General features: G+C 44.8%; 1 protein-coding gene across 1 annotated transcript; it reads right to left on the bottom strand.

Annotated features, from left to right (window-relative positions):
* Nucleotides 1-66,571: 66,571 nt before the first annotated feature.
* Nucleotides 66,572-280,514, bottom strand: LOC134910771 (vomeronasal type-2 receptor 26-like). Its single transcript, XM_063919155.1, has 7 exons — nt 280,506-280,514; nt 231,520-231,659; nt 214,072-214,363; nt 168,607-169,167; nt 109,640-109,858; nt 83,578-83,701; nt 66,572-67,494 (listed from the first exon to the last, which is right to left on the bottom strand). The coding sequence occupies exons 1-7, from the start codon at nt 280,512-280,514 to the stop codon at nt 66,572-66,574; spliced, it is 2,268 nt and encodes a 755-aa protein (XP_063775225.1).
* Nucleotides 280,515-288,358: the final 7,844 nt, after the last annotated feature.

The raw sequence follows: 288,358 nt of genomic DNA, 5'->3' as shown, positions 1-288,358 counted from the left end.
CCCATGGAGCCAAGAGTGAAAAGAAATGCCCGCAAGGGCAGAAGACATGGCCGCTTTGGACCTACCCCCTTGATAATGCTCCCAAACAAAGGCCATCAAAACGTCTACCGGGGACTCACCTGCCATACCGTACCTACCTTAAAAAGGCCGACCAATCATGCCAGGCCACATCATACACCCTGAGCATGGAAAGGAGCTAACGCACACCTGGCCAGAGCAACTTACCCGACTTGACAATCTGCCAGACAGAAGGCGGGCATGGTAAACCCTCCGCCGCCGCTCCCGGAACCAACTCACGGAACTTATCAAACTGAAACCGAGACAAAGCATCCGCAATCCCATTGTCGATTCCGGGAACGTGACGGGCCCTGAAATTAATAGTGCGCCGCAAGCAGACAAGCACAAGATGTTGCAACAGCCGCAAAGCCTGGGGAGAAGAAGAACGCTGATTATTGATAGCGTGTACCACTCCCAAGTTGTCGCAACGGAACAAACTGTCCCGATTCAAAAACTGGCAGGCCCACAACTTCAGGGCAACAATGATCGGAAACAATTCCAGCAACAGGAGGTTCCTAGTGAAACCCCGTGCAACCCAAGAAGGCGGCCAAGCAGCAGCGCACCAGGATCCGGCAAAAAAGGCCCCAAAGCCATGACTGCCCGAGGCATCCATGAACAACTGGAGGCAACGGTTGGAACAACGAGGGGGAGGCCACAAAGCCTCCCTGTTGAAGGACACAAGGAAAGAAGACCAAACTCGCAAATCATCCCTAATCTCGCGGGAGAGGTATACCGTGTGATGCTGCCTGACCGTCCCCGTAGCAGCCCGTTCAAGTTTGCAACAGAAAACCCTACCCATGGGAATAATCCTGCATGCAAAGTTGAAGGAGCCAAGCAAGGACTGCACCTGCTTAAGCCGCAGCCTGCGCTTACCCAAACAATCGTCAATTAAACCTAAAAGCTTTCGCACTTTATCAGCGGGGAGGCGACAGCAACTCGCCACGGTGTCTATCTCAATCCCCAGATAGCTCAGACAACTACTGTGGCCCTCTCACTTGTCCGGCGCAACGGGAACCCCCAACCCTTCGAACAAGGACCTGGCAACCGACAAAATATCGCCACAGACAGAACTGTCTCCCGGACCCATAAAGAGAAAATCGTCCAAGTAGTGAGCAACCCCGGGGTGACCGGAGGCGGCCTGGACGCACCAATGCAAAAAAGTGCTAAATCTCCTAAAATAGGCGCAGGAGACTGAACAGCCCATGGGGAGACTCCTATCCACGTAAAACTCAGCACCCAATTTGAAACCCAGAAACCGAAGGGAATCTGGGAGCAGGGGAAGAAGCCAAAAAACTGACTCCACATCTAATTTTGCCAACAGGGCACCCGGACCACAGTCCCGAACCAAGCGTAAAGCCTCATCAAAAAACTGAAAACGTACTCTGCCCACGGCCTCGGGAATAGAGTCATTAACCGAACCACCATGAGGATGCGACAAGTGCTGTATCAGGCGTAACTTACCCGGGACCTTCTTGGGCACCACCCCCACAGGGGAGATGCACAAGGCAGGAAGAGGGGGAACGGCGTAGGGCCCACACATGCGCCCCAAGCCGATCTCCGCGTACACCTTCCGCCAAACCTCATGCGGGAATTTGCGAGCCGATTTCAAATTCTGGCGCACCACCACATGCACCGAATCGGAAATGGGAAGGCGAAAACCGTGACTAAAACCCTCCAAAAGGAACAGCGCTGCCGACCTGTCGGGGTACAAACTAAGCCAGCACCGCAATTCGGGAACCCGAATAGGGGAGGGAGCCTTACTTACCAACTCCCGCGGCCTCGGCTGGAGCAGAGGGCTTACCGCTCGCAGCCGAGGGACAGTCCTTGGCCGGGTGACCGGCCCCACACGCCTTGCACGAGTGGCAAAAACGACAATTAACACCCCTGGTGCATTTTCCCTCATTGTAGGCGAAACAACTGCCCTTCCCTAAGGCGCGTGAACCAGAAGCTCCGGCCGCAAGAGGCTTCTTACCCGGGACCTCCCAAGGGGGCTTAACCTGCTGGGTGACCTCCAACCAAACCTCCACATCCTTGAAACCCAAAGGCAGAACGGCGTTACCATCCTGATTATGACGGAATTTCTCGTCGTAGTCCCGCCAAGCGTAGCCTTTGGATTTCAAGTACATGTCATGTACAAGAAACAGGTATTTAACCATGTTGGTACACTCCGCAAGCCGCGTTTCGGTGTAACAAGCCATAAAAACTAAGAAACCCCGCAACCACTGATGGAAATTATGGAAAGCACTCTCCCCAATGCCCCCCGTTTTCTTGGCCGCGTCAAAAGCCTGCCGCATCTCGTCCGAAAGGGTGAAAATGTCTACATACCTCCCCTTCCTGATTTTCTCCCTGATCCTCTTGCGAACTCCCCGGGTAACGGCCGTATTGGTGCAATGCACCATCTCAGTAAAACAAGGGGGATCAGAGGGAACCGCAGCCGCAGGCGCCACCGCCTTCCTAGATTCCTTGGCCACGCGTCGCTCAATGAGCCTAGCCATCTTACGCGGGTGCCGAGGAGAACCTGAAGAGACACTACTAGAAGAGGTAGAAGAAGTGTTAGAAGAAAAGGGAGAAGGAACAGCATGCTTACCAGCTCCCGAAGGACCCGGAACCGCATCAGTTGCTTCACCCAACACCGGTCAGGGCGGAACGTCTTCTGGCGGCACCGCCGCCGCGGCTCTCCTCGATCTCCAACTCCTCCTCGTCGAAGCCGCCGATGTCCCTGGACTTGCCAGCACCTGAGGGGAGGAAACAGAAGGGACAACAGGTGCAGGAGAAACCTACGCATCAACTACAACGGGGGAACGGGCGGGAGAGGGGGCAAAGCGCCATCGCATGATGGCGGGGAGCCAGCGGGCAGCAGCGGGAGGTGACACCCCACGGAGGAAGACGATCCATCGAGGGGAAGGGACGGCCCGACCAAAGGCGCACCGCCGATGGTGTAGGCAGGCAGCCACACGGGCGGGGGAAGATACCCAGCCGACCAGGGGAAAACCGACGAAACGGGAGGGAACTGAGCAGGAGCGGGGGATGAATGCCAAAACTGCGCATACGGGGCCGGAGCAGCAGGAGAAGACCCGAATTGGAGAAATACGGTGAAAATTGCGGGGCCGAGGAAACTGCGAGACTCGGATAAGGTGCCAAGGAGGACCTGGGAAACGTCCACTGAGGAAAAACTGACCCCCGGTCAACCCTCCAGACACCGCCAATGGCGGGGGAGGGGCAGGCAGTTGGAATGCTGCAGCAATGGACGACTGCGTCGCCACCATCTGCACCATCCCAGCCAGCCCAGCAGGTGGCGCATGTAGCCCAATGAAAGGGGACGACGCAGGGCGCAAAGACCCCGTGGGGGAAAGGGGGTCGCACATGATCAACCCCACCGAGAGCACCCCAGCCGGGGACCCCCGCGCAGGAGCTGCACGCGGGGTCAGCGTCCCGACACCCCCTTGCGCGTAAGCACCCACTAAACCTCGGGGACCCACCCCACCAAACCCACCCACCGCTGTTGAAGCGACCAAACCTGGCCCCCCCCGCAAGGCGGAGCCCAGCACCCACAGCCCTGGACATTATAGGTGGGTGCACGGGAAACCCCTGCTGCACCACTGACTAAGATACTCCCTGCAGCTGCCGCCCCCCCCCCGCAGTCCGGCCTGGGGCGCCAGGAACCACGTGGGTACCAGCGCCGCTGGCCGAAGCCGCCTGCGGGAGGGAGATGGGGGATGCACCAGATGCTGCAGCGCCGGGTGAGAGAGCCGCCAGGTGAGCTCTAGCAGCCGGGGACGCCTCCCACGACCGCAGCCCGGCTGAGCCACAACCTGTCGCGGCCGGGGCAACGCGCCCGCCGGCTGGACGAGCAGCATCTGCGGCAGCGCGGTTCGCAGCGGCCCGACCCTGCCGTGACCTTCCAGACATGGGGATCAGGGCAGGTGAAGCCGCACTCCGCGAACGGGAGCGTTGGGCGCCTGCGGCCTCCAAGAGGCGACCGGGGGGGGGGGTGGGCGGAGCTGCGGGGACAAGGCATGTCTGAGGGGGGGAAACGAACAAATGAAACTGCAGTGGAAAGGGGAGCAAGAGGAGAGGAGAGGAGGGCAGCTAAAGCAAACCACAGCACTAAATGAATGATTTAAAACAAAGTATACCGCACTAGGTAAACTAAGTAGTACTCAGCCTTCCTGGGCCATTCAAAAATGGCAAGAGGAAGTCTGAGGCACATGACTATGGATTATATACTATCCTAAGCCCATACCCCTAAAAACCTTGACGGACAGCCAACAATCCTATAGGAAAATACAACAGCAAAAACCATAAACTACCTAGCAACTGCTTAGTCATAGATAGCCAATCACAAAAAATTGGGCTCTTATATGGCCTCAGACTTATGCAGCCTTCAGCTAATCTAATGCAGCACAGAGATAGTATACTTGACACAGAGCTGCAAGATACAGCAATGGCCTACTGTACTGTACTTCTATAATTATATACTGGTGGTCCCCAGTCCCCACAATGCAGCACACTGAGCACAGATATGGAGCGTTTTCAGGTAGAGATCGTAGACATTTTCAGCACACTGAGCACAGATATTTGCAGCACACTGAGCACAGATAACAGAGCTTTTCAGGGAGAGAACACAGCCACGTCCTCTCCCTATCATCTCCAATGCACGAGTGAAAATGGCGGCGACGCGCGGCTCTTTATATAGAATACGAATTTTCGCGAGAATCCAACAGCGGGATGATGACGTTCGTCTGCGTTCGGGTTAACCGAGCAAGGCGGGAGGATCCGAGGCTGCCTCGGACCCGTGTAAAATAGGTGAAGTTCGGGGGGGTTCGGATCTCGGAGAACCGAACCCACTCATCTCTACTGAATAGGGTCCATTGTACATTTAATTGGTTGATGCTTTTGAGCCACGGTCGCACGAGGACTTAGTCACAAAGTGAGTGACAGTGACAGGTAGACAGCATTTAGGGATGTAAATCATGTGTTTCATGTCTATTTAGATTGCATTTTCTGGGTGTGCATATTGTACATATGCAGCTGTGGTCTTACTAACGGAGAGACCTCTGCATCCCTTGAAAGCAGCTCAGCCTGTGTATCTTCATCTTTGTGTCATGACCCAGTTTGTGATGATGGTACTGTCGTCAGATGAAAATGATGTGACAGCAATAGCCGTCTCTACGCTCAGGGTATCTTCTGTTTGTATTAGCATATAGTCGCAATTATGAACAGATAGCAACAGCAATCGCAAGCACAACCAAACCTGAATTAGACCCTATGTCTCCTCTTGGCGAGGGCACTAACCCTTGTGTATGTCTCAGTCCAGTGGTGTAGGGTGTATAAGGCAGCATCCTGCCTGCACCATATACTTACCGGAAAGTATCTGTGTGTTCACCACACTGTTTCTCTGTGGGGTCAGTTGGGTTGTTAGGCAGAAGTGATATTGGGGGACAACCTGGCGAGTCCCCTTCATGCGTTCCATATTCCTTGGTGTCTGGAAAACCTCTAGTTGTGTCAGGGATGTCAACAGCTACTCGTCACTGCTGGCATGGGACTTCCTTGTCTTCTCGCAATGCTCAGTAGGAACTTGGGGGTCAATTTACTAAGCTTTAGATGGATATCAAGTGGACAGAGATAAATGACCAGCCAATCAGCTCCTAACTGCCATGTCAAAAGCAGGATTTGAAATTATGACTGTTAGGAGTTGATTGGCTGGTACTTTATCTCCGTCCACTTTATCTCCATCCAAGCCTTAGTAAATAGACCACATGGTCCTCTCCAGCCAGTTAGAACTGAAGGTCACTGCGGCTGTTAGAGAGTTTGTGTGTGAAGTGCGGGCACTACAACGCTTTTCAGCAGTAAATTGCCTTTCTCAAGGTCAATGCCTGTGTGCAAGTCTACATATAAGTACTTCCTGGTGTGCAGCGATTGGTCGGAAAATCGATGAGTAATATTGCACTTTTTATCATTCATTTCTATAGTCTCAGTTTTATTGCAACAAGTACTCTTTATATTTTGTCCCCTATGTTCAGTGCCGTAACTAGGTATTTTAGCGCTGTGTGCAAGAAATGGCATTGGCGCCCCCCACCCTACGTAAGACAGGAGCAGTGCACCTTTTACACATTACGGCAGACAAAGTCCCCCTTATTACACATTACGGCAGACGGCATCCCCTTTTTTACACATTACGGCAGACAACGTCCCCCTTATTACACATTACGGCAAACATAGTCCCCCTTATTACAAATTACGCAGATGGAATCCCCTTTTTTACACATTACGGCAGACAATGTCCCCCTTATTACACATTACGGCAGACAGCGTCCCCCTTATTACACATTACGGCAGACAGTGTCCCCCTTATTACACATTACGGCAGACAGCGTCCCCATTTTGTACACATTATGGCAGACAGCATCCCCCTATTTACACATTACGGCAGCCAGTCCCCCTTTTTACACATTGCGGTAGACAGACACCAGAGAGAGAGAGAGAGAGAGATAAAGAGAGAGAGAGATAGAAAGAGAGAGAGAGATATATACTTACCATCTCTCTGGCTCCTCGTGCTGGCAGAGATCCCGGGCAGCCGCAGTGGAGAAGGAGGAGGAGGGAGGGGGACATGAGCCGCAGCAGCGCTATGTCATTGGTAGCGGCGCCGCTGCAGTACTCCCCTCTCCTTCCGTATTGGCTGGCCTCTGCTGAGAATGCTGGGATGAGGGAACCGCATCCCAGCATTCACAGCAGAGCCGGGCAGCCAGTACAGAAGGAGAGGGGAGTGCTGCAGCGGCGCTGCTATCAATGACATAGCGCTGCTGCGGCTCAAGTCCCCCTCCCTCCTTCTCTGCCTCCGGCGCTGCTCTCCCTCCAGCGCGGCGCACGGCACCCAGCAGAGGCGGCATGTAATGAGTCAATTTGACTCATTACATGCCGCTTGCCATGCGCCCTCAGTGTAACTGCGCTGTGTTCCAGGCACACCTGGCACATAGGTAGTTACGGCCCTGCCTATGTTACTCCCACATCTGTAACTGCCTGACAATTTCATATAAGGATCTTTCAGAGAAGATACAAACTCCTCACACCATTCATATTCAGATGGTGCAACTGACAGCTGTTACCTCAGCGTGAAATCACAAATAGGTGACAGTCGTGGGTCTGAGGGGTTTGGACCAAGGATGTTGGTCGACCAATCTGGCAAATGAGTTGGTGGTCCCCTTCCATATTGTCACCGTCTTACCATTGTCCCTAACATATTTTTCATTCCAGAGATCCATCTGACCTGCATTCTAGGACCATCTGTGCAATCCCTCAGCATCCTGAGTGTGAGAGCGAGTGGAGTAAGGTAAGTGCACAACAGCACCATACTAAATACGGTATCCGTTCACATGGTCGACCATTTTATGGTTGACAGTCATTATGTCGACCACTATTGGTCGACATTGACATGGTCGACATGGTCGACACATGAAAATGGTCGACACATGAAAAGGTCGACATGGTTTTTTTAACTTTTTTTTCTTTTGGGGAACTTATCCATACTTTACGATCCACGTGGACTACGATTGGAACGGTAATCTGTGCCGAGCGAAGCGGTAGCGGAGCGAAGGCACCATGCAAGGGGACGCGGTGCACTAATTGGGGTTCCCAGTCACTTTACGCAAAAAACGACACCAAAAAAGTAAAAAAACTCATGTCGACCTTTTCATGTGTCGACCTTTCATGTGTCGACCATGTGTCCATGTCGACTATGTCAATGTCGACCAATAGTGGTCGACCTAATGACTGTCGACCATAACATGGTCGACCATTCATACCGGAACCACTAAATACTCATAGTAAATATTCATTTATAAGCCCAGGTGTAAACAATATGTACAGTTGTAGCCGTGCTCATCTTTGCACTATGAGAAAGCATTGCATCATACTGTAGCTGCCTCTGCTAGTGTGTCCGTGACTAGCATGCGTGTGTGTATGAATGCACACTTCCACAGGAATGAATGGAATGCTGATGACGAATGCAACATTGCAGTACAGCGGAACATGGCTACATATGTACTGTAAGGAGAACATCATGCTTTCAAGTAATAACAGAAGTTGTACTGTGCATTAAGTAGAGATGTGCACTTGAAATTTTTCGGGTTTTGTGTTTTGGTTTTGGGTTCGGTTCCGCGGCCGTGTTTTGGGTTCGACCGCGTTTTGGCAAAACCTCACCGAATTTTTTTTTGTCGGATTCGGGTGTGTTTTGGATTCGGGTGTTTTTTTCAAAAAACACTAAAAAACAGCTTAAATCATAGAATTTGGGGGTCATTTTGATCCCAAAGTATTATTAACCTCAAAACCATAATTTCCACTCATTTTCAGTCTATTCTGAATACCTCACACCTCACAATATTATTTTTAGTCCTAAAATTTGCACCGAGGTCGCTGGATGACTAAGCTAAGCGACCCTAGTGGCCGACACAAACACCGGGCCCATCTAGGAGTGGCACTGCAGTGTCACGCAGGATGGCCCTTCCAAAAAACACTCCCCAAACAGCACATGATGCAAATAAAAAAAGAGGCGCAATGAGGTAGCTGTGTGAGTAAGATAAGCGACCCTAGTGGCCGACACAAACACCGGGCCCATCTAGGAGTGGCACTGCAGTGTCACGCAGGATGGCCCTTCCAAAAAACACTCCCCAAACAGCACATGACGCAAAGAAAAAAAGAGGCGCAATGAGGTAGCTGTGTGAGTAAGCTAAGCGACCCTAGTGGCCGACACAAACACCTGGCCCATCTAGGAGTGGCACTGCAGTGTCACGCAGGATGGCCCTTCCAAAAAACACTCCCCAAACAGCACATGACGCAAAGAAAAAAAGAGGCGCAATGAGGTAGCTGTGTGAGTAAGATAAGCGACCCTAGTGGCCGACACAAACACCTGGCCCATCTAGGAGTGGCACTGCAGTGTCACGCAGGATGGCCCTTCCAAAAAACACTCCCCAAACAGCACATGACGCAAAGAAAAAAAGAGGCGCAATGAGGTAGCTGTGTGAGTAAGATAAGCGACCCTAGTGGCCGACACAAACACCTGGCCCATCTAGGAGTGGCACTGCAGTGTCACGCAGGATGGCCCTTCCAAAAAACACTCCCCAAACAGCACATGACGCAAAGAAAAATTAAAGAAAAAAGAGGTGCAAGATGGAATTGTCCTTGGGCCCTCCCACCCACCCTTATGTTGTATAAACAGGACATGCACACTTTAACCAACCCATCATTTCAGTGACAGGGTCTGCCACACGACTGTGACTGAAATGACGGGTTGGTTTGGACCCCCACCAAAAAAGAAGCAATTAATCTCTCCTTGCACAAACTAGCTCTACAGAGGCAAGATGTCCACCTCATCATCATCCTCCGATATATCACCGTGTACATCCCCCTCCTCACAGATTATCAATTCGTCCCCACTGGAATCCACCATCTCAGCTCCCTGTGTACTTTGTGGAGGCAATTGCTGCTGGTCAATGCCTCCACGGAGGAATTGATTATAATTCATTTTAATGAACATCATCTTCTCCACATTTTCTGGAAGTAACCTCGTACGCCGATTGCTGACAAGGTGAGCGGCGGCACTAAACACTCTTTCGGAGTACACACTTGTGGGAGGGCAACTTAGGTAGAATAAAGCCAGTTTGTGCAAGGGCCTCCAAATTGCCTCTTTTTCCTGCCAGTATAAGTACGGACTGTGTGACGTGCCTACTTGGATGCGGTCACTCATATAATCCTCCACCATTCTTTCAATGGGGAGAGAATCATATGCAGTGACAGTAGACGACATGTCCGTAATCGTTGACAGGTCCTTCAGTCCAGACCAGATGTCAGCATCAGCAGTCGCTCCAGACTGCCCTGCATCACCGCCAGCGGGTGGGCTCGGAATTCTGAGCCTTTTCCTCGCACCCCCAGTTGCGGGAGAATGTGAAGGAGGAGATGTTGACAGGTCGCGTTCCGCTTGACTTGACAATTTTCTCACCAGCAGGTCTTTGAACCCCAGCAGACTTGTGTCTGCCGGAAAGAGAGATCCAAGGTAGGTTTTAAATCTAGGATCGAGCACGGTGGCCAAAATGTAGTGCTCTGATTTCAACAGATTGACCACCCATGAATCCTTGTTAAGCGAATTAAGGGCTCCATCCACAAGTCCCACATGCCTAGCGGAATCGCTCCGTGTTAGCTCCTCCTTCAATGTCTCCAGCTTCTTCTGCAAAAGCCTGATGAGGGGAATGACCTGACTCAGGCTGGCAGTGTCTGAACTGACTTCACGTGTGGCAAGTTCAAAGGGCAGTTGAACCTTGCACAACGTTGAAATCATTCTCCACTGCGCTTGAGACAGGTGCATTCCACCTCCTATATCGTGCTGAATTGTATAGGCTTGAATGGCCTTTTGCTGCTCCTCCAACCTCTGAAGCATATATAGGGTTGAATTCCACCTCGTTACCACTTCTTGCTTCAGATGATGGCAGGGCAGGTTCAGGCGTTTTTGGTGTTGCTCCAGTCTTCTGTACGTGGTGCCTGTACGCCGAAAGTGTCCCGCAATTCTTCTGGCAACCGTCAGCATCTCTTGCACGCCCCTGTCGTTTTTTAAAAAATTCTGCACCACCAAATTCAAGGTATGTGCAAAACATGGGACGTGCTGGAATTTGCCCAGATTTAATGCACACACAATATTGCTGGCGTTGTCCGATGCCACAAATCCACAGGAGAGTCCAATTGGGGTAAGCCATTCCGCGATGATCTTCCTCAGTTGCCGTAATAGGTTTTCAGCTGTGTGCGTATTCTGGAAACCGGTGATACAAAGCGTAGCCTGCCTAGGAAAGAGTTGGCGTTTGCGAGATGCTGCTACTGGTGCCGCCGCTGCTGTTCTTGCGGCGGGAGTCCATACATCTACCCAGTGGGCTGTCACAGTCATATAGTCCTGACCCTGCCCTGCTCCACTTGTCCACATGTCCGTGGTTAAGTGGACATTGGGTACAGCTGCATTTTTTAGGACACTGGTGACTCTTTTTCTGAGGTCTGTGTACATTTTCGGTATCGCCTGCCTAGAGAAATGGAACCTAGATGGTATTTGGTACCGGGGACACAGTACCTCCAACAAGTCTCTAGTTGGCTCTGCAGTAATGATGGATACTGGAACCACGTTTCTCACCACCCAGGATGCCAAGGCCTCAGTTATCCGCTTTGCAGCAGGATGACTGCTGTGATATTTCATCTTCCTCGCAAAGGACTGTTGGACAGTCAATTGCTTGGTGGAAATAGTAAAAGTGGTCTTACGATTTCCCCTCTGGGATGACCATCGACTCCCAGCAGCAACAACAGCAGCGCCAGCAGCAGTAGGCGTTACACGCTAGGATGCATCGGAGGAATCCCAGGCAGGAGAGGAATCGTCAGAATTGCCAGTGACATGGCCTGCAGGACTATTGGCATTCCTGGGGAAGGAGGAAATTGACACTGAGGGAGTTGGTGGGGTGGTTTGCGTGAGCTTGGTTACAAGAGGAAGGGATTTACTGGTCAGTGGACTGCTTCCGCTGTCGCCCAAAGTTTTTGAACTTGTCACTGACTTATTATGAATGCGCTGCAGGTGACGTATAAGGGAGGATGTTCCGAGGTGGTTAACGTCCTTACCCCTACTTATTACAGCTTGACAAAGGCAACACACGGCTTGACAAATGTTGTCCGCATTTCTGTTGAAATACTTCCACACCGAAGAGCTGATTTTTTTGGTATTTTCACCAGGTATGTCAACGGCCAAATTCCTCCCACGGACAACAGGTGTCTCCCCGGGTGCCTGACTTAAACAAACCACCTCACCATCAGAATCCTCCTTGTCAATTTCCTCCCCAGCGCCAGCAACACCCATATCCTCCTCATCCTGGTGTACTTCAACACTGACATCTTCAATCTGACTATCAGGAACTGGACTGCGGGTGCTCCTTCCAGCACTTGCAGGGGGCGTGCAAATGGTGGAAGGCGCATGCTCTTCACGTCCAGTGTTGGGAAGGTCAGGCATCGCAACCGACACAATTGGACTCTCCTTGTGGATTTGGGATTTCGAAGAACGCACAGTTCTTTGCGGTGCTTTTGCCAGCTTGAGTCTTTTCATTTTTCTAGCGAGAGGCTGAGTGCTTCCATCCTCATGTGAAGCTGAACCACTAGCCATGAACATAGGCCAGGGCCTCAGCCGTTCCTTGCCACTCCGTGTGGTAAATGGCATATTGGCAAGTTTACGCTTCTCCTCCGACAATTTTATTTTAGATTTTGGAGTCCTTTTTTTACTGATATTTGGTGTTTTGGATTTTACATGCTCTGTACTATGACATTGGGCATCGGCCTTGGCAGACGACGTTGCTGGCATTTCATCGTCTCGGCCATGACTAGTGGCAGCAGCTTCAGCACGAGGTGGAAGTGGATCTTGATCTTTCCCTAATTTTGGAACCTCAACATTTTTGTTCTCCATATTTTAATAGGCACAACTAAAAGGCACCTCAGGTAAACAATGGAGATGGATGGATACTAGTATACTTATGGATGGACGAGCGACTGCCGACACAGAGGTAGCTACAGCCGTGGACTACCGTACTGTGTCTGCTGCTATGATAGACTGGATGATAATGAGATGAAATCAATATATATATATATATATATATATATATATAATATCACACTAGTACTGCAGCCGGACAGGTAGATATATTTATTATGTAATGACTGATGACTGACCTGCTGGACACTGTCAGCTCAGCAGCACCGCAGACTGCTACAGTAAGCTACTATAGTAGTATGTATAAAGAAGAAAGAAAAAAAAAAACCACGGGTAAGTGGTATACAATTATGGATGGACGAGCGACTGCCGACACAGAGGTAGCTACAGCCGTGGACTACCGTACTGTGTCTGCTGCTAATATAGACTGGATGATAATGAGATGAAATCAATATATATATATATAATATCACACTAGTACTGCAGCCGGACAGGTAGATATATTTATTATGTAATGACTGATGACGGACCTGCTGGACACTGTCAGCTCAGCAGCACCGCAGACTGCTACAGTAAGCTACTATAGTAGTATGTATAAAGAAGAAAGAAAAAAAAAAAAACCACGGGTAGGTGGTATACAATTATGGATGGACGAGCGACTGCCGACACAGAGGTAGCTACAGCCGTGGACTACCGTACTGTGTCTGCTGCTAATATAGACTGGATGATAATGAGATGAAATCAATATATATATATATAATATCACTAGTACTGCAGCCGGACAGGTATATATATTTATTATGTAATGACTGATGACGGATCTGCTGGACACTGTCAGCTCAGCAGCACCGCAGACTGCTACAGTAAGCTACTATAGTAGTATGTATAAAGAAGAAGAAAGAAAAAAAAAAAAAACGGGTAGGTGGTATTCAATATTATATATATATTATATACAATTATATATATATATATATATATATATTAAACTGGTGGTGATTATTAAACTGGTGGTCAGGTCACTGGTCACACTATCAGCAACTTGCAAGTAGTACTCCTAAGCAGACAATCACAATATATATTATACTGGTGGTCAGTGTGGTCACAATGGCAGTGTGGCACTCTGGCAGCAAAAGTGTGCACTGTACATTATATGTACTCCTGAGTCCTGCTCTCAGACTCTAACTGCTCCCCACTGTCAGTGTCTCCCCCACAAGTCAGATATACATTATACAGTCACACTATCTATCTATCACTTCAGCAAGTAGTAGTACTCCTCCTAATGCTCCCCAAAATTACTACTGTGTCTCTCTCTACTCTAGTCTCACTCTCTTCTCTATAAACGGAGAGGACGCCAGCCACGTCCTCTCCCTATGAATCTCAATGCACGTGTGAAAATGGCGGCGACGCGCGGCTCCTTATATAGAATCCGAGTCTCGCGATAGAATCCGAGCCTCGCGAGAATCCGACAGCGGGATGATGACGTTCGGGCGCGCTCGGGTTAACCGAGCAAGGTGGGAAGATCCGAGTCGCTCGGCCCCGTGTAAAAAAAAAATGAAGTTCGGGCGGGTTCGGATTCCGAGGAACCGAACCCGCTCATCTCTAGCATTAAGTTAACATTTTAAAATAATTTCAATGGAAAATGTTTAAATCCTGGGAATGTGTCTGGGAATAAGGCAGTAATATGGTGTAAATGGAGAGGCACTGATAATACAGCACTGCTGTGATACTATATACTCCTATACACATATACTGATAATCTCCCATACAGTGATGCCAGGGTCAGTGTTACTGTGTGTCAGGGCTGGAGGAGCACAACAATCATTGTCCTGGGAAATAAGACTCCAGATGGATTCATACAGTTTGGAATGGAATCTGTAAATAGAAACCTCTCAGGTAGATGCAGAGAGTCCCGAAGGACGGCTGCCGTTCCCACCTGTAATCTGATGTACAACGGCTCACACACACTAAGAAGATGAGGAGCAATTTCCTGGCAGCTGAACACTGATGCTGGTCTGTCAGTATTGCTGTGACTGAATTCTCTCCGGCATGATCTATGGCCCTCATTCCGAGTTGTTCGCACGCAAGGCGATTTTAGCAGAGTTACACACGCTAAGCCGCCGCCTACTGGGAGTGAATCTAAACATCTTAAATGTGCGACCGATGTATGCGCATTATTGCGATCACAAACGAGTTAGCAGTTTTAGAGTAGCTTCAGACTTACTCTGCCTGTGCGATCAGTTCAGTGCTTTTCGGTCCCGGCTGACGTCATAAACACACCCAGCGTTCGCCCAAGCACTCCCACCGTTTCTCCAGACACGCCTGCGTTTTTTCCGGAAACGGTAGCGTTTCCAACCACACGCCCCTAAAACGCCGTACATCCGCCCAGTAACACCCATTTCCTGTCAATCACAATGCGTTCTCCGGAGCGACGAAAAAGCCGTGAGTAAAAAAACTTTCTTCATAGTAAAGTTACTTGGCGCATGCGCAGTGCGAACATTACGCATGCGCACTAAGAGAATTCTCACTGCGATGCGATGAAAATCTCCGAGCGAACAACTCGGAATGAGGGCCTATATTCCCACATGAATTTCTGTGCACAGAATCTACATAAATATAATTCATCTACAATCATCTTTGTGCAGAACATAAACCTCCTGAATACATACAAGCCTATGGCCCTGATTCCAGTAACCTGCAGCAATCACAGTAAACTATCACTATTTTGTGTCTACTTGGAATCGGCCCATAGGCTGCAATGCTGTCAGGAGGTTTATGTTCTGGCTGTTTGCGGGTATGCGCGCTCTCGCAATTTGCTTATTCAATTGCCAATTCACGAAAATGGGATTACCACAAAAATTGTTGCTGGCAGTGAAAAGTGAAAAATGGGTAAAATTACCTGTACCCCCCAAAATAGCTAGTAGTCTATTGCTGGTTTTTATAAAAGTATTTCTGGTATTAAATTGGGTCAAATGACTGTTATATGCATTTAGAAAAAAAAATTAAAGAAAATAATTTTTTTCCAGCAAAGTACATGCAAAACTTAAATTTGGGGTGCATAAAATGGGTATAATATAACTATATATTTGGGTCATTTTACGAGGACTTTAAAAAAAAACAAAGTAGAAACAGATTGATTACTCCCACCCGCTCAGCAAAGCAGGGAGGCGCCGCACATCGAAGGCGCTCTCTCCGCTCTGCTACTACACCTGGCTTTCCAGTGTTGCTGCCAGCTGCCACAGCCTGTCACACTGACAAGCAGCAGCGGGGGTGGCAGCATAAACAGAAGCTCCTCAGTCTGATCTCCGGTTTCAGGGACCTTACCACCTTCCCTCACTTCTCGGCTCCTCCCCGCTGCACCTGTCAATCTGGATGACAGACAGGCAGCAGCGTCGCCCCCACCCCCTTCCCTCCCCCTGTCACTAAAGAGACTGCAGTCTTCAGCAGGTGCCCGCCCCCTCCCCAGTCCCCCATTGCCCCTCATCCCCCCTCTCTCCCCTGAGTCCCCTCCCATCAGTGGACATTCCGCGGGGCCCAGGCACTTTTATTTTTCCTTTGCAGCCACATTCTGCACTGTGCTGAGACTGCAGAAGTCGAGCAGACAACTCTCGTTGCTCTGCTGAGCTTGCTTCCTCATTAGGCAGGAACAGGACGTCACGTGTGCACATGTGAGTGCACTGGAGGATCTTTAAGACATGAGAAGAGGGTTGTGTCTATTTCCTAGTGGGCTAAGGGACATTGGACCAACGTGACATGCTAGAGAAGGGGAGAAGCAAGTTCGGCAAAGGGTCCGGAAATGCACCCTCCCGGGCTCGCTTTGCTCGCGACACTTCGGGTACAGTCAGGGGCAAACGCAGGATTTCTAGAGGGGGGTTTCCAAATGCAATCCGCAATTTCCCACTGTGCCGAACATCGGGCAACTGGAAATCCCCCCCTGCGTTTACCTATGCTTGTCCCCATATATCATCTGCAGTTACATTCATTATGTGTATCTCATCACTCTAGATCTTGCGCACAGGATACCCCCCCTCAGGGGTAAACACAGGATTAATGTGGAAGGGGGGGGGGGGTGTTACTTCTATGTGCGCACGAGTGTGTTCGTGTGCGCATAATACACACACATGTAGATATATATATAATTAGTGATGAGCGGGTTCGGTTCCTCGGGATCTGAACCCGCCCGAACTTCACCCTTTTTTGCACGGTTCCAAGCAGACTCGGATCCTCCCGCCTTGCTTGGTTAACCCGAGCGCGCCCGAACGTCATCATCCCGCGGTTGGATTCTCGCGAGATTCGTATTCTATATAAGGAGAGCCGCGCGTCGCCGCCATTTTCACTCGTGCATTGGAGATGATCGTGAGAGGACGTGGTTGGCGTCCTCTCAGTTTCTATGTTCAGTGTGCTGCAAATATCTGTGCTCAGTGTGCTGCAAATATCTGTGCTCAGTGTGCTGCAAATATCTGTGCTCAGTGTGCTGCAAATATCTACGTTCTCTGTCTGAAAAACGCTCCATATGCTCAGTGTGCTGCAAATATCTGTGCTCACACTGCTTTATTGTGGGGACTGGGGACCACCAGTATTATATAGGAGGAGTACAGTGCAGAGTTTTGCTGACCAGTGACCAGTGACCACCAGTATTATACGTTCTCTGCCTGAAAAACGCTCCATATCTGTGCTGCATTGTAGTATATATAGTAGGAGCACAGTGCATAATTTTGCTGACCACCAGTATATAATATATAGCAGTACTGTAAAGGAGGCCACTGCTCTACCTACCTCTGTGTCGTCAATTATACTATCAATCCATACCTGTGGTGCATTTAAGATTTGCACAGTATATATATAGTAGGAGGACAGTGCATCATTTTGCTGACCACCAGTATATAATATATAGCAGTACGGTACAGTAGGCCACTGCTCTACCTACCTCTGTGTCGTCAAGTATACTATCCATCCATACCTGTGGTGCATTTAAGTTTTGCGCAGTATATATAGTAGTTGGCCATTGCTATTGATATGTTACTGGCATATAATTCCACACATTAAAAAATGGAGAACAAAAATGTGAAAGGGTAAAATAGGGAAAGTTCAAGATCCACTTCCACCTCGTGCTGAAGCTGCTGCCACTAGTCAAGGCCGAGACGATGAAATGCCATCAACGTCGTCTGCCAAGGCCGATGCCCAATGTCATAGTAGAGAGCATGTAAAATCCAAAAAACAAAAGTTCAGTAAAATGACCCAAAAATCAAAATTAAAAGCGTCTGAGGAGAAGCGTAAACTTGCCAATATGCCATTTACGACACAGAGTGGCAAGGAACGGCTGAGGCCCTGGCCTATGTTCATGGCTAGTGGTTCAGATTCACATGAGGATGGAAGCACTCATCCTCTCGCTAGAAAACTGCAGTGCCACTCCTAGATGGGCCAGGTGTTTGTGTCGGCCACTTGGGTCGCTCAGCTTAGTCACACAGCTAACACAGCTACCTCATTGCACCTCTTTTTTTCTTTGCATCATGTGCTGTTTGGGGACAATTTTTTTAATCTGCCATCCTGTCTGACACTGCAGTGCCACTCCTAGATGGGCCAGGTGTTTGTGTCGGCCACTTGGGTCGCTTAGCTTAGCCATCCAGCGACCTTGGTGCACCTCTTTTTTTCTTTGCATCATGTGCTGTTTGGGGACTATTTTTTGAAGTGCCATCCTGTCTGACACTGCAGTGCCACTCCTAGATGGGCCAGGTGTTTGTGTCGGCCACTTGGGTCGCTTAGCTTAGTCATCCAGCGACCTCAGTGCAAATTTTAGGACTAAAAATAATATTGTGAGGTGTTCAGAATAGACTGGAAATGAGTGGAAATTATGGTTATTGAGGTTAATAATACTATGGGATCAAAATGACCCCCAAATTCTATGATTTAAGCTGTTTTTGAGAGTTTTTTGTAAAAAAAACACTCGAATCCGACAAAAAATGTTCAGGGAGGTTTTGCCAAAACGCGTCCGAATCCAAAACACGGCCGCGGAACCGAATCCAAAACCAAAACACAAAACCCGAAAAATTTCCGGTGCACATCACTATATATAATACATATATTATATAGAACACATACACACAAATGCACACATAGAACACACAAACATACATATATACAGTACACACACTCATAGAACACATCAATACATATATAGATATATATAAATATACATACAGTACACAGAACACGTACACATAAATACACACATGGAACACATACATATACACACACATACACATATACACAATTACACACCATATACAGTACACTTACATTTGGAAACTGCACTGTCCTGAAGGAAGAGGATGCTGCAGTTGTCATTAATGCAGGGCTGGACTGGAGCACGTTTCATCAATAAGCCCCCATGGCATAATTGGTCTAGCAACTGTAGACCCGCCCACTCGTGGCTAAATGCCGTGATTTGCAGGTAGTCATTGAGGGGGAGTAGCCAATATGACTCAAAAAGATGAGAATCTCGTAATAATGGCCCCGCCCCCTCCCGACAGACCCGCGAATCGCGACATATAGCCACAAGGCTACAATTGCCGGCCGTCTGGACCACAGCAGGAAAATAAATGTTTGGTCCCTCAAAGGGGGTTCCTGGGTACTTAGAAACCCCTCCCTGCATGCGCCACTGCCGGTGGCTCGTGAATGGTGGCATGGATACTGAAAGTAGTATCCTGCTGTCCTTGCTCCGCCCCTGACGTCACAGGTCCCTTAGGTCACTAGGATTTAGAATCTACCATGAGAAGAGGAGAAGCCAGCCCAGCAGATCAAGCAGGCAGCCATACCTACTGGAGGAGCAGACATTCAGGCAAATTCTGCTGCTGACACACATGGGGAAACTGGTATATTATTGTGTGCTAAGGGAGGGAGGGGGGAATGGTATATAAATGTGTGCTGGGGAGGGGGGAATGGTATATAAATGAGTGCTGTGGAGGGGGGACGGTATATAAATGTGTGCTGGGGAGAGGGGGAAATGGTATATAAATGTGTGCTAGGGAGGGGGGGAATGGTATATAAATGTGTGCTGGGGAGGGGGGGAAATGGTATTTAAATGTGTGCTGGGGAGGGGGGGAAAGGGTATATAAATGTGTGCTGGGGAGGGGGGGAAATGGTATATAAATGTGTGCTGTGAGGGGGGAATGACATATAAATGTGTGCTGGGGAGGGGGGGAAATGGTATATAAATGTGAGCTGGGGAGGGGGGGGAATGACATATAAATGAGTGCTGGGGAGGGGGGTAACGGAATATAAATGTGTGCTGGGGAGGGGGAGAAATCGTATATAAATGTGTGCTGGGGAGATGCGGAATGGTATATATATGTTTGCTGAGGAGGAGGGGGGGAATGATATATAAATGTGTGCTGGGGAGGGGGGAAATGGTAAATAAATGTGTGCTGGGAGGGGGGGACGGTATATAAATGTGTGCTGGGGAGAGGGGGATATGGTATATAAATGTGTGCTGGGGTGGGGGGACGGTATATAAATGTGTGCTAGGGAGGGGGGGAATGGTATATAAATGTGTGCTGGGGAGAGGGGGAAATGGTATATAAATGTGAGCTGGGGAGGGGGGAAATGGTATATAAATGTGTGCTGGGGAGGGGGGGAAATGGTATATAAATGTGTGCTGGGGAGAGGGGGAAATGGTATATAAATGTGAGCTGGGGAGGGGGGAAATGGTATAAAAATGTGTGCTGGGGAGGGGGGGAAAGGGTATATAAATGTGTGCTGGGGAGAGGGGGAAATCGTATATAAATGTGAGCTGGGGAGGGGGAAATGGTATATAAATGTGTGCTGGGGAGAGGGGGAAATGGTATATAAATGTGAGCTGGGGAGGGGGAAATGGTATATAAATGTGTGCTGGGGAGAGGGGGAAATGGTATATAAATGTGAGCTGGGGAGGGGGGAAATGGTATATAAATGTGTGCTAGGGAGAGGGGGAAATGGTATATAAATGTGAGCTGGGGAGGGGGGAAATGGTATAAAAATGTGTGCTGGGGAGGGGGGAAATGGTATATAAATGTGTGCTGGGGAGAGGGGGAAATCGTATATAAATGTGAGCTGGGGAGGGGGAAATGGTATATAAATGTGTGCTGGGGAGAGGGGGAAATGGTATATAAATGTGAGCTGGGGAGGGGGAAATGGTATATAAATGTGTGCTGGGGAGAGGGGGAAATGGTATATAAATGTGAGCTGGGGAGGGGGGAAATGGTATATAAATGTGTGCTAGGGAGGGGGGGAATGGTATATAAATGTGTGCTGGGGAGAGGGGGAAATGGTATATAAATGTGAGCTGGGGAGGGGGGAAATGGTATATAAATGTGTGCTGGGGAGGGGGGAAAAGGGTATATAAATGTGTGCTGGGGTGAGGGGGAAATGGTATATAAATGTGAGCTTGGGAGGGGGAAATGGTATATAAATGTGAGCTAGGGAGGGGGGAAATGGTATATAAATGTGAGCTGGGGAGGGGGGGAAAGGGTATATAAATGTGTGCTGGGGAGAGGGGGAAATGGTATATAAATGTGAGCTGGGGAGGGGGAAATGGTATATAAATGTGTGCTGGGGAGAGGGGGAAATGGTATATAAATGTGAGCTGGGGAGGGGGAAATGGTATATAAATGTGTGCTGGGGAGAGGGGGAAATGGTATATAAATGTGAGCTGGGGAGGGGGGAAATGGTATTTAAATGTGTGCTGGGGAGGGGGGGAAAGGGTATATAAATGTGTGCTGGGGAGGGGGAATGACATATAAATGTGTGCTGGGGAGGGGGGGAAATGGTATATAAATGTGTGCTGGGAGGGGGGAATGACATATAAATGTGTGCTGGGGAGGGGGGGGAAATGGTATATAAATGTGAGCTGGGGAGGGGGGGAATGACATATAAATGAGTGCTGGGGAGGGGGGTAACGGAATATAAATGTGTGCTGGGGAGGGGGAGAAATCATATATAAATGTGTGCTGGGGAGATGCGGAATGGTATATATATGTTTGCTGAGGAGGGGAGAGGGGAATGGTATATAAATGTGTGCTGGGGAGGGGGGGAATGGTATATAAATGTGTGCTGGGCAGGTGGGGGATGGTATATAAATTAGAGATGAGCGGGTTCGGTTTCTCGGAAACCGAACCCCCCCCGAACTTCACCCTTTTTACACGGGTCTGAGGCAGGTTCGAACCTTCCCGCCTTGCTCGGCTAACCCGAGCGCGCCCGAACGTCATCATCCCGCTGTCGGATTCTCGCGAGATTCGGATTCTATATAAGCAGCCGCGCGTCGCCGCCATTTTCACTCGTGCACTGGAGATGATAGGGAGAGGACGTGGCTGGCGTCCTCTCCGGTTATTGTTGAACTTGATTGCTTTATTGCTTAATTGTGGGGAGGACTGGGGAGCAGCTGTTAGGAGGAGTACAGTGCAGAGTTTTGCTGATCAGTGACCACCAGTTTTTATCCGTTCTCTGCCTGAAAAAAACGCTCCATACCATATCTGTGCTCAGTGTGCTGCATAATATATCTGTGCTCACACTGCTTAATTGTGGGGACTGGGGAGCAGCTGTATTATATAGCAGGAGTACAGTGCAGAGTTTTGCTGACAGTGACCACCAGTATACGTTGTCTGCCTGAAAAACACTCCATATCTGTGCTCAGTGTGCTGCTTTATTGTGGTAACTGGGGACCACCATTATAATTAATATTATATAGGAGGAGTACAGTGCAGAGTTTTGCTGACCAGTGACCACCAGTATACTATATATAGCAGTACGGTACGGAAGGCCACTGCTGTACCTACCTCTGTGTCGTCATTCATTAAGTATACTATCCATCTACATTCTATACCTGTGGTGCATTTTAGTTTTGCAGTTTGCTGACACAGTGACCACCAGTATACTATATATAGCAGTACGGAAGGCCACTGCTGTACCTACCTCTGTGTCGTCATTCATTAAGTATACTATCCATCTACATTCTATACCTGTGGTGCATTTTAGTTTTGCAGTTTGCTGACACAGTGACCACCAGTATACTATATATAGCAGTACGGTAGGCCACTGCTGTACCTACCTCTGTGTCGTCATTCATTAAGTATACTATCCATCTACATTCTATACCTGTGGTGCATTTTAGTTTTGCAGTTTGCTGACACAGTGACCACCAGTTTACTATATATAGCAGTACGGTAGGCCACTGCTGTACCTACCTCAGTGTCGTCATTCATTAGGTATACTATCCATCTACATTCTATACCTGTGGTGCATTTTAGTTTTGCCGTTTGCTGACACAGTGACCACCAGTATACTATATATAGCAGTATGGTAGGCCACTGCTGTACCTACCTCTGTGTCGTCATTCATTAAGTATACTATCCATCTACATTCTATACCTGTGGTGCATTTTAGTTTTGCAGTTTGCTGACACAGTGACCACCAGTATACTATATATAGCAGTACGGTAGGCCACTGCTGTACCTACCTCTGTGTCGTCATTCATTAAGTATACTATCCATCTACATTCTATACCTGTGGTGCATTTTAGTTTTGCAGTTTGCTGATACAGTGACCACCAGTATACTATATATAGCAGTACGGTAGGCCACTGCTGTACCTACCTCTGTGTCATCATTCATTAAGTATACTATCCATCTACATTCTATACCTGTAGTGCATTTTAGTTTTGCAGTTTGCTGACACAGTGACCACCAGTATACTATATATAGCAGTACGGTAGGCCACTGCTGTACCTACCTCTGTGTCGTCATTCATTAAGTATACTATCCATCTACATTCTATACCTGTGGTGCATTTTAGTTTTGCAGTTTGCTGACACAGTGACCACCAGTATACTATATATAGCAGTACGGTAGGCCACTGCTGTACCTACCTCTGTGTCGTCATTCATTAAGTATACTATCCATCTACATTCTATACCTGTGGTGCATTTTAGTTTTGCAGTTTGCTGACACAGTGACCACCAGTATACTATATATAGCAGTACGGTAGGCCACTGCTGTACCTACCTCTGTGTCATTATTCATTAAGTATACTATCCATCTACATTCTAAACCTGTGGTGCATTTTAGTTTTGCAGTTTGCTGACACAGTGACCACCAGTATACTATATATAGCACTACGGTACGGAAGGCCACTGCTGTACCTACCTCTGTGTCGTCATTCATTAAGTATACTATCCATCTACATTCTATACCTGTGGTGCATCTTAGTTTTGCAGTTTGCTGACACAGTGACCACCAGTATACTATATATAGCAGTACGGTACGGAAGGCCACTGCTGTACCTACCTCTGTGTCGTCATTAAGTATACTATCCATCTACATTCTATACCTGTGGTGCACCTCTTTTTTTCTTTGCATCATGTGCTGTTTGGGGACAATTTTTTTGAAGTGCCATCCTGTCTTGACACTTCAGTGCCACTCCTAGATGGGCCAGGTGTTTGTGTCGGCCACTTGTGTCGCTTAGCTTAGTCACACAGCGACCTTGGTGCGCCTCTTTTTTTCTTTGCATCATGTGCTGTTTGGGGACAATTTTTTTGAAGTGCCATCCTGTCTTGATTGACACTGCAGTGCCACTCCTAGATGGGCCAGGTGTTTGTGTCGGCCACTTGTGTCGCTAAGCTTAGTCACACAGCGACCTTGGTGCGCCTCTTTTTTTCTTTGCATCATGTGCTGTTTGGGGACAATTTTTTTGAAGTGCCATCCTGTCTTGATTGACACTGCAGTGCCACTCCTAGATGGGCCAGGTGTTTGTGTCGGCCACTTGTGTCGCTTAGCTTAGCCATACAGCGACCTCGGTGCAAATTGTAGGACTAAAAATAATATTGTGAGGTGTGAGGTGTTTAGAATAGACTGGAAATGAGTGGAAATTATGGTAATTGAGGTTAATAATACTATGGGATCAAAATGACCCCCAAATTCTATGATTTAAGCTGTTTTTTAGGGTTTTTTGAAAAAAACACCCGAATCCAAAACACACCCGAATCCGACAAAAAATTTTCGGTGAGGTTTTGCAAAAACGCGTCCGAATCCAAAACACGGCCGCGGAACCGAATCCAAAACCAAAACACAAAACCTGAAAAATGTCCGGTGCACATCACTAATATAAATGTGTGCTGGGGAGGGGTGATGGTATACAAATGTGTGCTGGGGAGGGGGGGTAGTATATAAATGTGTGCTGGGAAAGGGGGATGGTATATAAATGTGTGCCGGGGAGGGGGGGAATGGTATATAAATGTGTGCTGGGGAGGGGGGATGGTATATAAATGTGTGCTGGGTAGGGGGGGAATGGAATATAAATGTGCACTGGGGAGGGGGAGAAATGGTATATAAATGTGTGCTGGGTGGGGGGAAATGGTATATAAATGTGTGATGGGCAGGAGGTAATGGTATATAAATGTGTGCTGGGGAGGGGGGAATGGTATACAAATGTGTGCTGGGGAGGGGTGGAAATGGTATATAAATGTGTGCTGGGAAGGGGGGGTGGTATATAAGTGTGTGCTGGGGAGGGGGAATGGTATATAAATGTGTGCTGGGGAGGGGGGAAATGGTATATAAATGTGTGCTGGGGAGGGGGGGAAATGGTATATAAATGTGTGCTGGGAGGGGGGCAATGGTATATAAATGTGTGCTGGGGAGGGGGGGAAATGTTATATAAATGTGAGCTGGGGAGGGGGGGAATGATATATAAATGTGTGCTGGGGAGGGGGGAAATGGTAAATAAATGTGTGCTGGGGAGAGGGGGTGGTATATAAATGTGTGCTGGGAAAGGGGGATGGTATATAAATGTGTGCCGGGGAGGGGGGGAATGGTATATAAATGTGTACTGGGGAGGGGGAATGGTATATAAATTTGTGCTGGGGAGGGGGGAAATGGTATATAAATGTGTGCTGGGGTGGGGGGGAAATGGTGTATAAATGTGTGCTGGGTAGGGGGGAATGGTATATAAATGTGTGCTGGGGAGGGGGGGAAATGGTATATAAATGTGTGCTGGGAGGGGGGAAATGGTATATAAATGTGTGCTGGGGAGGGGGGGGGAATGTTATATAAATGTGAGTTGGGGAGGGGGGGGAATGATATATAAATGTGTGCTGGGGAGGGGGGAAATGGTAAATAAATGTGTGCTGGGGAGGGGGGGAAATGGTATATAAATGTGTGCTGGGGAGGGGGGGAAATGGTATATAAATGTGTGCTGGGTAGGGGGGAATGGTATATAAATGTGTGCTGGGGAGGGGGGGAAATGGTATATAAATGTGTGCTGGGAGGGGGGAAATGGTATATAAATGTGTGCTGGGGAGGGGGGGGAAATGTTATATAAATGTGAGTTGGGGAAGGGGGGGAATGATATATAAATGTGTGCTGGGGAGGGGGGGAAATGGTATATAAATGTGTGCTGGGAGGGGGGAAATGGTATATAAATGTGTGCTGGGGAGGGGGGGGAAATGTTATATAAATGTGAGTTGGGGAAGGGGGGGAATGATATATAAATGTGTGCTGGGGAGGGGGGAAATGGTAAATAAATGTGTGCTGGGGAGGGGGGGAAATGGTATATAAATGTGTGCTGGGAGAGGGAAATGGTATATAAATGTGTGCTGGGGAGGGGGGGAAATGGTATATAAATGTGTGCTGGGGAGGGGGGGAATGATATATAAATGTGTGCTGGGGAGGGGGAAATGGTATATAAATGTGAGCTGGGGAGGGGGGAAATGGTAAATAAATGTGTGCTGGGGAGGGGGGGAAATGGTATATAAATGTGAGCTGGGGAGGGGGGAAATGGTAAATAAATGTGTGCTGGGGAGGGGGTGAAATGGTATATAAATGTGTGCTGGGAGAGGGAAATGGTATATAAATGTGTGCTGGGGAGGGGGGGAAATGGTATATAAATGTGTGCTGGGGAGGGGGGGAATGATATATAAATGTGTGCTGGGGAGGGGGAAATGGTATATAAATGTGAGCTCGGGAGGGGGAGAAATCGTATATAAATGTGTGCTGGGGAGGGGGGATGGTATATAAATTAGTTATGTGCACCGGACATTTTCCGGATTTTGTGTTTTGGTTTTGGATTCGGTTCCGCGGCCTTGTTTTGGATTCAGACGCGTTTTGGCAATAACTCCCTGAAATTTTTTTGTCGGATTCGGGTGTATTTTGGATTCTGGTGTTTTTTTACAAAAAACCCTCAAAAACCGCTTAAATCATAGAATGTGGGGGCCATTTTGATCCCATAGTATTATTAACCTCAATAACCATAATTTCCACTCATTTCCAGTCTATTCTGAACACCTCACACCTCACAATATTATTTTTAGTCCTAAAATTTGCACCGAGGTCGCTGGATGACTAAGCTAAGCGACCCAAGTGGCCGACACAAACACCTGGCCCATCTAGGAGTGGCACTGCAGTGTCAGGCAGGATGGCCCTTCCAAAAAACACTCCCCAAACAGCACATGATGCAAAGAAAAAAAGAGGTGCACCAAGGTCGCTGGATGGCTAAGCTAAGCGACCCAAGTGGCCGACACAAACACCTGGCCCATCTAGGAGTGGTCCTAACAAAAGAATATGGGGAAAGAAATCTGCACTCTCTGATTTATAGACTAATTAAGTGAAATGAATCACTCACATGAACCCCAATAGTATTTTAGTTGAATATATATATAAATTTTGGGGGTGCTACCTAAGACAACCAATTAGTAACATATGTTAGAGAGAAAGAGAATGGGGTTGTACTGGTAAGGTGCACAAAGAAAGATTTAATTAAAATATAACTTTTATTATGTCATTAAAAGCCGTTATTTATTCAGCCAAGCGAAATATATGGTTAAAATGACAGATAGAAATAAGAAAGATCGAGTGCTCTAAGATAGAAAGTGAAAAGATTTAAAATATGTCCACCCCGATGATTACAGAAACTACCTAAATCCGTTAGGTGTACCTATCAATGAATAGTGGAGCCACACTTGGGTGGTTAATTTTCAGCTCCTAGTGTCCTGTATAGTATAGATATTGTTATTCTGAGTCAAATACTCCAGCGTATGCTAACTACAACTCCCAGTGTACTCTGTGCTGTGGGTGTTGTTATGTACTCTTGTTCTGAGTCAAATACTCTACCATGCACAGCTTATATGTGTTCAGAAAAAACGAAATACAAATTCAAATGTCCTGAATCAGCTATCTAATTAGTCTGGGTATTCACTCCCAGTATTAGCTCAGCTGTGTCAATAGCCACTGTAATAGTCTCCTACATAATGAGAACCTAGATATGCAGGGGATATCATACCTACATATTTAACATGTATATCACTATTGCCACTACTACCCCTCCTTAACAAAATTGGATTATATATGGATGGGGTTAATTATCTGCTCACATTGTAATATGCAAGCAGGAGTGGACATCTCCACTAATGTCCACAGCAGCAATTGTAGATAATTCTGGAATAGTACCTAGTGAACCTCACTTAGGAGATGTAATAAAATTCACGTGTCACATTTACCATATGTGACAACAATGTAACCACTAGGATTCAAATGATAAACTTAGATCAAATGATATCCTGTATTCTTAGAGTTAAATATACTATCATTGAGGAAAGTATTTGGGGTAGGTAGAATTATTATGTGGTTCTATTGCGAGTTATATTTATTAGAGATGAGCGCCGGAAATTTTTCGGGTTTTGTGTTTTGGTTTTGGGTTCGGTTCCGCGGCCGTGTTTTGGGTTCGACCGCGTTTTGGCAAAACCTCACCGAATTTTTTTTGTCGGATTCGGGTGTGTTTTGGATTCGGGTGTTTTTTTTCAAAAAACCCTAAAAAACAGCTTAAATCATAGAATTTGGGGGTAATTTTGATCCCAAAGTATTATTAACCTCAAAAAACATAATTTACACTCATTTTCAGCCTATTCTGAACACATCACACCTCACAATATTATTTTTAGTCCTAAAATTTGCACCGAGGTCGCTGTGTGAGTAAGATAAGCGACCCTAGTGGCCGACACAAACACCGGGCCCATCTAGGAGTGGCACTGCAGTGTCACGCAGGATGGCCCTTCCAAAAAACCCTCCCCAAACAGCACATGACGCAAAGAAAAAAAGAGGCGCAATGAGGTAGCTGACTGTGTGAGTAAGATTAGCGACCCTAGTGGCCGACACAAACACCGGGCACATCTAGGAGTGGCACTGCAGTGTCACGCAGGATGTCCCTTCCAAAAAACCCTCCCCAAACAGCACATGACGCAAAGAAAAAAAGAGGCGCAATGAGGTAGCTGACTGTGTGAGTAAGATTAGCGACCCTAGTGGCCGACACAAACACCGGGCCCATCTAGGAGTGGCACTGCAGTGTCACGCAGGATGTCCCTTCCAAAAAACCCTCCCCAATCAGCACATGATGCAAAGAAAAAGAAAAGAAAAAAGAGGTGCAAGATGGAATTATCCTTGGGCCCTCCCACCCACCCTTATGTTGTATAAACAAAACAGGACATGCACACTTTAACCAACCCATCATTTCAGTGACAGGGTCTGCCACACGACTGTGACTGATATGACGGGTTGGTTTGGACCCCCCCAAAAAAGAAGCAATTAATCTCTCCTTGCACAAACTGGCTCTACAGAGGCAAGATGTCCACCTCATCTTCACCCTCCGATATATCACCGTGTACATCCCCCTCCTCACAGATTATCAATTCGTCCCCACTGGAATCCACCATCTCAGCTCCCTGTGTACTTTGTGGAGGCAATTGCTGCTGGTCAATGTCTCCGCGGAGGAATTGATTATAATTCATTTTAATGAACATCATCTTCTCCACATTTTCTGGATGTAACCTCGTACGCCGATTGCTGACAAGGTGAGCGGCGGCACTAAACACTCTTTCGGAGTACACACTTGTGGGAGGGCAACTTAGGTAGAATAAAGCCAGTTTGTGCAAGGGCCTCCAAATTGCCTCTTTTTCCTGCCAGTATAAGTACGGACTGTGTGACGTGCCTACTTGGATGCGGTCACTCATATAATCCTCCACCATTCTATCAATGTTGAGAGAATCATATGCAGTGACAGTAGACGACATGTCCGTAATCGTTGTCAGGTCCTTCAGTCCGGACCAGATGTCAGCATCAGCAGTCGCTCCAGACTGCCCTGCATCACCGCCAGCGGGTGGGCTCGGAATTCTGAGCCTTTTCCTCGCACCCCCAGTTGCGGGAGAATGTGAAGGAGGAGATGTTGACAGGTCGCGTTCCGCTTGACTTGACAATTTTGTCACCAGCAGGTCTTTCAACCCCAGCAGACCTGTGTCTGCCGGAAAGAGAGATCCAAGGTAGGCTTTAAATCTAGGATCGAGCACGGTGGCCAAAATGTAGTGCTCTGATTTCAACAGATTGACCACCCGTGAATCCTTGTTAAGCGAATTAAGGGCTGCATCCACAAGTCCCACATGCCTAGCGGAATCGCTCCGTGTTAGCTCCTTCTTCAATGCCTCCAGCTTCTTCTGCAAAAGCCTGATGAGGGGAATGACCTGACTCAGGCTGGCAGTGTCTGAACTGACTTCACGTGTGGCAAGTTCAAAGGGCATCAGAACCTTGCACAACGTTGAAATCATTCTCCACTGCACTTGAGACAGGTGCATTCCATCTCCTATATCGTGCTCAATTGTATAGGCTTGAATGGCCTTTTGCTGCTCCTCCAACCTCTGAAGCATATAGAGGGTTGAATTCCACCTCGTTACCACTTCTTGCTTCAGATGATGGCAGGGCAGGTTCAGTAGTTTTTGGTGGTGCTCCAGTCTTCTGTACGTGGTGCCTGTACGCCGAAAGTGTCCCGCAATTTTTCTGGCCACCGACAGCATCTCTTGCACGCCCCTGTCGTTTTTTAAAAAATTCTGCACCACCAAATTCAAGGTATGTGCAAAACATGGGACGTGCTGGAATTTGCCCATATTTAATGCACACACAATATTGCTGGCGTTGTCCGATGCCACAAATCCACAGGAGAGTCCAATTGGGGTAAGCCATTCCGCGATGATCTTCCTCAGTTGCCGTAAGAGGTTTTCAGCTGTGTGCGTATTCTGGAAAGCGGTGATACAAAGCGTAGCCTGCCTAGGAAAGAGTTGGCGTTTGCGAGATGCTGCTACTGGTGCCGCCGCTGCTGTTCTTGCGGCGGGAGTCCATACATCTACCCAGTGGGCTGTCACAGTCATATAGTCCTGACCCTGCCCTGCTCCACTTGTCCACATGTCCGTGGTTAAGTGGACATTGGGTACAACTGCATTTTTTAGGACACTGGTGAGTCTTTTTCTGACGTCCGTGTACATTCTCGGTATCGCCTGCCTAGAGAAGTGGAACCTAGATGGTATTTGGTAACGGGGGCACACTGCCTCAATAAATTGTCTAGTTCCCTGTGAACTAACGGCGGATACCGGACGCACGTCTAACACCAACATAGTTGTCAAGGACTCAGTTATCCGCTTTGCAGTAGGATGACTGCTGTGATATTTCATCTTCCTCGCAAAGGACTGTTGAACAGTCAATTGCTTACTGGAAGTAGTACAAGTGGGCTTACGACTTCCCCTCTGGGATGACCATCGACTCCCAGCGGCAACAACAGCAGCGCCAGCAGCAGTAGGCGTTACACGCAAGGATGCATCGGAGGAATCCCAGGCAGGAAAGGACTCGTCAGACTTGCCAGTGACATGGCCTGCAGGACTATTGGCATTCCTGGGGAAGGAGGAAATTGACACTGAGGGAGTTGGTGGGGTGGTTTGCGTGAGCTTGGTTACAAGAGGAAGGGATTTACTGGTCAGTGGACTGCTTCCGCTGTCACCCAAAGTTTTTGAACTTGTCACTGACTTATTATGAATGCGCTGCAGGTGACGTATAAGGGAGGATGTTCCGAGGTGGTTAACGTCCTTACCCCTACTTATTACAGCTTGACAAAGGGAACACACGGCTTGACACCTGTTGTCCGCATTTCTGGTGAAATACCTCCACACCGAAGAGCTGATTTTTTTGGTATTTTCACCTGGCATGTCAACGGCCATATTCCTCCCACGGACAACAGGTGTCTCCCCGGGTGCCTGACTTAAACAAACCACCTCACCATCAGAATCCTCCTGGTCAATTTCCTCCCCAGCGCCAGCAACACCCATATCCTCCTCATCCTGGTGTACTTCAACACTGACATCTTCAATCTGACTATCAGGAACTGGACTGCGGGTGCTCCTTCCAGCACTTGCAGGGGGCATGCAAATAGTGGAAGGCGCATGCTCTTCACGTCCAGTGTTGGGAAGGTCAGGCATCGCAAACGACACAATTGGACTCTCCTTGTGGATTTGGGATTTCAAAGAACGCACAGTTCTTTGCGGTGCTTTTGCCAGCTTGAGTCTTTTCAGTTTTCTAGCGAGAGGCTGAGTGCTTCCATCCTCATGTGAAGCTGAACCACTAGCCATGAACATAGGCCAGGGCCTCAGCCGTTCCTTGCCACTCCGTGTGGTAAATGGCATATTGGCAAGTTTACGCTTCTCCTCCGACAATTTTATTTTAGGTTTTGGAGTCCTTTTTTTTCTGATATTTGGTGTTTTGGATTTGACATGCTCTGTACTATGACATTGGGCATCGGCCTTGGCAGACGACGTTGCTGGCATTTCATCGTCTCGGCCATGACTAGTGGCAGCAGCTTCAGCACGAGGTGGAAGTGGATCTTGATCTTTCCCTAATTTTGGAACCTCAACTTTTTTGTTCTCCATATTTTATAGGCAGAACTAAAAGGCACCTCAGGTAAACAATGGAGATGGATGGATTGGATACTAGTATACAATTATGGACGGACTGCCACGGTTAGGTGGTATAAAAAAACCACGGTTAGGTGGTATATATTATAATAATAATACAATTATGGATGGACGGACTGCCTGCCGACTGCCGACACAGAGGTAGCCACAGCCGTGAACTACCGCACTGTACACTGGTTGATAAAGAGATAGTAGTATACTCGTAACAACTAGTATGACACTATGACGACGGTATAAAGAATGAAAAAAAAACCACGGTTAGGTGGTATATATTATAATAATAATACAATTATGGATGGACGGACTGCCTGCCGACTGCCGACACAGAGGTAGCCACAGCCGTGAACTACCGCACTGTACACTGGTTGATAAAGAGATAGTAGTATACTCGTAACAATTAGGATGACACTATGACGGTATAAAGAATGAAAAAAAAACCACGGTTAGGTGGTAGGTATATAATAATAAATAATACAATTCTGGTCGGACGGACTGCCTGCCGTGTGCCGACACAGAGGTAGCCACAGCCGTGAACTACCGCACTGTACACTGGTTGATAAAGAGATAGTAGTATACTCGTAACAATTAGGATGACACTATGACGGTATAAAGAATGAAAAAAAAACCACGGTTAGGTGGTAGGTATATAATAATAAATAATACAATTCTGGTCGGACGGACTGCCTGCCGTGTGCCGACACAGAGGTAGCCACAGCCGTGAACTACCGCACTGTACACTGGTTGATAAAGAGATAGTAGTATACTCGTAACAATTAGGATGACACTATGACGGTATAAAGAATGAAAAAAAAACCACGGTTAGGTGGTAGGTATATAATAATAAATAATACAATTCTGGTCGGACGGACTGCCTGCCGTGTGCCGACACAGAGGTAGCCACAGCCGTGAACTACCGCACTGTACACTGGTTGATAAAGAGATAGTAGTATACTCGTAACAATTAGGATGACACTATGACGGTATAAAGAATGAAAAAAAAACCACGGTTAGGTGGTAGGTATATAATAATAAATAATACAATTCTGGTCGGACGGACTGCCTGCCGTGTGCCGACACAGAGGTAGCCACAGCCGTGAACTACCGCACTGTACACTGGTTGATAAAGAGATAGTAGTATACTCGTAACAATTAGGATGACACTATGACGGTATAAAGAATGAAAAAAAAACCACGGTTAGGTGGTAGGTATATAATAATAAATAATACAATTCTGGTCGGACGGACTGCCTGCCGTGTGCCGACACAGAGGTAGCCACAGCCGTGAACTACCGCACTGTACACTGGTTGATAAAGAGATAGTAGTATACTCGTAACAATTAGGATGACACTATGACGGTATAAAGAATGAAAAAAAAACCACGGTTAGGTGGTAGGTATATAATAATAAATAATACAATTCTGGTCGGACGGACTGCCTGCCGTGTGCCGACACAGAGGTAGCCACAGCCGTGAACTACCGCACTGTACACTGGTTGATAAAGAGATAGTAGTATACTCGTAACAATTAGGATGACACTATGACGGTATAAAGAATGAAAAAAAAACCACGGTTAGGTGGTAGGTATATAATAATAAATAATACAATTCTGGTCGGACGGACTGCCTGCCGTGTGCCGACACAGAGGTAGCCACAGCCGTGAACTACCGCACTGTACACTGGTTGATAAAGAGATAGTAGTATACTCGTAACAATTAGGATGACACTATGACGGTATAAAGAATGAAAAAAAAACCACGGTTAGGTGGTAGGTATATAATAATAAATAATACAATTCTGGTCGGACGGACTGCCTGCCGTGTGCCGACACAGAGGTAGCCACAGCCGTGAACTACCGCACTGTACACTGGTTGATAAAGAGATAGTAGTATACTCGTAACAATTAGGATGACACTATGACGGTATAAAGAATGAAAAAAAAACCACGGTTAGGTGGTAGGTATATAATAATAAATAATACAATTCTGGTCGGACGGACTGCCTGCCGTGTGCCGACACAGAGGTAGCCACAGCCGTGAACTACCGCACTGTACTGTGTCTGCTGCTAATATAGACTGGTTGATATTTAAAGAGATATTAGTAGTATACAACAATACTATACTGGTGGTCAGGCACTGGTCACCACTCCTGCAGCAAAAGTGTGCACTGTTAATTAATATAATTGTACTCCTGGCTCCTGCTAACAACCTGCAGTGCTCCCCAGTCTCCCCCACAATTAATTATAAGCTTTTAATTTATACATTGATGACTGTGCAGCACACTGGGCTGAGCTGAGTGCACACAGACTGAGTCACACTGTGTGACTGACTGTGCTGTGTATCGTTTTTTTTTTCAGGCAGAGAACGGATATAGCAGAGAGAAGTGAACGGATATATTATATTAAATAAAAGTTAACTAGCAACTGCACTGGTCACTGACTGTGGTAAACTAACTCTGTCTGCGACTCTGCACAATCTCTCTCTATCTAATCTATCTATCTCTATTCTAATGGAGAGGACGCCAGACACGTCCTCTCCCTATCAATCTCAATGCACGAGTGAAAATGGCGGCGACGCGCGGCTCCTTATATAGAATCCGAGTCTCGCGAGAATCCGACAGCGTCATGATGACGTTCGGGCGCGCTCGGGTTAACCGAGCAAGGCGGGAAGATCCGAGTCGCTCGGACCCGTGAAAAAAAACATGAAGTTCGGGCGGGTTCGGATTCCGAGGAACCGAACCCGCTCATCTCTAATATTTATACTCTCCAATGCCGTCTCCTCAATATGGTAGCCTCCCGTGGATATAAATCAATACATAGATGGAAATTTAACAGGTGTTCATGGCTAATATGATATATAGTTGATGGTACATATTCAATTGATAATAGTATATTAATTGAAAAATATGGGGCTATGAGACACAAGGGTAAATATATTTGTGCTGGCAAATATTTATATCAACTCGGGTATTCCCGTGTTTGCCGTCTATTTAACATATCAACCTTTTGTGTACGTGCTGGCACAAGATTAATTCAGGACACCAGAGACTATGGGAGTGAATATACTGCAACGACACCTAGTGAGTCGGCATTTGTCCGATTAACGGGCATTCCCGTTTGCCGTGCAGTATTCCAACCCCCATACTCACTGAAAGGAAACAAGCTATGGAACACAAAGATATGTATGCTGCCACGGTGTGTGTTCAATTAGCATATATTGAGACGGACATTCCCGTATTGCCGTATAGCAGGGTTCCAAACTTCTATGCATATGCTAGAAAAGGGGGAAAGATTTTGACACTGGAGATTATGGAGGTGAGCATGCTGCAGCGGCACCTAGTAAATCGGCATTTGTCCGATTAACGGGCATTCCCGTTCGCCGTGCAGCAATGCGGCCCCCGTGTTAATGACGACTAGGTAGTTAAAGTAAGAGCATCGGAGCGGCAAGGAAAGCCGATGCGCGCATTTCGCATATAGCTTCGTCGAGGCTTAACCCGACTGTGACTTATGACAGGATATTAATTCATTCATTCCTATCTGACAAACCAATCACATGTGGTTCTAGGCTCACATGATCGTCTTGTCAAATGTTGATCCATGGTTCCCAGGTGATATCCCAGGTCGTACTAACTATCTTTAATTACATATTGCTACACGATCGTTTGAGGCATTAATGATCACAACGCATGTATTCCGTGATTGCTTCAATGAGCTGTCATTAATCCTATTGAACCAATACTTTGCCTGCATATGCAATCTGCTCTTTCTCTAATATATTCCTGTTGTTTATGAGGTGGCTCCAGATCTAATTGGTAATTTTCAGTTTGTAATTAGTTTCTAAAGTCCATCTAGAATTTAATCCTGTAGGGACAGGATTAGTAAATATAGATAATACAGCTAAATAAAAATGAAAATAAATAATAAAAATAAAAATAAAAATAATAATAATAATAATAAATATAAGATTAACGGTGAAATATGCAAATAACAATAAATAAAAATTACACTAAATATGAATATGAAATCATGTACTTCAGCGGACCTTCTAAGGGTCAAGATAGTCAAGATTGATTATATATAGCTACAATATAAACCTCAAATCCCTTCCACCTATCCCTGGTCACCACATTGATGCTGGTGGTCACTGTTAAATTGATATTTCTGTGTTTGCGAGACCAAAATATACCACATCTGCTTGTAATATCCACATATTGAGAAAATATATATTGATAAACAGATAATTTTCAAGAGTATTTTGATAAAATAAAATAAAATAAAAATAAAAAGATAATATAAATATGTATTTATATACACTGACCCTACAATTGAAAAAGCCAGATCCTTGTGAAAATATGCTGTGATGATGAAGTAAGAAGCAGATAAACTGCTATTGATGTGAGTGAAATATTATACCGTGTGAACTATAAAAGTGCGAGTGATAAATTCCCCATACACTGATTTAATTCTATACCTATAAGTGTGGTATATTCAATACTAAAAGGTGCTATAAACAAAAGTGAAATCACATAAAACTAAACAACAAATAGAAATAAAGGTGCTACAGTGAGTGAAAAACAATAGATGAATGTGCTTGAGAGACTGGCGCTCCAATAATGTAAGCGACAAATGTTTATATTATAATGGTGATGGTATTGATTATAAAATAAGGGGAATTAATTATTGACCGTGAAGTCCTACATCAGGTAGGTTTATAACAATTAATACGAACGCAAACAGACAGCCAACCGAAAGATATGCTGGAAAATCCTCTCCATTCTCTGTGATGCCAGGGTAAATACAAGGAATTGGTGATATTACTATCTCAAATGTTCATAATGGTGCTCAATGAGACTGATATAATTTCTTTGGGTGGACAAATGCCCTATTATGCAACTGGTCCTGATATCGATATGGGGAAATGGTAGAGAAAGTACGTGTGTCCCTAACTAACGGTTCCTAAATCTACATCTCTTGGGACTCATACCTACGAACTATTTAAGCCAGAGATTTAGAAATCAATTGATGATATCCGGGTTCCTGAGATCCTTGGCAGGATGTTTGCCCTTGACTATAGTATTCCAATATTGGAATAAGAATAGCCAAAAAGATTATGTCTATATCTATTAATTTGATTGGGGCTCAGAAATACATTGGAATAAATATAGCCTGGGAGATTATGTCTATGTGTTTTAATTTCATTAAGGCTCAGAGATACAATATGATGATGATGCAAAGATCTTCATGGAGCCTAAAATGTGTGACTCTTGGGACCCCTATCTTCTATCTATTTAAAACCGGTATATAGATATAATGTGTTAATACCTGGATTATCACAAATCCCTGTCAATGTGTTAAACCTTGAACGTTATATTCTATTCCTTTTAACGGAAGCAATCAGGTAAACTAACATAAGAAGGGACTGTAACTGTTGGTTTCATTCAGGCCTCTTGGATGCATTGTATTCATAAGAAAAATCATCCTTGTCTCCATCTTGAGTAGTTCCTGATCAAGATCTCCTCCACGTATCCCTAATTTGATATGCTTCATCCCAAAGGCCCTGAGTCCACTGGGATCTGAATTATGAAATTGATGAAAATGTCTGGCCACAGATGAAACAACCCTAAAATTCACAAGGTCCCTCTCAACATTACGTATGTTGCCTGCATGTTCTAATATTCTTACTTTGAGGGGTCTTGTTGTCTTCCCAATGTATGCTTTATTGCAGGGACATTCTAGATGGTAAATGGTACCTACTGTGGTGCACGTAATTAGGCCTGGTATGGTCCATTTTTTATTAAATTTATCCATATAGAATTTCTTAGTTTTTTCAATTAATATACTATTATCAATTGAATATGTACCATCAACTATATATCATATTAGCCATGAACACCTGTTAAATTTCCATCTATGTATTGATTTATATCCACGGGAGGCTACCATATTGAGGAGACGGCATTGGAGAGTATAAATGTAACTCGCAATAGAACCACATAATAATTCTACCTACTCCAAATACTTTCCTCAATGATAGTATATTTAACTCTAAGAATACAGGATATCATTTGATCGAAGTTTATCATTTGAATCCTAGTGGTTACATTGTTGTCACATATGGTAAATGTGACACGTGAATTTTATTACATCTCCTAAGTGAGGTTCACTAGGTACTATTCCAGAATTATCTACAATTGCTGCTGTGGACATTAGTGTGGATGTCCACTCCTGCTTGCATATTACAATGTGAGCAGATAATTCTCCCCATCCATATATAATCCAATTTTGTTAAGGAGGGGTAGTAGTGGCAATAGTGATATACATGTTAAATATGTAGGTATGATATCCCCTGCATATCTAGGTTCTCATTATGTAGGAGACTATTACAGTGGCTATTGACACAGCTGCGCTAATACTGGGAGTGAATACCCAGACTAATTAGATAGCTGATTCAGGACATTTGAATTTGTATTTCGTTTTTTCTGAACACATATAAGCTGTGCATGGTAGAGTATTTGACTCAGAACAAGAGTACATAACAACACCCACAGCACAGAGTACACTGGGAGTTGTAGTTAGCATACGCTGGAGTATTTGACTCAGAATAACAATATCTATACTATACAGGACACTAGGAGCTGAAAATTAACCACCCAAGTGTGGCTCCACTATTCATTGATATGTACACCTAACGGATTTAGGTAGTTTCTGTAATCATCGGGGTGGACATATTTTAAATCTTTTCACTTTCTATCTTAGAGCACTCGATCTTTCTTATTTCTATCTGTCATTTTAACCATATATTTCGCTTGGCTGAATAAATTACGGCTTTTAATGACATAATAAAAGTTATATTTTAATTAAATCTTTCTTTGTGCACCTTACCAGTACAACCCCATTCTCTTTCTCTCTAACATACCATCTAGGAGTGGCACTGCAGTGTCAGACAGGATGGCACTGCAAAAAATAGTCCCCAAACAGCACATGATGCAAAGAAAAAAAGAGGTGCACCAAGATCGCTGGATGGTTAAGCTAAGCGACCCAAGTGGCCGACACAAACACCTGGCCCATCTAGGAGTAGCACTACAGTGTCAGACAGGATGGCACTTCTAAAAATAGTCCCCAAACAGCACATGATGCAAAGAAAAAAAGAGGTGCACCAAGGTCGCTGGATGGCTAAACTAAGCGACCCAAGTGGCCAACACAAACACCTGGCCCATCTAGGAGTGGCACTGCAGTGTCAGACAGGATGGCACTACAAAAAAATAGTCCCCAAACAGCACATGATGCAAAGAAAAAAAGAGGTGCAATGAGGTAGCTGTGTGACTAAGATAAGCGACCCAAGTGGCCGACACAAACACCTGGCCCAACCACGAGTGGCACTGCAGTGTCAGACAGGATGGCACTTCAAAAAATAGTGCCCAAACAGCACATGATGCAAAGAAAAAAAGAGGTGCACCAAGGTCGCTGGATGGCTAAGCTAATCGACCCAAGTGGCCGACACAAACACCTGGCCCATCTAGGAGTGGCACTACAGTGTCAGACAAGATGGCACTTCTAAAAATAGTCCCCAAACAGCACATGATGCAAAGAAAAAAAGAGGTGCACCAAGGTCGCTGGATGGCTAAGCTAAGCGACCCAAGTGGCCGACACAAACACCTGGCCCATCTAGGAGTAGCACTACAATGTCAGACAGGATGGCACTTCTAAAAATAGTCCCCAAACAGCACATGATGCTAAGAAAAAAAGAGGTGCACCAAGGTCGCTGGATGGCTAAGCTAAGCGACCCAAGTGGCCGACACAAACACCTGGCCCATCTAGGAGTGGCACTGCAGTGTCAGACAGGATGGCACTTCAAAAAAATAGTTCCCAAACAGCACATGATGCAAAGAAAAAAAGAGGTGCACCAAGGTCGCTGGATAGCTGAGCTAAGCGACCCAAGTGGCCGACACAAACACCTGGCCCATCTAGGAGTGGCACTACAGTGTCAGACAGGATGGCACTTCTAAAAATAGTCCCCAAACAGCACATGATGCAAAGAAAAAAAGAGGTGCACCAAGGTCGCTGGATGGCTAAGCTAAGCGACCCAAGTGGCCGACACAAACACTTGGCCCATCTAGGAGTAGCACTGCAGTGTCAGACAGGATGGCACTTCTAAAAATAGTCCCCAAACAGCACATGATGCAAAGAAAAAAAGAGGTGCACCAAGGTCGCTGAATGGCTAAGCTAAGCAACCCAAGTGGCCGACACAAACACCTGGCCCATCTAGGAGTGGCACTGCAGTGTCAGACAGGATGGCACTACAAAAAAATAGTCCCCAAACAGCACATGATGCAAAGATAAAAAGAGGTGCAATAAGGTAGCTGTGTGACTAAGATAAGCGACCCAAGTGGCCGACACAAACACCTGGCCCATCTAGGAGTGGCACTGCAGTGTCAGACAGGTTGGCACTTCAAAAAATAGTCCCCAAACAGCACATGATGCAAAGAAAAAAAGAGGTGCACCAAGGTCGCTGGTTGGCTAAGCTAAGCGACCCAAGTGGCCGACACAAACACCTTGCCCATCTAGGAGTGGCACTGCAGTGTCAGACAGGATGGCACATCAAAAACATAGTCCCCAAACAGCACATGATGCAAAGAAAAAAAGAGGTGCAATGAGGTAGCTGTGTGACTAAGCTAAGCGACCCAAGTGGCCGACACAAACACCTGGCCCATCTAGGAGTGGCAATGCACTGTCCTCCTACTATATATACTGCTCACAACAACTAAAATGCACCACAGGTATGGATGGATAGTATACTTGACGACACAGAGGTAGGTAGAGCAGTGGCCTACTGTACCGTACTGCTATATATTATATACTGGTGGTCAGCAAATTTATGCACTTTCCTCCTACTATATATACTGCGCACAACAACTAAAATGCACCACAGCTATGGATGGATACTAGTATACTTGACGACACAGAGGTAGGTATAGCTGTGGCCTACTGTACCGTACTGCTATATACTATATACTGGTGGTCAGCAAAATTGTGCACTGTCCTGCTACTATATATACTGCGCAAAACTTAAATGCACCACAGGTATGGATATATAGTATACTTGACGACATTGAGGTAGGTAGAGCAGTGGCCTACTGTACCGTACTGCTATATATTATATACTGGTGGTCAGCAAAATTATGCACTATCCTCCTACTATATATTCTGCGCACAACAACTAAAATACACCACAGGTATGGATTGATACTAGTATACTTGACGACACAGAGTTAGGTAGAGCAGTGGCCTACTGTACCGTACTGCTATATATTATATACTGGTGGTCAGCAAAATTATGCACTGTCCTCCTACTATATATACTGCGCAAAACTTAAATGCACCACAGGTATGGATGGATAGTATATTTGACGACACAGAGGTAGGTAGAGCAGTGGCCTACTGTACCGTACTGCTATATATTATATACTGGTGGTTAGCAAAATTCTGCACTGTCCTCCTATTATATATACTGTGCAAAACTTAAATGCACCACAGGTATGGATGGATAGTATACTTGACGACACAGAGGTAGGTAGAGCAGTGGCCTACTGTACCGTACTGCTATATATTATATACTGGTGGTCAGCAAAATTATGCACTGTCCTCCTACTATATATACTGCGCAAAACTTAAATGTACCACAGGTATGGATGGATAGTATACTTGACGACACAGAGGTAGGTAGAGCAGTGGCCTACTGTACCGTACTGCTATATATTATATACTGGTGGTTAGCTAATTTCTGCACTGTCCTCCTACTATATATACTGCGCAAAACTTAAATGCACCACAGGTATGGATGGATAGTATACTTGACGACACAGAGGTAGGTAGAGCAGTGGCCTACTGTACCGTACTGCTATATATTATATACTGGTGGTCAGCAAAATTATGCACTGTCCTCCTACTATATATACTGCGCAAAATTTAAATGCACCACAGGTATGGATGGATAGTATACTTGACGACACAGAGGTAGGTAGAGCAGTGGACTACTGTACCGTACTGATTTAATACTGGTGGTCACTGGTCAGCAAAATTCTGCACTGTCGTCCTACTATATACTACAATGCAGCACAGATATGGAGCGTTTTTTATGCAGAGAACGTAGATATTTTCAGCACACTGAGCACAGATATTTGCAGCACACTGAACACAGATATTTGCAGCACACTGAGCACAGATATTTGCAGCACACTGAATACAACTGAGAGAACGCTGCACACATCCTCTCCCTATCATCTCCAATGCACAAGTGAAAATGGCGGCGACGCGCGGCTACTTATATAGAATACGAATCTCGCAAGATCCGACAGCGGGATGATGACGTTCGGGCGCGCTTGGGTTAACCGAGCAAGGCGGGAGGATCCGAGTCTGCCTCGGACCCGTGTAAAATGGGTGAAGTTCGGGGGGGTTCGGATTCCGAGGAACCGAACCAGCTCATCACTAATATAAATGTGTGCTGAGGAGGGGGGGAAATGGTATATGTGTGCTCGGGAGGGGGGGAAATGGTATATAAATGTGTGCTGGGCTGGGTTAATGGTATATAAATTAGAGATGAGCGGGTTCGGTTCTCCGAGATCCGAACCCCCCCCGAACTTCACCTATTTTACACGTTTCCGAGGCAGCCTCGGATCTTCCCGCCTTGCTCGGTTAACCCAAACGAGGGCGAACGTCATCATCCCGCTGTCGGATTCTCGTGAGATTCGTATTCTATATAAAGAGCCGCGCGTCGCCGCCATTTTCACTTGTGCATTGGAGATTGAACGGAGAGGACGTGGCTGCGTTCTCTCCCTGAAAAGCTCCGTAATTTGTGCTCAGTGTGCTGCAAATATCTGTGCTCAGTGTGCTGCAAATTTCTGTGCTCAGTGTGCTGAAAATATCTACGTTCTCTGCCTGAAAACGCTCCATATCTGTGCTCAGTGTGTTGCAAATATCTGTGCTCAGTGTGCTTTATTGTGGGGACTGGGGACCACCAGTATAATAGTAGTACAGTACAGTAGGCCATTGCTGTATCTTGCAGCTCTGTGTCACTGCAAGTCTCCATTCCATATCTGTGCTGCATTTTTGTGAGCAGTATATATAGTATTACAGTGCAGCATTTTGGTGACCAGCAGTATATAGTTGTACAGTAGGCCATTGCTGTATCTTGCAGCTCTGTGTCACTGCAAGTATCCATTCCATATCTGTGCTGCATTATTGTGAGCAGTATATATAGTATTACAGTGCAGCATTTTGGAGACCAACAGTATATAGTTGTACAGTAGGCCATTGCTGTATCTTGCAGCTCTTTGTCACTGCAAGTATCCATTCCATATCTGTGCTGCATTATTGTGAGAAGTATATATAGTATTACAGTGCAGCATTTTGGTGACCAAAAGTATACATATATAGTACAGTACAGTAAGCCATTGCTAATGATATATTACTGGCATATAATTCCACACATTAAAAAATGAAGAACAAAAATGTGGAGGATAAAATAGGGATAGATCAAGATCCACTTCCACCTCGTGCTGAAGCTGCTGCCACTAGTCATGGCCGAGACGATGAAATGCCATCAACGTCGTCTGCCAAGGCCGATGCCCAATGTCATAGTAGAGAGCATGTAAAATCCAAAAAACTAAAGTTCAGTAAAATTACCCAAAAATCTAAATTAAAAGCGTCTGAGGAGAAGCGTAAACTTGCCAATATGCCATTTACGACACGGAGTGGCAAGGAATGGCTGAGGCCCTGGCCTATGTTCATGGCTAGTGGTTCAGCTTCACATGAGGATGGAAGCACTCATCCTCCCGCTAGTAAACTGAAAAGAGTTAAGATGGCAAAAGCACAGCAAAGAACAGTGCGTTCTTCTAAATCACAAATCCCCAAGGAGAGTCCAATTGTGTCGTTTGCGATGCCTGACCTTCCCAACACTGGGCGGGAAGAGGTGGCGCCTTCCACCATTTGCACGCCCCCTGCAAGTGCTGGAAGGAGCACCCGCAGTCCAGTTCCTGATAGTCAAATTGAAGATGTCACTGTTGAAGTACACCAGGATGAGGATATGGGTGTTGCTGGCGCTGAGAAGGAAATTGACAAGGAGGATTCTGATGGTGAGGTGGTTTGTTTAAGTCAGGCACCCTGGGATACACCTGTTGTCCGTGGGATGAATATGGTAATTGACATGCCTGGTCAAATTACAAAAAAAATCAGCTCTTCGGTGTGGAATTATTTCAACAGAAATGCGGACAACAGGTGTCAAGCCGTGTGTTGCCTTTGTGAAGCTGTAATAAGTAGGGGTAAGGACATTAACCACCTAGGAACATCCTACCTTATACGTCACCTGGAGTGCATTCATCAGAAGTCATTGACAAGTTCAAAAACTTTGGGTGGCAGCGGAAGCAGTCCACTGACAACTAAATCCCTTCCTCTTGTACCCAAGCTCCTGCAAACAACACCACCAACTCCCTCAGTGTCAATTTCCTCCTTAGACAGGAACGCCAATAGTCCTGCAGGCCATGTCACTGGCAAGTCTGACAAGTCCTCTCCTAACTGGGATTCCTCCGATAGATCCTTGAGTGTAACGCCTACTGCTGCTGGCATTGCTGTTGTTGCTGCTGGGAGTCGATTGTCATCCCAGAGGGGAATTCGGAAGACCACTTTTACTACTTCCAGTAAGCAATTGACTGTCCAACAGTCCTGTGCAAGGAAGATGAAATATCACAGCAGTCATCCTGCTGCAAAGCGGATAACTCAGGCCTTGGCAGCTGTGTTGGTGTTAGACGTGTGTCCGGTATCCACCGTTAATTCACAGGGAATTAGACAATTTATTGAGTTAATGTGTCCCCGGTACCAAATACCATCTAGGTTCCACTTCTCTAGGCAGGTGATACCGAAAATGTACACAGATGTCAGAAAAAGAGTCACCTGTGTCCTAAAAAATGCAGTTGTACCCAATGTCCACTTAACCACAGACATGTGGACAAGTGGAGCAGGGCAGACTCAGGTCTATATGACTGTGACAGCCCACTGGGTAGATGTATTGCCTCCCGCAGCAAGAACAGCAGCGGCGGCAACAGTAGCAGTATCTCGCAAACTCCAAATCATTCCTAGGCAGGCTACACTTTGTATCACCGCTTTCCATAAGAGGCACACAGCTGACAACCTCTTACGGAAACTGAGGAACATCATCGCAGAATGTCTTACCCCAATTGGACTCTCCTGGGTATTTGTGACATCGGACAACGCCACCAATATTGTGCGTGCATTACATGTGGGCAAATTCCAGCATGTCCCATGTTTTGCACATACTTTGAAATTGGTGGTGCAGAATTTTTTAAAAAACGACAGGGGCATGCAAGAGATGCTGTCGGGGGCCCAAAGAATTGCGGGCCACTTTCGGAATTCAGCCACCCCGTGCTGAAGACTGGAGCACCAGCAAACACTCCTGAACCTGCCCCGCCATCATCTGAAGCAAGAGGTGATAACGAGGTGGAATTCAACCCTCTATATGCTTCAGAGGATGGAGGATCAGCAAAAGGCCATTCAAGCCTATACATCTGCCTACGATATAGGCAAAGGAGGGGGAATGCACCTGACTCAAGCGCAGTGGAGAATGATTTCAACGTTGTGCAAGGTTCTGCAACCCTTTGAACTTGCCACACGTGAAGTCAGTTCAGACACTGCCAGCCTGAGTCAGGCCCTCATCAGGCTTTTGCAGAAGCAGCTGGAGAGATTGAAGGAGGAGCTAAAACGGAGCGATTTAGCTAGGCATGTGGGACTTGTGGATGGAGCCCTTAATTCGCTTAACCAGGATTCACGGGTGGTCAATCTGTTGAAATCAGAGCACTACATTTTGGCCACCATGCTCGATCCTAGGTTTAAAGCCTATGTTGTATCTCTCTTTCCAGCAGACACAAGTGTGCAGAGGCGCAAAGACCTGCTGGTGAGACACTTGTCAAGTCAAGCGGAACGTAACCCGTCAACAGCTCCTCCTTCACATTCTCCTGCAACTGGGGCTGCGAGGAAAAGGCTAAGAATTCCGAGCGAGTGCTGACATCTGGTCCGGACTGAAGGACCTACCAACGATTACTGACATGTTGTCTACTGTCACTGCATATGATTCTGTCACCATTGAAAGAATGGTGAGGATTATATGAGTGACCGCATCCAAGTAGGCACGTCAGACAGTCCGTACATATACTGGCAGGAAAAAGAGGCAATTTGGAGGCCCTTGCACAAACTGGCTTTATTTTACCTAAGTTGCCCCCCCTCCAGTGTGTACTCCGAAAAAGTGTTTAGTGCAGCCGCTCACCTTGTCAGCAATCGGTGTATGAGGTTACTTCCACAAAATGTGGAGAAGATGATGTTCTTCGAAATGAATTTTAATCAATTCCTCCGTGGAGACATTCACCAGCAATTGCCTCCAATAAGTACACAGGGACCTGAGATGGTGGATTCCAGTGGGGACGAATTAATACTCTGTGAGGAGGATGTACACAGTGAAAGGGGTGAGGAATCAGACGATGAGGAGGCAGTTTGTGCAAGGAGAGATTGATTGCGTCTTTTTTGGTGGGGTCCCAAACCAACCAGTCATTTCAGCCACAGTCGTGTGGCAGACCCTGTGGCTGAAATGATGGGTTTGTTAAAGTGTGCATGTCCTGTTTATACAACATAAGGGTGGGTGGGAGGACCCAAGGACAATTCCATCTTGCACCTCTTTTTTTTTATTTACTCTGCATCATGTGATGTTTGGGTCTAATTTTTTTAAATCTGCCATCCTGTCTGACACTGCAGTGCCACTCCTAGATGGGCCAGGTGTTTGTGTCGGCCACTTGGGTCACTTAGCTTAGTCACACAGCTACCTCATTGCGCCTCTTATTTTCTTTGCATCATGTGCTGTTTGGGGACTATTTTTTGAAGTGCCATCCTGTCTGACACTGCAGTGCCACTCCTAGATGGGCCAGGTGTTTGTGCCGGCCACTTGGGTCGCTTAGCTTAGTCATCCAGCGATCTCGGTGCAAATTTTAGGACTAAAAATAATATTGTGAGGTGTTCAGAATAGACTGTAAATGAGTGGAAATTATGGTTATTGAGGTTAATAATACTATGGGATCAAAATTACCCCCAAATTCTATGATTTAAGCTGTTTTTGAGGGTTTTTTAAAAAAAACACACAAATCGAAAAACACCCGAATCCGACAAAAAAAATTCATGGAGGTTTTGCCAAAACGCGTCCGAATCCAAAAGACGGCCGCGGAACCGAATCCAAAACCAAAACACAAAACCCGAAAAATTTCCAGTGCACATCTCTAATATAAATGTGTGCTGGGGAGGGGTGGAATGGTATATAAATGTATGCTGGGGAGGGGGGAAATGGTATATAAATGTGTGCTGGATAGGTGGGGAAATGGTATATAAATGGGTGCTGGGGATTGGGGAATGGTATATAAATGTGTGCTGGGGAGGGGGGAAATGATATACAAATGTGAGCTGGGGAGGGGGTGATGGTATATAAATGTGTGCTGGGGAGGGGGGAATGGTATGTAAATGTGTGCTGGGGAGGGGGGAATGGTATATAAATGTGTGCTGGTGAGGGGGAAATGGTATATAAATGAGTGGGGAAATGGTATATAAATGTGTGCTGGGGGGAATGGTATATAAATGTGTGCTGGGGAGGGGGGGAATGGTATATAAATGTGTCCTGGGGAGGGGGTAATGGTATATAAATATGTGCTGGGAAGGGGTGGATGGTTTCTAAATGTGTGCTGGGGAGGGGGGGATGGTTTATAAATGTGTGCTGGGGAGGGGGGAATGGTAGATAAATGTGTACTGGGGAGGGGGGGGGAATGGTATATAAATGTGTGCTGGGGAGGGGGGGATGGTTTATAAATGTGTGCTGGGGAGGGGAGGATGGTATATAAATGTGTGCTGGGGAGGGGGGATGGTTTATAAATGTGTGCTGGGGAGGGGGGTTATGGTATATAAATGTGTGCTGGGGAGGGGAGGATGGTATATAAATGTGTGCTGGGGGGGAAGGGTATATAAATGTGTGCTGGGGAGGGGGGGAATGGTAGATAATTGTGTACTGGGGAGGGGGGGAATGGTATATAAATGTGTGCTGGGGAGGGGGGGAATGGTATATATATGTGTGCTGGGGAGGGGGGTTATGGTATATAAATGTGTGCTGGGGAGGGGAGGATGGTATATAAATGTGTGCTGGGGGGGAAGGGTATATAAATGTGTGCAGGGGAGGGGGAAAATGGTATATAAATGTGTGCTGGGGAGGGGGGAAAATGGTATATAAATGTGTGCTGGGGAGGGGGGAAATGATATATAAATGTGTGCTGGGGAGGGGGGAAATGGTATATAAATGTGCACTAGGGAGGAGGGGGAATGGTATATAAATGTGTGCTGGGGAGGCGGGGGAATGGTATATAAATGTGTGCTGGGGGGGAATGGTATATAAATGTGTGCTGGGGAGGGGGGGGATGGTATATAAATGTGTGCTGGTGAGGGGGGGGGATGGTATATAAATGTGTGCTGGGGAGGGGGGGGATGGTATATAAATGTGTGCTGGGGAGGGGGGAATGGTATATAAATGTGTGCTGGGGAGGGGGGGGAATGGTATATAAATGTGTGCTGGGGAGGGGGGGGGGAATGGTATATAAATGTGTGCTGGGGAGGGGGGGGATGGTATATAAATGTGTGCTGGGGAGGGGGGGGGGAATGGTATATAAATGTGTGCTGGGGAGGGGGGGGATGGTATATAAATGTGTGCTGGTGAGGGGGGGGGGAATGGTATATAAATGTGTGCTGGGGAGGGGGGGGATGGTATATAAATGTGTGCTGGGGAGAGGGGGAATGGTATATAAATGTGTGCTGGGGAGGGGGGGGTGGTATATAAATGTGTGCTGGGGAGGGGGGGGAATGGTATATAAATGTGTGCTGGGGAGGGGGGGATGGTATATAAATGTGTGCTGGGGAGGGGGGGATGGTATATAAATGTGTGCTGGGGAGGGGGGGAATGGTATATAAATGTGTGCTGGGGAGAGGGGGGGGAATGGTATATAAATGTGTGCAGGGGAGGGGGGGATGGTATATAAATTAGAGATGAGCGCCTGAAATTTTTCGGGTTTTGTGTTTTGGTTTTTGGGTTCGGTTCCGCGGCCGTGTTTTGGGTTCGAACGCGTTTTGGCAAAACCTCACCGAATTATTTTTGTCGGATTCGGGTGTGTTTTGGATTCGGGTGTTTTTTTCAAAAAACCCTAAAAAACAGCTTAAATCATAGAATTTGGGGGTAATTTTGATCCCAAAGTATTATTAACCTCAAAAAACATAATTTACACTCATTTTCAGCCTATTCTGAACACATCACACCTCACAATATTATTTTTAGTCCTAAAATTTGCACCGAGGTCGCTGTGTGAGTAAGATAAGCGACCCTAGTGGCCGACACAAACACCGGGCCCATCTAGGAGTGGCACTGCAGTGTCACGCAGGATGTCCCTTCCAAAAAACCCTCCCCAAACAGCACATGACGCAAAGAAAAAAAGAGGCGCAATGAGGTAGCTGACTGTGTGAGAAAGATAAGCGACCCTAGTGGCCGACACAAACACCGGGCCCATCTAGGAGTGGCACTGCAGTGTCACGCAGGATGTCCCTTCCAAAAAACCCTCCCCAAACAGCACATGACGCAAAGAAAAAAAGAGGCGCAATGAGGTAGCTGTGTGAGAAAGATAAGCGACCCTAGTGGCCGACACAAACACCGGGCCCATCTAGGAGTGGCACTGCAGTGTCACGCAGGATGTCCCTTCCAAAAAACCCTCCCCAAACAGCACATGACGCAAAGAAAAAAAGAGGCGCAATGAGGTAGCTGTGTGAGTAAGATTAGCGACCCTAGTGGCCGACACAAACACCGGGCCCATCTAGGAGTGGCACTGCAGTGTCACGCAGGATGGCCCTTCCAAAAAACCCTCCCCAAACAGCACATGACGCAAAGAAAAAAAGAGGCGCAATGAGGTAGCTGACTGTGTGAGTAAGATTAGCGACCCTAGTGGCCGACACAAACACCGGGCACATCTAGGAGTGGCACTGCAGTGTCACGCAGGATGTCCCTTCCAAAAAACCCTCCCCAAACAGCACATGACGCAAAGAAAAAAAGAGGCGCAATGAGGTAGCTGTGTGAGTAAGATTAGCGACCCTAGTGGCCGACACAAACACCGGGCCCATCTAGGAGTGGCACTGCAGTGTCACGCAGGATGTCCCTTCCAAAAAACCCTCCCCAATCAGCACATGATGCAAAGAAAAAGAAAAGAAAAAAGAGGTGCAAGATGGAATTATCCTTGGGCCCTCCCACCCACCCTTATGTTGTATAAACAAAACAGGACATGCACACTTTAACCAACCCATCATTTCAGTGACAGGGTCTGCCACACGACTGTGACTGATATGACGGGTTGGTTTGGACCCCCCCCAAAAAAGAAGCAATTAATCTCTCCTTGCACAAACTGGCTCTACAGAGGCAAGATGTCCACCTCATCTTCACCCTCCGATATATCACCGTGTACATCCCCCTCCTCACAGATTATCAATTCGTCCCCACTGGAATCCACCATCTCAGCTCCCTGTGTACTTTGTGGAGGCAATTGCTGCTGGTCAATGTCTCCGCGGAGGAATTGATTATAATTCATTTTAATGAACATCATCTTCTCCACATTTTCTGGATGTAACCTCGTACGCCGATTGCTGACAAGGTGAGCGGCGGCACTAAACACTCTTTCGGAGTACACACTTGTGGGAGGGCAACTTAGGTAGAATAAAGCCAGTTTGTGCAAGGGCCTCCAAATTGCCTCTTTTTCCTGCCAGTATAAGTACGGACTGTGTGACGTGCCTACTTGGATGCGGTCACTCATATAATCCTCCACCATTCTATCAATGTTGAGAGAATCATATGCAGTGACAGTAGACGACATGTCCGTAATCGTTGTCAGGTCCTTCAGTCCGGACCAGATGTCAGCATCAGCAGTCGCTCCAGACTGCCCTGCATCACCGCCAGCGGGTGGGCTCGGAATTCTGAGCCTTTTCCTCGCACCCCCAGTTGCGGGAGAATGTGAAGGAGGAGATGTTGACAGGTCGCGTTCCGCTTGACTTGACAATTTTGTCACCAGCAGGTCTTTCAACCCCAGCAGACCTGTGTCTGCCGGAAAGAGAGATCCAAGGTAGGCTTTAAATCTAGGATCGAGCACGGTGGCCAAAATGTAGTGCTCTGATTTCAACAGATTGACCACCCGTGAATCCTTGTTAAGCGAATTAAGGGCTGCATCCACAAGTCCCACATGCCTAGCGGAATCGCTCCGTGTTAGCTCCTCCTTCAATGCCTCCAGCTTCTTCTGCAAAAGCCTGATGAGGGGAATGACCTGACTCAGGCTGGCAGTGTCTGAACTGACTTCACGTGTGGCAAGTTCAAAGGGCATCAGAACCTTGCACAACGTTGAAATCATTCTCCACTGCACTTGAGACAGGTGCATTCCACCTACTATATCGTGCTCAATTGTATAGGCTTGAATGGCCTTTTGCTGCTCCTCCAACCTCTGAAGCATATAGAGGGTTGAATTCCACCTCGTTACCACTTCTTGCTTCAGATGATGGCAGGGCAGGTTCAGTAGTTTTTGGTGGTGCTCCAGTTTTCTGTACGTGGTGCCTGTACGCCGAAAGTGTCCCGCAATTCTTCTGGCCACCGACAGCATCTCTTGCACGCCCCTGTCGTTTTTTAAAAAATTCTGCACCACCAAATTCAAGGTATGTGCAAAACATGGGACGTGCTGGAATTGGCCCAGATTTAATGCACACACAATATTGCTGGCGTTGTCCGATGCCACAAATCCACAGGAGAGTCCAATTGGGGTAAGCCATTCCGCGATGATCTTCCTCAGTTGCCGTAAGAGGTTTTCAGCTGTGTGCGTATTCTGGAAAGCGGTGATACAAAGCGTAGCCTGCCTAGGAAAGAGTTGGCGTTTGCGAGATGCTGCTACTGGTGCCGCCGCTGCTGTTCTTGCGGCGGGAGTCCATACATCTACCCAGTGGGCTGTCACAGTCATATAGTCCTGACCCTGCCCTGCTCCACTTGTCCACATGTCCGTGGTTAAGTGGACATTGGGTACAGCTGCATTTTTTAGGACACTGGTGACTCTTTTTCTGAGGTCTGTGTACATTTTCGGTATCGCCTGCCTAGAGAAATGGAACCTAGATGGTATTTGGTACCGGGGACACAGTACCTCCAACAAGTCTCTAGTTGGCTCTGCAGTAATGATGGATACCGGAACCACGTTTCTCACCACCCAGGATGCCAAGGCCTCAGTTATCCGCTTTGCAGTAGGATGACTGCTGTGATATTTCATCTTCCTCGCAAAGGACTGTTGAACAGTCAATTGCTTACTGGAAGTAGTACAAGTGGGCTTACGACTTCCCCTCTGGGATGACCATCGACTCCCAGCGGCAACAACAGCAGCGCCAGCAGCAGTAGGCGTTACACGCAAGGATGCATCGGAGGAATCCCAGGCAGGAGAGGACTCGTCAGACTTGCCAGTGACATGGCCTGCAGGACTATTGGCATTCCTGGGGAAGGAGGAAATTGACACTGAGGGAGTTGGTGGGGTGGTTTGCGTGAGCTTGGTTACAAGAGGAAGGGATTTACTGGTCAGTGGACTGCTTCCGCTGTCACCCAAAGTTTTTGAACTTGTCACTGACTTATTATGAATGCGCTGCAGGTGACGTATAAGGGAGGATGTTCCGAGGTGGTTAACGTCCTTACCCCTACTTATTACAGCTTGACAAAGGGAACACACGGCTTGACACCTGTTGTCCGCATTTCTGGTGAAATACCTCCACACCGAAGAGCTGATTTTTTTGGTATTTTCACCTGGCATGTCAACGGCCATATTCCTCCCACGGACAACAGGTGTCTCCCCGGGTGCCTGACTTAAACAAACCACCTCACCATCAGAATCCTCCTGGTCAATTTCCTCCCCAGCGCCAGCAACACCCATATCCTCCTCATCCTGGTGTACTTCAACACTGACATCTTCAATCTGACTATCAGGAACTGGACTGCGGGTGCTCCTTCCAGCACTTGCAGGGGGCATGCAAATAGTGGAAGGCGCATGCTCTTCACGTCCAGTGTTGGGAAGGTCAGGCATCGCAAACGACACAATTGGACTCTCCTTGTGGATTTGGGATTTCAAAGAACGCACAGTTCTTTGCGGTGCTTTTGCCAGCTTGAGTCTTTTCAGTTTTCTAGCGAGAGGCTGAGTGCTTCCATCCTCATGTGAAGCTGAACCACTAGCCATGAACATAGGCCAGGGCCTCAGCCGTTCCTTGCCACTCCGTGTGGTAAATGGCATATTGGCAAGTTTACGCTTCTCCTCCGACAATTTTATTTTAGGTTTTGGAGTCCTTTTTTTTCTGATATTTGGTGTTTTGGATTTGACATGCTCTGTACTATGACATTGGGCATCGGCCTTGGCAGACGACGTTGCTGGCATTTCATCGTCTCGGCCATGACTAGTGGCAGCAGCTTCAGCACGAGGTGGAAGTGGATCTTGATCTTTCCCTAATTTTGGAACCTCAACTTTTTTGTTCTCCATATTTTATAGGCAGAACTAAAAGGCACCTCAGGTAAACAATGGAGATGGATGGATTGGATACTAGTATACAATTATGGACGGACTGCCACGGTTAGGTGGTATAAAAAAACCACGGTTAGGTGGTATATATTATAATAATAATACAATTATGGATGGACGGACTGCCTGCCGACTGCCGACACAGAGGTAGCCACAGCCGTGAACTACCGCACTGTACACTGGTTGATAAAGAGATAGTAGTATACTCGTAACAACTAGTATGACACTATGACGACGGTATAAAGAATGAAAAAAAAACCACGGTTAGGTGGTATATATTATAATAATAATACAATTATGGATGGACGGACTGCCTGCCGACTGCCGACACAGAGGTAGCCACAGCCGTGAACTACCGCACTGTACACTGGTTGATAAAGAGATAGTAGTATACTCGTAACAACTAGTATGACACTATGACGACGGTATAAAGAATGAAAAAAAAACCACGGTTAGGTGGTATATATTATAATAATAATACAATTATGGATGGACGGACTGCCTGCCGACTGCCGACACAGAGGTAGCCACAGCCGTGAACTACCGCACTGTACACTGGTTGATAAAGAGATAGTAGTATACTCGTAACAACTAGTATGACACTATGACGACGGTATAAAGAATGAAAAAAAAACCACGGTTAGGTGGTATATATTATAATAATAATACAATTATGGATGGACGGACTGCCTGCCGACTGCCGACACAGAGGTAGCCACAGCCGTGAACTACCGCACTGTACACTGGTTGATAAAGAGATAGTAGTATACTCGTAACAACTAGTATGACACTATGATGACGGTATAAAGAATGAAAAAAAAACCACGGTTAGGTGGTATATATTATAATAATAATACAATTATGGATGGACGGACTGCCTGCCGACTGCCGACACAGAGGTAGCCACAGCCGTGAACTACCGCACTGTACACTGGTTGATAAAGAGATAGTAGTATACTCGTAACAACTAGTATGACACTATGACGACGGTATAAAGAATGAAAAAAAAACCACGGTTAGGTGGTATATATTATAATAATAATACAATTATGGATGGACGGACTGCCTGCCGACTGCCGACACAGAGGTAGCCACAGCCGTGAACTACCGCACTGTACACTGGTTGATAAAGAGATAGTAGTATACTCGTAACAACTAGTATGACACTATGACGACGGTATAAAGAATGGAAAAAAAACCACGGGTTAGGTGGTATATATTATAATAATAATACAATTATGGATGGACGGACTGCCTGCCGACTGCCGACACAGAGGTAGCCACAGCCGTGAACTACCGCACTGTACACTGGTTGATAAAGAGATAGTAGTATACTCGTAACAACTAGTATGACACTATGACGACGGTATAAAGAATGAAAAAAAAACCACGGTTAGGTGGTATATATTATAATAATAATACAATTATGGATGGACGGACTGCCTGCCGACTGCCGACACAGAGGTAGCCACAGCCGTGAACTACCGCACTGTACACTGGTTGATAAAGAGATAGTAGTATACTCGTAACAACTAGTATGACACTATGACGACGGTATAAAGAATGGAAAAAAAACCACGGTTAGGTGGTATATATTATAATAATAATACAATTATGGATGGACGGACTGCCTGCCGACTGCCGACACAGAGGTAGCCACAGCCGTGAACTACCGCACTGTACACTGGTTGATAAAGAGATAGTAGTATACTCGTAACAACTAGTATGACACTATGACGACGGTATAAAGAATGAAAAAAAACCACGGTTAGGTGGTATATATTATAATAATAATACAATTATGGATGGACGGACTGCCTGCCGACTGCCGACACAGAGGTAGCCACAGCCGTGAACTACCGCACTGTACACTGGTTGATAAAGAGATAGTAGTATACTCGTAACAACTAGTATGACACTATGACGACGGTATAAAGAATGAAAAAAAAACCACGGTTAGGTGGTATATATTATAATAATAATACAATTATGGATGGACGGACTGCCTGCCGACTGCCGACACAGAGGTAGCCACAGCCGTGAACTACCGCACTGTACACTGGTTGATAAAGAGATAGTAGTATACTCGTAACAACTAGTATGACACTATGACGACGGTATAAAGAATGAAAAAAAAACCACGGTTAGGTGGTATATATTATAATAATAATACAATTATGGATGGACGGACTGCCTGCCGACTGCCGACACAGAGGTAGCCACAGCCGTGAACTACCGCACTGTACACTGGTTGATAAAGAGATAGTAGTATACTCGTAACAACTAGTATGACACTATGACGGTATAAAGAAAGAAAAAAAAATACCACGGTTAGGTGGTATATATTGTAATACAATTATGGATGGACGGACTGCCTGCCGAGTTCCGACTGCCGACACAGAGGTAGCCACAGCCGTGAACTACCGCACTGTACTGTGTCTGCTGCTAATATAGACTGGTTGATAAAGAGATAGTATACAATACATACAACAATATACTACTATACTGGTGGTCAGGCACTGGTCACCACTAGTCACACTGGCAGTGGCACTCCTGCAGCAAAAGTGTGCACTGTTTAATTTTAAATTAATATAATATTATGTACTCCTGGGGGCTCCTGCTATAACAACCTGCAGTGCTCCCCAGTCTCCCCCACAATTATTATAAGCTTTGCCTTTTATACATTGATGTGCAGCACACTGGGCTGAGCTGAGTGCACACAGACTGAGTCACACTGTGTGACTGGCTGCTGCTGTGTATCGTTTTTTTTCAGGCAGAGAACGGATATAGCAGAGAACGGATATATATTAAAATAAATAAAAGTTAACTAACAACAACTGCACTGGTCACTGTGGTAAACTCTGTCTGACTCTGCACAATCTCTCTCTCTCTTCTAATCTAATTTCTAATGGAGAGGACGCCAGCCACGTCCTCTCCCTATCAATCTCAATGCACGTGTGAAAATGGCGGCGACGCGCGGCTCCTTATATAGAATCCGAGTCTCGCGAGAATCCGACAGCGTCATGATGACGTTCGGGCGCGCTCGGGTTAACCGAGCAAGGCGGGAGGATCCGAGTCTGCTCGGACCCGTGAAAAAAACATGAAGTTCGTGCGGGTTCGGTTTCAGAGAAACCGAACCCGCTCATCTCTAATATAAATGTGTGCTGGGGAGGGGGGGAATGGTATATAAATGTGTGCTGGGGAGGGGGGGGGAATGGTATATAAATGTGTGCTGGGGAGGGGGGGGGAATGGTATATAAATGTGTGCTGGGGAGGGGGGGGATGGTATATAAATGTGTGCTGGGGAGTATCATATTAATGTGTTTCTTTTTTCAATTAATGCATTTTCCCACTGCTTGTGACCCAGTGCTTGTCCCCGACCGTCACCTGTCTTCTGTCACCCACTAACTCGCATCTCTATCTCCTGTTACACTCTCCCTTTCTCCATCACCTCTGTCTCCTGTCACCCAGTGACTACCACCCTCTCTGCGTCACCCTCTGTTTTCACCCTCATTGTCACCTCCCTCCTCTTACTGTCACCCACTGGCCACTACCTCACCCTAGCATCACTCTCTGCCCTTCTCCCACTGCCTCTCCCTGGCTGTACCCTTTCCCCATGCTCTCTCTCTCACTCTCTCTCTCTCTCTCTCCTGTCACCCTCTCCTTGTCACCTACTTGACTCTCTTGTCACCCACCGACTCTAACCCTTTTTTTCCTGTTATCCGCTGACTCTCACCCCTCCCTGTCACCCTCTCTCTCTTTTCACATTTCTATGAAACATTGTAAAGTGATATGTCAAGAAGACATACATATGTGTCCCTTCTCAGCTTAAAGGCTAATTGTGACAAATGCAACTCGTTTTCGCAATAAGTGTGCCATGGGTGTGCATGCACCCGTGATCTATAGGATCGCATGGTATGTACACTCCCGCAAACAGGACACTGCTTGCTGTGGCTAGTCACAAGCGAGATGCGTGTGCTTGCATGTAGAATGAGAGTGGCCACATCTGTATTTGTAGGGGGGGCGCAAAATGTATAGTTTGCGGGAGGGTGCCAAACACTCTAGCACTGGCCCTGCCCACATGCAAGTCTAAAATCACTTGTGTCACTCACAAAGCACCCCAATATACCTGTCCCATACCTTGCACCCCAATTTCCATCATTTGGAACTTTTGCACCCCAAAAATTACATGTCATTATTGGCCAATTAAAAGTAATGAAAAACTTGTAAGTGCCTAATTAGTCATGCAGGGGGGTGCGCCAGGGGTTCTGAACCAAATACTAACATTTTTAACTAAAAATTAGGGACTTTCCCCAAATTTATCACCTGCTCAGAAGTTGTGAATTGAAATTTGCATTAAAAATACTGCAAATCTTTTTTCACTGACAATTGAATAAACACATTTTGTCATTCCTTTGCAGTGAATTGAATTCTGCCCTATATTGTAAACCACTACTATTATTATTATTATTATTATGCTTTATTTATATGGCGCCACAAGGGATCTGCAGCGCCCAATTACAGAGTGCATAAACTATTGAACAAAACAAGAATAAAGCACTTACAGTTTGAGACAATATAAGACAAGTACAAGAAAACCATGGGGTCGGTGCAGGGGCCCTAGGGGACCGTAGAGCTGTCCCATAGCCTATAGCGTATGCGCAGATCTCTTGGAAAATGGCATAGTGGCCATCTTCCCAGTGATTTTCCTACTGCACATGTGCGAAACCCCGGGAAAATGGCACCACACCTTTTTTCCAGTGATTTCTGCAGCGCTGCTACTGCACCGTGGGACTTAAGAGGGTAAGCATTAACAATAATGGGTGTCTGGGGTGCGTGGTGGGCCAAACATGAGCCTGTGGGCCCGTGTACATTGCACACGCTGTACCCATTATAAATATGCCAGTGGTTAGGTGCCTTCATAGGGAATATTGAATATAAGATAGTTTAAGTAAGAGAAGGAGTTTGTGAGAATGTGAGTCCTCCATCAGAAAGAGCAGCAGGAGAAATGTTGTCACAGAGGATAAGCTTTTCGGAAATGGGGCCTTTTCTCCAGCTGCTATGGTCTGTCGAGACTCTCTGCTGCGTGTCTTTAGGTCGTGCATGTGCAGCACGAAGACTGGCTGCAAAAAAAATTGAAGCAGCAGGAGAAAAGAGGAGACTCACCGCCACCTGCTGCCCCCCTCCCAACCCCCTGTGAACCCCGCAGACGGGGCCGGTGTCTGTACCAGCCATACTCACCCTCCACATGCCGCTGTAAAGCAGTAGCCGCTGCAGGGAACAGTGCCCGCTACATCAGCTGCCTACCAGCCGCTGCAGATGCTGGAGTCTGTCCCCACCACCGCTGCTGTGACCTCCCTCCCTTGCCCTGGCTCACAGGACGACTGCTCTGGAGCTAGGGGGAGCTGCAGGAGGTAAGAGGACACAGCAGGGAGGGGTCTTTTCTGACCCCTCTGCTGCATCGGGAAACTGCTCGCCATCTCAGGATAGTGAGCTCTTTCACTATCAAACTCCAAAATAAATGTTTTTTTTTCAGAGTTTGATGAATGTACTAATTATTACATCCACATACTATAGTATGGAGAGTGTAGAAATTATCAAAGCAGGCTGTAACACAGGAGATATTAGTCATTTCTCCTTTGTTACAACATTGATGAATAAAGATTTCACGGAAAAAAATAAATAAAAATTATTCAGTTTTAGGGATAATGAAAATTCCCCATGGAGAGAAGAATAGAGGTGGGAGCAGGTGACAGAATACAGGATGGGGCAGACAAGGTGTGTTGGCTGGCATCAGCGAGAGTGCTGGACACACTGCATTGTGGATGATGTAAATAGGAGTATAAATATGGAAATAGAAGTAATGGCTGTATGATAGACAGAGGAGTAAGATTGCAGAAATGGAGGTGAAAGTACAGTGGCAGAAATTATCAGTGGCAGTAATTTCAAGGGTGTAAATTAATACTAGGGGCAAAACAGATGGTAGGACCCCCTTCCAGTTTCTCCAGCTTGAACATGTACCAAGGATAGTTAGCACATGCACAGTAACACAGATGAGGGGTAATAGAAGTAAGCAATTTAATTGCAATGTCGTGGAGGCAGGGAAAGTATATATAGTATTATTATTATGTTCCCTCCACACCCATGTATATTCATCATTGTTCTTCCCTTCCTTCACATCCCACATTGTGCTCTCCTGTCCCCAAATCACTCACTGTGATGCCCTTCCACCATCCCACGTCCCTCACTGTGCTGTTTTTCCACCATCCCACATCCCTCACTGTGCTGCCCTTCCACCACCCCACATCCCTCACTGTGCTGCCCTTCCACAATCCCACATCCCTCACTGTGCTGCCCTTCCACCATCCCACACCCCTCACTGTGCTGCCCTTCCACCATCCCACATCCTTCACTGTGCTGCCCTTCCATCATCCCACATCCCTCACTGTGCTGCCCTTCCACCATCCCACATCCTTCACTGTGCTGCCCTTCCACCACCCCACATCCTTCAATGTGCTGCCATTCCATCATCCCACACCTCTCACTGTGCTGCCCTTCCACCATCCCACACCCTTCACTGTGCTGCCCTTCCACCATCCCACATCCCTCACTGTGCTGCCCTTCCATCATCCCACATCCCTCAGTGTGCTGTCCTTCCAACATATAACATCCCTCACTGTGCTGCCCTTCCACCATCCAACATCCCTCACTGTGCTGCCCTTCCATCATCCCACATCCTTCACTGTGCTTCCCTTCCACCATCCCACATCCCTCACTGTACTGCCCTTCCACTATCTAACAACCCTCATTGTGCTACCCTTCCACCATCCCACATCCCTTACTATGATGCCCTTCCATCATCCCACATATTTCACTGTGCTGCCCTTCCACCATCCCACATGCCTCACTCTGCTGCCCTTCCACCATCTCACATCCTTCACACTGCTGCCCTTCCACCATCCCACACCCTTCACTCTGCTGCACTTCCACCATCCCACATCCCTCACTGCTGCCCTTCCACCATCCCACATCCCTCACTGTGCTGCCCTTCCACCATACCACATCCCTCACTGTGCTGCCCTTCCACCATTCCACATCCCTCACTGTGCTGTCCTTCCACCATCCCACATCCCTCACTGTGCTGTTTTTCCACCATCCCACATCCCTCACTGTGCTGCCCTTCCACCACCCCACATCCCTCACTGTGCTGCCCTTCCACCATACCACATCCCTCACTGTGCTGCCCTACCACCATCCCACATCCCTCACTGTGCTGCCCTTCCACCATCCCACATACCTCACTGTGCTGCCCTTCCATTATCTAACACCCCTCACTGTGCTGCCCTTCCACCATCCCACATCTCTCACTGTGCTGTCCTTCCACCGTCAAACATCCCTCACTGTGCTGTCCTTCCACCATCCCACATCCCTCACAGTGCTGTCCTTCCACCATCCCACATCCCTCACTGTGCTGTTTTTCCACCATCCCACATCCCTCACTGTGCTGCCCTTCCATCATCCCACATCCCTCACTGTGCTGCCCTTCCATCATCCCACATCCCTCACTGTGCTGTTCTTCCACCATCAAACATCCCTCACTGTGCTGTCCTTCCACCATCCCACATCCCTCACTGTGCTGTTTTTGCACCATCCCACATCCCTCACTGTGCTGCCCTTCCATAATCCCACATCCCTCACTGTGCTGCCCTTCTACCATTCCACATCCCTCACTCTGCTGCCCTTCAACCATCCCACATCCCTCACTCTGCTGCTCTTCCACCATCCCACATCCCTCACTGTGTTGCCCTTCCACCATCCCACATCCCTCACTGTGCTGCCCTTCCACCATCCCACATCCCTCACTGTGATGCCCTTCCATAATCCTACATCCCTCACTGTGTTGCCCTTCCACCATCCCACATCCCTCACTGTGTTGCCCTTCCACCATCCCACATCCCTCACTGTGCTCCATTGTTTCCCTATCTCACATGCCTCACTCCCCACATGCACTGTGCTTCCTCCTCATAGTCCTCATATTCCAATGCTCTGATCCTCCACCTTTTAGCAGCCCCCATCCCCTCACCCAACAGAGTCTTACCCCCATAAAAAGGTGCCCCTCAGACTGATGCTGTCCCTGATTGTAGCTGATGCTGCTGGGCTACCCTTTCTGCTGTTGTTGAGCACTGGGATGTGGCGGAGATGTCTGATTACTCCCCAAATCTCTTAGCCAGTGATCTGAGGAGTCTGCAGTAAGTTGAGCTGTCTTTTACTTCAGACTCTTTGCATCATTAGCAAAAGATCCAAGGGAGTCACCAGGGCAGCCCCATCCCAGTGCTAAGCACCTGGTGCTAGATGGCTGCGCATAGTAGGGGAATGTTAGGAGGGAGTGGAGACTTCTTTGTCCCTCTGACAGCTGGCACCCAGAGGAAAACACTTCCATTACCTCTGGGAGTTATGCCACAGTCACTACCCCCATAACCCTCTTCTTGGGCCCAGAACTAGACTTCTGCTAGAATAGCTTAAGTATTTTTACTTTTCTTAAAAATACTTTTTGCTCTACACTTATAAGTGGTTTAAAAATAGTTTATTGTTGAATATTTTTTTGCTTTGTTAAATGTCTAATATTAGTGATCTTTGAATTAAACTTGTGGGTAATTGTGTTAGAAATCCAATTTGCATCAACATATGATAAGTGCTGCATTAATTCCCCCATTCCAAATGATGAACATATTCTACAGTTAGTGGAGTACCAGGTTCACACTAAATTATCCATCTCATATTGTGATATGAGGGGTGGTCTCTCCCGTGAGTCAGTACCCTCCAAGGGAGAAAAGAAGAACTGCACATTCTGCAGCTGCAGTAGGGATTTGGAACTCTGGATATTGTGGATTACCCAGATCCAGCAGGAACTCATCACTGAGAACAGGGAGAGTTTAAAACTCCCATTCACCCAGAGTTATGTGTGCACTGATGGCTTTTAGAGGCCAGTGAGCAGGGTACAGTTTGTAGTGGCAGGGGCTGTGGACATTGGACATGCTAGGAGAGCATGCATGTGTGGTTGCAAGCCACTGTGGCAGATTAACTATTGAGTATAAGGAGTGCTAAGACTTTTTATGTGTGTTTGTTTATTTTTGAGTTATGAACCTGTGTGACCAGGCCTAAGCTTGAGTGTGCTTAGCTCAGTGTCTGATGCCAGTAAAGACACTGTGTTGAAACTGGAAGAACTGCCTCATGAGTCCTTATTTCCAGTACCCATTTTACAATATATAATATTGTTTATGAAGGCCATATCATTTTTATTAGAAATCAGAATGAACATGTTCCACATCATGGTACCGAGGACCTGAAAAAACCCAAAACCTCAATCCATAAAAAATAGTAATTAACACAGTAGCATGAAAAATAAACTGATGTTGTCCTATGATACAAACTCTAAACAATCTCAAGCCCTTTTTGTATAGGGAATGTGTGAATAAAGATATTTGAGGTAGAAATTGAATAGGTTCAGTGTTCCCAGCAGATGTAATACTGTAGGTTTCCAGTTTCAGGCTGACTCTGCAACCTTCAGGCAATGTGTGGCAGATTAGGAAGCCACACACAGAGAGATTCCAACGTGTTTCTAGTATGTATGTTGAAAACATGCTAATAACCAAAATAAAATAAAAGCATGGAGTGCCCCTGCTAAGAATGACCAGCAGTAGCATGTTTGCCAGTCTGGTATTGGACAAATTTGTGGACAAAGAATGTGGGTTCACACCAATTTTCCCATTAATAGCTCTATGTTTGACCAGCCATTGCTGTGGGAACCATAGAGAGACCAGCAGTGTCGGAGTCCCCCTACCCTATTCCATCAGTCCTGGGCCAGTTGACACAGTGCTGGTTTACCCATGAAAGTAGAATCTATGAGGGCATACAAGCAGTTAGAGAAGTATTTAGTTGCCATCATCATATGGGACCCCCAATTAAATTTTTATGCCAGTCACTTGAAATGGTATTGATATGTAATTATTTCAAATACATGGATAAATTCTAGATTTATTCTGTGAAGGGCACAGTGATAGGCTAAAATCTTGCACAATTGTGAACTTGTATATGGCGATATATGAAATGACACATTATTTCCATCTTCATTGTCCACATCCTATATTATTGTAAGGTTTATAAAAAGTTCCTGAATTAGAATTTCTTGACCTGATGCAACTCTTAAATAAGTTGGAATCTCCAGTAAGGTTTACATGAGATTGATGCCAATAGACACAATTTCTTGGATGTGGCTGTATATCATGCACCCGAAGGTTTAGGTACTCTACTACACTTTATAGAAAACACACAGAGAGAAAGGTCTTATTATAGGCATCAAGTCATCATCCAAAACAGTGCTTGCCACAGGTTCTATTCCCTCTCTATGGGTGTCGTGGACACCCTCGAGTGGGAATAGCCCTCAGCATCCTGCCGGCATTCTGCTGGCTGGGATACTGGCATCGGTATGTTGACCGTTGGAATCCTGACCAAGATCATGACTACATTCCATATAAAACACCTGCGTCATTACCCATATGTGAAGTTATGAGGGTTCTCAGAATGAACTCGGATGCTAAACTGTCAGAGACTCGGATAAAGGATATTTTGAAGGCTGAAACCATTTATAAATGTCTGTAGAAAGCAAAAAATAAAAAAATAACTCTTGACAGGTAGGAAAAAGAGATAAGCAGGACAAGCTACTCATGAACAAAAAAAGGCACTTAATTTTTTTTTTTATTATTTTCACGGAACCAACATTCAAGGACAGTGTTATTAAGAAACATTTGATAGTTCATCACAGAGGGCAAACCTACAGTAAAGCAGATGCTAATGATACCAGATGAGGGCAAAATGATATAAAAATCTAATACATTGCTAAATAGACAGGGCAACCTGATCTCGGGTCTCCCTTTCTTCTCTCCCCTCTGACTGAGCTTTTACAGTTGCCCTTGTAGAAGGACAGTTGCCTGTAACATCCTCTATCTGCATTCTAGGGCTCCTAGCTCATCCCACCTCTGTCCCATACTCTTGCTCTCTTTTTGTGTGATGTTTAACTGTTATTTTTTAGAGTTTTACATGTTTTGTCTTATCTATACTGGGTAGTGTTTTAGACACTCTTGGTACATATTTTAAATTGATGGAACACTTCAGCATTTCTGCTTCTTCGAGGAAGTAAACACCTCTCATAGTTTGGGACATTTTATCTTTCCAGCTAGCTGCTCCTTTGCCCCCACCTTTAATTTAACTTTCTCAGTAACAAAATTAGTTGTTTGACATAGCCCTGTTTAGTGGTGAACCAATGCACCTTGCGACATCTCTCTACTCAGCCCCCACCTTCCTGGTAAAAGATAATCAAAACTTGCTCTGATGTGCTCATGGAAGGGTCATTCAGATGTGGGTGGAGTTGCTATCACTTCTTTAGAAGCAGCTATGATTGTGCAGTATGGTGATGCAGCAGGAGGTGTCTATTACAAACAATCACCACCTGCTACAGTAGTGATCCAAGCTGCATCCTAGGAAGCAGTATCAGATTTCTTTCCCACCATTAGGAGGTTTTCAGCACCCATGGTGTCATGCAAGCCAACAGTTGCTGAGACCAGGGAATCTCTGTCCTACAATGAAGATGCCCGGACTCTTCCCACTCCCTAAACAATGGCAACAACCCTCCATTTTCACAAATGGAATATTTGGCCAATCACCCCACCCCCAGACTGCAGCAGACTGTCAATCCTTGACTGCTGCTGTTCTGTGTCCTATGTCACAGGACCCAATCGCGCACTTACAGAACAGGCCTTGTGCATGTGCACAGTACCAAAAATCGATACTTGGCAATGAAGGGTGCAGGTGCATCTGAATGAGGTTCATAGCCCCTTTGTTCTTACAACACAGCATTTCACTGTCAACAAGCAGGATTCCTTCATTAACTGCAGGGCGGCTAGGAACATGTTTCTTATCAATCCTGTGGGCAGTTTTATGAATTGTAAGAAAGGAGATTCAACTGATAAAATGTCCCTTAGACATCTTAAACCCAGGTGGCATTACTGGTCATAAAAATGGCTGAGGTTTATAAGAGTATGACTTTGAATAAAGATTTTTGTCACCTGTTTAGCCTTACAGTCTGTGGACAAAGCAATAGGCACCAGAGCTCACACATATCCCCCTACTGTGAAGAGTACACACACATTCTTGTGTTATCTGGGAGAGTGGGAACCAACAAATATTTCCTGGCTCAGTTCAATTACAGAATTGCAATAGACAATTTGAAAATACCATATGTTCGGATCAGATAATGTGAATGATCCTGACAACTACCACCTACAATGTGCCTGAGTAAACATGATGTTTAGGTTTTACTATGTCTGTCTATATTACTTGTTACCTTTGTTTATTGTATGTTTATCCTGATATATGGTGCATTGGAATCCTTGTAGAACATAATTATAATAATAATAATAATAATAATAATAATAATAATAACTACAACAACAACATATTTTATTATTATTCATGAGTAACACATATGATCATTTCTTTTCTCAAGTAGATGTTTTCTTGTGTTTAGTTCTGGCCTCCAAAGGATAATGTAACATTTTGGGAAATATATACAACCTAAAAGTCCAGCACATGAAGCTAGTATTGCAAAGATCTCCACAGCCACCATGTATTTCCCTTTGGAGCTGAGATAGGCCGGGATCAAGGGGATCCAGACACTGCAGAACACCAGCATGCTGAAGGTGATGTATTTGGCCTCATTAAAACTGTCCGGTAATGTCCTGGCCAAGAATGCTGTAATAAAACTAATGGCTGCCAGGATTCCCATATAACCCAGGACAGAATAAAACCCAATAAGAGAACCTTCATTACACTGAACAATGATTTTTCCCTTATAAGAATGAGTGTCCAGCTCCTGGAAAGGTGGAGAGACAGTCACCCAACTCATACAAATTACCACTTGGATTGATGAACACAGCAACACTAAACAATTAGACAGCTTGGTGCTGATCCAGCTTTTCCATTGACTTCCGGGTTTGGAGGCTTTAAAAGCAATATATACCATGATAGTTTTGCCTAGGACACAAGATATGGCTACTGAGAAGAAGACTCCAAAAGAGATTTGACGCAAAATGCAGGTGGCATCTACAGGACGTCCGAGGAACAGGAACACAGAGAGAATGCTCAGCATGATGGAGACCAGGAGGAGGAAGCCCAGATTCTTGTTATTGGCTTTCACCAGAGGCGTGTCTCGGTACAAAATAAATATTTTAAGTATCATAAAAGTTAAAGAAAAAAGCACAAAAGTTGTTATTAAGATTAAAACAACTATTGTATCACTTGTGTAGGACAGAAACTCCAGCTCTTTCGGAACACACTGAGTCTTCTTCTCATTGGGCCACTCATGGTGAGCACACTTCAGGCAATTTTCACTGTCTGGAAGAATAAAACAACACTCAGAACATCTGTAGATTACTGACATGAGTACATCACACTAATCAGGACAGCATTGATACTAGAATAACAATACTTTATGGTGAAGTACTCGCTGCTTTTGCATGTAGAACACAAATACTGGGCAGCTCCATTCTTATACAGAGGTTACCAAGATTTAGGGGGGTATATTTACTAAGGATTTAGTTTTCAAGACTGTCGATCATGGGTGTCTTTAAATGTCGATGTAAATAAATAATAAACATGCCTGGTTTAGCATTGAATCCTGTTACTGTTTTACAAAAATTGATTTAAGCTGCAGTTGTGACAATTCGATGATTAGTAAATATACGCCTGTAGTAGTACTAGGGTGTGTAACTATTATTAATTCTATTTGCAGATTTGAAATCTGCTTCCTTGCAGAAAAATAAAATTCCTGACTGCGCTGTCAGGTGGTCGGGAGCCATTTTTTTTCTGAAGTGGCTGCGTGTGACATCACGCAGCCACCCCAAAAACAGTACCGGCCTGCCCCCATTTAGGATGCCCTGTTCCTCCAATGTCGTAACTACGCCACCCCGAAGCACCCATCCTTCCTGGATGCAGCCACAAGGAATGTGCCCGCACAAGCGCACAATGACCGCTGTGCTACCACCTGGATCCAGCTGCTGTGAGCGACCGCTCAGCTGTGTCCAGGTGTGAATTAAGCCCTCCGTCATGAATTAATAATTTACAATTAGAGATGTGCGGCGGGCACTTTTTGGGTTTTGGTTTTGGATCTGGATGATATAAAAAAAAAAAAAAAAAAAAAAAGCTAAAATCACTGAATTTGTGGGTAGTTTTGATCCTACGGTATTATTAACCTCAATAACATTCATTTCCGATCATTTCCAGTCTATTCTGTACACTTCACAATATTGGTGGTCATTCCGAGTTGATCGCTAGCTGCCGTTATTCACAGCGCAGCCACCAGGCAAAAAATTGGCATTTCTGCGCATGCGTACAGGCCGCAGTGCGCACGCGTGACGTATTTTCACAAAAAACTATGCAGTTTTTCACAAGGGCTAGCGACTCTTTTCCGTCACTTTGTTGATCGGTGAGTGATTGACAGGAATCGGGCGTTTCTGGGAGGTAACTGACCATTTTCCGGGAGTGTGCTAAAAAACGCAGGCGTGCCTGGGGAAACGGGGGAGTGGCTGGCCGAATGCAGGGCGTGTTTGTGACATCAAAACAGGATCTAAACAGACTGAAGTGATCGCAAGGAAGGAGTAGGTCTGCAGCTACTCTGAAACTGCTTGAAAAAAAAAATAACCATGTTCTGCGATCCTTTCATTCGCACTTCTGCTAAGCTAAGATACACTCCCAGTGGGCGGCAGCTTAGTGTTTGTAGTGCTGCTAAAAGCAGCTAGCGAGCGAACAACTCGGAATGAGGGCCATTGTGTTTAGGCCAAGCGGTTGCACCGAGGTAGCTGGATGGCTAAGCTAAGCGACACAAGTGGGCGGCACAAACACCTGGCCCATCTAAGAGTGGCACTACAGTGTCAGACAGGATGGAACTTTTACAAACTAGGCCCCAAACAGCACATCATGCAAAGAAGAAAAATAGGTGCAATGAGGTAGCTGGATGACTAAGCTAAGGAACACAAGTGTGCGGCACAAACACCTGGCCCATCTGGGAGTGGCACGTAGTGGCGCAATTTTTCGGGGCACTGACAGCATCTCCTGCATGCCCCTGTAATTTAAAAAAAAAAATTATGCACTACCAAATTAAAATTAATTGTATGTGCAAAACATGGGACGTGATCGAATTTGCCCAGATATAATGCACGCACAATATTGGTGAACTTATATGGCAATACCCGTGGACTTATTCGGCAGTACCCCTGGACTTATATGGAAGCACCACTGGACTGGACTTATACAGCAGTACCCCTGGAATTATAAAGCTGCACCACTGGATTGGACTTATAAGGCAGTACAAAAGACTGGACTTATACGGCAGTGCCCCTGGACTTATATGGCAGTACCCCTGGACTTATATGGCGGTACCCCTGGACTTATATGGCGGTACCCCTGGACTTATACGTCTGCACCACTGGACTGGACTTATACAGCAGTACCCATGGACTTATACGGCAGTACCCCTGAACTTAAATGTCTACACCACTTGACTGGACTTATACGGCAGTACACCTGGAATTATACAGCTGCACCACTGGATTGGACTTATACGGCAGAACCACTGGACTTATATGGCAATATCACTGGACTTATATGGCAGTATCACTGGACTGGACTTATATGCAGTACCACTGGACTGGACTTATACGGCAGTACCACTGGACTTATACGGCATTACTACTGGACTGGACTTATACGGCAGTACCACTGGACTCATACGGCAGTACCACTGGACTTATACGGCAGTACCACTGGAATGAACTTATGCGGCAGTACCACTGGATTTATATGGCAGTATCACTGTAAATATACGGCACTACCACTGGACTTATATGGCAGTACCACTGGACTTATATGGCAGTACCACTGGACTTAAACCTAGAGATGAGCGCCTGAAATTTTTCGGGTTTTGTGTTTTGGTTTTGGGTTCGGTTCCGCGGCCGTGTTTTGGGTTCGAACGCGTTTTGGCAAAACCTCACCGAATTTTTTTTGTCGGATTCGGGTGTGTTTTGGATTCGGGTGTTTTTTTCAAAAAACACTAAAAAACAGCTTAAATCATAGAATTTGGGGGTCATTTTGATCCCAAAGTATTATTAACCTCAAAAACCATAATTTACACTCATTTTCAGTCTATTCTGAATACCTCACACCTCACAATATTATTTTTAGTCCTAAAATTTGCACCGAGGTCGCTGTGTGAGTAAGATAAGCGACCCTAGTGGCCGACACAAACACCGGGCCCATCTAGGAGTGGCACTGCAGTGTCACGCAGGATGTCCCTTCCAAAAAACCCTCCCCAAACAGCACATGACGCAAAGAAAAAAAGAGGCGCAATGAGGTAGCTGTGTGAGTAAGATTAGCGACCCTAGTGGCCGACACAAACACCGGGCCCATCTAGGAGTGGCACTGCAGTGTCACGCAGGATGTCCCTTCCAAAAAAACCCTCCCCAATCAGCACATGATGCAAAGAAAAAGAAAAGAAAAAAGAGGTGCAAGATGGAATTGTCCTTGGGCCCTCCCACCCACCCTTATGTTGTATAAACAAAACAGGACATGCACACTTTAACCAACCCATCATTTCAGTGACAGGGTCTGCCACACGACTGTGACTGATATGACGGGTTGGTTTGGACCCCCCCCCAAAAAGAAGCAATTAATCTCTCCTTGCACAAACTGGCTCTACAGAGGCAAGATGTCCACCTCATCTTCACCCTCCGATATATCACCGTGTACATCCCCCTCCTCACAGATTATCAATTCGTCCCCACTGGAATCCACCATCTCAGCTCCCTGTGTACTTTGTGGAGGCAATTGCTGCTGGTCAATGTCTCCGCGGAGGAATTGATTATAATTCATTTTAATGAACATCATCTTCTCCACATTTTCTGGATGTAACCTCGTACGCCGATTGCTGACAAGGTGAGCGGCGGCACTAAACACTCTTTCGGAGTACACACTTGTGGGAGGGCAACTTAGGTAGAATAAAGCCAGTTTGTGCAAGGGCCTCCAAATTGCCTCTTTTTCCTGCCAGTATAAGTACGGACTGTGTGACGTGCCTACTTGGATGCGGTCACTCATATAATCCTCCACCATTCTATCAATGTTGAGAGAATCATATGCAGTGACAGTAGACGACATGTCCGTAATCGTTGTCAGGTCCTTCAGTCCGGACCAGATGTCAGCATCAGCAGTCGCTCCAGACTGCCCTGCATCACCGCCAGCGGGTGGGCTCGGAATTCTGAGCCTTTTCCTCGCACCCCCAGTTGCGGGAGAATGTGAAGGAGGAGATGTTGACAGGTCGCGTTCCGCTTGACTTGACAATTTTGTCACCAGCAGGTCTTTCAACCCCAGCAGACCTGTGTCTGCCGGAAAGAGAGATCCAAGGTAGGCTTTAAATCTAGGATCGAGCACGGTGGCCAAAATGTAGTGCTCTGATTTCAACAGATTGACCACCCGTGAATCCTTGTTAAGCGAATTAAGGGCTGCATCCACAAGTCCCACATGCCTAGCGGAATCGCTCCCTTTTAGCTCCTTCTTCAATGCCTCCAGCTTCTTCTGCAAAAGCCTGATGAGGGGAATGACCTGACTCAGGCTGGCAGTGTCTGAACTGACTTCACGTGTGGCAAGTTCAAAGGGCATCAGAACCTTGCACAACGTTGAAATCATTCTCCACTGCGCTTGAGACAGGTGCATTCCATCTCCTATATCGTGCTCAATTGTATAGGCTTGAATGGCCTTTTGCTGCTCCTCCAACCTCTGAAGCATATAGAGGGTTGAATTCCACCTCGTTACCACTTCTTGCTTCAGATGATGGCAGGGCAGGTTCAGTAGTTTTTGGTGGTGCTCCAGTCTTCTGTACGTGGTGCCTGTACGCCGAAAGTGTCCCGCAATTTTTCTGGCCACCGACAGCATCTCTTGCACGCCCCTGTCGTTTTTTAAAAAATTCTGCACCACCAAATTCAAGGTATGTGCAAAACATGGGACGTGCTGGAATTTGCCCATATTTAATGCACACACAATATTGCTGGCGTTGTCCGATGCCACAAATCCACAGGAGAGTCCAATTGGGGTAAGCCATTCCGCGATGATCTTCCTCAGTTGCCGTAAGAGGTTTTCAGCTGTGTGCGTATTCTGGAAAGCGGTGATACAAAGCGTAGCCTGCCTAGGAAAGAGTTGGCGTTTGCGAGATGCTGCTACTGGTGCCGCCGCTGCTGTTCTTGCGGCGGGAGTCCATACATCTACCCAGTGGGCTGTCACAGTCATATAGTCCTGACCCTGCCCTGCTCCACTTGTCCACATGTCCGTGGTTAAGTGGACATTGGGTACAACTGCATTTTTTAGGAGACTGGTGAGTCTTTTTCTGACGTCCGTGTACATTCTCGGTATCGCCTGCCTAGAGAAGTGGAACCTAGATGGTATTTGGTAACGGGGGCACACTGCCTCAATAAATTGTCTAGTTCCCTGTGAACTAACGGCGGATACCGGACGCACGTCTAACACCAACATAGTTGTCAAGGACTCAGTTATCCGCTTTGCAGTAGGATGACTGCTGTGATATTTCATCTTCCTCGCAAAGGACTGTTGAACAGTCAATTGCTTACTGGAAGTAGTACAAGTGGGCTTACGACTTCCCCTCTGGGATGACCATCGACTCCCAGCGGCAACAACAGCAGCGCCAGCAGCAGTAGGCGTTACACGCAAGGATGCATCGGAGGAATCCCAGGCAGGAGAGGACTCGTCAGACTTGCCAGTGACATGGCCTGCAGGACTATTGGCATTCCTGGGGAAGGAGGAAATTGACACTGAGGGAGTTGGTGGGGTGGTTTGCGTGAGCTTGGTTACAAGAGGAAGGGATTTACTGGTCAGTGGACTGCTTCCGCTGTCACCCAAAGTTTTTGAACTTGTCACTGACTTATTATGAATGCGCTGCAGGTGACGTATAAGGGAGGATGTTCCGAGGTGGTTAACGTCCTTACCCCTACTTATTACAGCTTGACAAAGGGAACACACGGCTTGACACCTGTTGTCCGCATTTCTGGTGAAATACCTCCACACCGAAGAGCTGATTTTTTTGGTATTTTCACCTGGCATGTCAACGGCCATATTCCTCCCACGGACAACAGGTGTCTCCCCGGGTGCCTGACTTAAACAAACCACCTCACCATCAGAATCCTCCTGGTCAATTTCCTCCCCAGCGCCAGCAACACCCATATCCTCCTCATCCTGGTGTACTTCAACACTGACATCTTCAATCTGACTATCAGGAACTGGACTGCGGGTGCTCCTTCCAGCACTTGCAGGGGGCGTGCAAATGGTGGAAGGCGCATGCTCTTCACGTCCAGTGTTGGGAAGGTCAGGCATCGCAACCGACACAATTGGACTCTCCTTGTGGATTTGGGATTTCAAAGAACGCACAGTTCTTTGCGGTGCTTTTGCCAGCTTGAGTCTTTTCAGTTTTCTAGCGAGAGGCTGAGTGCTTCCATCCTCATGTGAAGCTGAACCACTAGCCATGAACATAGGCCAGGGCCTCAGCCGTTCCTTGCCACTCCGTGTGGTAAATGGCATATTGGCAAGTTTACGCTTCTCCTCCGACAATTTTATTTTAGGTTTTGGAGTCCTTTTTTTACTGATATTTGGTGTTTTGGTTTTGACATGCTCTGTACTATGCCATTGGGCATCGGCCTTGGCAGACGACGTTGCTGGCATTTCATCGTCTCGGCCATGACTAGTGGCAGCAGCTTCAGCACGAGGTGGAAGTGGATCTTGATCTTTCCCTAATTTTGGAACCTCAACATTTTTGTTCTCCATATTTTAATAGGCACAACTAAAAGGCACCTCAGGTAAACAATGGAGATGGATGGATTGGATACTAGTATACAATTATGGACGGGCTGCCGAGTGCCGACACAGAGGTAGCCACAGCCGTGAACTACCGCACTGTACTGTGTCTGCTGCTAATATATAGACTGGTTGATAAAGAGATAGTATACTCGTAACTAGTATGTATGTATAAAGAAAGAAAAAAAAACCACGGTTAGGTGGTATATACAATTATGGACGGGCTGCCGAGTGCCGACACAGAGGTAGCCACAGCCGTGAACTACCGCACTGTACTGTGTCTGCTGCTAATATATAGACTGGTTGATAAAGAGATAGTATACTCGTAACTAGTATGTATGTATAAAGAAAGAAAAAAAAACCACGGTTAGGTGGTATATACAATTATGGACGGGCTGCCGAGTGCCGACACAGAGGTAGCCACAGCCGTGAACTACCGCACTGTACTGTGTCTGCTGCTAATATATAGACTGGTTGATAAAGAGATAGTATACTCGTAACTAGTATGTATGTATAAAGAAAGAAAAAAAAACCACGGTTAGGTGGTATATACAATTATGGACGGGCTGCCGAGTGCCGACACAGAGGTAGCCACAGCCGTGAACTACCGCACTGTACTGTGTCTGCTGCTAATATATAGACTGGTTGATAAAGAGATAGTATACTCGTAACTAGTATGTATGTATAAAGAAAGAAAAAAAAAACACGGTTAGGTGGTATATACAATTATGGACGGGCTGCCGAGTGCCGACACAGAGGTAGCCACAGCCGTGAACTACCGCACTGTACTGTGTCTGCTGCTAATATATAGACTGGTTGATAAAGAGATAGTATACTCGTAACTAGTATGTATGTATAAAGAAAGAAAAAAAAACCACGGTTAGGTGGTATATACAATTATGGACGGGCTGCCGAGTGCCGACACAGAGGTAGCCACAGCCGTGAACTACCGCACTGTACTGTGTCTGCTGCTAATATATAGACTGGTTGATAAAGAGATAGTATACTCGTAACTAGTATGTATGTATAAAGAAAGAAAAAAAAACCACGGTTAGGTGGTATATACAATTATGGACGGGCTGCCGAGTGCCGACACAGAGGTAGCCACAGCCGTGAACTACCGCACTGTACTGTGTCTGCTGCTAATATATAGACTGGTTGATAAAGAGATAGTATACTCGTAACTAGTATGTATGTATAAAGAAAGAAAAAAAAACCACGGTTAGGTGGTATATACAATTATGGACGGGCTGCCGAGTGCCGACACAGAGGTAGCCACAGCCGTGAACTACCGCACTGTACTGTGTCTGCTGCTAATATATAGACTGGTTGATAAAGAGATAGTATACTCGTAACTAGTATGTATGTATAAAGAAAGAAAAAAAAACCACGGTTAGGTGGTATATACAATTATGGACGGGCTGCCGAGTGCCGACACAGAGGTAGCCACAGCCGTGAACTACCGCACTGTACTGTGTCTGCTGCTAATATATAGACTGGTTGATAAAGAGATAGTATACTCGTAACTAGTATGTATGTATAAAGAAAGAAAAAAAAACCACGGTTAGGTGGTATATACAATTATGGACGGGCTGCCGAGTGCCGACACAGAGGTAGCCACAGCCGTGAACTACCGCACTGTACTGTGTCTGCTGCTAATATATAGACTGGTTGATAAAGAGATAGTATACTCGTAACTAGTATGTATGTATAAAGAAAGAAAAAAAAACCACGGTTAGGTGGTATATACAATTATGGACGGGCTGCCGAGTGCCGACACAGAGGTAGCCACAGCCGTGAACTACCGCACTGTACTGTGTCTGCTGCTAATATATAGACTGGTTGATAAAGAGATAGTATACTCGTAACTAGTATGTATGTATAAAGAAAGAAAAAAAAACCACGGTTAGGTGGTATATACAATTATGGACGGGCTGCCGAGTGCCGACACAGAGGTAGCCACAGCCGTGAACTACCGCACTGTACTGTGTCTGCTGCTAATATATAGACTGGTTGATAAAGAGATAGTATACTCGTAACTAGTATGTATGTATAAAGAAAGAAAAAAAAACCACGGTTAGGTGGTATATACAATTATGGACGGGCTGCCGAGTGCCGACACAGAGGTAGCCACAGCCGTGAACTACCGCACTGTACTGTGTCTGCTGCTAATATAGACTGGTTGATAAAGAGATAGTATACTACTAATATTATATATACTGGTGGTCAGGTCACTGGTCACTAGTCACACTGGCAGTGGCACTCCTGCAGCAAAAGTGTGCACTGTTTAATTTTAATATAATATTATGTACTCCTGGCTCCTGCTATAACCTATAACTGGCACTGCAGTAGTGCTCCCCAGTCTCCCCCACAATTATAAGCTGTGTGAGCTGAGCAGTCAGACAGATATATAATATATATAGATGATGCAGCACACTGGCCTGAGCCTGAGCAGTGCACACAGATATGGTATGTGACTGACTGAGTCACTGTGTGTATCGCTTTTTTCAGGCAGAGAACGGATATATTAAATAAACTGCACTGTGTGTCTGGTGGTCACTCACTATATAATATATTATGTACTCCTGGCTCCTGCTATAACCTATAACTGGCACTGCAGTAGTGCTCCCCAGTCTCCCCCACAATTATAAGCTGTGTGAGCTGAGCAGTCAGACAGATATATAATATTATATATAGATAATAGATGATGCAGCACACTGGCCTGAGCCTGAGCAGTGCACACAGATATGGTATGTGACTGAGTCACTGTGTGCTGTGTATCGCTTTTTTCAGGCAGAGAACGGATTATAAATAAAAGTGGTGGTCACTGGTCACTATCAGCAAAACTCTGCACTGTACACTACTGAGTACTCCTAATGCTCCCCAAAATTAGTAAATCAAATGTCTAAACGGAGAGGACGCCAGCCACGTCCTCTCCCTATCAATCTCAATGCACGTGTGAAAATGGCGGCGACGCGCGGCTCCTTATATAGAATCCGAGTCTCGCGATAGAATCCGAGCCTCGCGAGAATCCGACAGCGTCATGATGACGTTCGGGCGCGCTCGGGTTAACCGAGCAAGGCGGGAAGATCCGAGTCGCTCGGACCCGTGAAAAAAAACATGAAGTTCTGGCGGGTTCGGATTCAGAGAAACCGAACCCGCTCATCTCTACTTAAACCGCAGTACCACTGAACTTATATGGCAGTATCACTGGACTTATACGGCATTATCACTGGACTTGTACGGCAGTACAACTGGACTGGACTTATATGGCAGTACCACTGGACTGGACTTATATGGCAGTACTACTGGACTGGACTTATACGGCAGTACCAATGGACTTATATGGCAGTACCACTGAACTTATACGGCAGTACCACTGGACTCATATGGCAGTACCACTGGACTGGACTTATGCGACAGTACCACTGGACTTATATGGCAGTATCACTGTACTTATACGGCAGTACCATTGGATGTATATCACTGGACTTATACTGCAGTACCACTGGACTTATACGGCAGTACCACTGGACTCATATGGCAGTAACACTGGACTGGACTTATGCGACAGTACTTCTGGACTTATATGGCAGTATCACTGTACTTATACGGCAGTACCATTAAGATGTATATCACTGGACTTATACTGCAGTACCACTGGACTCATACGGCAGTATCACTGGACTTATACGGCAGTACTACTGGACTGTACTTATTTGGCAATACCACTGAACTTATACGGCAGTACCACTGGACTTATACTGCAGTATCACTGGACTTATACGGCAGTATCACTGGACTTATACGGTAGTACCACTGGACTTATATGGCATTACCACTGGACTGAACTCATGCGGCAGAACCACTGGACTTATACGGCACTACCACTAGACTTACACGGCAGTATCACTGGACTTAAACCGCAGTACCACTGAACTTATATGGCAGTATCACTGGACTTATACGGCAGTATCACTTGACTTGTATGGCAGTACCACTGGACTGGACTTATACGGCAGTATCACTGGACTGGACTTATATGGCAGTACCACTGGACTTATATGGCAGTACAACTGGACTGGACTTATGCGGCAGTACCACTGAACTTATATGGCAGTACCACTGTACTTATATGGCAGTATCACTGTACTAATACGGCAGTACCAGTGGATGTATATCACTGGACTTATACTGCAGTACCACTGGACTCATACGGCAGTATCACTGGACTTATACGGCAGAACTACTGGACTGGACTTATTTGGCAATACCACTGAACTTATACGGCAGTACCACTGGACTTATACGGCAGTATCACTGGACTTATACGGTAGTACCACTGGACTTACATGGCAGTACCACTGGACTTATACGGAAGTATCACTGGACTTATACGGTAGTACCACTGGACTTATATGGCAGTACCACTGGACTGAACTCATGCAGCTGTACCACTGGACTTATACGGCAGTATCACTGGACTTATACGGCACTACCACTGGACTTTTACGGCAGTATCAACGGACTTATACGGCAGTATCACTGGACTTATACGGCAGTATCAACGGACTTATACGGCAGTATCACTGGACTTATACGGCAGTATCAACGGACTTATACGGCAGTATCACTGGACTTATACGGCAGTATCAACGGACTTATACGGCAGTATCACTGGACTTATACGGCAGTATCAACGGACTTATACGGCAGTATCACTGGACTTATACGGCAGTATCTACGGACTTATACGGCAGTATCACTGGACTTATACGGCAGTATCAACGGACTTATACGGCAGTATCACTGGACTTATACGGCAGTATCAACGGACTTATACGGCAGTATCACTGGACTTATTCGGCAACAACACTAGACTTATAGCAGCACAGGACGCCACCACTGGACTTATGGCAGCACAGGACACCACCACTGTACTAGACTTATACAGCAGCACCACTGGACTAATGGCAGCACAGGACACAACCACTGGACTGATGCAGCACAACACCACACCACACCACTGCACTGGACTTATACAGCAGCAGCACTGGCCATATGGCTGCACAGGATACCACCACTGGACTGATGCAGCACAACACAGCACCACTGCACTGGACTTATACAGCAGCACTGGACTTATGTCAGCACAGGACAGCACTGGAGTGACACATAATAGCAAGTCACCACACCACTTTCCCGCACAGACGGACACTGAGGAGAGGGACACGTCCTCTCGCTACACTCTCCAGGACTGGAGTGAAAATGGCGGCGACGTGTGGCTCCTTATATGGAATCCAAAACCCTCGTGAATACGGGATGATGACGTTTTGCCTTGTTCTGGTTTCCGAGTCCAGTGGGAAGTCCCGAGCTGGGCTTGGATCCGGGCTCAGGACGTGATGTTTGGTAGGGTTCGGTTTTCAGGGAACCGGACCCGCTCATCTCTATTTACAATAAACAATTCATACACACAGCACAAATTCATATATCAAATAATACATATTAGATGATATAAAACTAAATGATAATAAACTACATCTCCACAACAAGCTACAGGAATATGTCTCTGTAAGATAGATACGTATGGCTAAAAGTTGACGCCAAGCTCAATTTGAGAAATTTCGTGAGACAGTCAAAATGCCCATGTGCCCTACTCTGAATTAGAAATGCACGCTGGCTCCAGTGTTTTTGATTTGGATCTATACTAATTTTGTGTTTTGGTTCCAACTTGACAAACCCACTCACATGCTTTTGTTTTGGATTTTTTTTTCAATAAATGCTGCAAATTGCTAAAATCATGTAATTTGTCCCTGTTTTTGTTCCTACAGTATGAGTAATCTCAATAACATTATTTTCCAGTCATTTCCAGTAAAGTTTGACAATTTCACAGCTCGCAATATTGTTTTCATTCACTTTAGGCCAAAATACTGCACTGAGCTAGCTGTCTGACTAAGCTAAATGACAGCAGTGGCGCCACAGACGGGTGTAGTATGGTATGCCGGTGGTCGGGCTCCCGGCGACCAGCATACCGGTGCCGGGAGCCCAACCGGCGGCATACCGACAGTGTGGCGGGTGCAAATGAGCTCCTTGCGGGCTCGCTGCGCTCGACACGCTGCGTTCGCCATGCTGCAGGCACGGTGGCGCGCCACGCTATTTTATTCTCCCTCCAGGGGGGTCGAGGACCCCCACGAGGGAGAATAAGTGTCGGCATGCCGGCTGTCGGGATCCCGGCACCAGTATACTGTGCGCCGGGATCCCGACAGCCGGCATACTGAAGACCACCCGCACAGACACGTGGCAGTTCAACTTCAAACATGGCACATCTGGAAAACAGAGTGGCACTGCAGTGGCAGACAGGGTAGTAGTTGTATAAACTATACAACTCCATACAAAAGTGAAACCAAGAATGTTTTCGTTAATCAGGAACTAGATCAGAGGCCTGAGGACAGTACAGCGAATTGGAGGTGGGGCATGTACAGTATGCAGTGGAAGGCAGGTAAAGCAAGGAAGGACTGATTGATGGATGGATGGATTGATTGATTAGTAAGTTTATTTCATTTCACTGTTTCCCTGTACACCTCTTCTGTTCTCCCTGCACACCTCTTCCCTGGGTGCGCTCATTAACTGCTTTGGCCTTCAATACCACCTCTATGCTGATGACACACAACTCTACCTCTCCTCTCCTGATCTGTCCCCATCTGTCTTCTCTCAGGTTTCCAGCTGCCTCTACACCATCTTCTCCTAGATGGCTGAGCGCTCTCTGAAGCTCAACATGGACAAAACTGAATTATCTTTTCCCCAGCCAGAGTAACACCCCCTACCAATAATCTCTATCATTGTTGATAACACCATCATCTCCCCCATTCCCCAATTCCACTGCTTGGGCATCACTCTTGACTCCTTCCTCTCCTTTGCACCCCACATCCAAGCTCTGGCACAGTCCTGTCGGTTCCAGCTTTGCAACGTTGCTCGCATCAGGCCATTTCTCTCCCAGAGTGCAACTAAACTTATCATCCACTCACTGGTCATTTCACGACTCGACTACTCCAAAATCTCCTCACTGGCCTCTCTTGCTCCCATCTTTCTCCTTCCCAATCTGTTCTCAACTCCACAGCTAGGCTTATCTTCCTCTCCCGCCACTCCACATCTGCCACTCCCCTTCGACAAAATCTGCACTGGCTCCCATTCCCCTACAGAATCCTCTTCAAACTCCTCACCCTCACATACAAGGCCATCTCTAATTCCACTGTTCCCTACATCTCCAAACTACTCTACCTTAATACTCCCTCTTGCCCCCTACAGTCAGCCAATGACCCTTGTCTCTCCTCTACCCTGGTCATGGCTTCCCATGCTTGAGATCAAGATTTTGCCCGTGCTGCACCCCTTCAGTGGAACGTGCTCCCCTGCTCCATTAGACTCTCCCTGACCTTGCAGAGCTTCAAACGGGCACTAAAAACCTACCTATTCATCAAAGCGTACCCTTCCGATGCATAACCTAGTCCTGAGGGTGCTCCTCCACCCCCTGCCTCATGCCTTGACCATCTCTGCTTGCTTGCACCTCTTGTCATCTGTTTGTTGCCCCTTCCTACTAGATTGCTAGCTCCTCAGAGCAGGGCCTTCTTTACTCTTGTTGTCAAAACCCTCTTCTTGAAACATTTCACTCACAGCCCTCTCCTACTCAGCGACCACCTTTACCTGCTTTTTCTCCTGCTGGTAAAGGCTCATCTCTATCTATGGCCACCAGCTCCTAGTAGTACGCTGATCACTCACTCGCTACTTCCATCTAAGCTGTATTATGTTTTGAGAATTGTGGTGCTCTCTGTTACCTGTACTCTATTTTGGTTATTTATTTACTGTAATGTTAAGTTTTGACTCCCTGTACTGTCCTATGTTCTGCGCTGTGAAACACTTGTTGCGCATTATAAATAAAATGTGATAATAATAATTGTTTGATTAAGAAAATGTTTGAGGGAGTATGGGGGGTAGAATGGCCAGCAGGCCATCCATACATCTTTAGATGGTTAATTGAGGATATCTGTAACCACTACCAAACTACATCTTGATTCACTTTTACCAGAACAGTGATACCTTGCCTGTACTGGGAGGTTAAAAAAAATGTACTGGCCTGCAAAATGCAGTTGTATCCACTATCCATTTATCCACAGATATGCACTTTGTCCTTGGTGTACTGCAGGTGCCAGTTAGTCCACATGCCAGGGAATGGTTCTAAAAGATCCAGCATGCACTAAGAATCATTTTGCACACTGGTCCATGCTTGTATCTTTAGTGTACTATGAATAAAATGCCCTTTTTCTAATTTTTACACTATTACCTAGTATTCACTTCTACATGGTTACAGGATGAGATCTAATGGTACTGGCACTATAGCTGGGTATAATATGCAGTATAATCAAAATTTCAGACCATACTAGAGAACCCAGGCCAGGTGCCAACTGTCATAGTGCTGCTGGCTGGTAAAGCCTAGTGCTTGTTAATGGGAAATTGGGGGGGCTACACAATTTATATACTTCCAGATTAGGATTAAGGATCAAAGGCTGATTATCAATTTTGAAGTGCAGTACTGTTCTGTGGAGTGCATTCTGTCAACACGCCTGCTACAAGCAGGTTTCTTTTTTTAGATGGTTAGTTGGCAGGATTGCACTGGCTTTGCAGTGGGTTCTTAACCCACTGCTTAGTACATCTGGGGTCTTTATAGTTTTTCTGGCAAGAAAATTTGTGTTAGATATTGTGGTTTGTAAGCAGGATAATTATGGTTTTGAGCTTAATAAATTGCTGCAATTTCAAGCCCACCACTTTAAATGAGGGTAATGAGCAGAGGTTCTCAACGCCAGTCCTCAGGTACCACCAAGAGATCATGTTAAAATTTAATCATACAGAGATTAGTTCATATATTTTTCTTGGTTAGTAATGATCACACCTGCTCCCATAGACTGAAATCCTCAAAACATGACCTGTCGGAGAAACTTGATGGTTGAGGTTGAGAGAGGCCTGGCCTGAATTTTCTAGTAGAACAGATCATTAAACCTAAGGGCTGGATCATTTATATTATGTTGGTATATACAATAGATGGATGTATGGGCATAGCTATAGTAGGTGCAGGGGTGTCACTGCTTGGGGGAACAGAGACCTAGGAGCTCCACCTCTGTATGCTGACTCTACTGCAGTCAGATCACAAAGTTGTCTTAAAGGTTCCAGTAATTGCCCACTAAGCACTGTGTGGCATAATGTGATCTAGCGCACTGTATGGCATGTGCGCTGGCAGCAGTACAATCTGGCAAATTGGGGCAGTAAAATATACTGTAGAATAATATGAACCGGATGCCTTACATGGTATAATGGGAACTAGGGAATTTCTATAGGGAAAAAAATATTTAAATGCTGTGGAGAGAGGTGTCTCTTTAGAATAGGGTAAAAGCCACATAACTATGTTTGTATGGGCCTACAAAGTTCTTGCTAAGCTCCATGGATGTAGGATAATAAAACAGGTCACTATATATATATATATATATATATATATATATTTATTTTTTTTTTTCTATCTCATACCGGTCACGTTGGATATTTCCCCCTCAGAGCACTGGACACAGTAATAACAGCAGGAATGTAGGGCAGACGTCAGCACTTTCCTGGTCCCTGGCTGACAGTTCTCTGAGCACTGAGACTTCGGGATCTAGAAATAAGAAACACATCCATGTAAAATGTATTTCCTATAGTTTTATAGGACATTTAGGGGTGTAGTAAATCTGCTCAACATTAAATCTGTCACTTATGGTTGCATATGACAATAACAATAAATGTTTTCATTTGTTTTGTTGAGGGAATGTATAGCAAAGTGTTTCAGGACACCGGCCTTCTGCCCATGTATTCTCACTGGACTGAGTATGTGCAGCACAATTTACACAAAGGAATACTTAGAGTTCTTCTGTTAGAAGAGCTGAGGTGATGTTGCCCAGAGGCTACATTGGCTACATCCTCCAGGGTTAGTGCAAACTTCATATCATTGCAGGCCCTGTAGCAGGGCCAGCCCAGGCTTAATTTATTTGGTAAGCAAATATAGAACTTGGTGGGATAATCTTTATAAAGGGACAGTGCACAAAAAGGGGTGAGTTCTCACAGGGAAGTGGTGTAGACACACAATAGTATCCCCAAGGATATAGGGAGATACTAGATAACACGGCAATATTAAGTGACTAGGGAGGCAGGAGTGACAGGGAGATAGTGGGTGACAGGGGAGGGAGGGTCTAAAGGGAGATAGTTGGTGACAGAGAGCTAGTGGGTGACTAGGGAGGAAAGTTTGACAGGGAGATAGTTGGTGATAGGGAGATAGTGGGTGACTAGGAAGGCAGGTATGACAGGGAAATAGTGGGTGACTGGGGAGTATGGGGTGAAAGGGAGATAGTGAGTGACAGGGAGATAGTGGGTAACTGTGGGGCAGGGATGAAAGGGAGATAGTGGGTGACTGGGGAGGCAGGGAAGACAGGGAGATAGTGAGTGTCTGGGAAGGCAGTGATGACAGAGAGATAGTGGGTGACAGAGAGATAGTAGGTGATTAGGGATGCAGGAAAGACGACTTCCGGTTCCGGCTGCATGGAGTGAGCAGCGCGTCCTCACTGCTCCTCTCCGTGTGTGGCTTTATTAGCACTTTTGCATGGCTATTTCAGCCTCCAAATCCCCATCAGCACACCACTCATACCCTGCACGCGAGGTTGGATAAATTCATCACATCCTCACAGCCGGCGCGGACACAGCAACAGACGCTGCGCCAGGTTAAACGGAGCCCGGACCCAGTAATGGACGCTGAGATGCTAGCAGTCTCTCCTGCTTCTAAGAAATTGGCTGCCGAAACTCCGGCCTCAGATTCTACCCTACCGCAATGGGATCAGGACTCTCCCCTGACATATGAAGACTTAGTGGACGCTATATCTTCCACCGTGGGTCCACTGCTTACCAAGGCGGTAAGTGAAATTACCACAAATTAATCAGCTTAACGTCAGAGTCTCTGCAGCTGAGACTATGATAGGCTCTGTAGCACACAATCTAGCTGACCTTCAAGGTACAGTTAAAAGGCTTGAAAAGGAGAATTATAACCTTATCAACAGGCTAGAAGAAATTGAGAACCGCACAAGGCGCAATAATATACGAGTGGTCGGTCTCCCAGAAACATTTAAGGGACCATCCCTGGATCAATTTGTTAAAAACACTCTCCCGCAACTATTAGGGATTCAGAATCTCTGCCAAGACATGGTCATAGAAAGGGTGCACAGAATTGGCCCCCCTCCACGTCCTAATGACACACGACCAAGAGTCACCATATTTAAGTGCCTCAGCTATACACATAAGCTTGCAATCTGGAAAGCTTCTAGGAAGCAGCCGATTTTAAAATGGGAAGGTCTAACACTGCGCTTATTTCAAGACTTCTCAGTCGAATTAACGAAAGCCCATAGAGCCTTTTCTCCCATATGTTCGAGACTCATCGCTGACAAACAGAAATTCACGCTGATGTATCCTGCCAAACTGCGCATCTTCTGCAAAGATAAGCATTTTGATTTTACAACTCCTGATGACGCAGCTGAGTTCCTGCGCGGTAATATGAATAACGTGGACTCTGATATATCTGATCGCGTCTGATTTCACGTTTGTAACACACAAGTTTCATATATCTAAAGAAGCAAGGAGATTATTTCTCGCGTCTATATGGACTATTACAATATTTGTGGTGATCCTGTGAAAATATTCAAGTGTTCTCTTCTTTCTAGCTAGCTTTGCCATGCATGGAGGGAGTTTTGCTCCGGGTTAATGATGGGATTAATCCCACTGTTGTATAAACATTTGTTTTTTCTTCTGTTCCAGAAGTCATGCGATTGTTTAATGTTGATATTTGGCATGCAGCGCATGTTAACTCCTGAGATTGCTATCTCACCTATATGTGTCTATTGTCTCTCCCTTTCCCGTAATGTTTTGTTCCCTTCCCCTATTCTCTTCTTCCTTTCCTCAGATCTCTATTCATTTGATAGTCTGATTTTGATGGGCTTACGCTTCTGCAAGTACTATGACTACACTTAAGGTAGGATCTCTAAATGTAGGAGGTTTCAACTCCCCTGTGAAACGCAGGAAGGTACTGGTATATTGCAATAAACTTAAATTAGAGTTAATATTTTTACAAGAGGCTCATTTAATACAATCTGAAATGTTAAAACTTCAGATGTTAGGTTGGAGGCTGGTAGCATGTGCTCCTTTCACCTCTAAAGCTAGGGGAGTTGTAATTTTGATTAAGCATTCTATACCTCTGGAGGTAACCAAAACAATAACTGATCCAGACGGAAGATTTGTTATTGCCCACATTAACCTTCACTCTAAACCTTACATACTATGTAATGTTTATGCCCCAACAGTTTATAAAAAATCATTCTTTATGGGGTTGTTGGCTGAACTCTTACCGTATGCTCACTACCCCTTAATTGTTTGCGGAGACTTTAATTTAATATCTGACAAGTACTTGGACAGGTCCAATGCCCCTAAACGAGGTTTTGCTCTACCCAAGTTGGGTATTCCACAGTTTTCAGATCAATTAAGTCTAGTTGACATATGGAGAGCCTCAAACCCTACCACAAAGGAGTTTACCTGCCTTTCGGCTGCCCATCATACTCTATCGAGAATCGATTACCTGCTTATTTCCTAGACTCTGTTCGTGAGAGTATCCTCGATTAATATAGAACCGATATCCATATCGGACCACGCATTACAAGAGTTCACTTTACACATATCTGAAGAACAATCCTACCAGGTCAGATGGTGCTTCCCCTCACATCTATTAGGTTTCCCTGAATTTAAATCTATGCTATTCAGATTGTTGGAATGATTATTGCTCTAGTAACCAGGCGCAGGCTTCTTCCAACCCCTCCTTGTTTTGGCAGACAGCAAAAGCCGTTCTAAGAGGTGATATAATCTCGTATGTAGCAAAATTAAACAAAAATGTTGCTAAGTCATACGTTGAACTTCAAAAAGCACTTTCCACAGCTTACTCATCGTATTGCGAAAAACCAACTCTAGCTAATAAACAGAAATATTCAATGGCCAAATCACACTTCAATGCATATTTACTTAAACAAGGCAATAGACATCTATATAGCACTAATTACAGATATCATAGATTTGGTAACAGAACAGGGAAAACGCTCACTAACATTTTAAATGGTAATAGGTCCTCTGCCGCTGTACACCCCATAAAGTGCCCGGATGGTTCTCTAACCTCTACTAATAAACAGGCTACACAAATTATGAAAGATTTTTACTCCAATCTCCACGGCCCCTACCCACAGGAGTCAAATATTATTGATATTCCTCAGGACATGCCTATACCTAATTGGCAGGATATTTCATTTCCTTCTCTTACAGAGGACATGAGAATAGATTTGGAAAGACCTGTGACTTCAGATGAAGTCATTAGAGTTATTAAGTCTCTCCACTCGTCTAAGGCCCCTGGGCCAGATGGATATGGAGGCAACTTCTATAAATTAATGATTACCGAAATCCTTGATCCCTTAGTGGCTGCCTTTAATCACATATTGCAGATAGGATACCCCCCACTATATTTTAATGCAGCATATATTAAAATATTACCAAAACTTGGACGAGATTTAACTTTGCCGGGTTCCTATAGACCTATTTCGTTACTAAATTCGGACTACAAGATACTAGCCAAAGTTATGGCAAATAGGCTCAAGGAAGTGATGCCAGTAATTATACACCCTGACCAAACCGAATTTATTACCGGAAGACACTCAGTTCTCAATGTTAGAAGGGTCATTTCTGCCATCCAGCAGCTACAAAAATCTTGTGGTATAGCCCCACCAGGGGTAATTATGTCACTGGATGCAGAAAAGGCCTTTGACCTTGTCCTTTGGCCTCATTTATATAATACATTGGAATGGTTTGGTTTTTCTACCCGTTTTATTTCTTACATTAAGGCGTTATACACCAACCCTATCTCCCAAGTTATGTGCAATGGACAAGTTTCTGATCGCTTTGAACTATTCAGAGGCACTAGACAAGGTTGTCCCTTGTCCCCACTTTTGTTCGCGATAGCTATAGAACCCTTGGATATTTTGCTCCGTGATTCTGCTGATTTTAGGGGAATTAAAATTTCTTCTTATGAATTAAAAGTGTCACTCTTTGAAGATGACATGCTGCTTTTCGTTACGGACCCCCTAAAATATATTCCCATGATAATGCATATTATTAGAAACTTTGGTAAAGTATCAGGATATAAAATAAACGTTGATAAATCTCAGATCCTTCCTTTAGGTACTTATTCTCTTGATCTCCTCTCCACCCCAGCCTTTGAGGGATTTAGAATCAACACTACCCACCTAAAATATCTTGGTGATCACATTACCGGGACTGTTGATAAACTCTATAAGGCTAACTTTTCCCCCCTTTTGGACAAGGTTACAGCTTTAATGGCCTCTTGGAACTTACTCCCCCTTTCCCTTTTAGGCAGAGCGGCTGCTGTAAAGACGGTAATCTTCCCCAAACTATTCTACACTATGAGGATGTTACCTATCGCACTAACTAATAGAGACATTTTAACTATTAATTCCTCCATCTCCAAATTCCTTTGGAAAGGCAAAAGGGCAAGAATTGCCCTTTCAAAGTTGATACTTCCCAAGTCTTTGGGAGGCCTCAAAATACCTGACTTTAAATCATACACAGAAGCGATGTTCTTTAGATATGCCAGTGACTGGTTACTGGAGACATCCACATATTCTGATATAAAATTGGATCAAGCTATTTTTGAACCTTATTCTCCCTCAACTCTTCTTCATCTTAAAGCTGTTTCCATCCCAAAGCACTTATACACTCATGTTATTTTTCATGATACTTACTTAAATTGGGAAAAGTTTACATAAAAAACTAAAGAGGGACTTTAGATTCTCTCCTTTCCTTTCCTTATGGGGAAACCCAGAATTCCCACCATCCATACATAATCCCTCCATCCAAATGTGGAAACAAAAGGGAATTGCTCTCGTGAACAGAGTCTTTGACCCGGGAGGCTATGTGTATTCATTTAAAGATCTGCAGCAACTATATTCTATTCCCAACAATCTATTTTATCTCTATCTACAGGTTAGACATTATATACAGGCTTTGCCGATTTCTTTACCTTTTTCCCCCAAGCCTCACTTCATACTTAAAATATTAAATGGTCTGTCCTCAAAAAATTACAAGATTCATCAACTATACCCTTCTCTAATTAAAGCCAAAGTAAATTCTTCCCAATACCCCCAAAAATTTCTTGTCAATTGAAGAGGAGATATTCCTCATATTGTAGGTTCGGAAGAGGCTACGCTCCTAAACTATAGTAAATATTCTAGTCATTTACAATCTGCTTACCTACAGGAAACCCACTTTAGATGCTTGCACAGGGCTTATATTTCTCCAGCACAGAGAAAATACATTGAATCTACTGAATCAGGGAAATGTATTAAATGCGCAATGTCAAATGCTAAACTCTTACATTGTTTTTGGGATTGTTCTAAAGTAAGACATTTTTGGGCTAAGACAATATGTTATTTAAATTCCTTACTTAGTTTATCCCTAACCCCTTCCCCGGATGCATGTTTACTATTTAAATTTAACAACTGGTCATTGGGAACTCCCTCTTCCAGATATATCCCCTTTATTGTTATTGTATTGACTCTTGCCAAGAAGCTTATTCTAAAATATTGGATAAAGAAGTCTGCTCCTTCAATACACGAGCTGAAAGCTCAACTACTCCAACATCTATATTTTGACATTTGTTCTGTTCTTATGAATGACTCTGGGTCTACCACAGCCTTTCACAACAGATGGAATTTCTTCATTGAATCCCTAGCAGAAGCAGATACAAGAGTGCTTTCAAATTTCCTTGGATCATTGGACTGGAAAAGAGCTCAGTTGTTTCTGTTCACTCCTAATTGACCTTCAATCCCTCATCAATATTGTACACCTAACACCTATTTTGTCCACCATTCCTCCTACATTAGACTATCAAATATGAGTAGTCTGTCATATGTATCAAGGGTTGTTTCCTCCTTCTATGTAAAGCCTTTATTATGCTTTAATATCTAATGAAGTATTGCCCATTATTCATTACTTCAACTATTATTACTTCTTACTTTCACCCCCCTTTTCCCTTGTGTTTCTGTCTTGTCTTCGTATCTTTCTACTTTTCCTTTTGGTATTCAATGATTATATTCTGTCATATTCTTATATAAGGTTTCCCTGGAGACTTTGTAGCTGTTACAGTAAAACTATGACATTTTGTTAACTTGTAAACTTTCAATAAAATGTTTATTATAAAAAAAAGGATGCAGGAAAGACAGGGACATAGTGACAGGGAGATAGTGGGTGACTGGGGATGCAGTGATGACATGAACTAGTTGGTGACAGGGAGATAATAGGTGACTGGGGAGGCAGGGTCACAGGGACATAGTGTGTGACTGGGGAGGCAGGGGTCACAGGGAGATAGTGGGTGACTGGGGAGACAGGGGTGACAGGGAGATAGCGTGTGACTGGGTAGGCAGGGGTCACAGGGAGATAGTGGGTGACTGGGGTGGCAGGGGTGACAGGGAGATAGTAGGTAACTAGTTTTCATGAGATATCTCATATATAGTTAAATAGTAGGTAAGCTTCTATATTTCCACCTGGTCTTATTCATTGAAAGACAGAGGAAAGCAAAAGAAGCCTGATTCTGTCGCGCTAAGTAGGAGGTCTATTTGGATTATTATAGTATTGGATTCCCAAATGTTAGCAAAGATATATTTAAATGTTATTTTTGATTATTATTATTTCACAATTACTCAGTTGGGGTTAATCCAAAGTTTATTTTTATAATAACCGTATTCCTGTATAAGTGAGTTCCTTCTTATAGGTACAATTGTGTCCCACATAATACTGTCTATTGTATTCCCATATGTACTACTTATACACTGCTGCTTGTTCACTACTATGCATGCAGGCTCATGTGTTTTCTTTGGATCATTAAATGGTCCCAAATAAATCTGGTTCCCCTATTGCTGTGTGTAGCCGAGCATTGACATGCTGTGGCGTAGGTGCCTGCTGGCTATACACACACAGTATAGAATCTCTAGTAGTAATAGTACAGTTCACATTAGCACATTAAACATTCAGACAGTCGGATACACAGTGAAATGCTGACGCACGTTTCACAGCTTTAAAAGGCTAAAACTATTTTGCTGCGTAGAAACATGACATAAATAAATCATTTTATAAAAAGGTTGAATTAATAAAAGGTCAATTTTAAATAGACCTCCTACTTAGTGCGCCAGAATCGGACTTCATTTGTTTGCCTCTGTCTTTCCATGTGTAATATTGGTCCGAGGCAGCACCCCCTGGTCAGATATATTAACAAATATACTGCAAGTTATTTTGGGGTACTCAAAGAAATAAGTTCTATCAACAAGTCCTGGTGCAATAGAAATCTCCAACCCTGTCTTATTCTCAGAGTGTAAAAGTCTCTATATTTTGTATCCTCAATATCTTAGAACTATTTATTGTCAGTCATCCACAGGCATTAGCTCTCCCTTCTATGTCACAGTGCTATCTCCTATTGCCGCACTGTACATCAATCATGGCGTGTGGTGCACGGGAGCTGCAGTGGGGCACGTGGGATTACTCTCAAGTATTATCGCTCTTTGTATAGAGGTGTCATAGTGGACTGTGAGATTGTCTGCCCGCTGACTTTCTAGACACTCCTGTACAAGTCTACTTGCAATAAGCAGGCATCAGGATGGTGGGCAGAGGCAGCTGTGGGTGACCCAAGGGCAAATACAGGCTTTGTAGGTGGGGTTATGTATATATACTGTATACACATATATACTTCCAGTTTCCCTCAATTATTTAGCTACTCCACACTATGTCAAGGTTTTCTTCTCTTCTTGCCCGCTCTTCAGACCTTTATCCTTCCCCCCTAGTCTCCTACACCTACTCCTTTCTTCCCACCTGTCTCTCCTCCACCCCTCTGTTTCCTTTTCCCTCCTTTGATGTTACCCCACCTTCATTCACCCCTGCCCCGTGGTCATACTACCCCACTTCTCAGCCCTGCTCCCTCCCTCCTCTCCCTGTCATCTCCCCACAACTCACTGAACTCCTTCCATGCCAACCTCCTGCAGTTTCGTTTCCTAGCTCATGCACCCGCACCTTCACTAAACTCTCATCATCCCTGGGTTCAAAATTAATCTCACCTCAATGCTACAGCAACCCTGATAATCTCATTCACCTCTCTCCAACAAATTAACACCCCCTATCCGCTTACAGCTGGTGCAAAACACAGCTGCCAGGCTGTTAACCAACCAGCCCTGTTCCAGCCACATAACACCCATCCTCTACTCCTTACACTGGCTGCCTGTAAGATGGTGAATCAGCTTCAAGATTGGTTTACTACATTTCAAAGCACTACATGACCAGGGCCCAAGGAACCTGAAGCAGCTTCTGATTCCATACTGCCCCACTCGATTACTGCGATCTGTATATGAAGGTCTACTAGCAGCACCTAGAATCTTCAGTAATTCATCTGGGGGTCGAGCTTTTAGTCATGCGGCTCTGACTCTATGGGACTCATTTCCCCACATATTACCAGAGGCCCCAACTATAGAATCCTTCAAAAATAGACTCAAGACTTTCCTGTTTACTCAGCATTTCCATAATGTCCCTTTAGTACATGCTTCTGTGTTTTATGAAAAGCTGTTCTGTACTTCATTATTTCTGTACTATATTATGCTATGTATCTGTTAAGCACCCTGAGTACTATTGGAGAAAGAGCGCTATATAAATAAAATTATTATTATTATCATTATTATTATTATTATTATTATTATTATCCTGTGCCCTCTGGAATGCCAGATCTGTTTGTAACAAACTGCTCCCCACTCATGACCTTTCCATTTCCAACTTCCTGCACCTACGAGCCATTACTGAAACCTGGATTACTCCCTCTGACACTACAGATGGAGCCACGTTTATCTTGGCTTCTCTGCTGCACCTAGGTGTACCAAGGTTTATTAGCATAAGCCTTTCATCTATTGTTCTCAGTTACAATACAATACAGAGAGAACATTACAGCAGGGGATTAAGTCCGACTGCCCTGGCTCAATTAATCCTATTAAAGGCCAAGATAAAGAGGGCTCCATATGTACTTCTCCTGTTGCTCTCTCTGCTGGCAGCCTCACATTCACACAAACCCCCCATCCTGGGGGTCACCATGGGGGTGATGTTGGGGTCATTAGTCCTTATACCTTCTAATTACTAATACCAACTCAGGGTCGGACTGTCCCACAGGAGAAAAGAGGATACCACCAGTGGGCCCCACTGCCTGTGGACCCTCCCACTCCTCTAGGGATCAGGTTCCAGACTCTATCCTAGTGCACTTGAATTATGCATTATACATATGCTACATTATACTACACAAGAATTTGGTTTATTATATATTTACCAAGGGGAGCAGAACATGTACTCTGTAAAGGTTAGCCAAACCTCTTGCAGTAGATAGAGAAGACAGACAAGTTTTTGTGTTCAAACAGTTTTGGGTTTATTTTGTTTTCTACAATTTCTGAGTTATAAAAATTGTTCAAAAGTTATTAGTTGTATATGTTTGCTTTAAAGCAGTTGGCACACATTTTCTGAGGTAACAATATAAAATACTGAAGTGCAAACAGAAAACTCTGTAAAAATCCCCATAACTCAGGCGGTCTTCAACATGTATCCCTCCAGCTGTTGTGGAACTACATGACCCAGCATGCCTTGCTATGTATTTCCACAACAGGTAGAAGGCCACATGTTGAAGACTCCTGCCCTAAGTTTGGCAGGTATCCGGGTAACCCCAATCTTTGGATCCCACTGCCGCACATCCTTGAGGGAACATTATAAAAGAGTAAAGTGCACACTGAACACTCTGTAAAAATCCCCTAATGTTTGGCTTTCTATGTATCAGGGTAACCCCAATATTTGGATCCCACTGCCGCACATCTTTGAGGGAACATTATAATAACATAAACAGAAACCTTAAAACACAAACATTGTTTTATAACCCGCTGCTCTAAGGCAATTGTCTATACACCCGATATTCTGAGGATTGCGGGATTTGTGTTGGGGGATTTGAGGGAGGCTCATAGTTGTATGGACCATATGGGTGCTGTGGCTAGGCTGTGTCTTGCTGTTGTGCTTGTGTGGTATTACATAGAGTACGTGCAAACGTGCATTCAAAAAATGTGCCTATCATGCATGGCCATTAACTGCGTCATAAATGATTGATGCATTTCCTTTTCGGACACAAGATATCTCTTGTGTCCGTATCTCTTCGTGCATCTTCCTGGGAATTCAGCTCACTATCCGCCTCACGCAGGTGCTCTATGATAATGGACGTCATTGCTCTGACCGTTTGTTCTGGGGTTTTTTCTGTTTCTTTTTCCGCTGTGGAACATTGTAGACTGTGAAGTGGATGACATTTTTTTAATCAACAATGATTATATATAAAAATCTCAGTGGTAGCATATACGTGTTTGTGGCCTTCTCCCACCTGCACACTAGCTATACTCTGCAACCTTTCCATGCGCCAATCATTGACAAGGCAAAACCACAGTGCTGACTGGAGCACCCTCACTGCTACTGAAATAGCTATAACTTGCAGCCTTCCAGCTGTTGTGGAACTGCACATCTCAGAATGCCTTTACATAGATTTTGTATAGGGACTGCTGCAACTGTGGCAGGGCATGCTAGGATGTGTAGTTCTACATAAGCTGGAGGGCATGGAGTTTTTACACCCCTGCTGTACAGTAGTTTGTATGTATGTAAACGTTTGAAAATGGTAATACGTACTATTTAAGCGCAAAGTCGTTGTCTTGGGGGGTTGCACCGTCTCCGCCTGAGACTCTGGTATGTCCTCAATAGTTGTGCTGATGGAATCATCGTTGGTGGTTGAGTCTTCGAAACTGCTATCCGATATAAGCAGCGGGGATGGTGGGCTGCATTGTGAGCTGGGAAGGCTGTGCTGTGTTTCCTCATGGTCCTCGTCTACTGACATCTGGCGACTGGCACAGCTGGATGACGATAGTGCTATGGGATTTGTTATCGCAGTTTTGCCAGACACTATAGCTTAGGTCATAATATGCCCATTCCACCTATCCAGCGCCACTTTTCTTGCGGTTATGGTCGTGTACTTTAGTAAATTGTTTGCATAGTGCCTTCAATTTGTTAATGACTTGTTGCTGGGTTGTTTGGATGCCTCTTTCTGCCAGCATAAGAGATATGTTCTTATACACCACCAGCATACTTAACTGTTCCAGTCACCTGCCTTCTAATTTCTTCCTCTCCCCGAATATTAAGCAGCTCTTTGATCTCTGTGTCTGACCAGGTATGGCTAGCCATGTTGCTGTGCTGGAGCTTCTGCTGCTGTATAGTGTCTGTTTGTTTGGAAGCTGCTGCAATAAAAATATCTTTATGTGCCCAGCGTGACTTCAGAGTGTCTGTTTGTTTGCTGCCTCAATGCCTGCATGTGCCCAGCGTAGTGTCTTTCTGCAAGCTGCTGCAATAGCTGTGCCCAGCGTGTATCCCAGCATGTCAACTCTGCCACGTTTAGAAGCTGCTGCTGCGATGGCTGCATGTGCCCAGCGTGTCTCCCAGGGATGACATCATCTTCCTGTGCCCCAGAAGCACCAATCAGTGTCTCAGAGCGTTTACACATGTCTGAAAACACGGGTAATGACCGTTTCCATTGCACAATATACGGGTCATTACCGTGTTCAACCCAGATAGTTATCCGGGTAGGATTCCAGGGTCAATCAACCTATGTTGAGCCGTTTCCACTTACTAAAAACCTGTGTCGATGTGCACCCCTGGTCAAAAACACAGGTAAATTTAGCTAGTGGAAAAGGGGTATAAGTGTAACATTGAGGCTATTGACACCACATTCCTATCCACCCTGTTTGACTCTATTCTCTCTCTCTCTCTGTTGCCCTTAACAAGCCACTTCCCTATACTATGCATCCCGTACTTCTGCTCTTGACTTTGGGGGTCATTCAGACCTGATCTCACGCTAGCTTTTTTCACTGTACTGCGATCAGTTCAGAACTGCGCATTCATATGCACCACAATGTGCAGGTGCGTCATACGGGTGCAAAGCGGATCGTTGCTGTGCGATGGATTTAATGAAGAATCCATTCACACAGCCAATCGCAAGGAGATTGACAGGAAGAGGGCATTTGTGGGAGGCAACTAAGCGTTTTCTGGGAGTGTTTGGAAAAATGCAGGCATGTCCAGGCATGTACAAGTCGGGTGTCTGATGTCAATTCCAACCCCAGACAGTCTGAAGTGATCGCAGCGGCTGAGTAAGTTCTGGGCAACTCAGAAACTGCACAAAACTTTTTTGTAGTGCTCGGCTGCACATGCGATCGCACACTTGCAAAGCAAAAATACACTCCCCTATAGGCGGCGACTACCTGATCGCAGTACTGCAAAAAATAGCTAGCGATCAGGTCTGAATTAGGCCCTCTGTTGCTCCACCAACCACTATTCACCCTCGCAAATTAATACCTCAACCCTAGCACACCAAATGCACCAGATATCTTCAAAAATGCTCACGTACTGCTGAAATTCACTGGAGGGAATCGCGCTCTAAGGCAGACTTCCTCCATTTCAAACTTATCTTCTCCTCCTTCAGTGCTGTCCTTTCGCTTGCTAAACAGTCTAACTTCAAGAACCTCATCTCCTCCCTGTCTTCCAACCCCTGGTTTCTCTTTGTCTCTCTCAACTCACTCCTCTGCCCACCTCCAGCTAATCTTCCCTCCTCACTCTCTGCTCTTGACTTTGCCACTTACTTCACATCCAAAATTGTCTCAATACAGCATGTCAGGACATCACATCACACCAGACCATCAGCAACCAGCCTCCTCCCATCCCTTATCACCTCTCTCACCAACTCTGACATCTTTCTCCCATGTATCTGGTGAGAAAGTCATGTCCCTCATCCGTCCCCCCTCCCCACTTGACCCTATCCCCTCCCGCCGCCTCCTCCTCTACCTCTCTCCTTCTGCCTGTTCCCATCTTTCTCACCTTCTCAATCTCTCCCTCTCGTCAGGCACTGTCCCCTCTGCCTTCAAGCATGCAATTGTCTGTACTATTATCAAAAAACCTACCCTTGATCCAAACATTCTTTCCAACTACCAACCCATCTCTCTCCTCCCTTTTGCCTCCAAACTCCTTTAGCGTATTGTCTACAACTGCCTTACGTCCTTTCGTTCCTCACACTCACTGCTTGACATATTCCAGTCTGGCTTCCATCCTCTCCACTCCACTCCACTCCACTCCACTGAAACTGCCCTAGCAAAAGTCGGCAATGACCTTCATCTAAGGGCCACTACTCTCTGCTAATTCTTCTTAACCTCTGCTGCCTTTGATACTGTTGACCACCCTCTCCTTCTGCAAATCCTTCACTCCATTGGTCTGCATAATACTGCCCTCTCTTGACTGTCTTCCTACCTCTATGTTCTTTCTCTGTCTCCTCTCATGACTCCACCTCCCCCTCACTTCCACTAACTGTATGTGTCCTCCATGGCTCTGTCCTTGGTCCTCTAGTTTTCTCTATATATACTGTACACCCTCATTAAAAGATCTCATTAGCTCTTTTGACTTATAATATCATCTCTATGCTGATGACCCTCAAATCTACCTTTCCTCCCCGGACTTTTCTCCCTCTCTCCTCACTTGTATCTCCAACTATCTCTCTGCTACTGTATACCTTCTTGAATGTCCCACGCTTTCTTAAACTTCACACGTCTAAGACCGAGCTGATCATCTTCTCTCCCTCCCACATAACCTCACCTCTCACAATCTCATTATCCATTGATGGCACTACTATCTCCCCTAGCCCCCAAGTGCGCTGTCTTGGAGTGATCCTTGACTCCTCCCTCTCCTTCAAATCACACATTCAGCACCTCTCACAAACCTGCCGTTTCCATCTCAAAAACATTTCCAGGTTCAGACCCTTTCTGACCCAGGATGCCACTAAAACCTTTATCCACTCACTGGTCATCTCCAGACTGGACTACTGTAATCTCCTTCTGATTGGCATCCCTGCCAAATACCTCTCTCCACTCCAATCTATCCTTAATGCTGCTGCCCGGCTCATCTTCCTCATCAAACACACTACATCAGCCTCCCCTCTCCTACAAGCCCTTCACTGGCTTCCCTTCCCTTTTAGAATCCACTTCAAGCTTCTCACATTCACTTACAAAGCCCTCACCCACTCCTCTCCCGTGTACATCTCTGACTTTATCTCCCTGTACACTCCCACCCGTCCTCTTTGCTCTGCTACTGCAAGCCGCCTCTCCTGCCTACTGATTACTTCCTGCCACTCCTACCTCCAAGATTTTTCACGTGCTACTTCCTTTCTCTGGAATTCCCTACCTCTTTCCCTCAGACTCTCCACCTCTCTACAGAACTTCAAATGGGCTCTCAAGACCCATTTCTTCACTAAACCCAGCCAAATCTCATCCTAACTCTCTGTACCATGGTCTCTGTATACTCTGTCTGTGTCACCCGTGTCTGTCTATCCCTCCCCTTTAGAATGTAAACTATATTCCCTCATGTGTTTATCCTTTTTTTACTTTAATCATCTTACAATGCACCAAATTCCACGGTCTCTGCCACCCTGATACTTATTTCAGTGTCATCTGCTGATGTACAGTAGTTACGTTTATTTACCCTGCACTTGTCCTATATTATCTTCAACTGTTAGTTACTGTTTACCTGTTTTGATTATATGTTTATATACTTGTTTATGTAATAATAATATATATGTATAAATAAACAGGCGGATGCGGCACTCCTAGTGACTAACACAGAGGTATGCAGGCGGCAGGATGGCAGGCAATGTTTCAATGCCTTTATTGTGGCATTTTTGTCAGGCCAGGGAAAGATAAGTTCTTACCTTATCAAGAACAGTGACACACGGTGACTAGCGGCATCCAGGAGGCGGGTCATGTTCCCAATTAGGGCGGTGCAAATTAGATAACGTCAGACAAGGCTTCATCATCAATGTGCTCCCCTTCACCATAGAAACCAAATACACACTGATAAATCCAAACAAAAGACAATGGCCCTCATTCCGAGTTGTTCGCTCGTTAATTTTTTTCGCATCGCAGCGATTTTCCGCTAACTGCACATGCGCAATGTTCGCACTGCGGCTGCGCCAAGTAAATTTGCTAAGAAGTTTGGTATTTTACTCACGGCATTATGAGGTTTTTTCTTCGTTCTGGTGATCGGAGTGTGATTGACAGGAAGTGGGTGTTTCTGGGCGGAAACTGGCCGTTTTCTGGGTGTGTGTGAAGAAACGCTGCCGTTTCTGGGAAAAACGCGGGAGTGGCTGGAGAAACGGGGGAGTGTCTGGGCGAACGCTGGGTGTGTTTGTGACGTCAAACCAGGAACGACAAGCACTAAACTGATCGCACTGGAAGAGTAAGTCTCGAGCTACTCAGAAACTGCACAGAAAAATCTTTTCGCAATATTGCGAATCTTTCGTTCACAAATCTGATAAGCTAAGATACACTCCCAGAGGGCGGCGGCTTAGCGTGTGCACTGCTGCGAAAAGCAGCTTGCAAGCGAACTCGGAATGAGGGCCAATGATTGCAACAGATATAAATACTTTGTCATTATAAGGACACAGTCTGATGCCTCTTTTAAGCCAATAGCATATGAATGATATTAAAGAGGCATATTCTGAATACTAACAGGGAGCCCATGGTAGAATCTAGCTTAATAAATAAACCACCGCTGCAGGGTGAGGACATCCACATATACATATTACAGCTCGAGTATCCCTTATCTAAAATGCTTGGGACCGGAAGTATTTTGGATATCGGATTTTTCTGTATTTTGGAATAATTGCATACCATAAGGAGATATCATGGCGATGGGACCTAAGTCTAAGCACAATACATTTATGTTTCATATACACCCTATACACACAGCCTGAAGGTCATTTAATACAATATTTTTATTAACTTTGAGTATTAAACAAAGTATGAGCCATCAGAAAACAAAGGTTTCACTATCTCACTCTGTATTTCGGAATATTTGGATATGGGATTCTCCACCTGTATAACGCTTTAGTACCTAGATCGCACACAGGACCCAATTCAGTTAGGATTTAAAATTCTGCTAAAAATATGAATTTGTTTCGATGTTGGGGGCCGCCCATCGCAGGGCAAGGCCGCCCAGCATGCTCACCGCTAGCCCCCCTCTGAGACCACAATGCAATTGTGGTGCAACTGTAATTTCCGCATGATCACTGAAAGTAGGGAATCCTCTTGCCAGCGCAGCCTGGCTGCGACCGCAGGGGAACCGCCACCATCTTTGTGATCGCAATGGCTGCATGTGACATCATGCAGCTTCCCCGATAACGCCCACGCCTCGCCCAGATGGTGGATAGTGCCCAATCGGTATATCCATCTGGATTCTAGCGGCAGTAATTTTTGCCTCCCCTTAATGAACCTTTAACCTGATCTATGATCCTATATTTAAGGAAACTAAGGGGTGACGTGCCTGGAAAAAATGTCTACGATTGGTTGGTCGCTATTGCCCATGGCAATTGCTGCTTTAATGGCTGACCTATGAGCTGCGATACGTTCCTCGAACAGTCTCTCTGTTTTCCCAATGTATGACAGCCCACCGGGGCATAGCTGCGGATAGACGACGAGTTTAGAAGAACAGGTCAATCTCTGTTTGATATAGTATGTATCGCCAGAGTGAGGGTGCTGGAACGTGTCACCAGGGATCATCAATTGACATGTGGTGCATGAGTACCTATTAATTAGTCCCTTTTTGTTATTAATGAAGTTATTAGTTGTAACTGAATCGTCTGTTATATCCGTCTTGACTAAGATATCTCTGAGGATACTTCCCCTGGTGTAACAAGACATTAACATGGTGTCATTTAGTTTCAACAATGGATCACTCTGTACAATAGGTCATAGTTTCTTGGATATAAAATTAATGTCTTTGCTAGCAGGACTATACTGTCCAACCCATGGAATGATCGGTTGAGTCCTAGTCGGTGTAGATGTTTCACCCAACAGCGTGGTATGGTCTAGACCAGTGGTTCTCAACCTTGGTCCTCAAGTACCGCCAACTTTTCATGTTTTCCAGGACACTTAGTAGTTGAACAGGTGTATTCATTACTCACTGACACATTTCAAAAGATCCACAGGTAGAGCAAATTATTTCACTTGCAATCCTGTGAGGAGACCTGGAAAACATGAACTGTTGGGGTACTTGAGGACCGAGGTTGAGAACCAGTGGTTTATACTAAGTGCTTTCTTTTCTGCTTCAGCCAATAGGGTAGGATGGTAGCCTCCAGCTCTAGACTTGCGAATCATGTCATCCATCTACGTTTCAGCAACTCTGGGATCAGATGTAATGCGTCCAATCCTCAGGAGCTGAGAATAAGGTGATCCCTGCTTTAGGGGCCTTGGATGGAAACTACTATAATGAAGAAGGTTTTTGCAGTCTGTCGGTTTGCAAACAGATACTCACATCTTGGAGCAAAATCTGCACACCTAAGTCATTGATTGTTGTGTCGCTGATGCAGTACGTTAATTTGATCGGATGGTCAAGCCTTTTATGCTCATCAATGACCTCTTCATTTACAGTGTGTGTTTGGTTACTATGGTGAAGGGGAGAACATTGATGATGGAGCCTTTTCTGATGTCATCTACTATGCGCTGCCCAGACCGGGCACATGACTGGCCTCCTGCACGCCACCAGTCACCGGGTGTCACTGTTCTTGATAAGGTAAGAAGTTGTTACCTTGCCCTGACCTGACACAAATGCCATCATAAAGGCATTGAAATGCTACCTACCATCCTGCTGCCTGCATCTCTTTGTGTCAGTCATGTGGTGTATTCAGTCACAGTGTAATGAATTAAAGTCTCCATCGAATGCAATACTGGTGTTTTTCCACCAGGTGACGTTTTTGAAAGCCACCATTGTGCATGTGGGAAGTCTCCTTTGTAAAGTCAAACAATATGTGTAGTTTCAGAACTACTTTTTTCGATGATCTCTACATTAATTAGAAATTTTAACACAGAAACAGATTGGCTCAGCGTCTCCAACGCACACAAATAAAAGCACAGTTCAGAGTTCTACGCAGTTCTCTAAAAGAAAAAAAAATATTACAATCAACGATAGAGTTGAGACACACAACACTATAAAAAAAAATGACACCTGTCTCCATAGCTCTCTTGGCATAGTGGTATCACTGATGGTTACCATGTTCGTGAGCTAGGCTTTGATTCCCAGAAAGAACACACTTGTATTTTATATCTGTGTAAAGATTAGCATCCACCGTTTATTTGTAATTTTGCCAAAATAAGTTCTGTCATACAGTCTCAGACATGCACACAGATATATAGTCAAAATTATAAAAGATCTGTAGGTGCTACTTATTACACAGATGTACAATACAAATATAACAGGGAATGCTGTTAGTGTGCTGCACTAATTACAATGATGCAGGGAATGCTGTTAGTGTGCTGCACTAATTACAGTGATGCTGGGAATGCTGTTAGTATGCTGCATGCCTAATTACAGTGATGCAGGGAATGCTGTTAGCGTGCTGCATTAATGACAGCGATGCAGGGAATGCTGTCAGTGTGCTGCACTAATTATAATTACAATGATGCAAGGAATGCTGTTAGTGTGCTGCACTAATTACATTGATGCAGGGAATGCTGTTAGTGTGCTGCATGCCTAATGACAGTGATGCATGGAATGCTGTTAGTGTGCTGCACTAATTACGGTGATGCAGGTAATACTGTTAGTGTGCTGCATGCCTAATTACAGTGATGCAGGGAATGCTGTTAGTGTGCTGCACCAAATACAGTGATGCAAGGAATGCTGTTAGTGTGCTGCACTAACTATAGTGATGCAGGGAATGCTGTTAGTGTGCTGCACTAATTACAGTGATGCAGTGAATACTGTTAGTGTGCTGCACTAATTACAGTGATGCAGTGAATACTGTTAGTGTGCTGCACTAATTACAGTGATGCAGGGAATGCCGCTAGTGTGCTGCGCTAATTACAGTGATCGGGGCCGGTGCTATGTTGTTCGGTGCCCCCCTGCAATTTATAAATTTGTGCCTTCCCATACTTTACAAAGGGACAGCGCACGCCTTTGGACCACACCAAAAAGGGGTGTGGCCTAAGAAGGAAGAGGAATTGTTGGCGCCGCGGATGGCTGCCTCGGTGCAGCTCTGCCAAGCAGCCTTTGTGTTTAGTCTTACATGTATAATATGTCTAATATGTTGAGTCTATTGTACAGTTGCAATGTGCAGTTTCAACTCAAACGTGTTATGTGTGTAATGTATGCTATGTTCTTCCCCCTTCTTGTGCTATGTACTCCCCCTTCATGTTGCTGCTTGTTGATGCATTGTACCACAAAGAATTCCTAGTGTACATGAGTACACCTGGCCAATAAAGCTGATTCTGATTCTGAATGGCCACACAATAGTATCACCATTTCAAATTCTGCCACACAGTAGCACAATCTTATTCACATTACACTGCATGTAGTAGTGACGCTTACAATATACATAATGCTCCCAGTAGTGGCACTGCTTATACACACAATGCCCCCTGTAGCAGTGACACTTATACACACAATGCCCTCTGTAGCAGTGACACTTACACACACAACGCCCCCTGTAGCAGTGACGCTTATACACACAATGCCCTCTGTAGCAAGGCGCTTACACACACAACGCCCTCTGTAGCAAGGCGCTTACACACACAACGCCCCCTGTAGCAGTGACGTTTACACACACACAATGCCCCCTGTAGCAGTGACGCTTATACACACAACGCCCCCTGTAGCAGTGACACTTATACACACAACGCCCTCTGTAGCAGTGACACTTACACACACAACGCCCCCTGTAGCAAGGCGCTTACACACACAACGCCCTCTGTAGCAGTGACACTTGCACACACAATGCCCCCTGTAGCAGTGATACTTACACACGCAACGCCCACTGTAGCAAGGCGCTTACACACACAACGCCCTCTGTAGCAGTGATGTTTACACACACAATGCCCCCTGTAGCAGTGACGCTTACACACACAATGCCCCCTGTAGCAGTGACGCTTACACACACAATGCCCCCTGTAGCAGTGACGCTTACACACACAATGCCCCCTGTAGCAGTGACGCTTACAAACACAACGCCCTCTGTAGCAGTGACACTTGCACACACAATGCCCCCTGTAGCAGTGATGCTTACACACACAACGCTCCCTGTAGCAAGGCGCTTACACACACAATGCCCCCTGTAGCAGTGATGCTTACAAACACAACGCCCCCTGTAGCAGTGATGTTTACACACACAACGCCCTCTGTAGCAGTGATACTTACACACACAATGCACCCTGTAGCAGTGACGATTAAACATATAACGCCCTCTATAGCAGTGACACACATATAACGTTCCCTGTAGCAGTGACGCTTAAATATATAATGCCTCTTCCACCCTGTAGCAGTGACGCTTGGACATATAACGCCCCCCTGTAGCAGGGACGCTTACACATATAACACCCCGCAGCAGTGATGCTTTATGCCCGCACAGTCAAACATAAACATACAGATACACACACACATATATACAAATACATACACATATATACACAAGCACATACATATACACACAGAAACACACACATACACATATATACACAATAGTGATGTGCACCGGACTTTTTTCGGGTTTTGTGTTTTGGTTTTGGATTCGGTTCCACGGCCGTGTTTTGGATTAGGACGCGTTTTGGCAAAACCTCCCTGAAATTTTTTTGTCGGATTCGGGTGTGTTTTGGATTCATATTTTTTTTTACAAAAAAACCCTCAAAAACAGCTTAAATCATAGAATTTGGGGGTCATTTTGATCCCATAGTATTATTAACCTCAATAACCATAATTTCCACTCATTTCCAGTCTATTCTGAACACCTCACACCTCACATTATTATTTTTAGTCCTAAAATTTGCACCGAGGTCGCTGGATGACTAAGCTAAGCGACCCAAGTGGCCGACACAAACACCTGGCCCATCTAGGAGTGGCACTACAGTGTCAGACAGGATGGCACTTCAAAAAAATAGTCCCCAAACAGCACATGATGCAAAGAAAAAAAGAGGCGCAATGAGGTAGCTGTGTGACTAAGCTAAGTGACCCAAGTGGCCGACACAAACATCTGGCCCATCTAGGAGTGGCACTGCAGTGTCAGACAGGATGGCACTTCAAAAAATAGTCCCCAAACAGCACATGATGACAAGAAAAAAAGAGGCGCAATGAGGTAGCTGTGTGACTAAGCTAAGCGACCCAAGTGGCCGACACAAACACCTGGCCCATCTAGGAGTGGCACTGCAGTGTCAGACAGGATGGCACTTCAAAAAAATAGTCCCCAAACAGCACATGATGCAAAGAAAAAAAGAGGCGCAATGAGGTAGCTGTCTGACTAAGCTAAGCAACCAAAGTGGCCGACACAAACACCTGGCCCATCTAGGAGTGGCACTGCAGTGTCAGACAGGATGGCACTTCAAAAAAATAGTCCCCAAACAGCACATGATGCAAAGAAAAAAAAAAGGTGCAATGAGGTAGCTGTGTGACTAAGCTTAGCGACCCAAGTGGCCGACACAAACACCTGGCCCATCTAGGAGTGGCACTGCAGTGTCAGACAGGATGGCACTTCAAAAAAATAGTCCCCAAACAGCACATGATGCAAAGAAAAAAAGAGGTGCAATGAGGTAGCTGTGTGACTAAGCTTAGCGACCCAAGTGGCCGACACAAACACTTGGCCCATCTAGGAGTGGCACTGCAGTGTCAGACAGGATGGCACTTCCAAAAAATAGTCCCCAAACAGCACATGATGCAAAGAAAAAAAGAGGCACAATGAGGTAGCTGTGTGACTAAGCTAAGTGACCCAAGTGGCCGACACAAACACCTGGCCCATCTAGGAGTGGCACTGCAGTGTCAGACAGGATGGCACTTCAAAAAAATAGTCCCCAAACAGCACATGATGCAAAGAAAAAAAGAGGCGCAATGAGGTAGCTGTCTGACTAAGCTAAGCGACCCAAGTGGCCGACACAAACACCTGGCCCATCTAGGAGTGGCACTGCAGTGTCAGACAGGATGGCACTTCAGAAAAATAGTCCCCAAACAGCACATGATGCAAAGAAAAAAAGAGGTGCAATGAGGTAGCTGTGTGACTAAGCTAAGCGACCCAAGTGGCCGACACAAACACCTGGTCCATCTAGGAGTGGCACTACAGTTTTCTAGTGAGAGGATGAGTGCTTCTATCCTCATGTGAATCTGAACCACTAGCCATGAACATAGGCCAGGGCCTCAGCCGTTCCTTGCCACTCCGTGTCGTAAATGGCATATTGGCAAGTTTACGCTTCTCCTCAGATGCTTTTAATTTAGATTTTTGGGTCATTTTACTGAACTTTAGTGTTTTTGATTTTACATGCTCTCTACTATGACATTGGGCATCGGCCTTGGCAGACGACGTTGATGGCATTTCATTGTCTCTGCCATGACTAGTGGCAGCAGCTTCATCACGAGGTGGAAGTAGATCTTGATCTTTCCCTATTTTACCCTCCACATTTTTGTTCTCCATTTTTTAATGTGTGGAATTATATGCCAGTTTCAATAGCAATGGCCTACTATTATATATACTGTGCAAAACTGAAATGCACCACAGGTATGGATGGATAGTATACTTGACGACACAGAGGTAGGTAGAGCAGTGGCCTACTGTACCGTACTGCTATATATTATATACTGGTGGTCAGCAAACTGTCAAAAACTGAAATGCACCACAGGTATGGATGGATAGTATACTTGACGACACAGAGGTAGGTAGAGCAGTAGCCTACTGTACCGTACTGCTATATATTATATACTGGTGGTCAGCAAACTGTGCAAAATGCACCACAGGTATGGATGGATAGTATACTTGACGACACAGAGGTAGGTAGAGCAGTGGCCTACTGTACCGTACTGCTATATATTATATACTGGTGGTCAGCAAACTATGCAAAACTGAAATGCACCACAGGTATGGATGGATAGTATAATTGACGACACAGAGGTAGGTAGAGCAGTGACCTACTGTACCATACTGCTATATATTATAAACTGGTAGTCAGCAAACTGTGCAAAACTGAAATGCACCACAGGTATGGATGGATAGTATAATTGACGACACAGTGGTAGGTAGAGCAGTGGCCTTCTGTACCGTACTGCTATATATTATATACTGGTGGTCAGCAAAATTATGCACTGTACTCCTACTATATACTACAATGCAGCACAGATATGGAGCATTTTTCAGGCAGAGAACGTATATTACTGGTGGTCACTGGTCAGCAAAACTCTGCACTGTACTCCTCCTATATAATACTGGTGGTCCCCAGTCCCCACAATAAAGCAGTGTGAGCACAGATATATGCAGCACACTGAGCACAGATATGGAGCTGTTTTTCAGGCAGAGAGCGTATAATACTGGTTGTCACTGGTCACTGGTCAGCAATACTCTGCACTATACTCCTCCTATATAATACTGGTGGTCCCCAGTCCCCACAATAAAGCAGTGTGAGCACAGATATATGCAGCACACTGAGCACAGATATGAAGCGTTTTTCAGGCAGAGAACGTATAATACTGGTGGTCACTGGTCAGCAAAACTCTGCACTGTACTCCTCCTATATAATACTGCTGGTCCCCAGTCCCCACAATAAAGCAGTGAGCACAGATATTTGCAGCCCCCTGAACAAAACTGAGAGGACGCCAGCCACGTCCTCTCACTATCATTTCCAATGCACGAGTGAAAAATGGAGGCGACGCGCGGCTCCTTATATAGAATCCGAATCTCGCGAGAATCCGACCGCGGGATGATGACGTTCGGGCGCGCTCGGGTTAACCGAGCAAGGCGGGAAGATTCGAATCTGCCTCGGAACCGTGTAAAATGGGTGAAGTTCGGGGGGGTTCGGATTCCGAGAAACCGAACCCGCTCATCACTAATACACAAACACATACATACACAGACACACACACCAGGGCTGTAACTAGGTGTGTGGAGGGGGCACAGTACATAGCGCTGCAGGCTACGGGGCACTGTTGGTGGCACTTGTCAAATATCTGTTTTAATTACTTTCATATGCAACTTCTCCCATTTTTGAATCCCAGCATATCCTGTACGCCTATGTCTCCTACCCCCACCACTTCTATCACTAATACCCACGCCACATTTATTAACTCAACTTCAGATTTCTTTATTATAAAGGGGTCTATTCATGAAGCAGTGATAAGTGTTTGGAAAAGTGAACCAGTGGAGAAGTTGCGCCTGGCAACCAATCAGTGTTGAGGTAAGATTTATATAGTGCATTCTATCAATTGTACGTAGCAGCTAATTGGCTGCAACTTCTCCACTGGCTCACTTCTCCACACTTTTCACTGCTTCATGAATAGACCCCTCAGTCACACTGTCCTTGATGTGTATTTTAGCTTTGCAAGTGTGCGAAAGCATGTGCAGTCGAGCGGTACAGAAAAACTTTGTGCAGTTTCTGAGTAGCTCAGAACTTACTCAGCCGCTGCGATCACTTCAGCCTGTCCGGGGCCGGAATTGATGTCAGATACCCGCCCTTCAAATTCTTGTACACGCCTGTGTTTTTACAACCACTCCCTGAAAATGGTCAGTTGCCACCCACAAACGCCCTCTTCCTGTTACTCTCCCTGCAATCGGCTGTGCGAATGGATTCTTCGTAAAACCCATCGCTGAGCAATGATCCACTTTGTACCCATTCAACGCGCCTATGCATTGCGGTGCATACGCATGTGCATTTCTGACCTGATCGCAGCTCTGCAAAAAACGCTAGCGAGTGATCAGGTTTGAATGACCCCCTCAGTATGCTGAGCTGCCACTAGGTATGGTGCCTATTCATTCCTAAGGCCGTCCATATGCATGCGTGGTTCATAGACACAGGCACAGTAGCCTTGACCTCTTTGCTGTGAGTAAGATGCTCAGTGGCAAATCAGATTTTTAAAATGGCAGTCATTATTTGTCTAGGACAGAGGTTCTCAAACGTGGTCCTCAATTCAACCCAACGGCCCAGGTTTTAGGTGTATCCATGGCTCAGCACAAATTGATGGATGCACTAATCAAGTCACCTGTGGCCAAGCATGGATATACTTAAACCTGGACTGTTGGGGTACCATGAAGACCACGTTTGAGAACCTCTGGTCTAGGAGAAAGACAACAGACAGAATCTTGGTCACGATAGGATTTGGCTGATGGTCGGAGCATTAATTAGGAGGAAAGTGTAAAAAATAAAAAACTCACAGATTCCTAGAAATCAAAGAGAGGAAATAATGATAAATGTCCCCGTTACACTGCTACAAAGCCCAATAAACAGTATAACATTATTCATAAAAATACAGTATAATATAATAACATTTAGAACATTATACATTATTATAATAAATAATAGATAAAAAGGATATATCCTCTGACCTTATTGATGCCATTCTTCCACACAGTTTTATTCTTTAGAATAGAAATGTTATGGTCTTTCTCACCAACTTTATATGTGTGTCCGACATTTACTAGAAAAAAGGATTTATTTGCAAAAGCTTTCCAACTTGTAATTATATACGGGGTGACAAAATCTCCATTTGTATTAAAAACCGGATCCCCATCCACACGTTTCTCATCCCGCAAATAGCGATGCAGCTGTGAAATACAAATAATATTCCTATGAACATTATTCTTCAAAGTTTGGGCAATAACATGTAGCACAACATTATGGAGCCTATTCATCAATTAATATTAGTGTGTATTCCACAAAAACACATTTAAAGATCCTCTAGATCACAGGTTCTCAAACTCGGTCCTCAGGACCCCACACGGTGCATGTTTTGCAGGTCTCCTCACAGAATTACAAGTGAAATAATTAGTTCCATCTGTGGACCTTTAAAAATGTGTCTGTGAGTAATTAATTCACCTGTGCACCTGCTGGGTTACCTGCAAATCATGCACTGTGTGGGGTCCTGAGGACTAAGTTTGAGAACCCCTGCTCTAGATTTATCATGGAGGTATCATAGAAGATATTTGAGATGATATCTACGCAGTGCCGTAACTAGATATTTTAGTGCTGTGTGCAAGAAACAGCATCGACGCCCACATATAAAAAACAAGGCCAGTGCATGCCTTAGGTATGTGGCTTTATAGGGAAGGAGCGTGGCCACAAAATAATACCAATTCATGTTACGCTCCATTATTCAAATTACACCGCACAGTACAGTATCACTACTTTCACACTTTACACCAAATAGAGCCCCTTTTACACATTATGCCATGTAGAGCCCCTGTCACACATTATGCCAGGTAAAGCCCCATTTACATATAGGAACAAGAGCGCAGGTGCACCATACACCATTAAGGTTATAACAACTATAATATCCAAGGTTCTTGGCATATATTGGCCAATATATGAGCCTGCACACCTTCTTCATGGTTACCTCATTGGACAGGTCCCTAACGGTATTATGGTTGTTATAATTTTAATGGTGTATGGTGCACCTGCGTTCTTGTTACTATTTTGTAGTACTAAGTCACAGCAAGGTAGCACATCCCATTATAAGAAGCCGGGGTGTGCAGTCCAGGCCCCCTCCCACCAATTTATGCTATATAATGTGTGTGTAGAGACCCATTTTACACATTACGCCAGGTAGAGTTCCCTTTTACACATTACGCCAGGCAGAGTCCCCTTTTATACATTACGCCAGGTAGAGTCCCATTTTACACAGTACAGCAGATAGAGTCCCCTTTTAAAAAGTATGGCAGGCAGTTTCCCCTTTTACACAGTACGTACTGCAGGCAGTTTCCCCTTTTACACAATATGGCAGGCAGTTTCCCCTTTTACACAATATGGCAGGCAGTTTCCCCTTTTACACATTATGGCAGGCAGTTTCCCCTTTTACACAATATTGCAGGCAGTTTCCCCTTTTACACAATATGGCAGGCAGTTTCCCCTTTTACACATTATGCTGGAGTGACCTAGGCCTAATGTCCAGCTCACCCTTATTAGGCTGCTCAGGCTTTTAACCTGCTTGACTGTGGCACTTTACAATGACCTGGGCCTAGTGCCCAGAGACACCCTATTCACCTGGGAGCGCGCATACAAACTGGGCTTAGTGCCCCCTACATGTACACAGTCATGAGGCCTGACAATTACCCACGGACCTAGCGCCCGCCTAGCATGGGGTCAGTTGAGTGAGCTGTGTCTAAAGCCCAGAGTCAACATATATAACTATTAGGGGGTACAATTGATCTATTAGGGCCCAGTGCCCTCTATTATGGCCATAGGCCTAATGCCTGAGTTATGGCAACGGGGCTAGTGCCTGCCTACTACGCCCAGGGCCAGAATAAGAATGGGGCGGATGGAGCTACAGCTCCAAGCCTCCCATTGAAAATAGGCCCACAGAGTTCCCTGCAGCGCAGCCAGCATTGACAGGAAATAAAAAATCCTCTCACCACCAGCCCAGCTAACTCGAAGCCCAGCCACCAGAAATAACATCACCACTGTTCCCTGCTGGCCGAGAGAAGCCTCTCCTGCGCCATACGCCCCTGGGCCCTACCTAACAACCAACTCAATGTCCTGTCATATGCTCCGTCCCTTAATGTCAGAAGCTCCTGCTGATTATTCCTGCATCGGGAGGAAGGGCGGGGGTGTGATCTAGGTGCTCTGTGTTCCCGTGGCAGCCAAGGGGGTGCGGGTGCTCAGAGTTCCATGGCCAGCTCAGAGTGCCGTGGTGGGGAGATGGTTGCAGCTTCTGCTCTAAGCTGCTACAAGCGGCACGTGTTCATGCGGTGGTGAGGGGCTGGGGATCGGTGCTTTGTTTTCAAACGAGAGTGGTGGGTTTCCGGGTGTTCAGTATTCCCACAATGAGGGGACACTGTGTTCATAGATCCTGCTACACAAGGGGTGTGCTCTGTGATCCTGGGGGGCTGCTGCAGCTGCTCATATGGCTGGCAGGTGGCCAGCTCTGTGTAGGTCCATGGTGGGAAGATGGGTTCTGCTTCTGCTCTGCTGCTACAAGCATGATTACTTGTTGTGGACTTCGGGCAGCCACATGGTGCCGGCAGATACTGCATTATTACTGTTTAACTGGCCAATCAGGATCTGGGCAGACAGAATGGCAACACAGGAATCTCCCCACAATATATGAAATACCGACAGTGGCTTCCCAAATAGGAGCACAAGCCCAGCGCCAGAATCCGAACAGCCAAGATGCCGAATGAACATCCACACAAGACAGTAAGCCACGTGGGGAGGAGGTAAGGTGTAGTCTGGGGGGGAAGGGTTAGGCTGCGCTCCAGGAAGGGGGGGGGGGTTAGGTTTAGGCTGCAGGGGGGTTATTAACAATACAGAAAAGAAAAAATGCAAAGATGGCGCTTCACTTCAAAGGTGCAGCAACCAGGCAGACAGGACAGTCACCTCAGTCCTTTAAAGTTACTAGAAAGTTCTTGGATTTGCTGTGGTGCGCTCCCTGGGTCAGCTAACGACAGTTTATGGTAAGATCCAATGGCAGGGTACTATGTTCATCCACCCTTGATCAGCGAGAGTAAGACAGACGTGGGGAAATTCTTACTGTATATCTTCTCTCTGAACACTCCACCAATTCACCATCACAGGTATCCCCCAAAAAATAGAAGTTCGCATATAGTGAAGTACAATTTTATTCTAATTGGTGTGCAAATTAGCATAAAGTATTCAGTGCAAATAAAGTATTCAGTGCAAATAAAAATTCATGGGGTATAACTTCCCATATATTACATCACATAACCACAATGGGTTGGAATAGCAGCAATAGATACGGTAATTTCAGTGCAAATCAAGTTAATTCATGGGGTATCGCTTCCCACAATCAAAATAGTATACCACAAAGGATATAAATAGCAGCAATCAATAAAAATAATATAAAAATCCACCACTGATTAGGCGGACCTGCGTACCAGATTTCATGGGGTGTCAACTAGCCCACCCAAATTCGCATGCCTCCCGGGATTAGCAGCAACGGTCAAAGCATGCAGATTCACGGCTGATTTTGCTCCCCTCTGGTCATGGAAGGTCCCTCCAATCAATCACCAATGCGTTTCAGCTCTATATGTAAGCCTTCCTCAAGGTGTGTGGTGTGTCTGTGGTAATGGGTATTTATATACCATTCAGTGTGCTTTGATTGGATGACGTTCCATGATTAATTACAGCTCTTCTATTCTTGTTTAAATACCCTCTGTGGTCCTCACTACATTATTATAGGTTATTTCTATCCATTTATGATGGTCTGCGGCTGATTTATATGTTTAAAAGCCGTTAAAATACCTAATGAAGTTGCGTGCGTTCCACAATAGTGCAATTATACAAAGAATAAGCAATTTAGGTGACATCATATACCCATATAAGTGGTTCCTCTGAAAATATGGGTATATGATGTCACCTAAATTGCTTATTCTGTGTATAATTGCACTATATATTCTTAATGATGCATACTATGTATTTCTTATTACAAAAATCTATATGGCATCCGGAAATTGAGCTGTGAAACGCACTGTGCGCTCCACACACCGGAAGTCATGGATCCGTAAAAAGACCTACACCTTAACCTTCCATTTTGTGATGAAGCGCATACTAGTAGTTGCGCTTCACACACCGGAAGACAAGGAGGTACAGAGAGAACACAGAATTAGATGTACAACATCCGGACGCGAGGTACACGTGATCGCGGCAAACAGGAACCGGAAGTGTGGTGCGTTCCACGTTGTGGAACGCACGCAACTTCATTAGGTATTTTAACGGCTTTTAAACATATAAATCAGCCGCAGACCATCATAAATGGATAGAAATAACCTATAATAATGTAGTGAGGACCACAGAGGGTATTTAAACAAGAATAGAAGAGCTGTAATTAATCATGGAACGTCATCCAATCAAAGCACACTGAATGGTATATAAATACCCATTACCACAGACACACCACACACCTTGAGGAAGGCTTACATATAGAGCTGAAACACGTTGGTGATTGATTGGAGGGACCTTTAATGACCAGAGGGGAGCAAAATCAGCCGTGAATCTGCATGCTTTGACCGTTGCTGCTAATCCCGGGAGGCAACCTTCCATGCGAATTTGGGTGGGCTAGTTGACACCCCATGAAATCTGGTACGCAGGTCCGCCTAATCAGTGGTGGATTTTTATATTATTTTTATTGATTGCTGCTATTTATATCCTTTGTGGTATACTATTTTGATTGTGGGAAGCGATACCCCATGAATTAACTTGATTTGCACTGAAATTACCGTATCTATTGCTGCTATTCCTACCCATTGTGGTTATGTGATGTAATATATGGGAAGTTATACCCCATGAATTTTTATTTGCACTGAATACTTTATTTGCACTGAATATTTATGCTAATTTGCACACCAATTAGAATAAAATTGTACTTCACTATATGCGAACTTCTATTTTTTGGGGGATAGCTATGATGGTGAATTGGTGGAGTGTTCAGAGAGAAGATATAAGAATTTCCCCTCGTCTGTCTTACTCTCGCTGATCAAGGGTGGATGAACATAGTACCCTGCCATTGGATCTTACCATAAACTGTCGTTAGCTGACCCAGGGAGCGCACCACAGCAAATCCAAGAACTTTCTGCAGGGGGGTTATGTTTAGACTGCGGGGGGGGTTAGGATTAGGCACCCTCTAGGGACGGTTAGAGTTAGGCTGCCAGAGAGGGGCAGGGGGGTTAGGTTTAGGCTGGGGGGGAAGGTTTTCCCCTGACGGGATTCAAATCATCGGGATGGCGCGGTTGGTATTCTGACAGCTGGCATCCTAAATGCCGGCAAATCAGCACCAACCCGCCAGTTTGTATTGACGCTTCAATGATGGAATCATACCTGGATTTAAAGTAACCAGTATTTTTTTTTTAAGACAGGAGCTTGAAATACAGTAGTGTTGCAGCATATAAAAGAGCCATTTAAATTAAAATAATATGTATGAATATATTATTGGGAAAAAGTGGAGCAGGAACCCAACTTGTGCAGTGTATGAGTTGTCAGTAGGTAGCATAGTGATGTAGTGTTGGGAGGTAGTTTGGGCGGGTACGGTGCGGTGATGTAATGTGGGAAGGTTGCATAGTGATGTAGTGTTGGGAGGTAGTTTGGGCGGGTACGGTGCGGTGATGTAATGTGGGAAGGTTGCATAGTGATGTAGTGTTGGGAGGTAGTTTGGGCGGGTACGGTGCGGTGATGTAATGTGGGAAGGTTGCATAGTGATGTAGTGTTGGGAGGTAGTTTGGGCGGGTATGGTGCGGTGATGTAATGTGGGAAGGTTGCCTAGTGATGTAGTGTTGGGAGGTAGTTTGGGCGGGTGCGGTGATGTAATGTGGGAAGGTTGCCTAGTGATGTAGTGTTGGGAGGTAGTTTGGGCGGGTACGGTGCGGTGATGTAATGTGGGAAGGTTGCATAGTGATGTAGTGTTGGGAGGTAGTTTGGGCGGGTATGGTGCGGTGATGTAATGTGGGAAGGTTGCCTAGTGATGTAGTGTTGGGAGGTAGTTTGGGCGGGTGCGGTGATGTAATGTGGGAAGGTTGCCTAGTGATGTAGTGTTGGGAGGTAGTTTGGGCGGGTACGGTGCGGTGATGTAATGTGGGAAGGTTGCCTAGTGATATAGGGCCTAATTCAGACCTAATCGCTGTTGTGCGAATTTGAAAGGTGGCTGATTATCGATAGACTGCGCATGCGTATGGATCATTATGCGCAGGCTCGAGGTCAAACTGGGAAAGAAATCAGCGTGTTTTTTTATCGCTAGGCGTACACAGAGTGATTGACAGGAAGTGGACGTTTGTGGGTGGTCACTGACTATTTTCTGGTAGTGTCAGGATAAACGTAGGCATTCCCAAGTGTTTTCAGGGAGGGTGTGTGACGTCAGTTCCGGACCCGATCAGCCTAATTCTTTCACACTGTAGGCGTAAGTCCTGGGCTACACACAGACTGGAAAATCATTAGACAGTGAGTGAGTTGTGAACGGATTTGCAGCTGGACGGCATTTACAAAGCTTTTCGCATGGCGTATGCAGACTTGCACAGGGCGATTTTTTACTGTGTCTGGGCGGCGACTATCGGATTGCAAACCTCTGCAAAGTCCCAGAGGAGTGATCAGGTCTGAATTAGGCCCATAGTGCGGGAATATAGTGTAAGTAGGTAATATAGGGATGTGGTGTTGATCAGTGAGCTCTCTCCTCCGGTTAGCTTGTCCTTGTCACAATCCTGACTGTAGGTTTCATATTTGGTGACTTACCCCTGCCATCTGTCCCGGATCCTGTGTCTTTTACTCACTGACTTAAACAGCTTGTCAGCACTATGAGTTTTCCTGAGTTCTCTGCCTGAAAGAAGTTCAGGCTTCAGTGTTCTCTCGGCCTGCTAGGCCTCATTCTACATCACAGCCTAGTCTAGAGTAGTCACATGACAGTGACTGTTCACCTGACCCAGAGTTGTCCAATCCTCTGCCAGCCTGAGACTCTCTGCATCACCTAATCCTGCTCACCAATCATCAAGGACCAGGAAGTATAAGTCGGGAGGCTGAGTTGGAAACTGGGCCAGTTCCTCGTGTCACACACAGCTCTGTGTGAGTCTTAAAGCTGAGCTCCCTAAAGGTAACCTTTGTACTTAAGTTCCTGTGGAAACTCTGTTCCCTTGTTACCCTGTTTGGTTTACTTTTGTGTTGCCACTGATATTCACTATTTCCATGAGTCTCAATGTAAAGGCACAGCTGCAGTGGTTCATCTTAAAGGCACAGTACTGTATTCCATAGTCTCAACTGAAAACCACAGCTGCCGTGTTTCATATTTACTGCTGTTGTAGTTGTGATCTCCAGAGCTCCTGTATCCCTGTGGCCTCCGTGCCTCAGCACCACCGTGCCTCAGCACCACCGTGCCTCAGCACCTCCGGGCCTCAGCACCTCCGGGCCTCAGCATCTCCGTGCCTCAGCACCTCCGTGCCTCCAAGAACCTCCGTGCCTCAGCACTTCCGTGCCTCCAAGAACCTCTGTGCCTCAGCACCTCCGTGCCTCAGCATCTCCGTGCCTCAGCATCTCCGTGCCTCAGCACCTCCGTGCCTTCAAGTATCTCCGTGCTTCCAAGCACCTCTGTGCCTCCAAGCACCTCCGTGCCTCCAAGCACCTCAGTGCCTTCAGGCACTTCTGCACCTCAGTGCCTCCAAGCACCTCAGTGCCTCCTAGCACCTCAGTGCCTCCAAAAACCCAGTGCTCACAAGCGTAGTTGGTGTCTCCAGCATCCGGTACTCCTTAATTCTTTCCTCAGCACCTTTTCAAGTTCTGTCTTTCAGGAGACCTCCAGCATCCATACCTGCTTCCTGTCTGCCGACCAAATCCTGCATGAGGAAAACCTAGATTCGGTCATCTCTGCTGTGGTCCCTCTTCCTGGTCACCGGAAGAAGCCCCGAGCCCACAACACCCCCAATCCAGGTCAGTGAAAGTATTCACATAGTCCTCCAGTCGCCCGCACAGATTTCACTAACACCGGGTTCACAAAACCTCAGTCATGACAGTAGGAACTGGCCTCATGGACCCGGCCGAAAGTGTTTGTCTGACGCAGGACCTCCTAAGCAATATTGCAGGACGTTTGGAAGGTCTGGAGTCGACTCAGCATCAATTAGCACAGTGCAGCGGAATTCTTTCTCCAGAGATTCTCTGACCTTCTGCACTAAGACTCCTGACCAACTTTAGTTTTTCTACCAGATGTTATTACAGTTACAAGAACTTTTGTCTAGTATTCTTTATGTGATGCCTGATCTCTTCAGGAATACTACCAACGTTGTTGATCCTGTTTTGTCCCATCCAGTTAATAGAGTCTCTTCCTCTGTGCAAGGAAAAGTTGTTCATCAGAGCTATCCACGGCCCAAACTCTCTGAAGCTTAACGTCAGCAGCGTAGGGAGCTACACCTCTGTCTTTACTGTGGAAATTCCAGTCACTTTGTTAAAGACTGCATTCTTCGTAAGCCAGGGAATGGTGACAAATCTCAGTATCACAGTGCTCATGTCTACAAGTCATCCACAGTAGCCGATCCTGCTACTGCTGACAGGGGTATCAAGATGGCTACTCTGAAAGAGACTCAAATTTATGACTGGGGTCCGGTGATTAAAAGACCTTATCCCAAGTTAGGTGTCCAGAGAAGAATGTTTATGCCATTTAGAGTCACAGAGGAGTCCGTGTCTACAGCCCAAGGAGGGGCGTCCGTGTCTACAGCCCAAGGAGGGGCGTCCGTGTCTACAGCCCAAGGAGGGGCGTCCGTGTCTACAGCCCAAGGAGGGGCATCCATGTCTACAGCCCACACAGCCCAAGGAGGGGCGTCCGTGTCTACAGCCCAAGGAGGGGCGTCCGTGTCTACAGCCCAAGGAGGGGCGTCCGTGTCTACAGCCCAAGAAGGGGCGTCCGTGTCTACAGCCCAAGGAGGGGCATCCGTGTCTTCAGCCCAAGGAGGGGCGTCCGTGTCTTCAGCCCAAGGAGGGGCGTCCGTGACTTCAGCCCAAGGAGGGGCGTCCGTGTCTTCAGCCCAAGGAGGGGCGTCCATGTCTTCAGCCCAAGGAGGGGCGTCCGTTTCTTCAGCCCAAGGAGGGGCATCCGTGTATTCAGCCCAATGAGGGGCGTCCGCGTCTTCAGCCCCAGTGAGGGGTTCAGAGGGTCCAGCCCCAGAGAGACTACAGAGCGCTGCCCAGCCAAAGAGTCTACAGAGTTCAGCCCAGCCCTGTGAAGTGGGGGTTCTTGCCTCAGCCCAGCCCCGTGAAGTCGGGGCTCTTGCCTCAGCCCAGCCCCGTGAAGTAGGGGCTCTTGCCTCAGCCCAGCCCCGTGAAGTGGGGGCTCTTGCCTCAGCCCAGCCCCGTGAAGAGGGGGCTCTTGCCTCAGCCCAGCCCCGTGAAGAGGGGGCTCTTGCCTCAGCCCAGCCCCGTGAAGAGGGGGCTCTTGCCTCAGCCCAGCCCCGTGAAGAGGGGGCTCTTGCCTCAGCCCAGTCCCGTGAAGAGGGGGCTCCTGCCTCAGCCCAGCCCCGTGAAGAGGGGGCTCCTGCTGGTCCAGCAATACTCCAGGCCCTGCCTGGTCAGTCCGTCCCGGTTCCATCCGGTCAAGCGATACTCCAGGACCAGCCTGGTCAGTCTCCGTTGGCTCCAGCCAATTCGAGTATCCTTGGATCCAATCCAGTCCTACTCGTCCAGCCAAAGTTTTCTCTAGTCTCAGCCTCTAAGCTTTCGTCTGATGGTTTACCACCTATTTACTTTTATGGAGATTTATTGCAATATGCCGCTCTGGTTGAACAATTTCTCTCTCTGATGGAGTCTGATCCTTCAGGTGCAGTAACTCCTTCCAACATGACTCAATATCTGTTGCTGGCATTCAGAGGAAGAGCTTTGGAGTGGGCCAACATGCTTTTTGAGAGTAATGATCCTGTGTTCCATGACTTACAGATTTTTAGTAATGCTGTGGTTAAAGAATTTAGTCCTAAACCTTTGGAATCTGACTCGGTAAAAGAATCATGCTCTAAAGTGAATACAGAAGGAAGTTTGTGCTCTCCTCCCAGGGATAATCTAAGAATCTCCTTCCGTAAGAATCCGACCATTAAGGTTGGTCATGTAGGAGTCTCTCCTAGCCCAATACTAAGTTCTCCGCCAAAGAATTCAAAGCTACAGTGCACTTCTTGGTCATTTTCAAACTGTGAATCTAAAGGAGATTCGTATTTTCCGTTAGACTTGGACTCAGACTCTGAATTTGATCCAGTTTATGATGCTACTCCTTTCCTGGGAGGTGCTGTTCCTTCCTGTTATGCTTCCACGCATGAAGAGGTTCCAGAATCACCAAAAAGCTCTACAGGTCTCTGTATGAAAAGTCCTCATTATAGAACAAGATTTAATTTAAGCCTCAGTGGAGTGCTAGCTTCGAAAGCACAATCTTCTCGCACTACAAAACGAGGAGAGGAACCTTCTACAGTTTATTCCTCAGTCCTTTCTGATGAAGGAAATTCCAGTCTTGTCTATGATGGATGGTCTACCTGTTCAGAAGATGAAGATCAGGATGACTTCTAAAGAATCCCGCTTAAGTTTTGTTTCTGGACTCTCAGGTTTCCACTTTTCAGAAGCTTTGTGTACAAGTTATTCATCAAGTTCCCCTAGGTTTCAAGTTGGGTGTTCGGAGTCCACCCTTGAAGAGGGGGATACTGTCACAACCCTGACTGTAGGTTTCATATTTGTTGACTTACCCCTGCCATCTGTCCCGGATCCTGTGTCTTTTACTCACTGACTTAAACAGCTTGTCAGCACTATGGGGTATATTTACTAAGGTCCCGATTTTGACCGAGATGCTGTTTTTTCTTCAAAGTGTCATTTCGGTAATTTACTAAGCAAAAATCTCGGCAGTGATGAGGGCATTCGTAATATTTTGGAAGTCCTAGGAAAAAATCACGAATCAATACACCATCGGTCAAATACGCCTGCAATTTGGTAGAAATCGGTAATTTACTAAAAAGTGCAAATCACAAACACTGCCAACAATAGCCAAACACTGCCGTGCAGAAATACAATTCGTGAAAAAGTGCTAAAAAAAACCAGACCTGCTTTTTTATCCCGTGTTTGGATAGGCATGCAGGGATCCATGAGATCCATGCATGTTTATCAGTGGGAAGGGGATTGGAAAGTGTTTTTTTTTTTTTTTTAATTGCGTGGGGTCCCCCCTCCTAAGCCAAACCAGCCTCGGGCTCTTTGAGCCGGCCCTGGTTGCAAAAATATGGGGGGAAAAATGATAGAGGTTCCCCCATATTTAAACAACCAGCACCGGGCACTGCGCCTGGTCCTGGTTCCAAAAATACGGGGGACAAAAAGCGTAGGGGTCCCCCGAATTTCTGAAACCAGCACCGGGCTCCACTAGCCAGATAGATAATGCCACAGCCGGGGGACACTTTTATATAGCTCCCGGCGGCCCTGGCATTACATAACCAACTAGTCACCCCTGGCCGGGGTACCCTGGAGGAGTGGGGACCCCTTCAATCAAGGGGACCCCCTCCTCCAGCCACCCAAGGACCAGGGGTGAAGCCCGAGGCTGTCCCCCCCATCCAAGGGCTGCGGATGGGAGGCTGATAGCCGTTGTGTAAAAAAATGAATATTGTTTTTAGTAGCAGTACTACAAGTCCCAGCAAGCCTCCCCCGCAAGCTGGTACTTGGAGAACCACAAGTACCAGCATGCGGAGGAAAACCAGGCCCGCTGGTACCTGTAGTACTACTACTAAAAAAATACCCCAATAAAAACATAAGACACACACCTTGAAAGTATAACTTTAATACATACATACACACCTCCATATACACATACTTACCTTATGTTCACACGAGGGTCGGTCCTCTTCTCCATGTAGAATCCATGGTGTACCTGTGGAAAAAATTATACTCACAAAATCCAGTGTAGAAGGCTCTTCTTCTTGTAATCCATTTGTAATCCACGTACTTGTCAAAATAAAAAAACGGATACCCGACCTCGCACTGAAAGGGGCCCCATGTTTTCACATGGGACCCCTTTCCCCGAATGCCAGAAACCCCCTCTGACTTATGTCTAAGAGGGTTCCATCAGCCAATCAGGGAGCGCCACATTGTGGCACCCTCCTGATTGGCTGTGTGCTCCTGTACTGTATGACAGGCGGCACACGGCAGTGTTACAATGTAGCGCCTATGCGCTCCATTATAACCAATGGTGGGAACTTTGTGGTCAGCGGTTGACCAAAAGTAACCTCACCGCTGACCACAAAGTTCCCACCATTGGTTACAATGGAGTGCATAGGCGCTACATTGTAACACTGCCGTGTGCCGCCTGTCATACAGTACAGGAGCACACAGGCAATCAGGAGGGTGCCACAACGTGGCGCTCCCTGATTGGCTGATGGAACCCTCTTAGACATAAGTCAGAGGGGGTTCCTGGCATTCGTGGAAAGGGGTCCCATGTGAAAACATGGGGCCCCTTTCAGTGCGAGGTCGGGTATCCGTTTTTTTATTTTGACAAGTACGTGGATTACAAATGGATTACAAGAAGAAGAGCCTTCTACACTGGATTTTGTGAGTATAATTTTTTCCACAGGTACACCATGGATTCTACATGGAGAAGAGGACGACCCTCGTGTGAACATAAGGTAAGTATTAGAGATGAGCGCCTGAAATTTTTCGGGTTTTGTGTTTTGGTTTTGGGTTCGGTTCCGCGGCCGTGTTTTGGGTTCGACCGCGTTTTGGCAAAACCTCACCAAATTTTTTTTGTCGGATTCGGGTGTGTTTTGGATTCGGGTGTTTTTTTAAAAAAACACTAAAAAACAGCTTAAATCATAGAATTTGGGGGTCATTTTGATCCCATAATATTATTAACCTCAAAAACCATAATTTCCACTCATTTTCAGTCTATTCTGAATACCTCACACCTCACAATATTATTTTTAGTCCTAAAATTTGCACCAAGGTCGCTGGATGACTAAGCTAAGCGACACTAGTGGCCGACACAAACACCTGGCCCATCTAGGAGTGGCACTGCAGTGTCACGCAGGATGTCCCTTCCAAAAAACCCTCCCCAATCAGCACATGACGCAAAGAAAAAAAGAGGCGCAATGAGGTAGCTGACTGTGTGAGTAAGATAAGCGACCCAAGTGGCCGACACAAACACCGGGCCCATTTAGGAGTGGCACTGCAGTGTCACGCAGGATGTCCCTTCCAAAAAACCCTCCCCAATCAGCACATGACGCAAAGAAAAAAAGAGGCGCAATGAGGTAGCTGACTGTGTGAGTAAGATTAGCGACCCTAGTGGCCGACACAAACACCGGGCCCATTTAGGAGTGGCACTGCAGTGTCACGCAGGATGTCCCTTCCAAAAAACCCTCCCCAATCAGCACATGACGCAAAGAAAAAAAGAGGCGCAATGAGGTAGCTGACTGTGTGAGTAAGATTAGCGACCCTAGTGGCCGACACAAACACCGGGCCCATTTAGGAGTGGCACTGCATTGTCACGCAGGATGTCCCTTCCAAAAAACCCTCCCCAATCAGCACATGACGCAAAGAAAAAAAGAGGCGCAATGAGGTAGCTGACTGTGTGAGTAAGATTAGCGACCCTAGTGGCCGACACAAACACCGGGCCCATTTAGGAGTGGCACTGCAGTGTCACGCAGGATGTCCCTTCCAAAAAACCCTCCCCAATCAGCACATGACGCAAAGAAAAAAAGAGGCGCAATGAGGTAGCTGACTGTGTGAGTAAGATTAGCGACCCTAGTGGCCGACACAAACACCGGGCCCATTTAGGAGTGGCACTGCAGTGTCACGCAGGATGTCCCTTCCAAAAAACCCTCCCCAAACAGCACATGACGCAAAGAAAAATAAAAGAAAAAAGAGGTGCAAGATGGAATTGTCCTTGGGCCCTCCCACCCACCCTTATGTTGTATAAACAAAACAGGACATGCACACTTTAACCAACCCATCATTTCAGTGACAGGGTCTGCCACACGACTGTGACTGATATGACGGGTTGGTTTGGACCTCCCCCAAAAAAGAAGCAATTAATCTCTCCTTGCACAAACTGGCTCTACAGAGGCAAGATGTCCACCTCATCATCACCCTCCGATATATCACCGTGTACATCCCCCTCCTCACAGATTATCAATTCGTCCCCACTGGAATCCACCATCTCAGCTCCCTGTGTACTTTGTGGAGGCAATTGCTGCTGGTCAATGTCTCCGCGGAGGAATTGATTATAATTCATTTTAATGAACATCATCTTCTCCACATTTTCTGGATGTAACCTCGTACGCCGATTGCTGACAAGGTGAGCGGCGGCACTAAACACTCTTTCGGAGTACACACTTGTGGGAGGGCAATTTAGGTAGAATAAAGCCAGTTTGTGCAATGGCCTCCAAATTGCCTCTTTTTCCTGCCAGTATAAGTATGGACTGTGTGACGTGCCTACTTGGATGCGGTCACTCATATAATCCTCCACCATTCTTTCAATGGTGAGAGAATCATATGCAGTGACAGTAGACGACATGTCCGTAATCGTTGTCAGGTCCTTCAGTCCGGACCAGATGTCAGCATCAGCAGTCGCTCCAGACTGCCCTGCATCACCGCCAGCGGGTGGGCTCGGAATTCTGAGCCTTTTCCTCGCACCCCCAGTTGCGGGAGAATGTGAAGGAGGAGATGTTGACAGGTCGCGTTCCGCTTGACTTGACAATTTTCTCACCAGCAGGTCTTTCAACCCCAGCAGACTTGTGTCTGCCGGAAAGAGAGATCCAAGGTAGGCTTTAAATCTAGGATCGAGCACGGTGGCCAAAATGTAGTGCTCTGATTTCAACAGATTGACCGCCCGTGAATCCTTGTTAAGCGAATTAAGGGCTCCATCCACAAGTCCCACATGCCTAGCGGAATCGCTCCGTGTTAGCTCCTCCTTCAATGTCTCCAGCTTCTTCTGCAAAAGCCTGATGAGGGGAATGACCTGACTCAGGCTGGCAGTGTCTGAACTGACTTCACGTGTGGCAAGTTCAAAGGGCATCAGAACCTTGCACAACGTTGAAATCATTCTCCACTGCGCTTGAGACAGGTGCATTCCACCTCCTATATCGTGCTCAATTGTATAGGCTTGAATGGCCTTTTGCTGCTCCTCCAACCTCTGAAGCATATAGAGGGTTGAATTCCACCTCGTTACCACTTCTTGCTTCAGATGATGGCAGGGCAGGTTCAGTAGTTTTTGGTGGTGCTCCAGTCTTCTGTACGTGGTGCCTGTACGCCGAAAGTGTCCCGCAATTTTTCTGGCCACCGACAGCATCTCTTGCACGCCCCTGTCGTTTTTTAAATAATTCTGCACCACCAAATTCAAGGTATGTGCAAAACATGGGACGTGCTGGAATTTGCCCATATTTAATGCACACACAATATTGCTGGCGTTGTCCGATGCCACAAATCCACAGGAGAGTCCAATTGGGGTAAGCCATTCCGCGATGATCTTCCTCAGTTGCCGTAAGAGGTTTTCAGCTGTGTGCGTATTCTGGAAACCGGTGATACAAAGCGTAGCCTGCCTAGGAAAGAGTTGGCGTTTGCGAGATGCTGCTACTGGTGCCGCCGCTGCTGTTCTTGCGGCGGGAGTCCATACATCTACCCAGTGGGCTGTCACAGTCATATAGTCCTGACCCTGCCCTGCTCCACTTGTCCACATGTCCGTGGTTAAGTGGACATTGGGTACAGCTGCATTTTTTAGGACACTGGTGACTCTTTTTCTGAGGTCTGTGTAAATTTTCGGTATCGCCTGCCTAGAGAAATGGAACCTAGATGGTATTTGGTACCGGGGACACAGTACCTCCAACAAGTCTCTAGTAGGCTCTGCAGTAATGATGGATACCGGAACCACGGTTCTCACCACCCAGGATGCCAAGGCCTCAGTTATCCGCTTTGCAGTAGGATGACTGCTGTGATATTTCATCTTCCTCGCAAAGGACTGTTGGACAGTCAATTGCTTGGTGGAAGTAGTAAAAGTGGTCTTACGACTTCCCCTCTGGGATGACCATCGACTCCCAGCAGCAACAACAGCAGCGCCAGCAGCAGTAGGCGTTACACGCAAGGATGCATCGGAGGAATCCCAGGCAGGAGAGGACTCGTCAGAATTGCCAGTGACATTGCCTGCAGGACTATTGGCATTCCTGGGGAAGGAGGAAATTGACACTGAGGGAGTTGGTGGGGTGGTTTGCGTGAGCTTGGTTACAAGAGGAAGGGATTTACTGGTCAGTGGACTGCTTCCGCTGTCACCCAAAGTTTTTGAACTTGTCACTGACTTATTATGAATGCGCTGCAGGTGACGTATAAGGGAGGATGTTCCGAGGTGGTTAACGTCCTTACCCCTACTTATTACAGCTTGACAAAGGGAACACACGGCTTGACACCTGTTGTCCGCATTTCTGTTGAAATAGTTCCACACCGAAGAGCTGATTTTTTTGGTATTTTCACCAGGCATGTCAACGGCCATATTCCTCCCACGGACAACAGGTGTCTCCCCGGGTGCCTGACTTAAACAAACCACCTCACCATCAGAATCCTCCTGGTCAATTTCCTCCCCAGCGCCAGCAACACCCATATCCTCCTCATCCTGGTGTACTTCAACACTGACATCTTCAATCTGACTATCAGGAACTGGACTGCGGGTGCTCCTTCCAGCACTTGCAGGGGGCGTGCAAATGGTGGAAGGCGCATGCTCTTCACGTCCAGTGTTGGGAAGGTCAGGCATCGCAACCGACACAATTGGACTCTCCTTGTGGATTTGGGATTTCGAAGAACGCACAGTTCTTTGCGGTGCTACTGCTTTTGCCAGCTTGAGTTTTTCATTTTTCTAGCGAGAGGCTGAGTGCCTCCATCCTCATGTGAAGCTGAACCACTAGCCATGAACATAGGCCAGGGCCTCAGCCGTTCCTTGCCACTCCGTGTGGTAAATGGCATATTGGCAAGTTTACGCTTCTCCTCCGACAATTTTATTTTAGGTTTTGGAGTCCTTTTTTTACTGATATTTGGTGTTTTGGATTTGACATGCTCTGTACTATGACATTGGGCATCGGCCTTGGCAGACGACGTTGCTGGCATTTCATCGTCTCGGCCATGACTAGTGGCAGCAGCTTCAGCACGAGGTGGAAGTGGATCTTGATCTTTCCCTAATTTTGGAACCTCAACATTTTTGTTCTCCATATTTTAATAGGCACAACTAAAAGGCACCTCAGGTAAACAATGGAGATGGATGGATACTAGTATACAATTATGGACGGACTGCCGAGTGCCGACACAGAGGTAGCTACAGCCGTGAACTACCGTACTGTGTCTGCTGCTAATATAGACTGGTTGATAAAGAGATGTAGTAGTATGTATGTATAAAGAAGAAAGAAAAAAAAACCACGGGTAGGTGGTATACAATTATGGACGGACTGCCGAGTGCCGACACAGAGGTAGCCACAGCCGTGAACTACCGTACTGTACTGTGTCTGCTGCTAATATAGACTGGTTGATAAAGAGATGTCTATGTAACTATGTATGTATAAAGAAGAAAGAAAAAAAAACCACAGTTAGGTGGTATACAATTATGGACGGACTGCCGAGTGCCGACACAGAGGTAGCCACAGCCGTGAACTACCGTACTGTACTGTGTCTGCTGCTAATATAGACTGGTTGATAAAGAGATGTAGTAGTATGTATGTATAAAGAAGAAAGAAAAAAAAACCACGGGTAGGTGGTATACAATTATGGACGGACTGCCGAGTGCCGACACAGAGGTAGCCACAGCCGTGAACTACCGTACTGTACTGTGTCTGCTGCTAATATAGACTGGTTGATAAAGAGATGTCGTAGTATGTATGTATGAAGAAGAAAGAAAAAAAAACCACGGTTAGGTGGTATACAATTATGGACGGACTGCCGAGTGCCGACACAGAGGTAGCCACAGCCGTGAACTACCATACTGTACTGTGTCTGCTGCTAATATAGACTGGTTGATAAAGAGATGTAGTAGTATGTATGTATAAAGAAGAAAGAAAAAAAAACCACGGGTAGGTGGTATACAATTATGGACGGACTGCCGAGTGCCGACACAGAGGTAGCCACAGCCGTGAACTACCGTACTGTACTGTGTCTGCTGCTAATATAGACTGGTTGATAAAGAGATGTCGTAGTATGTATGTATGAAGAAGAAAGAAAAAAAAACCACGGTTAGGTGGTATACAATTATGGACGGACTGCCGAGTGCCGACACAGAGGTAGCCACAGCCGTGAACTACCGTACTGTACTGTGTCTGCTGCTAATATAGACTGGTTGATAAAGAGATGTCGTAGTATGTATGTATAAAGAAGAAAGAAAAAAAAACCACGGTTAGGTGGTATACAATTATGGACGGACTGCCGAGTGCCGACACAGAGGTAGCCACAGCCGTGAACTACCGTACTGTACTGTGTCTGCTGCTAATATAGACTGGGTGATAAAGAGATATCGTAGTATGTATGTATGAAGAAGAAAGAAAAAAAAACCACGGTTAGGTGGTATACAATTATGGACGGACTGCCGAGTGCCGACACAGAGGTAGCCACAGCCGTGAACTACCGTACTGTACTGTGTCTGCTGCTAATATAGACTGGTTGATAAAGAGATGTCGTAGTATGTATGTATAAAGAAGAAAGAAAAAAAAACCACGGTTAGGTGGTATACAATTATGGACGGACTGCCGAGTGCCGACACAGAGGTAGCCACAGCCGTGAACTACCGTACTGTACTGTGTCTGCTGCTAATATAGACTGGTTGATAAAGAGATGTAGTAGTATGTATGTATAAAGAAGAAAGAAAAAAAAACCACGGGTAGGTGGTATACAATTATGGATGGACTGCCGAGTGCCGACACAGAGGTAGCTACAGCCGTGAACTACCGTACTGTGTCTGCTGCGACTGGATGATAAATAATGATATAAAAAATATATATATATCACTACTGCAGCCGGACAGGTATATATATTATATAATGACGGACCTGCTGGACACTGTCTGTCAGCAGAATGAGTTTTTTATAGAATAAAAAAAAAACACCACACAAGTGAAGTCACACGACGAGTGTTTAACTTTTTCAGGCAATCACAATATAGTATACTACTAACTATACTGGTGGTCAGTGTGGTCAGGTCACTGGTCAGTCACACTGGCAGTGGCACTCCTGCAGCAAAAGTGTGCACTGTTTAATTTTAATATAATATGTACTCCTGGCTCCTGCTATAACCTATAACTGGCACTGCAGTGCTCCCCAGTCTCCCCCACAATTATAAGCTGTGTGAGCTGAGCACAGTCAGATATATAATATATACATAGATGATGCAGCACACTGGGCTGAGCAGTGCACACAGATATGGTATGTGACTGTCTTGTACTCCTGGCTCCTGCTATAACCTATAACTGGCACTGCAGTGCTCCCCAGTCTCCCCCACAATTATAAGCTGTGTGAGCTGAGCACAGTCAGATATATAATATATACATAGATGATGCAGGCATGCAGCACACTGGGCTGAGCAGTGCACACAGATATGGTATGTGACTGAGTCACTGTGTGTACCGTTTTTTTCAGGCAGAGAACGGATATATTAAATAAAACAACTGCACTGCTGGTGGTCACTGTGGTCAGTCACTAAACTCTGCACTCTCTTCTACAGTATCAGCCTCAGGTCAATCTCTCTCTCTCTCTCTCCTAATCTAAATGGAGAGGACGCCAGCCACGTCCTCTCCCTATCAATCTCAATGCACGTGTGAAAATGGCGGCGACGCGCGGCTCCTTATATAGAATCCGAGTCTCGCGAGAATCCGACAGCGTCATGATGACGTTCGGGCGCGCCTGGGTTAACCGAGCAAGGCGGGAAGATCCGAGTCGCTCGGACCCGTGAAAAAAAACATGAAGTTCGTGCGGGTTCGGATTCAGAGAAACCGAACCCGCTCATCTCTAGTAAGTATGTGTATATGGAGGTGTGTATGTATGCATTAAAGTTATACTTTCAAGGTGTGTGTCTTATGTTTTTATTGGGGTATTTTTTTAGTAGTAGTACTACAGGTACCAGCGGGCCCGGTTTTCCTCCGCATGCTGGTACTTGTGGTTCTCCAAGTACCAGCTTGCGGGGGAGGCTTGCTGGGACTTGTAGTACTGCTACTAAAAACAATATTCATTTTTTTACACAATGGCTATCAGCCTCCCATCCGCAGCCCTTGGATGGGGGGGACAGCCTCGGGCTTCACCCCTGGTCCTTGGGTGGCTGGAGGAGGGGGACCCCTTGATTGAAGGGGTCCCCACTCCTCCAGGGTACCCCGGCCAGGGGTGACTAGTTGGTTATGTAATGCCAGGGCCGCCGGGAGCTATATAAAAGTGTCCCCCGGCTGTGGCATTATGTATCTGACTAGTGGAGCCCGGTGCTGGTTTCAGAAATACGGGGGACCCCTACGCTTTTTGCCCCCCGTATTTTTGGAACCAGGACCAGGCGCAGAGCCCGGTGCTGGTTGATTAAATATGGGGGAAGCCCTGTCATTTTTTTCACCATATTTTTTTCAACCAGGATCGGCTCAAATAGCCCGAGGCTGGTTATGATTAGGAGGGGGGACCCCACGCAATTTTTTTTAAAAATTTTAACCATGTTTTTTTTTTTTTTTTACAAGGTGCACAATGAAGCCCAGCACGGATCTCTCAGATCCGGCCGAGATTCATTGTATTAAAGTCGGCAGTGTTTTACAAGTCACTCACGTAAAACACTGCCTTAAAAAACGAATGACATCGACATCGGTAAAACCGAAAATGCAGAATACGGCAGCTTAGTAAATTAGTCGTACTAAATTCAAAAAGTTGCATATTTACACTTTCGATGTCATTCGTGATTGAACTTTGACCTCAAACGGGAAAATACGAACTTTAGTAAATATACCCCAGTGAGTTTTCCTGAGTTCTCTGCCTGAAAGAAGTTCAGGCTTCAGTGTTCCCTCGGCCTGCTAGGCCTCATTCTACATCACAGCCTAGTCTAGAGTAGTCACATGACAGTGACTGTTCACCTGACCCAGAGTTGTCCAATCCTCTGCCAGCCTGAGACTCTCTGCATCACCTAATCCTGCTCACCAATCATCAAGGACCAGGAAGTATAAGTCGGGAGGCTGAGTTGGAAACTGGGCCAGTTCCTCGTGTCATACACAGCTCTGTGTGAGTCTTAAAGCAGAGCTCCCTAAAGGTAACATGTGTACTTAAGCTCCTGTGGAAACTCTGTTCCCTTGTTACCCTGTTTGGTTTACTTTTGTGTTGCCACTGATATTCACTATTTCCATGAGTCTCAATGTAAAGGCACAGCTGCAGTGGTTCATCTTAAAGGCACAGTACTGTATTCCATAGTCTCAACTGAAAACCACAGCTGCCGTGTTTCATCTTTACTGCTGTTGTAGTTGTGATCTCCAGAGCTCCCGTATCCCTGTGGCCTCCGTGCCTCAGCACCACCGTGCCTCAGCACCTCTGGGCCTCAGTATCTCTGTGCCTCAGCACCTACGTGCCTCCAAGAACCTCCGTGCCTCAGCACTTCCGTGCCTCCAAGAACCTCTGTGTCTCAGCACCTCTGTGTCTCAGCACCTCCGTGCCTCAGCACCTCCGTGCCTTCAAGTATCTCCGTGCTTCCAAGCACCTCCGTGCCTCCAAGCACCTCCGTGCCTCCAGGCACTTCTGCACCTCAGTGCCTCCAAAAACCCAGTGCTCACAAGCGTAGTTGGTGTCTCCAGCATCCGGTACTCCTTAATTCTTTCCTCAGCACCTTTTCAAGTTCTGTCTTTCAGGAGACCTCCAGCATCCATACCTGCTTCCTGTCTGCCGACCAAATCCTGCATGAGGAAAACCTAGATTCGGTCATCTCTGCTGCGGTCCCTCTTCCTGGTCACCGGAAGAAACCCCGAGCCCACAACACCCCCAATCCAGGTCAGTGAAAGTATTCACATAGTCCTCCAGTCGCCCGCACAGATTTCACTAACACCGGGTTCACAAAACCTCAGTCATGACAGTCCTCAGGCTCCTACTCTGTGACCCCGTTCAGACTGGTACCTCACTTGACTACATATGAGAGACCTATTTACAGTACAACTAACCTGGGCCACAGAGCAGGAGCCCAGCGACCAGCTGACTGGAGGAGAGAGCTCACCGGGCAGGTAAGTATAAGCGGAGGTGGGTGTGGGTGGGGGGAGGGAGGTAGCTGGTGGCAGCACGTGCGCTGTACAATCTTGGTATTTTTCTCGAAAAATACCCTGAGAATCGTTGTAACAGAATTCACAGGGACAGAGCTTTCTCGCATGCTCCGTCCCTGTATGCGATAATTGATACATTCCGGTGATGTATTCAATTATCGCAATACGATTATGGTCAAATGTATCACGTCCGCATCTCGCATGTGGATTGTGTTAAATATGCCCCATAGTGTGGAGAAGCTCTATTTACTAAGCCTTGGATGGAGATAAAGTGGACGGAGATAAAGTACCAACCAATAGTCTCCTAACTGCCATGCTGATTGGCTGGTATTTTATCTCCATCCACTTTACCTTCATCCAAGGCTTAGTAAATAGACCCCACCGTGAAGTGATGTAGTGTGGGGAGGATGTGTAGTGATGAACAGTAGTTAACTACCACACCCCCCTGCCCACACAGGGAGAAATTATCTGTGGTGATAATCACACCCACTGTTCTGTAACAATAGGCCCTTTAAAAATTTCAGCACAAGGCCAATGTGGACCTTATTCTGGCACTGACTATGCCCTTCAGGCCTGATGCCTTACTGTGAGCATGGGCCTAATGCTCAATCCCTGGTGGCCTAGGGAGGAAAGATGTGGGGCCTTAGAAGATCCTACCTCACAGTGGGAGAGGCTGAAGTGGGGAGCCTCACTGGGCTCTCCTGCTTCCCACCACTGCAAGCCTTTCTAGTCATCTACTTCTTTCTTCTGCCGCTGACCTGTCCTGGCCAGCAAAGCGATCACCTCTTCTCTGCATCCAGTCGGCACTTCTGGTCTTCTGTCTTGAGCCTAAAGTCTTCTGGCATCTTTCGTGGTCACTGGAGCTCTTCGTCCGGCATCTTCTTCCTGCTTCAGCCGCCATGCTTCCTCTTCTCTTCCCCAGCGTCTTCTTTCTTCTCCCCTCTGGCGGCATCTGAATTCATATGCCGGGGGGAGGGGCCAGCTATGGTGCAGCAAGCTCTGATTGGCTGACTATGGCAGCTTTGCATTGGATGCTGCTCTGTGAGCTGTAATTGGCTTACGCAGGGAACCGGATTTGAAAGGCCTCGGACGGCGATTTCCATTGACTGCCAAAGTGGCACTAAGTTTTAAACACCACTGCACTGCCCTTTGTCGCTACAAGACCAGTGCAGAAAGTCCATAAAGGTTACCAGCACTGTATGTCCGACAGCTGAGAATGCACAGTACAGATGTGTCCACATACACCTTTGTGAATTTTTTTCCATGGCCTGCTGTACTTGGTGCCAGATTATGAGCCAAGACATAACTTTTGTGAAAGGTGTATGGAGGCTAAAATACAGTGCAGTATGACTTTTAAGACAGCAGGTGGTGTTTTTATAAAATTACACTGCAGCTGCGCAAGAAGTAGAGATGAGTGGACCCGGTTCTCCGAGAACCAGACCCACCCAAACTTCAAGATCCCAAAAGAGGGCAAAATGCCATCCTACTGCTGTCGGATTCTCGTATAAGGCCCCAAGTGATCAGCACCATTTCACTCCAGCTGTGGAACTTGTAGTGAGAGGACTTGTCTATGTTGTGTCTGTTCATGGGTGCTGTTTTGTCCATCAAAAGGCTGAAGCTTCTTTGTCCAGGGGTGCTATGTCAGTGCTATGTCCGTCCAGGGTTGCTGTGTTGTCCATCCATGGGTGCTGCAGTATTGTCCATCCAGGGTTGCTGCAGTGTTGTACATCAAGGGGATGGGGCTGCAATGTCCTCCAGGGATGGTCTGTCCAAGCTGTGGCCACCCAGGGGTGCAGTCTAGTCCATCCACGTTTGCTCTGCCAATCTAGGGGTGCTACCCCAGTGTAAAAATTGAAAGCAAAAAATCTTGTAAAAAATAATATATGCTGTATATATACAGATGGGTCCATGTTTATCTTGACCTTTAATAGGATTAACTGAGACTGGGCAGTCGGACTTAATCCCCTGCTGTAATTACTTAATCCCCTGCTGTATTGTTCTCTGTATTGTATTGCAGCTGAGAACAATAGATGAAGGGTATATGTTAATAAACCATGTTGTGCCTAGGCACAGCAAACTAGCTAAGATAACCGTGGACCCATCTGTATATTTAATTTTGTGTTATACCACAGTGTACTATAGTATTATTTTTTCTGTGATACAGCTGGTCAGACCGCAGTGTACATATACATATTGTGACACTGTAGGTGGAAGTAAACTGTAGTGTCACATATATTCTGCCTTATACACGTATTGCATGACACTGTATGTGAAAGTAAACCACTGTGTTACATTATTATTTCTGACTCATACAAGTATTGTGTGACACTGTAGGTGAATGTAAACTGCAGTGTTACATTTTTATTTCTGACTCATACACATATTATGACACTGAAGTTAGAAATGTTTTATACAAATTTTGTGGTGTGTGCTGTTCCCGACTTCATTCGAGTTTGTTGATAGATATGGAGGATGAACAAGTAAATGGAGAGCAGGAAGAACATACTAGTGATGCAGGTGCTGCTACCTGTCATGATGATACAAATCCATCAACGTTATCTACCTAGGCCGATGCTCAAGAGCATAGAGGTCTTAAGTCAAGCTTTTAAAAATCAAAGAAGCAATATAATTTTACAGTGGTAAAGAAAAAACATTAAAAGAAAAGTTAGCTATAGAGAAACATCAAATTGGCAATATGCCATTCACCACACAAAGTGGCAAGAAAATGCTAATGTACAGAAGGTAGCTCTTATTTTAGATATACTGTATTGTAGCAGGGAGCCATTATCATGTGGCTCCTTGCTGGTTAATCATAGACCCAGATTGGTGATGTGGAGGTGTGGGATGTGGTGCACTTGGATTGGCTGAGCTGAATGGCTTCAGTGTGGCATACCCTTACACTTTATTAACACTTATCACATGCTAATTTATTTAACACTATTTTTTATTTTAATTACATCAAATTTTTGTATCACTTTTTCTATAACTTCGGCTTCTTAACACTATTCTATTAACATTATAGTTTTTTCACTGGTATGCTGCCCTGGGCTGTTTGGCTTATGCTAATTTTTGGGGTGCCACGCCCTGCACCTAGATATAGCACTTGGGACCCCCAATATATACAGAGAGGCGTTGACATGGCTTGGGGGCTTATACATACATTTGTGCAGATATATGTAACCAAGATCTCTGAATTCTAAGATATTGTATGGGATTGAAATCTGGTTACTGCTATTATTCAGGGTGCTGGGTGAAACAAAATGTGTTTTTTTCCTGCTTAGAAAAACCCCTCCCTTTCAAGCACCTGAATGATATCACTAAGCTAATTGAGCATATGCCACTATATATGCAAGAAAAGGCTAAGGCCTTGGCTTTTATTTATGACTGGTGGTTTTGCCTCTTATGATGATGTAAGCCCTTCTCACTGCAGATGTGTAAAAAATAAACTCGTTAAGGCATAAGAACAACCTGTGTGCTCAGAAAAACCCCAAATCATTAAGAATAGTGTAAGTATGTCTGTAGGTGCCGTTTGTGAGCCTGACCTCTCCAATACTGTACTTGAAGAGGTGGGTCTTTCCATTATTTGTGTGCCTTCTGCAAATGTGGGGTTAAGCAGCACAAGTCAACATGCTGACATAGAAATTGAGGATGCTACTGTGGAAGTGCACCGAGTTAAGGAGTATATTTGTGTAGCTGGCGATAATAAGGATGTTCATGATGATGATGTTTATGAGGATGTTGTTTGTGTAAACCAGGCTCAAGTGGAAACAGTTGTTGCCCATGATATGAAAAAGCCCATTGTCATGCCCGGGCAAAAGACAAGAAAATTCCACCTCTTATGTGTGAAATTAATTCTACCCAAATACAAACAAGTATCAAGCCATCTGTACCCTTTGTAAATCCATGGTAAGTAGAGGTAGGGATCTTAACCCTCTAGGAACCTCTCCCTGCTATGACATTTGCAGCGTATTCATGAAAAGTTTTTGAAAAATTCAGAAACTTTAGCTAAAAATGTAACAACAACCAGTCCAGCATCACCTAGCTCCTTTCTCTCTGTTGGATCCAAAGGCCTGTGCTCTCCACCACAAACACCTTCATCATCAATAGCCTCAAACTAATTTCATAAGCATGACTGACTCCTCTCCTATCTGGGCTTCCTCAGAATTATCCTTGAGTGCTGCACTTGTTGCTGATACTGTGAGTGAATCTTCATCCCAGTAGGGAACCAAGAAGACTACTTGTAGTAGTTTAACAAAACAAATAATGACTGTTAAACAATAATTTGCAAGGGCAGGCAAGTATTACAGCAGTCACCCAGCTGCACAGCGGATTACTGATGCCATAACAGCTATGCTGGTATTAGATGTGCGTCCCATATCCACCATTAATGCAGTGGGTTAAGACAGTTAATTGAAGTCCTGTGTTTCCGGTACCAAATCCCACCTAGATTCACATCACTAGAAAAGCAATTCCTAGTATGTACAGGTATGTTAAAAAAAAAAACTTATTTAGTCTCCTCCGAAATGCCATTGTACCCACTGTCCTGTAGGTGTATTCCCTATAGCAGCACCAACAGCAGCAGCATCTAACAAATACCAGCTCATTCAGAGGCAGGCTACATTGTACATCACCGGTTTCACTAAGAGGCATACCACTGACAACCTCTTAGAAAAGCTCAGGGAAATCATTGGTCTCTCACTCCACTCAGGGTCTCCTTAGGGTCTGCAGAGCTGAAGTCCTGTTGTGGATCCTCTGCTCCCCGCAGTGCATCCATCACATTTAGTGCTTGATTATGACCCCAAAGGCAGCCTCCTTTTCTGTCCCACTGGCTACTGGAGTCACTGCCCGGCTCACCGAGGTTCTGACGATTGCCCAGAGCATCTATTTACTGCTGCTGACAGATGGTGCTTTTTATGACAAAGCGCTGTGTCAAAGCACAGATGGTCAAGTAGTCGAATGCGGCATGACAGACAGGAGGAGTGGCCCCTTAAGTGTTGTACTTGTATTTTTGGATAATGTTTTTTTATTTGCATTTTCAAAATATGTTTTGGGTGCGTTGTTCTTGTGGCTCTTATGTTAGGGTGCAGTTATAGTGTACATCATGTGGATGGGGTTATATTGCTGTGTTGCTATTGTTTCCCACACCACACATACCTGTACAGTATGTGTGATAAGGTGTTGTTACAAATAGTAAAGTTACACACATATACAGTATTACTTTTTTGACTAATTCCACCAAATGTCTCATAGTGTGTAATATGTAGGGATGAGCGGGTTCGGTTCCCTGAGAACTGAACCCCCCAGAACTTCACTAACCGAGTCCGGATCCGGGCCCAGCTCAGATTTTACTGCCTGCCTAAGGAGCTGTGTGTTTCTGCCATTTTCTTTATGGCATTGGAGAGTGTAGCGAGAGGATGTGTCTCTGTCCTCAGTGTCTGTGGAGGGAAAGTGTGGTGGCAATTCCAGTGCTGTCTTGTGCTGCTCAGTCCAGTGTAGGGTCTTATGCTGCATCAGTCCAGTCACAGTGGTTGTGTACTCTTCTGCCATATGTCCAGTGTAGCTGTATAAGTCCAGTTCAGTGGTGCTGTGTCGTCCTCAGTGGTGCTGTGTCGTCCTGCATCAGTATAGTGGTAGTGTCTTGTGGTGCATCAGTTCAGTCACAGTGTTGAAGTCCTCTGTTGCCATTTGTCCAGTGCTGCTCTATAAATCCAGTCCAGTGGTGCTTTGTTGTGCTGCATCAGTCCAGTGGTGGTATAAAACCAGTTCAGTGAAACTGCCATATAAGTCGAGTGGTGCTGCCGTATAAGTTCAGTGGTACTGCCGTACATATCCAGTGGTACTGCTATATAAATCCAGTGGTACTGGCGTATAAATCCAGTCTAGTGATACTGCCGTATATGTCCAGTGATACTGCCGTATAATTCCAGTGATACTGCCATATAAATCCAGTCCAGTAATACTGCCATATAAATCCAGTCTAGTAATACTGGCATATAAATCCAGTGTTACTGGCATATAAATCCAGTGGTACACCGTATAAGTCCAGTGATACTGCCATATAATTCCAGTGATTCTGCCGTATAAATCCAGTCCAGTGATACTGCCATATAAATCCAGTGGTACAGCCGTATAAGTCCAGTGGTACAGCCGTATAAGTCCAGTGGTATTGCCATATAAGTCCAGTGGTACTGCCGTATAAGTCCAGAGGTACTGCCTTATAATTCCAGTGGTACTGCCATATAAGTCTAGTGGTACTGTCCTGTGCTTAATAATGTATACTCCATTTAAAGGGGTTATTATTATTTAAACCAAATAATAGGGTGTGCCCTGTGTGTTGTTGGGATACATTGTCCTGTGCCGCATATTGTGTTATATAACTCTATAACTCCAGAAACATAATGGAGAACAAATATTTGAAGGATAAAATAGGGAAAGATCAAGAACCACTTCCTCCTAGTGCTGAAGCTGGTGCCACTGGTCATGATATAGACAATGAAATGCCATCAACGTCATCTGCCAAGGCTGATGTCAAATGTGATAGTAGAGGGCATGTAAAATCCAAAAAGCCAAAGTTCAGTTAAAAGACCCCAAAAAAATAATTTAAATGGTCTGAGGAGAAACGTAAACTTGCCAATATTCCATTTACGACAAGGGGTGGCAAGGAATGGCTAAGGCCCTGGACTATGTTCATGACTAGTGGTTCAGCGTGACATGACAATGGAAGCTCTCATCATCCCACTAGAAAAATTATAAGAGTTAAGATGGCAAAAGTGCAGCAAAGAAATGTGCATTTTAAAATGGTATCACAGTTCCCCAAGGAGAGTCCAAGTGTGTCGGCGGTTGCTATGCCTGATCTTCCCAACACTGGAAAGGAAGAGGTGGCTCCTTCCACCATTTGTAGCAGCACCCACAGTCAAATTTCTGATATTCAAATTGAAGATGTCACTGTTGAAGTACAGCAGGATGAGGATATGGGAGTTGCTGGTGCTGAGGAGGAAGTTGATGAGGATTCTGATGGTGATGTGGTTTGTTTAAATCAGGCACTGGAGGAGACAGTTGTTGTCCGAGGGATGAATAAGCGCATTATGATGCCTGGGCAAATACCAAAAGAGCCAGCTCTCTGGTGTAGAATTATTTCTCCACAAATCCAGACAAAAGCTGTGTGTTGCCTCTGTCAATCAGTAATAAGTATGGATAAGGATGTTCACCACCTAGGAACATCCTCCCTTATAAGTCACCTGCTGCGCATTCATCAGAAGTTATTTGGGTAAGAGCGTATGCAGTCCACTGACACCTACATCCCTTCTTCCTCATGTACCCAAACTCCTGCAAGCCACACCACCAACTCCCTCAACATCAACTTCCTCCTCAGTCAGGAACGTCAGTAGTCCTGTAGGCCATGTCAATGGCAAGACTGAGGAGTTCTCTCCTAACCAAGATTCCTCCAGAGGATCCTTGATTGGTACACCTACTGCTGCTGTTGTTGCTGCTGGGAGTCGATCGTCATCCTAAAGGGGAAGTCGGAAGAACACTCGTACTACTTCAACTAAGCAATTGACTGTCCAACAGTCCTTTGCGAGGAAGATAAAATATGACAGCAGTCATCCTGTTGCAATACGGATAAATGAGGCATTGACAGCTTTGTTATTGTTATATGTGCATCTGTTATCCGCCATTAGTTCAGTGGGACTTAGAGAATTGATGGAGGTAGTGTGTCACAACTGAGGGCCTGAGCTGACGGGAGGCAGCCTCAGTTGTAGGGGCTGAGATGTACCGGAACCTGGGAGGTTGTATCAGACCCCTGGACATGTAAGTAACATGAATAATAACTGCCCGAAGGCGTGACCACGACAACTTGGATAAAAGTCAATGATGTTTATTATGACAACTCCGCAACACAGCAGCAGTAAAAGAAAACGTAAAAGTCAGCAAAGAATAAATACAGTTCCTGGGTACTACAGGATGGCAGGAGCCACAGGGCACTGGTAGTGTGAGATAGTTCTTATGATCTTCTAGATGGAAAGTCCTTACCAGGCCCGACTGTAGCAATGGAGATAACCCAGGATTGTGCCAGCTGGTGTTCCAGGAAAAGCTGGGTTGCTGAAGATAAAACAGCTGCTGTGGATACTGGCTGGAACCAGACTGTTGTTAGCACGGAGTGGATACTGGCTGGAACCAGTTAAATAATAAATGAACTTGGGAGCGATGAAATATGAACTGAAATGTAGAACTTGAGAGCGGAGAAATAATAATACCGGTGGAGAGTGGTAAAGTGTAGAAAGGACACCGGCCCTTTAAGGGAAGCTGTACTCTGCTGGAAGCTGAGCTGGAAGCAGGTAAGGTTGTAGCTGGAAACAGATGAATCCACAATGGATTGGAGAGTCAGGCTACACCGCAGGTGGAATGCTGGTGCGGGTCTCTATGGTGGAAGTCTTGAGACAGGAGCTGGAACCTGGAAGACAATCACAGGAGAGAGACAAACAGGAACTAGGTTTGACAACCAAAGCACTGACGCCTTCCTTGCTCAGGCACAGTGTATTTATACCTGCAGCAAGGAAGGGATTGGCTAGGCAATTATGCAGATTATCAATACTGAGAACAGATTGGTGGAAATGATCAGCTGACAGAATCCAAGATGGCTGCGCCCATGCAGACACTTGGAGGGAAGTTTGGTTTGTAATCCATGTGGTAATGAAAACAGTAATGGCGGCGCCGGCCACCGGAGACAGGAGGCGCCAGGCTGACAGATGCACATCCAACCACGCGGACACAGCGGAGGCCGCGGCTGACGTAATCGCCACTCAGACACTCTGCATGCAGAAGTTCAGGGACGGCGGCGGAGGCCGCGGGAGACGCCATGCCAGGTGTAATATGGCGTTTACTGTGACAGCGTCCCAGAGTGACAGGAGAGGATACAGGAATGTACACATCAGGATAACAGATGGAATCCGGTCCTGGAGCGCTGAGCCAGCCTTAGGAGGCATCTGATGGGTAAGAAATGACGTCCAGATACCCGGATCGTGACAGCACCCCCCCCCTTTAGGAGTGGCCCCAGGACACTTCTTTGGCTTTTGAGGAATCTTGGAATGGAATCTCCGGACCAAGGCAGGAGCATGGACATCAGAAGCATTGGTCCATGAACGTTCCTCAGGACCATAACCTTTCCAGTCAATAAGATATTGTAGTTGACCGTAACGGTGACGTGAGTCCAGGATCTTGGCCACTTCATACTCAACGCCTCATTGAGTTTGGACTTTCGGAGTTGGAGGAAGTGAGGAATGAAACCGATTCAAGATCAGCGGTTTCAACAGGGAAACATGGAATGTCCTGGGTATTTTTAAGAAGGGAGGCAACTGGAGTCTGTAAGCAACAGGATTGATGACTTGTTCAATCTTGAAAGGACCGATATAGCGAGGTGCAAACTTCATACTGGGAACTCTTAACCTCAAATTCTTCGTGGATAACCATACCCGATCACCCACCTTGAGAGCAGGAACTGCTCGACGCTTCTTATCCGCAAACTTCTTGTACCTGAACGATGCCTTGAGCAGAGCTGATCGTACGCTCTTCCAGATATTGGCAAACTGATGCAAGGTGATATCCACTGCGGGGACAGAAGTTGCTGGAAGCGGTTGGAACTCAGGGACTTTAGGGTGGAATCCAAAGTTAGTGAAGAATGGTGTTGAAGCAGATGAAGAATGATACTGGTTGTTATGACAGAACTCGGCCCAGGGAAGTAATTGAACCCAGTCATCTTGAGAGGAGGACACATAGATGCGGAGGAAGGCCTCCAAGTCCTGATTCACCCTCTCGGTTTGACCATTGGTCTGAGGATGGTAAGCCGTGGAAAACTTTAGCTTGACTTGGAGGACTTGACATAAACTTCGCCAGAATTTGGCTGTGAATTGAACTCCTCGATCTGAGATAATTTCTTCAGGAAGACCGTGGAGTCGGAAGATCTCTTGTATGAATACTTGAGCCAACTTGGAAGCTGACGGAAGACCGGTGAGAGGAATGAAGTGTGCCATCTTGGTGAACCGGTCAACTACCACCCAGATGGTATTGAACTTGTTGCACATGGGTAAGTCTGTAATGTAATCCATCGACAAGTGGGTCCATGGTCGACGGGGAACGGATAGTGGAACCAGTTGCCCCGCAGGCGACTGGCGGGATACTTTATGTTGGGCACACTTTGGGCAAGATGCAATAAACTCCAAGACGTCCTTTTTCAGAGTTGGCCACCAATAGGACCTAGAGATAAACTCCAGGGTTTTTTGGATACCTGTATGTCCGGCAAAACGGGAAGCATGGGCCCAATGCATGAGCTTCTTCCTTAGCATCGGCTTCACAAAACTTTTCCCTGATGGGGGCGTAGAGTCCATCCCTACCGTGGAGAATGCCAACGGATTTATAATAGGATGCTTGTCTGAAGACTCTGACTCATTTTCTTGCTCCCATGAGCGGGAAAGGGCATCGGCCTTGCGATTCTGAGAGCCCGGACAGAACTGGAGTTTAAAGTCGAACCTGGAAAAGAAAAGTGCCCATCTGGCCTGACGAGGGTTGAGACATTGTGCGCCCTTCAGGTATAAAAGGTTCTTGTGGTCTGTAAGTATGGTGATTGAATGAGAAGCTCCCTCCAACAGATACCTCCACTCTTCTAGAGCGAGCTTGATGGCTAGCAACTCCTGGTCGCCAATGGCATAGTTGCGCTCAGCTGGGGAGAACTTCCGGGAGAAGAAACTGCAAGGGTGTAAATGGCCATCTTTAGCCCTCTGAGATAACACCACTCCTACTCCAACGGAGGAGGCATCCACCTCTAAGATGAAAGGAGAGTCGATATCAGGCTGTTTCAGAACAGGCGCAGAGATGAACCTTTGTTTTAAAAGATGAAATGCTTGCATGGCTTCTTCAGACCACTTGGACGGGTTAGCACCCTTCTTAGTGAAAGCAGTAATAGGCGCCACAATGGTGGAAAAGTCTCGTATAAACTTTCGGTAATAGTTGGCGAACCCTAAGAACCTCTGGACCCCTTTGAGGGTTAAGGGTACCGGCCAATTTTGGATTGCTTGTAGTTTCTCAGGATCCATCTCTAGTCCGGAACCGGACACAATGTACCCTAGAAACGGAATGGACTTGACTTCAAAGACGCATTTTTCTAATTTGCAATAGAGATGATTGACACGGAGACGGGACAGAACCTCTTTAACCCAAAAACGATGTTCCTCTAAATCGTTGGCAAAAATGAGGATATCGTCTAGATAGACCACGACATGACGGTATAGAATGTCTCTGAAGATCTCATTGACAAAATGCTGGAAGACAGCTGGAGCATTGCTCAATCCGAAGGGCATGACGAGGTACTCATAATGTCCGTCACGGGTGTTAAAGGCGGTCTTCCACTCGTCACCCTCACGGATCCGGATGAGATTGTATGCACCTCGCAAGTCCAGCTTTGTAAAGATGGTAGCTCCGCAAACTCTGTCAAAGAGCTCAGTAATCAGGGGTAAAGGATAACGGTTCTTGATGGTAATGTCGTTCAAACCTCTGTAGTCGATGCACGGCCGCAGACCACCATCTTTCTTTTTTACAAAAAAGAAGCCTGCGCCGGCTGGAGAAGAAGAAGGTCGAATGAACCCCTTTGCTAGGTTCTCTTTAATATATTCCTCCATAGAATGCGTCTCAGGCAGAGACAACGGATAAGTTCGGCCTCGAGGTGGAACCTTCCCTGGAACGAGATCAATCGGACAGTCCCATTCTCTATGAGGAGGAAGGATATCAGCAGAAGCTTTACTGAACATATCCGTGAAATCTTGATATGGAGGAGGTGGAACATCAGACGACCTGGGGGAGGAAGAACAGACAGGCAATACTTTAAACAAACATGTCTCAGCACAGGAGGAACCCCATGCCAGGATTTGCGTAGTCGTCCAATCAATTGTAGGATTGTGAAGACGGAGCCATGGAAGGCCCAGGACCACAGGATGTGTGGCTCTTGGAATCACTAAAAAAGAAATAAGTTCGGAATGAAGAACTCCCACTCTCAGACGAACTGGTAGAGTCCTTAAAGAAATAACTGCATCAAAAATTTTGCTGCCATCCACGGCAGTTAAAGAAATGGACGAAGGAAGTCTCTCGGTGGGTAGGGACCACCGTTTAACATAGGCTTCGGTAATAAAGTTCCCAGCTGCTCCGGAATCAAGGAGGGCAATGACGTTCCGATAACGTTGAGCAACTTGAAGCGAGACTGGGAGATTACAATCTTGAGGAGATGGAGAGGAGATCATTACTCCTAGCCGGCCCTCTCCTTGGCGAGCTAGGATTTGGAGTTTCCCGGACGTTTGGGACAGGCATTAATGGTGTGAGACGGAGCTGCACAATAGAGACAGAGAAACTCGGAGAGACGTCTTCGGCGCTCAGCAGGAGTTAAACGGGAACGGCCAAGTTGCATGGGCTCATCTTTAGATGGTGACAGTTGACGAGGAGGAGGAGCAGAAGATTTTGGAGCAGATGATCTTCCACGCTCAGTTGCTCTCTCTCTGAAACGTAAATCAACTTTCGTGCAGAGTGAGATTAGCTCATCTAACTTAGAAGGTAAGTCTCTGGTAGCTAACTCATCTTTAATACGCTCAGATAAGCCATGCCAGAATGCAGCATACAGGGCCTCGTCGTTCCATGCCAGTTCGGATACCAGGATCTGGAACTGTATCAGATATTGTCCTACAGTACGTGACCCCTGGCGTAAACGGAGAATCTCGGATGAAGCTGAGGTTACCCGGCCTGGCTCGTCGAAGATGCGACTGAATGTTGACACGAAGGCAGTGTAGGAAGATAGCAGGGTGTCGGACCTCTCCCATAACAGTGATGCCCAATCAAGGGCTGAGCCACTGAGAAGAGAAATAATGTAGGCAATTTTTGTACGGTCACTGGGAAAATTGCCAGGTTGTAGCTCAAACTGAATCTCACACTGGTTGAGAAATCCCCTGCAGAATCTTGGAGATCCGTCAAATTTTGCTGGCGTTGGAAGATGAAGACGTGGAGCAGAAATGGGTAAGGTGGGTGGGGTTATAGCTGGAGTCACTGTGGTTGACGCACCAGACGCACCTGATCCACGGAGAGTTGTCTGAATCCCATCCAGCCGAGTAGAGAGATCCTGGAGACAGCGGATGATGTGGCCCTGTGCAGCCTCCTGATGTTCTAGTCGGGCTGCCAGTTCTTGCATCGGCCTGGCCGCTTGATCCTGGTCTCCGGCTGGATTCATTAGGTCAGTGCTTACTGTCACAACTGAGGGCCTGAGCTGACGGGAGGCAGCCTCAGTTGTAGGGGCTGAGATGTACCGGAACCTGGGAGGTTGTATCAGACCCCTGGACATGTAAGTAACATGAATAATAACTGCCCGAAGGCGTGACCACGACAACTTGGATAAAAGTCAATGATGTTTATTATGACAACTCCGCAACACAGCAGCAGTAAAAGAAAACGTAAAAGTCAGCAAAGAATAAATACAGTTCCTGGGTACTACAGGATGGCAGGAGCCACAGGGCACTGGTAGTGTGAGATAGTTCTTATGATCTTCTAGATGGAAAGTCCTTACCAGGCCCGACTGTAGCAATGGAGATAACCCAGGATTGTGCCAGCTGGTGTTCCAGGAAAAGCTGGGTTGCTGAAGATAAAACAGCTGCTGTGGATACTGGCTGGAACCAGACTGTTGTTAGCACGGAGTGGATACTGGCTGGAACCAGTTAAATAATAAATGAACTTGGGAGCGATGAAATATGAACTGAAATGTAGAACTTGAGAGCGGAGAAATAATAATACCGGTGGAGAGTGGTAAAGTGTAGAAAGGACACCGGCCCTTTAAGGGAAGCTGTACTCTGCTGGAAGCTGAGCTGGAAGCAGGTAAGGTTGTAGCTGGAAACAGATGAATCCACAATGGATTGGAGAGTCAGGCTACACCGCAGGTGGAATGCTGGTGCGGGTCTCTATGGTGGACGTCTTGAGACAGGAGCTGGAACCTGGAAGACAATCACAGGAGAGAGACAAACAGGAACTAGGTTTGACAACCAAAGCACTGACGCCTTCCTTGCTCAGGCACAGTGTATTTATACCTGCAGCAAGGAAGGGATTGGCTAGGCAATTATGCAGATTATCAATACTGAGAACAGATTGGTGGAAATGATCAGCTGACAGAATCCAAGATGGCTGCGCCCATGCAGACACTTGGAGAGAAGTTTGGTTTGTAATCCATGTGGTAATGAAAACAGTAATGGCGGCGCCGGCCACCGGAGACAGGAGGCGCCAGGCTGACAGATGCACATCCAACCACGCGGACACAGCGGAGGCCGCGGCTGACGTAATCGCCACTCAGACACTCTGCATGCAGAAGTTCAGGGACGGCGGCGGAGGCCGCGGGAGACGCCATGCCAGGTGTAATATGGCGTTTACTGTGACAGCGTCCCAGAGTGACAGGAGAGGATACAGGAATGTACACATCAGGATAACAGATGGAATCCGGTCCTGGAGCGCTGAGCCAGCCTTAGGAGGCATCTGATGGGTAAGAAATGGCGTCCAGATACCCGGATCGTGACATAGTGTGTCCACGGTACCAAATCCCATGTAGATACCACTTCACTAGGCAGGCGATACCAAGAATGTACAGAGACGTCAGAAAAAGTGTCCTCGGTGTCCTAAAATATGCAGTTGTACCCACTGTCCAATTAACCATGGACATGTGGACAAGTGAAACAGGGCAGACTAAGAACTATGGGGGTCATTCTGACCTGATCATAGTTGTGCTAAATTTAGCACAGCTACGATCATCTTCCCTGACATGCGGTGGGATGCCCAGCACAGGGCTAGTCTGCCTCGCATGTCAGGCCGCCCCCCCCCCCCCCCCCCGGTACACAGTGGCGATGCTTTTGTACTTGTAGAGTAACTCCCAGCCAGTGCAGCTTCTGTGGCCTGCTGGGAGCTACTAGTTGCTGCCTGGCTTGCAGTGGCTGTGTGTGACATCACGCAGCCGCTGCAGCCCGCCCCCCACAAGGTCCGACCACGCCTTCATTGGCCGGACCGCGCCCACAAAATGGCGGCCAAATGCCACCATGCCACCCCCTCCCACCCAGTGACCGCCTCTGCCTGTCAATTATGCAGAGGCGATTACTAGGCAACGACAGCCATCAGCTGTCAGACATGCGCTGGCGTACTGCGACGCTGGTGCATGTGCAGTTCTGACCTGAACACCGCGCAGAACTGCAGCGAACATTCAGGTCAGAATGACGCCCCATATGACATTGACAGCCCACTGGGTTGATGCATTGCCTCCAGCAGCAACAACAGCAGCGGCACCAGTAGCAGCATCTTGCAAATGCCAACTCATTCCTAGGCAGGCTACGCTTTGTATCACTGCTTTCCATAAGAGGCACACAGCTGACAACCTCTTATGGGACCTGAGGGACATCATCACACAGTGGTTACACCAATTAAACTCTCCTGGGTATTTGTGACAACGCCACCAATATTGTGCGTGCATTACTTCTGGGCAAATTCCAGCACATCCCATGTTATGCACATACAATTAATTTGATGCAGAATTTTTTGAAAAATGACAGTGTCTTGCAGAAGATGCTGTCAGTGGCCCGAAAAATTGCGGGCCACTTTCGACATTCAGCCAGTGCGTGCTGAAGACTGGAGCGCCTGCCATCACCTGAAGCAAGAGGTGGTAAAAGGTGGAATTCAAAACTCTATATGCTTCAGGGGATGGAGGAGCAGCAAATGGCTATTCAAGCCTATACATCCACATATGATATAGGCAAAGGAGGGTGAATGCACCTGACTCAAGCGCAGTGGAGAATGATTTCCTTCTTGTGCAAGGTTCTCCAACCCTTCAAACTTGCCACATGTGAAGTCAGTTCAGACACTGCCAGCTTAAGTCAGGTCATTCCCCTTATCAGGCTTTTGCAGAAGCAGCTGGAGAAATTGAAGGATGCGCTAAGACGGAGCGATTCGCAAAGTATGTGGGACTTGTGGATGGAGCCCTTCATTCACTTTGCCAGGATTCAAGTGTGGTCAATCTGTTGAAATCAGAGCACTACATTTTGGCCACCGTGCTCGATCCTAGGTTTAAAGACTACATTGTATCTCTCTTTCCGGCATAAACAAGACTGCAGAAGTTCAAAGACCTGCTGGTGAGAAAATTGTCAACTCAAGCGGAACGTGACCCGTCAACAGCTCCTCTTTCATTTTCTCCTGCAACTGGGGCTGCCAGGAAAAGAATAAAATTTCCTAGCCCACCCGCTGGCGGTGATGCAGGGCAATCAGGAGTGAGTGCTGAAATCTGGTCCGGACTGAGGAACCTGCCAATGATTACTGACATGTCTACTGTCACTGCATATGATTCTGTCACCATTGAAAGAATGTTGGAGGGTTATATGAGTTGCAGCATCCAAGTGGACATGTCAGACCGTCCGTATGTATACTGGCATTAAAAATAGGCAATTTGGATGCCCTTGCACAAACTGGATTTATTTTACCTAAGTTCCCCCCCCCCCCCCCCTCCAGTGTGTACTCCGAAAGAGTGTTTAGTGCAGCCGGTAACCTTGTCAGCGATCGGCGTAGGAGGTTACTTCCACAAAATGTGGAGAAGATGATGTTCATCAAAATTAATTATAAATTCCTCCAGGAAGACCTTTACCAGCAATTGCCTCCAGAAAGTACACAGGAACCTTTGATGGTGGATTCCAGTGGGGACAAATTAATACTCTATGAGGAGGAGGATGTGCACACTGAAAGGGGTGAGGAATTGGAGGATGAGGATGAGGTCAACATCTTGCCTAAGTTTGTGCAAGGAGAGATTGATTGCTTCTTTTTTGGTGGGGGCCCAAACAAACCAGTCATTTCACCCACAGTCGTGTGGCAGACCCTGTCGCTGAAATGATTGGTTTGTTAAAGTGTGCATTTCCTGTTTATACAACAACGACGATTCCATCTTGCTCCTCTTTTTCTTCTTTTCATCATGTGCTGTTTGGGGACTAGTTTTTTAAAGTTCCATCCTGTCTGACACTTCCGTACAAGTCCAGGGGTACTGCCGTATAAGTCCAGTCCAGTGGTGCTGTCTTGTGCTGCATTGATACAGTGGTGGTGTCTAGTGTTGCCATAAGTCCATTGGTGGTGTTCTGTGCTGTATATTATTTACTCCAAATAAAAGGGTTATATACATTACTTATATTATTATCCAAATAATTTTTACAGGGTTTGCTCTGTGTGGTGTAGGGGTACGCTCACCTGTACTGCATATTATAACAACAGCTCCAAATTAAAGGGTTATTATTATCCAAATTAATTTTACACCAATATTGTGTGTGTATTACATCTGGGCAAATTCCAGCACATCCAGGTGTTTGTGCCGCACACTTGTGTCGCTTAGCTTAGTCAGTCATACAGCTACCTCATTGCACCTCTTCTTCTTTGCATTATGTGCTGTTTATAGCCATCCTGTCTGACACTGCAGTGCAACTCCTAGATGGGACAGGTATTTGTGCCGCACACTTGTGTCGTTTAGCTTAGTCATAACACCACCTCGGTGCAACCTTTTGGCCTAAAAACACTATTGTGAGGTGTTCAGAATAGACTGGAAATGAGTGGGAATTAATGTTATTGAGGTTAATAATACCGTAGGATCAAAACTACCCCCAAATTCTGTGATTTTTAGCTGTTTTTGTGTTTTTTTCAAAAAATCAGATCCAAAACCAAAATGTGAAAGGGTGGTTTTGGCAAAACCAATCCAGATCCAAAACATGAGCATGGAACCAGACCCAAAACCAAAACACAAAACACGAAAAGTGCCCTCTGCACATCTCTAGTAATGTGTCGTATGAGTAATCATTGCTTAGTGTAGGTCTACACCACGTGTCAGGTGTTATGTGCTGTCTCAGTACATATGACAGCATGCCTAAACTAAAATTATTAATTCATTTACACAAATTATCTTGATGCCCATGCTGGGACTTATAGTTTAGGAACATTCGTAACTAAACAGGATGTTTATGGCTGCCTTACTTATTGCTTGCATGCATTGTGTTAAAACATTACCTATATTTTTTTTTGTCAAATTTTCCACTACCACAAATATCTGTAATATAAGGAATGCCTTGGTTCCCGAATGTGTCTAAAACAACCACTGCAATTTTTAAGTTACCTATGTTTGTTGAAAGCATTCAGTAGTACAACATCCATGTTTTTTTTGTATAGAGATGAGCGGGTTTGGTCCTCGGAAAACCGATCCGACCCGAACATTGAGATCTGAGCCAGGATTAGAGTCTGGCTTGAGACTTCCAAACATACTCGGATCCCAAAGGGAGACCGAATGTTATCTTCCCGCTGTTGGATTCTCGCGGTTTTTGGAATCTATATAAGTCCCCAGTGATCGGTGCCATCTGCACTCCGGCTGTGGAGAGTATACTGGACGGAGGTGTCCGTCTCAGTACTGTGTTGTCTGGGGCGTGTGTGCTCTCAAATTAATATTATTAATAATAATCATAAATTAACTAAATTTTCACTAAATTAATATAACTACCCTTCTGTATGTCAAATAAATCTTTGAGGAACAGAAGAACTTGATCCAAATAAATTAAAAATGTGATTACAGCATCTAAAATATTGCCATTTTTATTCCTCTTTGCCTAATTCATCTTTTTGTGATCTAAAATATTGAGCCTTGCCTAATGCATCATTTTCTTCAATACATTCTTTTAAAATATATATTTTCTGCTGTGTCATCGCAGTATACACCTAGGGACTGCAGCTTCTCCGTCCATCTAGGGGTGTTCAGTCAGTCCACCCAAAATAAAAGACATCATCTTTTTTAAATGTATTTTGTACTGTATTCTCCCAGTATACATCCAGGCGTGATTCGTCCATTTCCGGGTGCTGTGTCTGTAACTCAAATTTTATGTTATAACTTATATTCCTTCTTTCATAATTCTTCTTATCACCACATTGTAATTAATTCAAATTAATATTATTAATAATAATTATCAATTAACTAAATTTAAATTAAATTAATATAACTATCCTTCTGTATGTCAAAGATATCTTTGAGAAACAGAATAATTTGATCCAAAATAAATTTAAATCATGATTTCAGCATCTATTTATTGAAAGAACATTAGGAAGGCTTGTGCTGATATAGGGGGTCATTCCGAGTTGTTTGCTAGCTGCTGTTGTTCACATTGCAGTGATCAGGCTAAAATCAGCATTTCTGCGTATGCGTATGCACCGCAATGCGCACGCATGACGTACAGGTACAAAGTTCTTTGTGGTTTTGCACAGATTCTAGTGGCGTTTTCATTCGCACTGGCGGCCGCAAGAAGATTGACAGGAAGGGGGAATTTCTGGGTGTCAACTGACCATTTTCAGGGAGTGCTTAGAAAAACGCAGGTGTGCCAAGGAAAACACAGGCATGGCTGGGCGAATACTGAGCGGGTGTGTGACATCAAAAGCCATCCCTCCAACGTTAGAATCATTGCACACAAAGAGTAAGTCCAGAGCTAGTTTTGTTTTGCACAAAATGTTTTTGCAGGCGCTCTGCTGCACAGGCATTCGCACTTCTGCAAAGCAAAAATACATTCCCCGGTGGTCGGCGACAATGCGTTTGCACGGCTGCTAAAAACTGCTAGCGAGTGATCAACTCGGAATGACCCCCATAGAGGCTTGTGGTGTCCATTGCTTCGAAGGACCTTAATTTAAAGGATAGCTAAAATTTGAAACAGAATTATGATGTTACACCAACGTTATTAGATATATTAATCACATCTTCAACTGATATTGATTGTGAATTGATTACTCCTTTTCTTTCTAATCAACAGGTAAATTGATCTACTACTCTTCTGTAGAGCATTTCAACCAAATGACTGCTCTATGAATATGTTTAGGTATACTAAAAATGAGTGCTGCAGATTATAACTACTGATTGCACTGAAATACTAGATAGCTAATTGGGTGATAAGAATTATAGCATTCCCATAGGCATATGGCATCTGCTTTGTAATATACTGCTTATGCACACAATGTGTTCCTATTGATAAATTGGAATGTTATCTTCTGAGTATAGGCATGAGGGCATGACTCTGTTACACCTTAGTTGGTTCGTATGTTAGCTTGGGGTTTTTTTTAAACAGTTTTATTACTAACCATTGCTGGGGGAGGGTTCATTGGAGTTTGGGTATAATCATTGAATTCATTTATTTGATTCATTATGTAAAGAACATTAGGGAGGCTTCTGCATATATAGAGGCTTGTGGTGTCTATTAATTTGAAGGACATTTATTCAAAGGATAGCTAAAATTGTAATCATAATTACGATGTTACACTGTCATTAAACCGAAGGAAACTAGAAGTAGAACACTCTACCCACAATCTGGAACACTGAAGGACTGCTTTCAAACCATTGTGAGTCCAGTTACTCTTCACATCAAACTACTCCAGTGTGAGTTACCTGGACACATAACTTGAATCTGTGTTAGGATAACTGGAACTCTTTTCCACTTCATCTTCAAATAATTAAATTTATGTTTACCTTACCAAAAATATCTGATTTCTCACCTGTACCAATATAATTTTGCTTTAATATATTCTTGTAAATATGTCTGAATTACCATTGCTTTTTCCCTAGTCTCACAACCACTTTCAATTCTAACAGTCTATTTTAAAACTGAATTTATGCAATCTTAAAATCTTCACTGTAAGTTTCACTTGTAACACAATTACTTTTGACTAACATATACATTTACCAACACCATTCTTTTACCTGAACTCCTGCAATTCTACTGCTCTATCTCTATTATACAGTCTCCACAATTTTTTTCCAATATTTACTGTAATTATTTTACTGTATTTTATTTTTACATCAATTTATCTCACCCATGCTATGTCCAGAGTTACATCAACCCTCCCCATTACTAGTGATGAGCGGGTTCGGTTTTACTCGGTTTTACTCGGTTCTCAAAACGGCATCTTATTGGCTCACGGATGTCACGTGTTTTGGATAGCCAATAAGATGCCGTTTTGAGAACCGAGTAAAACCGAGTAAAACCGAACCTCGCTCATCACTACCCATTACCCAACTAATTCTTAATTCTGCACCTCCATTCCACCTCTATTCCTCCCCCTTGTCTCCTAAATCTCCTACTCTTTCCCCCTCCTCTATTTCCCATCCACCCCTCTGCCTCCCTTCCCTTCCTCCTTTCATGTCACCTCACTTTCAGTCACCTCTGTCCCATTATGGTCCTACTACCCCACCACTCCGCCCAGTTACCTATGACCATTGTCTGTCACCTCACCTCATCTCCATCACACTAGAGATGAGCGCCTGAAATTTTTCGGGTTTTGTGTTTTGGTTTTGGGTTCGGTTCCGCGGCCGTGTTTTGGGTTCGAACGCGTTTTGGCAAAACCTCACCGAATTTTTTTTGTCGGATTCGGGTGTGTTTTGGATTCGGGTGTTTTTTTCAAAAAACACTAAAAAACAGCTTAAATCATAGAATTTGGGGGTCATTTTGATCCCAAAGTATTATTAACCTCAAAAACCATAATTTACACTCATTTTCAGTCTATTCTGAATACCTCACACCTCACAATATTATTTTTAGTCCTAAAATTTGCACCGAGGTCGCTGTGTGAGTAAGATAAGCGACCCTAGTTGCCGACACAAACACCGGGCCCATCTAGGAGTGGCACTGCAGTGTCACGCAGGATGTCCCTTCCAAAAAACCCTCCCCAGACAGCACATGACGCAAAGAAAAAAAGAGGCGCAATGAGGTAGCTGTGTGAGTAAGATTAGCGACCCTAGTGGCCGACACAAACACCGGGCCCATCTAGGAGTGGCACTGCAGTGTCACGCAGGATGTCCCTTCCAAAAAACCCTCCCCAAACAGCACATGACGCAAAGAAAAAAAGAGGCGCAATGAGGTAGCTGTGTGAGTAAGATTAGCGACCCTAGTGGCCGACACAAACACCGGGCCCATCTAGGAGTGGCACTGCAGTGTCACGCAGGATGTCCCTTCCAAAAAACCCTCCCCAAACAGCACATGACGCAAAGAAAAAAAGAGGCGCAATGAGGTAGCTGACTGTGTGAGTAAGATTAGCGACCCTAGTGGCCGACACAAACACCGGGCCCATCTAGGAGTGGCACTGCAGTGTCACGCAGGATGTCCCTTCCAAAAAACCCTCCCCAAACAGCACATGACGCAAAGAAAAAAAGAGGCGCAATGAGGTAGCTGTGTGAGTAAGATTAGCGACCCTAGTGGCCGACACAAACACCGGGCCCATCTAGGAGTGGCACTGCAGTGTCACGCAGGATGTCCCTTCCAAAAAACCCTCCCCAAACAGCACATGACGCAAAGAAAAAAAGAGGCGCAATGAGGTAGCTGTGTGAGTAAGATTAGCGACCCTAGTGGCCGACACAAACACCGGGCCCATCTAGGAGTGGCACTGCAGTGTCACGCAGGATGTCCCTTCCAAAAAACCCTCCCCAAACAGCACATGACGCAAAGAAAAAAAGAGGCGCAATGAGGTAGCTGACTGTGTGAGTAAGATTAGCGACCCTAGTGGCCGACACAAACACCGGGCCCATCTAGGAGTGGCACTGCAGTGTCACGCAGGATGTCCCTTCCAAAAAACCCTCCCCAATCAGCACATGATGCAAAGAAAAAGAAAAGAAAAAAGAGGTGCAAGATGGAATTGTCCTTGGGCCCTCCCACCCACCCTTATGTTGTATAAACAAAACAGGACATGCACACTTTAACCAACCCATCATTTCAGTAACAGGGTCTGCCACACGACTGTGACTGATATGACGGGTTGGTTTGGACCCCCCCAAAAAAGAAGCAATTAATCTCTCCTTGCACAAACTGGCTCTACAGAGGCAAGATGTCCACCTCATCTTCACCCTCCGATATATCACCGTGTACATCCCCCTCCTCACAGATTATCAATTCGTCCCCACTGGAATCCACCATCTCAGCTCCCTGTGTACTTTGTGGAGGCAATTGCTGCTGGTCAATGTCTCCGCGGAGGAATTGATTATAATTCATTTTAATGAACATCATCTTCTCCACATTTTCTGGATGTAACCTCGTACGCCGATTGCTGACAAGGTGAGCGGCGGCACTAAACACTCTTTCGGAGTACACACTTGTGGGAGGGCAACTTAGGTAGAATAAAGCCAGTTTGTGCAAGGGCCTCCAAATTGCCTCTTTTTCCTGCCAGTATAAGTACGGACTGTGTGACGTGCCTACTTGGATGCGGTCACTCATATAATCCTCCACCATTCTATCAATGTTGAGAGAATCATATGCAGTGACAGTAGACGACATGTCCGTAATCGTTGTCAGGTCCTTCAGTCCGGACCAGATGTCAGCATCAGCAGTCGCTCCAGACTGCCCTGCATCACCGCCAGCGGGTGGGCTCGGAATTCTGAGCCTTTTCCTCGCACCCCCAGTTGCGGGAGAATGTGAAGGAGGAGATGTTGACAGGTCGCGTTCCGCTTGACTTGACAATTTTGTCACCAGCAGGTCTTTCAACCCCAGCAGACCTGTGTCTGCCGGAAAGAGAGATCCAAGGTAGGCTTTAAATCTAGGATCGAGCACGGTGGCCAAAATGTAGTGCTCTGATTTCAACAGATTGACCACCCGTGAATCCTTGTTAAGCGAATTAAGGGCTGCATCCACAAGTCCCACATGCCTAGCGGAATCGCTCCCTTTTAGCTCCTTCTTCAATGCCTCCAGCTTCTTCTGCAAAAGCCTGATGAGGGGAATGACCTGACTCAGGCTGGCAGTGTCTGAACTGACTTCACGTGTGGCAAGTTCAAAGGGCATCAGAACCTTGCACAACGTTGAAATCATTCTCCACTGCACTTGAGACAGGTGCATTCCACCTACTATATCGTGCTCAATTGTATAGGCTTGAATGGCCTTTTGCTGCTCCTCCAACCTCTGAAGCATATAGAGGGTTGAATTCCACCTCGTTACCACTTCTTGCTTCAGATGATGGCAGGGCAGGTTCAGTAGTTTTTGGTGGTGCTCCAGTCTTCTGTACGTGGTGCCTGTACGCCGAAAGTGTCCCGCAATTTTTCTGGCCACCGACAGCATCTCTTGCACGCCCCTGTCGTTTTTTAAAAAATTCTGCACCACCAAATTCAAGGTATGTGCAAAACATGGGACGTGCTGGAATTTGCCCATATTTAATGCACACACAATATTGCTGGCGTTGTCCGATGCCACAAATCCACAGGAGAGTCCAATTGGGGTAAGCCATTCCGCGATGATCTTCCTCAGTTGCCGTAAGAGGTTTTCAGCTGTGTGCGTATTCTGGAAAGCGGTGATACAAAGCGTAGCCTGCCTAGGAAAGAGTTGGCGTTTGCGAGATGCTGCTACTGGTGCCGCCGCTGCTGTTCTTGCGGCGGGAGTCCATACATCTACCCAGTGGGCTGTCACAGTCATATAGTCCTGACCCTGCCCTGCTCCACTTGTCCACATGTCCGTGGTTAAGTGGACATTGGGTACAACTGCATTTTTTAGGACACTGGTGAGTCTTTTTCTGACGTCCGTGTACATTCTCGGTATCGCCTGCCTAGAGAAGTGGAACCTAGATGGTATTTGGTAACGGGGGCACACTGCCTCAATAAATTGTCTAGTTCCCTGTGAACTAACGGCGGATACCGGACGCACGTCTAACACCAACATAGTTGTCAAGGACTCAGTTATCCGCTTTGCAGTAGGATGACTGCTGTGATATTTCATCTTCCTCGCAAAGGACTGTTGAACAGTCAATTGCTTACTGGAAGTAGTACAAGTGGGCTTACGACTTCCCCTCTGGGATGACCATCGACTCCCAGCGGCAACAACAGCAGCGCCAGCAGCAGTAGGCGTTACACGCAAGGATGCATCGGAGGAATCCCAGGCAGGAGAGGACTCGTCAGAATTGCCAGTGACATGGCCTGCAGGACTATTGGCATTCCTGGGGAAGGAGGAAATTGACACTGAGGGAGTTGGTGGGGTGGTTTGCGTGAGCTTGGTTACAAGAGGAAGGGATTTACTGGTCAGTGGACTGCTTCCGCTGTCACCCAAAGTTTTTGAACTTGTCACTGACTTATTATGAATGCGCTGCAGGTGACGTATAAGGGAGGATGTTCCGAGGTGGTTAACGTCCTTACCCCTACTTATTACAGCTTGACAAAGGGAACACACGGCTTGACACCTGTTGTCCGCATTTCTGGTGAAATACCTCCACACCGAAGAGCTGATTTTTTTGGTATTTTCACCTGGCATGTCAACGGCCATATTCCTCCCACGGACAACAGGTGTCTCCCCGGGTGCCTGACTTAAACAAACCACCTCACCATCAGAATCCTCCTGGTCAATTTCCTCCCCAGCGCCAGCAACACCCATATCCTCCTCATCCTGGTGTACTTCAACACTGACATCTTCAATCTGACTTTTAGGAACTGGACTGCGGGTGCTCCTTCCAGCACTTGCAGGGGGCGTGCAAATGGTGGAAGGCGCATGCTCTTCACGTCCAGTGTTGGGAAGGTCAGGCATCGCAACCGACACAATTGGACTCTCCTTGTGGATTTGGGATTTCAAAGAACGCACAGTTCTTTGCGGTGCTTTTGCCAGCTTGAGTCTTTTCAGTTTTCTAGCGAGAGGCTGAGTGCTTCCATCCTCATGTGAAGCTGAACCACTAGCCATGAACATAGGCCAGGGCCTCAGCCGTTCCTTGCAACTCCGTGTGGTAAATGGCATATTGGCAAGTTTACGCTTCTCCTCCGACAATTTTATTTTAGGTTTTGGAGTCCTTTTTTTACTGATATTTGGTGTTTTGGTTTTGACATGCTCTGTACTATGCCATTGGGCATCGGCCTTGGCAGACGACGTTGCTGGCATTTCATCGTCTCGGCCATGACTAGTGGCAGCAGCTTCAGCACGAGGTGGAAGTGGATCTTGATCTTTCCCTAATTTTGGAACCTCAACATTTTTGTTCTCCATATTTTAATAGGCACAACTAAAAGGTAAACAATGGAGATGGATGGATTGGATACTAGTATACAATTATGGACGGGCTGCCGAGTGCCGACACAGAGGTAGCCACAGCCGTGAACTACCGCACTGTACTGTGTCTGCTGCTAATATATAGACTGGTTGATAAAGAGATAGTATACTCGTAACTAGTATGTATGTATAAAGAAAGAAAAAAAAACCACGGTTAGGTGGTATATACAATTATGGACGGGCTGCCGAGTGCCGACACAGAGGTAGCCACAGCCGTGAACTACCGCACTGTACTGTGTCTGCTGCTAATATATAGACTGGTTGATAAAGAGATAGTATACTCGTAACTAGTATGTATGTATAAAGAAAGAAAAAAAAACCACGGTTAGGTGGTATATACAATTATGGACGGGCTGCCGAGTGCCGACACAGAGGTAGCCACAGCCGTGAACTACCGCACTGTACTGTGTCTGCTGCTAATATATAGACTGGTTGATAAAGAGATAGTATACTCGTAACTAGTATGTATGTATAAAGAAAGAAAAAAAAACCACGGTTAGGTGGTATATACAATTATGGACGGGCTGCCGAATGCCGACACAGAGGTAGCCACAGCCGTGAACTACCGCACTGTACTGTGTCTGCTGCTAATATATAGACTGGTTGATAAAGAGATAGTATACTCGTAACTAGTATGTATGTATAAAGAAAAAAAAAAAACCACGGTTAGGTGGTATATACAATTATGGACGGGCTGCCGAGTGCCGACACAGAGGTAGCCACAGCCGTGAACTACCGCACTGTACTGTGTCTGCTGCTAATATATAGACTGGTTGATAAAGAGATAGTATACTCGTAACTAGTATGTATGTATAAAGAAAGAAAAAAAAACCACGGTTAGGTGGTATATACAATTATGGACGGGCTGCCGAGTGCCGACACAGAGGTAGCCACAGCCGTGAACTACCGCACTGTACTGTGTCTGCTGCTAATATAGACTGGTTGATAAAGAGATAGTATACTCGTAACTAGTATGTATGTATAAAGAAAGAAAAAAAAACCACGGTTAGGTGGTATATACAATTATGGACGGGCTGCCGAGTGCCGACACAGAGGTAGCCACAGCCGTGAACTACCGCACTGTACTGTGTCTGCTGCTAATATAGACTGGTTGATAAAGAGATAGTATACTACTAATATTATATATACTGGTGGTCAGGTCACTGGTCACTAGTCACACTGGCAGTGGCACTCCTGCAGCAAAAGTGTGCACTGTTTTAATATAATATTATGTACTCCTGGCTCCTGCTATAACCTATAACTGGCACTGCAGTAGTGCTCCCCAGTCTCCCCCACAATTATAAGCTGTGTGAGCTGAGCAGTCAGACAGATATATAATATATATAGATGATGCAGCACACTGGCCTGAGCCTGAGCAGTGCACACAGATATGGTATGTGACTGACTGAGTCACTGTGTGTATCGCTTTTTTCAGGCAGAGAACGGATATATTAAATAAACTGCACTGTGTGTCTGGTGGTCACTCACTATATAATATATTATGTACTCCTGGCTCCTGCTATAACCTATAACTGGCACTGCAGTAGTGCTCCCCAGTCTCCCCCACAATTATAAGCTGTGTGAGCTGAGCAGTCAGACAGATAATCAGATATATATAATATTATATATAGATAATAGATGATGCAGCACACTGGCCTGAGCCTGAGCAGTGCACACAGATATGGTATGTGACTGAGTCACTGTGTGCTGTGTATCGCTTTTTTCAGGCAGAGAACGGATTATAAATAAAACTGGTGGTCACTATCAGCAAAACTCTGCACTGTACTGAGTACTCCTAATGCTCCCCAAAATTAGTAAATCAAGTGTCTCTCTAATCTATTCTAAACGGAGAGGACGCCAGCCACGTCCTCTCCCTATCAATCTCAATGCACGTGTGAAAATGGCGGCGACGCGCGGCTCCTTATATAGAATCCGAGTCTCGCGATAGAATCCGAGCCTCGCGAGAATCCGACAGCGTCATGATGACGTTCGGGCGCGCTCGGGTTAACCGAGCAAGGCGGGAAGATCCGAGTCGCTCGGACCCGTGAAAAAAAACATGAAGTTCGTGCGGGTTCGGATTCAGAGAAACCGAACCCGCTCATCTCTACATCACACTTCCTCCCTGCCTTCCTCCTGCAATTTCCCCTCCTAGCTCAAAAGCCTGCACTAACACTATGCCCGCTCTATCCCTTCCATACAAATTAATATCACGTCAATGATACAGCAACCCTGATAATCTCATTTGCCTCTCTCCCTCATACTCACACCCCCTATCCTATACCTTTTGGAATGCTAGACAGAGGCGTAACTAGGGGGGTGCGAGCAGGGCACGTGCCCTGGGCGCCAAACAGATCCTGCAGAGGGGGGCACCCTAACAGCATATCCACTGAAGAGTTTTTTTTATTTTTATCCCCACCGCTGGAGGATTCCTTCACCAAACATACTTGCAGGCACAGAGATCTGCATTGCTGGGAGCCCTCATTTTACTGACGAGGCCGCGGCCGCCCCTGTGGCTGCTGCTGGATGATGTGCGGGCCAGCTGTGGTGCGGGCCGGCCGAGTCCCCCGTTGAATGGAGTGTGCCGAGCGCTGGATAGGGCATGGTGCGTTCTCCCTCCCAGCTCACTTACAGCTGCATCTCCGCAGCCTCCCGGACTTTCAGGCTGCCGGACGTGGTGAGCTGTCGGCGGTGGTGCTCTCCCCAGCCAGCCTCTGCCCCGGGGATATGGCTCACACAGCTTCAGCTCCGCAGCCTCCTGCACTTTCAGGATGCCGAAGGTGATGAGCTCCCGGGCTGCGGCGGTGCTCTCCACAGCCAGCCTCTGCCGTGGGGACATGGTGGCCCTGCTGCTGGGGAATGTCTGATTCAGGGTGGCCAAGCTGGGGATGGTTGCTGCCGACCTCAGCGCCGACGTCTGGAGAGGGGCCCTGAGGCACTGCCTGGAGACCAGTGGCCGTATCACCAGCCAGGTCTGTCACATGAGTGTGCCTCATGTATGTAATGTTTGTATCATGTATGTTGTATGTAATGTATGTGTCCTGTATGTATCATGTACTGTATGTGTGATGTATATGATTCATGTACTGTGTGTGTGATGTATGTATCATGTTTGTGTGTGTGTCATGTACTGTTCACTGTAGGGATCTCTAAGGCTCCCTGTGAGGGGGCTACTCAATATGTAATAATGGACTGTGGGATCTGTTATTGTATATAACACCTGTGTTACTTTACGGTATAGCTCATACACACACGTAACACAACACCACATACACACACTGACACACCGACATACACACACTGACACCTATTTATACACCGACATACACACACTGACACCTAGACATACACACGCTGACACCTCTACATACACCGGCTGACACCTCTACATACACCGGCTGACACCTCTACATACACCGGCTGACACCTCTACATACACCGGCTGACACCTCTACATACACCGGCTGACACCTCTACATACAATGACACCTATGTATACACACGCTGACACCTATGTATGCACCTACATAGCAACAGAGGCGTAACTAAGGGGGGGTCGAGCAGGGCACGTGCCCTGGGCGCCTTGGCAGGCCCAGCAGAGGGGGGCACCACCGGCGGCCAGGGCATCATGCACACTCGCCCCCGCTTGCCCACACTGCCTCCGGCAATACAATGAGTCAGTGTGACTCATTGTATGCCACTGTCAGTGCTGCGCCGCCCGCCGCCAGAGTGTGTGCGCGTGTCGCACCGCAGCCAGCTGGTGTTCAGCTCCCGGACAGAGCGGGAGGAGGTGGCGCTCTTCCCTCTCTCTGCCCGGCTGTGTCCATCTGCTGGGTTGACGGGGAGCAACGGGAGCTGTGATCTGGGTCTGGGTTGGCGCTGAGGAGATCGTACGCACTGGAGCAGCAGCAGTCAGGTAAAGTATGTTTTAGAAGTGGACGGGGGGGGTGCAGTTAGCAGTGTGTGTAGATCTGTGGGTGGGTGTGTTTATGTGTGTGTGTGTATGCACAGTGTGTGTGTGTGTGTGTGTGTGTGTGTGTATGTATATATATATATATATATACCCCCCCACACACATACACTGTGCATACACACATATATACATCTGCACGCACGCGAGGAAATGATGGCGGGTGGGCTGAGCTGTGCGGCCAGCCACCCAAAACGGACTCTAAGTCAGACTCCGTTGTGGGTGGCTGGCTGCACAGCCCAGCCCACCAGCGGTCATATTCTCACGGTGTGACATCAGCACGTCCTCCCTCCCTGCTGCCGCTGACTGGAGCCCCAAGGACCGCTGGAGGAGGACATAATGGTGGTGACACTGACAGTGTAAGTATATTTTCTATCTGTGTGTATATTTATGTGTATGTGTTTGTGTATAATTGTGTATTTCCTGTGTGTGTATGTGTTCCATGTATGGGTTCTATGTGTGCGTATAAGTAAGTGTATGTGTTCTATGGATATGTGTGTGGTGTGTGTGTGTGTGTGTGTGTGTGTGTGTGTGTGTGTGTGTGTGTGTGTGTGTGTGTGTGGAGAAGTGCCACCACTTCGACCAACATGTTGTTCAAAGTGGCGGCACTTCTCCACAGACCCGAAAGTATATATATTTTTTTAATTAGCAGACAGCATCAGCACATAGGAAGGAGGCCCTGGAGGACTCACGCCTGCACCTGTCACCGGATCGACCACAGCCGTCCGCGCTGAGTGGAGAAGATGCCGCAGAAGAGGAGTCCAGCCAGCCGCAGGACTAGGGAAGGACATCCAACCTTCAGTGGACCGGTACCCTGCAGCAAAGGAGGAGACTGACCAGCGACGGGAGCACCAGCAGAAGACCCCGGCTGGCTTAAAGAAGACGGCGCGGAACAGCGGGGAGGACAGCGCAGATTGGGATCCTGCAGCAGGAGAGAAGATCCCCCTTCGAAGCACAGCAGACCACACTGAAAAGGGTGCATCCCCGGTGCGGGTGCTCTACATCCCGGGTTGCGCCGAAGACTTGGAGTGTCGGAGGTGGCAGAAGCGCCGCAGCTTTGGGTGAGAAATCGCTGCAACCCTTCAGCTGCTAAACTCTGCAATTTGTCAATTAAGGGGGTAGGCTTCCTCACCACAGTGCCCCACAGGCCATGTAAATTAAGGGGGTAGGATCCCTTCACTCTATAATGTGAATCTTGGCTCATCCTGTGTCCTATAATGTGAATTTTGGCTCATTCTGTGTGCAATAATGTGAATTTCAGCTCATACCGTGTGCTATAATGTGAATTTCGGCTCATACCATGTGCTATAATGTGAAAGGGGCACCAGTATTAGATAGTATAAGGGGTCCTACTACACAGAAGGACACGCCCCTTTTTAGTGGCCACGCCCCCTTTTCCGGAGCGCGCGCGCCTACGACGCGCATAATTGCAAATTTCACTTTTTCATTCCACTTCAACCACTGCACCTACAGTACATCTATACATACACACCCTGACATCTTTATGTACAGTGACACCGTTCTTTTTTTTTTTTTTGGGGGGGTGGGGTGGGGTGGGGGGGGGCGCCATTATAGATCTTGCCCTGGGCTCCAAAAACCCTAGTTACGCCTCTAATGCCAGATCTATTTGTAACAAACTGGTCCCCACCCATGACCTTTTATCTCCAACTCCCTGCATCTCTAGGCCAGTACAGAAACCTGGATTACTCCCTATGACACCACTTCTCCTGCTGCTCTCTCTGCTGGGGGCCTCACATTCTTACATACACCCTGACCTGTGGGGCGGTGTTGTTGGGGTCCTTTTACCCTTTAGCTACTCCTACCATTTCATCCCCCTAGAATGGTCCCTTATTTTTTCTACATTTGAGGTCCATTCTATATGCCTCTTTCAACCTGTCTATCTACAAGTAGCTGTCATTTACCACCCCACTGGCATGCCCTCCAAATTCCTTGACAACTTTGCTTCCTGGCTTCCTCATTTCCTCTCTTCTGACATTCCTTCCATTATCTTAGGCGACTTCAACATCCTAATTGATATCCCATGCCTCTAAACTCCTTAACCATACATATTCACTTGGTCTCTTCCAGTGGACCTCCTCCCCCTCCCATGTGAATGGGAGCTCACTGGATCTGGTCTTCACTCACTGCTGTGATATTTCTGATTTCTCCAACTCCCCATTTCCCCTCTCAGACCACCACCTTCTCTCATTTAACTTATCTCTCTATGCTACTCCATCTCTATCTCCTAAGGCTACCATTACTAAATGTAACTTTGAGGCTATCGACACCACTTCCCTATCCTCCCTACTCAACTTCTCTCTCCTGTACTACTGTATCTATCTCATGCCTTGAACAAACCACATCCTTATACAGTGCTTCTCTTACTTCTGCTCTTAACTCTGTCGCTCCACCAACCACTATTCACTATTCACCCTCGCACATCAACACCTCAACCCTGGCACACCAAATGCACCAGATATTTGCAAAAATGCTCTTGTACTGCTAAGCAACAGTGGAGGAAATCATACTCTATGGCAGACTTCCTCTATTTCAAATGTATGCTCTCTTCTTTCAGTGATGCCCTTTCCCTCGCTAAACAATCATACTTCAAGAACTTCATATCCTTAAAGTCTTCCGACCTCCCGATCCTCTTTACCACTATCATCTCCCTCCTCTGACCACCCCCAATTCATCTCCCATCCTCACTCTCTGCTCTTGACTTTGCCACTTACTTCACATCCAAAATTGAATCCATACATCAGGACATCACATCCCAGCAAAGAATCAGCATCCAGCCACCTCCTTTCCCTAACTACTCCTTCCCGTCCCTCTTACCAACTCTGAAATCTTTCTCCCATGTATCTGGTGAGGAAGTCATGGCCCTCATCTGTTCCTCACCCCCCTCTACCTCCCCACTTGACCCTATTCCCTCCTGCCTCCTCTGCCACCTCTATCTCCCATCTTGCCCACCTCCTCTATCTCTCCCTCTAATCAGGCATTGTCCACATTGCCTTCAAACATGCACTCGTCTCCCCTATTCTTAAAAAATCTTCCCTTGTCTTCCCATCAGTCCACTCCACTGAAACTGCTTTCCCAAAAGTCTGCAATGATCCTCCTTTCTGCTAAATCCAAGGGTCACTACTCATTGCTAATTCTCCTTGATCTCTCTGCTGTTTTTGACACTGTGGACCACCCTATCCTTCTGCATATCCTTCGCTCCCTTGGTTTGCGTGATACTGCCCTCTCCTGGCTATCCTCCTACCTCTCGGGCCATTCCATCTCTGTCTCTTCTCATGGCTCCACCTCCCCCCACTTCCACTAACTGTAGGTGTACCCCAAGGTTCTGTTCTTTGTAATCTGCTTTTCTCTCTCTATACATCCTCTTTAGGTGAACTCATTAGCTCTTCTGACTTTCAATATCATCTCTATGCTGATGATACTCAAATCTACCTTTCCTCCCCTGACCTCTCACCTGCTCTTCTCACTCGTGTATCCAACTGTCTCTTCCTGGATGTCCCAGTTCTTTTTTAAACTTACCATGTCTAAGACTGAGCTGATCATCTTCCCACCCTTCCGCACAACCTCACCTACCACAATCTCATTATCCATTGATGGCACTACTATCTCCTCTAGCCCCCAACTGCACTGTCTTGGAGTAATCCTTGACTCCTCCCTCTCCTTCAAATCACACATTCAGCACCTCTCACAAACCACTGAACCATTTATCTCAAAAATATTTCCAGGATCAGACCTTTTCTTTCCCAGGATGCTACTAAGACCCTTATCCACTCACTGGTCATCTCCAGACTGAACTACTGTAATCTCCTCCTTACTGGCATCCCTAATACTTACCTCTCTCCACTCCAATCTATCCTCAATGCTGCTGCCCAGATCATCTTCCTCACCAAATGCACTACATCCACTTCCCCTCTCTAACAAGACCTTCACTGGCTCCCCTTCCTCTTCAGAATCTATTTCAAGCTCCTCACATTCACTTACAAAGCCCTCACCCACTCCTCTCCCAGTTACATCTCTGACCTTATCTCCCTTTACACTTCTGCCCGTCCTCTTCACTCTGCTAGTGCACACCGCCTCTTCTGCCTGCTGATTACTTCCTCCCACTCCTACAGTACCTCCAGGATTTTGCACATGCTTCTCCCTTTTTCTGGAATTCTCTACCTCTTCCCCTCAGACTCTCCACCTCTCTACAAAACTTCAAATAGGATCTCAAGACACACTTCTTCACCAAACCCAGCCATCTCTCATCCCAAGCCCTCTGTGGCCCATGCTCACTTTATCCTCCATCTGTGTCACCCCTGTCTGTGTGCCCCTCCTCTTTAGAATGTAAGATTTCATAAGCAGGGCCCTCTTCCCTCATGCACCTTTACATCTCTTACTTATCCTATCTTCTTTTCAATACCCCCTTTTTGATGGCACCAATTCCCTCGGTTTTCTGACACCCTGATACTAATTTCAGTGCTGTTTACTGATGCAGCTATGTTTATATACCCAGTACTTGTCTTTTATTGTATTGAATTGTAATTCACTGTCTTATTTTTTTGCATATTTGTTTACTCTGTAATTGTGCACTGCAGATCCTATGTGTTGCCATATAAATAAAGGATAATAATAATAATAATAATAATAATAATGATAATAATCTAAAATACTGTCTTTTTTATTCTCCTTTGTCTAAATTATCTTTTTGTGAATTGAAATATTGAGCCTTGTGTAATTCATTGTTTTATTAAATACATTCTTTTTTTAATATATTGTGCTGTGTCATCCCAGTATACATCCAGGGACTGCAGCTGCTCCATCTATCTAGGGACTGCAACTGCTCCATCCATCTAGGGGTGTTCTGTAAGTCCACCCAAAATAAAAGACTTTAAAAAAAAATATGTTGTGCTGTATGCTCCCAATATACATTCAGGCATACTCCATCAATTTTAGGGTGCTGTATCCTCAGTTCAAATTCTTACGTATAACTTGTTTTACTATTTTCGTAAGTCTTATCACTATATGGTGATCAATTCAATTGATATTTTTAATAATAATTATAAATTAACTAAATTGAAATTATATTAATATAACTAACCTTCTGTATGTCAAAGAAATCTTAGAGGAACAGAATAACAATCCTAATTTGAATTTTTTTTTAACTGATGATTAGCGAACCTTCTCCATGTCAAATATATCTTTGAGGAACAGAAGAAGTTGATCCTCATTTTAAAATAAAATTTAACATTATTACAGCATTTAACAATATATTTTTAACTGCCAAGTGTTTGCACCCACTGCTGTCACTTATCTTAGTCATCCAGTTTCCTTATTGTGAGCTGTGAGGTGTTCAGAATAGACTGGAAATGAGTGGTAATGGATGTTATTGAGGTTACTAATACTGTATGAACAAAAACATCTCCAAATTGTGTTATTTTAGCTGTTTTTATGATTTTTCAAAAAATCTAGATCCAAATCCAAAACCCAGAAGGGCTGATTTGACAAAACTAATACAGATCCAAAACACGAAGAAGATTCATATCCAAAACCAAAACACAAAACACAAAAAATGTCCCGGCTCACACCCCTATTTATATAACAAAAGTGGGCCTAATACAGACCTGATCACTGTGCTGCAAATTTGCCGAAGCCTGCGATCAGGTAGATGACGCCCAGGGAGAGTGAAAACCCACCCCATGCAAGTGAGCGAATGCATGCGTATGCCATGCAAAAACTTTGCTAAGCAGCAGACAGCTGCAAATCCATTCGCATCTCACACACCATCTAATGATTTTTCCAGCCTGTGCAGTCTGTGCATAGCCCAGGACTTACTCCTACAGCACGCTCCTGCCTTTGAGTGTCTCACTTGTACACACAGACTCACACTCTCCTGAGGCACAGTGGTCGCCGGCTCACATTCCGGCTTCCAACACCTCCTGCTCCCCAGCTCACACACACACTGCTAGCACCTCTGGCTCCCCTGCTCACACACATTCTCTGTCTCCGAGCACCTCTGGCTCCCCGGCTCTCACACACTCAACCCAGGTCACACACGAAGCAGTGGCACTTCCTCCCGCTGCGTGTACTTGCTCGGTCCCTGGCTCACACTTACATCATCACCTTCAGCTCAGCATCCTGCACAACCACGTCCCCCTTGTGCACCTCACACACTGGCACTTCCAGTCTCGGCTCACTTCCGGATTTGTGTCAAAGTCCCGAACTCTGTCCCACAGTCCCAATCTCCGTCCTACAGTGTGTATGTATAATTTTTATATATATGTATATTTTACATTTTTTTTGTCATTGTAGTAATAAATTGAATATAGTTACCTGATGTCTATAGCCATATAAAGGAGGTATTTTTTTTGAAGACTCTTCCCCTAAGTACATGTGCATTTTATGTAAAGCATGGGCCATGGAATAAACTGCTTTATATACTTGATCAGTCAGTCCTGTCATGTGAAAGACACTAAAATCTTTTAAATGTTCCTTCCCAGTACAGTTGTGCAGTGATATCCCACATATTTCACTATATACTTTATTTATTTTTCTATCCCTTGACAAACAATTCCTCCATCTAAGCCAAATAACTTCAAGTAACTTGTCCTCCGGGTGATTTATGGTCTGGAAACTGTCATAGAAACTGCTCATGTCCAGCATTGGGACAGATGAAGGTTGAAGCACCAAACTTCCATTAAATATATCCATGTGATGTTCCAGTAGAAATGGGTTTAAGGCAAATGTCGGACCAAACACTAGAGTCTTATCATTGATGACTTCTCTCAAAGCTGCTAACAAATCTGCTAAATATGAAGAATATGTCCCACAGAGTATTATAACCTGTGCAGATGACTTTCTGATAATATCAGCTCTCTTTTTATTCTTCTCATATAAGATATCTAAGCTGGAAGGCTTTATTTTTATTATGTAGGCCACACAGATACTTGTGGAAGTCAGATGTTCTGTCAGAAGCTGAATTTCTTCATTACCACTGTCATCATCAGAAGCCAAAACTCCAACCCATGTCCAGCCAAACAACTCGATCAGACCTGATATCACAGAAAAACTGGCCCGGTCCCATTGTACTGTACGGTAGAACGTTGGATAGAGGTTGCGGTCACTAAGAATATAACTGGTTCCTCCATAGCTGATCTACACAAAGATACATTTTTGAAAGAAAGAAATTAGTTTTGAAGATGTTCTAACATGATGAAATAGAGGGAGAACATTACAATCTGTCCCTTAAAGACCTCTACGTCCTGAATCTGTCATTGTTCTAAAAGCATTTTGACTATGCAAAGGGAGTCATCCAACAATAACAACAGCTGTTTGATATTTTGGTGTACAAATGTTGCACACTGTATAGACTTCATGCAGTGGATTGCTGACCCATTGCACATTATAAGCATGTAATGGAGCTTTAAAATCATGTACTCAAATTTTGTGTGGATAATATTATTATTATTATTATTAATTATTATTATTATTATTATTATTATTATCATCATTTGCAAATATTTATACTGATCAGACTAACAGTATAACAAAGAAAGTTGGGGTTGTGCAATATCCTGCCCAAACAATTGTGATGTAAAGACCTGTATAAATGATAGACAAACTGTACTAATGTCAGTAAGTACTGTTTTCTACAGACAAATATGGAACAAACCACAAAGGAATCTACTGAACATTAAATTCCAATGCAGAACCTGTAGTCCATGTAGCTGAAAAATATATAATATACTCCAATCCAACTGGCAAATGTTTCACTTTCATGAACCTATAGTATAAGTGTTTCAGGCTCCTCTTATACTGGGAACAATTCTGTGACCACCTAGGCTCTCCTAATATCAATAATATCCCTACTCATTGTTGTGGCATGCTGGACTGATAAAGCCCGTTTCTGCATCAGGCGCTGTTGTTTTATGGCAGTGCATTACTCACTGGGACTCTCAGGACATGTTCCAAGCCATAAAAATAATAAATACTGTTTTCTTCATGTGGAGCTGGCACTGCAGGGACACTGTGGTCATCTTGCCTGAAATCAGCTGACAGCTGCACAACCAATTCAAGTCCAGATCCCCTGCACATGACTTCATAGACCTATCAGCTGCCAGGTCTCTCTATATACAGTAAGGCTCTGTCTGGCCATTACTCATTGCCAGAACAACTTCTGCTGTATCTTGCCTGCTATTTCCAGTATTCAGTATCCAGAGTTTGGTTCCATGGTGTTCCATCATCAGCTGCTTTGTGTTTCGCCAGCGCTAACCAGTCCTGATGAGTGCTATCCATAGAACCCTGTGTATTTTATATACTTAAAATTCCAGACAGGCCTGCTAAATGTTATTCTGGATTCCTGTGTAAACTGTATGCTTTTTCAGTGCTAGTAAGTCTTGCTGAGCTCTACTCACAACCTCCTGTGCATTGTTCTATGCTTCATCTTACAGCCAGTTTGGCTAAACACTTTTTATAGACTCCTGTATTAAGCTGTGTTCTATTCAAGTGCTTATTAGTTTATCGTAGCACTATTTACAGACTCCTGAGTTTTTGCTGTATGCTTCAACGTATCAGACAGGCCTACTAGCACCATTGAGTCTCATGTGTGTACTGTATCTTCAAGCACCAGTCACTTCAGATAAAGTAGTCACAGTCACCTGTGGAATCCTAATTTCACCAACAGCCAGTCTGTTCCGCTGGGCTCATCACAGACATCAGTAAAACCAGAGACACTCACAATGCTGGCCCGCCTACTAGCAATTCTCAACTGTGTTCCTGCGGTAGCTTCACATTTGCCAGTTCTGCAATCTTCTTTAATCTGCAGCTGGGACACCTCAAGTACCAGAGCTCCAAAGCCGTTACAGTTCCCTAGGAATTCCCTTGTGTGTGATAACCAGAATTATGTGATGCCACCAATAAAAAATAACTAGTAGATTTATTTTTACACACACACACATGCACACACACATTACAGTGCAGACAAGTATAGGCAAGGTAGATTGAAGACACAGGGTAATTACAGTGAACAGCTGTGATAATGCAGTTCTCATTACATCCAGTGGTGCACAGGTTAAAGCAGATGATAATGTAGTGTAAAGCAGTTCGGACAGAGTGAATATAGGGTATTCCACAGAGGTAAGCACATAGTGATAAACAGGAAACAGCCCCATAGATAAGGTAGACAGAGGTAACTGTGAAAGCTGAATGGGGTCTTACAGAATGTATCAGAATATCCTGACTGTATGGCAATGCTGGTGTAAAAGCTGCTTGTTTTACTTACAGGACTAAAAGCTATACTTTAAAAATACATTCAATACATTTTAAAATGGAGCCGCTGCGCCCGCTGTAATCAATCCTTAGCCTACGTACTTTTTATACAGTTAGCATACAAAGCCCTGTACCATGTACGCACTTTGTGTACAAATGCCGCAACGGACGTACAAAGTACATGCGGTGCATACACACACAAAGACATTCTGTGAGCACTTTACAGCTACACGTGTGACTACAATACACTTTATAACCTTAGCAGGAAAAGAGACAACACACCGATTGTATTTCAAAGACTATGTTGGGGTCTGACCCACCAACGGTTCTTTACTAGCAGGGGGTTAAAATAACAACAATACAATACAACAAAAGATAACGGCTACCGTCAATGGTACATACGTTTGGTTGCCTGCGCTTCCCGGCTTGGTCCTCAATCATCAAGGTAGATGACCTTCAGAGTCTGTGTGGGACTGGGCATGCAGCTGGCTTTTTATACAATAGTTCAACACCTAATACAATGGAATCTGTAATCCTTTCACCTATAGGTCACTGGGATGGTCATTTACAGTACAGGAGAGGTCATAGGTCGGTTTGAATAGGTGGGCGATGTCAGGTCCAGGTGCAGTTGCAGTTGGTCTCCCCTGGGTTCCCGCCGAATATCAGGAGTACAGTAAATACAGTATGATATTAATATCCTATCCCTGCACATAACTATGCGCAGGAGCGTGCTATCGCCTCCAAACTGCCACCGGAATGTTGCCCTTAAAATACCTTACAGCTTGATACCAAATACCACCTTATAACCTAATGCTGTCCCCTCATATACTGTAAAGGTGAATCCCATTGTTATTATACCTTTTAAGCAAGTGCAACTCGCTGGTGTGGTGCATGTAGACTATGTGTATATTGTGCACTATATGGATTAAATATGTAATGTGTTTTTATGGCTTTTCAATCCGATTACAAATGCTACTGTAATTACTCAGACCACGCGCTAACACGCACGACCGCATGAGCGGCTGTACGCAATTTGCGTATATGTGCACGCACGGCAGAATAAGTATGCACACGGAGGCCATCTGTGAGTAGTTTGTACGTGACGTGTGTACTGCAATATTTTTCAACTTCGACAGTCCACCCTTTGGCAGTCATCAATAACTGCCACTAACTAATCAATAAACAGAAAAATATTACCTATACAATATATACAAAAGCTTGGATGATCAGGAGAGAGTTGTAGGTGGGAAAAGTATAGCCTAGTGGGATAGTAAAAAGCATGTGTGTATGAATCGATGTCTGAGGGGCATGTATCATTGTGCCATATATGTTCTAAGTAAGCTTTGAGGTATTGCGAAGTATACATTAAATCCTTCTCATCCCGTATTAAGGGTCTGTACTTGGGCAAACAAACACTACCGAGCTCCTTCCAGGCAAGGGCTTTTAACCCTCGCCTCTTCGGCTTCTAATACCAACAAATGGGGAGCACATTTAGTTGATGATACATGGAGGGGGAACATATGTGAATGCTATTTTATGTGGATAACACCTGTCGACTATGTGTGCCATTAACTGAGGGTTGCAGAGATGAAGATAAGACATTTTTATATATATATATATATATATATATATAAATACATTCGCATAAACGTTTGGGTAGGGTTGATGTCTTTTCTGGTTGGATGTTTTTAGGCAGAGGGGGAGACAAAGAAAAATGCTGAAAGAAAACCGGCCATGAAATTCATTTGCAATCCTTATCATAACACTGTTTCTATGGATGGGTCATAAATTAAATCTGCTGCTGTAACAGGTCCCTCGCTCCTTAGACTCATCAATTTTGTGCCGTGTTTGCGCCGCATTAGAATTCGAACACATCTGAATATCAGACCAATAATTTGGACGACACCTAGGATACAAAGGAGAAACTTTCCTACACTCATAATTACATTCTGTGCCCACTCTCCTAATCCTGAGAACCATTTGCGTGGGTTCAACCATGAGACCCAGACAATCAGCTCATTAACCACAGCCGTCAAGGTAAGATTATGTCTCCTCTGTAACTCCCACTTCAACTGCAATATCTCGTCCATCTTTTGACCGATGATCTCCGTTGGGTCGTCAGTGCTGTTTGTAATATACATACAGCACTTCACACCATACTGAGTTGCCAGGGTAACACAATACCCTCCCATCACAGCCGTAATGTAATTAAGGACCATCCTGTGCTGGATCAACTCCTTCTTGTAGGCTTGCAACTCCCTTCCTGTATACCTGAAGGTGTTATCATACATCTCAGTAATATTATCTATCAAGTTCGCCAGCGCATGGATGTCCCTATAATTTATAGTTCCTCTGTCAGTACGGGTGATATCTAATGCGAGAAGGAACTGAATCCCGGTGGATTCATGGATCAAATCAGAGGCTGCCTGCTCTGCCCTATCTATGAGGTGTCTCTTGATGATGTGTTCATAGTGGGTATGAGTATAAGGAGTCTGAGCGCTGCGGTGAACGTCTTTCATTCTGTCGTGGGTTATGGTCATGACCTCTGGTAGTACTTTCCCAATATAACACAATTCCTCAGAGCTCGGGGTAAGCCACTTGTACGCTTTCCTCCCACATATGAAATAGGCATCATCTGGGAGAACATAGGGGACATAATGTAACATCACCATATTGCAAACTTTCCACGTAAAGAAACCAATCCCCAGTTCTCTCATTTGCTCAGTACAAGTATCGGGCTGGTTGATATGGGCACAATATCCCTACGATACCTTTCCAACCCACATGGTCTTGATCCCATGTGTATACCGGTACCGAAAATACCTCCCACTGTTAGCTATCTTCCATACAAGTTCGGAGTCGATAGGAATCTTTTCAGCTCTGTGTGAAAAGGTAATTGTCTGGTTATTCCACGTCACTTCCCAATTTCCTGGTTTTCGGTAATTGGAAATATTAAAACACAATAGGGACCTGTCTACATGATACTGGCGGAGCTTCAAACTAGGGGGCCTAGATATATTGAATTTCTTGTCCACCGGTCTCCCACCCCATAATTCGAGTACCTCATCTATTGCTAAAGGGTATGGTACTAATCCTGACTTACTCTGACCTTGAGGTACTTGCGAGCACACCCAGCATTCTGTCTGGTTTAAGACCTTACCCACCAGTGAGTGGTAATCACTCAACGGATGGCGGTCCATGTCGATATTAAGGTTGGACTGGCATCTCTGGATGCACCCATCTTCGACTATGTTCTCACAATTTCTACAAATACAATATTCATCAGACAATAACCCCTCACATTGCCTCCGAGCTCCATGACTACCAGAGCGCTTACTGATACCAGCCTTAACTCGAGTGATGTGCTGCTCCTGAGATCCTACAAATCCATACTCGCCATCAGAACCCATTCCAGATCCTTGCTCGACCTCTCTGGGACCCTCACCGAAACAGATTGTCCTGATCAAATTGAGAATTACTAGCAGAACACAAAACGCAGTCTCTTGGGGTAGATCCATTTCATTAAGGGAAGAGAAGGGAGACAAGAAAGAGGAGGAAGAGAAGAAGGGTAGTGGGAGGTGAAAAAAGAAAACTGGTGCGACAACCGCCTCTCATCTTGTCGTTCTCCATGCTCAGGTGCCGTCTCAACAGTTCTGCCTCTCAGCTTTCCCGGAACAAACACTCTAGTGGTACGAGGTTCTCTTTGCCTTGCTCTTTGAACACACAGTTCACTTGGAACACACAGTTCACTTCGAACACACAGTTATCAAACTACACAAACTCGATAAATGTGAGCAAGAAAACTACTTTGTCATTTCTCTCCGGGTCAGCGACCTTCTTGCAGTGGGACGAGTGGACCCAAGTCTCTCTTTCGGTGACCTTTAGTGCTGTCGTGCTGGTTAACAAGACTTGGTACGGTCCTTCCCACATGTCTATGAGGCAACCTGAGCATAAAAAAATATTGAATCATCACATAATCCCCAGGCTCAATGTCATGACAATTACTGTTCGGTAGGTCAGGAATCACCAGCTTAAGATTTCTTTGTTGATTTCTCAGCTGCTGGCTCATCCTAACCAAATATTTCCCAGATACTTTGTTATTGCATTTCAAATCATCCTGGGGGTCTATCATTACATGGGGTTGTCGACCAAAAAGAATTTCAAAGGGTGATAAGTTAAGTGGTGACCTAGGAGTGGTTCTGATGCTGTACAACACTAGTGGCAGGGCTTCCGGCCATAGCAATCCAGTTTCAGCCATCACTTTGCTCAGCTTATTCTTAATAGTGCTGTTCACTCTCTCTACCTTCGCACTCGCCTGTGGTCGGTACGGAGTGTGCAGCTTGCTATTAATTCCCATCAGTTTGCACATGACCTGAAAGACTTCACCTGTAAAATGGGTACCCCTATCACTTTCAATCATTCTAGGGATATCATATCTACACACAAATTCCTGCACGATTTTCTTTGCAGTGAACACAGCAGTATTTGTGGCAGCGGGGAATGATTCTACCCAATTGGAAAACACTTCAATACATACTAACACATATTTCAAATTCCTACAGGGTGGTAACTGTATGAAGTCAATTTGTATTACCTGAAAAGGTCCGTCTGTAGGAGGGATATGGGATGGCTCTGTTGGTATTGCCTTACCAATATTCTTCCTCAAGCAAGTAAGACATGTCATTGCTCTCTTACCTACATGAGAAGAGAACCCTGGTGTACTCCAGTAGGCTCTTACCAGCTTGCATGTACCCTCTTTACCCAGATAAATCAGACCGTGTGCCGCCTCAGCTATGCTTGGGAAATATGTTCTGGGGGCCACTGGATTACCGTGTCCACCTGTCCAAAGTCCTGAGGACTCCTGACCATACCCCTTCGCCTTCCAGACTGCCTTTTCCTGTAGGGAACACAAATTTGTTTGAATGTTTTGAATGTTGTGTATTTGTTGTGTGGAGTAAAACCATCTGTGGAAAAAAAAGAGGGGAATTAAAAAAAGAAGAAAATAAAAAAAGAAAAATGTCAGATTTGCGTTCGGTCGTCACACCGTCATGCATATAAGTGTCCATACACAATCTCCCTTCACCAGTATTCCCATTCTCCACCCTTTGTGCATGGCCAGGCACACTGTAATAATACTGTTGTCATCCTGCTGTTGAGATTTACTAGGTTTGGGCAGAAACTCTGAAGGACCGAGTAGGCATGTGATGTTTGAACTGTAATCGGGTTCATGTATTGGACCACCCTGTGTGAACGAAGAAGATGAAGAGGAAATTGTGGAGAAACAGAATAGACGTTGGTTGACAGATAACTTTGTAGAGGTAAAGAAGATTTTATAAAATTTGACAACTGGATTGGGCACTACGGGAAAGTGATTCTCTACTCGGTCTGCTCCCCTTAATAAAATTCTATGTGTGTTGTATCTCTACTGGGACTATCCCAGCCATCAATCCAGTGTCCTGTCCCTCCTAAGTTCATAGGGAACCGAGCATCTGTGAAATAATTTCTTTTACCTGTGATGGACATGAATCTAGAACAGTGAGTCTTCGTGGGTATCTAACATACTTTGCACTTCCTGGGCGGGAGCACGCTATATGTATACCGTATCTAACAAAATTCGTGTTAAATTAATCAGGGGCCATTTCTGCTAGGGAAAAGAAGCAAAAGTTTAGAGGCCCCATCTTAACCCCAGCAAGTTCTGTCAAAGGGTAATGTTGCATTTATTTTGTTCTTCCCATTAGCTGAATATGTGTTTTCTATATGGCTTGTGATTCCTTACTATATGTCCCTTGGTCCCGTCTATGTGTTTAATAATGTGGCTTGTTTTCTCTGTCTAGGGGTCTATATTGACTATGTGTTCTACTACTCCTACAATCTTTGGCAAAATGCCCTTTATTTCTACAAATGTAACATGTTCTTTTTCGTGATGTACCATTAAGGGTCTGGGGTCTTGGCTGATGGGGCTTTGCTGTAAGAACCTGTATACTTACTGTCATCAGCTTATCACCTTGTGACTCCCTGTGCTTATTGATGTTACGATCATGCTCGATAGCGGACTCTCTCAACGCAGCCACCGAGATACCTCTCCAGTTAGGTAGAGAGGTTTGCACCCTTGTCCTTAGTGCCTCCTTTAAACCTTCCATTAATACAGAAACAGCTACCTCCCTATGGTGTGCATTAACCTTAATATCCTCGATCCCAGTGTATCTAGCTATTTCCTGCAGTGCTCGATGGAAATATTCGGATGCCATTTCACCTTCTTTTTGTCTTATAGAGAAGATTTTATTCCATTTAACAACAGTAGGGAAATACACTCCTAAGTGCAGATTGATTTGTCGTACATTCTCCTGATTATATACATCAGTGAGAGGTACCTCTGCATCTAACTTACAATCCGTTATGAATTTCGCGATGTCAATATTTGAGTGTAAACGCACTCGTAGCACTGTTCACCAATCTTTATTTGTGGGCTCGTTGGCGTAACCTAACTCCTTAATGAACCTCTGGCATGCGGCTAGATCTTTTCTGGGATTGGGGAATTCTGACATAATTGACCTTAACTCTGCTCAGGACCAGGGACAGTGCATGGCAATGTTCCTGATGGGAGTTACTCCCTGACTATCAGTTCTCCCATTGGGAACCGCAATCACCCTGACAGGATTTAGTTCAACTATATCATTTGTGTTTGATTCTACAATGTGGGGAGCTATTGTCTCTGCATAGTGTGTGGTACCGTACTTACCAGTGGACACAACCTCACTCACCCCTCCACTGGTGGCCTTGCTACTACTCTTTGGTTGGGAAATGCCCACCTGGGTGTCATGTATGGTGGCTGCTAGAGAGAGTGCCGATATCGTTCTGGGCTCATCTTCCTGTTCACAATCCTGGGGAAAGTTTAGAATGGGATACAACTGGCAAGGGTTAGGGTTAACACATTTGTCAATCATTTTCCTATCCTTTACCGTTGTACCATTGCTTGTAGCCAATTTCTCCCCATCAATATATGGTGGTGGTGGTGCACTTGCCATTGCTTTCCCACTAGGTTTGGAACTTGCTGTGCGAGTCAGTTCCTTCTGCACCTCCCCCTCTTGCTGCCACAGGTTTAAACAATTTGTATGTCTAATCCTTTGTTTTCTGGATTTAATCAGACATATTTTAATCCTTATGTTCTGTAACACCTCTGATTCCAAGCTACCCACCTTTGGGAATGGGGTTTTATCTTCCGCAGTCATACGTAACCATTCATTGCAATAAACCTCTGCGTGTGAACCATATTTCTCACACATAATAAAACTTGATGACCCTCTCGGCCACAATTCTTCAACCTGAACCCTGCCTAAACGTCTCTCACTTGAGCAACTGGCTCCAATAATTGTGGGACTTGCCTTCTCGGCTGTTCCCACAAACTCCAAAATACTCAATGCAAGCAGACGGTGAAAGTTACCCAAGCGCCTTTCACTCGCTCTCGCCCACGCTGGCCAGTACAACGATACACTGTTGATAGCGGATCGCAATGTACCCAACTTAGGGCTCCCATAAGACCTTACAGAACCGTGATTTGTCTCGGTGGAGGTTCTGCTGGAATATTATCCTGAGAGAGACTGCGAAAAATACCTTTTCGTTATCTTCCCACTGGAATTTTTTGTAGGGTGAAAAACAGAGAAATTAGATAACTATTATTCACCCTTTCCAGTGGAAGCCCACCAGGGAGATTTCCCAACGTTAACAAAGAAAACCCCCTTTTGTTTACACAATCACGTCTGCGTATGCTTTTCCACAGCGCATATGACACAATGGTATCACGTTGTGCTGTGTAGAACACACGGACGTGCGGTTCAATCGCACAGCCTATAGATACTAGTTATCTATATGCCCTACGATCGCGGGAGTTGAATTCATAAGCTGCAATCCTCAGACGGAGCATAACAAAAACTATATGGGCACATTTCACAATTCCCTACCACGCTCCTGTGCAAGTCTCCTCACGACTTGCGTATTTCCACAATATATTCACGTAAGGTAGCGAACCTTACGCCACTGGGCATTTACTAACCCAGTGTACCACGATGGGATCCCGAATTCCTGGGTTCAGCTCCACTCACTCCGCTTTCACTCACCCAAATACACCTTGTTTTTCAGAACAGAAAATTTTTATTCCCTTAAGTCAGCAGCTTTTACCCCAGAGGTGCTTACAGTTTTTAAACTAAATTTAAGGTAACCTGCTTTTGAAATCAGATAGTTATGTGCTATTGTATTAAACGTTTACATCCCACCTTTAATTGAACAACTATCATGTGCTTTGTACTTTGCTTCCGCACTCCTACGCAACCTGCGTAAACACGCAATCAGCGTGCCTTTTTACGCCACTTGCGCTCATCTGTACTTTGTCCGAACCACGTGTACAAAGTGCGTCCGCAATAAAACAAATCACACAATCTCTATAAATGTGAGCAATACAAACTATAACCGCTCACAACACAACCCACATTTGTTCCGTATAACCCTTTACGACTGGGCCAGAACTGCGTTTTGTGTTTTTATAATTACTCCCTTAAATACATTTACTTCAAATTTATCTATATAGCAAACAAATGTATCCGATTTCACACAGGTCTAAGAATGACTAATAACCTATGGCAACAATGTGTGGGAGAGTATACAAACTATTGGTATGCCCTGTGTACGTTTTATTACACTGAGATAATTAACGACTTTTTTCATGTGTCCTGGTTTCACACTAGCATCCCTTAAGACTGCAGTACAGACGTGATCTACCAACACAGAATAATAGGGTTTAGGAACACCCAAGCAACCAGAAAAAGGTTTATCTTAAGATGCGTCCCCACCCTTTGTTGATAGATCAAAGTCTGTTCTATTAGCTGCAAATCTGACTTTTAAATAGCTTTTTTCCTGTTTACCTCCGGGTTCTATCAGCACCTCTATAGACCAGACAAAGCAGACGCAATCTAATCAGCACACAAATAGGGTTTCAAAACATCCAAGCAACCAGAAACAGGTTTAACTTAAAGATGTATCCCCACCCTTTGCTGATAGATTAAAGTCTGCTATGTTCTGCTAGCCTATGAGCATATGAAAACCGGATCGAGCTCCCAATTGTAAAAGCTGATTGTTTTACTTACAAAACTAAAAGCTATACCTTAAAAATACATTCAATACACTTTTAAATGGAGCCGCTGCGGCCGCTGTAATCAATCCTTAGCCTACGTACTTTTTACACAGTTAGCGTAAAAAGCCCCGTACCGTGTACGCACTTTGCGTAGAAACGCCGTGACGGACGTACAAAGTACACGCGGTGCATACACACACAAAGACACACCGTGAGCACTTTACAGCTACACGTGTGACTACAATACACTTTATAACCTTAGCAGGAAAAGAGACAACACACCAATTGTATTTCAAAGACTATGTTGGGATTTGACCCACCAATGGTTCTTTACTAGCAGGGGGTTACAATAACAACAATACAATACAACAAAAGATAAAGGCTACCGTCAATGGTACATATGTTTGTTCGCCTGTGCTTCCCGGCCCGGTCCTCAATCATCAAGGTAGATGACCTTCAGAGTCTGTGTGGGACCGGGCATGCAGCTGGCTTTTTATACAATAGTCCAAAACCTATTACAATGGAATCTGTAATCCTTTTACCTATAGGTCACTGGGATGGTCATTTACAGTACAGGAGAGGTCATAAGTTGGTTTGAATAGGTGGGCGATGTCAGGTCCAAGTGCAGTTGCAGTTGGTCTCCTCTGGGTTCCCGCCGAATATCAGGAGTACAGTAAATACAGTATGATATTAATATCCTATCCCTGAGCATAACTATGCGAAGGAGCGTGCTATCGCCTTCAAACTGCCACCGGAATGTTGCCCTTAAAATACCTTACAGCTGGATACCAAACACCACCTTATAACCTAATGCTGTCCCCTCATATACTGTAAAGGTGAATCCCTTTGTTATTATACCCTTTAAGCAAGTGTAACTCACTGGTGTGGTGCATGCTGACTATGTGTATATTGTGCACTATATGGATTAAATATGTAATGTGTTTTTATGGCTTTTCCATGCGATTACAAATGGTACCTTGATTACTCATATCACGCGCTAACAAACGACCGCGTGAGCGGCCGTACGCAATTTGCGTATATGTGCACACACGCCAGAATAAGTACGCGCACGGAGGCCATATGTGTGTAGTTTGTACGTGACGTGTGTACTGCAATATTTTTCGACTTCGACACTGGAGTAAAAAACTGATGGTAATATACAACCCGTACCAAAGATTGGCAGGAATCCTGAACTGAAATGTGAAGTCCAACATGCCGGTGATATACAGTGCATCCAGAAAGTATTCACAGCGCTTCACTTTTCCCACATTTTGTTATGTTACAGCCTTTATTCCAAAATGGAATAAATTCATTTTGTCCCTCAAAATTCTACACACAATACCCCATAATAAAAAATGTAAAAAAAGTTGTTGTTTTTTTTGAGATTTTTGCAAATGTATTAAAAATAAAAAACTAAGAAATCACATGTACATAAGTATTCACAGCCTTTGCTCAATACTTTGTTTATGCACCTTTGGCAGCAATTACAGCCTAAAGAGTTTTTGAGTATGATGCCACAAGCTTGGCACACCTATCTTTGGGCAGTTTAGACCATTCCTCTTTGCAGCACCTCTCAAGCTCCATCAGGTTGAATTGAAAGCGTCAGTGCACAGCCATTTTTTACATATCTCCAGAGATTTTCAATTGGATTTAAGTCTGGGCTCTTGCTGCGACACTCAAGGGCATTCAAAGAGTTGTCCTGAAGCCACTCCTTTGATATCTTGGCTGTGTGCTTAGGGTAGTTATCCTGCTGAAAGATGAACCGTTGCCCCAGTCTGAGGTCAAGAGCGCTCTCGAGGAGGTTTTCATCCAGGATGTCTCCGTAAGTTGCTGCATTCATCTTTCCCCCTATCTTGACTAGTCTCCCAGTTCCTGTTGCTGAAAAACATCACCACAGCATGATGCTGCCATCACCATGATTCACTGTAGGGATGATATTGGCCTGGTGATGGGTGGTGCCTGTTTGCCTCCAAACATGACGCCTGGCATTAATGCCAAAGAGTTTAATCATTGTCTCATCAGACCAGATAATTTTGTTTCTCCTGGTCTGAAAGTCCTTCAGGTGCATTTTGGCAAACTCTAGGTGGGCTGCCATGTCCTTTTTACTAAGCAGTGGCTTCCGTCTGGCCACTCTACCATACAGACCTGATTGGTGGATTGTTGCAGATATGGTTGTCCTTCTGGAAGGTTCCCCTCTCTCCACAGAGGAATGCTGTAGCTCTGACAGAGTGACCATCGGGTTCTTGGTCACCTCCATGACTAGGGCCTTTCTCCCCCGATTGCTCAGTTTAGACAACTGGCCAGCTTTAGGAAGAGTCCTGGTGGTTCCGAACTTCTTCCATTTATGGATGATGGAGGCCACTGTGCTCATTGGGACCTTCAAAGCAGCAGATATTTTTCTATACCCTTCCTCAGATTTGTGCCTCAAAATAATCCTGTCTTGGAGGTCTACAAACAATTCCTTTGACTTCATCCTTGGTCTGTGCTCAGACATGCACTGTCAAGTGTGGAATCTTATATAGACAGGTGTGTGCCTTTCCAAATCATGTCCAATCAACTGAATTTACCACAGGAGGACTCCAATTAAGCTGTAGGAACATATCAAGGATGATCAGTGGAAACAGGATGCACGTGAGCTCAATTTTGAGCTTCATGGCAAAGGCTGTGAATACTTATGTACATGTGATTTCTTTGTTTTTTTATTTTTAATAAATTAGCAAAAATCTCAAAAACACTTTTTTTCACGTTTTCATTATGGGGTATTGTGTGTAAAATTTTGAGGACAAAAATTAATTTATTCCATTTTGTAATAAGGCTGTAACATAACAAAATGTGGAAAAAGCGAAGCACTGTGAATACTTTCTGGATGCACTGCAGGAACCCCGGCAAGGAGGTTTGGACTTAGCTGTACCCAAAACGCAGGTTGTGGCCCTTTGTCTGGGTTCCCAGGAAAGTGGCTGGTACGTGCTGGAACCGACACAGAGGTGGCATACTGACACTGGACAACAGACTGCAGATAACACAGGAGATTGGGTAATAATGTCCAGAGAGTTTACACAAGTAAAACTGATTGCAGGCTCTAAGGATCTGGAAGCAGCAGACTGGTAGGGATATAATGGAAAGCTGGAATCTGGAGCACAGTCACAGTGGTTGGCTTAATACACTGGCAGAAACCAGGCAGGAAACACGATCAGGTTCTACACAGGGAAATTAATAGAGTAAAGGGCCCTACAGACACGGCGATCCAACGCCAAACTGCCTGACCGCCAATACGGCAGACGGGTGACCCGGCGGTGGGGGGCAGTGACAGGGGGAGTGACCCATCACCCAGCTTCATACAAGTGCAGGCAAATATGGAAGAGATTGTCCATATTGGCCTGCATGCACAGCCGACTGAGCACCAGCGATGAACGAGCGCGGGGCCGTGCATCGTTCATCGCTGGTGACTCCACACTCAAAGATATGAACGTTATCTAATTCAATAAGGAACGAGATTGTTCATATCTTTGAAGATTGTCGGAAAGTGTGTAGGGCGTATTACACTCACAGATTAGACTTGATGATATGGCTACAGGTGTTTAGAGAAGTAAGTTTTTATCAAGCAGTGCAGGTGCTGCCCACAGCTGCTGCTTATCAGGTGATCAGCTGCCATTGTCACAGGCTACCCAGATCTCAGTGTGCTAGACAGACCTCAGACAGAGAGAGGCACCCAGAGACAGGGAGCAGAAACTGCTCAGATTGTGAGAAAAGTGAATGGTGAGTGACGGTCAGAGTCTCCTGTATACATCATGTCAAAGTCGGAAAATATTACAGTACACACATCAAGTACAAACACCACACAGATGGCCTCCGTGCACGTACTTGTTCCGCCGTGTGTGCGCATATCCGCAAATTGCGTATGACCGCTCACGCGGTCAAGCGTGTTAGCGTGTGGTATGAGTAATTACGGTGGCATTTGTATTCACATGGAAAAGCCACAAAGACATCACATATTTAATCCACATAGTGCACAATGTACACATAGCCTACACGCACCACACCTGCAATTTATACTTGTTTAAATGGTACAACAACAAAGGGATTCACCTTTACAGGATATGAGGGGACAGCATTAGGTTAAGAGGTGATGTTTGCCATCCAACTGTAGGATATTTTAAGGGCAACATTCCGGTAGCAGTTTGCGGAAGATAGCACACTCCTGCGCATAGTTATGCGCAGGAACAGAATATTACTATTATACTGTATTTACTGTACTCTGATATTTGGCAGGAACCCAGTTGAGACCAACTGCAAGTGCACCTGGACCCCTCCTGTACTGTAAATGACCATCCCTTTGACCTATGGATGAAGAGGTTACAGTTTCCATTGTATTGTGTTTTTACCAACTGTATAAAAGCTAAGCTGCCTAGCCGGTTAATCTCTCTGTCTGAAGGTCATCTTGCTTGATTGATCTGAGCACCGGGACCGTGTGGCGCTGGCGAAACAAAATGTATGTACCATTATATTGTAGCCTCTTTCATGTTATTGTGATTGTATATATGTTGTAACCCCCTTTCAGCAATTATATGTTGGTGGGTTGGACCCCAACATCTTAAATACAATTGGTGTTGTGTCTCTTTTCCTGCTAAGGTATTTAAGGTGTATTTCTGCCACACGTGAAGCTGCATTGTGCTCTCAGCGTGTCAGTGTGTGTGTATGCACTGCGTGTACTTTGTACCTCCGTCACGGCGTGTGTATGCAAAGTGCGTACACGGTACGGGCCCTTGTACGCTAACTGTGTAAAAAGTACGTAGGTTGAGGATTGAATACAGCGGCCGCAGCGGCTCGTATTTAAAGTGTATTAAGGTATAGCTTTTTAGTCCTGTAAGTTAATCAACATTAACAATTGGGGGCTCCTCCGGTTCATTACATACTCACAGATTTGCAGCTAATAGAACAGACTTTGATCTATCAACAAAGGGTGAAGACGCATCTTAAGATAAACCTTTTTCTGGTTGCTTGGGTGTTCTTAAACCCTATTATTCTGTGTTGTTAGATCAAATTAACTATTTGTTGCAATGTCCTACAACTTAATAACAAGTATCAAATGAACTACACATTAATCTGCTTGCTTTAATACCAAATATGACAGGCCTATCTTGCTTCATTCCAATAATACACATACATGACATTACTCCATTATATAATGTTAAATCATTATGATGTCTGGCGCTTGATATTATTATAATTATGTACTGTATGAAATAAGTGTCGAATCCATCTCTGTGGCATGTCCGTGTAAATGCGTGTGTTACCATATATATTGCTGTGCTCGCTGCGCGTATTTGCAAGTATAGCGACTTATATGTGTGTAGTCTGTATGTTCTTTCTATGTAATATTTTTGACTTCGACAAGCAGTTCTGGCCTAGTCGTTACTGTTTATACAGAACAAGTGTGGGTTGTGTTTAGTGGGCGATAGTAGTTTTTATTGCTCACATTTATCAAAGTTGTGTGGTTTTTTTATTGCGTACGTACATTGGTACACGTGGTACGGAACATGAGGGAAGCATACAAAAATGTGCACGTGGCGCAGGGTCGCCCATGTGGCATAGAGGTACGCACGGTTGCATGATTACGCAAGCTTGCGTAGAGTTGCATGCACATTATAGAATCACACAATAGTTGTTCAAATAAGGTGGGATAGTATATTTTTAATACAAATAAGCACATAACCATCTGATTTCAAAATTATTACTTTAAGACTTTTGTCTAAACTGTCTCTGTGGTAAAGCTGCCAATCAGAAGGAGTGGAATTTTTTCTGTACAGAAAAACACAGTGTATTTGTGTGAGCTGAAAGTCGGAGTGAGTGGATTGAACCCCGGAATTCGGGATCCCTTAGGTGACAACAAGTAAGTAGAGGCTTGGTGGCGTGAGGCGGCTGACTTACGTTAATGCAAATAGTAAAGTACGCAACTCGAGAGGAGATTTGCGAAGGAGCGTAATAGGGAATTGTGCATTGTGAAGTTTAGAGGTTTTGTGTTACGCATTGGCTGAGGAGTGCAGCTTGTGTATTTGACTCCAGTAGTCGTAGGGTGGATAGGTAACAAGTACCTATACACTGCTATTGGACCGCGCGTTTGTACGTGCGATACGTGGTGCAACTTGATACCCCTGTGCGATTTTGTTTGTGCAAAACCGCGGTATCATTAGCGCCGTGTAGAGCATATGCAAGCGTGATTTGTGTATTGTGTAGAGGGAGTTTTTCGCTGGTCTCTCTCAGGAGAATCTCCAACGGTAGATATTCACTGAAAAAGGTAAGTTACTCCTAAAAATTTCCAGTGAATAGAAGCCAGTTAAGACGCCTTACTTGGTATGCGGTGGTCACTATTGGAGTTTGTCGTGGTACATTAGCGGAGAAGGAGTGGGTGAAAGCGCTCTGAGAACTTTCACCGTCTATTCGTGTTGTGCATTGGGATTGCGTAAAAGGAAAAAGTCTGTGATGGGATCCAATTGCACAAGCGGTGGGCGTTTGGTAGCCAGGGTTCAGGTTGAAAAGCCGCGGCCAAGGGGGTCAGCAAGGTTTATAATGTGTGGGAAATATGGTCCGCATGCAGAGACTTTTTGTTTGGGTACGTATGACTGCTGAAGATAGGGCATCATTCCCTAGGATGGGCAGCTTTGAATCAGCGGTATTGCAGAACATAAGGATTAGAATATGTCTGATCAAATCTAGAAAACAAAGGATTAGACATGCAGATTGTTTAAACTTGTGGCAGCAAGAGGGGGATGTGCAGAGGGAATTGGCTCGCATGACAGGTTCCAAACCTAGTGGGAAAGCAATGGCGAGCACACCACCACCACCATATGCTGATGGGGAGAAATTGGCTACAAGCAATGGTGCATTGGTAAAGGATAGGAAAGTGATTGATCAATATGTTAACCCTCATCCTTGCCAGTTGTATCCCATTTTACATTTTCCCAAGGATTGTGAGCAGGAAGATGAGCCCAGCACGATATCGGCACTCTCTCTAGCAGCCACCATACAGGACACCCAGGTGGGCACGGCCCAACCACCAAGAGTAGTAGCGATACCCCCCAGCGGAGGGGTGAGTGAGGTTGTGTCCACTGGTAAGTACAGCACCATACACTATGCAGAGACGATAGCTCCCCGCATTATAAAATCAAACAAAAATGATATAGTTGAACTAAATCCTGTCAGGGTGTTTGCTATTCCCAATGGGAGAACTGATAGTCAGGGAGTAACTCCCATCTGGAACATTGCCATGCATTGTCCTTGGTCCCGAGCAGAGTTGAGGTCAATTATGTCAGAATTCCCCGATCCCAGAAAAGATCTAGTCGGATGCCAGAAATTCGTTAAAGAATTAGGTAACGCCCATGAACCCACAAACAAAGATTGGCGAACAGTGCTACAGGTGTGTTTACCCTCAAATATTGACTTCACGAAATTCATAACGGATTGTAAGTTAGAGGCAGAGGTACCTCTCACTGACGAATACAATCAGGAGATTATACGGCAAATCAACCTGCAATTAGGAGTGTATTTCCCTACTGTTGTTAAATGGAATAAAATCTTCTCCATAAGACAAAAGGAAGGTGAAACGGCATCCGAATATTTCCATAGAGCACTGCAGGAAATAGCTAGGTACACTGGGATCGAGGATATTAAGGATAATGCACAGGGAGGTAGCTGTCTTGGTGTTAATGGACGGTTTAAAGGATGCACTGGGGACAAGGGTGCAAACCTCTCTACCTAACTGGAGAGGTAGTGATATATTAATAGAAAATATTTTATTTAATTTTTAAAAAGAGTTTTTTTAAAAAGAAAATTAATTACCACAGAATTGCCAATTAACCTGATGATTACAAGGTAATATATACCACAATAATAAATATAGAATGAATATATAAATCAGCTGATTAGCTCATATAAAAAATGCAGTTCTGCAGTCCAATTTTGTAGTCAGGAAGTCCTCCAATTTAATATGATTTGAAGGATAAAGAGAACATCCCACAACTTTTGTAAATGATACTTTGTATTTGTTGTAAGGTTCCTCGTTTTACGAGGCACTGGTCTCACCCATAATAACTGGTCTCTGCTGATTCCCGTCGATGGTTGTTTGCAGTATAGACTGCAGGCGGCTGACGTATGCCTCTTAGAGATGTTTAGAGGAGGCGCCGCACATTCATAACAGTCGGTCTGCTGACGGGGCTTTTCAAGCACAGCGATAAAGTGTAGAGATGTATCGTCTCGTCAGACGCCAGCAATGGGGAGACTTTGGAGTTTAAGCAAGATGTTGTGGAGAATATGGAGGCTCCTTCACGGACAAGCAGTAACCACAGCCCTCAACGCGTTTCTCCGCCCCAAACAAACGGCGGTTTCATCAGGAGGTGTAGATATCCAGTGAAAAGATCAGTGGGTATTTATGTCCCTTTTGTCCAATCAACGTTGGGATGGTGGTATACACACCTGAGTTTTTACTCAGTGTTTAGATTACTTGGGTGGATGTTTTAGAAGCTTTGTATCCAATCAGGGGTAATTAAGTTGCAAACACCTGGGTGATCCCTCGGTGCTGCATTCATTATACAATCAGTTCATATCTTATGATTGGTACAGATGTATTGTTTAGAAATAAAAAATAAACATATAAAACAGAGCAAAATTTATAATACATAGATAAACATATCGAATAGAGGCACTAAACACATGAGTCCCCACAGATTCAAATAGCGTGTATATATTGAGCGTGTTACTATATATCTCAATGTTTCTTATTTTTATTTTTATTATAAAAATTCTTTCATCATAACAGGGCTCATGTGTTCCATACCCCCTATCGATCCACATGTATGGATAACCAATGTATATATGTATATATTAAATAGAGAGCGGCATCCTATAGAAATATGGCCATGTTCTGATCTAGGCCGGCATCCCAGAGAAACATAGTTGCAGTTTATTTCCCTTTTTTAAAGGATCTCTTAAGAAAGATTTATAGTTCTAGATACCCTATCTTAAACAAGCAGCCACAGTAGTCTAGTGGGTATGTAACTGAGCTTTGGTGAGAGAGGTCACCAGTTCGAGTCCAATCAGGGGACAATAGCTACACATAGTCATTACTTATATAATTTTTATTTTTTAGATTTTTTAAAAGATTTTTTGGTGTTTGTAGCGTTTTTATATTTATATATATATTATACACACCACTACTGATTATTAGTGAGAACCAAAATATAGAGAACATGAATACACATTTACACACAAGCAAAAAAAAGGTGAAGAGATTTTTTATCTATATGTTGCTTTCAATTCTTCAAGCAAACATAATAAGTCCAAATAGCGGAAATCACAATAGTGCAGCGTTATCCATTAAAAAAGCTAATCGTTAGCAAATGTTTTATTTATTTCACCCCTTTCCCTTCTTGTTTTTAATATTATCAGGGGACATACCCAGCTATATTTACACCTAGGTATAGCTCAAGGGGGAGGGAGGGGGGGGGGGGGAAGGGGAGGAGGGGTTAGCAGAAAGAACATGGGAATTTTCATTTACACGTTATTTAGCTCAATATTTTCATTAAGACCCAAGGGAAACAGGGTATCCAGAACACATATCCAGTAAGCTTCCCTATTACAAAGGAGATTGTATCTGTCCCCACCTCGGGGTGTCTGTTTTATATGTTCTATTCCCTGTATATATAGAACCCCACAGTCCCCTTCGTGTAAAGAATTAACATGTCTAGGTACACTATGAATTGTTGATTTTTTATTAATTAATCTTCTGTGTTCCAGAAACCTAGTATTTAGGGAGCGTGTGGTTCTGCCAACATATTGGCTCCCACAGTTACACGAGATTAGGTAGACAACAAATGTAGTATTGCAGTTTATATTACCCATGATATCAAAGGATTCTTTGGTTCTACAGGATGAGAATTGTGTACTCTCTTTAATATATCTACAGGTAATACATTTAGATCTATTGCATCTATGGCAACCTGTTCTAAGAACACTCAAATTGGAACTTGTGGGGCTCTGTTCATTGGACATTGAAAAATGACTGGGAGATAAATAATTTTGTAAATTCATGGTTTTGTTGAATATGATTTTTACTTCTTGTTTGAGGGAATCTGCAAGAACTCTATCCATTTTTAATATAGGAAAATTTTTCTTTATTATATTTCTAACTGAGTTGGAAGCACTATTGAATTTAGAGATAAAGACTGGTTCATGGTTAGTTTGAGCTGACAAAGGGGGAGTAGCAGAATCACTCAATAAGATGAGTTCTTCTCTATCTCTCATAGAGGTCTGAGAGAGAGCTTCATCCAAAACCTCCTGTGGATAACCCTGTTCCCTAAATGATTGCGTAAGTTCACTGCTCTGTATTTTGAAATCAGAGTCACTCGAGCAATTTCTCTTCAGCCTTAGATACTGACTTTTGGGGATATTCATTAGCCAAGGGCGATAATGGCAGCTTGAAAAATTTAGAAAAGAGCTGCAATCTACCTTTTTCTTATAAGTTTTAGTCAATAATTCACCCGTATCCTGCTTGGCGTGTAGTGCAATGTCCAGGAACGTGATCTCTGTATTGTGAACTGTGCTAGTAAAAGTGAGGCCATATGTGTTAGAATTCAAAAAATCAACAAATGCAGTGTCACTGCATTTGTTGATTTTTTGAATTCTAACACATATGGCCTCACTTTTACTAGCACAGTTCACAATACAGAGATCACGTTCCTGGACATTGCACTACACGCCAAGCAGGATACGGGTGAATTATTGACTAAAACTTATAAGAAAAAGGTAGATTGCAGCTCTTTTCTAAATTTTTCAAGCTGCCATTATCGCCCTTGGCTAATGAATATCCCCAAAAGTCAGTATCTAAGGCTGAAGAGAAATTGCTCGAGTGACTCTGATTTCAAAATACAGAGCAGTGAACTTACGCAATCATTTAGGGAACAGGGTTATCCACAGGAGGTTTTGGATGAAGCTCTCTCTCAGACCTCTATGAGAGATAGAGAAGAACTCATCTTATTGAGTGATTCTGCTACTCCCCCTTTGTCAGCTCAAACTAACCATGAACCAGTCTTTATCTCTAAATTCAATAGTGCTTCCAACTCAGTTAGAAATATAATAAAGAAAAATTTTCCTATATTAAAAATGGATAGAGTTCTTGCAGATTCCCTCAAACAAGAAGTAAAAATCATATTCAAGAAAACCATGAATTTACAAAATTATTTATCTCCCAGTCATTTTTCAATGTCCAATGAACAGAGCCCCACAAGTTCCAATTTGAGTGTTCTTAGAACAGGTTGCCATAGATGCAATAGATCTAAATGTATTACCTGTAGATATATTAAAGAGAGTACACAATTCTCATCCTGTAGAACCAAAGAATCCTTTGATATCATGGGTAATATAAACTGCAATACTACATTTGTTGTCTACCTAATCTCGTGTAACTGTGGGAGCCAATATGTTGGCAGAACCACACGCTCCCTAAATACTAGGTTTCTGGAACACAGAAGATTAATTAATAAAAAATCAACAATTCATAGTGTACCTAGACATGTTAATTCTTTACACGAAGGGGACTGTGGGGTTCTATATATACAGGGAATAGAACATATAAAACAGACACCCCGAGGTGGGGACAGATACAATCTCCTTTGTAATAGGGAAGCTTACTGGATATGTTTTCTGGATACCCTGTTTCCCTTGGGTCTTAATGAAAATATTGAGCTAAATAACGTGTAAATGAAAATTCCCATGTTCTTTCTGCTAACCCCTCCTCCCCTTCCCCCCCCCCCCCTCCCTCCCCCTTGAGCTATACCTAGGTGTAAATATAGCTGGGTATGTCCCCTGATAATATTAAAAACAAGAAGGGAAAGGGGTGAAATAAATAAAACATTTGCTAACGATTAGCTTTTTTAATGGATAACGCTGCACTATTGTGATTTCCGCTATTTGGACTTATTATGTTTGCTTGAAGAATTGAAAGCAACATATAGATAAAAAATCTCTTCACCTTTTTTTTGCTTGTGTGTAAATGTGTATTCATGTTCTCTATATTTTGGTTCTCACTAATAATCAGTAGTGGTGTGTATAATATATATATAAATATAAAAACGCTACAAACACCAAAAAATCTTTTAAAAAATCTAAAAAATAAAAATTATATAAGTAATGACTATGTGTAGCTATTGTCCCCTGATTGGACTCGAACTGGTGACCTCTCTCACCAAAGCTCAGTTACATACCCACTAGACTACTGTGGCTGCTTGTTTAAGATAGGGTATCTAGAACTATAAATCTTTCTTAAGAGATCCTTTAAAAAAGGGAAATAAACTGCAACTATGTTTCTCTGGGATGCCGGCCTAGATCAGAACATGGCCATATTTCTATAGGATGCCGCTCTCTATTTAATATATACATATATACATTGGTTATCCATACATGTGGATCGATAGGGGGTATGGAACACATGAGCCCTGTTATGATGAAAGAATTTTTATAATAAAAATAAAAATAAGAAACATTGAGATATATAGTAACACGCTCAATATATACACGCTATTTGAATCTGTGGGGACTCATGTGTTTAGTGCCTCTATTCGATATGTTTATCTATGTATTATAAATTTTGCTCTGTTTTATATGTTTATTTTTTATTTCTAAACAATACATCTGTACCAATCATAAGATATGAACTGATTGTATAATGAATGCAGCACCGAGGGATCACCCAGGTGTTTGCAACTTAATTACCCCTGATTGGATACAAAGCTTCTAAAACATCCACCCAAGTAATCTAAACACTGAGTAAAAACTCAGGTGTGTATACCACCATCCCAACGTTGATTGGACAAAAGGGACATAAATACCCACTGATCTTTTCACTGGATATCTACACCTCCTGATGAAACCGCCGTTTGTTTGGGGCGGAGAAACGCGTTGAGGGCTGTGGTTACTGCTTGTCCGTGAAGGAGCCTCCATATTCTCCACAACATCTTGCTTAAACTCCAAAGTCTCCCCATTGCTGGCGTCTGACGAGACGATACATCTCTACACTTTATCGCTGTGCTTGAAAAGCCCCGTCAGCAGACCGACTGTTATGAATGTGCGGCGCCTCCTCTAAACATCTCTAAGAGGCATACGTCAGCCGCCTGCAGTCTATACTGCAAACAACCATCGACGGGAATCAGCAGAGACCAGTTATTATGGGTGAGACCAGTGCCTCGTAAAACGAGGAACCTTACAACAAATACAAAGTATCATTTACAAAAGTTGTGGGATGTTCTCTTTATCCTTCAAATCATATTAAATTGGAGGACTTCCTGACTACAAAATTGGACTGCAGAACTGCATTTTTTATATGAGCTAATCAGCTGATTTATATATTCATTCTATATTTATTATTGTGGTATATATTACCTTGTAATCATCAGGTTAATTGGCAATTCTGTGGTAATTAATTTTCTTTTTAAAAAAACTCTTTTTAAAAATTAAATAAAATATTTTCTATTAATATATCACTAGCGCTCCTTAGTGTTTCTATTTGAAATTTAATTCATTCCCTAGTGTATAAGGCATCCAGCTGCCACGTAGGAGCTGCTCCATAAACAAATTTTGATTGGTACATTTTAATAACTATATTATTGGAATAGCGCCCGATTAAGCAAAGTATTGTATACAGTGTATGCCGTAACTGGAGAGGTATCTCGGTGGCTGCGTTGAGAAAGTCCGCTATCGAACATGATCGTAACATCAGTACGCACAGGGAGTCACAAGGGGATAAGCTGATGATGGTAAGTATACAGGCACTTACAGGAAAGTCCCATCAGCCAAAAACCCAGACCCCTTATGGTAAGTCACAAGCAATAGTATGCTACAATTGCCAGAAGGAATGGCATTATGCAAGGGAATGTAGGAGTAAAGGGACACATAGTGTATACAGACCCCCTAGACCTGAATACGAATCACGTTATAATATACATAGTTGGGAACAGGGACCACATAGAGGGGAAACACGGAGGTACCCACCTAGGAGGGACTGGCAGACCTCCGAAAACTCTCAGTTATCCCCCTAACATATCGTTGCTGCCAATGCGCTGCTGGAAGGTCCCACTACACAATAGGGGTTAGGCCACACCTGTAGTCTACAGCCAGTGAAGTTGATTGCTAGCCTTGGTAGTGAACCTAAGGTCATGGTTAATGTAGCTGGTGTACCATTACCTTTTCTTGTAGATACAGGGGCGGCCAGGTCAGTGTTGAATTCCACAACAGGTGTAAAAACCACCGGTAAAACGATTTTGGCAATGGGAGTAACAGGAACGGTGCAACAATACCCTTTGAGTAGACCTGCAGACATTACGATAGGGTCCTTGCAAACCAAACATTCTTTCCTGTTGGCTGCATCGGCTCCAACTAATCTACGTGGCAGACTTATTGTGTAAAATGCGGTGTGTCATATATTGTACTCCTGAGGGTGTCTTCTTGGATATACCTGAGAACCATGCTCAGGAAGTGCAAGATATATTAGACACCCCTCAAAGGCTAATGTCGCATTCTACTGTTATAGACACATGTCCATCTCAGGTAGAGGAAATGATCTCACAAATACCGGGTTTCCTCTGGACCAAAGATGGACAGGTCACTGGATTGATGGCGAATGTAGCTCCAGTAGCAGTACAAGTAAAAGATGGCAGGATAGCTCAAAAAAATCCCTCAATATCCTCTGAAGCCAGAGGTAGAGTTAGGAGTGTACCCTGTCATAGAGTGGCTGCTACAACAGGGCATCCTAGACAGGACGTCCAGCACAGCCAATAGTCCCATCTTCTCTGTGAAAAAGAGTGGGGGGAGGGGTTATAGGCTAGTGCAGGATCTAAGGGGGATAAACAAAATAGTTGAGAGTCAATTCCCCGTAGTGCCCAATCCAGCTGTTATCCTTATGCAAATTGCCTCTACCGCAAAATTATTCACTGTCATTGACCTCTGTTCTGCTTTCTTTTCTGTCCCTCTTCACCCTGACAGCCAATACCTCTTTACCTTTACTTACAGGGGAGTACAGTACACCTGGACTCGTCTCCCCCAAGGTTTCATTGACAGCCCAAGTATTTTCTCCCAGGCCTTGCATGACTGTTTACAATCCTTTCAACCTGAGAGTTGTTCAGTGCTAATACAGTATGTCGATGACTTGTTGTTGTGTTCTGACTCACTCGAATTGTCCTTGGCAGATACTAAACAGCTTCTGTTTCATCTCTCCCAGAGAGGACACAAGGTTTCAAAAGATAAGCTACAGTTATGTCGGACCAGGGTTAAATACTTGAGACACTGCTTGACGCAAGGACTTAGGCACCTCACCACTGATAGAATACAGGCGATTCGCGACATGACTCTTCCGCAAACTCAGCAACAGATCCGCACTTTCCATGGAATGTGTGGGTATTGTCGGAACTGGATTCCAGGGTTCTCAATACTGGCATTACCTTTGCAAGAAATGGTCTCTTCGGTCAAACCAGAACGGGTCTCTCACACAGAGGAGTCCGAGCTGGCGTTTGAGAGACTAAAACAGTGTTTATCACAAGCACCTGTGTTGGGTATGCCAGATTATGAAGGGCCCTTTGAATTGTACGGTACTGAAAGTGCTGGGTGCGCAGCAAGTGTCTTAACACAGAGACATGGTGATGCCAGCAGACCAGTAGCCTACTACAGTGCACAGTTGGACATTGTAGCACGGTCTCTCCCCACTTGCTTGCGAAGTGTTGCAGCGATAGCTTTGCTAGTAAGTAAAAGCGAGGACGTAGTGTTAGGACACGACCTGACCATTCATATACCTCATGCAGTAAGAGCCTTGCTAAACTCAGCCCAAACCAGACATGTCTCATCTGCTCGGTTTACAAAGTGGGAATTATCACTCACTAAATCCTGCAACCTACTTGCCAAGTGTGCCTGGTCATGCACAAAAGGGTTGAGGATGAGAACATTGGTGAAGGAGGATTTAGTGCAGATACTGAGATATATGATTGTATGGAATACCTGTACCAAACTTTCACTGCGAGACCTGACATTAGTGACAACCCACTGGAAGTCGTAAACTTTACCTTCTACACTGACGGTAGTTGCCACAGACAGATGGAATCGGGAGACCTGTGCCCCGGATATGCAGTTGTAGATGACGAAGGTATCATAGAGGCTGAACCCCTTCGCCCACCACACTCAGCACAAGTTGCTGAACTGGTCGCCCTGACCAAAGCATGTGAGTTGGCCAAAGGTAAGTCAGCTAATATATACACAGACTCTAGGGCCTATATTTACTAATAATCTGAGTTTGTCCGATTTGTGTTTTTTTTTCTAAGTCCCAACACGGGAATTCATTAAGCACAAATCTTGGCAGTGTTTGGGCTATTCATAATGGTTTGAATGGCAAAGTTCAGAAATATGAATGAATAGACCATCGGTCAAACGCGGCTGTTATTTCATACAACACGGATATTCACTATTCATTCGTATTTGGGTGTTAGTCTCTAAATGCTCAAGTGCGGGTGTATTTTTTTGCGATTCGTTAAAAAAAGCAGCAAAAAATAGACCTGCTTTTTCTAGGCGAGTTTGGATAACCATGCACGGATCAATGAGATCTGTGCATGGTTATCTATGGGAAAGGATCTGTTTACTGTAAAAACTGAAAAACACATTGCGTGGGGTCCCTCCTCCTAAGCATAACCAGCCTCGGGCTCTTTGAGCGAGTACTGGTTGTAAAAATATGGGGAAAATTTGACAGAGGATCCCCCATATTTAAACAACCAGCATCAGGCTCTGCGCCTGGTCCTGGTGTCAAAAATATGGGGGACAAAAAGAGTAGGGGTCCCCTGTATTTTTAACACCAGCACTGGGCTCCACTAGTCAGAGAGATAATTCCACAGCCGGGGGACACTTTTATATAGGTCCCTGCGGCCCTGGCATTAAATCACTAACTAGTCATCCCTGGCCGGGGTACCCTGGAGGAGTGGGGACCCCTTAAATCAAGGGGTCCCCCCTCCAGCCACCCAAGGGCCAGGGGTGAAGCCCTAGGCTGTCCCCCCCATCCAAGGGCGGTGGATGGGGGGCTGATAGCAAGTGTAAAAATAAGAATATTTTTTTGTAGCAGCACTACAAGTCCCAGCAAGCCTCCCCCACAAGCTGGTACTTGGAGAACAACAAGTACCAGCATGCGGGGGTAAAATGGGCCCGCTGGTACCTGTAGTACTACTACAAAAAAATACCCAACAAAAAACAAAACACACACACCGTGACAGTAAAATGTTATTACATACATGCACACCTACATACACACATACTTAAGTATGTTCACACGAGGCTCGGTCCACTTCTCCATGTAGAATCCACGAGGTACCTGTGAATAAAATTATACTCACACAATCCAGTGTAGCTCTGTCCTTTTTGTAATCCACGTACTTGGCAAAAGAACAAACCGGAAAACCCGAACCACGCACTGAAAGGGGTCCCATGTTTACACATGGGACCCCTTTCCCTGACTGGCGGGACTCCCCGTGACTCCAGTCAAAGAGGTTCCCTTCAGCCAATCAGGGAGCGCCACATCGTGGCACTCTCCTGATTGGCTGTGCGCGCCTGAACTGTCAGTCAGGCTGCGCACTGAAGATACAATGTAGCGCATAGGCGCTCCATTGTATCCAATGATGGGAACTTTGTGGTCAGCGGTTGAGGTTACTCTCGGTCAACCGCTGACCGCAAAGTTCCCACCATTGGATACAGCCCGAGGCTGGTTGTGCTTAGGAGGGGGTACCCCACACAATTTTTTTTCTGTTTTTTAACTCTTTAAACACTGTTTTTAAGGTACGCAATGAAGCCCTGCACTAATCTCACAGATCCGGCCGGTATTCCTTGTGTTTTGTCAGGCAGTGTTTTACTCATCACTCCCGTAAAACAGTGCCTGACATTACGAATCACATCGACATCGGAAAAGACGAATGAGGAAAACTCGGCAGCTTAGTAAATGACCGTATCAGGATTCAAAATTTGCAGTAAAATGCACCCGATACCATTCGAGATCAAACACTGTTATAAACTGCTAAAACAGGAAAATTAGTAAACATACCCCTAGGTACGCCTTTGGATTGGTGCAACATTTTGGGGTCCTGTGGCCCCTCAGAAATTTCATGACGGCAGCTAGCACACCTGTAGTGCATGCGTCACACATCAAAATTCTTCTGACAGCAATATAGGAACCAGACAGAGTGGTTGTTATCAAGTGTAAAGCACACACTTACAACCAAGACCCAATCTCACTTATTAACAGCCAGGCAGACGAAGCTGCTAAATCAGCAGCAATTACAACCATACAAAGGAACATCACATCACTGATGACATTTGAAACAGTTAACATGCAACAGTTAATAGAAATGCTAAATTTGTGTTCCCTACAGGAAAAGGCAGTCTGGTAGGCGAAGGGATATGGTCAGGAGTCCTCAGGACAGATGGACACGGTAAGCCAGTGGCCCCCAGAACATATCTCCCAAGTCTAGCTGAGGCGGCACACGGTCTGACTCATCTGGGCAAAGAGGGTATGTGCGAGCTGGTTAGAGCCTACTGGAGTGCACCAGGATTCTCTTCTCATGCAGGTAAGAGAGCAATGACATGTCTTACTTGCTTTGGGAAGAATATTGGTAAGGCCATACCAATAGGGCCCTCCCATATCCCTCCTACAGATGGACCTTTTCAGGTAATACAAATCAACTTCATACATTTACCACCCTGTAGAAATTTGAAATATGTTTTAGTTTGTATTGATGTGTTTTCCAACTGGGTAGAAGCATTCCCCGCTACCACAAATACTGCTACGTTCACTGCAAAGAAAATTGTGCAGGAAATTGTGTGTAGATATGGTATCCCTAGAATGATTGAAAGCAATAGGGGTACCCATTTTACAGGTGAAGTCTTTCAGGTCATGTGCAAACTGATGGGAATTAATAGCAAGCTGCATACTCCGTACCGGCCACAGGCAAGTGCAAAGGTGGAGAGAGTAAACAGCACTATTAAGAATAAGCTGAGCAAAGTGATGGCTGAAACTGGATTGCTGTGGCCAGAATCTTTGCCACTAGTGTTGTACAGCATCAGAACCTCTCCCAGGTCACAGCTTAACTTATCACCCTTTGAAATTCTTTTTGGTCGACAACCCCATGTTTGATAGACCCCCAGGATGATTTGAAATGCAATAACGAAATAACTGTGAAATATTTGGTTAGGATGAGCCAGCAGCTGAGAAATGAACAAAGAAATCTAAAGCTGGTGATTCCTGACCTAGCGAACAGTAATTGTCATGACATTGAGCCTGGGGATTATGTAATGATTTGAAATATTCTACGCTCAGGTTGTCTCATAGACAGGTCAGAAGTATCATACCAAGTCTTGTTAACCAGAACAACAGCACTAAAGGTCGCCGAGAGAGAGACTTGGGTACACTCGTCCCACTGCAAGAAGGTCGCTGACCCAGAGAAAACTTGTGACAAAGAGCAAGGTGAAGAGAACCTCGTATCACTAGAGTGTTTGTTCCGGTAAAGATGAGAGGCAGGACTGTTAAAATGGCACCTGAGCGCGGAGAACTACAAGATCAAGGATGGTTGTCACAACATTTTCTTTTTTTTCACCCCCACTACATTTTCCTTTCTTTTCTCCTCCTTATTCTCCTTCTCTTCCCCTAACAAAATGGATCTTCCCCAAGAGACTGCGTTTCGGGTTCTGCTAGTAACTCTGTTTTTGATCAGGACAATCTGTTTTGGTGAGGGTCCCAGAGAAGTCGAGCAAGGATCTGGAATGGGTTCTGATGGCGAGTACGGATTTGTAGGATCTCAGGAGCAGCACATCACTCTAGTAAAGGCTGGTATCAGTAAGCACTCTGGTAGTCATGGAGCTCGGAGGCAATGTGAGGGGTTATTGTCTGATGAATATTGTATTTGTAGAAATTGTGAGAACATAGTCGAAGAGGGGTGCATCCAGAGATGTCAGTCCAACATTAATATCGACATGGACCGCCATCCGTTGAGTGATTACCACTCACTAGTGGGTAAGGTCTTAAACCAGACAGAATGCTGGGTGTGCTCACAAGTACCTCAAGGACAGAATAAGTCAGGATTAGTGCCATACCCTTTAGCAATAGATGAGGTACTTGAATTACTGGGTGGGAGACTGGTGGACAAGAAATTCAATATATCTAGGCCCCCTAGTTTTGAGCTCCACAAGGATCATGTAGATAGGTCACTGTTGTGTTTTAATATTTCCAATTTCCGAAAACCAGGAAATTGGGAAGTGACTTGGAATAACCAGACAATGACCTTTTCGCACAGAGCTGATAGGATACCTATCGACTCTGAACAGGGGTATTGTGCCCATATCATCCAGCCCGATACTTGTACTGAGCAAATGAGAGAACTAGGGAGTGGTTTCTTTACATGGAAAATTTGCAATATGGTGATCTTACATTTTGTCCACTATGTTCTCCCAGATGATGCCTATTTCATATTTGAGAGGAAAGCATACAAGTGGCTTACTCCGAGCTCTGAGGGATTGTGTTATATTGGGAGATAACTACCAGAGGTCATGACCATAACCCATGACAAAATGAAAGATGTTCACCGCAGCGCTCAGACTCCTTATACTCATTCCCATTACGAACACATCGTCAAGAGACACCTCATAGATTGGGCAGAGCACGCAGCCTCTGATTTGATCTATGAATCCACCGGGATTCAGTTCCTTCTCGCATTAGATATCACCTGTACTGCCAGAGGAACTATAAATTATAGGGACATCCATGTGCTAGCGAACTTGATAGACAATATCACTGAGATGTATGATGACACCTTCAGGTATACGGGAAGGGAGTTACAAGCCTAGAAGCAGGGCCGTTTCTTGGGGCAGGCGAGCAGAGCAACCGCACTGGGCGCCCGCAGTGGCACTAACTGTGGCTCTCTGCTTCCCCCTCCTATTTCTCCCTGAGTAACCCGCTCAGGGGGCGGAGTTTCACGGAATGGCGCGGTTGCGTCGTTACGTCACGACGCAACCCCGTCACTCCGCGAAACTCCCCCCCCCCGAGCGGAGTACAGAGGGGGATCCAAAGTTACCATAGGAAGAGGGAAAGGCCGGCGCAAGGAGCGACTGGTGAGGCGGGCCGAAGAGCGGTAATCGCCTCTGTAAGTATTCTCTCTCTCTCAATGTGTAAAATTGGGACACCTGCCGTAATGTGTGACATGGGGACTCTTGCCTGCCGTAGTGTGGGGATTTAATGTATCAAGGGCATTGCGGTGTGTGGTATAATATGGTGCAGGGGCATTACTGTGTGGGGCTTAATATGGTAGAATTTTTTTTTCTGTGGTGGTCGTGATCTGTTGGAGCAGGGTCAAACACTGGATTGTGAGGTAGTCTTTTCAGACGAGGCCATGCCCATTTAAATGAGGCCACACTCATTTAGATGAGGCCACGCCCCTTGTCGGGTGCGCGCACAAGTTTTTTTTTTTTAATCAAGGTGTGGGGGGGGGCACATTTTTTTATGTCATGGGGGGGCACATTTTTAAATCTCGCACTAGGAGCCAAATTGGCTAGAAACAGCCCTGCCTAGAAGAAGGAATTGATCCAGCACAGGATGGTCCTTAATTACATTACGGCTGTGACAGGTGGGTACTGTGTTACCCTGGCAACTCAATATGGCGTGAAGTGCTGTACGTATATTACAAATAGCACTGACGACCCCACGGAGATCATCGATCAAAAGATGGATGAGATCTTACAGTTGAAGTGGGAGTTCCAGAGGAGACACAATTTTACCTTGACGGCTGTGGGTAATGCATTGACCGGCTGAGTCTCATGGTTGAACCCACTCAATTGGTTTTCTGGATTAGTAGAGTGGAGTCAGAATGTAATTGCAAGTGTAGGAAAGTTTCTCCTTTGTATCCTAGGTGTCGTCATAATCATTGGTTTGATATTCAGGTGTGTTCGAATTCTGACGTGGCGCAAGCACGGGACAAATTTGATGAGTCTAAGGAGCGAGGGCATTGTTACAGCAGCAGATTTGGTTTATGATCCATCCATAGAGACAGTGTTATGATAAGCATTGCAAATGAATTTCATGGCCTGTTTTCTTTCACCATTTTTCTCTGTCTCCCCCTTTACCCAGAAACATCCAACCGGAAAAGACGTTAACCCTACCCAAAAATGTTTTTGTGAATGTAATTTTATATACAGTATATGTCTTATCTTCATCTCTGCAATCTCCAGTTAATGGCACACATAGTCGACAGGTGTTATACACATATAGTAGCATTCACATATGTTCCCCCTCCATTTATCATCAACTAAATGTGCTCCCCATTTGTTGGTATTAGAAGCAGAAGAGGCGAGGGTCAAAAGCCCTCACCCAAAAGGAGCTCGGTAGTTTTCGTTTGCCCAATTACAGACCCTTAATACGGGATAAGAAGGATTTAATGTATACTTCGTAATACCTTGAAGCTTACTCAGAACATATACGGCACGATGATACATGCGCCTCAGACATTGATTCATACATACATGCTTTTTACTATCCCACTAGGCTATAAATTTCCCACCTACAACTCTACCCCGATTATCCAAACTTTTGTATATATTGTATAGGTAATATTTTTAGTTTGTTAGTTAAGAATGGCAGTTATTGATGACTGCCAAATGGTGGACTGTCGAAATCTGTAAATATTACAGTACACACATCAAGTACAAACACCACACAGATGGCCTCCGTGCGCGTACTTGTTCCGCCGTGCGTGCGCATATCTGCAAATTGCGTATGACCGCTCACGCGGTCGTGCATGTTAGCGCGTGGTATGAGTAATTACGGTGGCATTTGTATTCGCATGGAAAAGCCTCAAAGACATCACATATTTAATCCACATAGTGCACAATGTACACATAGCCTGCACGCACCACACCAGCAATTTATACTTGTTTAAATGGTACAACAACAAAGGGATTCACCGTTATAGGATATGAGGGGACAGCATTAGGTTAAGAAGTGATGTTTGGTATCCAACTGTAGGATATTTTAAGGGCAAAATTCCGGTAGCAGTTTGCAGAAGATAGCACACTCCTGCGCATAGTTATGCGCAGGAACAGAATATTACTATTATACTGTATTTACTGTACTCTGATATTCAGCGGGAACCCAGTGGAGACCAACTGCAAGTGCACCTGGACCAGACATCGCCCACCTATTCAAACCAACCTATGACCCCTCATGTACTGTAAATCACCAGCCCGTTGTCCTATAGATGAAGAGGTTACAGTTTCCATTATATTGTGTTTTTACCAACTGTATAAAAGCTAAGCTGCCTAGCCGGTCAATCTCTCTCTCTGAAGGTCATCTTGCTTGATTGATCTGTGCACCGGGACTGTGTGGCGCTGGCGAAACAAAACGTATGTACCAATTGTATTGTAGCCTCTTTCATGTTATTGTGATTGTATATCTGTTGTAACCCCCTTTCAGCAATTATATGTTGGTGGGTCAAACCCCAACATCTTAAATACAATTGGTGTCGTGTCTCTTTTCCTGCTAAGGTATTTCAAGTGTATTTCTGCCACACGTGAAGCTGCATTTTGCTCTCAGCGTGTCGGTGTGTGTGTATGCACTGCGTGTACTTTGTGCGTCCGTCGTGGCGTGTGTACACAAAGTGCGTACACGGTACAAGCCCTTGTACGCTAACTGTGTAAAAAGTACGTAGCTTGAGGATTGAATACAGCGGCCGCAGAGACTTGTATTTAAAGTGTATTAAGGTTTAGCTTTTTAGTCCTGTAAGTTAATAAACATTAACAATCATGGTACTTTCAGCATTGACCACTATTGATTGATGTGTATTACATTGACATTGATAAAAGGGCACCATGGCAATGGTCGGCACAGGAAAAGGTCGACATGCTTTTCAAACAACTTTTTCCATTTTCAACTTTTTCATACATTACCATCCACGTTGACTATGATTGGGAATAGTAATCTATGCCGAGCGCAACGGTCACAGAGCAAGGCACTTTCCCTGCAGCTTGATGCGCGAAGTGAGCCATGCGAGGGGACGCGGTGCACTAACCGGGGTTCCTGGTCACTTTACAGAGAAAACAACACCAAAAAAATAATTAAAAAAAACACATGTAGACCATTTCCTGTGTCGACCTTTTGTCAATGTTAACATCTTTTCTATGTCAACGTGCCTGTTGACCTTTTCGTGTCAACCTAGGTACTTTCAGCCTTTTTCAGGTCGACCCATTGATCCATAACCGCTCCGTCCTGTGTTTCATTCTCTACACCTCATTGGCTTCAGCTTTTAAACACCTTTGCTGCAGATACTTTCTATAGTATATGCAAACACAAATCGCAGAAACATTACACATCAATACCTAAATAATGCAATGTTGCACATTTATTAAATAACACGTAATAAATCTCCCGGGAGTGGGGTATAAAACAATTCAGCAATCAACATGCACTTGTAAAAATATGATTTACAGTATATGAAGCATCTTTATAATGGATAAAATACCAGCATATAAACTGCTAAAATATCAGGTCAGTATTGATACCAGAGTCCCGATCTGCACAGTTATATTGCTGCGTCACAGTAGTTGTCAGCTTGTTACAGAGATCTGTGTTAGAAGCAGTGTCTGATCCTGCTAGTGGCTGCAGAGACTCCTAGATGTTGCTGTCAGTCTCTATGCAGCCAAATAGTAAAAGCAATACAGCAACTCAGAAAATTAGAATATCATGCAAAAGTTAATTTATTTCACTATTTTTACTTAAAAGGTGAAACTAATACAGTATATTACATAGACTTATTACATGCAAAGTAAGATATTGCAGGCCTTTTTTGTTATAATTTTAATGAATGTGGTTTACAGCTTAAGAAAACCCCAAATACAAAATCTCAGAAAATTAGAATATTGTGAAAAGGTTCAATATTGTAGGCTCAAAGTATCACACCCTAATCAGCAATTAATCCAAAACACCAGGAAAGGGTTCCTGAGCCTTTAAATGGTCTCTCAGTCTGGTTCAGTACAATTCACAATCATGGGTGAAAGAGACAGCATTATGCTAAAGCAGCTATTAGTCATTTTGTATAATGGCAGCCATTCTAGATGTATTTCAAGCTATTTTTGATAGGTTTATAAGTAATGCTGACATTTATATGATATATGCATGAGACCCTTAGCCCTAGCAACCTGTATAAGAAAAATGCACTCCAACATATTGATAATGGTCAAGGATCAGCTCAGATGCATATATGGGTTATTAATCCTACCTACCCGTTTAAGAGTTTATTAAGTGAATTTTTGTACTGCATAAATGAAACTTATATGATAAGACGTCAGTAGCTTGTTAAAAATAATGACATGATAGGGAAGAGACTCCCTAAATGTATATGTAGCTTGTTAGGCTAAGGAATTCACACTTGCAGATTAATAATAGCTAGATAGGAGGTTTTTAGCAAACTTACCAGATATTGGCAAGACGCACAGATAAAGACCTCCAAGAGTTTTTGAAGGAATTAAAACAGTTTTAAATATAAAATCATCTTTATAACTGTTGTAAGCTTTGTATTTAATAACTAAAAGCATGCATAATGTTATAAAATTAGTTTCAACCCAATAAGCAGTTATGTGATTCTATGTTTCATAATTTGGTATTGATTAGAATGTTCATTGCAATAATCAATGAACATAGCCAGCTAGTATATGTAATTTCCTTAAATGAATTACATAGCTGTTTCTGTGCGAAACTATTGTGTTGAGAGCAATATGATTTCTCCAGCAGCAGTCACAAGTACATTTAGTTAACTCCCAGGCTAAGAGAAAGCTTTAATTGCATGATGAGAACTTTAAAGGAGTATGTCTTGGAATGTCCAGGTGACAATAGAAAGAAGGCTTTCAAGATCAATATCCAGATGGCGATAAGGGATAGGCCTTCTCATTAAATTAATGAGCAAACACTGATAAGAATATACATACAGGAATGCTGTAATTGGTTTCATTAAATCATTGTTTATCTTTGCACACTGTGTACTTTGATTGGCTAACACACTGTCATACCTTTATTCCTTTGTTCATTTGTGTATAAATAAAGGCTCCTAAAGCAACGAGTCAGATCAGAAATGACTTGCTGAGCTTCTACATATCTCCTGTGTGTTGTCTCATTATTTCTGGTCTCCAGCCGGCTGCTAAGTACAGAACCACTGTCTGATGTTCAAGGGAATTAAACAGACGTTCGAAGGATGTTGATATATGGAGTCTATCTCAAACGTGGGGAACACAGTTGACCTGACAGTTGTGCAGAAAACCATCATTGACACCCTCCACAAGGAGGGAAATCCTCAAAAGGAAATTGCAAAAGAAGATGGATGTTCTCAAAGTGCTGTATCAAAGCACATTAATAGAAAGTTAAGTGGAAGAAAAAAGTGTAGAAGAAAAAGGTGCACAAGCAGCAGGGCAGCCTGGAGAGGATTGTCAGGAAATGACCATTCAAAAGTGTGGGGGAGCTTCACAAGGAGTGGACTGAGGCTGGAGTTAGTGCATCAAGATCCACCACACACAGACGGATCCTAGACATGGGCTTCAAATGTTGTATTCCTCTTGTCAAGCTGCTTCTGAACAATAAACAACATCAGAAGCTTCTTACCTGGGCTAAAGGAAAAAAGAACTGCTATGTTGCTCAGCGGTCCATAGTCCTCTTTTTTGATGAAAGCAAATATATATACTGTAGGTGTATATGGAGTGTTCTGATTAAAAAAGTGTGTGTGTATATATGTGTGTATGTATTTGTATATACATATATGTGTATATATATATATATATATATATATATATATATACATGTAATATTTTTCTACCACTCTATTGCTGATGCATGACAAACAGTTTAGCATTCAGATTTTTTTTTTTTTTTTTACAAGTCCATTTTTTATTGTGTGTCTATATAGTGTTAGTAATAAATTTGTTAAAACATTATCACATTAACAAGTCCTTTACCTTTGAGGAGTACTGTTTTTGGTTTTAAAATACTCTGTGTGGATTATTTTGGAGATCCCATACAAACATCTTATAGAAAAAAAGTGAGGTTTTTTTTAGGGTATTATTACCCACAAAGGATTGTTTCACGCAAGTTTATTTGTAAACACTGAAGGCGCAGAGGTTTAACCATTGATGAACATTTTTATACAGATGGAGCCATGCTAATCGTGGCTCCATCTACAACTAGGGTCCCCCCTTTGAACGGGAGTTTCTGTGTACACTTGGCATTTGCCCCCGCCTATGATGCAGCCACGCTCAATGAGCATGGCTCCATCTGTACTATCCTGTTAGAAAATAGGTTAACTTTAAAACCTGTTGCTGCTACTCTATATATTTGGAGTGTTCTTATAATTTTAGCAATGTCTAATGTATTGATTTATACTATTTATTTATTGAATTATACAAGGTTGTTGCGCTTTCTGAACCATATACATATCAGACCTTACTGAAAGAGATATTTGCTGCTTCATAGTAGGCCTGTAGATTAAAATTATATAAAGCTAGAAAGCCACACACTACATAGATCTACTCAATTGCTCACAATGCTTATTACTGCTCTGACAATTATTTTACAAATGTCATACCCAGGATAAGAACCCACAACTTATTACGGGTGTAGTATGGCTGACCGGCGGACTCCTGACCGCCGGTCAGCTTACCGACGCCGGGATCCCGGCAGCATACCGACGCCGGGATCCCGGCGGTTAGGGGCGAGTGCAGCAAGCCCCTTGCGGGCTCGCTGCGCTCGCGACGCTGCGGGCTCGGTGGTGACCTGCGGTCGCCACGGGTTCTATTCCCACTCTATGTGTGTCGTGGACACCCACGAGTGGAAATAGTCCCTGTTGGTCGGCATGCCGACCATCGGGAAAGTGAGCCGTCGGGTTCGTGGAGGAGGTCATGTGACTGTCGGTCAGCTGACCGGCGGACACATGAATACCACCCCTTATTACACTGGAAGCAAGTGCCTTACTGATGAAGCCATTTGCTGCTGCATAGCAGGCCCGCAGAGTCTAACTATATGAAGCTAGAAAGCGACACACTACATACTACGGGCTGGTTTTAGTCTGAATTTCCACCAAATTACTCTGAGCCCTATGGAGCATCAGGCACTTTTGTGCGAATTTGGGCTGCCTTAAAGTGCTGCCGTGATGATTTGCACCCACAAAATCACTGCAGCTAATAGGATTGACCCCATAGTATCAAATGTTTGGCACGAGAAATGTTTTGTTCCACTTTCTAAAGTATGTTGTACTGGGCACTGTTCACAATTTCTTTCATTGATCCTATTCTCCAGCCCCGCTGGTAATCAGAGATTATACATTGTTCCCCACAGATGTATGTTTTCATTGTATTCAATAAACAAGTTCCATTTACTCTCTATGCAGAAAGATCCACCATACGGTCTCCAGCCATATATCAACCTGGTGGACTCCCTTCTTCCCGGACTGGAAGTCAGTGCTTTTAACAGCCATGTATCTCATATTTTGCTTCAAGCAAACCCAGAGGATAACCCCCTAGAGTATGAGGACAATTACCCTCCGGTGAGGCAAGACTGCCTGATTGCAACAGACTTTAGTGTGGCCATGCTGACCAATCTTATCCGAGTTACATTACAAAGGGTAAATATTAATGCACTGGTTATTTACCACATCTATTAGAGACCACATATTTGGAGTTATACCTGCACTGTTGAGCCAGTTGCAGAGACTGTACGGCTTGCTATTACCTAGTTAAAAGCTTTCTACTAAACACATAACCTTCTACAGCCAGTAAATAACAGGTTTACCACTTTTTGTGCATGGCAAACCGCATCTAACTAACAAGATCATTTTTACATTCCACCAAGTGGATAAAAATGTTTCTCTTGTGTGCTACAATTATCTACTAACACTGTTTATTGCCTAAAGAGATACTTTACTGGTAACATCAGTTACTATCTGACAAGAAGTGGATATATATGTTATATTTCATTGAACTGTCAGCTGAAGTCTTATACAGACTTTTTGAATAATTAAATAATTATGTCTAATTTATTATAATATTATTTTTCATATGTGGTGTATGTATGCTTGTGTATGTTTATCAATTGAGTAAGATATATAACAAAAATTATAGGCAAGCCATGTGATTATATGAGGAGTAAACACATATACCTCATTATCATCACCAACATAACCTGGTATATTGCCGTATTGACCCAGGTCGTGGTGCATTGTGTAAGTGATTTGTTCCTGTGACGACTGACCTGGTATTTCAACTCGGGAATAAATCAGGATTATTCATGGGTTGAAGTGCAGCATGAAGGGGTTTCCGGTCGATGTGAACCGGGACCCATATGCACTATAGGGAGAGGTGGCATTATAGGGAGAGGAGGCACTTGGAGATGATCTGATCTCCAGGTGTCACCTCAGCACACATCACCACTGATGTCACCAACCAGGCAATATGTGGGCTTGGTGCTGCCAGTCTGAAAGGGGTCTCAAGTGGGATGCACCTGGGAAGAAGCCGTGCACAAGTCCCAGGTGCGACCAGCTATTGTTATGTGAAAGTGGTATTACAGTTATTGCTATATTTGTTTTGTTTTATTCAAATGTATATTGGAGGGCACCAAGCGCAGTGTGTGTGTGTGTGTGTGTGTGTGTGTGTGTGTATGCATGTATGTATGTATGTGTGTGTGTGTGTATATATATATATATTATCATTTTCCCTTTTATCCCCCCTCAACAGCAGCGTGTCCCCCACATCACATCACTGCACTACATCTCCCCTATATGCTGCATAACCTCACTGCTCCTATACGCACCACTATATAACTAACTACATTCCCTTTTTATATGCCACAGTACATCACTACACTACATCCCCCCCATATTCCACGCTAAATAACTACAGCCTCCTATATGTTGTGCTAAATCACTACAGTACAGCCTCCTATATGTTGCACTAAATCACTTCAGTACAGCCCCTATATGTTGCACTAAATCACTACAGTACAGCCCCTATACGTCGCACTAAATCACTACAGTACAGCCCCCTATACATCGCACTAAATCACTACAGTACAGCCCCTATACGTCGCACTAAATCACTACAGTACAGCCCCCTATACATTGCACTAAATCACTACAGTACAGCCCCTATATGTTGCACTAAATCACTTCAGTACAGCCCCCTATACGTCGCACTAAATCACTACAGTACTGCCCCCTATATGTTGCACTAAATCACTTCAGTATAGCCCCCTATATGTTGCACTAAATAACTACAGTATAGCCCCCTATACATCACACTAAATCACTACAGTACAGCCCCTATATGTTGCAATAAATCACTTCAATACAGCCCCTATATGTTGCACTAAATCACTACAGTACAGCCCCCTATATGTTGCACTAAATCACTACAGTACAGCCTCCTATATGTTGCACTAAATCACTAAAGTACAGTCCCCTATATGTCACACTAAATCACTACGGTACAGCCCCCTATATGTCACACTAAATCACAACTGTACAGCCCCTATACGTCGCACTAAATCACTACAGTACAGCCCTTATATGTTGCACTAAATCACTTCAGTACAGCCCCTATATGTTGCACTAAATTACTACAGTACAGCCCCCTATACGTTGCACTAAATCACTACAGTACAGCCCCCTATATGTCGCACTAAATCACTAAGTACAGCCCCCTATATGTCGCACTAAATCACTACAGTACAGCCCCCTATATGTCGCACTAAATCACTTCAGTATAGACCCCTATATGTTGCACTAAATCACTACAGTACAGCCCCCTATATGTCGCACTAAATCATTTCAGTACAGACCCCTACATGTCGCACTAAATCACTTCAGTACAGCCTCTTATATGTCGCACTACAGCACTACACTACATTCCCACTAATATGCCACAGTACATAACTAAACTACATCCTCCTATACATCACAGAACATACCTATACTAATTACCCCCTATACACTGCACTATATCACTGCACGACATCCCCCTATTTGCCACACTAAATCAATACACTATATACCCCCTATTTTACCATGATGAAGTCCTCTCTCTGTCCATTGCAGCTTCAGAGTAGGTGACACTGCAACATGGTAGAGTGGAAGGAGGAGGCATGACTGGCAGGGTCCTGTGATAGAGCTGGGTAGAGCAGAAGAGTTAATTGCGGGCTGAATGGAATGAGGGGGCGGGGCTTGGTCCATGGCCGGGACAATGATGGTAAAAGGAAAGTGGGGACTGGCTGAGGGGAAGATAGGGGTAGGGCCTGATCCTGCGGCCTGGACAGATTAGAGAGCAGGGAAGCTGGAACTGTAGGCAGTGCACATAAACTTGCTTAATCGGGCGCTAATACAATGTTATATATATTTGATATGTACCAATTTAATTTGATTTTATTTGGAAAGCAGCTCCTATGTGGCAACTGGATGCCTTTTATACTAAAAGGATAGATTAAGTTTCAAATGGAAACATAAGGAGCGCTACTGATAAATTAATTTTTTTTTATTTTTTTTTATAGATAATAATTACCACATTATAAACAGTTTACCTAGTAGCTACCAGGTAACATAAAATCACAATACAATGATTAAATATGCAATATACGTATTTTCAGCTAATTAGCTCTTATTAAAAGAAACAGTACTGCAGTCCAAAATAATTATAGTGGAATCAGGAAGTCCTCCAATTTGGTATAGTTAGATGTAAATAGAATAGAAGAAACCGTCCCACAGTGTGATTATAAGTTGGTACTTTGTATTTATTGTAAATATCCTCAATTTACGAGACACTGATCTCACCCTTATTGGCTGATCACCGCTGGTTCCCGTCGATGGCAGTTTTGCGGTACGGACTGTGAGCAGTTAGATGTATTACTCCTTGGTATTCCGAGAGGAGGTGTCTCAGATTCTCAACAGTCGGTCCGCTGACAGGGCTTCTCAAGCACAGCGGTGGAGCGTCTGGATGTATCGTCTCACCATACGCCAGAAGGGGAGAAATCTCAGGATTAGCCAAAGTGTTGGAGGATAAATGAGGACTCCTTCAGTGGACAAGCAGTGCCCGCAGCCCTCAACGCATTTCTCCGCCCCAAACAACCGGCGGTTTCATCAGGAGGTGTAAAAGCTGGAACTGGGTTGGCTGAGTGAAGGAAGGGATGGGGCTTGGTCCTCCAGTTGGGACAGAGCAGGGTAGAAGGAAAAGCAGGGACCGTACTGGCTGAGGTAAAGGGGTGGGGCTTTATCTTCCACCGGGACAGAGCAGGGTAAAAGGGGAAGCAGGGACTGAGCTGTGTGAGTGAGGGAAGAAGGGATTGGGCCTTGGTCCTCTGACTGGGAGAGAGCAGAACTGACCCAGGACTTAAGGGAGCTGGATAGGCCATGATATGGACAGGAGAGAGTAGGTATAGAGGGGAAGGAGGGGGCAGGCTGAAAGCGGCTGGCCTCATCCACGGGATGGGAGGTAGCATGGCAGAGAGGAAGAAGGGGGCAGTTGTGGTTCTGCAATAGCTATCAACTAAGAGGAGAGACCTCGTTCTCTCCTCACCCAGACTCTGCAGTCTCACTGGATATGACCCTGCAGCATCTGGGTGGCATACTATGAGTCACTAGACTCATAAGTACAATAGCTAATATCCATGGCTGTGGGCTCTGTCACTGTCAGCACTAGGCAGGCTTGAATGCCCCTAGGGCATTTCAAATGCCCTAGTCAATTGCTTAGATGCCTATAGCTAGGGCCGGCTCTGCTTGGGCACTTCTACACATCCAAACAAATCACAAACACTGACGGGATGGTATCGGGGTCCAGATGCTTGGGATGCTGGTGGTCAGAATACCAGCTATGGTATCCTGACATGCAGGATCTCAACAACATGTTATGTAAATGTTTAAACCTACCCCCTAGCACCCTGACCCTAACCCTCACTATAGCCTGACTCTAACCTTACCTCCCTGCAGCCTAACACTAACCCTACCACTGTAGTGCCTACCCCCTAACCCTCACTTCTTAGTGCCTAAACCTAGCACTTCTTCCATGCAACCTAACCTTAACTTCCCCCCACAGCCTAAACCTTGCCCTCCCCCACCCGCAGCCTGAACCTAACCCACCCTGCATTCTTACAATAGGAATGCTGACAGTCAGGATTTCAGCACCGGCATTGACATGTCTGGATCCCGGAGTTGGTCTTCTGAACAGTGTCTGTATTCCAACTACCGGCATCCCAACGGCAGGTACAGTATGCTGACCGGATCCCACACTGACAGCTGCACTGTATATCAGCCAGATACATATCCACTGACATATATGCTGTAAAATACTTAAACATACGTTATGATGCTGGCTAACTACAGCACTGTGCACATTCTAAGAAATGAAATGCTTTGGTCCCTATGTGCAGGTTTTATCCCTCTTCCCGCACTTAGTTTTTGTGAGATAGAAAGTCCTTTTTTTAACAAAATAAATGCACCATCCCGGGAATATTACCTGTAACTGGTGATACTGAGAAATGGCTGCTGATGAAATATATATATATATATATATATATATATATATATATATATATATTAACATACCTGTGTGTATCCGTATAATGCCAATATCTGTGCCATGGGCAATGTCGTTAGGGAACTGTGATCTCCAATAAAACCAGATAACGTTCTATGTCCCATACAGGAATAGTTTGGAATTGTCTTTCCTGGTCCTGATAAAATCTGGAGGACACTTTTTACCGCTTTCTTGGATTGTGTACAAGAATCATATATGTGATATCCCAGAGTAACATTGGGTAATATTGTCTGATCTTTGTTAATTTCCTCAATGACGAAAATGAAAGTGAGAAGATATTTGTAATACAGAGGAATCGGCCTATGGAAATAATATCATGAAACGCATGAGGGATTAATGACATCTTGGGTCATATTCCATAATCGGTGACATTTTCTATAATGAAATATAATAAACTCACCTGACATACATTACGGTAACTCCGGAAAGCTGAGGAGAATGTGTAAATAGTGTGGTCACTTTATATATTTCAGTCATATGTAATGAAATGAACACAGTATTACGGGGATCCTCAGATATGTAAATCCTTCTCACTGTTACCTGATGCTCCTAGCAGGGATGGTTCTGAGTCCACACTGCAAATGCATCATGTGACTATCACACTGAGCATACTCTCTAGCTCTGCACATGCAGCTTTGTGTTACACGGGTGATTCACAATATACTCATCTCAGATGGAACTTTACTTGCGGCTGAGTAGGTGCAACTTGCTGGCAAATGAGATTTACTTGAAGCGCTTTTCACTCTCATCTGGTCATCACCACCTTCTCCTGCTGTAATCAGCACTTCCTTATAACACCAGTGTGCTGTCTGCATCCTGCAGCTATAGCTGTGCATGTTCCAGTCTGCTATCAAGCCTCATGCATGCAGTCTCTCCACTCACACCACCATTGTTTAGAGATTTCTACTGACTGTCCAAGTTATTCAGCTGCTGCTGCAGATACATATGTAATAGTGTGTTCCTAGACGGTTCCACTCAGTCCTTACTAAGCACTCACGTGCACTAGGCTATTAGGTATTGCTACCACTGACAGGTAGCATACGGTTTAACCCTAGATTTAGTAAGTCCTGCCCTGCGGCCTCAGCTCTAGGTACAATACAAACTCAGAACCTGACAAGCCATTGCCAAAACATCAACGCAAAATGCAAATTAAGAAAAAGAAAACTTAAGTAGATGATATAAAGGAGTAATTTCATTAGACTCTGATAAGAATTGTTTTCTAGTATATTATGTCACAGATAAATTACACGACACCGGACTAAGGTCCAATTAACCCTAAAGGTGACAAGGAAAAGACGTAGAATATCAGTAGACAAGACATAAGGGAAGGCTAGAAATGTCAATCCAAAAGATCAATGAAAGAAGAAATACTGTATCCTAAACTAAACACAAATAATGTATCAGAAAATCAATACATTCTAGTAACACAGGATACAATCTCTCATTGCATACTACTTGTGACGGAATACCAGTCAATAGAGTCAAACTACCAAAAATTTTAAACAATTCTTGTTTATTCCATTAAGAAGCAAAATCATAGACATTTACTGGCTTCTGGTAATCAATAAAATCAATAAAACATGGATGGATAAACATGACAAAATAAACTGTAAAATACTTTAAATACTATTGTAGTTTCATAATACATCAATCATATAAGCACAATAGTAAACAAGCAATTTATCGCAATGATGAATAAAATTTATATTAAAAATAAACAATAATAGGCAATGAGAAAAATAAATGTAAATATTACAATGACTTTCTTTTAGAGATGTGCGCCTACTAACATGTTTTGGTGTTGGAACTGTATCTCGCTCTACTTTTGTATCTGTGTTTTGTTTTGCAAAAAACCGTACTTTGTTTTTTTGTTTTGTATCTGTATATTTGTAAAAAATTTTTTACAAAAACTGCTAAAATCACATAATTTGGGCCTGTTTTTAGTTCCTACAGTATTATTAACCTCAATAACATTAATTTTCAGTCATGTCCAGTCAATTTTAACCACCTCACAGCTCACAATATTGTTTTCATCCATATTAGGCCAAAGGCTGCTGCGAGCTGGCTGGTTACTAAACAACAGAGTAGCAGCACAAACATATGGCATTGTATAGCATATCTATGAAACTTTGCCAGACAGCAGTGCAGTGCAGAAAAGTGGTTAATATGGAATTGTCCTTGGGGACCCCACTATGATGGATTTTAAAAATGACATGCACAGTTTAACGAACCAAACACTTCAGTGACAGTAACTGACACTTTTGTGACTGAAGTGCTTAATTTGTTTGGGCCCCCACCAAATTTTTTTGGAAAGGACTACCTCTGATCACTAATGAGGAGGTTGATGATGAGGAGGGTGTTAATTACATTATATTGTACAATACATTTAATAAATTCACTGCACATGATGTAACATGGAGGAGGTGCCTAGGTGGCTAATGTCTCTACCTCTACTATCTTTGGCCTCACAAATGGAGCAGATGCCTTCACAAACATTGTCAGGATTTGGTTAAAAATATTCCCACACCCAAGAGGTGGTTTTTTTGTCTTATGCCCAGGCACAATGGCTTTCTTTTTATCACAGGCAAGAATTGCAGCCACTGGCAGCTGACTTACACACACACACACACACACACACACACACACACACACACACACACACACACACACATCATCATTATCAACCTCCTCAGTGTCAGATAGTATTACATATATCCCCTTCACCCTGTTCGATTTCAACACATGAATCCTCAATTTCTATTATGCCCTTGTCATCACTATCTTTACTTGTGTTGCTCCCCAAATGTGCACATGTGCAGATGGTGCATAAATGATGGAAAGAGGTGAAAGAGGATTCTCTATGAGGACAGTGTGAGAAATGTCAGACTCGCACATAGCCGATGTGTATATACCTAAATGTTCCTCAGGAATGTGTGACAGTTCTGTTCTACTTGTTTTTTTACACCTCTTCTAGACTCTGGGTGAAAAGTTTTTTTTGGATTGTCAGGAGAAGCAGATGAAGATGCCTCACTGACAGTTGCAGTACCACCACTTAAAGGCCATGAACTTAGCCTTTCCTTGCCACTTTCACAAACTCTGCAGCTAACTTTCCTTTTGATGTTTTTATTTTTTCTCTAGAACTGTAAAATTAAATAGCTTCTTTTGATTTTACATGCCCTGACTTATGCCCTCTATGCCCTTGGGCATTGGCCTTAGTAGATGAAGTTGATGCACTTGTATCATCATGACTGGTGGCAGCAACTGCAGCACTAGTATGTGCTTCCTGACCTCCTCTTAATTGTTTAGTCTAATGCTGCAGTTTACTTTCACCTACAGTGTCACATAATAAGTGTGTGAGTCAGAAATAATAATAATAATAATAATAATAATATATCACTGCAGTTTTTCTTTCAACTATAGTATATAAATACATGTATGACTACACGGCAGTATGACCGGCAGTGTCCCAGAAACGTAATAGTGTAGTATACTGGGGTTTAGTACCAAAATAATTAATTTTTAAAATTATATTTAGTTGTTATTTTGTTTAAACTGATGCAGAAGAACACCTCTAGATTAACAGAGCAACATCAGTGTCACAATCGCGGCACTGCGGCTGCTGCGCTTACCATTCTGGGTGCGCTGGGTCTCCCGGCGGTCGCCGCCCCCGGTGGGCTCCAGGTTGTTGCGTCTTGCTGGCGCTGCCTCCGGCGGGTTCCCGGGGTGTGGGCGCCACCATTGCGCCCGGCGTCCACGGGAGCGTGGTGGGCAGGTGACATCATCGGCCCCTTCCGCCAATTGGGAGTGAGCGGGAAGTTCAAAGGAAGATGCCATGCAGAGCTCCGGCGCCTGAGTATCGTCTCTTCTATGATCACCAGTGCTAGCTGCGTTCAGTGTGTTCTCAAACTAAACATCTCCTGTGTTCCAGCGTTGCAGAGTATCTTTCAGTGGGACATTCCCTCTGCTACCAGCGTTACAGAGTATCTTTCAGTGGTACATTCCCTGTGCTACCAGCATTACAGTGTATCACTCAGTGGAACATTCACTGTGCTACCAGCGTTACAGCATATCACTCAGTGGAACATTCACTGTGCTATCAGTGTTACAGTGTATCACTCAGTGGAACATTCATTGTGCTATCAGCGTTACAGTGTATCACTCAGTGGAACATTCACTGTGCTACCAGCAATACAGTGTATCACTCAGTGGGACATTCTTCTGTGTGCTTCACCATCGTTCTCAAATCCTCATCCATTTCTTCAGCATCGCACACAAGTTCTTCATTCCTCTGTGTGCTTCACCATCGTTCTCAAATCCTCATTCATTTCTTCAGCATCGCTCACAAGTTCTTCATTCTTCTGTGTGCTTCACCATCATTCTCAAATTCTCATTCATTTCTTCAACGTCGCTCATAAGTCCTTCATTCTTCTGTGTGCTACAACAACGTTCTCAAGTCTTCGTTCATTTCTTCAGCACCGCCCCCAAGCCTTGGCCACAACTAATTCTTTAGCATTACACGCCAGTTACTACAGTTAGTTCTGCATGAGGAAAACCTACATCTGGCCATCCCTGCTCCGGCCCAGCTGTGGTTCCTCTTCCCGATCATCGGAAGAACCCCCGAGTTCCCAACACTCCAAACCCAGGTCGGTGACAGTATACTCAGGCCACATGGACCCGGGGGATCGGAACCCAAAGTCAAGTGCCATCCAAAACTTGGTTTCCCGAGTACAGAGTCAGGAGGCGGCACAGGGCCAGGTGATGCAGTATCTCCAGGAATTATCCGGCCGGCTGGATCAAATTCATGCTTCCCTGGCTTCTGCAGTTTCGGCTCCAGTTCCAGTACCTGCTCCAGTGGTTATCCCCAGTAATGTTCAATCCTTGTCTGGAACCAGGTCACGCCTTCAGCTTCCCACTCCCTCTTGCTATAATGGGAATCCAAAGAATTGCCGTGGTTTTCTCAACCAATGCCAGGTGCATTTTGAACTTCTCTCACACAACTTCCCCACGGATCGGGCCAAAGTGGCATACATTATTTCCTTGCTTGAAGGTTCAGCGTTGGACTGGGTGTCTCCGTTGTGGGAGCGATCTGACCCTTTGGTTTCCAGTTACACCAATTTCATTGCGTCATTCCGAAGGATTTTTGATGAGCCCGGCAGAATGACCGCTGCTTCCTCGGACCTGCTCCGAGTCCGTCAAGGCTCCCGTTCAGTGGGACAGTATGTGATTCACTTCCAGACCTTAGCCTCAGTACTACGCTGGAATAATGATGCTCTCCGGGCCGCTTTCTGGAACGGTCTCTCCGACCGTCTAAAGGACAAGCTGGTCACTAGAGATCTGCCAGATTCCTTAGAACAGTTGATCTCACTCTGTGTCAAGGTGGATCTTCGCATGCAGGAATGAGGTGGTGAACGTAGTCGGTCGGATCGATCCAGATTCCGGTCTCTCCCATCTAAGCAAACAGTTACCCCAAGTTCGGATGAACCCATGCAAATCAATCGATCCCGGCTGTCCCCGGAGGAACGACAGCGCCGTCGTGAGGGTAAACTCTGCCTCTACTGTGGAGCCGCGGATCACTTTATCAAATTCTGCAAGTCCCATCCGGGAAATGGGCAGTCCTAGCTTGTTCCGTAGGAGTCGAGTTAGGGGTTACATCTAAATCTTCTCCGACAGTGGATTGTATACTCTCCATGTCTCTGTTTTCTGAGTCTATAGCCAAACCTGTTAAGGCTCTGCTGGACTCCGGGGCTGCAGGGAACTTTGTTTCTCTTTCTTGTGTTCAGAGTCTGGGTTTACAGTTACAGTCTGTCAAACGACCTATTACGTTGACTGCCATCAATGGTACCAAAATATCTAATGGTCTTATTACAAGTCGTACAGAGCCAATCAAGCTGCAGGTTGGAGCTCTGCACCAAGAACATCTGGAGTTTCTAGTAATTCCGGAGACGCCTCACGATCTTGTCCTTGGTCTACCTTGGCTAAGAATTCACAATCCTCATGTCGACTGGAAGTCGTCACAAATAATGTCCTGGAGTTCGTTTTGTCACTCTAATTGTCTCACTCCTGTTTACCCGATCCATGCATCTTCCAAGTCGGATGAGGAGCTCATTCCGGACGCCTCTCGGGAGTACACAGACGTATTTTCGGAACAGGCGGCCGATCAGTTACCACCCCATAGACCCTGGGACTGTACCATTGAGCTTATTTCAGGGAAAATGACACCCCGGGGATGCACATATCCCTTTTCATTACCCGAGACCCAAGCTATGTCGGACTATATCAAGTCTAATCTGCTGAAAGGATTCATTCGCCCCTCTACCTCCCCGGCTGGAGCAGGTTTCTTTTTTGTGAAGAAGAAGGACGGAAGGTTAAGACCATGTATTGATTATCGTGGCTTAAACGATATCACCATTAAGAACAAATACCCTTTACCGCTAATCACGGAGCTATTTGATAGGGTTCGTGGAGCCCACGTTTTCACTAAGCTCGACCTAAGAAGAGCCTATAATTTGATACGTATCCGACAGGGGGACGAATGGAAAACGGCCTTCAATACCAGGGACGGGCATTACGAGTATCTGGTAATGCCATTTGGCCTCAGCAATGCCCCTGCCATTTTTCAGGGATTTGTAAATGAAATCTTCCGAGATATGTTATATCAAAGCGTAGTGGTGTACTTGGATGACATTCTGATATTTTCTAAGAATATTGCAGAGCACAGAGTACAGGTCAAAGAAGTACTTCTTTGCCTACGAAGGAATCGTCTCTACGTCAAGATTTCCAAATGTGTCTTTGAGGTCCCTTCAATTCCATTCCTCGGTTATGTCATCTCAGGTACGGAGCTTCGCATGGATCCAGAGAAACTCACTGCCATTCGGGACTGGACTCAACCTCTCTCCTTGAAAGCGGTACAAAGATTTCTGGGCTTTGCAAATTACTACTGTAAATTTATAAAGGGATTTTCTACCATTATTGCACTTATTACTGCCCTAACCAAAAAGGGGTCTGACCCAAGTCACTGGTCTTCAGAAGCTGTAGTAGCGTTTGCCCGGTTGAAATCAGCCTTCATGTCTGCTACGGTACTCCAGCAACCAAATTTTTCAAAATCATTCTTCTTGGAAGTCGATACTTCCTCAGTAGGCATCGGTGCCGTTCTTTCACAGTACTCCTCTGATGGGAAGTTACATCCATGTGGTTTCCATTCTCGTAAGCTCTCTCCTGCTGAACGAAACTACACCATTGGAGATCAGGAACTTTTGGCAATAAAATCTGCCCTAGAAGAATGGAGGTACTTATTGGAAGGTGCTAAACACCTAATTACGATTTACACCGATCACAAGAACTTGTTGTATATCAAAACGGCCCAGTGCTTGAATCCCCGTCAAGCTAGATGGGCGCTCTTCTTCACTCAATTCTCGTTCGTTATTAAGTACCGGGCCGGGACTCTTAACGCTAAGGCTGATGCTCTGTCTCATTCTTTAACGGCCTCGGATGAGGAGAATTCCTTTGAAAAGAGTTTGATTCTCAGTCCAGTCTCTATTTCAGCAGCTCCCACCGCTCTGGGTCCTCCTCCTGGGAGATTGTCTGTACCAGTTGAACTTCGACCAAAGTTGCTGCAGTGGGCTCATATCTCCAAGTTTTCCAGTCATCGTGGTGTTCAAAAAATGTGTGAATTTCTACGAAGGTCATATTGGTGGGACTCCATGAAGAAGGATATACAAGATTATGTCAATTCATGTCCTCAATGTGCTCAGCACAAAACCCTTCATCTGCCTCCTGCGGGATTGCTTCGTCCACTGTCCATTCCTAAGAAACCCTGGACCCATATTTCCATGGACTTTGTTACCGAATTACCCCTCTCCAAGGGTTACAAGATCATCTGGGTGATTATTGACCGCTTTTCTAAAATGGCACATTTTGTTCCGTTGACCAGGTTACCAACGGCTCCCAAGTTGGCTTTACTATTTATTCGTGAACACTTCCGCCTGCACGGGTTACCTCGGGAGATAGTCTCTGATCAAGGGGTACAGTTCACTGCAAGATTCTGGAGGGCCCTCTGTTCAGCTTTACAAATAAAACTCAAGTTCTCATCTGCTTACCATCCACAAACCAATGGGCAAACTGAACGCGTCAATCAAGATTTAGAGACTTTTCTCCTTGTTTATCTTTCTCCTTCGCAAGACGATTGGGTGGAACTGTTACCCTGGGCCGAGTTTGCCCATAATCATCTGAACCACTCTTCCTCTGGTGAGTCTCCATTCTTCATTATTTATGGATTCTATCCACGAGTCCCAGAATTACCCATCTTTCCTTCGGAGGATGTTCCTGCTGCAGCTTCTACTCTCCAGCACTTCAGTCAAATCTGGAGTAGGGTTCATGCTAATCTCAAGAAAATCTCTGGCCACTACAAATTCTTTGCGGATAGAAAAAAACGTTGAGCAGCTCCTCAATACAAATTTGGTGACAGGGTATGGCTCTCTACCCGCAATCTTCATTTAAAAGTGCCCGATAGGAAGTTTGCTCCATGGTTCATCGGTCCTTATCCCGTTTTGCAAGTCCTGAACCCGGTTGTCTGCAAATTGGGATTGCCTTCCCACTTTCGGGTACCAAATTCGTTCCATGTTTCTCTCCTCCGTCCCCTCATTTTAAATCAGTTCCATTCAGAGTCTCCTAGGCCGACCTCGGTAGAGACTAAAGCTGGAACAGAATTTGAAATCAAAGCTATTCTTGACTCTCGTTATCTTCACAAGAATTTACAGTATCTGGTAGAATGGAAAGGTTATGGTCCTGAGGAGAGGAGCTGGGTCAAAGCTTCTGAAGTCACTGCTCCCCGACTAGTCTGGATCTTTTATTCTAAGTATCCAACGAAACCAGGAAAGTGTCCAGGGGCCACTCCTAGAGGAGGGGGTACTGTCACACTCGCGGCGCTGCGGCTGCCGCGCTTACCGCTCTGGGTGCGCTGGGTCTCCCGGCGGTCACCGCCCCCAGTGGGCTCCGGGTTGTCGCGTCTTGCTGGAGCTGCCTCCGGCGGGTTCCAGGGGTGTGGGTGCCACCATCGCGCCCGGCGTCCACGGGAGCATGGTGGGCGGGTGACGTCATCGGCCCCTTCCGCCAATTGGGAGAGAGCGGGAAGTTCAAAGGAAGATGCCGTGCAGAGCTCCGGCACCTGAGTATCGTCTCTTCTATGATAACCAGTGCTAGCAGCGTTCAGTGTGTTCTCAAACTGAACGTCTCCTGTGTTCCAGCGTTGCAGAGTATTTTTCAGTGGGACATTCCCTGTGCTACCAGCGTTACAGAGTATCTTTCAGTGGTACATTCCCTGTGCTACCAGCGTTACAGTGTATCACTCAGTGGAACATTCACTGTGCTACCAGCGTTACAGCATATCACTCAGTGGAATATTCACTGTGCTATCAGCGTTACAGAGTATCTTTCAGTGGTACATTCCCTGTGCTATCAGCGTTACAGTGTATCACTCAGTGGAACATTCACTGTGCTATCAGCGTTACAGTGTATCACTCAGTGGAACATTCATTGTGCTATCAGTGTTACAGTGTATCACTCAGTGGAACATTCATTGTGCTATCAGTGTTACAGTGTATCACTCAGTGGAACATTCACTGTGCTACCAGCAATACAGTGTATCACTCAGTGGGACATTCTTCTGTGTGCTTCACCATCGTTCTCAAATCCTCATCCATTTCTTCAGCATCGCTCACAAGTTCTTCATTCCTCAGTGTGCTTCACCATCGTTCTCAAATCCTCATCCATTTCTTCAGCATCGCTCACAAGTTCTTCATTCCTCTGTGTGCTTCACCATCGTTCTCAAATCCTCATTCATTTCTTCTGCATCGCTCACAAGTTCTTCATTCCTCTGTGTGCTTCACCATCGTTCTCAAATCCTCATTCATTTCTTCAGCATCGCTCCAAGTTCTTCATTCTTCTGTGTGCTTCACCATCATTCTCAAATTCTCATTCATTTCTTCAGCGTCGCTCACAAGTCCTTCATTCTTCTGTGTGCTACAACAACGTTCTCAAGTCTTCATTCATTTCTTCAGCACCGCCCCCAAGCCTTGGCCACAACTAATTCTTTAGCATTACATGCCAGTTACTACAGTTAGTTCTGCATGAGGAAAACCTACATCCGGCCATCCCTGCTCCGGCCCAGCTGTGGTTCCTCTTCCCGATCATCGGAAGAACCCCCGAGTTCCCAACACTCCCAACCCAGGTCGGTGACAACCAGATTGACACAGCACCCCTTCATGTACAACAAATCAAGGACCACCTACAGTGTCACAATACAGTATGTGTATGACTACACTGTGGTATGACCAGCAGTGTCACAGAAAAATAATAGTACAATAAACTGGAGTTCATCGCCAACAATTCTATTTAAATAATATTTTTAGGTTTTATTTTGTTTAAACTGCTGTAAAATAACTTCTCTGGGTTGACAGAGCATCCCTAGATTGGCAGAGGACCCCTGTATTGACAGAGCACATCTAGATTGGCAGAAGACCACTTTATGTACAGTACAACACAGCATGGACCACCTAAAGTGTCACAATACGTTTATAATTATACATTGTCTGACCGGCAGTATCACAGAAAAATAATAGTATAGTACACTGGGGTTTAGCACCAAAAAAATAAAATAAAAAAACATTTAATGAAATATTTAGCTTTTATTTTGTTTACACTGATGCAGTAGAACACCCCTAGGTCAGTGACGTGTGGTGAGATAAATGGCTCAGGAGGCACTGGCTAGTTCCACAGCCAGATTTACGCTCAACATATGGGCCCAAGGGTTCATGTGAGCATTATACACATGTGCAGTGGTATTTACTGCTGAAAATTTGGTGAATGTTGATCAGAGATGTGTGGAATAGGGTAGTGGTGGGGGGCACTGCCTCACCTGGAACAGGCTTTTTTTACTCCAGCGTTTTGGTTAGAATAATTCTAATATATTCTTTGTATTTTTCATATATGCCGTCAAAACTTGGGCATATATGCTAGTATGACGGAAAAGGCTCTACCTCACCTGCCTCACCTCAGCGCATATCACTGTAAGTCAATGCCCTAGATTGACTGGACAGCCCCTTGACAGAGTGACACAGTATCCCTTTATGCATAACAATGCATGGACCACCTACAGTGTCACAATACGTGTATGACTATACTGCGGTATGACTGGCAGCATCACAGAAAAATAATAGTATAGTACACTGGGGTTTAGCAACAAAATGTTTTTTTTTTTATAATTATATATTTGGGATTTATTTTGTTTCAACTGGTGAAAAAGAGCACCTCTAGATTGACCAAGAACCCTAGATTGACAGAGCAGCCCCTTTATGGACCGATAAAGAACCCCTGGAGGACAAAGTAGCACCCCTTGATGGACAACACAGCACACCTGGATAGACATAGCACAGACATGTCTGTTCAGTGCAAGCTCCACAGATGGAGTGAAATGACATTGATCACCGGGGACCTTTTATAGAATTCAAAACCAACGAGAATCTGACAGCGGGAGGATGACATTTTGCCCCATTTTAGGATCTGAGTCTGATGGGGAACACAGAGACAGTCTCAGATTCTGCCTTGGATTGCAATGTTCTGGTGGTTCTGGTTCCTGGAGAACTGGACCTGCTCATCTCTACTTTCAATCAATAGAAATATATATGGATAAAAACTTTCCTATTGTGGGAGAATATGTCCAATGGATTTAACGGATATTTTAAATGTATGAGCTCATAATATATCCATGCATATGGAAGGTATTAAATAAGTTAATGAACCCATTCACCTGAAATGCTTTGTTCCACGTCCAATAGCAGAATGCAGGAAGAGTGCTGCCATGTCCAAATGATATGTATAGATATACTGCTTATGTGTATCAATTAAATTGAGATGTAACACTATCTTATGCCGTGGAGGTTTACCAAGAGCAGGTGTCACATGCTGGACACTGTAACAGTGATAGCTGAGCTTAGGTAATATTTTCTATATGCACGGATATATTATGAGCTCAAACATTTAAAATATCTGTTCAATCCATTGGACATATTGTCCCTCAACGGAAAAGTTTTCTATCCTTATATATTTCTATTGATTGAAAGTCATTGTAATATCTACATTCATTTTTCTCATTGCCTATCATTTTTAATATAAATTTTATACATCATTGCAATCGATTGCTTGTATACTATTGTGCTTATATGATGTATTACATTATAATAGTATATAAAGTATTTTGCAGTGTATGTTGTCATTTTTATTCAGCCATGGTATATTGATATATCATAGCGCAGCATCAAACACATTACCATATGCTCTAAAGCAGAGGTTCTCAAACTCGGTCCTCGGGGGCACACACAGTGCATGTTTTGCAGGTAACCCAGCAGGTGCACAGGTGTATTAATTACTCACTGACACATTTTAAAAGGTCCACAGGTGGAGCTAATTATTTCACTTGGGATTCTGTGAGGAGACCTGCAAAACATGCACTGTGTGTGCCCCCGAGGACCGAGTTTGAGAACCTCTGCTCTAAAGAATAAGTGATTATCCTTAATTGGAATTCTTATTATTGCTTAGTGGGTGTGTGATCACATGCTCACCCGGATACTTGCAGCTACTTACAAACTACATCAAGTCTTAAGCTTTTCATCTGTTTAATGTACAGTATGTTCTATAATGAGTTTGTTGTAATTGTCATTACCTATGTATATGATGGGATTCATGGAACCTTAGTTTATGGTAGCATGTTGCCTGTTTACCCACACAGAGCAATCTGTATGTTCTTTGATCAATTAGCATTTCAAACAGGTGATCAAATTCTCAGTTGTAGGCCTGTGTCTTAATCAGACATAGTATTTCTTTAGATTCAGTCTGCATGTCAGCTAGCTGGACGTGTCAGCTAGCATGGAATTAAAAAAATGTGGTTTAATGAAGAGTACTTAAAAAAAAAAAACAGTTGATTACACATTGAACCAAATAAAGGAAAAATGTAAATCTAAGCAGGAATTATTCCTAAAACCCCTTTAACCCAAAATTTAGCTCACAAACCACAACGTGTTCAGCAAACTAGTATTTCTCATTTCAATTCATGGAATTCTCAGCAATTTCACAATCCTATATGCTTTTATTAGCTGGTGACATATCACCAAATCCAGCAAAGACTTTTCAATGTATTACAGATGTTGCAGGCGTCTTTAGCTTTAGCTGTAACCACAAATCTCAATATCTCATGAAAAAATAGGTAACATGGAGTTTGCTTGACTTAGGTTCAAGAACACAGAAGCCAGAACTAATTATATTTTTATTATAATTAAGAAATATCTCCGGGTTTACAAGGGTAAAAAAATTACAAAGAATATAAGGAGTTTTAGAAAGGATAAACGGGTTACTAGCAGTCTCAATAAACAAAAAGGGAATAAAGAAAATCAGAACCTAATTACTCATATGTAATGCATTACGTTCTGTGTGAGGAAGCTTCACAATAAAATAGACATCCATCCAGGCATGGGCAGCCACTTCAATCAGAATGAACAAGGATCTATCAGTGATTCACGTAGTTATAGGCCCCCAGGCCCCTCAGCACATCAGCCCCCACCACTAGGAAAGGTTAACCCTTACTCTACTGTGCCCATTCATATCCAGCAGTAGAAGGTCACTCTGCTTCTAATTTCCATAGAAGGCATGTAATCTGTGTGTCACATCTTCCTAAGGATGGAGTTGAAGCTCCAGAGGTTTATGACGCTAGTCATGAAATAGAATTTCTGAACATTACTTTCAGGCAGGGGCATTTGTCACACTTCCCTGGTCTGTTTACAGAGTCCCCCTGTTGACATAATAAACTAATTGGGCTTATCAGACCTCAATGTTCAGAGCTTGCCAATATCTGCTTTGAACACATGCTTTTGATGTAGAAATGCAATCCCCTTTTACAACGTCATGTCAGGGTCCCCAGCTACTCATAATTTATATTTTTGACAATTCACAACTGTGAGGTCAGCTCACAGGAGAAATTATGTGAATTCCCTGATACCGCCCTTGTGAGATTTGGATCTGGATTTTTTTAAATAATTAAAATGGCTAAAATCACACAATTTGGGGGTGTTTTTGTACCTGCAGTATTATTAACCTCAATAACCTTAGTTTCCACTCAAGTCCAGTACATTTTGACCACCTCACAGCTCACAATATTGTTTTTATACAGTTTAGGCAAAAAGGATTCACCGAGGTAGCTCGTTGACTAACCTACGCAACAGTAGTGGACGACACAGACACCTGGCACATGTAGGAGTGGCACTGCAGCGGCAGACAGTATATCTGTGCATATAAGAGCACAAAATGCATAGAAAAGAGGTGCAAGATGGAATTGTCCTTGGGTCCTACCAACCATCCTTATGTTGTATATTAAACAAGACATGCAATGTTTAACAAGCCAATCATTTCAGCGACAGGGATTGCCACTTGTTGCTGAAATGATTGGTTTGTTTGTACCCCCACAAAACAAGCCGGCAATGTGCAGTGCACAAACTGTCTGTGATACTTTAAATAGGCATGATGTCATCAGCATCTAATTCCTCACCCCCATCAGTGTGCACATCCTCTTCTTCTCCTCAGACTATTAATTCATCCCCACTGAAATCCACTATCACAGGTCCCTCTGTAGTTTTTGAAGGTAATTGCTGGTAAAGGTCTTCCTCATGGAATTTATATTTCATTTTGATAATCTTTTCCACATTTTGGGGAAGTAACCTCCTACGCCGATCGCTGACAAGGTTCCCATTTGCACTAAATACTCTGAGTACACACTGGAGGGTGGGCAACTTAAGTAAAACAAATCCAGTTTATGCAAGGGTCTCCAAATTGCATTTTTGCCTGACAGTATTGAAATGGACTGTCTGACATGCCTATTTGGGTGCTGTCACTGAAATAGTAATCAACCACTCTTTCAATGGTGACAGCATCATATGCAGTGACAGACATGTCAGAAATAGTAGGCAGCTCCTTCAGTCCGGACCAGATGTCAAAACTTGTTCCTGGCTGATCTGCATCACCACCAGTGGGTCTCTTTGGGAAAAAAATTACTCCCAGTTGTCGGAGAAAATGAAGGAGGAGATGTTGCCATGTAACTTTCTGCTTGAGTTGACAATTTTCTAAACAAGTAAGGGAACAAATCAGCAGATTTGTGCCCTTTGGAAAGAAAGACACAACATATGACTTCCTGTAAACCTAGGATCAAGTATGGTTGCCAAAATATAGTGATCTGATTTCAAGAGATTGACGACCCTTGAATCCTGGCAAAGCGAATGAAGGGCTTGATCTAAAAGTCTGACATACTTAGTGGAATCACACCATTTTAGCTCCTCCTATACTTTCTCTAGCTGCTTTAGCAAAATCCTGATGAGGGGAATGACCTGACTCAAGCTGGCAGTGTTTGAACTACCTTCACGTGGCAACTTCAAAGGGTTTGAGAACATTGCACAACACAGAAATTATTCTCCACTGTGCTTTACTTGGGTGCATTACTACTCCTTTCTGTATGTCATAGGTGGATGTGTAGGCTTGAATGGCCTATTGCTGCTCCTGCATCCACTGAAGTATATAAAGGGTAGTATTCCACCTCATTACTACGTCTGGCTTCAGATGATGGCGGGGCAAATTCAGAATGTTTTAACTGGTGCTCCAGTCTTCGACATGCAGTTGCTGAATGTTGAAATTATCCACAAATTTTTCAGCCCACTGACAGCATCTCCAGCACGCCTTAGTCATTTAAAAAAAAAAACCTGTAATAACAAATTAATTGTAGGAGCAAAACATGGAATGTGTTGGAATTCACCCAGATGTGATGCTCTCACAATATTGGTGGCATTGTCAAATATCACAAATCCCGAGGAGAGTCCAAGTGGGGTAGGCCATTGTGCAATGATTTCCCTGAGTTTTTTCCTAAGAGGTTCTCAGTGGTGTGCCTCTTACTGAAAGCAGTGATACACAGCATAGCCTGCCTCTGAATGAGTTGGTATTTGTGAGATGGTGCTGCATAAGACAATACATCTACCCAGTGGGCTGTCACAGTCATATAGTCTTTAGTTTGCCCTGTTCCACTTGTCCACATATCTGTGGTTAAGTGGACAGTTGGTACAACAACATTTCTAAGGACATTAATAACACTTTTTTATGTTCTTGTACAGGCTGGAAATTGCTTGTCTAATGAAGTGGAATCTAGACAGGGTTTGGTATAGGGGCACAGTACATCAATCAACTGTCTACATCCCACTGCACTAATGGTGGATACTGGATGCATGTCTACATCAGCATAGTTGTTATGGCCTCATTAATCCACTTTGCTACTGGGTGACTGCTGTCATACTTCAGATTCCCTGCAAAGGATTGTTGAACAGTCAATCGTTTTGTTAAACTACAAGTAGTCTTCCTAGTGCCCTTCTGGGATGAAGATCGACTCACAGTAGGTGTAGCACTCAAGGATCCTCCAGAGAAATTGTGTGTGTATATAGGACATTTTCTGATCCTGCTTGAGGAGGAAATTGGTGATGTTGGTGTTGGGGAATGCAGGCGCTTGGATCCAACAAAGAAAAAAGAGCTAGGTGTCGCTGGACTGGTTACGTTCTTAGCCGATGTATGTGAATGTGTCAACAACTTGTGATGTATGCACTGCATGTGGCATAACAAGGAGGAGGTTCCTAGGTGGTTATGGTCCCTACCTCTACTTACAACAGCTTTGTAAAGGCTACATATGGTTAGACAGTAATATTGCAGATGTGGGGAGAAATAATTCCACACAGAAGAGGTGGATTTTTCTGTCTTTTTTTGCCCAGGCATGACAATGGGCATGTTAATAACCTGGGTAACAACTGTCTCCACTAGAGCCTTATTTAAACAAACCAAATCTCCATTATCAAAATCCTCATCTTCAACATTCTCATTACTGCTAGCTAAACCAATATCCTCCTCATCCTGGTGTACTTCTACAGTGACATCCTCAATCACAATGTCAGCACTTTGACAGGCGCTGCTCCTTCCAACACTTGCAGAGGGCATTCAAATGGTGGAAGGAGCCTCCTCTTCCTGTACAGTATTGGAAAGGTCAGGCTTATACTGTACATCACAACCGTGGACACACTTGGACTATCCTTGGGGATTATTTCTGAACAGATAGTTCGTTCCTGTGCCTTAACAAGTTTAATTTTTTTATCTCTTCTACAGGTAGAAGGGCTTACATGATTACTATGAGATGCAGAACCACAAGTCAAAAACGCAGGCCAAAACTTTATCCTTGCCTTGCCATTTTATGTAGTAAATGGCATATTGCCAATTTTACATTTCTCGTCAGCTAACTTTACTTTTTTATTTTTTCATTTATCACCGTAAAATTTTGCTTCTTTGATTTTACATGCCCTCTACATCATTAGGCATCGGCCTAATTAGATTACGTTGACGGACTTGCATTGTCAATGTCATAACCAGTGGCAGCAGCTTCAGCACTAGTAGTAGGAAGTTGTTCCTGATCTTTCAATTGTTTGTCATCCATTTCTATCAACACAATGTAGATTATAGCAACAGTGTCGCACAACTGAGTCATAAATATAATAATTACACACTGCAGTTCACACTTCACAGACAGGGTCGCACAAATAAATCAGAAATATATTGAAGTATTTTTTTATATCAAACACCAGCGGTTACAGTGTCACACAAGTGAGTTAAAAATATATATAATAAGTACACACTGCAGTTGACTGCACAATACGTATATGATTAGGAAATAATATAATGCGGTTTGACCAGCAGTGTCACCGTACTTATGGAAACAAATTGTATAGTACACTGGGGTACAGCACAAACCAAGAAAAATATATATTTTTTTATATTTATAATTTTAGGCTTTTTGCTTTTAGCTTTTTAATTTTACAGAGGGGCAGAGCCCCTGGATGGACAGACAGATCACCCTTTCAGATACATCAGGCAGAGAGAGCAACCCTTTTTCAGATAAAGCAGACGGAGCACCCGACCCACACCACACCAGACAACACAGTGACAGTACTGGAGAAGGACACGTCCGTCCAGTACACTTTGCACAGCCGAAGTGAAAAATGGCGCCAATGCACAGGACTTGTATAGAATCCAAAACCCGCGAGAATCTGAAAACAGGAATATGATGTTTAGCATCGCTTTGGGATCTTAGTCAAGCAGGAAAACCCAAGACAGACTCAAATCCCGGCTCGGATCACAAAGTTTGGGTGGGTTTGGTTCCTGAGGAACCAAACCCGCTCATCACTATTGAATGCATGCTCTGTTTGTAACAAATTAACAAACCTCTTCATCTCTGCAAACTTCAATCTGCTGGCTATAACAGAAACAAGACTCACACAATCAAACACGGTCTCCTCTGCAGCACTGTCACAAAGTGGTCTCCATATCGCACACACCTCCAGGCCTGGTAAAAATAAAGGAGGTGGGGTTGCAATATTACTGTACAATTTTTCACATACACAATTCTACCACTGGTTCCATCACTCACATTCACATTGTCGGAAGTTCACTCTGTCAGGATTTTAACCCCTTTCTGAGTGTTGCAGCTATCTATCGCCCATCTGTGCAACCCAAACAATTTTTAGAAGATTTTTTCTGCATGGCTCCCACACTTCTTATTCTGACATCTTCACCATCATCATGGGGGTTTCCAAGATCGCTGTTGACAGTCCACAATATTTTCATGCCTCCAAACTCCTCTCTCTAGCCTTCTCTCTTGGGCTCACCCAATGGTCTGACTCCTCTACTCATCAGGAGGGCCACTGCCTTGATTTTGCATTCACCAGGCTCTGCTCAGTTTCTGAATTTATTAACACTCCTTTCCCTCACTCTGACTAAAACCTTATAATTTTCCCAATCTTTTGCTTTAGTTCAAACTCTGACACTGAAATCGAGCAAGCCTCTTCTAACCCACACAAATACTAACAATAATAATTTTCAACAACTTTCCACCTCTCTGCAACAACTGTTCCCATCAATTACTACATTTACCTCTTCTGAGATTGCTGTATTATACCTGAAAAATACTATAGAAAGCTCTTGATGAAGTGGCTTTAGTTACCCATCACACTCCACATAGGCATAGATGCCAACCGTGGCACTCTCAACAAGACACCTTTATAAATTGTCATGTAAAGTAGACCATCAGTGACATAAACTTGGAATCCAATTGACTTCCTGTTACAAGCAGTGACTGCAGCTTGTGGTCTGTTCATGTTCTGATGCAATGATCTGTTTCTATTGGATCAGCTTGCCTTGTTTTCCTGCATTTCCAGCTCATTTCAGATTCCTGTATATTTCCTTTGTGTTCAGTTGCAGAATAATGAGTTGTTTTTCTTTGTGTGTGTGTGTATACCTGAGCAGGTGCATTGAGTCTACTCATCAGAGGGCCTGGTCTTCCTGGCTGCTCTGATTGGGAATTGTTCCTAATATTACTCAGCCTTCCCGTAATCTTATGCTGGTTATAGTTTCTGCTTTGTGTATGAACCCTCCTCCGGCCATGCACTTGTCTTTGAACCTGAGGATACTTTGTCTGTCAGTTTACTCCAAGTTCCTGAGTTTAATCCTGTCATTATCTGCATTATTCGGGGCTTTCCCACTGAACAGCTATCTCAAATACCAACAAGCAGTGTGTTTGGAGCTTCAGCCTGTCAACTTGTAATCTCAGCTGCTTCTATAGCAGCACCTGGAGCATTCCCTCTGAACAGCTACCTGCAAATTTTTCCTGCAGTGTCTCGCAAGCTCCAGGCTGTCTATCAGAAAGTGAGCTGCTCCCAAGCACAGCCTCTGGACTCTAAGTACAAACTCTGCCCCAACAGTCTTGTCTAGTTTTGGCCTGCGTGTGTTTTTGTTCCCTATTATAACTTCCAGTCTTTCGGTTATAGCTCACCTGCTTCCAGCAGCAGTCCCTCGATTTTGTGCTTTTTCCCTTGTCAGCACTACCTTATCCAGTCCTAGTCCCACTGTGTGTCCATACTTCTGCTATTCACCAGTACCTGTCAGTGCAGTTTTGTCTTATTCAGTCCTGGTCCCACAGTGTGTTTATACTGCTGCTATTTACCGGTACCTGCCAATCCAGTCTTGTATAGTCCTTTTCTAGTGTGTGCACATCTGTCCAGCCTCAACCCACTCCATGCCAGGTGGGTGTCTTCTCCAGCATATATGCCTTGCACTTGCCCAGCCTCAAATAGTTTCCTTGTCCACATTAAGACCTAGATGGCATCTGAGTACCAGGTAGACCTAATACACCTAGGAAAGGCAGCTGCTAAAGGTGAAGCTTTAGTACGCTGGACTAGAGGATTGCTAAGTTTGCGTAAAACCTTCCTCACATATAAAACCTCCTAACACTCTGATCGTAATGCCCTGTACACTGCCTAACAACCATATTTCCAATCTCTCATCTCTTCTCGTGCCACCAACCCTAAGTGAATTTTTAATACATTTAAATCACTTTACCCTCCATCACCCCCACTAGCTACTATCAGTATACAAGAACTTGTTTCCTTCTTCAAGGACAAGATTGATAAGATCTGGGATGAATAATTATGCTCTTCCTCAGTTACTATACTGCTCCATTCCTTATGTGAACCCTCTGGCACTTTCTCTTCATTTAATCCCTCCAATGAAGATGAAGTATCAACACTCTTTTCATCCTCCTACTCCACTACCTCTCCTATTGATCTTATACCCACATTCATCAATAAAACTCGGTCTCCAACTCTCTCTCTCTCTCTCTCCCCCTCTCCCGCTCTCCCCTTCTCCCCCCTCTCTCTCTTTCTCTCTTCCTACAAATATGAATCAATAGACCATTGTTCAAACACAGTTGCTTTTTTAACATGCACCTCATGCAACATAGGAATTTACTAAGGATTCTTATTCTCAATCACTGCCAAACAATAGCCAGACACTGCATGAAAAGCATGGAATTCATACAGAAATAGAACTTTCAAACAGACCTGCTTCTGGCCAGTGTGTTTGCAGAATCATGCACTAATCAGTGAGAGATAAAAATAAAAAATTGTGTGTGGTCCCCCCCCACCTTGTAAGCATAAACAGTTCCGGGCTCTTTGAGCTGGTCCTGGTTGTTAAAATACTGGGAAAAAATTACATAGGGGTTCCCAGTATTTTATCAACCAGCACCGGGCTCTTGAACCAGTCCTGGTTCCAAAACTAATAATACTTTAGAAACCAGCACCGGGCTTCACTACCCAAGTAGAGAATGCCGCAGCTGGGGGACACATTTATGTGGGTTCCTGTGGCCTTGGCATTCCTCACCCAATCTAGTCACCCATGGACTGTGTTCCCTGAGGGGAATAGGGTACCCTGCTCCAGGCACCCAAAGGCCATGAATAGACCCAGGGCTGTCCCTGCCATCCATGGGCTGTGGATGGCAGGCTGATACCCATAAAATGTGTAAAAAAAAATGTCATTTGTTGTGGAACTGCAAGTCCCATCAAGCCTTCCCCCACATGATGTCACTTGGAGAACCAAAAGTACCAGGATGGGGGGCAGTAAAGGGCCTACCAATACCTGTAGTTCCACAGTAAAAAAATATTTAAAAAAACACAGGACACACACTGTGAAAGTAAAATTTTATATAAACATACATGCACACTCACACATACTTACCTGGTGTCCCACGGAGCCCCTAAGTCCCCTTGCCTTGTATAATCTGAGGTACCTGTAAATAAAAAAAATTATACTCGCCTAATTTGTTGTAGATCGGTTCTCTTCAATCCATGTAGGCATCCAGGGGTTAAAATAAAACTAACTACAAAAAAGCCAGTCCATGCAACTTAAGGGGATCCATGTGTACACATGGATCCCCTTTCCCCGAATGCTGGGATTCCTCGTGACTACTGTAACTTTGGCTGGCGGGTCCCAATCAGGGAGTGCCACACCCTAGTGATCTCCTGATTGGCTGTGCGATCCTGGCCTGCCAATCAAGCAGAGCGCATAGAGTAATGGGGAAATAAATCCCTCACTATCGCCTATGGTGGGAGCCTGCAGTGTGTGGTAGACCACAAGGTCAATTGAGGTCACCCACAAGAGTGACCTCAATTAACCTTGCGGTTTATAGTAGACCGCAGGTTCTCACCATAGGCGACGGAATATATCTATTATTATTATTATTATTATTATTTATATAGTGCTCTTTCTCCAATAGGACTCAAGGCACTTAACAGATACAAAGCATAATATAGTACAGAAAATAATGAAGTACAGGACAGCTTTTCATAAAATACAGAAGCATGGAGATACTAAAGGGACATTATTGGGAATGCTTGAGTAAAAAGGAAAGTCTTGAGTCTACTTTTGAAGGATTCTATAGTTGGGGCCTCTCGCACTGTGCGGGGGAAGTGAGTTTCATAGAGTCGGAGCCGCATGACTAAAAGCTCGACCGCAAGATGAATTACGGGAGATTCTAGGTACTGCTAAAATTCCTTTATCTACAGATCACAGTAATCGAGTGGGGCAGTATGGGGTCAGTAGCTGCATCAGGTACCTTTGGCCCTGGTCATGTAGTGCTTTGAAACTCAGTAAGCCAATCTTGCAGATGATTCGCAATCTTACAGGCAGCCAATGAATGGAGTAGAGTATGGGTGTTATGTGGCTAGAACAGGGCTGGTCGGTTAACAGCCTGGCAGCTGTGATTTGCACCAGCTGTAAGCGGTGCAATTCTTTTGCTGGGAGACCAAGGTAGAGGGCATTACAGTAGTCTAATCGAGATGATACAAATGCATGGATGACTTTTGGCAGATCATCTGAGGGAATTAAGTGCTTGATTCTGGCTATGTTCCTCAGGTGAAAGAATGAGGATTTGATTATGGCTGAAATATGATGTTTAAGTGTCAAGTCACCATCCAGGACAACGCCAAGGTTCCGCACACGATCAGTGGTTTGTAATTCTGAATCCCCAAGTGTAAGTCCAGTTGGTTGGATATGCTGCAGTCTTGTCCTTTGATGTTGCGGTCCTATCATAAGGACCTCTGTTTTATCCGGGTTCAGTCGCAGCCAACTGGCACTCATCCACTCCTGCAGTTCAGCTAGACAGCCATTTAGGGTTGCTATTTGGTTATCAATGCCTGGAGCAAAGGACAAGTACAGTTGTGTATCATCTGCATAGCAGTGGTAGATTAGCCCATGGTGCCTGATTATTTCACCCAGCGGGAGCATGTATACTGCAAAAAGCATGGGGGATAGCATAGAACCTTGTGGGACACCACATGGCAATGGCACTAGTGGTGATGAGTATAATCCAGATGAGACTCTCTGTGACCTGACTGTGAGAAATGATTTGAACAGCTTAGGACTGTGCCATCCAGTCCACAAAAATATATCAGTCGCTCAATCAGAAGCCCATGATCCACGGTATCGAATGCTGCAGAGAAATCCAGAAGGATTAATATTGAATAGTCATCTCTGTCTCTTGCCATCAGAAGATCATTTAACACACACACCAGGGCTGTTTCAGTGCTATGTCTTCTCCTGAATCCTGATTGGAATGGATCATAGATATCATCGGTTGTCAGGCGGGTTTCCAGTTAATTTGCAACCACATTCTCAGTAACTTTTCCTAGAAAAGGAAGGTTTGATAACGGTCTGTAGTTGGTCATGCAGTCGGGATCTAAATTAGGGTTTTTAAGAAGAGGTCTAACAATTGCTTCCTTTAGGGGTCCAGGAAATATGCCTGTCTGCAAAGGGCATTGAACAATTTTTGCAAAGACAGGACCAATTATATCCATACAACCTATTAGAAGCTTGGTTGAGGCAGGGTCCAGATCACCGGTGGTGGGACGCAAAATCCGAGCAATTTCAGCAATGTCCTTTACATCCATTGGGTTAAAGCTGGTCCATGAAGGCAGGTGGCTTATATTGGCAGGTTTTGTAGTTTGACACTCCTTTGATGGCACTGTGGAGATTCCAGCCTGAATGATGGATATTTTATCTGCAAAGTACTTTGCAAACTTGTTGCATTTTGCCTGGGAGGGGGTTTCATCAGTCTGTGGGCATGCTGGCTTGAAAGCATCTCCACTGTGCGGAAAAGTTGAGCTGGCCTATTTGCTGCCGTGATCTCGTTTGACAGAAACTGGGATTTCTTACGGGTGATTGTTGATTGATATTCTTCGTTATGCTTTATTAGTTTTATTTTGTCATCCACTAGGTTAGTCTTCCTGCATCGTCTTTCCAGTCTATGCCCCCTTTTCTTGAGCTCACTAACACTGTTGTCGAACCAGGGAGCTCGACGTTGTGGTTTACGAGGTCTTATATGCACAGGGGCGATAATATCAATTGCAGCCATAACATCACTATTATAATAACGGACTAGGGATCATGGATCTTCACAGGCACCCAGTATAGCAGAGAGATCCAGATTTGCTGTTAGAGCCTGGGGAGTCATACCCCTCCTTGGATGATACCTGGTCAACTCCACGGGCAGAGATTTTATTTGAGGGGTTGCAACTGAGAACCAAAGGGAGTGGTTGTCTGACCAGATGACTGGGTTTATTTTTAGGTCAGTGACTTCTAATCCAATCTGAAAGACAAGATCAAGACCATTCATTGTGCACAGAAGGTCTTGGCCAAGGCGTGAGAGCTTATCATCCACCCATGCATTGAAATCCCCGAGGATGAGCCATCTTTGATGTTCCAGAACCAGTCCAGCAACAGTGTCTGCAATTTCTTGTAGAAATCTTTCCATCTCCAGGGGGCCGGTAAATGAGAAGTACTCTGAAACCTAATCCTGTTGAACTGCGGGCAGCAATGCACTCAAATGAGCGAGTAATTTCAATAGGGTGGACCCTAAGTTTAAGGTCTTTTCTGAAGCATATAGCCACCTTATCACCCCTGCAGTCTAGTCTTGGGTTGTGGATGACAGAGTAGTTTGTTGGGACTGCTGCCTCCAATATAGGTGCTGCATTTTCATCTAGCCAGGTCTCTGTAATACAGGCTAGATCTGCAGATTCAATAAGGTCAGCAATTGTTGCAGTCTTGTTTCTTATAGATCTGGCATTACAAAGGACTGACCTGATTGTGCATACCAGAGGGCCTTCAGTTTTCTTTGTTAGGTGCAGGCGCACTGGGTATGGGGGTTACCAAGCGATAATTGACAGTTCTGTTCTTCCAAGCACAGGGCCGTCTTTTGGGTATCACATCTATTTGATTGTTCTTTGTGTCACACGCCAGTGGCGGCGTTCGCCGCGCTTACCCCTGCGTGTCTGCTGGTCTGTGTCGCGGCCTCTGCCTTCAGTGGGCCACGGGCTCCGGCGTCTGGCTGGCGCAGCTCCTGGCGGTTCTCCAGGGCATGGGTGCCGCCATGACACCCGGCATCACGTGGACGGGGGGCAGGTGACGTCATCAGACTGCTCTGCCAATCCAGCGGTGGCGGGGAATTCAAAGTCAGACGCCGGACAGAGCCTCAGCGCCTGAGTATCGTCTTTCCCTGACATGGATGTCAGCGCTCTTGTTCCCAGCAAGGATCTCTGAAGTTGTACTCCAGTGTCTCCGGCATTTCCAGGTGCCAGTTCGCTGCACCGGTTCCAGTGTATTCAGCGGCCGGTATATCTTTTTGCGGTCCAGTCACCAGTGCTCCTAGGAATCAGCGTGGGCTGCGGGCCTAAATCACCGTTCTCAAGTTCTATGAATATCCAGCGTCTGAAACCACTGCACTTCAGTTCTCCACATCATCAGCGTCTCAGTCACCGTTCACAAGTTCTACAAATCAACAGCGTCTTAAATCACTGCACTTCAGTTCTTCGCATCATCAGCGTCTCAGTCACCGCTCTCAAGTTCTACCAATCAACAGCGTCTTAAACCACTGCACTTCAGTTCTTCACATCATCAGCGTCTCAGTCACCGTTCACAAGTTCTACAAATCAACAGCGTCTTAAACCACTGCACTTCAGTTCTTCAAATCATCAGCGTCTCAGTCACCATTCTTACTTCTGGAAATCATCAGCGTCCTAAACCTCTGCACTTAAGTTCTTCAATTTACCAGTGTCTTAACCTCCGCTCACAAGTTCTTTATCCCTCTGTGCCTTTAACCACCATTTATAAGTTCCTCAAGTTATCAGTGACTTTTAAACATCTCCCACAGTTTCTTCAGTTACCAGCATCTCTAACTTTGCTCACAAAACCCTCCAGTGGGTCTGGACATTCCCTCATTAATTCCTTTTTGACATATGACTTTAAGTTGTTCTTTTCCTGCAATAAAGCTCTTCCATATTTCACCAAACTCCACTGTCAGTGTCCTGTATGAGGAAATCCTACATTAGGCCACCCCTGTTCCGGCTCAGTTGTGGTTCCTCTTCCCAACCATCGGAAGAATCCCCGAGTTCACAACACCCTCAGTCTAGGACAGTGACAGTATACTCAGGCGCCATATGGACCCGGGGAGTCGGAACCCAGAGGCAAGCACCATGCAGGACCTGGTTTCCCGAGTACAGAGTCAGGAAGCGGCACAGAATCAGTTGATGCATTATCTCCAGGAATTATCTGGCCAGCTGGATCCAATCCAGACTTCTCTGGCTTCAGTGGTTCCAGTTCCAGTTCCAGTATCCACTCCAGTGGTTGTCTCTGGCAATGTTCCCTCCATGTCTGGAACCAGATCACGCCTTCAGCTTCCCACTCCTCCTCGTTATAACGGGAATCCAAAAAATTGCCGTGGATTCCTCAATCAGTGTGAGGTACATTTCGAACTCCTCTCACATAACTTCCCTACGGATCGGTCTAAAATGGCATACATTATCTCTTTGCTTGAGGGTTCAGCGTTGGAGTGGGTGTCACCGTTGTGGGAGCAATCAGATCCGTTAGTTTCTAGTTATACCAACTTCATCACGTCATTCCGAAGGATCTTTGATGAGCCCGGTAGGACGACTGCTGCCTCTGCTGACTTGCTCCGAGTTCGACAAGGCTCTCGTACAGTGGGACAGTATGTGATTCACTTTCAAACTATAGCTTCTGAACTGAGCTGGAATAATGATGCCCTTCGGGCTGCTTTTTGGAACGGGCTCTCGGATCGTTTGAAGGACGAATTGATTACTAGAGATCTGCCAGATTCCTTGGAACAGTTGATCTCACTCTGTGTAAAGGTGGATCTTCGCATGCAGGAACGAGGTGGTGAACGTAGTCGGTCAGACCGGACAAGATCCCGATCTCTTCCTTTCTAAGCAAACAGTTATTTCACGTCCAGACGAACCCATGCAGATTAATCGGTCTCGGCTGTCTCCAGAAGAACGTCAGCGTCGTCGTGAGGGTAGACTTTGTCTCTACTGTGGAGCGGCGGATCATTTCCTAAAGTTTTGCAAGTCTCGCCCGGGAAACGGGCAGTCCTAGCTTTTTCTGGAGAAGTCGAGCTAGGGGTTTTTTCTCAATCTTCTCCGGCAGTGGACTGTTTACTCTCCGTGTCTCTGTTTTCTAAGTCTGAAGTCAAAACCGTTAAGGCACTGTTGGACTCAGGGGCTGCTGGGAATTTTATTTCCCTTTCCTGCGCCCAGAATCTGGGTTTGAAGTTACAGTCGGTCGAACGACCTATAACGATAACTGCTATTAATGGTACCCAAATTCCTAATGCTCTGATTTCAAGTCGTACCATGCCAATCAAGTTGCAAGTGGAAGCTTTGCATCAAGAACATCTGGAGTTCCTTGTGATTCAGGAGATGCCTCACGATCTCTTCCTTGGACTTCCCTGGCTCAAGCTTCACAACCCTCACATCGACTGGAGGTCGACACAGATAATTTCTTGGAGTCCATTTTGTCACTCGAATTGTCTTACTCCTGTCTATCCGCTTCGTGTATCTTCCAAGTCAGACGAGGAGCTTATTCCAGAGGCTTATCGAGAGTTTGCAGATGTGTTCTCGGAACAGGCGGCCGAAAAGTTACCACCGCATAGACCCTGGGACTGTCCTATTGAGCTCATTCCGGGGAAAATGCCACCTCGGGGTCATTCTTATCCTTTGTCAGTACCCGAGACTCAAGCCATGTCAGAATATATCAAGTCTAATCTGCAGAAGGGATTCATCCGCCCCTCTACTTCCCCGGTGGGAGCAGGCTTCTTCTTTGTGAAGAAACAGGAAGGATGCTTGAGGCCATGTATCGACTATCGTGGTCTAAATGAAGTCACCATTAAGAATAAGCATCCTTTGCCGCTTATCACGGAGCTTTTTGATAGAGTCCGCGGAGCTCGAGTCTTCACTAAGCTCGATTTAAGGGGAGCTTATAACTTGATACGTATCCGACAAGGGGACGAATGGAAGACGGCCTTCAATACTAAGGACGGGCATTATGAGTACTTATTAATGCCGTTCGGCCTCAGCAACGCCCCCGCCGTCTTCCAGGGATTCATTAATGAAGTCTTTCGGGACATGTTATACCTAAATGTAGTGGTATATTTGGATGACATCCTGATATTTTCGAAGAATCTCACTGAGCACAGAATACAAGTTAAGGAGGTACTTCTTCGGTTGCGAGAGAACCATCTTTACGGCAAGATTTCCAAGTACACCTTTGAGGTCCCCTCTATTCCATTTCTGTGTTACATTATTTCAGGCACGGAGTTGCGTACGGATCAGGAGAAACTTTCTGCTATTCGGGACTGGACTCAGCCTCTTTCCTTGAAAGCAGTGCAACGATTTTTAGGGTTCGCAAATTACTACCTGAAATTCATAAGGGGTTTCTCTACTATTGTGGCCCCTATTACTGCCCTAACCAAGAAGGGGGCTGACCCAAGCCATTGGCCCTCTGAAGCTGTTGCAGCGTTCGCTCAGTTGAAGGCAGCCTTTATGACCGCTCCGGTACTTCAGCAACCAGACTTTTTAAAACCATTCTTTCTGGAGGTTGATGCTTCTACGGTAGGCATTGTTGCCGTAATTTCGCAGTACGCTCCAGATGGGAAATTACATCCATGTGGTTTCCATTCTCGCAAGTTCTCCCCTGCTGAGCTAAATTACACCATTGGAGTCAAAGAGCTGTTGGCAATAAAATCTGCCTTGGAAGAATGGATATATCTTTTGGAAGGTGCTAAACACCTAATTACGATTTTCACGGATCACAAGAATTTGCTGTATCTCAAGACGGCCCAGTGCTTGAATCCCCGTCAAGCAAGATGGGCGCTCTTCTTTGCCCAATTTTCGTTTGTCATTAAGTACCGGGCTGGAACTCTTAACACCAAGGCGGATGCCCTATCCCGTTCCTTAATGGCTTCAGATGAGGAGAATTCCGTTGAAAAGGCTTTAATCCTCAGTCCAGTTTCTATTTCTGCGGCTCCCACCGCGTTGGGTCCTCCTCCTGGAAGAATGTCTGTGCCAGCTAAATTTCGACCAAGATTGTTGCAGTGGGCTCACATTTCCAAGTTTTCTGGCCATCCAGGAGTTCAAAAGATGTGGGAATTTCTACGAAGATCTTATTGGTGGGACACTATGAAGTGGGACGCTCAAGAGTATGTCAACTCGTGTCCTCAATGTGCTCAGCACAAAATTCTTCGTCTGCCTCCTGCGGGGTTGTTGCACCCATTGTCCATTCCTAAGAGGCCTTGGACTCATATCTCTATGGACTTTGTTACTGAACTGCGTCTCTCTACGGGTCATAACACCGTCTGGGTGATTATCGACCGATTCTCTAAGATGGCACATTTTGTTCCGTTGATCGGGTTACCATCAGCTTCTAAGTTGGCTTTGTTATTCATTCGGGAACACTTCCGCCTGCACGGGTTACCTCTGGAAATAGTTTCTGATCGAGGGGTACAGTTTACGGCAAGATTCTGGAGAGCCCTTTGTAAGGCCTTACAAATAAAACTCAAGTTTTCATCCGCTTACCATCCGCAGACCAATGGGCAAACTGAACGCGTCAATCAAGACTTAGAGACTTTACTCCGTGTTTACCTCTCCCCCTCACAAGATAATTGGGTGGAGCTGTTGCCTTGGGCCGAGTTCGCCCATAATCATCTATATCACTCCTCGACTGGTGAGTCTCCATTTTTCATTAATTATGGATTTCATCCCCAAGTTCCAGAATTACCCATTTGTCCTCCAGAAGAAGTTCCTGCTGCAGCCTCTACTCTTCGGCACTTCAGTCAAATCTGGAGTCGAGTTCATGCCAACCTCAATAGAGTTTCTGGCCGCTATAAGTTCTTTGCGGATAGGAAGTGACGGGCAGCTCCTCAATACAAAGTTGGTGGCAGGGTATGGCTCTCTACCCGCAATCTCCGTTTGAATTTGCCCACTATGAAGTTCGCTCCAAGGTTCATTGGTCCTTATCCAGTGTTACAAGTTTTGAATCCGGTTGTCTGCAAATTGGGATTGCCTTCCCATCTCCGGATACCAAATTCCTTCCATGTCTCTCTTCTTCGCCCTCTTGTTTTGAACCGGTTTCATTCCAAGTCCCCAAGGCCAACCTCTGCAGAGGCTGAAGAGGGTACGGACTTTGAAATCAAAGCTATTCTTGATTCTCGCTATCTTCACAAGAATTTACAGTATTTGGTGGAATGGAAAGGTTTTGGACCCGAGGAAAGGAGCTGGGTCAAAGCTACTGAAGTTACGGCTCCCCGACTGGTGCGGATCTTCCATTCCAGACATCCATCAAAACCTGGAAAGTGTCCAGGGGCCACTCCTGGAGGAGGGGGTACTGTCACACGCCAGAGGCTGCGTTCGCCGCGCTTACCCCTGCATGTCTGCTGGTCTGTGTCGCGGCCTCTGCCTTCAGTGGGCCACGGGCTCCGGCGTCTGGCTGGCGCGACTCCCGGCGGTTCTGCAGGGCATGGGCGCCGCCATGACACCCGGCATCACGTGGACGGGGGGCAGGTGACGTCATCAGACTGCTCCGCCAATCCAGCGGTGGTGGGGAATTCAAAGTCAGACGCCGGACAGAGCCTCAGCGCCTGAGTATCGTCTTTCCATGACGTGGATGTCAGCGCTCTTCTCCCGGCAAGGATCTCTGAAGTTGTACTCCAGTGTCTCCGGCATATCCAGGTGCCAGTTCGCTGCACTGGATCCAGTGTATTCAGCGGCTGCTATATCTTTCTGCGGTCCAGTCACCAGTGCTCCTAGGAATCAGCGTGGGCTTCGGGCCTAAATCACCGTTCTCAAGTTCTACGAATCTCCAGCGTCTGAAACCACTGCACTTCAGTTCTCCACATCATCAGCGTCTCAGTCACCGTTCACAAGTTCTACAAATCAACAGCGTCTTAAACCACTGCACTTCAGTTCTTCACATCATCAGCGTCTCAGTCACCGTTCACAAGTTCTACAAATCAACAGCGTCTTAAACCACTGCACTTCAGTTCTTCGCATCATCAGCGTCTCAGTCACCGCTCTCAAGTTCTACCAATCAACAGCGTCTTAAACCACTGCACTTAAGTTCTTCACATCATCAGCATCTCAGTCACCGTTCTTACTTCTGCAAATCATCAGCGTCCTAAACCTCTGCACTTAAGTTCTTCAATTTACCAGTGTCTTAACCTCCGCTCACAAGTTCTTTATCCATCTGTGCCTTTAACCATCATTTATAAGTTCCTCAAGTTATCAGTGACTTTTAAACATCTCCCACAGTTTCTTCAGTTACCAGCATCTCTAACTTTGCTCACAAAACCCTTCAGTGGGTCTGGACATTCCCTCATTAATTCCTTTTTGACATATGACTTTAAGTTGTTCTTTTCCTACAATAAAGCTCTTCCATATTTCACCAAACTCCACTGTCAGCGTCCTGTATGAGGAAATCCTACATTAGGCCAGCCCTGTTCCGGCTCAGTTGTGGTTCCTCTTCCCAACCATCGGAAGAATCCCCAAGTTCACAACACCCTCAGTCTAGGCCAGTGACACTTTGAAGCTGGGGGTGAGAAGGTGGGCAAAAGACTTCGGTGGTTACCGGGGAAAAGAAGTTTCCAGCCTGCTATATAATATAGTATATTTCCTTTATCGACTTCTCAAAAGGAAGAAGAAGAATTTATATAGTGCTTTTCTCCTGTAGGACTCAGTCGCTTTGCAGACATGAGAACATGGTACTTTGTAGAAGAATTTGGTATTACAGAATACCATACACAAATCATTTAAAAAGCAGAAACCTAGAGCATGCAATAAGAATATTGCAGGGTTGGGGCAGGTAGTTTGGGTAATACAAGTTGAGTATCCCTTATCCAAAATGCTTGGGACCAGAAGTATTTTGGATATCGGATTTTTCCTTATTTTGGAATAATTGCATACCATAATGAGGTTTAATGGTAATGGGACCTAAGTCTAAGCACAGAATGCATTTATGTTTCATATACACATTATACACACAGCCTGAAGGTCATTTAATACAATATATTTAATAACTTTTTGCACTAACAAAAGTTTGTGTACATAAAGCTATCCGAAAATGAAGGTTTCACTATCTCACTCTCACTTAAAAAAATTCTGTATTTCGGAATATTCCGTATTTTGGAATATTTTGATATGGGATTCTCAACCTGTAACTTCTTTGGGTTGTATATTCAACCCACAAAAGGTACCAGATGAAGCCGTCATGGTGGGCGCACTACGTAGGATTACCCTTGGTTGGACAGGTCAAAATGTGTGATTGCAGCATCTTAGAGCTCAGAGTCAGGTCCCACCATAACAGTCAGATCCATGTGTTATTCATCCCAAACGTGTTATTCAAAAGTGTGGCTTTTCAAATGACGAGAGTTATCTTTATGAGATTGTGTTTACTGTACTTTTTCATGGGCCTCCCCGTTTCTTTAATAGGCAGCCTCATCCACCCCCAATCCCACCCCCGTGAGACTTGTGATTTCACAGACTGGGTGTACTGCTTAGTAAATGACAAATACAACACTTCCAGTCCACTATGTAAATAAATGGCTCATGCTGGCTTTGGTTGGGGGAAGGGAACCCAGAAGGCACAGAAGGCATGTTCATTTGTAAGGCATGCTAGCATTGTGCATGCACCTCGAGATGCATGGTGTGTCTGAGCAATCAGTTCCCGGGCAGTTCTACCAATGTCAGGAGACTTTTTTTTTTTTTTTGCTGTAATAGCATCTTCTACACATCAGTATGCAAATAGCATGCACAAGCAGCTTCTGCTGATTTAAATGATATGTGACGCTGTATTCACTGGGAGACTGCAGCTGTATCTGCATACAAAATGTTATGTTACAGTGTTTTCCTGGAAATCACTGTAATGTAGCATTTCAATTGCAGATACAGCCGCACTCACACACAGAATATAGGCATGCCACATTTAATTTTAATCAGCAGAAGCTGTTTGTGCATCCTATTAGCATAGTGATGCATCTAATGTATTGCTGGATGTGTGCTTCGGATACGCATGATCAGTACAAAGCAAGCAGATCCTTTTCTGTGTTGTCATTCCTAGCTACAGTGTGTGATAACTATATACAGCGATCCTGGGGCCCAGCGTTCACGTGTAAGGCATGTTTGCATTGGTGAGCACACTGCAGAAATTGATGATTGGCACTTGCTGAACAATGGGCCTAATTCAGACTTCATCATAGCCATGCAAAATTTTGCATGGCTATGATCAGTTGCTCAGACATGCGGGGGGACACCCAGCACAGGGCTAATATGCCCTGCATGTCTGGCTCTGCCCCACAGTTAAAGTACAAAAGCATTGCACAGCAGCTATGCTTTTATACTTGACAAGTAGCTCCCTACCTGCGCATCTCCTGTCCGGGTCACAGCGGCTTTGTGTGACATCACACAGCCTCCATGGCCCACCCTCGCACAGTCTGGCCATGCTGGTATTGCCCAGACAGTGCCCCTAAAAAGGTTGGCCAATGACGCCAGCCCGTCCCCTCCCACCCAGCGACCTCCTCTGCCTTTCAATCAGGCAGAGGCAAACGCTGGGCAGAGATGCTGATCGCATCTCTGGCATGCGCCGGAGCACTGCGGCACCGGCACATGTGCAATTCAGACCTGATCGGCTACTGTGCGAAAAATGCACAGCAGTGATCAGGTACGGATTAGGTCCAGAGTGTACAGCACAAGATGCAGTGTGTAATAAAATGATATTTGCAATTTGTAAAATACAGTATATCCAGCATAAAATTGATAACATAAAAGTATTTGTTTCTCAAAACATCGAACCCTAGCTCATGGATATGGTAACCATCAGAAATACCACTATGCCAAGAAAGCTATGGAGACAGGTGACTGATACCTGTAGAGACATAGTGTAGTGTTGTCTATCACTGTAAAAAAATTTTATAGTGCTGTGTATCCCAACTCTGTCACTGTAATGATTTTTTCTTTTAGAGAGCTGTGTAGAACTTTGAACTAAGCTGTTATTAGTGTGTATTGGAGATGCTGAGCCAATCTTTTCCTGTGTTCACATATCTACTCATTGTATGGATCATTTTATACAGCGCACCGGGGGTGGTTTTAGTTGTAAGGCATGTTGTTACTGAGTGTCTGCCATTACAGTGATTTTGTACTTTGCCCTGCAGTATTACTGTTTTAAAAAAAGAACTACAGTACTTCATTTACTGTGCACCTGCCCACTTTTCTGGGATTGCTACATTGTACATTCTATAGTGCCATATCCATCTGGCTAGTCAGCAATGTACTGTAGTTTTCATTAGTGGAGCAAACGCCACCCAGTGGTGAAAATGTGTATTGCATGCTGTGGATCCTCTAGTGCAGGCATGTCCTAACTGCGGCCCTTAAGCTGTTGAGAAACTACACATCCCAGCATGCCCTGACACAGCTTTAGCATTCTCTGACAGCAAAACTGTGTCTGGGCTTGCTGGGTTATGTAGTTTCACAACAGCTGGAGGGCCGCAGTTTGGACATGCCTGCTCTAGTGCCTTATCACGCCTTACTTTGCCAACCTGCGCTATTTGTATGGTGCAACTAGGAGACCTTTTTGGTGCTGCAGCAGCAATGATGAGCATGGCTACATCTGTAACTTTGCACCTTGGCAAACTATGCTGCACTACGAGTGGAGGAGATTTGAAAAGACAAAACAAATCCCCCCCAGCACACCATAGTAGATAAGAAAAATAGCCTTTCATCCTACACAAATGCAGAGTTCTCAGTTACATGCATTTTTAAACTTATGGTACGGCACCAGCCATGGGAAGGTGTCTTTACTATGGTGGTCTATTTTCGTCATTCATATTTTTTATTAATGAAATTGAGAGCTCTCTCACCTGGAGACAACCCAGGATCCTTTAATATGGCACTACATGAACTAGTTTGCCCTCCAGGCACTGATCCCATACATGCCTTTTAAAATAGTTATGCACAGAATGGTAGTTCCTCAATCAAGTTATTGGCCCATCACAGGTGCATGTAAGGCCGGGGTTAATTTATACTGGAAAATACATTATCCTGTAGGATGCAAGTCTCTACTGCTGGTCTATTATGGTGTGCTGGGGGAATTTGTTTTACACCTGTGTTGAGCCAACAACTTGATTGAGCAACTACCATGCTGTGTATCACTATTGTGAGAGACATATATGATATCAGTAGCTGGAAGGTATGCTGATTCTTGTAGTGCCATAGTGTAGGATCCTGGGGTGCCTCCAGGTTAGTTGGCCCTCAGTTTAGAAATACATAAGTGTATGACCAAAGGTGGAGCTAATATAATGTAGTGTAGAACCACCTGAGCAGAGACAGCTGCCCATGGCTGGCAGCTTACCATGTGTTTGTAAAAATATGTAACTGAGATCTCTGCATTACTTTTATCATGTAGGATGTATGGGCCTAATTCAGACCAGATCACTATGCTGCATTTTCATTCAGCCTGCGATCAGGTCTGAACTGCGCAAGCTTATGCACCGCAATGCACAGGCGCATCAGTCCGCAGTGACTGGGAGTGCCGTGCAGGGACGGGATGGTGTGGAAAAAGCAATCGCAAGGTGACTGACAGGAAGAGCCCATTTGTGGGTGGCAACTGACCGTTTTAGAGGATTGCCTGGAAAAACACAGGAGGAGCCAGGCATTTAGAAGGAGAATTCCTGACATCAGCTCCGGCCCCAATCATCGCAGTGGCTGAGTAAGTCCTGGGCTGTGCAGAGACTGCACAAACATTTGTTTGTGCAGCTCTCTACACATGTGACCGCACACTTGCACAGTAAATTCCTTCTCCCCCTGTTGGCGGCACCTACCTGATCGCAGGGATGCAAAAAACGCACCCTAGTGATCAAGTCTGAATTAGGCCCTATGTCTCTCTGCTGGTGCATTGCTGTTTGTTGGGGGATTTGTTTTGTATTTTATTGTCTAGATTAATCCCTCCTTTACATGCACCTGTGATGGGCCAATCAATTGATCGAGCAGCTACTAATCTATGTATCACAGGTGGAGGAGATTTAAATACGAGTTTAGATTTCCACAGGGATGTGTCCAACTGCACTTCAAATATAAAGCTATCCAGCATTTGTGGGATACATGCAAAAGCAGCCAGTATTTCCACTGCACGTTAAAATAATACATTTACCTCCTACCCCCTTCCTGCAGTGCAGCATGGTTTAACCAGGGGCCAATATACTTGCGTATTGACTAGGAGATCCGCCCTGTAGATCTGTATAATAGAATATTTAAATATTTATAAACATACTTTTAAAACTATATTAAATTAAAAGAAAAAAACAAAACAATGTTATTAGCAGTTTTTTGAAAGGAAGAATCAGCAGGTAAGTGGTTTAATCCCAACTCAGAATCAGAACCTGTGTATGCACTATATGATTAACTGTTAATGCATAATAAACATACAGATTTTTTTTTTTTATACATTCATCATTTTAAAACACACAACTTACTGTACATTACCTCAAACAAATTACTGGTTTGATTAGTCCATCCCTCCTCATGAGCGTCATATGATGATTAACACTGAAAACTCCTCCGACAATAATGTCACCATGACGAAAATATTCAAAATCTTCAAATGTCTCTGCTAGTGTCAGAGTACAGGCTGGGTGACCGGTATCACACACAGGGCTACCGCAAGTGACAGCATTGTAATTATGTGACATCATACTAAACATCTGGAAAGCAATAACCCAGGTAACAAATAGAATTTCAGTATAGTGCAGAACCTGGTGTCTGTAGGAGTCAGAGTCATCATGCATCATGTAGGAGCCTGGCAGCTGTAGTATCTGTATGACAGTGTAATAGGAGTTATCATCTCCCGTCCTTATATACCATATACTGTGATACAGGTCAGTGTGTGCTGGAATTAGCTGCAGGTGTTTGTTCTAGGAACACTTTTTTTTTCTGCTCCTAAAATATAAATGACAGAAGATAAATCACTATCGTCAAAGAAACAAAACCAGCATGAATAGAATAATAATATGTCACTATTCGGGAACTGTCACATCCTACAGAGAATATCACAAACATGATTAAAACTTGAAGTCAGATAACCTGAAATATTAAGTCAAGTTTTTTTTTCTTTTCTAAAAGTTGTCCTGAATGTCACACAGTGACACATGCGTTGTGTGCTGAGTCAGAGAGACTCACAATAACTTTGTAACAATGTTGTTTCCTCTTTTTTTAATTGCTTTGACTTTTAATTCATATTGGTGATTCCTAACATCTGGGGTTATGGTAACTGACTGTTACCTTCCCCAATAGTATCCTGGAGTAGGATGACTCAAGTGGTAACAACTTCCCTATTAGTATCTGACAGTGAGAAGATTCCACAACTACCATCTTCTAGTTAGGTATCTGCTAGTAGTAGGACACTAGAAGCAGCACTTAATACAGGCATAGGCTTGCTGGAGGTCATTTTGCAGGGCTCTGGCAGTGCTCCTCCTTTTCCTCCTTGCACAAAGGCGGAGGAAACGGTCCTGCTGCTGGGTTGTTGCCCTCCTACGGCCTCCTCCACGTCTCCTGATGTACTGGCCTGTCTCCTGGTAGCGCCTCCATGCTCTGGACACTACGCTGACAGACACAGCAAACCTTCTTGCCACAGCTCACATTGATGTGCCATCCTGGATGAGCTGCACTACCTGAGCCACTTGTGTGGGTTGTAGGGAGGTCATACAGGCACGTGGAGGCCACACACACTACTGAGCCTCATTTTGACTTGTTTTAAGGACATTACATCAAAGTTGGATCAGCCTGTAGTGTGTTTTTCCACTTTAATTTTGAGTGTGACTCCAAATCCAGACCTCCATGGGTTAATAAATTTGATTTCCATTGATAATTATTGTGTGATTTTGTTGTCAGCACATTCAACTATGTAAAGAACAAAGTATGTAATAAGAATATTTCATTCACTCAGATCTAGGATGTGTTATTGTAGTGTTCCCTTTGTTTTTTTGAGCAGTGTATGTATATATATATATATATATATATATATATATATATGACATGCAGTGGGCTGAGGCAGGTGAGAGCCTTTCTTGTCGTACTAACAAATACTCCAGAGTTTTGACTATATAAAGTTTAGGAAAAATACAGAGAATATAATAGAACTATCTTCTTTGCTGGAATTGGGTAATGTACCCACTAATTCCTTTAACACACTAGATTGGACAGAAGATCATTAATATTTAAATCAGCAGCTCAAATGGTGGGAACTTTTTGACAACAAGCAAGTACGGGCTGATACAGATGAAGGGACTAATTCAGAACTGATCATAGATATGCTAAATTTAGCACATCTACGACCAGATATACAGACATGTGTGGGAACGCACAGCACAGGGATAGTCCACCCCACATGTCAGGCCCAACACCCCCCCACACAAGTACAAAACCATTGCACAGCAGCAAAACTTTTGTGCTTGAAGAGTAGCTCCCTGGCAGCGCAGCTCCTGCAAGCTGGCAGGGAGCTACTCATCGCTGTGCCCCCCCTCACAGTCCAGGCATGCCTGCATTGCCCAGACCGCACCCCCTAAATGGCAGCCACATTCCACCAACCCACCCCCTCCCACTCAGCGACCACCTCTGCCTGTCAGTCAGGCAGAGGTGATTGCATGGCTGAGACAGCCATCGGCTGCCTGGCATGCGGCGGCGCATGCGCAGCTCAGACCTGATCGGATGCTGTGCGAGAATGTAAAGCACCGTTCAGGTCTGAATTAGGCCCGTAGTGAGCAAGTTCCCTAAGAAATCCTTATTTGAAGTTGTCTAACATAATGCTGTGATCCATGGATTTATGTGGGCACTAGATCCAGTACACAGGTCTTGAATGGGCAGAAATCCTCAGGACCTTATAAAAACAAACTGTCCCATGATGAATGGAGTGCTTTAAAAAATCTTGGAAGCTATAGAGATGTTGTGATTAGATCTGCCGACAAGGGGTGGGGGGATGGTGATCCTGGATGTAAATGATTATTGCAAGGAAATATGTGGTCAGTTAGCAGAAGAAGAGGTCTATCAGGTCCTACTGAGTGAGCTGACTGATGAGTATAAATTTGAAATAGATGCCATTCTTGATATATATCCCTTAACAATGGCATCATTGATGTAGATACAACTGTATACCACCTCAAAAAGGAACATCCCAGGATCCCATTTCTCTATATTCTACCAAAAATTTGCAAGAGTATGATTATCCCCCCCCCCCCAGGACAGCTGAGTATATCAGCCAGAGACTCCCTGTATAGCAACATTTCGAAATTCTTTTTGCAGCCTTGCATGCACGCCGGTAGCACATATTTGAAAGATACCACAGATCTGCTATTACAATTGGATAACCTAGGAGAAATACCAAGGAATACGTGACTCTGTACCCTGTACATCACAAGCCTGTACACTAACATCCCAAATGTGGGAGTTTTAGTAGCCACAAGAAAATTATTTATGATTAATCCATTATATAAGGGACCACAATTAGAATTCTTTCTAACATGCCTGGAACTGGTGCTCAAAAGATAATATTTTACTTCAATGATCATTTTTTTTTTCTGCAATGCTGAGGATGGGCTATGGGCTCGCATGTGTAGACTACATATGCAAATGTATACATGGCCCATGTGAAACAGGACTTTTTCTGTCACCGTAATGTCAGGGATAAGGTAATCTTCTATAGGAGATATATAGCTGATGTGCTTCTCCTATGGAGAGGCAACTATAATGAATTTCATACACTGTAGGACATTAACAACCGTGACAGTCCTATCAAATACATGTTTAATCTTAGCCTTGAGGAGAAATATTACCTAGATCTTAACATATCCATGATAACAAATTTCATACGAGAATGCATATGAATCCAACAGACAGGAATACCCCGTAAGGGCGTATAGTTATCATCCCCAAAGCCACTACCCAGAGTTTACCTTTTTAACAAATTTTTGCGAGCAAAGAGAATCACCAGTAATGAAGACGATCTCGGTGTGAGCTTGGATCTACTAGCTGAAAACTTTAAACAATGTGCATATTCAGATAAGGTTCTTTGCATGCCTAGGAATAAGGTAGATGCCATCCCAAGATCTGCAACATTGAAGCATAAAATAAAAAGCCAAAACCAGGATAATTACACTGGGTGCAAAGATATTGCATAATAGCATCAGCAATACTTGCAGCTCACTGGGGCCCATCATTCAACATGATAAAAAAAGATTGACAATTAAATCTGCATTAGGCAGAAAAGTGTAAGAACTACCTATTGCAAAGTATTAAGAAGAATTTCATCCTAATATTTCTAATTTTACACATATGAAAATCAATATATCTCATCCATATTAGGTTGTGCTGGGTATAATCAAGTGTTTTGTGACAAAAAAATAGTCTCTCCACACCACACTAAAAAAAATATTTTCTTCAGTGGGGAAACAAGCATAATCTGGATGAGATACACACACACACACACACACACACACACACACACACACACACACACACACACACACATACATATATATATATATATATATATATATATACACACTGCTCAAAAAAATAAAGGGAACACTTAAACAACAAAATGTAACTCCAAGTCAATCACACTTCTGTGCAATCAATCTGTCCACTTAGGAAGCAACACTGATTGACAATTAATTTCACATGCTGGAATGGAATAGACAACAGGTGGAAATTATAAGCAATTAGCAATGAAGGAGTTGTTCTGCAGGTGGTGACCACAGACCACTTCTCAGCTTTTATGCTTTCTGGCTGATGTTTTGGTCACTTTTGAAAGCTGGTGGTGCTTTCACTCTAGTGGTAGCATGAGACGGAGTCTACAACCCACACCATTGGTTCAGGTAGTGCAGCTGATCCAGGATGGCACATCAATGCGAGCTGTGGCAAGAAGGTTTGCTGTGTCTGTCAGCGTAGTGTCCAGAGCATGAAAGCGCTACTAGGAGACAGGCCAGTACATCAGGAGACGTGGAGGAGGCCGTAGGAGGGCAACAACCCAGCAGCAGGACCGCTACCTCCGCCTTTGTGCAAGGAGGAACAGGAGGAGCCCTGCCAGAGCCCTGCAAAATGACCTCCAGCAAGCCACAAATGTGCATGTGTCTACTCAAATGATCAGAAACAGACTCCATGAGAGTGGTATGAGGGCCCGACGTCCACAGGTGGGGGTTGTGCTTACAGCCAAACACTGTGCAGGACGTTTGGCATTTGCCAGAGAATACCAAGATTGGCAAATTCACCACTGGCGCCCTGTGCTCTTCACAGATGAAAGCAGGTTCTCACTGTGACAATGTGACAGAAGTGACAGAGTCTGGAGACACCAAGGAGAACGTTCTGCTGCCTGCAACATCCTCCAGCATGACCGGTTTGGCAGTGGGTCAGTAATGGTGTGGGGTGGCATTTCTTTGGGGGGCCGCACAGCCCTCCATGTGCTCGCCAGAAGTAGCCTGACTGCCATTAGGTACCGAGATGAGATCCTCAGACCCCTTGTGAGACCATATGCTGGTGCGGTTGGCCCTGGGTTCCTCCTAATGCAAGACAATGCTAGACCTCATGTGGCTGGAGTGTGTCAGCAGTTCCTGCAAGACGAAGGCATTGATTCTATGGACTGGCCCGCCCGTTCCCATGACCTGAATCCAATGAAGCACATCTGGGACATCATGTCTCGCTCCATCCACCAACGCCACGTTGCGCCACAGACTATCTAGGAGTTGGCGGATGCTTTAGTCCAGGTCTGGGAGAAGATCCCTCAGGAGACCATCCGCCACCTCATCAGGAGCATGCCCAGGCATTGTAGGGAGGTCATACAGGCATGTGGAGGCCACACACACTACTGAGCTACATCAAAGTTGGATCAGCCTGTAGTGTGTTTTTTCACCTTAATTTTGAGTGTGACTCCAAATCCAGACCTCCATGGGTTAATAAATTTGATTTCCATTGATAATTTTTGTGTGATTTTGTTGTCAGCACATTCAGCTATGTAAAGAACAAAGTATTTAATAAGAATATTTCATTCATTCAGATCTAGGATGTGTTGTTTAAGTGTTCCCTTTATTTTTTTGAGCAGTGTGTATATATATATATATATATATATATATATATATATGATCCCTTGATATTTTGGGATGGCCCCAACAATGAACTAAATTAAATAATTGAATTGTTGACTAATAATTGCTTTATTCTCAAGCTTACTTGTGAAGTGAGCAAATCAGAAGTATATTTTCTTTATTTAAAAATACAAAAAATGTGTAATGGACAAATCTCCACAGATTTGCATAGGAAACATATGGCCGAAACAGGAAATGCTTCACCGCCGGGTCCGACAAAGGCTACGGAGGTATGAACAGGTACCAGGAACCTTGTAAACCCATGGGGGGACTGAGATCAATGAAGGACAGTGGTGCATTTTGGGATATAGCGACCAGAAGTCATCGGCCGCAGGAACACTGGAGGCTATAGTTAATTCGGATTGGATGTGGTATTTCTGGAAGAAGGCTATAGGGGATTGTGCAAGTTGCGACTCCACGATAGAGATTGGATTTCACCAATTAATATTTAGACTGTTTTTATTCATTTGTTCTACTTCATTTTTAAATACTGTATGTCAGTGGTTCCCAAACTTTTTTGAATCATGGTGCCCTAGAGTATCAGAATTTTTTTCACGGCACCCCCAGGCCAATAATTTCTTATTGAGAGATTTAATAAGAAATATTAAATTAAGTAGATTGTGTTTATATGTCATCCTTAGGCTCAATTTTGTGGTGAGGGACAAGATGTGCTTTTGTTTGTCCCCATATTTTATAACTGACAGCCACCAGCACTAGTTTTGCCTTTTATATTGACCATAAATAATTTAAATTGTTCCTGGACCACCAACCCAGGGCACCCCTGCAAGTGTCCCGAGGCACCCCAGGGAGCCACGGCACACAGTTTGGGAACCACTGCTGTATGTAGTATAATGTATGACATTACAAGAAAAATGATTTACATGTAACTTGTGGAATGTAGTTATGTTCTTTGTGATATAAAATTGCTGCTACTGTATGATTGGCTTAGGAAATGAAGGGAAGTGCTCAGTGGGGTTTAAAAGCCGACTGGGTTAGTCCTGCAATATGCCCTGAGGAAGGATTTTTGTCTGAAATGAGTTGGTACCAGTTTCTTTTAGCCCCTGGTGGCAAGGTTTTTCCGTGTTTGTAACCCTACATTAGGGACCGGCGTTGGGAGAGACTTCAAATTTTCCTTTTTACATTGGGAGTAATTTTTACCATCAGTTTCCTAGGGGAGTATAAGAAGACAAGCCCGGGCCGCCTATTTTATTTTATTTTTTGTGTTTTGTATGTTTTTAATTTGAATGCTTTATGCCTGGCTTGGAATAAATTTTTGATACTTTCTTTGGACTTCTAATATTCGCCTCTTAATATATGGGAACCAACCACTGTGATGAAAGACGTGACTAGTGTATAGACATGGTCTGAGGAAGGATATAGCAAAAGAAACCTTTCAAAGAACATAGGCCCCGTCTTAAGGTGAGCGTCTTAATTAAGGGAGAGGGCGATCTCCAATTGTGGGAATATAAAGTGTTATATGAAGATTAAAGAAAAGAAACCTTTCAAGGCACATAGGGCTCTTCACTGAGGTGAGCATCCCCACTGAGGGAGAGAGCGATCTCAGGGAATAAGCGAACTGAGAGTGGTGTGAAAGAAACCTTTATGTGTATATTCTCCATAAAGAGGAGGTCAGTCTAGAGGTGCGAACCCTATGGAGGAAATTACGTATTGAACATGGAAGAAGTCCTTTTTGGGGCTTCATCCTATTAATATATAGTAGCGCTTGTGGACTACTCTGTATTTTTTAGGTAAATGTGTTAAAGAGATCTAGTGCACATTTCCCTGCAGTCTTGAGAGGCATTCCAAAGGGAAAATTCCTTAGGATGGAAAGGAATTGCTCCAATCCTGAACAATTTCAACAAAATGCTGGTGAATTAACAGAAAGTTATCTATCTAAATTTCTGAATGTAGCATAAATCACATGAATATGTAAATGATATTGGGTTAGGGTTGTCTTACTGTCAACTTATAGAAATAAACATCAATAGGGGAATACTATGAATAATGATGTGATAATAATATGAGACAATATAAATCCATTTGCACTTGATTTGGCACTTTTTCATTTGTTTTGCATTATATTTTATTTTCACTTTTTAATTTTTTATTGTTCTATTACATGTGTGGTTTAAATGGAGTGTTAATCCATTTAATTATATTCACAGTTCATATTTTATTATATCAAAAATAAAATAAATATAAATACACTATATGATTATAGATAACATTTACAATGTAATTATAATAATTACACTATATATCATTACATATTATATTCATCACTTTAGCAACAATATTAGGTCGATTTTTTTATAATATTGCATCAATAATAATTAAGTATGTTTATTTTATATTGTTTATGAATAAATACTAATATTGTATTGCTGAAATTAATTATAAACCCTATGGAAATACATAGATCACGCATTCCGGAATTTAGGATATACAACAGTAAGAGATAATTCTGTAGATCAGGTATGGATAGGTCTGCAGTGTTGTCAATCATATTCAGACCAAACCAACCAGGAGAGTTCTGTTTAATACCTATTACATGTGATGAAGCTTAGAGACACTCGGCAATAGGCTGGTTGGAATGTCAATCAGATGTAGATATAACTGATTGGTTGGCAACCACTACTTAACTCTGCTGAACCCATCACATGGGTTTCCTATGATTAATCTCAGATGCGAAATGATCGTTAGGAAGCATGACACACACTTACCATGTGTCTGTGCAGTGGCATAAGTTTATCCCAGGTGCCCGGAGGCAGGATATATATTGGTGCCCCATCCCCACTGTATATAGATAAATAAGTCAGAAATAGAATTAGAACCCATGACCTGTTACATGAAGGAAGACCCCTAATGATAGAGCTATTTGCTCCTGCATGGTAAGTCTGCAGATTCTAAATATATGAAGCTAGAATTGTCAGTTCAAAAACCATTGTAACTAGGCAGACCTATGTAGTGTGCAGACACACACTACATAGATCTGATCATTCACTCACAATGCTGATTTTTTTTTTCTCTGACAATTTTTCTTACAAATGTCATACCCAGGATTAAAAGATGTCACCTTTTACACTGGAAGCAAACACTTTACTGATGGAGCTATTTGCTCATGTATAGGAAGAATGAGAATTCTAACTAATATGAAGTTACTTGTATTTGTCATAGAAGTAACTTCATATTGTTAGAAACCTCATGCTTCCTATATAGGGGCAAATAGCTTCATCAGTAAGGTGTTTGCTTCCAGTGTAAAAGGTCACATCTTTTAATCCTGGGTATGACTTCTGAGGAAACAGCCCTATCTCTAAGGCTGAGAAACGCATCAAGTCTATCCCTGGAAGTGACGCCTGCAGAGGTAATCCACAATACAAGACTGTTACCAGCTCCCAGCTTTGTAACCTGTGATCCCGACAAACAGCTTCACCCGGTGTCAGCGGCCGAGACTCAGGGTGATTGAGCGGATCACCCTCTTTTTCGGTTGGAAACTGCATGCTCTGGTCATCAAACAGACGTGAGGAGGAAAAAAATGAACATTTTATTCAGTGCTGCTCCCTACACAAACGTTCACGGTGACCTCCGGCGGTGCATGCCAGGATGCGGGTAAGCAATTGCTAATTAGCTCCTACTTAGTAATCACGGTGGTATAAGCTTGCGCCCTTATCATCAAACATTAAATATGTGAAAGACTATGGAATAGCATTTAATAAGTGTTCCATTGGATATAACCACTTTCATTTTTTCTGTGAACTGAGACTTGAATCTCTAATAATGTGGAGTTAATTTACCTCTTGTCCCTGCTTGATCTAAAAGCTCTGTTTGCAGAAATCCCCTCTGAACGGGATAACATTAGTGTGTCAATACTATTCATTCAGTCTCTCACAGAACATTACAAAACTTACTTATTTTTGAGACTGCTCACAATATTTGGCACTGTAACAAGTTAATAAGAACAGACTGCAACTGTATCAATTTATAAAGAAACGATCCAGCTGACAGGAGGCTTTTTCACATCAGTGGTGGAATCAAATCCTTAATAATATATCCTGCAGTCTCCAATTTGAGTCTATATTATTTTAATGTATTGTCATTTTTTTATGTTTATTTAATTAAGTGTATGTATCATGTGCAATGTGTTTTGTTAAATATTTAATTGTTTAAATGGAAATATCTTCACAGACAGCGCTCATTTCTTTCTCCACACCAAGAGTAAGGTGTCTGCTTCCAGTGTATATAGGTCGTGGGCTATAATCCTGCGTATAACACATGTAAAATGTGTATCTATAATAAAGAGGGTGTGATTTGTAAGGTGTAATTGAAAAATGAAATGGTATTACTGAACCCACAGAATGGGAGCAGAGGTCTCCCGGTACAAAATAGGGGCCCGGTGGCAGTTGCATCCCACAGTTACGCCTCTGTGTCCGTCTATCTTTTTATTTTAAAATTATGAATATGTATATGTCTTAAATGAGTAGGAGCAGCATAAAGCAAATTGAATTCCCCAAATATGTTTGATATGAGACTGTCTGAACCCCTACGACAGAGTAACCAGTGTCCCATAACAGAACGGAAATTGTATATAACTATATAAGCACATTTGGTTTGACTATTGTGATGATGGCTAATAGCTGTAACAAATGTTATAAGGTGTATTAGAGACAATTACATCATGTGCTTTAGCGTTCTTATGAGAGTGAATAATACAGAGGGACATACAGTGCTGGTAAATTTATTAGAGTAATATTGGATTGCCATAAAATACACCTAAACATTATACTTGTGGATATATATGATCGTTATTATCTGATTGGAGTGATGGTGCAGGAAGCTTAGCACCGCCAATAGCACTGAGAGAGTAATCAGAAACACAATCCATGTGGTAGTGAGCAGCAGTAATAAACCACAATAAGAAATATTTAGGATAATCCAAAGGTCTGTCCACAAATTTCCTTGCTAATTTAATGCAATAATAGTGCAGTGAAACATAGAAACATAGAAACATAGAATTTGTCGGCAGATAAGAACCACTTAGCCCATCTAGTCTGCCCCTTTTTTTTTTTTACATTATTGTTATCTCTAACCTTAATTGATCCTTATTTCTTTGTAAGGATATCCTTATGTCTATCCCATGCATGTTTAAATTGCTCTACTGTCTTATCCTCTACCACCTCTGATGGGAGGCTATTCCACTTGTCCACTACCCTTTCTGTGAAATAATTTTTCCGCAAATTTCCCCTGAACCTCCCCCCCTCCAGCCTCAGTGCATGTCCTCGTGTCCTATTGCTTCTCTTCATTTGGAGAATGTTTCCCTCCTGGACTTTGTTAAAACCCTTGATATATGTGAAGGTTTCTATCATGTCCCCCCTTTCCCTTCTCTGCTCCATACTATACATATTGAGATTTCTTAGTCTTTCTGGGTATGTTTTGTGATGTAGGCCATGCACCATTTTAGTTGCCCTTCTCTGTACAGTCTCTAATGTATTAATATCCAGAATTGAACACAGTATTCTAGATGAGGCCACACCAATGACCTATACAGTGGCATTATTACTTCTTTCTTTCTGCTGCTGATTCCTCTCCCAGTGCAGCTTTGAAGCTGTACACCACCAGCAACCTAACAATATCTTATATTGTAATATAACGGGAGGGACTGTGGACACTAACACAGTTTGTTATAACATCTGCTGTGATATCCTGACAATTGCACAATATATCTGAAGACAACCCCATGTAATATATGTATGGGTTTGGTGAGGACAGTAGCACCGAGCATGGTGCACTGACCCTGCTAAGTGACACTGGTTACTCTGTCGCAGGGGTTCAGACAGTCTCATATCAAACATATTTAGGGAATTCAATTTGCGATATGATGCTCCTACTCATATTTAAGACATACACATATTCATAATTCTAAAATAAAAAGATACATGCTTATAAAATAACAGATACTAAAAACTCAAGGAATGTAAACTAATGTGCTGGATTTGGTGAGTTCAATTTGTGTAGATGCAGAATTAAAAGAATCATAATTCTAATATCCATCTGGCAATATTTATAAGGTGAATATTGAGCAGTGTATGCACACACTTCTTTCACCGTGTGATAATTACATTTAAGCTGGATTTGGCAGAATTATATGAACTGACGTAGAAATATACAGTATGATACAATCATTGCCAAGAGACAGTGTTACGGGAAAAAGTTGCATCAGTATGTAACTATAATCACAGGGTGCAGCCTATGACTCATTCTCCTGAGCTATTGATACAAATACTGCTAAGTGACACAGTAATATGGGAAAGAGTTACTATAGTATCTTACTACTCACTCTTCTGAACAGTCCCAAGAATCAAATTCTGTAATTGTGTGAACTAATTTAAATAATTTGACACTGTTCAATAAATAAAGATATCATATACAAAAAGAGACACACATGATTCTATTTTTCTTTATTTGGGGTGTTACTAAAATTCAAGTTTATTAAAACAGATTATCAGGATGCAATACAGGACACCATAAATGAATGTTATTACATAGAAAGCATAATAAATTCATGCTAGTGAATAAAACACACTAGTGATGGGTAAAACAGATTAACATCTAACATTATGAAGTTATAAGAACAGACTAACATAATCATGGATAACTGTTAACATTGGATAAAAGGAGTATATCTCATATCAGGTTATAATTGAAATAATATCTAATATGTTTCTAAACATTTTTAAAACATTGCATATTTTTTCACTTGTTAGTCTATATTTCACTTGTCTTAAAAATATTTAATAAAAGGAAGATTTTAAATAATCACTCTCAATTGATGTGACTTATAGTTCCAAGATAATAAATGAAGAATATGTGAGTGCCCCATCCTGGAATACTTGATTCTGGTAGAGAGAAATAAAGAGCTAGATAACCTTGTTTGGAACAGGTGGAGTTGGATAAAAAGATTGATGTAATCACAGAAATTGTAGAATTTAAAGAGCTGACGTAAGGTATAGAACAAAAATAATAAGAAATTAGAAAAAGACATTATAGATCCCTTATACCTGTTATCTCAGTTTTTGTACTCTGCCAGCTTATGTCACGGTGTATTTTGTTTGAATAGGCTGTACAATAACCTTGTTATTTGGATGCAACATCATTTTGCTCGATTTCGGCAGTACCAAGCATTTTTTATTGCCCTGCCAGTTTACTGCATGTTTCTGTGAAATATGTGTGACTAGACACAGCCTTGGATATCTATTGATAATAACTTGGATCCGACCTCTTATATTTTGACATTTCAGTTTTTTTCTCTCTGGTAGAGGGATAATACACTCTCAATGAGATTTGTATTTCTCCTTATTGTTTCTATACTTTATTTATATTCAGGACTCTCATTGGTGATTCAGTGAGGTCCTATATGGTTGATAACCAATGGATAGCTCACGGTCTAATGCAAACAGCAGATCCCCCGTTCCCTACACTTGGAATCTATAATTCTCCTTTTTTCCTATTAATGAACTCTCATCAACGATTCTGGTTAAGACATGGGAGTTTTTTCTACTATCAAACATATCACAATCCATGCAGTTTCTCCTCCATGCCTGCGGTGGCGCTCTCTGCTCTGGTGCTCAGCACTCTCTGCTCTGTATCTGCAGCTTGGTAATTAGCTGTTACCACAGCTGTGAGCAGCACCTGAACTCACTACTTAGGCCAGCCACACAGGCTCCCTGTTGCCAGTTCATCGTGTCAAAGTTGTTTCAGCTCCTGGTCCTGGTTATGCTGGTCTCTACTACTAAATCGTCCATAGAACTGCCAGACTCTACCACAGTGCAATCCTGTCATCCTGCTACAGTGCAATCCTGGTACGTGCATACTCTACCACAGTGCAATCCTGTCATCCTGCTACAGTGCATATTCTACCAGTGCTATCCTGTGATCCAGCTGCAGTGCAATCCTGGTACGTGCATACTCTACCACAGTGCAATCCTGTCATCCTGCTACAGTGCATATTCTACCAGTGCTATTCTGTGATCCAGCTGCAGTGCAATCCTGGTACGTGCATACTCTACCACAGTGCAATCCTGTCATCCTGCTACAGTGCATATTCTACCAGTGTTATTCTGTGATCCAGCTACAGTGAAATCCTGGTACATGCCTACTCTACCACAGTGCCATCCTGTCATCCTGCTACAGTGCATATTCTACCAGTGCTATCCTGTGATCCAGCTACAGTGCAATCCTGGTACGTGCATACTCTACCACAGTGCAATCCTGTCATCCTGCTACAGTGCATATTCTACCAGTGCTATCCTGTGATCCAGCTACAGTGCAATCCTGGTACATGCATACTCTACCACAGTGCCATCCTGTCATCCTGCTACAGTGCATATTCTACCAGTGCTATCCTGTGATCCAGCTACAGTGCAATCCTGGTACGTGCATACTCTACCACAGTGCAATCCTGTCATCCTGCTACAGTGCATATTCTACCAGTGCTATCCTGTGATCCAGCTGCAGTGCAATCCTGGTACGTGCATACTCTACCACAGTGCCATCCTGTCATCCTGCTACAGTGCATATTCTACCAGTGCTATCCTGTGATCGAGCTGCAGTGCAATCCTGGTACGTGCATACTCTACCACAGTGCAATCCTGTCATCCTGCTACAGTGCATATTCTACCAGTGCTATCCTGTGATCCAGCTACAGTGCAATCCTGGTACGTGCATACTCTACCACAGTGCCATCCTGTCATCCTGCTACAGTGCATATTCTACCAGTGCTATCCTGTGATCCAGCTGCAGTGCAATCCTGGTACGTGCATACTCTACCACAGTGCAATCCTGTCATCCTGCTACAGTGCATATTCTACCAGTGCTATCCTGTGATCCAGCTACAGTGCAATCCTGGTACGTGCATACTCTACCACAGTGCCATCCTGTCATCCTGCTACAGTGCATATTCTACCAGTGCTAACCTGTGATCCAGCTGCAGTGCAATCCTGGTACGTGCATACTCTACCACAGTGCCATCCTGTCATCCTGCTACAGTGCATATTCTACCAGTGCTATCCTGTGATCCAGCTACAGTGCAATCCTGGTACGTGCATACTCTACCACAGTGCCATCCTGTCATCCTGCTACAGTGCATATTCTACCAGTGCTATCCTGTGATCCAGCTACAGTGCATCCTGCTATGGTGCAATATCCACTACTGAACAATCCTATTGCAAAGTGCCTTCACAGTCCACAGTGTCTCTAGTATTTCCACAATCTACACCGTTTTCAAGTACTCAGTCTCCTGGCATCCCATGTCCCCTCAGTTCTCCCTTTCTTTTTGTGTTCTCTAGTTATTCCAGGTTGATATTTATTGTTTACAGTTGTACACTGCTTTATTAAACTTACTATTATACCGTGAACATCAGTCCCTGCTAATATGTTCTCAAAATGGGAAATCTAAACGGATTCTGACAGTATGAACTGGACAAAAACAAACAGCAGGGGAGATAATTGCAGTCTGCCTGAGGGAGTTTTCTCACAGCTTGTTAACCCCACAGCTCCCAGGACATCACCTTCTTTAGAATTCTTACAACTGTGGATTTTAAAGGAAAATTTAGACCAGCTACAGACTTTAGTATCCAATATTCTATGCATTCTACCTGAATTCCTGGGGAGACTGGTGGACTCCAGTAAAATAGCTCCAGAAAAGGAGTTTTCTTCTGACCCATGGACTAGGCATGCTAGGGGCACCTCTCCTCCACAGACAAGAGGCAGGTTCCAAAGTTTCCCTCGACCTAGCCTCTCAGAAACAGAACGCCAGCATCGTAGAGACAATAAACTTTGCCTGTATTGTGGAGGTCAAGGACATTTTATTCTAACTTGTCCCATTCGAAAACCAAGAAATGGGGGCAGAGTGCATCTCCAATCTTTAAATACCATCTGTCACAAAACTGGTATTCCACCTAAAGTTTCCAAGCCTGTCGCCCCAGGAGGGGGTTCTTCAGAGTGTCCAGCCCCAGGAGGGGGTTCTTCAGAGCATCCAGCCCCAGGAGGGGGTTCTTCAGAGCATCCAGCCCCAGGAGGGGGTTCTTCAGAGCGTCCAGCCCCAGGAGGGGGTTCTTCAGAGCGTCCAGCCCTAGTGAGGGGTTCAGAGCGTCCAGCCCCAGGAGGGGGTTCTTCAGCGTGTCCAGCCCCAGTAGGGGGTTCTTCAGCGTGTCCAGCCCCAGGAGGGAGTTCTTCAGCGTGTCCAGCCCCAGGAGGGGGTTCTTCAGAGTGTCCAGCCCCATGATGGGGGTTCTTCAGAGTGTCCAGCCCCAGTGAGGGGTTCAGAGCGTCCAGCCCCAGGAGGGGGTTCTTCAGCGTGTCCAGCCCCAGTAGGGGGTTCTTCAGCGTGTCCAGCCCCAGGAGAGGGTTCTTCAGCGTGTCCAGCCCCAGGAGGGGGTTCTTCAGAGTGTCCAGCCCCAGGAGGGGGTTCTTCAGAGTGTCCAGCCCCAGGAGGGGGTTCTTCAGAGTGTCCAGCCCCAGGAGGGGGTTCTTCAGAGGGTCCAGCCCCAGGAGGGGGTTCTTCAGAGGGTCCAGCCCCAGGAGGGGGTTCTTCAGAGGGTCCAGCCCCAGGAGGGGGTTCTTCAGAGGGTCCAGCCCCAGGAGGGGGTTCTTCAGATGGTCCAGCCCCAGGAGGGGGTTCTTCAGAGGGTCCAGCGCCAGAGAGTCTACAGAGCACTGCCCAGCCAGAGAGTCTACAGAGCGCTGCCCAGCCAGAGAGTCTTCAGAGCACTGCCCAGCCAGAGAGTCTTCGGAGCGCTGCCCAGCCAGAGAGTCTTCAGAGTGCTGCCCAGCCAGAGAGTCTACAGAGCGCTGCCCAGCCAGAGAGTCTACAGAGCGCTGCCCAGCCAGAGAGTCTACAGAGCGCTGCCCAGCCAGAGAGTCTTCAGAGCGCTGCCCAGCCAGAGAGTCTTCAGAGCGCTGCCCAGCCAGAGAGTCTTCAGAGCGCTGCCCAGCCAGAGAGTCTTCAGAGCGCTGCCCAGCCAGAGAGTCTTCAGAGCGCTGCCCAGCCAGAGAGTCTTCAGAGCACTGCCCAGCCCCGTGAAGTGGGGGCTCTTGCCTCAGCCCAGCCCCGTGAAGTGGGTGCTCTTGCCTCAGCCCAGCCCCGTGAAGTGGGGGCTCTTGCCTCAGCCCAGCCCCGTGAAGTGGGGGCTCTTGCCTCAGAACAGCCCCGTGAAGTGGGGGCTCTTGCCTCAGCTCAGCCCCATGAAGTGAGGGCGTCTGCCTCAGCCCAGCCCCGTGAAGAGGGGGCATCTGCCTCAGCTGTTCAGCCCCGTGAAGAGGGGGCATCTGCCTCAGCTGTTCAGCCCCGTGAAGAGGGGGCGTCTGCCTCAGCTGTTCAGCCCCATGAAGAGGGGGCGTCTGCCTCAGCTGTTCAGTCCCGTAAAGAGGGGGCGTCTGCCTCAGCTGTTCAGCCCCGTGAAGAGGGGTTCAGCCCCGTGAAGAGGGGGCTCCTGCCTCAGCTGTTCAGCCCCGTGAAGAGGGGGCTCCTGCCTCAGCTGTTCAGCCCCGTGAAGAGGGGGCTCTTTCCTCAGCCCAGCCCCGTGAAGAGGGGGCTCTTTCCTCAGCCCAGCCCCGTGAAGAGGGGGCTCTTTCCTCAGCCCAGCCCCGTGAAGAGGGGGCTCTTTCCTCAGCCCAGCCCTGTGAAGAGGGGGCTCTTTCCTCAGCCCAGCGCCATATAGAGGGGGTTCCTGCCTTAGTCCAGCCCCAGGAGGGGGCTCTGAGCATTATGCCAATCTCAGAAGAGGAATCTAGCACCCTTGTTTTTCACAACACAGGCCATATATCTAGGCACGTAGGCACTGCTGTAGTCCTGGGTTCCAATCCTACTACTAACCTGTTGGCTCACGATTTGGGTACAGCCCAGTCTCCCAGGACTTCCAGGAAGGACCAAATCCAAAAAGTGCCATCCAAGTCTCTAGTCAAAGTTCGGTTAAGATCATCATATATTTCTGACCAGTCTCCTGAAAGTCTGTCCCCTCCTCAGTGTCCTGATGATCCATCTCCTGTGTTTCCAGAAAATCAAGCTTCCACTTCACAGAATTCATCCAACACTCCATCTTTGGATTACTTTGATGGAGATTTAATGCAATACTTCGCACTAGTTAACCGATATCTTACCAAGATGGAGACAGACCCTTCCCTCGGAATTACTCCCTCCGACATAGTTAAATTGTTATTCATGACCTTCAGAGGAGAAGCCTTGGAATGGGTTAGTCCACTAATTGAAACCAATGACCCAGTTCTTCTCAATCTTGTGGCCTTCAGTGAGGTGGCAATTAAGAAATTCAATTCATGGTCTTATCAGTCTTCAGTCCCAATTGAGGTTCCTGCCCAGCCGGGGCCATCTAAGGTTCCTCTCTATCTTGGTTCATCCGAGAATCCTGTTGCCAGCTTAGAGACTCCAGCAATCAGCTTACCTGTTGGTTTTCTTCAGCTTCAGTCTACTGTTCCTACCGGGAAATCCACAAAAAGGAGAAAGAAGAAAAAGGGAAAGTCTACGTTGAAAGCCTCTGTTGGACTTCCTTGGCAGCATGAGGATACCCTGATATGTCCTCTACCTTTTGATTCAGACTCTTACATGTGTTGAGCGTCTGGAATCCGCTCCTTAGGGAGGGGGTACTGTCACAATCCATGCAGTTTCTCCTCCATGCCTGCGGTGGCGCTCTCTGCTCTGGTGCTCAGCACTCTCTGCTCTGTATCTGCAGCTTGGTAATTAGCTGTTACCACAGCTGTGAGCAGCACCTGAACTCACTACTTAGGCCAGCCACACAGGCTCCCTGTTGCCAGTTCATCGTGTCAAAGTTGTTTCAGCTCCTGGTCCTGGTTGTTATGAACCACAGGTAGTGGTTCATTCCTATTTTATGTTTATTTAGTTGTCTTGCATGCCAGGATTTCCCATTGCTCTGTTTTGGATTACTCTTGTCTGCTGCCGCTGGTGAGTCTGTGCAATTGCAGCTGGTTCCCATGTGTTCAGCCTCATCTGGCTGCTGATTGCATCTTGTCAGCTTAGTCGTGCAGCAGGCCAGCTGCAAGAGATAATTAATTAGGCCTCTCTGATATATGCTGGCTCACTGCAGTTAGCAGATGCTGATGATATTCCTTGGTTTGCAGTCTGCTTTAAGTTTGAGCTGGTTCCTGTCAGTCCCTGTGTGGATTCCTGTGTCAGTCCCTGTGTGGATTCCTGTGTCAGTCCCTGTGTTGATTCCTGTGTCTGATCCCGTGTCCTACCCTGAGTTCCAGTGGATTCTGCCTGTCCTCCAGTTCTGAAAGTCGGTGTCGGCAGCTTCCTGTTTGCCTATGTCAGTTGCAGAAAGTATCCAGTCCTGCTCAAGCCGGTTGTTCCTGTCCTCAGTGGTCCTGTACTCAGAGATTTGTCATCTTTTCCTGGAGTCTGACTGAGCACCTTTAACATCCTGTGGTGTTCGTGAGTCACGGCGCAGCCGTGTGTTGCGGCTTGTCCGCTTACTGTTTATTATTTAGTATATTTGTGTCCTGGAGCTTTTGCGGAGGATTCCGCTCTCCCTGATCCACTCTGGTATCCAGCGGTGCTGGATAGGAGTAACGGATCAGTGGATCTTTGGTTGTCCTTTTCCCTGGCGGCTAGTCCGCACATACCTTTTGATTTAGTTAGTTAGCTTGTAACCCCTGGCCTGGTTGCTTAGTCAGAGGGCCCCTTGTTATCACCCTGTCTCGGATTTCCCTTTGTCTCCCATTAAGACCTGAGGGGGCATCGGGGTTGGGCAGACATAATCCGCCCTTCGAACGCGGCTGCCATGGGCTCAAGCAACCATAGTCTCGCAGGGGATTTCTGATAACACGGGCGAGACAACGGAGTTAGGGCGCCAGGGGTTACTAGGCTTTCCTGCTCCCACAACCAGCATATCTTCCCAGTACTCTGACCTCAGCCATACGATCTCCTCTGGTCTGGAGTACGGGAATCATAACATTATCATCAGCCATACCACAAAAAAGAAATAAAACTTTTTTTTTTCTTTTTTGGCCCAGTCCAGTGTCTAGTCTAGAATCCAGTCCTGTCTAGAATTCAGTGTGCTGAATCCAATCCGGTGTTTAGAATCCAGTCTTGTCTAGAATTCAGTGTGCAGAATCCAATCCGGTGTCAAGAATCCAGTCCTGTCTAGAATTTGGTGTTTAGAATCCAGTCCGGTGTTTAGAATCCAATCCAGTCCGGTGTTTAGAATCCAATCCAGTCCGGTGTTTAGAATCCAATCCAGTCCGGTGTTTAGAATCCAATCCAGTCCGGTGTTTAGAATCCAATCCAGTGTTTAGAATCCAGTCCGGTGTTTAGAATCCAGTCCGGTGTTTAGAATCCAGTCCGGTGTTTAGAATCCAGTCCGGTGTTTAAAAAAAAAAAAAAGTCTTGTTTTGTTTAGCAAAATTTAGTCTTGCCTTGTCTTGCCTTGCCTTGCCTTGTCTTGCCTTGCCTTGTCTTGCCTTGCCTTGTCTTGCCTTGCCTTGCCTTGTCTTGCCTTGTCTTGTCTAATTTTAAATCCTCCTATGTCTACTATGCAAGCCCTGCAGGCATCTCTCGCAGCCCTGAACTCTGTATTCAGTGCTTTGAGACCAGAGCGACTAGAAGTTTTGCAGCAATCCCTAAAGCAACTGCAAAACCTTCTGACTAAAATCTTGCTTATTTTGCCAGAAGTCGTTGAGAGTACATCTATCTCTAAAGAGACTCTTGTTCACAGTATGGTGACAAGAGAATCCTCTGGTTTAATTGAAGAGAAAAAGTTTAAAAGTTTTCTGCGGCCCAGGCTCTCAGAAGAGGAGCGTCTGCGTCGCAGAAACTTAAACTTATGCCTATATTGTGGGGGTTTAGGCCATTATCTGCAGACCTGTGAGTTGCGCAAGCCAAAGTGTGGTGACGAGTCTTGCCCTCTGGCCAAGTTGAGTCATGATACAAGACCTACTCCTGTCTCTACTGTGGCAGAGGTACTTGTCACACAACCCACACAAAAAAGCTCTCTGTCCTATAATTGGGGTCCTTGGGCAAGGGAGCCCCATTATAGATTCAGGAATCAAAAGAGAATGTTTCTTTCCTCTCTTGAGGTTCCTGTGGAAGCGGAGTTGCAAGTCCCTGGAGTGGTGCCCGTAGCCCAGGGTCCTGGAGTGGTGCCCGTAGCCCAGGGTCCTGGAGTGGTGCCCGTAGCCCAGGGTCCTGGAGTGGTGCCCGTAGCCCAGGGTCCTGGAGTGGTGCCCCGTAGCCCAGGGTCCTGGAGTGGTGCCCGTAGCCCAGGGTCCTGGAGTGGTGCCCGTAGCCCAGAGTGCTGGAGCGGTGCCCGATGCCCAGAGTGCTGGAGCGGTACCCGATGCCCAGAGTGCTGGAGCGGTACCCGATGCCCAGAGTGCTGGAGCGGTACCCGATGCCCAAGCTTATAGAGGGACATCAAATATTGTAGCTCAGGTTTCCATACCAGAAGGGGTCTCAGAAGCTGTTACCCCAGGTAGGGACTTGAGGAGCGCAACCTCAGAAAGGGTATCTAAAACCATAGTTCTTGAAGGGAACTCGAGAAGCAAAACCCCAGAAGGGATCTTTGAAGTAATATCCCCAAGTGGGGTCTCGAGAGACGCAGCCCCAAAGAAGGGTCTAGAAGTCGCTTCCCCAGGAAAGAACTTAAGAAGCATAGCATTAGTGGAGGATCTGAACGTTATTGCTTCAGCAAAAGTCCCGGAAGTCATAGTCCCGGGAGAACTTTCGATTATTATCGACTCAGAGAGGGAGGCCGATGGCCCGATCCCAGTCAGGGAGGCCAACGACCCGGTCCCAGTAAAAGAATCCGAGGTGCTGGCCCCAGCGGGGTTCCCGGAGGCCACTGCCCCAGCGGGGTTCCCGGAGGCCACTGCCCCAGCGGGGTTCCCGGAGGCCACTGCCCCAGCGGGGTTCCCGGAGGCCACTGCCCCAGCGGGGTTCCCAGAGGCCACTGCCCCGGGTGGGGTTCAGAAAGTCACTGCCCCGGGTGGGGTTCGGAAAGTCACTGCCCCGGGTGGGGTTCGGAAAGTCACTGCCCCGGGTGGGGTTCAGAAAGTCACTGCCCCGGGTGGGGTTCAGAAAGTCACTGCCCCGGGTGGGGTTCAGAAAGTCACTGCCCCGGGTGGGGTTCAGAAAGTCACTGCCCCGGGTGGGGTTCAGAAAGTCTCAGCCACGGGTGGGGTTCAGAGAGTCTCAGCCCCGGGTGGGGTTCAGAGAGTCTCAGCCTCGAGTAAGGTCAATAGTGACCAGGTCCTAGCAAAGCACTCCAGTCAGTCAGATGAGAAGGAAACAGATCCTGACTCTGATATCTCAACATCCATAATCTTTGATGGGGACTTAGCCCAATTTCTGGCGCTTTACAAACACTATTACATTATTATGTTGTCTAGACCATTTCTGGGCATCACTCCAGAGAACCTTGTGCTCTATCTTATTTATTCTTTTAGAGGAGAGCCTTTTGAGTGGGCGACCAGCCTAATGAAAGCTGAAGATCCCATTCTTCAGGATCCCCCAGCATTCAGTGATGCAATTATTAAAAGATATGGTTCCAAAGAAATTGGTTCAGGTTCCTCTAAGTCACCCGTCTTGTCTGCTGAGAGTCCACAAAATACTGTAAACTCGGCACAGGAGTCTCAGCCCGTTGTTGTGACTGCAGGATGTGCTTTTCTGACTACTTCTTCTAATAATAGTACTTTACCAGAAAGTTCAGCTCCCAAGGGTAAGAGACCTGTCTCTGATTTGAACGCAGCCTTGCTGGGTGGTACCATCAGTTCAGACAATGTTTGGGGAATTACCTTGGTCAGACCTAAAGAGCTTTGTAAAAAGAAGAAGAAGAAAAAGAAATAATTTTTTGACTCTTGCCTTGATAAAAAAAAAAGAAAAAAAGATTTTTTTTCCCTTGTCTTGTGTCCAGTGGCCATCATCAAGGGGAGGGCACTGTTACAAGCTGTGGTTGCAGCTTGTTTCTGTTTTCGTGTCTGTTAGACCAATGTGTCAGGTTTTTTTTTGTATCCCTTGTTCTGGATAGTCTGAATTTTGGGGTCTTTTGACCCCTCCTCAAGGGGGGGGGTACTGTTATGAGCCACGGCTGTAACTCATTCCTGTTTTGCAGTTTTGTTCTGTATTTCATGTTATACTTCTGTTTATGTTCCCCGTGGGTGTCATGGGGTGCTCGGAGCTCACCCTTAAGGAGGGGATACTGTTATGAACCACAGGTAGTGGTTCATTCCTATTTTATGTTTATTTAGTTGTCTTGCATGCCAGGATTTCCCATTGCTCTGTTTTGGATTACTCTTGTCTGCTGCCGCTGGTGAGTCTGTGCAATTGCAGCTGGTTCCCATGTGTTCAGCCTCATCTGGCTGCTGATTGCATCTTGTCAGCTTAGTCGTGCAGCAGGCCAGCTGCAAGAGATAATTAATTAGGCCTCTCTGATATATGCTGGCTCACTGCAGTTAGCAGATGCTGATGATATTCCTTGGTTTGCAGTCTGCTTTAAGTTTGAGCTGGTTCCTGTCAGTCCCTGTGTGGATTCCTGTGTCAGTCCCTGTGTGGATTCCTGTGTCAGTCCCTGTGTTGATTCCTGTGTCTGATCCCGTGTCCTACCCTGAGTTCCAGTGGATTCTGCCTGTCCTCCAGTTCTGAAAGTCGGTGTCGGCAGCTTCCTGTTTGCCTATGTCAGTTGCAGAAAGTATCCAGTCCTGCTCAAGCCGGTTGTTCCTGTCCTCAGTGGTCCTGTACTCAGAGATTTGTCATCTTTTCCTGGAGTCTGACTGAGCACCTTTAACATCCTGTGGTGTTCGTGAGTCACGGCGCAGCCGTGTGTTGCGGCTTGTCCGCTTACTGTTTATTATTTAGTATATTTGTGTCCTGGAGCTTTTGCGGAGGATTCCGCTCTCCCTGATCCACTCTGGTATCCAGCGGTGCTGGATAGGAGTAACGGATCAGTGGATCTTTGGTTGTCCTTTTCCCTGGCGGCTAGTCCGCACATACCTTTGGTTTAAGTTAGTTAGCTTGTAACCCCTGGCCTGGTTGCTTAGTCAGAGGGCCCCTTGTTATCACCCTTTCTCGGATTTCCCTTTGTCTCCCATTAAGACCTGAGGGGGCATCGGGGTTGGGCAGACATAATCCGCCCTTCGAACGCGGCTGCCATGGGCTCAAGCAACCATAGTCTCGCAGGGGATTTCTGATAACACGGGCGAGACAACGGAGTTAGGGCGCCAGGGGTTACTAGGCTTTCCTGCTCCCACAACCAGCATATCTTCCCAGTACTCTGACCTCAACCATACGATCTCCTCTGGTCTGGAGTACGGGAATCATAACACTGGTTATGCTGGTCTCTACTACTAAATCGTCCATAGAACTGCCAGACTCTACCACAGTGCAATCCTGTCATCCTGCTACAGTGCAATCCTGGTACATGCATACTCTACCACAGTGCAATCCTGTCATCCTGCTACAGTGCATATTCTACCAGTGCTATCCTGTGATCGAGCTGCAGTGCAATCCTGGTACGTGCATACTCTACCACAGTGCAATCCTGTCATCCTGCTACAGTGCATATTCTACCAGTGCTATCCTGTGATCCAGCTACAGTGCAAACCTGGTACGTGCATACTCTACCACAGTGCAATCCTTTCATCCTGCTACAGTGCATATTCTACCAGTGCTATTCTGTGATCCAGCTGCAGTGCAATCCTGGTACGTGCATACTCTACCACAGTGCAATCCTGTCATCCTGCTACAGTGCATATTCTACCAGTGCTATCCTGTGATCCAGCTACAGTGCAATCCTGGTACGTGCATACTCTACCACAGTGCCATCCTGTCATCCTGCTACAGTGCATATTCTACCAGTGTTATTCTGTGATCCAGCTGCAGTGCAATCCTGGTACGTGCATACTCTACCACAGTGCAATCCTGTCATCCTGCTACAGTGCATATTCTACCAGTGCTATCCTGTGATCCAGCTACAGTGCAATCCTGGTACGTGCATACTCTACCACAGTGCCATCCTGTCATCCTGCTACAGTGCATATTCTACCAGTGCTATCCTGTGATCCAGCTACAGTGCAATCCTGGTACGTGCATACTCTACCACAGTGCCATCCTGTGATCCAGCTACAGTGCATATTCTACCTGTGCTATCCTGTGATCCAGCTACAGTGCAATCCTGGTACGTGCATACTCTACCACAGTGCCATCCTGTCATCCTGCTACAGTGCATATTCTACCAGTGCTATCCTGTGATCCAGTTACAGTGCAATCCTGGTACGTGCATACTCTACCACAGTGCAATCCTGTCATCCTGCTACAGTGCATATTCTACCAGTGCTATCCTGTGATCCAACTACAGTGCAATCCTGCTATGGTGCAATATCCACTACTGAACAATCCTATTGCAAAGTGCCTTCACAGTCCACAGTGTCTCTAGTATTTCCACAATCTACACCGTTTTCAAGTACTCAGTCTCCTGGCATCCCATGTCCCCTCAGTTCTCCCTTTCTTTTTGTGTTCTCTAGTTATTCCTGGTTGATATTTATTGTTTACAGTTGTACACTGCTTTATTAAACTTACTATTATACCGTGAACATCAGTCCCTGCTAATATGTTCTCAAAATGGGAAATCTAAACGGATTATGACAAAACAACACTTAAAATGCCCAATCCCATCTGATTTTGGAAGCGATAAAGTGTTGGGCCGGACCAGTATCTGGATGGTGACCTCCAGATAATATCCGGTGTAGTAGGTTAAGGCGATTTTACAATCCAGTCTAACGTTGATAGCAGATTCATACATTTTTCATGAATTCTCTCTTCTTTTTCACTTTCCTCTCACATCAATATTATGTGTCATTGCCAGTGAGAATATTATTGTGGACAAGAAATTATTTTCTAGTATTGTTCGTTTACTTAGTTAGAGGATATTCCATACACCCTGGAGGGCGCTTTGGCCCAATTTACAATTGCAGGTACTTATGGGCATCCTGCTGCATATTAGGTCACTGTGCCTTTTATATAACTAATATGACATGAGCACATATTCTTGCATGGTTTAGTGGACAAGAGGGCTCAATATATATATTTTTTGCTTCACACAAATTCTTTTATATGAACAAATTAAAAGTTAGGTTTTAATCTTAACAATATTTCTTTTCCTTAACGAGTGCGCCCACAAAGGGTCTTTCTCTCCTGTCTCCAGTGTATTGACTAACTAGTAGTGCCCTACTGTACCCTGGGTGCACCATTTATAATATTTTTGAGTTGGTTTCATTAAAATATCATTTTTCATTGTTTTGAATGTTCCTTTGTGCTGGAAACACAATTGCAATACTTAAAATATGATTCCTTCCAAGTTGAATTGTTTAATATTGTTGTCAAGTCCAGTTTTTCCATAAAGTAACAGTTTCTAAACCCAAATCATGTTGTATAACAGTATACATACAGATAACAAACACTGTCACCAAAACCCATTCCTGCCCTTATACAATTTCAGAATGCATATTAATATCCAAATTAGTGTCTTTTATATAAACTGGTGTTTTTATAACTAGGGATGATTGTAAGAAATGGTCTATAAAATGAGATACATTTGAGGTAATGGATTATGTTCCAGCTATTGTTGGTCTTCCAGGTGGCTTACTAATACTTTTATGAATGGGGTTACTACAGTATATTTCAACATATATATGAAAGTATCTTCTCTTATTTACTTGTGATGTTTACCTCCTCTTTTATTCTGGTGTTTCCATATAGGATTATTATGGGGGTACGGGGAGTGGTTCCTCAATGGATAAAACCTGTTGTTTCTAAAGTCATCTAAATCTAAGTTATAATAAGACAAACTGTATCTATCTTATTTTCTAAAACTATAGCCATAAAATAAATCTTTATTGAATTTAAATGTGTTGACCCAGGTATGAGGTTCAGGTATAGCCCTTCTGTTTGTACATATCTGGTTCTGTATTTGGTATTTGAGTAGGTTTTCTATACACAAAATCTGCAAAAAGTGGAAAAATGAAATCCATATCGGTGCTCTTGGGCACAGTCTGAAGATTCTGTACTATAAAAAGTTAACTTTTGGTTAAAAAAATTAAATACCTTTTGCAGTTTTGAGAAAACAAATATTTCTTTCATTTGTTTTTCAGTGAAAGAAAAATAAAAGATTGCCATTAAAAACTTGTCCTTTGACCTCAGCTTATTAAGCATGAACATTACTTAGGATTACTGTGTCCTGCACATTTATGCCTATGTTATGGTTCATCCTACAAGGACTTCAACTCCCTGGCATTTAGTTTATCTTTTAAGAATTCCGTGCTGAATGCTCCTAAACTGTACTATGGATAAGGTCCTCAAACAGCTACTTTGACTGGATTAAATGGTCCTACTTCTCCTGACACCTGATGAGCATAAGATCATCCCCTTTAATTCTGTTGTTGAATATTTTAGATGTTGTACTTTTGTATGCTCTGTATCTCATATATATATATTATACTGCTCCTTATTGTTTATATTTTGGACTCACTGATGGGGGAACCTGCTGCTTCCTTGTGTGTGTTTTATACTGCTTGGCCGGTTGGTGTTCAGTTCAGTTTCCTGGATCTGTTGCTCTATACCGTTTCCATTTTAGATGCATTTTCATTTATAATGGAAGTCTCCTACCATCCAGTTTCTGTGAATTCCTTTGTGCTAATTCCTCTCACATTTTTGCCACTTGTGTCCCCACTGTGAATCATCTTTGCCTTCTTGTATTTACCCCAACTTTTTGTCTTTATTTTTCTCCTCCCAATTTGGTCAACAAATTGCCAGTGTTGACATGTATCCGTTTATTTTCTTACTTCATTAGGGGATAATTCAATTGGGTACTAGGTTTTTTTACACAAAAAAAGCCTTGCGCCCATCATGACCAATTTTGAATAACCATAGATATGCGCACTCTTGATACCCATGGTATCCAATAGAAAAATGGTCACAGGATTTTCAGCTATGAAAACCAAGGGGAATGTGAAAAACATGATACTAGTGGTCTCTATGACTCCTGAGGTGCAACCCCCTTATCTTCCCACTGGGTAGGGACGGGGAGAAAACCTGCAGTTTTCTGGGTGCGTCTGAAAAAATGCAGGCATGCTGTGGTTTTTTTATGGAGGGCCTCTGACATCAGCAATGACCACTTCCGCCTCTTATATCGCAAAAAAATTGACGACCTTGCCTGGCGAAGATAGGAAAAATATTTGATGTTCTAGTAATTGCTTATGGTATTGCGATGCATTTACATTTTCTGCAATGGGTGTTTTTTCTCTATTTCTAGGTGGCAACTATTTGAACAAAGTATCTGCTTTTTAGTAGAAACTGCAATGCTTACTGAATCAGCAAACCATGAAAAATCTCCTTATTTACAGGAATTACATGTCTGTTCCCTTCACAAAACTTACATTTCCCCAATTCAGCACAAACTTATGGTGCCCCTACCTAGGAATGTGCCTAACATGTCATCTTTCTAATGCAACTTTCATGCACTGTTTTTGGGAAAGCAGTATCAAGAAGATCAAGAAGTACTGGAACACGGTTTTGTTGTACGTAAAGGATTTCTTTGCACACCACTAAAGGAGCTGGATTTTCTCTAATTGACTTTTGTCTTCTATGTTGTAACATTTCCACTTCTTCTGTCCCCAAAGTCTACTGTCTTTAATCCTCAATTCTACTCTTTTCTCCATGCCTACATTAAGTCCCTCTCCCAATCCTTATTTTTTTATTCGCATAATGTAGTATCTTCTGGATCAGACCATCATCACCCTTTAAGCCACTAACACCTTAATTCAAACCCTCAACATATTGCACCTAGACCACTGTGATCTTCTCTTTGGCTTTATAACTCCCACGTCAGCCTTTTTCAATCTACAGTATGCTGCCCACTGCATTTTCTTCTATTGTCACTCTCCTTCTACTTTTCCACCCTACTTCTAGTGTCTCAACTGGCTTCTAGTCCTCCGTAGCAAACTTAACTGCCCTCACTTACCAACATAGCCCTAAACCAATCTTCTCCCCCAACATTTAAAGCATCACTTCCTCACATTCCCTCTCACACACTTTATTCTGCCAATGACTATCATCTGAATTCCCTAAACTCTAGAATGCCCTTGCCATCCAATCAAATTTTGTCTCAAAACTACACCTATGCATATATTTTTTTGTTAATGCTATACATCTATGTTATGGGTGTAGTATGAGTTGCCGTGGCAGTGTCCCTGGCAGCCACCATACCGGTGCCGGGATCCTGACCGCCAGCTTGTTGACAGTAGGGAAGAGCACAAATGAGCCCCTGCGGGCTTGCTGTGCTCACCTTGCTGTGAGCACGGTGGCATGCCACGCTGTCTTTTCTCCCTCCAGGGGGGCCGTGGACTCCCAGAGGCAGAAAAGGTGTTGGTATGCCGGTTGTTGGTATTCCAGCGCCGGTATACTATGCTCTGGAATCCCAAACAACCGGTATACTGAATACCACCCCTATATATCTATATCTATCCTCATCCACATCCAAATGATAGGTCAACAGTTAAAATTTTACAGTAAATAGGTCGACATCAAATGGTTAACATGCATATCAACCTTTGACATGGTCAAAAGGTCGATATGGTCAAAAGGTCGATATGGTCAAAAGGTCAAAGTAAACATGGTTGATACAGTAAAAGTTCAACATGTGTATTTGTCTTAATATTCATGTTTTCAATTTTTTCATACATTACCATCAACGTGGACTACAATAGGAAATAGTAGCCATGCCCAAAACATGGCGAGCAAAGCGAGCCTTGTGAGGAGACCAGTACACTAATTGGAGTTCTAAGTGCTGGAAAGGAAAATTTGGCAACAAGAAAATATAAAAGAACTCATGTTGATTTTTTGATGTTTCATCCATTTCCATGTTGACCTTTTGACTTTGTTCACATTTTGACCATGTTTACCTTCTGCATGTCGAATGTTTGGTGTTGGCCTATACACTGTTGACCTTTTGACTGTTGGTGTCATAACCATCATCTTCATTATTATTTGAGTTATTATTTATGATTGACACAGATCATTTCCTTTCTCAAGTAGATGTTTTCTTGTGTTTAGTTCTGGTCTCCATAGGATAATGTAGCATTTTGGGAAAAATATACAACCTAAAAGTCCAGCACATGAAGCTAGTATTGCAAAGATCTCCACAGCCACCGTGTATTTCCCTTTGGCGATGAGATAGGAAGGGATCATGGTGATCCAGACACTGCAGAACACCAGCATGCTGAAGGTGATGTATTTGGCCTCATTAAAACTGTCCGGTAAAGTCCTGGCCAAGAAAGCTGTAATAAAACTAATGGCTGACAGGATTCCCATATATCCCAGGACAGAATAAAATCCAATAAGAGAACCTTCATTACACTGTACAATGATCTTTCCTTTATCAGAATGAGTGTCTAGCTCCTGGAAAGGTGGAGAGATAGTCACCGAACTCATACAGATTATCACTTGGATGGATGAGCACAACATTACAACACAATTAGACAGCTTGGTGCTGATCCAGCTTTTCCACGGACTTCCAGGTTTATTAGCTTTAAAAACAATATAGACCATGATAGTTTTACCTAAGACACATGATATGGCTCCTGAAAAGAGGATTCCAAATGAGATCTGACGCAACATGCAGGTGGCATCTTCAGGACGTCCGAGGAACAGGAACACAGAGAGAATGCTCAGCATGATGGAGACCAGGAGGAGGAAGCTCAGATTCTTGTTATTGGATTTCACCAGAGGTGTGTCTTGGTAAAAAATAAGTATTAGAAGTATCAGAAAAGTTAAAGAAAAATGCACAAAAGTTGTTATAAAGATAAAAACAATGATTGTGTCATTTGTGTAGGACAGAAATTCCAGCTCTTTATGAACACACTGAGTATTCTTCTCATTGGGCCTCTCAAGATCAGCACACTTCAGGCAATTTTCACTGTCTGGAAGAATAAAACAACACATAGAATATCTGTTTATTACTGACAATAGCTCATCAAACTAATCAGGACTGCATTGATAACAGAATTACAATTTATGTGCCTCACTTATTCATTGAGCAGGGCTGCATCTAAGGCAGGGGCGATCGGTGTGCCTAGGCATGCCTGTGCCTTAACCCACCTCCGAGCGTACACAGAGGCTCCCATTCAAAGTGAATGGGGCACGTGCGCGTCTACAATGCACGCGTTTCCCATTAGTACATGGCGGTGTGCCCTGCGAGGTGCATCTAGACACAGACGGAGCCACGAATAGCGTAGCTGCATCTGTAGGGCCTAAGTCATGATTGTGCACAATGCTGAGGTTTTTGCAACAAAGTGATTATCAGCAGACTGCACATGTGCCACAATTGCACTGTGCATGTGGCAAGGTACCTTTGCGATCACACTGGCACTGATAATTTATATGCAGAATTATTGACAGGAAGGGACCTTTTGGAGGATTTAACATGGCAGTGGTGGGTAAAACACAGGTGTGTCATACAGTATCTATTTTCAAGGTGTATATCTGCCTTCAGCAGCAATCATCTACATAGAGATACATGGTGCCAGCATTGCTACTGCTGGTTCCAGTCTGCCTAGCCCGAGGTCAACCCTAGAAGATGATGTTTCCCATTATTGTGTCAGTGTTTTGTATAGTGCGCAACAGCTAAGGACTTGCAATGGTTTTGGTGGGCACCTATCTTCTTTCCTGGGATCTGACAGCTTCACTTGCAATGATTAGCTAATCTGCAACCTATAAAAATGCAGTTGCGTATGAGTCAGTGAAGTACAGATGTAGCCATGCTCATCGTTGCTGTTGCGCCATACAGGAATCCTATTCGCACCATACAAATAGCGCAGGTAGGTGAAGTAATGCGTGATAAGGCACAAGAGGGTCCAAAACATGCAATACACATTATTATTATTATTATTATTATTATTATTATTTTCTTATATAGTGCAGCATATTCTGTTGCGCTTTACAATTAGAACACCAGTTATAGAACAACACTGGGCAAAGACAGACAGACATAGGGGTAGGAAGGCCCTGCTCGCAAGCTTACAATCTATAGGGAAATAGGCATTGATACACAAGGATAGATGCTTCCTATTGCATAATGGTCCACCAGATTACTAGGTTCTTAATGGGTTGTATGATATGATCACCCAGCAATGTTGGAAGTCAAAGTATGTGAGGTTATGGGGACTGTACAGAGAAGATGTAATACTCCTCTTCACCACTGGAGGTGATTGTTCCACTAATGAAAATTACAGTACTGAGATTATTAGCAGCAAATGGATATGACACTACAGAATACTGAACAATGTAGCAAGCCCTGACAAGTGTGCCATTGCACATTAAATATAGTAGTTCTTTTTTAATACATTAATACTGCAGGGTGGAGTATGAAATCACTGGAATGGCAGGCACCCAGTGACAACATGCCTTACAACTGAAAGTTTCCCTGGTGCACTGTATAAAATTATTCCTTCATTTAGTAGAAATTTGAACACAGAAAAATATTTTCTCAGTGTCTACAATGCACACAATGAAAAGTACAGTTCAGAATTCTACACAACTGTCTAAAAGGAAAAAAAAATCATTACAATCAGGGATAGAGTTGGGACATGCAGCAATATTTAAAAAATTAAAATGAGTGACATCACTATGTCACTGCAGGTGTCAATTACTTGTCTCCGTGGCTCTCTTGGTATAGGGGTGTTACTGATTGTTGTTATGCCGTGAGCTAGGGTTCGATTCCCACAAAGGACACCCCTTGTATTGATTATCTGTGTAAAAAGTAGCATGCACTGTTTTTTTTCTAATTTCTGAAAACGAGTTCTTTCATACTTTCTATACAGACTCAGACATGCACACAGATTTACAGTTACAATTAAGGGGGGGGGGGGAACGGTAGGTGCTACTTTTTACACAAATATACAAATGAGACTTTTCAAATTATGAAAGTCTTATCTTTATGAGACTGAGTTTACTGTAATTCTTCCTGTGCCTCTCCATTGCTTTAAAAGGCATCCCCCACCACTAATCTCTCCCTTTATGAGACTTGTGATTTTACGCACAGGGTGTACTGCTTAGTAAATGACAAATACAAAATGGCCAGTAGACTACTACATGTAAATGAATGGCTCCTGCTGGCTTTGGTTGGGGGATGGGAACACAAAAGGCACATTAATTTGTAATGCATATTAGCATTGTGCATGCACCAAGAGATCAAGATATGCCTGGTTTCTCTTAAGTCAAGTCACCTCAGGCGGCTTCTTCAAGAGGCCGCCTGAGGTGCGGAGAAATGTGTTGAGGGTACAGAAGAAAGGGCCGCTTTTGACTTAAGTGTCCTAAGGAGCATAATAGACATCGTCACCAACCGCCTGTTACAAGCTGCCGGTGAATGCTTCAGCCTGCGATTTAATCATCTCACTTATACTTCCCCTGCATTTGGAACACTGCTACACCTTGCCCGGCTGGGCACCGCTCAGTTGAGCTGGGGGATTTGCACGACGGTCCGGCACACTCACTCGGGGCCATACTGAAGGGAATGGTTCTCATCTAAACATACCGCTGACGGATGTCTCACCCATGCACAGGGTGATAATAAGCGGTTTTCAACTACCCATCCCGTGCAGTAAGAGATTACAACGGCTCAGTGAGTAACAGCAATCGGTTGGTTTATCATTCATATGTGCTCCAAGGAAATAGCTATTTAAATCTGGACACTTTCATATGGTCATAGACGCTAACTATACAATTTGGCAATATTCATTTCCATTTGAACTGTCAGATATGGAACATATGTGAGAGATTAATTCTTTTCCATGGAGACTGGCTCTCCCATCTGTCAGCGTCCCTTTCATATATTTATACACTCTATGGTTGTATTAGAGGTTTATAATACCTCACATTTACGCTTTGTGTATTGTTGTGGTTTTTTAATTAGTCTGTTTTTGTTTTTATGTAATAAATTGTTTTTTATCAACATCACTGATATTGTGCGCCGACCTGGTGGTTTGTTTCAGTTCAATCAGTTGTCAGGCAGTTCTACCAATGCTGAGCACCATTTTTCGCATAAATGCATCTTAAATGTATTACAATGCAAATAGGATGCACAAGCAGCTTCTGCTGATTAAAATGATATGTGACATGTCTATATTCTGTGTGCACGTCCGGCTGTGTCTGCATACAAAATGCTCCATTACAGTGATTTCCAGGAAAACACTGTAATGTAGAATTTTGTTAGCAGATACATTATTATTATTATTATTATTATTACATTTTATCTATATAGCGCCACAAGTGTTTTGCAGTGCCGTACAAAGTACAGTACAGGGAGACAAAACGTTGCATTACAGTAAATAAATAACATAAATAGAGTATAGGTAACAGTGCCGTAACTAGGTGTGTGCCAGTGGTGCATTGCCCACAGTGCATATTCAGTGTGGGCATACCATCTGGCAGCACCACCCGCATGGCCACCCTCTTACTCACCGCCACTGCAGCGCTACCTTGTATGTGGTGTGCGCTCCATTATCAGGCCTAGCGACAGGGTGGATCAGAGCAGCACAAAACAGGGACACAGCCCCTACATTTGAACAAGTTACCAACTGCTTCGGCCAGCCATCTGGCGTTGCACTTTTGACAACAGAAACAATATAGCCGGCCACAGTAACTTTCCACACCCCTGGTGACCTTCTCCCTGACTGCCCCGTCATCCAGATGGTGCGCAATTAGCATGCGCCATTGTAATGAATGATGCTGCTACGCGGCATCAGCTATTCTCTCCCACTTCCTCCCTCCCTGCAATCACGGCACGGGCACCGCACCACCATAATATGAGAAGAGGAGCAGAAGGAAGCGCAACCTGGCTGCGATCAGACAGAACAGAGCTGCTACTACAGCACCGCTGACTGCAGACACCATACCCACCCCTGGGGCACCCACAGTAAAGTAGCAGATCGCATAGGTGTATATATACATGTTCTGCAGTCATATAACCTATAATTAAGATGGGACAATAACAATAATAATAATAATAATAATACATTTATTATCTGTTTAACCACTTAACTGATTTTTCCCCCCCAAAAAACTGCTCTGAAATTGTTAATTATTTAATGGGTGGACTAGGTGAAAAACATGTATTAAACCTTATCCAAAATTATTTTAGTTAAAAAAAACAAATCTTTTTTTTTTTAAATATTTCAGATTCCCCCCCCCCCCCAAAAAAAAAAAACATCGAAAAATCAGTTAACACCATCTGAACATCAGGAACATTGCAACCATTGCAACTTTAGTTTAAACAGACTGGACAGCCACTAGGTACACAGGGGGGCTTGGGGGATTAATTTACACTTCCAGAGTGGTTGCTATTGTCTGTAGCCACTGGGTGTGGGGTCCTGCTGTGCTGACTGATCATCAATGATCATCAGCACGGCAAACACCGGGGGAAGGTGCGGGAAGGTTCCAGTCCCTCTGAGAGCAGCAGCAGAAGGAAGTTTATCTTCCCTGCAGCTGCAAACACTGTCTATCTGTCTGGTCACATCCTATGCAACCAGGTCAGATAAATCACTTGCTGGTGTGGTGTCATCTGATGTCACCATGCCAGGCAATTGGTTAAAAAGAATACATTTTAAATCAATACAAAGAAAGGTGCAGGTTTGGGGTTAAATAATTGGATTTCATGGACTCACAAATATCAAACTTAAATATTTACCATAAACATTTCATACACAGAGCACAACTGATATATCAAATAATAAATAATATAAACCTAAATCATAGTAACAAACCACATCTCCAAAACAAATGACCGCAATATGTGTCTCTAATACCCCTTTTCCATTGTCGCTTAAAACCCAGGTTATTGCCGTTATAACTCGGGAGAGGTGACCCGGAAATCCAGCCCGCCTAGCTTGAGGGGTTAATCACGGGAAGGACCCGGGTTGCACTGCAGAGTAAATGGGTAAGCATAATGCGAACCAGATCTGGTTTACAGCATAGGGAGATCCTGCACTGGTCATTTGTCCAGTGACATCGTCAACCCGGCAATAAGCCAAGTCCAGCCGCCACTGGAAGAGGTCTCAGCAGAGTTGCATTTAGGTTGTACCTGCGTACAAAACCTGGGTGTGAGCCAGCATTTCAGTGTAAGAGCAGTATATAAGATAGATACAGATAGATAAAAAGTAGACTCGGTGCTTAGTATGAGATATTTCATGAGATGCTCGAAATGACCATGTGCCTAACTCTAAATTACCCCTACTGTGAGTAGTCGATTTGTGGGACACTACATAGTTATACTTATGTACTATACATAATAGCTGCTGTAATTTGGTGCTCAGTACCTGTCAGTAATTCTCTGCTACACTGGAGATTTCTTTATTCTCTGATCATTTTTAGCTTTAGAACAAGTATGTAAGTAACATTTCCCACACCTAGGGAAGGACTGGGGCACTAAAATCCAATTGCTGTGAGTGCACGAGTAGGGGGTATGACTATTATTCACAGGGGTGTGGTCTCATGGCATGCCCCCTTGTCTCATTATGCCAGACCGCTGAGCACAACACTAGGAGGTGGAGCTTCTTGATCAGCCGCTAGCTCTCTGTTTTCCATGCAGCCAAGCAGCCTATAAGGGTAGACAGTCAACATCAGACCATTAGACCTTTTGGCATTTGCCAATAGTGCTGGATTGGCAGTCAGGTCCTGCCTGCACCTGTAACCTGATTTATAGCATGTACATGCTAAATATCTATCGTAACTTACAGAAAAAGGCACTGAATAGTTTAGTAGGACCTTGCGGTAAGCTGAGTAAGTGGTGGGTTTGCAAAATGATGGGCATCACTACAGATTGATGGGAACCCATCATCAATCCCAACCAATTTTTAAACCCCTGTAACAGCACTTTCCTTTCCTGCTGTACATGCACTGTTTATGCTCCAGTAGAACACTTCTACTGCAACAATGGAATAGAAAATGTGCAAAGCAAAGTCATAATGGCACCCCCCCCCCAATTTATAACCACTGCTAGGCATGTAAGCCAAGACTGATAGTGAATACATTTGGGGGACAATAAGACTAGAGTGCCACCACATTCCATTATTCAGCAGTTGTCTTTACCAGCCTGGGAAAATGAAGCCTTAGAGGGGGATCTGCAGTGCACCACCTTTTCCGCCAACATGATTACAACCAGGTCCTGGCTAGTTGGCAGCATGGATGGGTTTCCTGGAGGGTACAGGCCCACAAAAATTGTGTTGGGGCCCATCATATGTTTTTCCGGCACCAAGGCTTAATCCTTACCTGTGTCAAGGTGAGTTTGGGGTAATAGTGTAAAAAAATAGAATAAATGCACTTTGCCCTTGGTGTACTGCAGGTGCCAGTGAGCCCAGGTTCCATGAAATGTTTTCTATAATTACCAGCATGCCCTGGTAGAATTGGGCATCTTACATCTTTTTTGCTGAAAATGCATGATGCTGTAGCTGTACTGTAATGTGACAAGTACGCACCAGGAGACTGCGCTGATTACTGTAGTTTGTTATGTGACTGAGGCTCTGAATCAGCATACAAACTGTTATAATGTAGTGGATGTGGCTTTTTCCATGTCAAGTTCTGTTGTGCTTCCTGTACAGACTTATTTACAGGTATATCTACACGTGCTGCATATCATCAAATTAATCATCACAGTCTCCTGGTGCATCTAAAGATGCATTTTCAGCTAAATTAAGATGCCCAAAGCTAGCAAAGTTGTAAAGGATCTGTCAGCTCACTCACCTCAGGCATCTCTAGGTGCATG

Source organism: Pseudophryne corroboree, chromosome 4 (genome assembly GCF_028390025.1).
Source record: "Pseudophryne corroboree isolate aPseCor3 chromosome 4, aPseCor3.hap2, whole genome shotgun sequence".
NCBI classification, from domain to species: domain Eukaryota; kingdom Metazoa; phylum Chordata; class Amphibia; order Anura; family Myobatrachidae; genus Pseudophryne; species Pseudophryne corroboree.
The sequence above is the reverse complement of the archived record's forward strand: the minus strand, read 5'-3'. Positions and strand labels throughout refer to the sequence as shown.

Excerpts from the sequence above, each read along its gene's own strand:
- LOC134910771 (XM_063919155.1), bottom strand. Across the intron at positions 169,168-214,071 it reads CATTATACGGATACACACAG|ATCAGCTATGGAGGAACCAG; the intron begins GTATGTTAATAT and ends ATCTTTGTGTAG. Across the intron at positions 67,495-83,577 it reads GGAAATATCCAACGTGACCG|ACAGTGAAAATTGCCTGAAG; the intron begins GTATGAGATAGA and ends TTATTCTTCCAG.